Source organism: Schistocerca piceifrons, chromosome 4 (genome assembly GCF_021461385.2).
Source record: "Schistocerca piceifrons isolate TAMUIC-IGC-003096 chromosome 4, iqSchPice1.1, whole genome shotgun sequence".
Taxonomy (NCBI): Eukaryota; Metazoa; Arthropoda; class Insecta; order Orthoptera; family Acrididae; genus Schistocerca; species Schistocerca piceifrons.
The window spans coordinates 214,964,365-215,252,722 of record NC_060141.1 but is presented as its reverse complement, the minus strand read 5'-3'; the positions used below and the strand labels follow the sequence as shown (position 1 = coordinate 215,252,722).

At 42.4% G+C, this 288,358-nt stretch overlaps 1 protein-coding gene and 1 non-coding gene across 2 annotated transcripts; one reads left to right on the top strand and one right to left on the bottom strand.

The window, feature by feature from the left end:
- The first annotated feature begins 105,264 nt into the window (after positions 1-105,264).
- LOC124795738 lies at positions 105,265-266,088 on the top strand. Its single transcript, XM_047259819.1, has 7 exons — positions 105,265-105,497; positions 186,303-186,491; positions 186,570-187,293; positions 191,574-191,676; positions 241,616-241,862; positions 248,999-249,242; positions 265,615-266,088. Exons 1-7 carry the CDS (start codon positions 105,265-105,267, stop codon positions 266,086-266,088), a joined length of 2,214 nt encoding a protein of 737 aa, XP_047115775.1.
- Trnas-cga lies at positions 243,202-243,276 on the bottom strand. The gene has a single exon. It is a non-coding gene; the product is annotated as a tRNA-Ser (tRNA).
- Positions 266,089-288,358: the final 22,270 nt, after the last annotated feature.

The window sequence follows — 288,358 nt, the reverse complement described above, 5'->3', positions numbered from 1 at the left end:
TTTATCTGTCCACATCATCCTATCTATCTCCTCCCCCCCTCCCTCTCTCTCCGTCTCTTCATCTCCTTCTCCCCCTTTGTCAATTTCCTGCAGCCCCACCCCATCGCTCTTACCGTATTTCCCTACACCCTCCTTCTGAGCTCTGTCCATCAGCTCCTCCATTTGTCTCAACCTGTCCTCAGCCACACTCACTAGCACATGTAACTCCTGCAATACAGTTCAATAAAGCAAGCCAGTACTACTCTCGGAACTTGCGTGCTAAACAGGGCAGCCTATATGTTGTGGCGTGAAAAGCCTTTTCATGCCCATGACATGTAGGCTTCACTGGAAAGTAGGTTGATTTGTAGGCCAATACTGTTCTCACACAACATGCCTGTCGTGCCGGGCGGTCTGTAAACCGCTTTCTTTCCTGTATCTCTACTCCTGTTGGATCTAGGAATTTATAAACTACAAAGTGCTGATACATGTGAGGCCTGCTGTTCCTGTGCCAAATTTGACTGAAATTGATCCAGTTGTTTGGGAGGAGATCTCAGATATACACATATATACCCTGATTTATTTATTTATCTATTATTTCTGTTGCTGCTTTATATATTTTGATTTGCTGAAGCAACACTTCTTAACTTTGAGATTTTTCTTTTTCTTATTTTTTCATCATGCTTTTTACTCATTTGATGCAGATTGGCATGACCTCTCCTGTCCCATCCTCATCATCCCACTGCAGCACATACACTCTATGTCCTCAATTACTTGTTGTGTGTATTCTAGTCTCTGTCTTCCCCTAAAGATTTTATTCTCTACAACTCCATCTAGTTTTGGGAAATTTCTTCCTGATGTCTCAGCACTTGTTCTGTCATCCTGCCCCTTCTTCTTGTTAGTGTTTTACGCATGTTCCTTTCTTTGCTGATTCTGCAGAGAACCTCCTCAGACCCTATCTAATTATTCCATTGATTTTTAGCATTCATCTGTAGCACCTTACCTCAAATGTCTCAATGTTCTCCTATCAGCTTCCCCCAAAGCCTGTAATTCACTTCCTCACGATTCTGTGCTCCAAACGCGTATTCTCAGGGATTTCTCCCACAGCTTAAGGCCAATAATGGATTACATCACACTTCTTTTACCCATTTTACCCAGGAATGCACTGTTTGCATGCACCAGTTGTCTTTTTATGTCCTCCTTACTTTGTGCATCTTACGTTATTTTACTTCTAATGTTACGGAATTCCTTCATTTCACCTGCTTCCTGGTCCCAAATTTTGACGTTAATTTTATCAGTAACCTCGTTTCTGCTTTTTTCCTCTTTTTTCACTTTTCCCTTAGTGCATTTTCTGCGGCGGCCTCCTTTACAAAGTAATTTCCTTGAGAGATTTAGGGAAAATGCTAACTTCTATATTCTCAGTCACAAAATTGTCATTTAGTTTAACTGTCATGGTATCTCGTGCACTGACTGGTTGCCCTGTCTCCAGTTTCACAGTATCCGATATAGGTTAAATCTTATTATCTGAATTATTAATTTGTGTCATAACTTACATATCTCAGTATATATTAATGACTTTACTTGAAATATTGTAGTAATTTTTTTTTAAATTCTTCTGACCTTTACATATACATTCTCGTTGCCAGTTTACATGATATTTTAAACTGTTTAGTTTACTTTTTTATGTAATTGTCATTGTGAATAATTTTTAAGGAAGCTGCTTTCGACTATTAACAGAAATTTGCTGTGTAATACACTAAATTTCGCATTGGCGTCTCTTTCACATGTACTTCACCCCATATGACCTTTTTAGGGTTCTGTAGCTCATTCGGTAAAAAAAGAACCTTTATAGGATCACTTTGTTGTCCGTCTATGTCTGTCCGACTGTTCAGAATCCTATTTCTTGGAAATGGATGGACGTATCAAGTTGGAATTTATATCACATATCAATGTCTACAGCCCCTTGGCGATGTAAAAAAGTGAACGTTCTAAGTCAATGTAATCGATAGATATTGCAGTTTATTTGGCCCTCGGAGATGCACTCATCAAAGTTACTTCCCGTTGACTTAGGATCGTGATATTTGCCAACAATCAAGGTTTCACACCACAACCAAAGTAAAAAATCCGAAAATTGTTAATTTATAAATATATTTCACGGGAAAAATGTCAATTGTTAATGTCTGTCCGTCGGCCCGTTTGTTAAAACTCATTTTTCTCAGGAAAGTAAACTTATCAAGTTGAAATTAATGCCACATACTGAGGGGTATGGTTCCTCGGCTGTATAATACACGTTAGCTTCTAAACCAACGCATTCAAAATATACGACCAGTTATGTCACATGTTGTGTCAATGGAAAACTCAGTCATCGAAACCTACAGTGTACTTTCCGTCGACACATAATCATGAAATTTAAGAGTAAGCAAGGTTTGACACTACAGCCAAAGAAAAAATCACAGAACTGTTAATTTGTAACTATATAATACGAAAAAATATTTCTCTTTTCGTTTTTTATTCAACTTCAGACTTGAAATTAAAACATTCTCGAAATCCGTGGTATCTCTGGAACCGATATCTTTCTCACTTACAATTCAATCATTTAATCTACACTTTCACTTCTTATTCAAGTGCGGGCCATGATTTACGTATTCCCATGTAGTTAGCAGAGTTGAAGAGGCCTGCACAGGATAGAATAGCGTGGAGAGCTGCAGCAAACTAGTCTTGGGACTGAAGACTGCAACACATAAAGTATACTGGGTAAATAATTATCGTTTCTTCACATGTGTAGATGTACATTGATTATGCCTCACTCTGCCAGCGGCAGTACACTCACCTAATATGTTCCAAAACGTCGCGCATAAAAACGTAATTTTCCGGTGCTCATACCACAAGTTCTATTGGTGATAAAAAGGTAAGGTCAAGCGCTCAGCCCTTGGGCTGGGGACCATTCCTATGCCCAATTAGAGGACTGTCTTAGTGTCCCCGTCCTGTAGTACAAACAATAAATATTACACATTTCCTCCTGCTTAGGCAAATAATGTAAATCACTTGGTTCTTTTTGCATTTGGTGTATTCTGTGATGGGCTTGAAGGGACTTATGGAGGCACCATTAGTTCATTGGCTGTTAATTGGGAGACCCAACACTAAAGATTTGTGTACTATAGTTTCCCAGAGGATAAAAACGCAGTCAAGGATCCCAAAACGGCTATGTACAGTAAATGGCTGACACGGTTACGATATATCCCTAAATAATAAATAATAGCAGTAAATAGCTCAAATGTTAACGGTATATGCTTTAAGAATTTATCTGGAAGTGTTATCTCCCATTATCTAGGATCATCCCAAACACTTGTTTTTGGGGTACCAAAACTCACCCTCGGATTCCGAGACGGCTATGCACAGAAAAAGGCTGTAATGTCTTCGATTTACTCCTGAGATCTAGAATAGCCTTGAAAATTTTATTTGAATTTGTATCCGATTCCAAGATACAGAGGGTCAAAGTTACCATGTTTGTACACGTAAAATACGCAGGTTAATTCCGATGTGGGCGAAAATTTTTATAAAATGACATATAACGGAAAAATGTACTGTAAAGTGCCTCCGTTATCATCTGGGAACCCCTTGTCTTAGTCCTGATGCGCATAAAATTTTTTTTTGGACGTTAATACCGATTTGAGGTGTAAAATTAGTGTTGCGTGGTTTCAGTTTCATGTAGGTAAAGTATCCGATTTTTATTGATCAGTACTTTTCTTTTCATATAAATTACATGTCGTGCTGCAGCACGGAGAAGAAAGAAACCAGTGGGAAATTCCGCTATCGGAGCACAAGAAATGCGAATATGTTCCTGTTTGTTTAAAAGACTCTTGTTGAAAAGTGGGGTACCAGCTTCCTTATTCTACCTTACTCTGCACTTTTAAAAGTTTTTCCAGCAATTTCGGTAAGCGAACATATTGGGAGATTTTTAAGCTTACAGATAAGAAGACAATGGCATCGGCAAAGAGACAGAAAAATAGGAAATACTGTAAGACAGTAGACGGTGGGAAAAATACAATGGCAATATGAGAGAAGGAGAGGCACACAGGTGGCAGTGGTACATAGCCGACAGTGACAGAACAGTGTTAGGGAAAGAGTGACAAGGGCGGGGAAGGGGAGCGAATAAAGAGAAAAAGGAAGTGGAAGTCTGTGAGAGCCAGTGACAATAAACATTGAAGGAAAGTGTATAAGACAATGACATTGAGAAAGAGAGAGAGATGATGAGAATGGAGGAGATGGTAGAAAGGAAGGAACGAGATATTAGCAGCAAAAGAGAGCAAGAAGGATACAGTGACAGTGAGAGGACCGTGTAGTAGTAAGACAGAAAGAAAGGCTTCGACACACGACACAATGGCATAGCAGAGAGATAGAAAAATATAATTACAATGAGTCTGGCTGAATGAGTGAGTGAGAAAGGGCAACTGGGAGTGGATAGGTATGAACGACTTACAGCGATGGAATAGTGAGATGAGTAAGCTACAATTGCCCGCCCGATAGACCGTGCGGTCTAACACATGGCTTTCCGGGTAGGAAGGAGCGCTTGGTCTCCGGCGCGAATCCGCCTGGCGGATTTGTGTCGAGGTCCGGTGAACCGGCAAGTCTGTGGATGGTTTTTCGGCGGTTTTCCATCTGCCTCTGCGAATGCGGGCTGGTTCCCCTTATTCCGCCCCAGTTACACTATGTCGGCGATTGCTGCGCAAACACGTTCTCCACGTACGGGTACACCCCCATTACTCTACCACGCAAACATAGGGTTTACACTCGTCTGGTGTGAGACGTTCCCTGGGGGGTCCACCGGGGACCGGACCGCACAATAACCCTGGGTTCGGTGTGGGGCGGCGGAGGGGTGAAGTGGACTGCGATAGTCGTCGTGGGGTTGTGGATCACTGCGGGTGTGGAAGGGACGGAGCCTCTCCGTCGTTTCTATGTCCCCGGTGAACATACAATACAATACAATACAAAGCTACAGTTACGGGAGCTTGAGAATTGCATGATAAAAAAAGCGCGAATAAGTGCCCATGCCAAAAACTTTTGGAAAATTTTTCAAGGTGCTGAGGAAGGTAGAATGAGGCAGCTGGTACTCCACTTTTCAATCAGTGTATTTTAAATTAACGGGAACAAATTCGCATTCTTGTGCTGCGATAGGAGCATTTTTCCGCTGGTACCTTTGTACACGAGGATACCAGTCCAGCCCAGTACTGTAACAAGATAAGCGTCAAAATGGTAGAAGGCTTCCCTCCGTCCTACCGCGAGGAAATGTAATAGCCGTAGCGGAGTGGAGCCCTTACTATTTGAGCCAGAGACAAAGGGAATGCGTCCGTCACGGTGGGCAGCTTGGCTCGATGGCAGCGGGATTGGTCACGGCACACGATCCTGCTCTGCCTGGGGCGCACCCGGACTACTAATGAAACGGCCTCAAACGCTTATCCTCGCACCGACGTGGACCGAGACCAAACCAAACACGAACCAGTGCCATACCAGAGTAACCACACTTCTGAATTGTAGTGTAGATTACTCCATGAAAACTAATACGGTCACTACTGTACTCTCTCTCAGTAGTTGCGATGACGATGGTCTTGTAATAATGAAAACATATGGAAATTTGCAAGAAGTTATTCCAACCCATTGTTGATTGGTCAACTTAGTGTTCTCCTAATCGCCATGGGTGATTTTTTTGGTGCATCAGTATGGTCCAGAAGAAGCGAAAGGCGTATAAATTCGCCATTCTCGAAAGGGGGAAATCTTCTGGCAAGGTGAAGGTGTGTGTATACAGAATTCCATAGCGTAGTGCCAAGATACAGTGCTCTTAAGAGACTATAATCACAAGAGGAGGACGTATACGACGAAAAGGCCCGGGGAAACGGGAACATTCCAGCTGGAGTACATCATGGTGAGACAGATTCCAAAATCAGATATTCGATTTGCAAGGATACTGTAGTACCGCTGCCTATCCGGCGTACAGATATCGATAATCGCGCCTCTAGTGAGGACAGAGCGCGATTGTAATGAGTCCTGGCTTAGCTTTCGTGCGAGGTGTGTATCATGCAACGTCGATGTCACGGCCGCGGATCGCAATTTACGGTAAATTTGTCGAAGCAATTAAAATTCGTGCAACTGAAATTGTGTATTTTATACCGGTGTTGACAATTAAGTATTGGTGATTAACTGAAGATTGTCAGTTCTAAAATAGTGGGCCGCGTCGCGAGAACAACAATCTACCGCGTCGGTGCAGTTACGGGACAAGTAACGTGTACGAAACAATTATCTGCATGAGCGGTAAAAGCGAGAGAGAGACATAAATCGTTTCACCAAATAACACGAGATAATACTTATCGTTCGTATACCGCAACGCCACACCATCAAACAGCAGCGTCCCGATCGCTCACGCGTGTGTTCGTGAAGATAATTAGTAACGTCACTACAACGAGTTGAAGCTAATTGAAACAGCGGTGATACACGTCCAAATTCATAGCAGCTTACTTAATAGGGGATTTTATGTTTTTGTGCTTCAGTTATTTGAAATGGATGACTAACGTTTCGACGGTACAATACACTGCGTCGGACTACTTGGCTGAAGCGCCAGTGATTAACTACAACGATTATTGACATTTTGCAACCCAAAACTTAAAGTGTTCAACTATCAGAATATATTTGGATCTGACAGTTAATCTTGGATCTCATTGTGTGATGTCTCCCCAATCTGCCACAACTAATTCGCGTTACAGGATCAAAGCTTTAACTGGCAGTGGGTTAAGCAAGAAGACAGTCGCGGGGAAAACAGATGTGTAGGGTTTAGGCACGTGAAATATCTACCCATCATCTCTATGTTTATGTGACTTGTGCAGTATCCGAAGTGAGAAGACCAGTTAAATTTGCGTTGTTTATTCCCCTAACGTTTTACAGATTGTAAGGTGTACCCAGGAGTAGATATCGATTCAGGTCACAATTTAGCAATGATGAGCGGCAGACTGATGTTTAACAAGTACGTCCGGAATAATCAGTGTAGTAAGATGCGTGATACTAGAGAAGTGATGAACAATGAAGTGTGTTGGAAGCTCTCTAAGGCTATAGATACTGCAATAATAAATATCGCTACAGGGTATTAAGTTCAAGATGGATGGACGTCTCTTAAAGGAGCAAACTCGGACAGGGAAATATAGGACAAGGAAGGTAACTGTAAAGAAACATTGGGTAAACGAAGTAATACTTACTTCAAGTGATTGACAATAGAGACAAGTGCAAAAAATGAAGCCATATAAGTCTCTTAGGAATGAAACAAGTAAGTCATGCTGAGAAGCCATGCTGATATGCCTATAGGGAAAATGGAAAGAAATCGATAAAGGAATGATCATCCGAAAGACTGATCCAGCGTATAGAAAAGTCAAATAACCTTCTCTGAAATTAAAATCGAAAGCGTCGTCATTAATAATGCAAGAGGAATTCCACTACTAGAAAGGGTGATCTACAAGGGATAGGAAACGATGATGTGATCGAAGAAGAACTAGGAGTCGGTATGGAAGGCTTAGAAAATGCAGCATTGGAATCAGAGTTTCGCAGAACTTTGGAAGAATGGCAATGAAATGAGAAAGTTGGGGTGTGTTGGATGACAGTCAGTTGGCCTTAGGAAAGAAAAAGGCACAAGAGAGGCAGTTCTGCCGATGTGCCTGTTAACAGAGGCATGAGAGAAGAAAAATAAAGACACGTTCATAGGGTACGTCAACCCAGAAAAAGAGTTCGAAAGTCTAATATCGTGCAAGATGTTCAAAATTCTCAGGAAAATAGGTGTAAGCTGTGGGGAAGACGCGTTATATAAAATATGTGCAAGAAATGAGACAGAACAATCCGATTGGGAGAACAAGAACGAAATAATGTCATTAAAGAGAAGAAGTGATGACAGAAATAGAGGGAACGATCAAGGATAGCAATGAAAATATTCGGTGATGACATTGCTATCCTCATTGAAACTGAGGAAGTATTACAGGACGTGTTGAATGGAATGAGTAATCTAATGAACAGAGAATACGGATGACAGTAAACTGAAAACAAGAAAAATATAATGATGAGTAGAAAGAATTAGATTAGCGATAAACTTAACGTCTAAGCTGGAGACCACGAACCAGAGGACGTTAAGGAACTGTGGTGCCTTGGATGCAGTATAACACACGACGAACGAAGCAGGGACGGCATTAGCATATGCAAAGAGGGCGTTCATAGCCAAGAGAAGTCTATAGAAGTGTAAAATGTGTGACTTACTTTGAACAAAAGTTTTTGGATGTACGTAAGGATCCAAGCATTGCTTTAAAATGAATCATGGTCTGTGAGAAAATCAGAAGAGAAGAGAATGGAAGCGTCCGGAATGTCGTGCTACAGAAGAGTGCTGGAAATCGAATGGACTGATAGAAAAATCTTTGACAAGGAGAAGCGATAGGATGATAGGATATCAAGACATCAAGGAGTATTTTTATGACCCAACAAATAACTGAGTGTTACTGTGTTACTGTGAGGTGAAGATGCTGGCAAAGGAGAGGATCCGTGGCGGGCCATATCAAACCAGTCTCACCACTGTTGACAATAACAACAAAAAGAGTGGCAAAATATCACAGGACTTAGTACCGCAAACTCTAGGCGAGGTTACGGGAGGCTCTCAGGACAAAACGTAGCGGAAGCTGTCCGAGAAGGGAGTCTTTATGCTCCACGACAAGGCTTCAGCTCGTTCTGAACAGGACACGGTCAGACACGCTACTTCTTTGGGTTGTCAGATTCCGTCTCCCAGTATTCTCCAGATATGGCACCGAGCGAATGCTTCAACTTTACTCAGATGGAGGAACAGTCACGCGGATAGCATTTCTAGTATGAGTACGAGGTGATTTTCTAGGTGAAAGGTTTTATGAACAGCTGAAATGCAGGCGTCTAGAACCAAGGTCTCCAGCGAGTCATTCACCGCTGCGATAAATGTGATGTGTTACAGGGTAAATATGTAAAGAACGAGTAACGCATTAACCAAGTTTCACGGTCGCAGCTAGATTTGTTCGAGGTGAATCTTTATCAGTACTCCTTCCATTCTTCTCTCTTTGCTCTTTTAAACATATGAAATCCACGGCATCGTCTTCTACCACAACCTACTCGATTTTGATGGAGTACATGTACCAGCTTGATGCATATGTTCGTAGCGTTTTTGTTTTGCACGTTGGTACTCCGGTTGGTATGGGTTTATTCATCGACTTTAATTTTTTATTTTTAGTTCACTGTTGCTGTTTGTATCATTTTGTCATTTGGAGACAGTGAGTGGTAGTTTGGATACTAGAATATGGAGTGCCAACTGGAGAAATCAGAACATTTCCGACATAGGCAGAAACATTTGCACCGTGTTTGAGGATAATGCCACTGGAGAGAGCGTGGCAGAAGATTATTTCTTGTTTCAAGGAGGATTGTTTCGATTCTCCACGTTCAGGAAATCTTCAGTGTTTGCTGAATATTATTTAAACCCATTAATCCACAATTTTCCGTCGGCCGGTGTGGCCGAGCGGTTCTAGGCGCTTCAGTCTGGAACCGCGCGACCGCTACGATCGCAGGTTCGAATCCTGCCTCGGGCATGAATGTGTGTGATGGCCTTAGGTTAATAAGGTTTAAGTAGTTCTAAATTCTAGGGGACTGATGACCTCCGATGTTAAGTCCCTTAGTGCTCAGAGCTATTTTGAACCACAATTTTCCACATTAGTGTACTCTAGAAGTGGCAAATGCGATGAATATTTTTCCATCATCGTGCGACATTTGCATGCAATGCGGAAGGTTCAAAAATCGAATGTATGGGTACCGCAAGCGCTAAGTGTAAGCCAGAATCATGAAAATTAGCGGGTTGACATATGTGCATGTCTTCTTACACATCAGTTCGCTCGTGAACAACTCCAGCCATTCGTGTTCTGCATTGTTACTGGCGACGAGAAACTGTGTCTTTATGCTAACATAAGGAAAATAAAGGAAAGGTTGAGTCGTAACAAAGAAGCAGTTCCCCGTACAAAGAGCAGCACGCATCCACAAAAGATAATGTTATGCTTCTGGTGGAATAGCGACGGTGTGGTGTACTACGAATTGCTTGTCCGAGGTGTAACCATCACTGCTCACATTTACTTCCATCAACTGAGACGTCTTCCAGACGTAGTCCAAGAACAGTGACCAGTAGGAATGCGTGAAGTCAAGCTACTCCACGATAGCGGCCTCCCGCATTCTGCTTGGCACGAAAAGCCTATAAAGGAGTTGAGGTGGGAAGTCATACCGCACCTGCCATATTCAACTTTTCTTGTGCTCTCAAATTTTCACCTTTTCCGCTATCGAACAACTTTCAACTAATTCTTTTTCGGGTTAAAATGCTCCCCGTACATGGCTCTACGAGTTCTTCACCTCAAAACCACATGATTTATACAGTCGCGGAGTTGAAAAGTTATCCCAGCGTTGGCAAACTGTTGTAAATAGTGAAGGAGAATATATTATTTATGGCTAAAGTTTCTGTTATGTGTATCTGTTGTGTTTATTAATCTTATGGGAAAACGCTACAAACATTTGCACCAACCCAATAAACACACTGTCGTTTCCAGTTACTTTGGTGATATTAAAGACTGTGCTGATGATGAAAACGATATTTTCTCATGAGTGCGAAATGTGTAAATAAACAGGAGATTCTGGCGCTCAGACTCAATAAAAGCCCCGTTGCATGTCCAAAAATATTACAGCGTAACAGCGGCTGCTGTTATATCCAACTGTGATGGATGAGGCAAGTCTGACGACAGCTTGCTTGTGGCAGAATCGGCGGTAAATAATACAGAAAAACAGCCAAATGTTTCCAGCATTAACAGCTCACAGAAGTATCTTCGACTCAAAAATGAAAACAAATAATTGATTAAATAAAAATGAAGTTTTAATACACCACTTTTTAAATAGTACTAAAAAGTATTAAATAATACCTCCTATTCCTACACAGGTTATTAGTCCTATACAGTCCTAATACTTTGTGGCTACGAATTTTTAAAAGCTATGAAAGTACTTGTAAGGTTTAAACCACAAAACGTGGGACGCATGAACAGACTGTACTTCGGAAGTGAGCTACTGATGTGCCAGTTAGTAAGTAGTGTCGTAGCAAAGAGATGAACTAGTGGTGAATAAATTATGTACCAGGTGGTTATGATTAAACTTTCCTTATTTAACACAGTGTAATACGGAAACTAATTAGCGTGCGAGTACCAAACTTAGTAGTATTAATGTAAAGGATATGAGGAAGAGAAATAATGCAGAATCAATTCAATTGAAACACTTTTAATGTTCTGCTACGGTACATCATACCGCTACATACCGGTACCATTACTGCTACAAAATGGGCCCAATGTGGTGCCCATCAGTGTCCAGAACGGTCTAAAAGCGCAGAATTGCATTCTTCACAGCAGAACGAAGCATATTCGTAGGTATGCTGGCTTCCGCCCTTGATATGCTGCGCTTCATGTCAGGACATGTGTGAATGTGCCCCTGGCTAATCCTGACCTCCAGGTACTCCCACAACCAGAAATCACAGGGAGTGTGGTCACGTTACAGTGCCGGCCAAACATTTGGAAACGACCGGCTGACAATTTGATCGTTTCCAAATGCGTTTCGGAGAAGAAAGTGAACTTCACGAGCGATGTGCGGTGGGGCCCCATCTTGCTTCAAAACTGTTGAGTTCAATGCGTCCCTCTCCTGTAGGGGAGACACGACATGCTGGCGAAGCATATCGCAGTAACGCTGGGCATCACACTGCCCGTCTGAGGTCGTTGAGCGCCGTCTTGTTCAAGAAAGAATGGGCCACTGATGAATGTAGCCCTGAAGCCACACCATAAGGTGACACGTTCGACATACAGAGGAACTTCATGCACAGTGTCTGGAGGTGAAGATCCCCACAATCGTCTATTCTGTATGTTCACTTCACACATCAGAGAAAAAATGAGCTTCGTCTATCCATAGGATGGTCCAGGGCCAACCCTCGTCAACTTTAATCAAGAGAAAGTGGAGAGCGAAGCCAACACGTCGTTGTGCGTCCTGTGGTGCAAGCTACTGTACGATATGGACCTTGCAAGGATACCATTTGAGAATTGTTCGAAACACCTTCCCCACAGTGGATCACAGGATGTTCAACTGTCGCTCTGCGCACTGCCTGACGATCGAGAATTGGACGCAGCGTTGTCTACGATAGCAACAGCGATTTCATCAACCACCTGTGGTGCAACCGGTCGTCGGCGTCTTTCCGGAGCGACGCCCAGCTCTCCAGCTGATTCGAACTTATCATGCTCCGCACAGCAGGTGGAGAAAGAAGATCCTGCCGTAATCCTTTCAGCCGGCGATTTTCTCGAAGTGCAGTTGCGGCATTACTGTTGTTTTGATACTAGAGCTTCACCAATAAAGCCCTCGTCCTTTCGTAGAAGCTCATGTTGGCATGTCAACAAGTGCACTGTGACTGGTCAGGTGTGTGAGGCTATGAGTCAGGATGACTGATCACGGCACCTGGTGGCTATAGTTGGAACTGGACAGTGGATCTGTGACGCATGGAAATCATGCACTCCATACTCTGGATATGAATGCTACCAAGTTTGGTACTCATACGACAATTAGTTTCCATGTTATAATGTGTTAAATGGTGAAAGTTTAATTACAACCTCCGGTATTTCTTGCACCCCATGTTTTTCATTCCAGATCTTATAAGCATTTTCATAGCTATTACACTTTCTCAGTCGGACATTTTCAAGACTTATCAGTATGGGTCAGTCCGTGTGGACTGGAAGGAATTATTTTATGCTTTTTATTCCTATCTGAAAACCTGAGATATTAAAAATTAATTTTTATTTAAGTAATTATTTCTTGCTTTTTAATGTTGTGTAACTGAAATTCTTCACCTAGTTCAAACATTTTGATGATATTACAATAGAGACATGAGGTAAATTTCCGGTTAATATAAGTTTCTCTTCAGTTGGCTTAACAAGTATATTCCTTCCTTCTACGTATATCCCACGAAATGACCGTGAAGATAAAAATTAGAGTGAATCGACCTCACAAGGAGACGTATTACGAATCGTTCTTCTGGGCAACTACTCTCGACTGGAACAGGAAGAGTGGGAAATAGCATTGGTACACAAACTACCCTCCGCCACACACCAGACACAAAATCAGTTATTCTTATCCAGCACTGAGCTATGCTTAAAATTTCAAGTCCTTGCCCATTGGGATGTTAGTTTGAAGTCAACTGTAAAATTTGTACTACACAGGCAGGAAAGAAGGCGACCTAATGAATATGTGGTAAAATAAGAGAAAGCGACGGAATAATATCCTAAGACTTGCCAGGTCTTTAAAACGTCTTTAACATTCCAGTTGATAACACGAAGTTAGGCAACTTGTGCATCTCACGAGAAATATTTTTGATGATAGCACCTGGGCTAGTGTGCATTGGCCGTTAATCATTACTGGCAATTTTCCTAATGAACAACTTTCTCGCCTAAGTAATGCCGTCGGTAGAATTCTAACTATTATCTTTACTGGAACTGTGTCATCTTCCTCCACAGTTACGATCACAGAGTTTCTGTTGGAACGCCACTCTAATCCATTGCCAATATGTCGGTGCTTAGAGTTGTAAAATTACCTAGGCTACTGTAGAATATGGCAGTAAGTTTAGGCTACGGTAGTTTTCCTTACAGCTATGGTGAGCTAGAATGGTAACAGTGTTACCTATTTGTTAGGTGTGTTGCATACCTAACAAGTGTTACCTCATTTAGACCACTTTCGTTGCATATGCCATCAGTGTCCGATTACAGTCCCCTAGAAACTGCAAGCGGTGAACCGCCTAGAAACTGAACGGTAATATATAAAGAGACGCGTAACCTGTGGAACACTTCTGTTCTACGTAGGTATCCTCGTCTCTGTTACTTAAAACAAACAGTATTTATAGGAAAATTAAAGCTTTCAATGTTAAATTGAGGTTTTATTCGAAAATTGTTGATCTGTAACGTGAAACAGAAAGAATTTGTAGTAAAAATACAAAAGTACAGATTTATCGTGTAGCACTAGAAAACGCAATTTCCTCAAAAACAGACAAACTTAAAAAAAAGAGAAACAAAAACATATCAAAGGTCGCTTTAATATATCGTCGAGCTTATATAAAACATGTTTTAGTTATCTCTAATCAACTTTCGCACTTGTCAACAATAACAGGTAGTCTGCTTTTGATCATGAAGAAGAACGTTCTGTTGAGTACAAAATAACAATAGTTTCATAGTTTTTTGTGTTTTTGCTCGTTAACTGTATCTTCATCAAAGGTAACTGCTTTGGTGACATAAAAGTGCGTAAGATACGTTCAACAACTGATTTTTGTTACTTATAAAATACCATTTATATTTTGTAAGGGTATAAGCATACAACGGGTTAACGCTGTACGATTGGCCGAGCGGTTCTAGGCGCTCCAGTCTGGAACCGCGCGACCATTACGGTAGCAGATTTGAATCCTACCTCGGGCACGGATGTGTGTGATGTCCTTAGGTTAGTTAGGTTTAAGTAGTTCTCAGTTCTAGGGGTCTGATGATCTCAGATGTTGAGTCCCATATTCCTCAGAGCCATTTTTGAACTATACTATTCACGGCTCTAATTATGGGTACACCAAACAAAAAAGCAAGCAAACAAAAAACGAAGAAGGGTCGTCGGCTCCAACTCCCTCTGACACAAATTTATTTATGTTTCTTTCCTTGCCAATACTATCAATAATCATACCGTCTACCATGGCAGTTATGTACTGTACCAAAACTACTGAACCGTAGTTCTGCTAAAGCGCAACACTACAGGTGCAGAGCGGTCAGAAACAGTCTGACAATCTTGTAAGGGTGTTGTAGGGTAGGTTGTGTTGAGAAACAATTGTTAAGAAAAGAATTCGTTATGTTCCACCGTAAGCGAGTTAATTATTAGCAAAGTTAGCCAAACAGCCCCTTGCACGGGCAAACTGAAGCGGGCCGCCAGATACAATCAGGTGTTCTCATATCGTAGATGATTATTCAGCCTTTGCCTCGGATTAGATCCTTTCTACCATACCATATCAATTTTTTTTAATTTCTCCCTTGTTCATTTTTGAGAAACCAAACGAAGGACACATTTGGCGGCACCACCTCTGTCAGGCTGCTTATACCTGCGCGCGCAACAACGTGATTAGCTAACTTCAGTGCTAAATTACCTCGTAAACGGTGCAACAAATCGAACTTTTTTTCTGAACAGTTGTTACTCAGCACAACCTCACTTCAAAAGCCCTTAAAAACCTTTCAGACTGTTCCTGACCACCCAGTAAACCAAATGGGAGTCGCGCTGGATTGCATACACGCTGCAGCAATGCACTCGGACGGAAACGTTTTGACCTTTTACATTGCACGTTGCGTGGTCAATTTGAAATGTGCGTATCAGCACACGAAAAAAACGTTTTAATAAGTGAGGTCTGCATTTGTTTTCCTTTCAAATTAAATTACTACCTCTAATCACACATCATTGTTGTGCTAATATTACAAAGTGTGTTGCACTTAATAATAAGTGATGTGCTTAAGGTTTCGGGTATGACGCAGGTTACTTGGTATTTAGAATCCGAGTCATGTGGCTGAAATGGAGACGTACGTGGAAGAATATTTAGTGTGGTGAAGACGTACACCTAAGGTGATGGACTTGTCAGGCTTAGTACTGCTGATATGTAATGTTGGTAGGCATTTGAATTTGGAGGACAGGTGATGAGCACACCAGTGGAAAGAACGACGCAATCAAACATCCGAATGTTACTATCTTACACAAACATTATGAACAGATGGAGTCATTTTTAGTTTTCAGTATTTGCGTCCGTTGACTGATTTTCGGTATGACATAAGGATGACGTGTGACTCTTTTTAAAGCTTTAGTCGAAAACTCGGGTTTTGTGTCCATCGTGATACTGCACAGAGGGAGTTATTTGTATCTGATAAGATAGCAGCAGTGGTTTTGGGGCTGTCACTTGGATGCATTTTGCTGTAACTAAATTATAGGAGGTAGTTGCCAGAATGGTACACAGATGAAACATCGTAGAAAACATCAGTGGAACTAGGAGTGAATTCTGAGGGACTACTGAGAGTACCTGTTTTCATAATGAGTTCATTGACGTCTGTTTTTAATGAAACTGTCTTGCCAAAGTGCTGTAGTGTTTGACAAAATCAGCTGTTTCTCATTCATACGTAATATATCTGTCGTAACAAAACGAGACCGACAAATTTCGATGGTTGTAGTGCGTCTTGTTTTCCCTTCAAATTACTTGGGATAGGAATCCGTTTGAGAAAAGTTATCCAGCAAGTGCCTATCGCTAAGCCACACCTTCCGCAGCAAATGTGACATTTTACGTTGACGGACTGTAGACGAAACGTCTCGCAATGTACCTGACAGCTTTCTGGACTTGAGATGTCGCCAAATGCGAAGCGCCTCCCGTGATAACACTGTAGAGACTGCTAATAGCAGTGGCGGCAGAGAGGAGAGACAAACATACAGGGTAGAAACATGACGCTCACTCGTAGGCTCCTGCTGTTGTGCCGCATCATGGAGAACGTCACTTGATCCGAGAAGTGCGACATGCATTTCATTTATGGTGAGTCGAGGAGAAATGGTCGCACAGCATTATGCGTCTACGGGCAAAGGTGTCTTCTGTATCTGCGGTAGCAGAGAAAAATACGAACGATTTTGGTCAATCTGTTTATTATTAGGGAAAATCAGTAAACAAGAACAGTGCTGATGTCGACAAAGTAGTAGATATAAACCACAATTTAAGAAAGAAGCAATGTATGGATCTCACCTCGGATAACTAAATAAAATATTTTCGCCACAAGTCTTTCGCTCGAGAAAGTCAAACAAAGAAAACACGGAAACAAAACAACTAGAGAGCACAGCATTACCACAAAGCTGTTCAGGGTGGCCAGACCATTATTACAGGACACTCTCAAGTCACAGCCCGAAGCTACCACTCCTGACCATCCGGGACTGCCATCAGACGAGGGGCGTGTACGTTGCGGCCGTGATGATAGATCCCAACAAGTCCGAGGCGTGTCAAACTGCCTTCTCACTGACGGTGCACCGGCTTATAAGGCCGTTTGGCGGAGGGTCTTCTGGGACTGTTTTCGATAATGTGAGTGCGCGTAGGTAAGTAGTCTGCTTGTTGATCGTGACCTCTGGCGCTGCTGTCGATCATCCGTGCTCGAGTAACAGGCCCTGGCTGTCATTGGCTGAGACACGAGGCTGTGTCTTCGCTTCCGGCAGCGACCTCGGTCGTACCGTATACATCTGCTTTGGTTCCACTCACTGTGGGGACCGATGACCTCGCTGTTTGGTCCCTTCCCCCAAATCATCCAACCAACTCGCTGTGCTTCAGGCATCCCGTATCACAGATCTGTCATGCGGGATGCCGATGTCACTGGCGAATGGGACGGACACTGCTGTATCCAAATGGGCGTCACCAGCACCATTCCACGTTTTCGGTTATTCATCAGCGTCTGGGTGCAGCAGATGGTTTCAGAGGACATCGAAATGACGGAGGGTGCGCGGGAAGCGTAAAGGACGTTTTAGTGATATTTGACACAACCCCTTCCAAAAGCTTTAGCGCTGTGGCACACGCACTGCGAACCAACCATATAGCGTTTTGGTTGGTTCAAATGGCTCTGAGCACTATGGAACTCAACTGCTGAGGTCATTAGTCCCCTAGAACTTAGAACTAGTTAAACCTAACTAACCTAAGGACATCACATCCATGCCCGAGGCAGGATTCGAACCTGCGACCGTAGCGGTTTTGCGGTTCCAGACTGCAGCGCCTTTAACCGCACGGCCACTTCGGCCGGCTTTTTGGTTGGTGATGCATGGGTTAAGCATCCATTCCATCTTCAGAGGATACGTGATTTTACTCCACGTGTGGACTTCGGTTAGTGTTTTCTGCAGCTTTCCGCCACGTAGCCGTATTACTCTGCGTAAGATTTGTTCACGGATGAGGCTTGAACCGGGAGAATTTTCTCAGTGATCACAACTGCCATATTCTTCCGGAAGATAACCCCAACAACGAACGAGGTCATCAAGAAAATTGTCCCATAAATTTATGGCCTGACATGGTACACAATTACTTGATTGGCCCCGACGTGCTACCTCCTCGAATGGTTAAAATGGCTCTAAGCACTATGGGACTTAACTTTTGAGGTCAACAGTCCCCTAGAACATAGAACTACTTAAACCTAACTAACCTAAGGACATCACGCACATCCATGCCCGAGGCAAGATTCGAACCTGCGACCGTAGTGGTCACACGGTTCCAGACTGTAGCGCCTGGAAACGCTCAGTCACCCCGGCCGGCCGCTTCCTCCTCGACCACAGGAGGTAGCTGTGCAGCGTTCATTTCAGAAGTGCTGCCTGAATTAGCGGAGGAGAGGAGAATGTGACACTCTCTGTGCGTTGACGAATGTGGTTCAGCTCCCAGAATCCAGATCGGGCAGATGCTTGGTGATAGCTGGGTTGGTCGAGCTCCCCCTCTACCTTAGCCACCTCCGTCGCCTGACTGTAACCCGCTGGACACTTTCTTGTGCGGTCATCTGAAGAATGTGGTGTATTGAACCTCAGTGCAGCCGGACGAGGACTTAGTTGCAAGGATACATGCAGTGTGCCCGCTATTATTGAGAGAGTGGTTCATTCAGTGGTAGGCAGATGTCAGGCTTGCTGCAGTGCTCGAGGCAGGCATTTTGAAAACCTTGTGTAAATTTATTTATTTTCTTGTATCAGTAGAATAAAAAGTAATGGTAACTTCATGACAGTTCCTCCTCTTTTATTTGCATTCATGTTTCCTTTCCTTTAAATTAAAATACTCTGTCGTAATTCATTGAACACAACTGATTTCCCTGAACTCTTGCGGAGCAGATGGCGATAGACGCTGCGTAGGCACATGCTGCCCTGTAATTACGACGCTGTTGGTATCTTCCTGTTACATACCGAAAAACATTGGAGATTCATGAGGGTTCCAAGAGTAAAATAGACTGTGGATCGAAAACTGGGTTCGAAACCGCGTTTCACCAAGGGAGGAGAGCATCACATTTGTAAGAGACAACGCCTGTCTATGCAGGAGCTGGCTCTACCTTCTCCTGTGTCAATTATGATAAAATCAGTCGCAATCACTGAATAACAAACAACAGAAGTCTCCTGCGTGACGTTCCTCCTGCGGCCAGTACAAAGTCATGTTTCCTGCCGGCGCTTATAACTTCGACGTTCTGTCGCGTCGTTAGTTGACATTTCCGTACAAGTGCTTCTATGCCCAATTTGTTCCTCACGATACACTCTACAGCCCCTCGAAGTTTGTGCATATTGTTTTGTAACACCATATTTCAATATGAACAGTATCAAGAAACTTGTTGAACCGAAGCAGAGTTAAAATGGCTCTTTATATCTGCACAGGGCATGAATGACGTCGCCATTGACTTTTATTACTCCAGTTACTGTGCAACGATGTATCTGGGGTTCCTGAGAGGTATTTGCTGCGGATGTTGTAAGTTTAGAAGTTGTGTCTGCTATTCACGAACCATGTCTGTCTGCAAGACGGTCAGAAACAGTCTGCAAAGCATTCAAGGGAATTGCAGGGTAGGTGGTGATGAGAAATAACTTACGAAGAAAATTCCATACGTTGCGTCGTTTCCGTGTCAATTAGCTTTGATTCAGCCAATCAGGCCTTTGTGCCCGCCAGAGATGGTGTAGCTAAATGTGTCTTTCGTTTCGTTTCGCAAAGTTTCACTTTTTTTTATATATACAAGTTCTTATTTCCTAAGGTATCGTCAAAAATTAGAAGTAAAATGGTCAAGAACTGCTAGCGATTTTTGCTAGCAAAGTTTCGCTGTTTTATATACGAGGATGAGTCAAATTAAAACCTTAAATTTTTTTAAAAATGTTATTTATTGTGCAGAAGGGTTACAAAGTTTTATCACTTTTCAACATAATCTCCCCCACGCTCAATGGAAGTCCTCCAGTGCTTACAAAGTGCATAAATTCCTTTAGAAATAAATTCTTTTGGTAGTCCGAGCAACCACTCATGCACCGTGTGGCGTACCTCTTCATCAGAACGGAACTTCTTTCCTCCCATTGCATCTCTGAGTAGTCCAAACATATGGAAATCACTTGGGGCAAGGTCTGGTGAGTATGGTGGATGAGGAAGGCACTCAAAATGTAGGTCTGTGATTGTTGCAACTGTTGTACGGGCAGTGTGGGGACTTGCATTGTCATGTTGCAAAAGGACACCTGCTAACAGCAATCCACGTCGCTTTGATTTGATTGCAGGCCGCAGATGATTTCTTAGGAGATCTGTGTATGACGCAGTGGTGACAGTGGTCCCTTTAGGCACGTAATACTCCAAAATGACGCCTTTTTCGTCCCAAAAGAGGGTCAGCATAACCTTCCCTGCTGATAGTTCTGTTCGAAACTTCTTTGATTTTGGTGGCGAGGAATGGCGCCATTCCCTGCTCGCTCTCTTCGTTTCCGGTTGGTGGAAGTGAACCCAGGTTTCGTCCCCAGCAACAGTTTTTGCAAGGAAGCCATCACCTTCTCATTCAAAGCGCCGAAGAAGCTCTTCACAAGCATCCACACGTCGTTCTCTCATTTCAGGAAGCAGCTGCCGTGGCATCCATTTTGTAGACACTTTGTGAAACTGGAGCACATCATGCACAATGTGGTGTGCTGACCCATATCTAATCTGTAAACATACTGCAATGTCATTCAGTGTCACTCGGCGGTTTTCCTCCACTATGGCTTCAACTGCTGCAATGTTCTGTGGAGTCACAACTCGTTGTGCCTAACCTATACGAGGAGCATCTTCCACTGAAGTCACACCATTTGCGAACTTCCAACGTCATTCGTAGACTTTCTGCTGTGACAAACATGCATCACCGTACTGAACCTTCATTCGCCGATGAATTTCAATAGGTTTCACATCTTCACTACGCAAAAACAAAATAACAGAACGCTGTTCTTCTCTGGTACAAGTCGCAAGTGGGGCGGCCATCTTTATACTGATACTGCGACGGTATGCGTGCATCTCCACTATGATGCCAACTACAGGCCATTCTGCACGCTTACCAACTTACAGGATAACGGCGCGAAATTTCGATTTGTTATTACAAATTTAAGGTTTTCATTTCACTCACCCTCGTATATTCGAGGTCTGTTCAAAAAATTTCGGAACTTCGTTCACAAAATTTTTCTGCGATTACCTTTTACTTATTACGCATGGTCTCCGAAATAATCTCCTCCACAATTGACATACCGTTCCCAACGCCGTTCCACTTCCGGGAGCAGTCTTCCTACACATCTTCGTAGATCGCGCGAATCGCAGCCTGGGAATTTTCGTCTCTCGTTGCAAATCATCGTCTCTTCAACGGTGTTTTCAACTTTGGAAATAAAAAACTATCCGCAGGGCCCAGGTTGTAGGGTACCGAGGATGAAGCAGCACAGTGATTTCATTTTTTGTTCAATAGTCACGCACCAACAGGAATGAATGGGCGGGTGCGTTATCGCGATGCAAGAGCCATGAGTTTTCTCGCCACATTTCAGCCGGTTTCCTTCTCACTTTTTTTCGCATACGTCGCAACACGTCCCGATAGTGCCACCGATTAACAAAAAAATGGTTCAAATGGCTCTGAGCACTATGGGACTTAACTTCTGAGGTCATTAGTCCCCTAGAATTTAGAACCACTTAAACACAACTAACCTAAGGACATCACACTCATCCATGCCCGAGGTAGGATACGAATTGCGACTGCAGCAGTCGCGCGGTTCCAGACTGAAGCGCCTAGAACCGCTCGGCCACCCCAGGCCGGCCACCGATTAACAGTTTTTTCCTATGGCATGAATTTATGCTGAACTAATCCTTCAAAGTCAAAGAAAACTATCAGCATGGCTTTGACATTTGACCTGACGAGCTATTTTTGGTCTTAGAGAACCTCCCCGACCCATTGTGAAGACTGAACCTCGGTTTCAACATCATAACCCTTCTCATCACCAGTTACGATTCTCTTAAGGAACGTCTCGTTGTCATTTGCGCGATCCAAAAGCTTTCCACAGATTGGGAGGCAAACGTCCTTCTGGTCTTGACTCATGAGCCGTGGCACGAACTTGGCCGCAACACAATGCATTCCAATATGCTGTGTCAGGGTTTCACGACATGATCGAGCTAAAATGTTACATTCTTCTGCAATCTCTCGGACAGTCAGTTTTCGATTAGCACGCACAATTTCGTTGACGTTCCTGATATGAGCGTCGTCGGTAGACGTCTAAGAGCGTCTGGAACAAAGGTCATCTTCAGCTTCCGTCCGGCCATTTTTAAATCGTGTGAACCACTCGTAACACCAAGTACGTCTTACTTAGGCTTTCTGCATCATCTGTAAAGCGTTTCTTGAGTTACGTGCATAATTTAATGCAGACGCTTTGCTCTACTAGCTCTGCGTCTCGAAACTCGCAAACTGTGCGACACAACGTTCTACTCAATACAGCACTGAAAAGTAACTAACAGACATGCAACAATAAAACTTCTGGCAGTTACACATTAAACACAGGCATGTTGAAGGACGCCATCCGCATTTCGCTCCGACACACCATTAGCGCTAAATTACGAATGTTCCAAAATTTTTTTAAACAGAACTCGTATACACTCGTCCAAACGTTTGTTAGAGTAATGTGTAAAATTAAAATTTTGAAGTAAACCAGTGAAGAATTTTTTGATACTTTTGGTAACAACTTTTCCTCCTTACATATTACACACACACACACACACACACACACACACACACACACACAGACACAGACACACACACACACACACACACACACACACACACACACACACATATATATATATATATATATATATATATATATATATATATATATACATCATCATCATCAGCCAATTCAATCATTAGATGATGTGGCCTCTTCGAGTCGTGGATTCAGGTAGGCTTTCAGAAGTCTTCTCCAAGTGGGACGGTCTTGGGCAGTTCTCTGCCAGGTGTTACCAGCGATCTTCTTGATGTCTTTGTCCCATCTGTCTGGTGGTCTTCCTCTAGGCCTCCGGTGCTCTCTCGGACTCCACTCCAGTACTAGCTTCGTCCATCTGTTGTCTTTTCTTCTTGCGACGTGGCCAGCCCACTGCCATTTCAAGGAACCTACTCTCTCTAAGATGTCATTAACCTTCGTCACAGACCGGATGTCATCTGCCCTTTTCCTGTCCTTTCTTGTATAGCCCAGCATTGATCTCTCCATGGCTCTCTGTGCTGTCCTAAGTTTCCCTTTTGTGAATGAGTTCAGTGTCCATGTCTCGCATCCGTACGTCATCACAGGAAGAATGCATTGATCAAATACTGCTTTCTTCAGATTTACTGGCATTTTTGATCTGAATACTTTTGAATTCTTCCCAAATGCTTGCCAGCCAAGCTTGATGCGTCGATAGATTTCTGGTCTTATGTCTCCCTTCATATTTATAATCTGGCCAAGGTAGACATATTCACTGACCTCTTCTAGTAGACTGTCCTTGACTTTCACATCTCCAGCTGGGACCCATTTGTTGGATATTACTTTTGTTTTGGAAAGGTTCATGTTCAAGCCAACCAGCTGACATTCCGATGCAAGATCTGTAACTAAGTTTTGGAGCTCTGCGAAGTCTTTGGCCAGTAAGGCAATATCATCAGCAAATCTCAAGTTGGTAAGCCTTCTTCCATTAATTCTAATTCCCTTACCTTCCCAGCTCAGCTTTGACATAGCCATTCCCAATACAGCAGAGAACAGTTTTGGGGAGATGGGATCGCCTTGCTTGACACCCCTCATGATGCGGAATTCTTGAGTTGATTCGCCGGTGTTAACATAAGCTGAAGAATTCTCGTAGATTTTCCTGAGCACTTCAATGTATGCTGCTCCCACTCCTTGCTCACTCAAAGCTTGGAGGACAGCTACATGGCTAACGGAGTCAAATGCCTTTTCAAAGTCAACAAAGGCAATGCAGAGAGGCAGTTGATATTCATTCGCTCTGCTTATCACTTCACTAACGGTCAGAATGTGGTCAATAGTGCTAAAATTGCTTCGGAATCCAGCTTGTTCTATAGGTTTGGCTGAGTCTAGGGTGGAACTAATTCGGTTTAACAAGATCTTTGTAAAAATTTTGTACAAAATTGAGAGCAAGCTGATAGGACGGTAGTTTTTAATATTGTGAATACTTCCTTTCTTGTGTATCAAAATAATCGTAGCCTTGTTCCACGATAGTGGGATTGAAGCATAGTGCAGGCAGGAAGTAAATACTTTTGCCAAGTGATTTACTGTTACTTCTCCTGTCAGTTTGAGGATGTCAACGCTGAGCTCATCATCACCCGGCACTGTTCCCTTCTTCATGCTATCTAGAGCACACTTGACTTCCGATGGGAGTATATCTGGAACACTAGATATATCATTTAAATTAGATACACTCAAATTTTCCCCTGGATTGCTATACAAATTGCTATAAAAGTCTCTGATGAACTTCAAAACCGCCACCTTTTCAGTGATTCGACTGTCATTTCCATCGAGTGCGATAATCTGCTTTTTATCTATTGTGAGTTTGCGTTTGGCTGACTTTAAACTTACCTTGTTCTCCAAGCTTGCTCGTAAGGTGTCTTCAGTGAATTTCTGTATGTCAGTTTTCATTTCTCTTCGCACTGTCTTACATAGTTCGGAATACGCCACCATGTCACGATCGGTTTGGATTTTCATTTCTCTCCTCTGTTGTAAAAGGGTTTCAGTTTTGGCACTGAATTTCTTTGGTTGTTTATTTTTTTGACATAGGCCACCGACTTCTTGTGCACTTGAAACAATCATTTCCGCCAAATCACAGTCTTTAGTTACGTGGAACTTGCTTTGAAGGACTTCTTGGAATTTCGAGGAATGTTCTTCCAGGTTTTTGAGGTTGATTACCCTTCTCTTCCCTTTCATAAGTTTACTCCTTTCATTTCTTACACTGAGTTCGACCCTTGCTCTCACAAGACGGTGATCACTGCCAGTGTTGAGCTGATTTAGCACTGATACGTCTTTTACAATCTGCGGAATATTTGACAGAATAAAGTCTATCTCATTTTTGACACTGAAATTTGGGCTCCTCCAAGTCCATTTTCGGTCAGGGTGCTTCTTAAAGAACGTATTCATGATGGACATACTGGTGTACTCAGCGAACTGGGCTAATCTCTCACCTCTATCGTTTCGGTCGTCAATCCCATAGTTGCCCACCACTGTGTCGCTTTGTTTCTTGGTGCCAACTTTTGCATTGAAATCTCCAATGACCATCTGGAAGTGACAATCGCTACCTTTTTTACAGATGTTATCCAGACTTTCGTAAAAGGATTCAATTTCTTCGTCAGGGTCACTTGAGGTGGGAGCGTACACCTGAACAATCTGTATTTTATACCTATTCGACACCTTCAGGACCATTCGAGCTGTCCTGCTGGAAGTTCCTTCTAAGACAGATACTCTATCAGCAATATTCTTGTTGATTAAGAACCCAACTCCATTGAGTTTTCCTTCTGGGTCGCCACAAAAGTAAAACAAGTTGCCAGAGCGCAAACGGAGACAGTCTTCCCCTTTTCGGCGAACTTCGCTTAAACCAACAATACTCCAGTTGATTTTTGTAAGCTCTTTCTCGATCTCTTCTAGTCTGTCGTTGCCTATTAGAGAGCGACAGTTATATGTACAGACGTGAAGAGTCTGTATCTTCTTCTCAGCACCACTTGGTGTTTGGGACATCAAAGTTGCTCCCTCCCGGAGATCCGACTGTGGGGCTATTACTCCGGAAAATTTAACATTAATGTCACACAACATAACTCGAAGGTGAGAAGCATAATCGCCACGCTTGCTTCAGAACGGATTGGCGATATAATTTCCAGGCCGCCCCTGACATGGGGTACAGACACCTTTGGTAGGCCGCTCCACTAGAGTATAGACGCCACCACACTGCTAGTTTTGGTCCACCCCGGGTATTTCATTTCCCCAGTGCCACCCATATCTGGGAGGCTTTCCCCTGTCCGCCACCTGGGGAGGCGCCCGATGGGGGACTAGCAACCCCACACGGGATATATATACACACACACATATATATATATATATATATATATATATATATATATATATATATATATATATATATTAAAAATAGTTGTATAAAAACACTCTCGTTCGATTGCATCGTTATGTCATAATTTCAAGTTAGCCGACAGACTAGTTTTCGAGTTTTGCGAGTATAAACATATGCAGGCTGAATTTTTGTATATAGAGATATATAGGGTGATCCAGACAGAACGCCACTTTTCAATAGTTTACAATAACTTTACCAACACAAGTCTTCATAATTTACAAATGCGGACTTATTAGTGAGTCTTCGAAATTTCATGCATTATACAGCTCTCATTTCTTAAAGATCACATCACTCAGATGAAACTCGCATTTATTGGAGCACTCATTTACACAAACTATGAAGCTGCTACGCAGAGTGCTCTCCAATATAGCAACAGGAAGGTTGGCGACTTCTCTGCGGATTTTGGCTTCCAGCGCCTGGTAGTTTGTAGGGGAATTAAGATACCTCCTACAAGAAGGCATTGGGAGCCGTCAGATCGCGGGAACGTGCAGGTCAAGACACATCACCAAATCGGAAGACGAGACGTCCAGGAAAGCGTCCAGTCATTTCGTCCATTGACAGAAGGGCGGTGTGTGACGTTTGACTGTCCTGTTGATGCCACGTGACTGGACGGAGATGCTATTCTAACGCAGGGACGACAAAATTCCGAATTATGGACACGCATCGCTCCACGACAGGGACTCTTCCTACACTCGAATTCCTCTTCTTAGCTGAATTAGCCCAATCCCTTGCAATGCTTTTCAGCGTGTCGCCGTCTACCTACCGGACAACCTGCAAAACCAACTGAAAAGGGGCGTTCTTTCTCACTCGCGCTGTATTCTTATTTTGCAGTCACTATTACCACGCAGTTTCCATTGAATAGTAATTTTCAAGTAATAGACAGAAATGCACACCCGATGTAACATAGTTAAAATACAAACAAATGTAGGAAAACCGCAAAAAATAAGAACGGAAGCTTTGAAATTGTTTTTTGTAGCTCGAAATGCCGGATATTTATAAACTGTGCGCTTTGTTGGTTTTGTTTACGATTGAATTATTAACTTATTTTTTACACTACTAGCCATTAAAATTGCTACACCAAGAAGAAATGCAGGTGATAAACGGGTATTTATGGGACAAATATATTATACTAGAACTGACATGTGATTACATGTTCGTGCAGATGGTTGTTGTCTTGCAAACGTCCCCATCTGTTGACTCAGGGATCGAGACGTGGCTGCACGATCCGGTACAGCCATGCAGATAAGGTGCCTGTCATCTCGACTGCTAGTGATACGAACCCGTTGGGATCCAGCTCGGCGTTCCGTATTACCCTCCTGAACCCACCGATTCCGTATTCTGCTAACAGTCATTGGATCTCGACCAACGCGAGCAGTAATGTCGCGATACGATAAACCGCAATCGCCATAGGCTAAAATCCGACCTTTATCAAAGTCTGAAACGTGATGGTACGCATTTCTCCTCCTTACACGAGGCATCACAACAATGTTTCACCAGGCAACGCCTGTCAACTGCTGTTTGTGTATGAGAAATCGACTGGAAACTTTCCTCATGTCAACACGTTGTAGGTGTCGCCACCGGCGCCAACCTTCTGTGAATGCTCTGAAAAGCCAATGATTTGCATATCACAGCATCTTCTTCCTGTCGGTTAAATTTCACTTCTGTAGCACGTCATCTTCGTGGTGTAGCAATTTTAATGACAAGTAGTGTATACCCTCTGATAAACTCTCTGTCATTTAAAGAGAAAACACTAGGCAATGGACCACGCTTCTGGTTCAAAAAATGGTTCAAATGGCTCTGAGCACTATGGGACTTAACATCTGAGGTCATCAGTCCCCTAGAACTTAGAACTACTTAAACCTAACTAATCTAAGGACATGACATCCATACCCGAGGCAGGATTCGAACCTGCGACCGTAGCGGTTGCGCGGTACCAGACTGAAGCGCCTGTAATCGCTTGGTCACACCGGCCGGCACCACGCTTCTGGCAACGACCTAATGTTCAGATGACAAAAGTCACCAAGGATGTTGTAACCTCCTCCCTCTTTCCTACTTGCGTCTATTGTATCCAGTAAACAGTGTCCAATGCAAGTAATTAATAAGCAAAGTCTTTTAAGCTGTTTTTAGAGGAGCGAAGATGTTGAGATGGCTCCAGTTCTTCTTGTCTATGGATCTGATTCTTGAAGCTGAGAATCTCACATCAAGTCTTCACTGCTGGTTTGAACTAGATAGATCTGAAGATTGCTGTTGTACAATTTTTTTACGTAAATATATTTTCTCACATTTTAGTATATCATACGGTATTTTGATTTTTCACATTAACAAAGTTGAAATTACGTGGTTCGCACAAAAAAAAAAAAACTTCCGATCACCTCAGAAGCAAGCTCACGACACTCACACTCTGTGGAAATAACATTATTCCAAAGGGTTTACAACTTTCCTTCTTGAATGAATTTCTTCTAATTTTCGTCACATTATTAATTTCGCTTATTATTTCATAAATGAATCCAGAATTTAACATAGAAAAGAGTACAGGATTGCGAAATTAATAATAGAAGTCTGAAGTGTGCAAACAATTCCTAATTTCAAACGGTTTTTTAAAAAATAATTTTAACTATAAATTGAGAGCTACTACTTATCGATTGTAACATCGAAACTAAAATATTTTACAGAGTAATTCCTTTTCATAAATTTTTGCTTGAAATATAACATACTGTGTATAAATTTACATTAGAGTTTTTAGAAAAGTGACAGAGATTACCTTGACCTGTCCAAAATTGGAAAAATAATTCTGGTATCGACAACTAGTGTTGAGAAAAAGTAATTCTAGAGGAGGGTGTCCCGTTAGAATGTAAACTGAAGATTGTATGATAATCTTCAATCAAATTTCTGCCCCATTTCAGTTTATTTTGGCACCCCAAATTCCCGGCTGTGGTTATTACACTGGCTGTCTCCGCTGCACCGCGGCTACCAGCCGGGCCGGCTGTCGGCCCCCGCGTGCCGCCCCCGCTGCCCCTCCCCCGCCGTCGTATTCCTGGAGGCGACTGACGGCGCCTTGGCCAGCCTCCAAGCGCCGCTCACGTCTCGCCAACAGGAAGCGCAAACACGCGCCACGCCGCCCCGACGGCCTCTTCGAATTTCATTAACGTTATAACGGGCCACCACTCCAGACGTCGCTGTTCGCTGCCCGCAATTAGGCCCCAATAAATTAACCCACATACGTGCGCGCTTTATAGTCTTGTCGAAAACAGTGTAATATGAATATTCAAAAACTGAAACTCGACACTACCTTCACGTCGGAGATAATATTTTGGATCGTGTAAAGGAAAATTTTTTAATGCAAACGGCTTTATTTGCTAATCCCTGACAACGTTCTTGCACGGATGTAATTTGTTTCGATTGCGAGAGTGTGTGTGTGTGTGTGTGTGTGTGTGTGTGTGTGTGTGTGTGTGTGTGCCGCGTTCGCACGCTCGGAAGAGTCCTATTAACGAGACTATTTGTCAACGGGCAAGTGCTGCGCCGCTGTGGACCCACGGCTATTACCTAGCGTGATGAAGTGTGTCTTCGCCTCGTGGGACCCAGGATACATGGAAATCGAGCTGCTCCCCAAATTGAGATCGTTTTTCATCCGCCTCCAGCGTTATGAAGTGTACGCCCACTAAGTAAAGGGCTCTTATTTAACACTGGCCTCTATCAACGAACCAGAAAAAATCTTATTTGCGACTTGATTATTGTTTTTCTGCTCGGGACGTCTAATGAAATCAGTCGGAGACAACACAGGTACTTGATCACCTGTTTCTTTCAAATTTTAATATTTTCTGCGTCTTCATCTTCGAAAATACTCTCCGAGTCAATGTACAGTGAATGGTGGGGCGTAATTCGTGTTAGTATTCATTCAAATGGTTAAAATGGCTCTGAGCACTATGGGACGTAACTTCTGAGATCATCAGTCCCCTAGAACTTATAACTACTTAATCCTAACTATCCTACGGACATCACACACATCCATTCCCGAGGCTGGATTAGAACCTGCGACCGTAGCGCCTACAACCGCTCGGCCACTCCGGCTGGCCTAATATTCATTATTTTCTGTCCTATTCGATTTTATTCTTCAATGAGGGAAAATGACTACGTAAACGTCTCTATACGCGCACTTATATCGTGACCCCTAAGCGAGATATACGTTGGTGGCGGCGTAATTGTCGCACTGTCATCTTCAAATGTGGGTTCTCTAAATTTCTCCTACCAAGTGTCGCAAGAACTAAGTCGTCTTTCTTCCAAGGATTTTCACTGAAGTTCGTCGAGCATGTCTTCCACAAATTCGTCTGCTACCCTGCATATTTCGTAACTACGGTACAGCAATACTTGAGAGTTGGTCGCCTTAGAATATTTTATGCAGTTTCTTTCACAGATACATTTACCTAACAAAGAACCCTTCTGACGCATCTGAGTCTGCAATTGATCTTCTATAGTACAGAATTTACCGGTTTTTCCCATTCACTATCGCTTCTTTAGCGTTACTCTACATGTTTAAAGGTCGTAACGTGGCCAGACATTCACCACTCATACTTCTATCAGACACTATAGGATTGACTTTCTTATTCGTGTTAATTAAACACGAAATTAGAATTTCTAGATATTGTGGTTTGCAAGGTCGTTCATTGACCGAGCGCTTTTGGTACAGAATTATGTACGGTAACAAACGACTGACATCAACGATAGCTGCATCGCTCATGAGTCGATGTAAACAAGAAGTCATTTCTGATGTTCACAACAGGACAAGTCTGTGTCTGTACCGTGTTCCTGTTATGAACATTAGAAGTTATAACTTGTTTACGTCGAGTCATAAACGATGTATCTATCATTGCTGTCCATCGTCTGCACACCTGTGTGGCAAAATGCGCAACGTACCTCTTTTTGATTAGTGATTAACGTTGCCACTTTACACCAAGTACGATTTTTCATTCTAGACAAGGTATTTCACATCACTTACCATATGTTTTCACATGTTTTTATTGTGTCGCGTTTTAATATTTTTCGCGTTATACGTATACGATTTCTTATTCAACTAGGGCTACTAAGCTCTATGAATACGACCCCATGTATAATGATTGTCACACACTGAACTTCGTTTTAGTTTGGTATGCGTTGCATAGCGGATATACAAATATTGAATGTATTTTTTATTGTTCATTTTTGTATGTAATTTCCTGTATTCTAGGTCGGACGGCGGCTTGGCAATGAGCCGAAATGGCTAATCAATAAAGTTAATTTGCGATCTTGACGTAGGATTTTTATCCATAAATTTTGGCACACATTCGTTTTTTTCTTCCGCACCCACCTACTCTCTCCCGTGCGCACGCTGTAGCGATTCGTCTAGTTTTCTTCCTTCTTGATTCACATTAATCACTACCGTGTAGGCTACAAATTCTGAAAACTCTAACACCATCGTCTCCCGCCTGGCATGATGTCGAGCCAATACGCAACCATTCCACCCGCCATACACCCACATACACTGCAGATCCTCTCTTAACACAACAGACTATCCCTCTTAGGCAATGAAATACACCATCACAATCCTTCCGTCCGTAGCTTGTGGTCTAGTGATGCCGTGAGTATAGTATTCAACGATGAACTTGCAAGGGATTTTATACGACGTTCGGCAAGAACATATAGCCGGAACAATAACAAACAAAATGAAGATGAAAGAAAAAAGTGGTTAGCGTCGCTGTCTCTAGATCACTGGCAGGGGCGTGGATTTTATTTGCTCGGGGACTGGTTGTTTGTGCTGCCCTAATCATTTTATCTCATCATCATCGGCACACAAGTCGTCAAAGTCAGTTTGGCCTTGGCATTTCGGAGGTGCGGATCGCGCATAGGCGTACCCGCTGCTGCGCGCACGTAGCTTTGTTTACTTCCACGTCACTACACTTCTAAGCCGAACAAAGTACCATGGCCAACACTTACAGGAAGAACACTCTTCACCTTTGGAATGGAAATCGAAATGAGCGTTTGGCGTCATTGGCTGGGAGGCCCCTTTGGGGCAGGATCGGCCGCCGTGGTGCAGGTCTTAATACATTCGACGCCACACTGGGCGACCTGCGCACTGGATGGGGATGAAATGATGACGAAGACAACACAACACAATCCCCGACCAACCCGGGAATCGTACCCGGGCCCGTAGGATGGCAATCCGTCACGCTGACCACTCAGGTATCGGGGCGGACACCTTTGGAATGAATACGTACGACCCAAAGCACTGGCCGTCAAGCACGTCTTACGTGATGTGTCAAGATCTCTTGCGACGATGTTACCGTCATTCACCTATGATCGTCAGCAGCGTCCTTTATACTAACTTCCGATGCTGCCTGCAACGACATTATCCAAAGGGCGCGATACAGACTCTAATTTCGATACTCCGACATCAACATAGAGTCGATGGACGTGGACCACGACGAATGTGGTCTTCGAACAATCCGTGTTTTCGAACTTCCTTTCGAAGACCAGGTCCATCATATACATTTTTAGGTGGCTGCCGAGTACATCTACATCTACATCTACATCTACATCTATACTCCGCGAGCCACCTTACGGTGTGTGGCGGAGGGTACTTATTGTACCACTATCTGATCCCCCCTTCCCTGTTCCATTCACGAATTGTGCGTGGGAAGAACGACTGCTTGTAAGTCTCCGTATTTGCTCTAATTTCTCGGATCTTTTCGTTGTGATCATTACGCGAGATATATGTGGGCGGTAGTAATATGTTGCCCATCTCTTCCCGGAATGTGCTCTCTCGTAATTTCGATAATAAACCTCTCCGTATTGCGTAACGCCTTTCTTGAAGTGTCCGCCACTGGAGCTTGTTCAGCATCTCCGTAACGCTCTCGCGCTGACTAAATGTCCCCATGACGAATCGCGCTGCTTTTCGCTGGATCATGTCTATCTCTTCTATTAATCCAACCTGGTCCCATACTGATGAGCAATACTCAAGAATCGGACGAACAAGCGTTTTGTAAGCTACTTCTTTCGTCGATGAGTCACATTTTCTTAGAATTCTTCCTATGAATCTCAACCTGGCGCCTGCTTTTCCCACTATTTGTTTTATGTGATCATTCCACTTCAGATCGCTCCGGATAGTAACTCCTAAGTATTTTACGGTCGTTACCGCTTCCAATGATTTACCACCTATGGCATAATCGTACTGGAATGGATTTCTGCCCCTATGTAAGCGCATTATATTACATTTATCTACGTTTAGGGAAAGCTGCCAGCTGTCGCACCATGCATTAATCCTCTGCAGGTCCTCCTGGAGTACGTACGAGTCTTCTGATGTTGCTACTTTCTTGTAGACAACCGTGTCATCTGCAAATAGCCTCACGGAGCTACCGATGTTGTCAACTAAGTCATTTATGTATATTGTAAACAATAAAGGTCCTATCACGCTTCCCTGCGGTACTCCCGAAATTACCTCTACATCTGCAGATTTTGAACCGTTAAGAATGACATGTTGTGTTCTTTCTTCTAGGAAATCCTGAATCCAATCACAAACCTGGTCCGATATTCCGTAAGCTCGTATTTTTTTCACTAAACGTAAGTGCGGAACCGTATCAAATGCCTTCCTGAAGTCCAGGAATACGGCATCAATCTGCTCGCCAGTGTCTACGGCACTGTGAATTTCTTGGGCAAATAGGGCGAGCTGAGTTTCACATGATCTCTGTTTGCGGAATCCATGTTGGTTATGATGAAGGAGATTTGTATTATCTAAGAACGTCATAATACGAGAACACAAAACATGTTCCATTATTCTACAACAGATTGACGTAAGCGAAATAGGCCTATAATTATTCGCATCTGATTTATGACCCTTCTTGAAAATGGGAACGACCTGCGCTTTCTTCCAGTCGCTAGGTACTTTACGTTCTTCCAGCGATCTACGATAAATTGCTGATAGAAAGGGGGCAAGTTCTTTAGCATAATCACTGTAGAATCTTAAGGGTATCTCGTCTGGTCCGGATGCTTTTCCGCTACTAAGTGATAGCAGTTGTTTTTCAATTCCGATATCGTTTATTTCAATATTTCCCATTTTGGCGTCCGTGCGACGGCTGAAGTCAGGGACCGTGTTACGATTTTCCGCAGTGAAACAGTTTCGGAACACTGAATTCAGTATTTCTGCCTTTCTTCGGTCGTCCTCTGTTTCGGTGCCATCGTGGTCAACGAGTGACTGAATAGGGGATTTAGATCCGCTTACCGATTTTACATATGACCAAAACTTTTTAGGGTTCTTGTTTAGATTGTTTGCCAATGTTTTATGTTCGAATTCGTTGAATGCTTCTCTCATTGCTCTCTTTACGCTCTTTTTCGCTTCGTTCAGCTTTTCCTTATCAGCTATGATTCGACTACTCTTAAACCTATGATGAAGCTTTCTTTGTTTCCGTAGTACCTTTCGTACATGATTGTTATACCACGGTGAATCTTTCCCCTCGCTTTGGACCTTAGTCGGTACGAACTTATCTAAGGCGTACTGGACGATGTTTCTGAATTTTTTCCATTTTTGTTCCACATCCTCTTCCTCAGAAATGAACGTTTGATGGTGGTCACTCAGATATTCTGCGATTTGTGCCCTATCACTCTTGTTAAGCAAATATATTTTCCTTCCTTTCTTGCCATTTCTTATTACACTTGTAGTCATTGATGCAACCACTGACTTATGATCACTGATACCCTCTTCTACATTCACGGAGTCGAAAAGTTCCGGTCTATTTGTTGCTATGAGGTCTAAAACGTTAGCTTCACGAGTTGGTTCTCTAACTATCTGCTCGAAGTAATTCTCGGACAAGGCAGTCAGGATAATGTCACAAGAGTCTCTGTCCCTGGCTCCAGTTCTGATTGTGTGACTATCCCATTCCATACCTGGTAGATTGAAGTCTCCCCCTATTACAATAGTATGATCACGAAACTTCTTCACGACGTTCTGCAGGTTCTCTCTGAGGCGCTCAACTACTACGGTTGCTGATGCAGGTGGTCTATAGAAGCATCCGACTATCATATCTGACCCACCTTTGATACTTAACTTAACCCAGATTATTTCACATTCGCATTCGCTAATAACTTCACTGGATATTATTGAATTCTTTACTGCTATAAATACTCCTCCACCATTGGCGTTTATCCTATCCTTGCGGTATATATTCCATTCTGTGTCTAGGATTTCGTTACTGTTCACTTCCGGTTTTAACCAACTTTCCGTTCCTAATACTATATGCGCACTATTTCCTTCAATAAGAGATACTAATTCAGGAACCTTGCCCTGGATACTCCTGCAGTTTACCAATATTACGTTGACTTTTCCTGTTTTTGGTCTCTGAGGACGGACGTTCTTTATCAACGATGATAATGTCCTCTCTGGTAAGCCGTCAGGTATTTTATCGTTTCGCCCAAGGGGGGGTCCCTCTAACCTAAAAAACCCCCGTGTGCACGCCACACGTACTCTGCTACCCTAGTAGCTGCTTCCGGTGTGTAGTGCACGCCTGACCTGTCTAGGGGGCCCTACAGTTCTCCACCCAATAACGGAGGTCGATGAATTTGCAACCATTATAGTCGCAGAGTCGTCTGAGCCTCTGGTTTAGACCCTCCACACGGCTCCAAACCAGAGGACCGCGATCGACTCTGGGCACTATGCTGCAGATATTAAGCTCAGCTTGCACTCCGCGTGCGATGCTGGTTGTCTTCACCAAATCAGCCAGCCGCCGGAAGGAACCAAGGATGGCCTCAGAACCCAAGCGGCAGGCGTCATTCGTTCCGATATGTGCTACTATCTGCAGCCGGTCACACCCAGTGCGTTCAATAGCTGCCGGAAGGGCCTCCTCCACATTACGGACGAGACCCCCCGGCAAGCACACCGAGTGCACACTGGCATTCTTCCCCGACCTACCCGCTATTTTCCTAAGGGGCTCCATAACCCGCCTAACGTTGGAGCTCCCTATAACTAATAGGCCCGCCCTCTGTGACTGTCTTGACCTTGCCGGAGAATCGGCCACTGGCCCAACAGACGAGGCATCCTGTGGTGGCTCGGAAACGATGTCATCACCACTAGGAAGCACCCCGTACCTGTTGGAAAGGGGTAAGGCAGCTGCCACGCGACCAGATCCCACCTTCGCCTTTCGGCCAGGCACGCGCGAGCCCACCACTGTCCGCCATTCACCCTGGAGTGATGGCTGACCGGTAAGTTGTGATTTACGTTGGACAACCTCGAACATGTTCCGGTTGTGGCACAGAAGGCCACGTCCGAAATTAATGCTTGTAACGCAGCATCACACAACTACGGCACAACGATACGAACGCCAACCGAACCACAACCTCCTTTCCGCTGAGTTATGTGATGTCACTGCACGTCAAGCCCTCACAACACGGGGATCTTAACCCTCTCCCAGGACTGAAACAACAGGGTGCGACACAGCACTTTGCCATTGGCAGTGACAGCCGTGAACTCGATTTCCCACCTGACACACCTATGCTCGAAGTTCATAAGAATACCTGGGAGCGTCTTAAGGAGACCGATGGCCACATCATGCCGGTCTCGGCTTTTGTATCGGAATGGTGCGATTCTCTTCCTTCCTCAGACACTAAACACGTTTTCGAAGCAAAATTCCCCCAAACGCCGCAAGACATGAGAATCGGCAACTGAGCCGCCTTCGCAGGACAAAGAGGTGGAGCACAAACCTGACGGCATACACAGTGAATCTTTTTCCGTTGCCACAGAGGCGCGTTCTCCACAAGACTGTTAGTCGTCCATCGGAGATTAGGAACAAGATCCACCCCCATAAGCTATGCACAACAGCACGCCCGACATTGCCGAAGCTGTGGAGCCGACTTGGCCAGCGTCGCCACCTCTCGCCGACGTTGTGCCTGACGGACTGTTTTGATGGACGGGTAGCGGGGATTTGCGGCCTCCACACGACGCATAAGTGAGGTCTGTTTCTCCGCTAGACCAACACCGAAATGGGGATCTTCCCATGACGATCCCTGCAACTTCCTCACTCCTCCACAACAACCATCGGCAGCATGGATCCCCCAGCGGGCATACCTAATAGCTGCTGCCAACACCAATGACGTCAGCTTCTGCGCTAAAATTCAACGACTGCTCGACATGCTACGAACAGCAGACGTCGACATCGTCCTGCTACAAAAACTAAGGACAGCGTCTTCTTTAGGGTCATATGGGTATGAGATGCACGCTGCCCCGATGGAAATGGAACACACGAGTGTGGCCACCCTTCTTTATGAGGGGATAGCACTCTCCGATGTCGCGTATCTACCAACAGTGCAAAGGGTGGCCCCCACAGCTGGGGATACAAGAATAATAAATCTGTAAGCCCATCTGGCATGAATAAATGGAGGAAGCGATTCCGGTTCTAAGTAGAAGATATCACAGCTTTCTTTCTCGGCAGATAAGATCAACTCATTGTGGGCCGAGATTTCAGCTCTGTTCTCGAGCAGATACACTATGTGATCAAAAGTGGGCGGACACCCCCCAAAACATATGTTTTTCATATTAGGTGTATTGTGCTGCCACCTGCAGCCAGGTCTTCATATCAGCCGCCTCAGTAGTCATTAGACATCGTGAGACTTCTAACGTGGTCAGGTGATTGGGTGTCACTTGTGTCATACATGTGTACGCGAGATTTCCACACTCCTAAACATCTCTAGGTCCACTATTTCCGATGTGATAGTAAAGGGACACGTACAGCACAAAAGCGTACCGGCCGACCTCGTTTGTTGACGGACAGAGACCGCCGACAGTTAAAGAGGGTCGTAATGTGAAATAGGCAGACATATATCGAGACCATCACGCAGGAATTCCAAACTGCATCGGGGTCCACTGCAAGTACTATGACAGTCAGGCGGGAGGTGAGAAAACTTGGATTTCATGGTCGAGCGGCTGCTCATAAGCCATACATCACGCCGATAAATGCCAAACGACCCCTCGCCTGGTGTAAGGAGCGTAAACATTGGACGACTGAACAGTGGAAAAACGTTGTGTGGAGTGACGAATCACGGTAAAAAATGTGTCGATCCGATGGCAAGGTGTGGAGATGGCGAATGCCCGGTGAACCTCAGCTGCCAGCGTGTATAGTACCAAAAGTAAAATTCGGAGGCGGTGGTGTTAGGCTGTGGTCGTGTTTTTCATGGAGGAGGCTTGCACCCCTTGGAGGCTTGCACCCCTTGTTGTTTTGCGTGGCACTATCACAGCACAGGCCTACATTGATGTTTTAAGCACCTTCGTGCTGCCCACTGCTGAAGAACAGTTAGGGGATGGCAATTGAATCTTTTAACACGATCGAGGACCTGTTCATAGTGCGGCGGAGTGGTTACATGGCAATAACATCCTTGCAAAGGACTGGCCTCCACAGAGTCCTGACCTGAATCCTATAGAACACCTTTGGGATGGTTTAGAACATTGACGTCGAGCCAGGCCTCACCGACTGACATCGGTACCTCTCCTCAGTGCAGCACTCCGTGAAGAATGGGCTGCCATTCCCCAAGAAACATTCCAGCAACTGATTGAACATATGCCTGTGAGAGTGGAACCTGTCATCAAGGCTAAGGATGAGCCAACACCATACTGAATTCCAGCATTACCGATGGAGGGAACCACGAACTTGTAAGTCATTTTCAGCCAGGTGTCCGGTTACTTTCGATCTCTTAATGTAGGCCAATACCCACATTTCACTATATGCCCAGAACTTCTCTTGCTCATCCACCACCGTCATCTCTCCGACGCTTGGAGAACGTACGTAGTAACTGCCCAAAGCATATACGTATCAAGAGCCATTCCGATAGCCGACTGGATAGAATGTATATCGCCGATGCTCTAACGCCCTACTTGCTATGCGCGGAACGTTCGCCACCTGCCTTTTCGGATCATGACATCTAGATCTGTATTATCAACCTTCGTAGAAGATCTACTTGGCACTGAGTGGAACCCTGAAAACTCTGTGCCCCGCTATTTCGAACTCCGAATGTGGACAACAGGTCACGGACACGTGGCACGGTTGTGTTAAATGCGTCATGGGAGCCGGGATCACACTGCAGTAGTGGATACTGTGCGCCAAACCGATCATCCGCCACATTTTGACGCAGTATAGTAGATTCAAAGCCAGATGGAACCACCACACGACAAATTTTTACTACAGCGCCCTACAGGATCCTATGAATCATCCCCTGTACTCAGTCAGTCAAAACATGCCCAAAGCATCGAGGCAAAAAATTTTAACCTTGGCCAGGTGCAGTTTGGAAGGAGCCGTTAAACGAGCGCGAAGACAGAATTAGCGGCGAGGAATATTCTATGCATAACATCGTTAAAAATTGTCGACGACGTCGAATGGCCTTAATGTCAGCTTTAGACGTACCAGATGGACGATAGCTGACCAGTACCTTCATAACATACAGATAGCTCTATTAAGAAGTACCTATCAGTGGGAAGGCTACCGCCAAAGATCTCCAGGAGAGCCAATACATTCCCGACAGCTGGGCGTTTTAATCTCCATCGACTTCAACCAAGCGCTCTACCGCATCAATCACGCATTCATCAGTGTGTTGATGGACCAGATGGCGATTCTCCGGACGTCCATGCAGGAGGTCATAACCACCTCCGAAGGGCGAGTCCAGCTTTCTCGTCTACGGAATACTAACAGAACCTACATCATACACTTCGTATGGTAGAGCTTGTAACGCCGGAAATGCATATCCTCGTTTTTGCATCTATTGTGCTATAATTTTTTTCCTTATTTTGTTACCTGAATATATGACGTTTCTGTGTCTTTGTATATTGTAATTGTTTTACTATTTGTATTTATATGCATTTATGTCGATGTATAATTGGTTTGTGTGGGTCTGGCCTAGGGAAACTATGCTATCGAACCATTACATCGATAGGTCGTGTGGAGAACCAAAGTGTTTAGGATCTTTGGTAGTGTTAACTCTGCCGCGTAGAGCGCGGGCAGAGCAGAGAGAGTCTGGCTGGGGTGGTGCAGTGGAGCAGGTGTGTTGTGTGAAGCTCCCGCGAGTTGCCGCGCTTTCGGGGTTTGGCAACATGTAATTGCGCTCGACTTGCGATGATAGTTTCTGACATGGTGTCGCGGACGGGAAGCATTAGCTGGCGCACATCAAGAGCCCGTTTCGTCTGGTGACCGTGTCGAGAAGAAGGCGCGCCAACATCCAGATTCTGCAACAGCGACGGCCGACAATGAGAGACTGTCGCCACCTCCTCGATCGACGGCTTCAAACCTTCAATCAGCCAACAAGGAAGACTGGAAGCACGTAAAGTTTTAGAGCTGTATGGCAGACCTCAGCTTTTCAAACTTTTAAAATTGTTGCATCACAAAATTACAGTAACTTAGCATGAACCCTTGTTGCTCATTGTCCCAACTGCATTACCAAGCAGGGTCCCTTCCTTTTCCGAAATGAGCCGAGTGTCGTTGAAATTCAAACGCCAGCATCATTCGATTTCACTGCTTTAATTTCAAAGTTCAGTTAAGGTATTCATAGCTGGCTACAATATTTAGATTGCACAAGCACAAATTAAGAGTGCGAGTTTTGTTACCGTATTTTAGTTACCTGTGACTGCAGCTCAGCTTGGTACGTACTAAATTTTACTATTGTTAATTGTTCAGAATCATTTAAGTTCAAAGTTAAATCTCTTATTTCTAAATTGCGTAGATTCAAGTAGCTTTTGAAATGATTGTTGAGGTAGTCCAAGACTAACCGTATTTTACTGAATTTCGATGTGCTTCAGAAAGAAAGCTCACTATTAACTTCAGTCACTAAATTAACTTTCGATTTTGCGGTTTTATTAATTCTTTTGGTAAATTAAGTCAGAGTGTAGCGAAATTTATTACTTCTGACAAACTTCCAGTTTTCACACTACACGTGTCAACCTTCAGTTGCCACGCCTCAAGTGCTAATTATATGTGTAATAACCTTTCTTTCTTCAATTACTATAGTAATTGTCCTTAGGACTGGCGACCGTAATTTCCCCCAAATCTCAAATATCTAATTACCGCTAGTTAATTGTTAACGTAACGGCCGCACATTTACTTTCTTTATTAACTTTACCCCTTTTCAAAATTAATTTCCACCAGTTTCATTTGCATTTTTCCTTTCATTTAGATGTAACCCTTTCCTCCCTCTTTACCGACAAATTGACTTCGGTGACGATTGCTTTTCCCAAATTTCCATTAGGTACACGCGGTTTAATTTTTCACTGTCATTAAGGTCGATAAGTGAGGGGGAGGTTACAAGCTGCCCACTGTCGACCATGCTTTACGCCATTGCGAGAGAACTACCATGTTTGTTTGCGGATGGTTTTGCATCTGCAGCCTTATTTGTTTTCATTTCTCATGTTCAGTGCTATTGTAGCCATTCGCTAATCATGTAAGAAAAAGAATCAGGAACAAAGATCACATACTATGTATAACTTCTCCTCATCTTTATTTTTTTTCTTAAATATGAGATAACACAAGACGATAACACAAGACTGTCACAGCCGAAGAAAGAACTTGTGCAGCCAGAGTCTTCTTTCTTTTTACCCTAGTTAATATATCATTTTGTGGAGAGGAGGTTGTTTAATATTATTTATTTAAAATAACAAAATTTATATGTTGTTGCGGTGCCTCACAAATATTCAAACAATGTTTAAGGCAATGTTTTGAAAATTTGCTATTTTCTCAATTTGGAGTTTGAACTGTTGTAACCAATTTCTCCCAATCCTTTTCATAACCGTGGTCTAACATCCAACCAAATCACCTCTACCGCAAATACTATGTCTCCTCTTCCGATAACGAACGAGAGTGCAGCCGGGTAAAATCGTCGACGACCGCCGATATTTAGAATGGAGTACACACCGTCATTTACAAGGCAACAGCTCAGCAAGTAACCGCTATGCAAGGGGATTTAAAAACTGGTTTGCAGAGGAATTCCGAAAAAATAACACACACACACACACACACACACACACACACACACACACACACACACACACACACACACACGCATTATAAATAGTAGTGCCATCACACAACAAAGATAACCAAAGCAAGAAGTTATTTACAATAATAACCAAAGTATGAGGTAACATTATCTCTGTCCCTCTGTCTTTTGACAAGGGAGGGAGCAGGGCTCCGCGAAGAATTTGTAAGGTTACTTGCTAATTTAATTTCAAAGGTTACCTTAATAACACTGTTCCAGTAACCAGAAGTGAATGCCAAAGTCTCCGTTTTGTTATATTCCGTTGGATGACCGGTGCCAAGACAATGTGCTGCAATAATGGATTTGCTCAGCTGTTGTGAGGGTGTCTGACGCTTATGCGCAGTACATCGGTCCTCCACGGTAGTGACACTCTGATGACTATAAATGCCACACCTATAAGGAGTACGGTATACGTCCGCCTTTTGCAAACCATGATCATCCTTATGGAACCGGAACGGCGCTAAGGTATTTAACATAGCTGTATTATTGAACAATGGAGCTTTAAGGTGAACTAAAGTAATTGAGATTAAAGGTAATGTCAGGACAATGGAAACTTTCATCAATTTATAATTCATTTGACTGAATAGTTATGGCATAGGATTGACTCAGTCTTCATAAGCACATTCACGTGCTGACGGAGACGAAGTTTAAGTGCCATAGTGAAGTTCTAAATTGTTACCACGGCCCATCTTACGCAATGTGGCTTTAATTAGACACAGTCGAGTAACCTATAATTTGATTAAAAATGTCTGAGTGTTATGTTAGTACAGTTAATCTTAATAATTTTTCATTTTACTCATGGCCGGTCTGCACAATGATGTAGTTAGATTTAACACATCCCTGAAGATGAAGAATTAATCTCCAGGATTCAGTTGTCCTTAATAAAGGACAGTGTGGCAGAGACCAATATTAAAAGATAACAAAAGTTTTTTTAACAACATCTGTTACAACCAGCCTGTTTGTTTTAAACGTACATAAGTATTACATAGATTATGTACGGTATCTAGAAACTCTCTTTTTAATTTTCGAATACTGTTGGTTGAAGAGCAGCAAATTTATTGCTGCCATCTTAAGCTTACCGTTTAGCCGAGGGAATGAAATTAAAACATTAAGTGTTTTGGTATACCAAGTACTTAAACTATCTGTATTGTAATTCTGTACAGACATCCAACACTGTCTTGCTTGTGATTATTGACGGAAAGTCTACCCGCAGCTTGGAGCTAAATGCTGGGTTATGTAGCAGCGTCTTGATAGGCTTCTGATTTCACGTACCTCAGAGGACGACTCTTAAATGACTCCCTTCGGGGAAGACCCCAACCATCCGTCACGTCAGACTTACGCCAGGGGACCTGGGAGGAATATTGCAAACCATTACCTATATTGCACTGGGACTAGATGATACTGTCGTGCACCAAAGTCTTGCTCTAATTTAATCCGTAAATGAGACGCCTCATAATTTCTTTAAATAAATCTGAACCTCGATAACACAACACATCTGAAGTTGCTATCCATTTGTGTATAGTTGAAAATGCCAAATCTTTTCTTAAAGGCCTGCACGGAGTCAGAGAACTTACAATGTAGACAGTACTTAACTGCCCTTTCCCGGGGTAAGAATACTGTTTTCGAATGCATGATTGTCTGAACGTACTGTAACAAAGAACTTTCTAGGGAGAAACCTAAGAATTGCAAAGGCGTATTTGTTTCATTTTCAGTGTCAGTACTGATTATTCATCGAAATTAATTCCTTGACCATTCATCGAAATTAATTCCTTAAATGGTAATACCTTGACATCACCTGTGTTAGGTATACATCACTACCCAATGGTGACATATGAAAATTCATGCCGGATCGGGACTCGAACGCTGATTTCCCACTCCACGCGAGCGGTCGCCTTAAGCACTTCGGCTACTCGCACGCGTTCCCTGGACCGTCCCAAACTTCCGTATGTCACACAGTCTACACTCTTTTGTTGTAATCCACTACACTCATCACAACGTTACTTGATTTCCCGTAACAATGAGAATGAGACAACTAGGAGTCGAGACCAGCGTTGTCATTGTCGTGTGAAATATTTACATGTATGTCTGAAAGAACAGACGCCGTTGACGACTCACGGTTGAAGTCAGATAAAACCAGGCCGCCGTGTAGCCGTATGACATTTCGTATCACGCTAGACTAATGTCTCTACGCGCTTCCACCGTACTCTCGTGACTTGCCTGTTTACTGGATTTCATCTGCACCCCGTTTTGGATTGTCGTTCCAAATATTATTGGAGCACTAGCTTGACCCCGGACTATCGGCATTACTCCTTTAGTGTGTTCTATAATTTACGACAACCCGGCATAGACTGGAACGGTGAACTATCACTTGGCTACAGTGTATCCATTTTGTATACTAAAAACATTCCCAGTTTGTTGCAACGATTCTGATTTGATGAGACTTGTGACTTCTGAAATTTTAGGAGGCTATTAGACCTCTTTCCGCGGATTCTGCATACGAAATTCTATGGGAATGGTGTCGTACCTTGCTGGAATGTGCACCGCAACGGAGCAACATCTATCCAGCACAAAGAGCTGCTCTTCGCAACCTCCATGAACTTATTGGTACGGTCATACTCCCTGCTGATAAGGTTAATTTTTGACAAGAGAAGCCCACAACGAGAAAATATGTGCTCAACTAAGTGATTCTATGTACCACAAAATCGATAAGGACCCAACGAGCCGTATATCGAGAAAAACTGCTACTCTTTTAAACAACATTTCTTTACCGAAACAAGTTATCAAGAGGCTGAAACCACACAATGATGTTTCACCTAGACTGTGTAGGCTGCCCAAGATTCACAAGGATGGTGTTCCACTACTACTGATGGTGACTAATATTGGCGCTTCTACTTATTCGACTGCAAAACATCTGTCCTACTTACTCAAGCCGTATGTGGGTAAGTACTGCCACCATATACCTAATTCCTAGGATTTTATCAATCGTTTGAAGACTGTTAAGCTAAGCAGCTCGGGTTTAATATCTAGCTGCCATGTGATCTCACTCTTTGCCAAAGATGCTTTATTTGACTCACTACATCTTATTGGTTCAGTGATGATTTGAAGGCTTTGTTTGAACATACTCTCTCCTCGCCATCATCATGTAATCATACAGTAAAGCTGCATGCCCTCAGGAAAAATTACGGCTGTAGTTTCCTCTTGCTTTCAGCCGTTCGCAGTACCAGCACAGCAAGGCCGTTTTGGTTATTGTTACAAGGCCAGATCAGTCAATCATGCAGACTGTTGCCCTTGCAACTACTCAAAAGGCTGCTGCCCCTCTTCAGGAACCACACGTTTGTCTGGCCTCTCAACAGATACCCCTCCGTTGTGGTTGCACCTACGGTACGGCTATCTGTATCGCTGAGGCACGCAAGCCTCCCCACAAACGGCAAGGTCCATGGTTCATGGGGGGGATCTCCGGGCGGGGACTACTCAAGAGGATGTCGTTATCAGGAGAAAGAAAACTGGCGTTCTACGGATCGGAGCGTGGAATGTCAGATCCCTTAATCGGGCAGGTAGGTTAGAAAATTTAAAAAGGGAAATAGATAGGTTGAAGTTAGATATAGTGGGAATTAGTGAAGTTCGGTGGCAGGAGGAACAAGACTTCTGGTCAGGTGACTACAAGGTTATAAACACAAAATCAAATAGGGGTAATGCAGGAGTAGGTTTAATAATGAATAGGAAAATAGGAATGCGGGTAAGCTACTACAAACAGCATAGTGAACGCATTATTGTGGCCAAGATAGATACGAAGCCCACGCCTACTACAGTAGTACAAGTTTATATGCCAACTAGCTCTGCAGATGACGAAGAAATTGAAGAAATGTATGATGAAATAAAAGAAATTATTCAGATTGTGAAGGGAGACGAAAATTTAATAGTCATGGGTGACTGGAATTCGAGTGTAGGAAAAGGGAGAGAAGGAAACATAGTAGGTGAATATGGATTGGGGGACAGAAATGAAAGAGGAAGCCGCCTGGTCGAATTTTGCACAGAGCACAACATAATCATAACTAACACTTGGTTTAAGAATCATGAAAGAAGGTTGTATACATGGAAGAACCCTGGAGATACTAAAAGGTTTCAGATAGATTATATAATGGTAAGACAGAGATTTAGGAACCAGGTTTTAAATTGTAAGACATTTCCAGGGGCAGATGTGGACTCTGACCACAATCTATTGGTTATGACCTGTAGATTAAAACTGAAGAAACTGCAAAAAAATAAATACAGTAGAAGAAGAATGGGTAGCTTTGAGGCATGAAGTAGTGAAGGCAGCAGAGGATCAAGTAGGTAAAAAGACGAGGGCTAGTAGAAATCCTTGGGTAACAGAAGAAATATTCAATTTAATTGATGAAAGGAGAAAATATAAAAATGCAGTAAGTGAAACAGGCAAAAAGGAATACAAACGTCTCAAAAATGAGATCGACAGGAAGTGCAAAATGGCTAAGCAGGGATGGCTAGAGGACAAATGTAAGGATGTAGAGGCCTATCACACTAGGGGTAAGATAGATACCGCCTGCAGGAAAATTAAAGAGACCTTTGGAGATAAGAGAACAACTTGTATGAATATCAAGAGCTCAGATGGAAACCCAGTTCTAAGCAAAGAAGGGAAAGCAGAAAGGTGGAAGGAATATATAGAGGGTCTATACAAGGGCGATGTACTTGAGGCCAATATTATGGAAATGGAAGAGGATGTAGATGAAGATGAAATGGGAGATATGATACTGCGTGAAGAGTTTGACAGAGCACTGAAAGACCTGAGTCGAAACAAGGCCCCCGGAGTAGACAATATTCCATTGTAACTACTGACGGCCGTGGGAGAGCCAGTCCTGACAAAACTCTACCATCTGGTGAGCAAGATGAGTGAAACAGGCGAAATAGCCTCAGACTTCAAGAAGAATATAATAATTCCAATCCCAAAGAAAGCAGGTGTTGAGAGATGTGAAAATTACCGAACTGTCAGCTTAATAAGTCACAGCTGCAAAATACTAACACGAATTCTTTACAGACGAATGGAAAAACTAGTAGAAGCCAACCTCGGGGAAGATCAGTTTGGATTCCGTAGAAACACTGGAACACGTGAGGCATTATTGACCTTACGACTTATCTTAGAAGAAAGATTAAGGAAAGGCAAACCTACGTTTCTAGCATTTGCAGACTTAGAGAAAGCTTTTGACAATGTTGACTGGAATACTCTCTTTCAAATTCTAAAGGTGGCAGGGGTAAAATACAGGGAGCGAAAGGCTATTTACAATTTGTACAGAAACCAGATGGCAGTTATAAGAGTCGAGGGACATGAAAGGGAAGCAGTGGTTGGGAAGGGAGTAAGACAGGGTTGTAGCCTCTCCCCGATGTTGTTCAATCTGTATATTGAGCAAGCAGTAAAGGAAACAAAAGAAAAATTCGGAGTAGGTATTAAAATTCATGGAGAAGAAATAAAAACTTTGAGGTTTGCTGATGACATTGTAATTCTGTCAGAGACAGCAAAGGACTTGCAAGAGCAGTTGAATGGCATGGACAGTGTCTTGAAAGGAGGATATAAGATGAACATCAACAAAAGCAAAACAAGGATAATGGAATGTAGTCTAATTAAGTCGGGTGATGCTGAGGGAATTAGATTAGGAAATGAGGCACTTGAAGGAGTTTTGCTATTTGGGGAGCAAAATAACTGATGATGGTCGAAGTAGAGAGGATATAAAATGTAGACTGGCAATGGCAAGGAAAGCGTTTCTGAAGAAGAGAAATTTGTTAACATCCAGTATTGATTTAAGTGTCAGGAAGTCATTTCTGAAAGTATTCGTATGGAGTGTAGCCATGTATGGAAGTGAAACATGGACGATAAATAGTTTGGACAAGAAGAGAATAGAAGCTTTCGAAATGTGGTGCTACAGAAGAATGCTGAAGATTAGATGGGTAGATCACATAACTAATGAGGAAGTATTGAATAGGATTGGGGAGAAGAGAAGTTTGTGGCACAACTTGACCAGAAGAAGGGATCGGTTGGTAGGACATGTTCTGAGGCATCAAGGGATCGACAATTTAGTATTGGAGGGCAGCGTGGAGGGTAAAAATCGTAGAGGGAGACCAAGAGATGAATACACTAAGCAGATTCAGAAGGATGTAGGTTGCAGTAGGTACTGGGAGATGAAAAAGCTTGCACAGGATAGAGTAGCATGGAGAGCTGCATCAAACCAGTCTCAGGACTGAAGACAACAACAACAACAACTCTCTCCTCAACTTATTTTTTATTTAATAACGAATTTTTTGAACAAACTGACGGCGCGCAGTGGGGAGTCCCTTGTCCCCTATGGTGGCCAATCGTTTTATGGAACACTCTGAGGAGAAAGCTCTTGAGTATGCCGTCTTAAAGCCTACGGTTTTTTGGCGTTACGCAGATGATGCTTACGCGTTGTATGGCCTCATGGCAGACAAGAACTGGAAAAATTCCTTTTTCATTTAAACTCTTTACATGAGAACATCAAGTTTTCTATGGAGATTGAGAAAGCTGAAACTTTACCCTTTTTAGACGCATTATTACGCCGTGAGAATAATGAGTCTTTGGGACATTCGGTGTACAGAAAACCCACACATACAGATCTATATCTTCAGGCGTCCAGTTGCCATCACCCCGCGCAAACCGACGGCGTTCTCAGTACTTCAATTCATCGGGTGCATGCAATATCGGATACTGATTGCCGTGAACGGAGAATTAGTGCATCTGGAGAATGGCTATATTTCGCGTCAAATACGGAAAGCCATGCAAAATTATAATAACAGGAAGCCACGGTCTGAGAAGAATGATGACTATAAATCAACTGTGTTCCTTCAATATACCGTGAACGTATCTCCTAAAATAGGCAGATTGCTTAGGAAGAATAATATCAATGTCATCTTCCGTCCACCAGCAAAGATCAGGGCCTTAGTCGGATCCGTTCAAGACGATTTACAATTGAGGAAGGTGGGAGTTTATAAAATTCCCTGCGAGTTGGGCGCGGCATATACAGGTCAGACGATACAAACGGTCCAGGAACGCTGAGTAGAACACGAAAGACACACCCTTCTGCGGCAACACGTAAAATCAGCAGTAGCAGAACATTGCATTTCCATGGAACATTAAATGGAAAACAATAACGCCAAAATTTTAGCACTGGTTTCCAGCTTTGGGACTCTGCAATTAAAAATCCGTGGAAATACGTCTTGCTGACAATTTAATGAATCGTGATGACGGCTTTCAGCTGGATAAAAATTGGAATCCAGTTATTAAAATTATGCGGTCAGGGCGGAATCGACATGCTCAGTCGATACTCAGTGACTACACGGTTCTTACTTCACCACTGAGGGCAGCACACACTACTTGGCTGCCTCGCGCATGTCACTTCCTAACGCACGCGGCGTAAACCGTGAGTACGATTCGCATGCTCGGAATTCGCTATAAATAATATGACTGCATCAGGTCTCTTCAGTACTTCGTCTACTCACTTGAGGATGGCCGGACGCCTCTGGTCCGAAGTATCATGGAAAAATGTTGATGGGATCCGACTGCAAACCCGAAAATTACTGGAAATTGATGGGACTTGCTTGTTAATCTGGTAAAATCTGGAATGTACAAGAAGTCCATAGAAATACGAAAAATCATAAAAAATCTAACAGAAAAGGAGAAAAAAGACTTACAGTAGATAAGTTGTGAGCCTTAGTATCAAATAAAACAAAGAGGTCTAGCTCGTCCGTTGAAGGAGTTCCAGTCGACTGTGCAGCAATTCTTCACAGTATTCGACAACGTTTAGTTTAGTCTTCTGAAGAGTAAGACAATGCGCTACGAGATAGTCGCTCGTGAACTCCTGTATGATGATGATGCAATTGTTGCGAACTCCGCAGAAGAGCTGCAAGAGCTAGTATAAAGATTTAGTAACGCATGCCTCCTATTCTCGATGAGTGTAAACAGCAGTAAGAACGTAATTATGGTTCAGGGTACTAACACAAAGCCGAATATCACAGTAGATGGCACTACTCTGCAAGTCGTAGATAACTTCTGCTATCTTGGATCTACTATAGAATCAAACATGTCTGTTGACAAGGAAATTGATGCTCGCATTGGAAGAGCTGTGACAACTTTTGTCATACTCTCTACACGTGTTTGGAAAAATAACAAACTCTCTTTGACCACCAAAATTCTTGTATATCAAACTTGCGTCCTCAGCATCCTTTTGTATGCATCGGGAACATGGACTACCTATACCAAACACGAACGTCGCCTTAATGCTTTCCACATGCGGTGCCTGAGATCCATCCTCGGAGTAACGTGGAAGGACCGAGTGACCAACGAAGCAGTGCTATCTAAAACTAACTGCAACAGTATTCCAGCTATCTTGAAGCAGAGACGACTCCGCTGGCTGGGACACGTCCACCGTATGAATCCTGACAGATTACCACGTGAAGTGATGCTTGGAGAGATCTCTATAGCCAAAAGACCTGTAGGACGTCCTGTATTGAGGTTCAAAATGGCTCTGAGCACTATGGGACTCAACTGCTGAGGTCATTAGTCCCCTAGAACTTAGAACTAGTTAAACCTAACTAACCTAAGGACATCACACACATCCATGCCCGAGGCAGCATTCGAACCTGCGACCGTAGAGGTCTCGCGGTTCCAGACTGCAGCGCCAGAACCGCGCGGCCACTTCGGCCGGCCTTGAGGTTCAAGGACTCCTGTAAACGAGATATGGAGAGCTTTGGAATCGACACAAACAGATGGGAGGCACGGGCTAGCATGAGACCATAGTGGCGTGATGATATATCATCTGGAATGTCGAAGCATGATGAAGGCCTGTTAGACAGATTAAGGCAGAAAAAGCTTCGCAACGCTACCACTGCTCCTGCCTCAGCAGCCAGATACACTTGTGACAATTGCTGCAAGAGATGCCGTGCTGCCATTGGCTTGACAAGTCATATGAAAAAATGCAACCCATAAACACACAGATACTGCAACAATCATCTACCAATATATCGTGGCCAATATATAGTTAACGACACATGAAAATCACTACGCACGGAGAAGTAAACATTCGTCGTGTTGCAGGAATATGCACCAATGAAAAAATTCAAGTCTTCGCTCTTTGGAGAACTAATTGTCAGAGAATCTAATCAATTTCTTCACAGCCTCTGATGATGTCTCCCAAAGTAAGAGACAAAACGTTATGCAGAAAAATACGCGGCCCCTGAAATCTACATTGTGCACCACTGCGCCTCGCTAGGCATTGCACTGCACAAGGTGGTATGCTGTACCCTCCTCAGACCCGTGTACTGACTAGCCCGACCACCTTTAGGAGAACCTAACAGGACTTTATGGTGCAACTTAAAAACATTAACAGCAGCACGTAGAGGTGATGAGTCCTATTTTGCAAAACAACAACCGAAGACTACAAGTGTCACATCGATCAGGCTAAAACTATGAAATAAGGGAATGTAGAAGATTCAGAAGCCGTTTACATATCTGATCTAGTCTCAAAATATCCAGCTTGCAGTCTCATATGAAAAATTCTTGAGCTGTAACGACGTATCAAATGGTAGTGACGGTAGCCACATAACCTGGCAGACGTTTTAGAGTTATGGTGACTGAAATTACTGAGAATCCGTGTCTCCTACGTCCAGAAGCTTGTGGAGTTCACAACAGTTCATAACATACTGGATCACATTTGCTGCCAACGAGCGATTTGATGTCACAATTCATTTACTTTAGTATCACAATTTTTATTGTTCGTAGAGTTCACTGAGTATTTAGTCATACGAGGCACATAAACACACAAAGAAAATTCAGGCAGTACGACATCCATAGAGTTTTTGTATAAAAGCCAAAGATATTTCTCGGCTTTCAGTATGTGCCATTGATTTCAAAAGTCATCACTTCATCTTGCTGGGGTTGATGTCCTTCTTGCCGTGTAAGCGCTTTAAATTTGGGTTATTAACCCAGCTTCTAGCAAAACACAATGTATTCCTTTATCCTGTCCATATAAACTTGTTTCGGCACCTGTTTATAATCTTCTGGGGCTCAATATTTATTTCTGTAAAAATATTATACAAATATTATGGCTTCTTCCTGTATTGGACCTAAGACAACCACAAACTCTGTTTGAAGCTACTTTACCTCTATAACATTATTTGCATAATACTATACAAAGTTCATTATTTTTTTCCTATTTTAGGACTAAAGTAGAAAAGGAACCATGATCTTTGTACAATATTTATACAGAAATAAATCGACACCGACAGAAAATGTCGTATAGGTGCAGAAAGAAATATGGGTAAATGTAAAAAGGAAACACATTGTATTTGGCAGAAGGTAGAGTTTAAAAATCTATATCCAACACGCGAACACGGAAAAGGCAACAGGAGGTTCCAGCCCCAGAAAAATGGAATGGTGACACTTAAATCATTCTAGACATAGCAGCTAAGGATGAACAAAGACTAATTGTCGAAAACTAACTTTAAAAGAACACAAACTGCTGTTATGTATACTTGGTGACCGGTTTCTATTATCCAGTGTGTGCCCTAAACAATAGGGAAACCTGACTGGAGCTAAAATATACACCACTAACTCAACTAGCGCACTCGGCAGTGCTTTCCAACTCATAAATATGCAAGGGTAATTGGACATATGCCTTAATCTCCTTATCCCTGTTCAATGAACGTTTCCTTCTGCCCTTTCTTTTTCCATTCCCTCCTCCTTCACTCTCTATCTGTCCATAATCTCTTCCTCTGCCACCCTCACCCTATCTTTGTTCATCTCCTCCTCCTCCCTTTTTTCGTCTCCTCCTTTCACTGTTCTCTATCCATCATCTCCTTCTCCTCTCTGTCCATTTCCTCTCAGCCCCCCCCCCCCCCCCACCGCCACCAACCCCTCTCTGTCCATCTCTTCTTTTCGTTGAAATTCCTGGTGAAAACCTTCAGTTGTCTTATATTTTGCACAGTGCTAGTAGTTTCGGTCATAGAACATTTTCAAGTGTAGCAGGCATAAATGGCAGGTATGTTATACTATGATTGTACAGGTCAATTGACAACAGAAAGTTTATTCACATCGAAAGCCAATAACAAACTAACAGACAAAAATGTGTCAAGCAGTACTTGAACAACAGTCGAAAATAATACCATGGCCGTGCCATGGCATTATCTTTGTCTGTCTTCCATGTATTCCATGACCTATTTGCGTCAGTTGTTATTGACTTTCGATGTGAATAAATATGCTGGTGGCAGTTGCTCTGTAAAACATTTTATATTGCTGTCAAATTTTATTGACTATGGTCGGCCTGCACAAGTAACACGTAATCGTTTACAACATGTATAAAATTCATGTCATATATGCCTGCTAAGCTTGAAGAGATCTATGACCGAAAGTAGTAGCTCTGAGCAAAATAAAAGACAGCTGAAGGCTTCCAGCATGAATTTCAGCTATTAATTAGCAGCTGATTTTCACAACCTGTACGCATACATAAAATCTCGTCTTTCCCACTCAGCCTTGTTTATTGGTGCGAAATGAATTCGCTTGAAACAATTGGTCAGATCTGTTGGGGTTATTGATGTACAGGATTTGGGAGAGACTTTTCCAGCTGCTGGATCTGTGAAGACAGTAGCTTAAGTGATAACATTTCGCATAGTTTTAATCTGCAAACGAGTAAAATTGCAATGTTTCGGACATTCATAGTGTAATAATAAGCCAGGAACCAGAAAGACTTCGCTAATTTCTATCAAAACCAAACAGGAGAAAGAATTTATATAATGCCTGACTGCGAACAAGAAAACGAAACCCCACATTTTCACATCACAGCACAGAACGGCATTCTGTTTCTCGCAGCCGGCTGTGACAGATAATCTGTAGATTGTTGTTCAACAAAATATATTACCTTGTCTGTCCAAATGTTTAATAGAATATCATGAAGTATTTGTAGTATATGCGTCAAGAACGTTTCAAGATTTTTGCTACTTAGGTTTCTTGCTTAATTTCTTTTAATTTTTTTGAACGACGGTTAGAGCCTCGGGTGCTGTACATCGATCAGGAATTTTTCGAGATTTTATCAACAATTTTCCCGTGGTCCATATCCATCCCAATGTTTATTAGAGCGCTGTACAAAAATCTGCAGTAATTCGGTCAAGAACTTTTCTAGATTTTTCGTAGCAGGTTTAAGCAACGTCTTGTCATTGTATAGCAATAATAGAAGCGAATAAGTTCCAGAACACATGAGCCTGCACGCTAGCCGTTGCGACATAATTGGGACCTTGTATTACGAATCGCCAATGACATCAGTGTGAAATATAGTCCTAGTTAACATAAATGTATTTCGAATGTAAACTTTTCGATTAAGTCGCGAACTTATTGGACTAAAATCTTACGGCCGCTGGGTGGGGAATGTGGTACAAGCCTGATGGCGCACCGGCATCTGACGTCAATTCTGAGGATTTCTCTGATATATTCTCAGAAATGAAGTGTACAGCACACCCATTGATACGGTTGTAGAACGAGCAGAGAGTTATACAGTCTTGTCAAGATTTTCAGGATGATCCGAGGGTGTTTCAAAGAATTCGTATTGCATTCCCATCCCAGGACAGTATGTGGCGCCTCCTTTAAAAGGCACGAAAGTACATTAGACTATAACTTGGAACATTTTGCTATAGTACAGCTTGTTTCAAGAAATATATACGGGTTTTAAGACTTTGTAGCACATATTACATTCACCTTACAATTATAAATAATACACCAAATGAAAGAGAAACACAAACAGTTTTTCTTACAATTATTCAGTGTGAACACCAATCAAGTCGCTAGGTGAGTTGTTTCAAACCTTGATCAATATGTCAGAAGTAACTGTTGCAGTAACACTGTTTCTAAAGTCGGATAGATCAGCTGGTATCAGCCGGTCGCTGTGGCCGAGCGGTTCTAGGTGCTTCAGTCCGGAACCGCGCTGCTGCTACGGTCGCAGGTTCGAATCCTGCTTCGGGCATGGATGCGTGTGATGTCCTTAGGTTGGTTAGGTTTAAGTGGTTCTAAGTCTAGGGGATTGATGACCTCAGATTTTAAGTCCCATAGTGCTTAGAGCCATTTGAACCGTTTTTTTTTTTAGCTGGTATGGGAGACGCATACACATGATCGCGTCAGATCGTGTGTGAACGTGAAGATAATACATAATGTGTGCTATGTCAACCGGTGCCTTGCGCCCAATCCACCGGTCGGATACAACTTCGTTTAACCAGTCGCGTATCGGGTTATGCCAGTGAGGCGGCGCACCATCTTGCTCCCAAATAAAGATGTGCTGTTCAGCTTCTTCCCAATGAGGCAGGGGCCATAGCTGAAGCACATCAAGATAAGAAACATCAGTTACAGTTTATTCGCCGCGGGGATATTTCTTGGGGCTAAGCGTGAAAGACTCACACTTGTTCAACACATTTTTCAGTCACTCTTTGTCTTTCCATACTCTTCCCTTTGAGCACAGATATAAAAACAAAACTTTTTGAGTTACTCTTTTATTTGGTGTATTATTTGTAATTGTAAGTCGAATGTAATAAATGCTAAAATGTCTTAAAACCAGTATGTTCATTTTTAAACACCCTCTATTGTATTTCGTGTTAAGGTAAGACATTGGTGAAATTTAAGTCCAATGATATAGGGACTTAATCAAGAAGTTTCTTCTTCAAATAAAATTGTACCTAACCAGGACCATATTCCGTATTTAAATCGGTGTCGGTTTGTAATCACTGATTCGTTATTTCCTGGCAGACTGCTCGCCTGCTGACTCACAGCTGCTAGAACATTTTTGCTTCTGTTATGGTATACTTCCTCCCGTGTCAGTTTTCGCTATCACTTACGATACATCCTTTGAGGTCTTATTGAGACCAAAATGTTGACAGTGAAACAGCATTGGTTGCGTCTATGAATCAATGAAGCAGTAGCTTCTGCAAGGCATCAGTCAGTCTTGTAAAGCAGTCTACTACGTCACATTATTCAAGCAAAGATCACTTTACAGCTTAAACTATTGTATCTTGACTACAGAAGTGCCATATTCAACGGAAATCAGCATCAGTTGTGTGGAAGGTTTGATAAAAATTTCGATCAGCATCTCTCAATAGTTGTATCTTCGGATAACAATAAGCTAGGCCTCATCAACATCGTGTATTATTGGATTTTATTACGTGTCAAAACTGATGTAGGGTGAGAGGTACCATGTGACGATATACAGTGCTAGAGGAGCGTTAATCAGGCGTTATGATGTTCCAATATCTTCACAGATGTGACCGTAACTGGTGTGGGCAACGATCGACGATACGATAGACAGCTGCATGCGATGCCGGGCACTCACGGGAACTGGGAAATGGCGGGGGAGGATCTTGAAGTAGTGCAGCCGTCGCCAGGTATCGGAAACCAATAGAGATAAGGCCGTGACGTGTTCACTCCACTCCACCCGCAATCCACTGCGTGACCCCTCTGGTACGTCGGCGTGGTGCTTGGCGTCTAGCTGTGGCTGGAACACGCCAGATACTGGAAATGACCACACATTAATAGGAAGCCAGTTTGAAACATCTTGCGGTTACTTCCCTTTTCACAGTTCAGTAAAATCTTGTAGTTCCCCAAAATTTTGATGGTGTTAATGGTGAACCTTCAATTGAAGTGATTTTACACGAGGTACGGATCGACGGTAAAATTAATAGATTAACTTCAGATGCATTACCAACGCAGTTAACTACAACAAATACTAATAAAATTAAGAAAAAATAATAGGCTACTACTGCATAAAATTATCGGCATTTTCAACTACTAGGAAAAACGTAAAAATATAATGACTAATATTCGACACTCAAATGCAAACAATGTGGTGCTCACTCAAAACTCATAGTACCTGGTGATCAATAAGTCAGTATAAATTTGAAACCTGAATAAATCACGGAATAATGTAGATAGAGAGGTACAAATTGACACACATGCTTGGAATGACATCGGGTTTTATTAGAACAAAAAAAAAAAAAAAAAAAAATACCAAAGTTCAAAAAATGTCCGACAGATGGCGTTTCATCTGATCAGAATAGCAATACTTAGCATAACAAAGTAAGCCAAAGCAAAGATGATGCTCTTTACAAGAAATGCTTAATATGTCCACCATCATTCCTCAACAATAGCTGTAGTCGAGGAATAATGTTGTGAACAGCACTGTAAAGCATGTCCGGAGTTATCGTGGGCCATTGGCGTCGGATGTTGTCTTTCAGCATCCCTAGAGATGTCGGTAGATCACGATACACTTGCGATTTGAGGTAACCCCAAAGCCAATAATCGCACGGACTGAGGGTTGGGGACCTGGGAGGCCAATCATGACGAAAGTGGCGGCTGAGCACACGATCATCACCAAACGACGCGCGCAAGAGATCTTTCACGCGGTTAGCGCCATCCTGCATAAACATCGTGCGTTCCAGCAGGTGTTTATCAGCCAGGCTGGGGATGATGCGATTCTGTAACATATCGGCGTACCTCTCACCCGTCACAGTAGCAGTTACAAAACCAGAATCACGCATTTCCTCGAAGAATAAAGGCCCGATAACGGTAGATGTGATAAATCCAAGCCATACAGTGACTTTCTCGTCGTGCAATGGAGTTTCCACGACAGTTCTAGGATTTTCGGTAGCCTAAATTCTGCAGTTCTGGGCGTTGAGAGACCCTCGGAGCGTGAAATGAGCTTCGTCGGTCCACAACACGTTAGTCAACCAATCGTCATCTTGCACCATCTTTTGAAATGCCCACACCGCAAATGCCCTCCGCTTCACTAAATCGCCGGGTAACAGTTCATGATGCCGATGGATTTTGTACGGATAGCATCGGAGGGTACGCCTAAGTGCCAACCAAACAGTAGTGTATGAAATGGCGGTGCGACGTGCGACTGCACGAGCGCTGACTTCCCCGTGCATAGACGATCACACTAGTCTCCATTTCTTCCTGAACTGTCTCAGCAGCATTACGCCTTGTGTTCGGTCGGCCACTACGGGGTCTATAGTCTAAACAACCCGTGGCTTCGAACTTCGAAATCATTCTCGCCACAGCTGCATTTGTCAACGGGCCTTTACCCGTTCGAATCCCCTTCCTATGGCGATAGGATCGTAACGCTGAAGTAGCACATTCCTCATTCTGATAATACAGATTCACTAAAAGCGCCTTTTCAGGTAACGTCAACATGCTGCGACTGCTAGCGCATCTGAATCTCTCTCTCATTACAGCTCCTTTTATACACGATTGTCATGCGCAGTCACTGACGTTCTGCTGTCCAGTGCCATCTGTCGGACATTTTGTGAACTTTGTTTTTTTTTTGTTCTAATTAAACCCCATACCATTCCAAGCATGTGTGTCAATTTTAACCTCTCTATCTACATTATTCCGTGGTTTATTAAGTTTTCAAATTTATACTGACTTTTTGTTCATCTGGTACATATTAATATGTATTAATGCATCAACATGCACACTACTAAAAGTTTTGGTTGGAATTATTTCATGTACGCCACCTCTATGCAACCCTAAAGACTTATTGCTAAAAAGAACTAAATGTTTTACAGGAATGAAACGTTTTACAGGGTTTTACAAATGCTGTTAAACAACTTTAAAATTAGCCGTTATTAGTTTAAGTTATACAATATGTTGTGAGTTCCTGGGATATTTTTGCTATTTACAACATTGTGCTAGCTGTAGAAGACCTTCTCACCTGCCAATTAATCAAATGCTCATACAGGGTGTTTCAAAAATGACCGGTATATTTGAAACGGCAATAAAAACTAAACGAGCAGCGATAGAAATACACCGTTTGTTGCAATATGCTTGGGACAACAGTACATTTTCGAAATTACAGTCGTTACAATTTTCAACAACAGATGGCGCTGCGGTCTGGGAAACTCTATAGTACGATATTTTCCACATATCCACCATGCGTAGCAATAATATGGCGTAGTCTCTGAATGAAATTACCCGAAACCTTTGACAACGTGTCTGGCGGAATGGCTTCACATGCAGATGAGATGTACTGCTTCAGCTGTTCAATTGTTTCTGGATTCTGGCGGTACACCTGGTCTTTCAAGTGTCCCCACAGAGAGATGTCACAGGGGTTCATGTCTGGCGAATAGGGAGGCCAATCCACACCGCCTCCTGTATGTTTCGGATAGCCCAAAGCAATGACACGATCATCGAAATATTCATTCAGAAAATTAAAGACGTCGGCCGTGCGATGTGGCCGGGCACCATCTTGCATAAATCACGAGGTGTTCGCTAGTGTCGTCTAAGGCAGTATGTACCGCCACAAATTCACGAAGAATGTCCAGATAGCGTGATGCAGTAATCGTTTCGGATCTGAAAAATGGGCCAATGATTCCTTTGGAAGAAATGGCGGCCTAGACCAGTACTTTTTGAGGATGCAGGGATGATGGGACTGCAACATGGGGCTTTTCGGTTCCCCATATGCGGCAGTTCTGTTTATTGACGAAGCCGTCCAGGTAAAAATAAGCTTCGTCAGTAAACCAAATGCTGCCCACATGCATATCGCCGTCATCAATCCTGTGCACTATATTGTTAGCGAATGTCTCTCGTGCAGCAATGGTAGCGGCGCTGAGGGGTTGCCACGTTTGAATTTTGTATGGATAGAGGTGTAAACTGTGGCGCATGAGACGAAACGTGGACGTTGGCGTCATTTGGACCGCAGCTGCAACAAGGCGAACGGAAACTCGAGGCCGCTGCTGGATCACCTGCTGCACTAGCTGCGCGTTGCCCTCTGTGGTTGCCATACGCGGTCGCCCTACCTTTCCAGCACGTTCATCCGTCACGTTCCCAGTCCATTGAAATTTTTCAAACAGATCCTTTATTGTATCGCTTTTCGGTCCTTTGGTTACATTAAACCTCCGTTGAAAACTTCGTCTTGTTGCAACAACACTGTGTTCTAGGCGGTGGAATTCCAACACCAGAAAAATCCTCTGTTCTAAGGAATAAACCATGTTGTCCACAGCACACTTGCACGTTGTGAATAGCACATGCTTACAGCAGAAAGACGACGTACAGAATGGCGCACCCACAGACTGCGTTGTCTTCTATATCTTTCACATCACTTGCAGCGCCATCTGTTGTTGAAAATTGTAACTACTGTAATTTCGAAAGTTTGTCCGCCTGAAAATGTACTGTTGTCCCAAGCATATTGCAACAAACGGTGTATTTCTATCGCTGCTCGTTTAGTTTTTATTGCCGTTTCAAATATATCGGTCATTTTTTAAACACCCTGTATTAGCGAATGTCTTCTAGCTACAAAACAGAAATTCATTCTGAAGTCAACTGTAGCACCACTTGCTTATTAAGCGACTTTTTTTGGAAGTAGCATACCCTTTTCTTCGCTTTTTGTGGCAGGCTACGCACAGAAGTGTAGGGCCATATCGTTGACGTCAGTATGTAGTATGATTTCGAAACAAAATGTCATATAAGTGAACTTACGCTTTCCACGTTTACAAAGTATTGATAGATGAAAGACTTGTTGAGAGAAACTATGCGACAACGAGATGGAACATAAGTACAAATAGCTGATTTACTAATGTGACGTTTCACGAATCAGCCTTTCAAGAGTCGAAAATACCGTTCTGAGGTTATTACATTATCAGATATTGTTCTGGATGAATTATTTTCTCTCCAGACGAAGAAACCCGGATGGGAAGACGGAGACAGCTGTGTCCAGCAAAAATATGTCGACACTATCAATAAGAGAACGCATACAAGGCGTCCCAAAAATCAATGCCAAAAGCAATACAAAGCAATAAGTTAAAGAAAAAGTGTTGTAGTACGGAGAATCTTCTTGAGATTGAATGAAATGATCAACACTGACTATAAAATACTTTTAAAAATACTTTTTTTTACAAACTCAGGACTTGTTTCGCGTTAGTTGGAGACGCATCCTCAGATGATCCTAGCAAAAATTAATAAAGAAATATTTTACAGTTACTAATTTTTGTACAGATTTCCTGAGGACGGGCCTTCAGTTGAAGCGAAACCGGTCGTAACTTTGAATAAAAGTATTTTACAGCCAGTGCAGTTCATTTAATTCAAATGTGGAAATTTAGTTGCACTTGTCCGCAGTTTAAAATAATATGCAACCGTGGATTTTATCACCACACCTAGATTGGTTTTATAGCGGCTGTTAAAATTATCGAATTAGGTATCAATACTTCTCACACCTTTGAAAACATTACGATAAGGAATTAAGTTTAATTTGCTACTCTCCTCCAATGGAATGTCATCGAATTATTGGAGGCTGTTTAAGTGTCGATTGCTGCACTGATGAAAATTGTACTACGGTCCCTCCTTACAATCGTCACACATTTCACAAAATGGGACAATTCGAAGTAAACGACTGCTCAATAGTAAAACGGATAAAAACACTCAACAGAAGGAAGGAGACTAGATGTGATATGATACCTATAAGATTATGCATAGAAGATACGGAGGACTTGCTCGTCTTCCAGCAGCAGCCCACCGCAGGTGGCTGGAGGAATGAAACGTCCTAACGATTATACACTGAGGAGCCAAAGAAACTAGTACACCCCGCGAGCACACAGAAGTACCGATACACGACGTGGCATGGACTCGACTAGTGTCTGAAGTAGTGCTGGAGGGAATTGTCACCATGAATCCTGCAGGGCTGTCCATAAATCCGTAAGGGTACGAGGGGGTGGAGATCTTTTCTGAACAGTAAGTTCCAAGGGATCAAAGATATGCTCAATAATGTTCATGTCTGCGGAGTTTGATGCCCATCGCAACTGTTTAAATTCAGAAGACCCTTCCTGGATCCACTCTGTAGCAATTCTGGACGTGTAGGGTGTCGCATTGCCCTACTGGAATTTCCCTAGTCCCTTGGAACGCACTATGGACGTGAATAGGTGCAGGTGATTACACAGGATGCTTATGTACGTGCCACTGGTCAGAGTGGTATCTAGATGTATCGGGGATCCCAAATCAATGCAAGTGCACATGCCCCACACCATCACAGAGCCTCCGCATGTTTGAATAGTCCCCTGCTGACATGCAGGGTCCATGGATTCATGAGGCTGTCTCCATATTCGTACACGTCCATCCGCTCGATACAATAGGAAACGAGACTAATCCAACCAGGCAACAGGTATTCAGTCATCAACAGTCTAATGTCGGTGTTGACTGGCCTAATGCGAGACGTAAGGTTTTGTGTCGTGCCATTATCAAGAGTACACGAGAGGGCCTTCGGCTCCGAAAGCTCATAGCGACTATGTTTCGTTGAATTATTCGCAAGCTCACACTTGTACATGATCCAGAACTGAAATCTGCAAGCCGGCCGGAGTGGCCGTGTGGTTCTGGGCGCTTCAGTTTGGAACCGCGTGACCGCTACGGTCGCAGGTTCGAATCCTACCTCGGGCATGGATGTGTGTGATGTCCTTAGGTTAGTTAGGTTTAAGTAGTTCTAAGTTCTAGGGCACTGATGACCTCAGATGTTAAGTACTATAGTGCTCAGAGCCATTTGGACCATTTTTTGAAATCTGCAGCAATTTGCGGAAGTGGTGCACTTCCAACACGTTGAACGATTCTCTACAGTTGTCGTTGGTCCCGTTCTTGCAGGATCTTTTTCCGGCTGCAGCGATGCCGGGGATTTGTTGTTTTACCGGATTCCTGATATTCATGGTACATTTGTGGAATAGTCGTACAGGAAAATCCCAATTTCATAGGTACCTCGGAGATGCTGCGTCCCATCGTTCATACGCCGACTATAACACCACGTTCAAACTCACTTAAATCTCGCAGTCTACCATTGTCGCAGCAGTAACCGATCTAACAACTGCACCAGACACTTGTCTTACATTGGCGTTGCAGGACGCAGACCCGTAATCTGCCTGTTTACATGTGTCTGTGTTTGAATACGCATGCCTATACCAGTGTACTCATGCTCAAAGTATTCCCGTTTGCATCAAGGAGACGCACAGAAGTGTAGGGCCATATCGTTGACGTCAGTATGTAGTATGATTTCGAAACACGTTTTATCCTATCGTATTAAGACCTTTCTAGAGAACAAACGCCTTATCTGTATGAATCAACATGAATTCCGCAAGCAACGGCTGCTCGCTTTGTTCGTTGGCGAGACCAGGGGGCAACAGATACCGGCGCCAAGTTCTTACCATCTGCTTTAATTGCCCGGTAGGCGTTTAACCCAGATCCGAACTGTCGCCTAATTAGCAAAATATGATCGTGCGCAATTCAGACCAGGTTTTTGAATGGCTAAATGCACAGCACGTCATTCTTAAAGACAAGAACTCTTCAGACAGGGAAGTAACTTCTGAGGAACCCCAAGGGAGTATTACAAGTATTGTGTATATATACTTGCAGAGTAACAGGGCTGCTCAGATAATCTACTAAATCAGTTATATATAGTCATAAAGAATGCCGACCTACCATGAAGGAACTACTCCAACGGTATGGAAATCGGTAGATGTGATGTTCAGGTACAGATGAACGTAAAGCCACAGACAAAGTAATGATTACAATTTTAAAAATGGGTGATTTATTTAAAAGGAAGCACTTTGCAAATTGAGCAAGTCAGTAACATGTAAGTCTGCAGGCTTTCGTAGCCGTTGTCACTAAGTTAAAATCTTCTGGGTTGTTAGGCCGCGTCATGTTCCTTCTAAAATTTTCAACGTTTCGACCCCTCTGCTGGGATCCTCCTCAGAATGGCCCACCAATGGTAGCCATATGAATTTTAACCAATACTATCATTTCTCCAGCACGAACGCCAGAAAACTCCCCCTTTATAAGTGGACGCGACACTCGTCTCTGACAGTGTTCTAGTGGTAGTGGACACCAAAATATCCTGAGTAAGATCCCAGCAGAGGGGTCGAAACGTCGAACATTTTAGAAGAAACATGACGCGGCCTAACAACCCAGAAGATTTTAACTTCAAGTCAGTAACATGTTGGTTCCTCTGTCGTCCTTATGCAAGCAGTTATTCGGCTTGGCATAGACTGACAGAGTAGTTAAATGTTCTCCTGAGGAATATCGTGCCAAATTCTGCCAAATCGGCGTGTTAGATCTCAAAATTCCGAGCTGATCGAACGGCCCTGCTCATAATGCTCTAAACGTTCTCTACTGGTGATCGATCCAGTGACCCTGGTGGCCAAGGCAGGGTTTTTATGAGCACGAAGACAAGCAGTAGAAACGTTCGTCATGTGCGAGCGGGCATTATCATGCTGAAATGTAATCGCAGGATAGCTGGCCGCGAGGGGCAGCAATATGGGGCGTAGAATGTTGTTGACGCATCACTACTGTAAGTACGCAGCGGATAACAACCAGAGGGATTGGCACCCCAGACCTTTACTTCTGGTACCGGGCGACTGTCAGGTTGGCACTCCACAGCTCTCTGGGACGTCTCCAGACACGTCTTTGGCCTGTATTCTCATTGACTGGAAGTAAATTGTCTTTATTGAACAGTCCAGCTTCGATGAACGAAGTCTTGTTTGGAGACGCAATGATAGTGATGGGATGTCAATCTGATTGTTGCATTCCATACGACCCGACAGCCAGGAATGACAGTCCGGGGTACCATTTCTTTTCATAGCAGGACCCTCTTGTTTATCATCCTCCGCACCCTCACAGCACAGCGGTATGTCGGCGGTATTCTACGCCCCGTTTTGTTTCCCATAATGGCAAGCCTCTCTGATATTTCAGCAAGATAAGGTCCGCCCGCTCACAGCAGAGTTTCATTGCTTTTCTTCATGCTTGCCAAACCTTACCTTGACCAGTGAGGTCATCAGATCTCTCCCCAATTGAGGTCGTTGAGAGCATTACCAGCAGAGCGCTCCAACCACCTCGGGATCTAACGCGCCAGTTGGACAATATTTGCCACGATGTCACTCAGCAGGACATCCAATAACTCTATAAATCAATGACAAGCCGAATAACTAACTGCATAAGGGCCAGAGGTGGACCAACGCGTTATTGACCTGCTCTTTCGATAAATAAATCATTCCGCTTTTCTGAAATTGCAATTTTTTTTTGCCTGTACATGTAGATAACATCTAATGATTTGCGTCTCATTCGGGTAATTCCTTCGTGGTTCGCAGTTCTTTTGTCTTAACATACAGGCTGATTATAATTAAACTTTCAAGCAGCTGTAGAAATAACACCGCTAGTCAGAATGACGTCAAATTGCAACGGAATATTATCGGAGAAGGGGGAAAACTTATGGCAGAAGAAAAGTAAATAGTTACAAAACGTAGCAAGAGATGACGCTGTAAGCATCATAATTTAATAGTGGTCGGCTACAAATAACAAGCGAATCATACAACAACGCCTAAGGTGTACGTTTGACGTTAAACAAACTGTACTACTCAGTGTGGATGGGTATACGGTTTGATACTGTTAGTTACGTAAGTCCATCCACCACGGAAAGGTCACATCGGGTTGGAGAAACTGGTTTTTAATTGTCCTGAGGCCAAAAACCGCAAAAAAAGCATCAATCAAAATCATATCGTATTATTAATTTCCGTTTGACTGGCGCAAAACATGTTCAATATGCTGTCCAGCGTTTTCTGCAACAACTTGAAATCGAGAAACAGCATGGCCCACAACTGATCGAAGTGTTTCCGGGGTCACGTTCAGAATATGTTGCGCAATGCGTGCCTTCAATGCAGCTAAGTTTGCAGTCGGAACACTGAGCACAACATCTTTCAATTGGTTCATATGGCTCTGAGCACTATGGGACTTAACATCAGACGTCATCAGTCCCCTAGAACTTAGAACTACTGAAATCTAACTAACCTAAGGACGTCACACACATCCATGCCCGAGGCAGGATTAGAACCTGCGACCGTAGCAGTCGCGCGGTTCCGGACTGAAGCGCCTAGAACCAACATCTTTCAGATAGCCTCACAGGCAGAGGTCGGACGGATTAAGCTCAGGTGATCGGGACGACCAGGCTGTAGGGAAATGGCGGCTGATAATTCTAGCCTTTCCGAAATGGCGCTTCGGCAGCTGCTTAACTGGATGTGCAATGTACAGAGGTGTGTCATGTTGCACAAAAATGATCCCATCCACACATCTACGCTGTTGGCGGTCTGGAATGTCGTGGTTGACACTCATAGCGCTTACCGGTGACGGTACAGGTAACAGGACCGGAAGCACCTGTCTCCTTGATAAAAATGTGGCGCTGTGATAAATGGTGCCGTAAACCCGCACCACACTGTGACCTTTTCAGGATGAAGTGGTACTGGTCGATTTGCGCGTGGACTTTCCGTTACCCATATTCTACAATTCTGTGAATTGACATATCCTGTCACATGGAAGTGGGCTTCGTCTGTCCTCAAAATCTCCCACGGCCAATCATTATTCACTCCAATGCGAGGAAGAAATTCTAAAGCAAAGGACTCTCTTGCTGGCAGGTCAACAGGAAGGAACTCGTACACATGGGTAATTTTGAATGGATGGCAAAGAAGGATGTTTCGTAGGATTTTACGGAGCGGGCTCACGGGTATGTTCAATGTTCGGGCAATCCTCTATGCACTGCACGTTTGCACACCACCTCTCGTCTCCTCCTGCGTTGCTGTGGCCCCACATCGAATCAATTCGTTTCCTCCCACTACCAGGTTTCCCACCAAAACAACACCTCTTTTCGAATTTCCGAATCATTTTCTCCAGACCCACAGCAGTCATCGGACCAACGCCTTTTTCAGACCCTTCAGTGTCCGGAACTTCTGTAGAGCGATGTGTGCACAGTGACACTCATGTAATACAGCTTTACAAGCAGTGTGCGATCCTGCATTGAGACATTCATGGCGAACGTTACAGACGCGAAAGGAGGAAAAGCTGTGTATGCGGCGCGTTTATACGAACTTCAATGGGTCTTGCACATTAGAGGTGTTTTCATTTACGTATTTTGACACATACAGCGTCATCTATTGATCAATTTTCATACTTGTTTTTATTTTTTTATTTTTATTTTATTTTTATTTATTTATTTATTTTTTTTTTTTTTGCTGTACGTTCTCCCCCTTCTCCCATAATATTCCGTTGCAATTTGACGACATTCTGACCAGTGGTGTTATTCCTACAGCGTTTTGAAAGTTTAACTTTTATTATAATCACTCTGTATATAGGCTGGAAGCACCTAAGATTGTTTGCACATGAAGCATTTGTATATACGCAAGTGGAAACAGTAGAAAACCATACAAAAATGCAGAACAACCTGCAATGGAGCAACACTTGGTGCAGCTATTGCTCCTGAACATAAAGAATTGTATTTTATCGCCCACTACATGTTTTCAGAGCAATGAATAATTGCAGTCTCACCCCTTAAACGTTTGGGAGAACATCTACAGAGCAATTTAAAGTGTAACGACCACATGAAAGTAATAGTAAGAGAGCGAGATGGCAGACTGAGTCTCTTTGTAAGAATGCTCAGGATGTGTACTCCACCCACAAACGAGTCAGCTTGCGAAACCATGGTTCAACCGATACTTAAGTTTGGCTTTAAGTCTGGGCAATTACCAGATAAACTAGACAGAGGAAATAGTGAAGATCTAAGGAGGAACAGCAAGTTTCGTGACACGAGTTCGTTGAGTAAGCACGAAAGCGTCTCAGAGATGCTCCCCAAACTACTTCTGCATCAACACTCAACAAGCCTCCTGATGGTTTGTGGCGGAGGGAACTTCTGGCACCACTATCTGTTCGTACCTTCCCTGTTCGATTCGCGAATGGCACTTAGAAAGAATGATTGGCGCTAAGCTTCTGTAATTAGCTCTAACTCGAAATTTCTCGCTATGGTCATTTCACGAGATGTATGCGGAAGGAAGTAATATTTTGTCTGACTCTTCACGGAAAATACTCTCTCTAAATTTTAATGCTAAACCTCTCCATGATACACAAAGCGTCTCTTTTAACGCTTGCCACTGGAGTTTGATGAGCATATCCGTAAAGCTGTCGCGCCGACTGAACGATCTCTTAATCCCGTTGGATCTTCTTTCTTCTATCAGTTCTACCTGGTAAGGATCCCAGATAGTTGAACAATACAATAATTCGTTGAACAAGCACCTTGTAAGGCACTTTTTTAGTGGATGAATTACATTTCCTTAAGACCCTTCGTATGAATGTCAATCTGGCATCTTCTTTCCCTGTTATTTGTTTTATGCAGTCATTCGAACTAAGCTTGCTCCGGATAGATACTCCTAGACAGTTTACGGTGATTACAGTTTCCAGCAATTTGTCACCAATAGCATACTTCTACAGTAGTGGATTTCTTTTAATATGTATGCGCAATATATCGCCTTTATTTACATTCAGGGTTCATTGCCAGTCCCTGCACCATTCATCAGTCCTCTGTTGGTCCCTCTGTAAATCGTTACTGCGTGTCGCACTACTACCTTCTTGAAGACAACTTCATTCACTGTGAACAGCCTTCAAGAGACTCCGATTATTCTACTAGATACTTTATATACATTCTAAACCGTAATGGTCCTACCACACTTCCATGACGTACCCCCAAAATTACGTTTACATCTGTCGATCTTACTCCATCAAGGGCGACGTTTTTAGTTGTATCTACAAGGAAATCTTGAATGCAGTCGCAAACCTGTAGAGATGCTGAACGACAAAGCGAGACTGTGTCAAATGCCTTCCTGAAGTCGAGGAATACGGTAGCAACCTTAGAGCTGTGGATCTCGTATTCTTGAGAATAAAACATGTTCGAGTTCCAGGCGTGTATAGTGTCCCCTATGAGTGTGGTACCATTTAAACACTTCAGACTATTCGCACTGTTGCTGAGCGTCGTGCAGAGCATTCAAGACATATTATACAAAAGGAACTTGAGACGTCGCCCGTGACTGAACATTGCCTACAAACTGGGTAGAAATTACAATCTGAGAAGACGAGAGTTTTGGCTCAAACACCATCATACTGGGCTTCTCTTATAACAGAAGCGGCAGAAGTTGGTATGAACAGCAACGGTTTTAACAGGGACGAGAGGTGCACGCTTAGTAGGGATGCGGGAGGGCTTAGGACACTGAGCGAAAACAAACACCGAGGCTTGACGCTTTCAGGGACGCGGGAGCGGTTGCGGATCTTGCCCATTGGGACGTCTGACGCCACTTAGTCCCGCGCGAGGCCCACGAGAGAGACAGGCCGAAACGCGTACGTCACGAAGGTAGTCCTGAACTCTCTCGCTCGCCCAGCACAGCAGACAAAATGCGTTTATAAACCTGTCAACTCGCAGCTGGGCGTGTAAGTACTAACGAGAACTACATCTTCCACTGGAATCTGCTGTTATGAAGTCTTACTGATTAACAGTAGTGCAGCAAAGTTTAAGATCAATACTCGATATAAATGGTATAACGGCTTGTTCATAGCATTTAATCTCTTCTGCTCAACAGTATTCATTACATGCTGGAATTGGTACCTTATTCAACTGATAATCATTTTAGCATGATTTTATTTTACTGTACGCCAGTAAAGCCTTAACAAATTATAAGCAGGCCCATGGACTTCCCATCATTATAGGACTAATATCAGTAAGATTCCATAACAGTGGGTTCTAGCTGATGATCCAGTTTTCGTTTGTTCGGACACGCCTAGTTACGAGTTAACACGTGTAGAAACGTAGTTTGTCTGCTGATGTGAGTGAGCGAACGACACGAGGACTACCTTCCTGACGTACGGGCCGCGGCCTGCCTTCTTGTAGACCTCGGTCCCGCGCCGGGGCCAACGAAATATACGGGCCCTGTGGCGTTCGTCACAGCACTACAGGCTGGGCACCTTTTCAATTACATATTAATTTCCCGTGGGACCGGCACGGGGCCGAGCTTACGCAATGTATGACGAGCAAGATTTTATTGTATTCCAAGTAGATTCTATTGAAATATGCCACATCTAAAGAATACAAAATGGTTCAAATGGCTCTGAACACTATGGGACTTAACATGAAACGTCTCCTTAGAAAAATTAAGGAATGACAGTGCTGGAAAACCTCTACGTTATTTGATTTTCAAACAGCTGAGCAAAACTCAACGTACTCAGACATTCACTAAACTGACACACAATATTTTTAGTGCAACGCAAACTGACTTTCAATAATCCCTACAAAAGAAGGACCGTGATTAAGAATGACCTGTACCTTTCATGAATCGCTTACCTCACAAAAATCTTCGTTACTCGAACTACTGCAATACAGCGAGCGCCAATACTGCCAGCTAAATAAAAGATTCTAACTACTGAAAGCACTAACTACTGATAGGCGTACTTAGCAAATGAAAGATTTCGATAAAGAACAAACAATGTATTTACCTTAACAATGCAACAATGTTCAATAGTCATTATATATATATATATATATATATATATATATATATATATATATATATATATATATATATATGTTCATGATATCCAATATTACAAATTTACTCTTTCTGATGGACACACGTCCAGATCGTCCACTCTCAAAATTCTGCCATCTCTCTCCCCACATCCAACACTGCTGGCGGCTCACCTCCAACTGCGCAACGCTACGCACTGCTCACATCCAACTGCCCAACACTAGAATATTCCAACAATGCAAACCGGCCACAGACTGCACACAACACAGTCAGTGATTTTCATACAGAGCGCTACGTGGCATTACCAACGTAAAAACCTAAACAGCACTATGGGACTTAACATCTGAGGTCATCAGTCCCCTATAACTTAGAACTACTTAAACCTAACTAACCTAAGGAGATCACACACATCCATGCCCGAGGAAGGATTCGAACCTGCGACCGTAGCGGTCGCGCGGTTCCAGACTGAATTGCCTAGAACCGCTCGGCCACAACGGCCGGCTGGAAGACTGCGGGAGCGACTAGTTCTCGGAATGTTAACTTTTTTGCGACTCTTCTTAGGAACCTTAGGATGAAACCAATAACTCTGTTACTTTTGTTAACATGACGTTTCACTTTGAAGTTTAATGAAGAATGAACAGAATCGATTCGCTTGACGACATCTATCTACTGTGTAACTGTCCTGCTGAGATGTAACAACTTTCCTGGGGTTCTCTTTAATAGAATAAATGTATCACAGAGGAAATAAGTGCCAGTAAATCAACGAGACGTAACTTCAGTCTGTGTAACAAATACGTCACTACGAGTAGGTAGGGTGTTCCAGTAGATGTTCCCTAGGAGCCCGCCAACCTCTGGGACATCCACTGTGTTTCGAGGCCGCCTCGCTGCTGACTGCAGTCCTGAGAAAGACTGCGCCTGGCCGGGCTATTGTGTGCAGGCACGGCGCCATCACATGCACCGCAGCGGCTGCGGCGGCGGCCGCTCAAATTGCATCGCAGCGGAAATGCAGCGCGCCCTGAACCAGGCAGTCGCCAGGCGATCCGCCGTTATCTGTCCTGCTCCTGGTGCAGTCCCATAATATTCCAGGATCAGCAGAGATCGGATTATTCGAGTATCGCTCACGTTACGACACTGGAAACTTCAGACAATAGTAGTCTAGTATTAAGAGATAAAATTACCGTTGCTTCACTGCCAATTGCCATTAGAGCTTCCATCTAACTCAAAGTTTTGTACCTGTACATTTATATATTTTCTCTGTAAATCACACTTAAGTTTCTAAATGATGAACCACTTTTCAAAATCCACTGTCAAAATGCACCACGTACATATTTTCATTAGTGGCCATTTTCTACCGTTGGCCACTTTCAAATGTCTGCGAATACAGTACGAAATGAACAGTAAACACGCAAGACACATGGGTGAAAGTCATTATGCTTGCATATTACAATTGTTGTTAAAGTACTTGCATAATGTTGTTGATATGTGCGTCAAATTTAAAACCCGTTCGTGTTCTGTAGGGACTGACACTCGCATTATATTACACGCCATATAAGTAAAAGCACTACTATCAACTAGCCTCATGGTCATTACGAAGTCATTCAACGACACAGCAAGTCCTTTTTTTTACCTATACATAAACACAGCTGTCAGAGAAACTCAGGGAAAATACATCATGCTAAGACTTTGCTTCGACATGCCATTTTGCATACAGTAAAATTTTATTGACAGAGGTTGCTACAATTGTACACATCCCTACTAACACGCCATAAGCCATCGGCACCCAGTACCGAAGCGCAACGTTTTACAAACATTTGTGTGGGATATCAGGCGCCGATAATCCGCCCCATGAGCTGAGCCACCTACTCCAGGTTTCCAGGAACAAAGGCTATACAGTCCATCGAATAATGAAGTGATTTCAAGCAAGACTCACAGCAATACCGTTGAGGAGGAGGTGGAAAATAAACTTGCTTTCTTGTCATTCTGTGGCTCTGTGTCGGGCAACGTAAGCAGCCTGCTGAAATTACAGAAATGGTTCAAATGGCTCTGAGCACTATACGACTTAACTTCTGAGGTCATCAGTCGCCTAGAACTTAGAACTAATTAAACCTAACTAACCTAAGGACATCACACACATCCATGCCCGAGGCAGGATTCGAACCTGCGACCGTAGCGGTTGCTCGATTCCAGACTGTAGCGCCTACAACCGCACGGCCACTCCGGCCGGCCTGAAATTAGAGATGATTTGATCGCTCTTCAAGTGTCCGACAAAGATCCGTCAATTACTGAGACAGTTAAGGTCGCAGCAGGTCTACGAGATACCTTGCGAGTGTGGCCAGGCGTATATCAGACAAACAGTACCAACTGTGGAACAACAGACGAAGAAGCATGAGAGTTTTTAGTTGACCGGGCTTCAGAAAACGGAAACCAGATAAATTTTGACGATACATCCGTCGTGGATCACACAAATGCGTCTGGGATTGTGTAAAAAAAATCTATTGGAATAAAAATCACCGGTAACACCTAAAATAGAGACGGTGACCTGCAGCTCAGCACAGTGTAGGATCCAGGGATCACGCGGTTGGAGCGGGTTCATCGAACGCCGAGTCGACATATGCCCATATATGTCGATCCTGGGGCACCAGTGACGTCACAGCCGACAAGCGAGAGGTGTACGCCTGCACCGAGCTGGCTCTGCTTCACAACGCCTGTCGGCCGTGCTCTGCTTTGCAGTGCATAACACTCTTACCTGCCTGCGGCTGGACCTGTTGCAACTCATTTCGGCCCTGATGTACTTTTTGATCGAATACGGTCGATACGCTACAAAAATGACAATTTTTTACTCGTAATTCATAATCTGCGAGGACTTTTAGCTATCAGTATCCAAATAGAGCAACAAAACTAGGATTAAATAGTTCAGTTGAAGTAGCAAGAAAATATTTAAAAAGCCATTCCACAGAACTTTAAGCAATTTGAATAGCAACTACATCCTACACTGAAATTAACAGAACTATAATAATTCTAAAAAACAAAACGTCATGTGGCACATGTGGCATTGATGAATTTTCAGACAGAATTCTGAAGCTTTCTTCCTTCTTCTTAAATAGGGTTCTAAGTGGTATATGTAATGCATCACTGTCACAGAAGATTTTTCCTGATAGGTAAAAAAAAATGAAGTTATTATAAGATAACTGATAAGAAAGACTTTAATAACTATCACCCAGTTTCCATACTGACATCTTTTCTCCGAAATAGTCGAAAATGTTACGTACTCAACAATAGTTGCGCATGTAAGTAAACACAGTTTATTTAGCATACCACAATTTGAATCCTAGAAGGTTTGCTATACTAAATATGTTAATTAAAAATTCCTGTTTCAAATGTTACAAGCCTAAAGTACTAAAATATTGCCCGTTGGTATTATTTGGGATTTTTTTAAGAGGTGTTTGATTGTGTAGATCATGCTGCACTCATGGAAAATTTTAAATTTTATGGAACTGAGGGCGTAACAAATAACTACTTTAAAACGTACTTAACAATCAGGATGCAAAAAGTTGTGCGAATAATCTATCGACGTTGAAAGCAGAGAAAATTTGAGAGACTGGAAATAAATCACAAAGGTGGGCCAGCAAGGTTCGATTTTGGGTCTACTCATATTCCTTATATATGTCAAGTTCAACAAGCAGAATTTGAAGTTTTTGCACATGATTCTAGTGTTATAATAAAGACAACTAGAAATAAAGCTACAGGAGATACTATTAATTATATTTTCTTAAGAATTGTCCAATGTTTCTCTGAAAATAAACTCTCCTTATCTTTTGGGAAAACAGACAATATTCAGTATTTCAATAAATAGAGCCATACCAACAATTGGTGTAACACATGACTAGGATCCAGTAAATAGTCTAGAATGCTCAAAATTACTCAGTGCATATACTGATGAAAACTTAAATTGGTAGAGGTATATTACTGATTTCGTCAAATAATGAAGTTCGTAAGATTAGATTCGTGTAGTTGCTAGTTTTGGAAACGAACAAATCAACCTCCTGACATATTTTGCATCTTTCTGTTTAGTAGTGTCTTATGGGATGATTTTCTTCACTTAAAAGAAACTTACTGATTGCGCAAAAGTGAGCAGTAAGTGTAGTAGATTGTGTTTATCTGCAGATATCATATAGGTGCTTCTTCAAGGAGTGAAGATTTGTAATTGCGACATTACGATATATATATATATATATATATATATATATATATATATATATATATATATATATATATATATATTCGTTAGTGAAATTTGTCATAAATAATCAGTCACCATTTCAGAAGATTAGTGATGTCCAAACATAAAACACATTGGAAAAATTGACCTGTATTACGCTTTATTAGACCTGTCAGTGGCCAAGAAAGGAGTTCAATACGCAGCAACATAAATTGTTGATCTTTTTCCCAATAGCATAAAGTGTCTGTCAGTTAAAAAAGCAACCTAGAATAATTTCTCCTGAGCCACTCCTTCTATTCCATGGACAAATTTCTATTTAAAATCTGGCGTCCTGCAATAAAACGTTTTTCAGTGTAGTTGCATTAGTATGACTAAAAATTAATGAGTTCATTAACGTTAACGGTAGTTATGTGCATGTTTCATGTAAACTGACTCGTTTCACATCATCAACAAAAAAAATCGTTTAAATAACTTATGGGACATGTAACTCTTTAACTACCTAACTAAATCAGGAACTGAGGTACGATACTGAAAGTATTATAAGAACTTCGTTACGTGGCAGGTAAATGGCGATGACTGAAGTAAAGAAATCGTCCTGGCAAAAGTAGCAACAACTCTTGAGAGAAAAGAGAAATACATTCATGTTCAGAAAAAAAGGAGACCTTGAATATCTAGACATAGGATGTTCATATTCACAGGACATGTACATTAGAATTTTCTGCAGAAATTATTGACATTTCAGTCACCTCAATTCAGCATGTCTCCTGTTGCCTAGTAGACACAGGGTCTACCATGAGCCCTGATAACTTGTTCCATGTGTAATGGCATTGAGGCGTATAAGGCGCGAATGGCGTCCTGTGTTAAAGCCATTCACATTGCATTCACCCAGTTCCTGTGATGGTTGGCATTAGGTCATAGCACTGCACCCGTCGTTTCACCATATCCCACACATTTTTGATTGGCGACAAGTCTGGTGTTCTGGCAAACTAGGGCAAAAGGTTGACATCGTGTGACACCTATAGGGCACATGTTCATGCAGCAATACGTGGTCGTGCATTGTCTTGCTGGAAAATGGTGATTGGGATGTGGTGCAGAAAGGTTGTGGCTACGGGTTGCAGGATGTCACGCTGGTGACAGTGCCTGAACACGCACCAGCTGTGATTAGTGGTTGTACCTTATAGCAGCCCACACTGTAGGGCCATGAATTGGCACTGTAGGTCTCGTGAGAATACAGTCTCTGTGATGCCACTTCCTCTGTTTGCGGCGGACCAAAATGCGGCCTACATTTTCAAACAAACAAAACGTGGAATGGTCCGAAAACACTATGTGATACCATTCTTGACCCCAGTGACGTCTTTCCATACACCATTGCCGTATAGCATGTTTCTAGAGATTCGTTAGAGGTAGACGGAGAAGTGAACGACGCACACGTAAGCCATGCCATAATAAACGGCGACGGATTGTCACCCCTGGTCGTTTAAATGTGTTACACTGTTGCGCCAGAGCAGAGGACGACGCACATCTGTCCTGGAATGCCATTCAGATGAGGTGTCGATCTTCTTGGGGGCGGGTGTGGAGGGTGGTCTCGGTTGTTTTTACTTGCCCCATGTCGTCGCGTTCTACCGCCTTCCGTGAACCATTCCGCACACACCCGTTACACTGCCGAGACAATTCGTCCCACACAAGCAGCAATTTCCCGGATGGATGCACCACATTCTCTCAAGCAAATCATGCTCCCTCTTTCAAACTCACTGATTTGACGGTACGGTTTACGCCTATGTGTGCAAGGCATCATGCACATCTGCTCAAGTCACACTGATCCATTACCTTTGGTTTATAACGCCAACGACAGCGGCAGGCACATTTTATCAGAAGGTGGTGTTGCGCCGCGATATCGATGCTGACCTTCAACCCACATCCCGACATGGTACAAATGCTAATCATTTCTGCAGAACATACTACTGTACGTATCCAGTGAATATGAACGTCCTATCTCTAGTATCTCAAGGTGTTCTGTTCTTTTTGTACATCAGCGTACGTTAACACCGAAGATATATTTACGTGGTAGGAAGTCTGTTCTGAAGGTATTTCTATAGAATGTAGCTCTGCGTGGAAGTGAAATGTAGACGATAAATACTATAGGTGAAAAGGATTAATTTTTAAAAAAAATACAGTACTACAGAACGGTACTGAAGATTGTGTACGTAGATTCGATAACGAATGAAGGTGTTCTGAAACAAATCAGGGAGTAAAGATCTTTACTCCACAAGTTGATTAAAAGAATGACAGGTGGTGCTACACATCTTGAGACCTCAAGAAATAGTTAGCTTGATAATGGAGGAAGGCGTGTGTGAAGCAGAGAGGGGGGGGAATTACAAGGCAGACCAAGATTTGACTTCAGAAAGCGGGTTCAAATGGATATCTATCGTGTGAACAAGAGGCAGTAGCTGTATAGAGAAGAGGCTTCAGCAAGATGGACTTTGGACTCAGAAATGCAACTACAACAGAGTGAGCACTGCCCCAAAACCATACTGCGGAGTCATGTGAATGTCAAAATATCTGTGTAATTTGGAGTCTTCAGCTAATGTATGTCAAAATGTCGTTACATTTCCTGATGGCCACAAACCTCCACAATTATTTTCACAGTACCCAGAGAAGGTTGGCGACATGAAGAGTCTCTGATAGCGACCGCTTTTAAGCGAGCAAGAGGCGGTACCGCTTGTTTTGAGAGTTAAGGCCATCACCACTTCCACGTGCAGCACTCCAGCAAGGAGGGCTGTGCGTGACGCCTGTGTATTTCTATCAGCGAGAGGGAAATTTTCGGCGCCCTCCGTCAACTGCCTTTTTCAGGGGTTCTACATCTGCATCTACATCTACATGGATACTCCACAAATCAAATTTAAGTGCATGGCAGAGGGCTCATCCAACCACCTTCACAATTCTCTATTATTTCAATCTCGTATAGTGTGTGGAAAAAATGGACACCTATATCTTTGCGTGCGGGCTCTGATTTCCCTTATTTTATCGTGGTGATCGTTCCTTCCCATGTAGGTCGGTGTCAACAAAATACTTTCGCATTCGGAGGAGAAAGTTGGTGGTTGAAATTTCGTTAGAAGATTCCGTCGCAACGAATAACGCCTTTCTTTTAATGATGTCCAGCCCAAATCCTGTATCATTTCTGTGACACTCTCTCCCATATTTCGCGATAATACAAAAAGTGCTGCCTTTCTTTGAACTTTTTCGATGTACTCCGTCAGTCCTATCTGGTAAGAATCCCAGACCACGCAGCAGTATTCTAAAAGAGGACGGACAAACGTATTGGAGGCAGTCTCCTTAGCAGATCTCTTACATTTTATAACAGTCCTGCCAATAAAACGCAGTCTTTGGATAGCCTTCCCCACAACATTTTCTACGTATTCTGAGCTGCACTCCTTGAAATGTAGAGTAGCTGTTATCATCACTGGCAGGCGTGAGGCGGGTTGTCATTTCAAATCCGACCACCAGAACATATTTGTTACTTTGTGTTTATCATTATTGAAAACTTCTCTAAATTTCTTGTGTTTGTAGTGTTTGCACATTTTGCAATATTCATTGTTTGTATAAATAGCAATACTCTCCACCCAGGCGGTAGTTCTGTTCTGTGTGTACGCTAGTGTGAGTATTAATCTCGCTTTCAATATTAACCGTTGCACTTCACTGACGACCTTGCTTTCAGATTCAGTCTGATTGTGGTTACGACGTGACATTATCTGGTGGAGACGCCAGTTACTTTAAAACACCTGCATCACAGTGGCTCCAATCAGGCAACATACAAGACACCCAAACACCCGCGTAGTTGGTGATTGGTCCCTGCAGGTACCGGCTCCATCCGTACTAAGGAGCTTCTGGTCTGAAGAAGGTTACTTTGACAGAAACCGTCACCGGAGTCAATAAATAAATAATTACTGCTATTTGCGCTGCGTAATGCTGTGGTAGTTTTAATTACTATTGATATCATTTCGCTATGACATCAAAAATTAATTAAAAAATTTCAATCGCTTTACTTTACGGTTTCTCAGTAGTAATAAATAATTTTTCCTGGAAAATAAATAAAAAAAATTATTGTGCACTTACTTTTTCCTCTGAACATGTAATTTGTAATGTAAAGTAGTTCTTTTATCTGTCATTATACTTTTCCAGTGTTAAAACTGGTTTTCTCAATTTATTTAATACTTTTTAGCTGCGTAGCCATTATGTGTTACCTCGCCGGCACAATGACCACTTGCATATTTTTAAAGATTATTGACTATGTAGGTGCTTTGCTTCAGTCCAACAAGAACGAAAAAAAGGCAAGTAGGAGAAAAGCCTTACTGGAAACCCTGCTGTTTTGAAGTTTCTAGACTGACTGAAACACAGGTAAGGAAAATAGCCAAACCATAAGGTGGTTGTTATTCCTGTTCTTCCCCTACACTTCCATAAAACTATTCCTCATTTTTATATTATTATCTAATATCAGTAGAGCACCTTCACTGAACAAAGCGTTGTTCGCCTTGACAGTTTTCTTCTGATACTTTCCTTTTTCTTCTCCACCACCCTATGTAATCTAGCTATCAAGGAAGGAGACGCGCGTTTCACAGACGAACTGCATCTGAACGCAGCCACAACTGGTACACCTGCGTAATATCGTGTAGGACCTCCACGAGCAGGCAGAAATGCGGCAACATGACCTGGCATGGACTCAACTAATGTAGCGCTTGAGAGAACTGACACCATGAATCTTGCAGGGCTGTCCATAAATCCGTAACAGTACGCAGTGGTGGAGATCTCTTCGGAACAGCACGTTGCAAGGCGTCCCAGATATGCTCAATAATGTTCATGTCTGGGGAGTTTGGTGGTCAACGGAAGTGTTTATGCTCAGAAGAGTATTTCTTGAGCCACACCGTAGCAATTCAGGATGTGTGGGGTGTTGCATTGACCTGCTGCAATTGGCCAAGACCGTCGGAATGCACAATGGACATGAATCGATGCGGGTGATCAGACAAGATGCTTACGTACGTGTCACCTATGAGAGTCGCATCTAGACGTATCAGGGGTCCCATATCACACTAACTGCACACGCCCTATACTATTGCAGAGCCTCCACCAGCTTGAACAGCCCTTTGCTGACGTGTAGGATCCACGGATTCATGAGGTTGTATCCATGCCCGTACACGTCCATCCGCTCAATACAATTTGAAAGAGACTTGTCCGAGCAGGCCACATGTTTCCAGTCATCAACAGTACAATGTCGGTGTTGAGGAACCCAGGCGAGGCGTAAAGCTTTGTGTCGTGCAGTAATCAAGGGTACACGAGTGGGCCTTCGGCTCCAAAAGCTTATATCGGTTAATGGTTCGTACGGTGACACTTGTTGAAGGCCCAGAATTGAAATCTGCAGCAATTTGCGGAACGGTTGCACTTTTGTCACGTAGAACGATTCTCTTCAGTCGTCGTAGGTCCCGTTCTTGCAGGATCTTTTTCCGCCCGCAGCGATGTCAGCGATTTGATATTTTACGGGACTCCTGATATTCACGATACACTCGTGGAATGCTCGTACGGGAAAATCCCCACGTCATCGCTACCTCGGAGATGTTGTATCCACCGTTAGTGCGCCGACTACAACACCACGTTCAGACTCACTTAAATCTTGATAACCTGCCATTATAGCAGAAGTAAGCGATCTACCAACTGCGCCAGACACTTGTTACCTTATATAGGCGTTGCCGACCGCAGCACCGTATTCTGCTTGTTTACGTATCTCTATATTTGAATGCGCATACCTTTACCAGTTCATCTGCATTAAAGAATTTAACAGTGTGCAATGGACATTTAAAATAGTTTTAGCACCCAAAATTCTTTTACTTCTCCCGCTGCTGTGTTTGGTCCAATTTCGGTGTTAAGTCAGTCGTTAGTCTTTCTTCTATTACTCTTCATCACCTTTCTCTTTACTTTGTTTCCCTTATTTCCTTGAATCCGAATTCTGTGTTAAATGTGCTGCCCATTCCTTTCAGTACGTTCTTCTATGTTTTCCCTGCAAGCGACTAGAAGAGCTATGTGCACTCCAAACTCTAGTAGTGATATCTTTTCCCTTACCCGTTTGTTTCTCGGTCGAAAATTTATTTCTTTTCCTTCATTGCTTCTTCGATGTTCAAGTCGAGCAACAATGTTGATAAGCTACAAATCTGCTTTAAGCAATTGTTAACTTGAAATTTTCTTTCTTGATCTTGCACTTTATTCCTTCCAACTGTTCTTTAACCCTAATGTACACAGTTACCCTGGGCTCTTTCACAGACACTGACGACCCTAAGTATCACGACCACCTGCTTAATATCGTAATGATACACCTTCAGAATGCAATACAGCATTGATTCCTCGTTCGCTTGAGGTCACCGACGTAGCTGGAATACGTGCTCTGTACAGAACGAACTGGTGAAAGGTCGCTTGTGGCACTTGACTGGATTCCTAAAAGTTCAAGGATTCCCTGTTTTAAGTAAATGCAGTTGTAGTTTCCTTGGATCTGATGAAGATATCAAGAAGCTCTTTCGATACTGATTATTTGTTGACGACTGACTTTTTCAAAATCTTCTTATATTTTAGCAAGTTTGCTTAAGGCAGATCGGCTCTTTGTGGAAAACAGCAGCTCTTTTGACGTCATTAATATATCACTGTGCTGACCTTTTAATTGCGTGTCGGACAACTTAATTTAAAAAATGTGCACAGCATTGAACATGTGGTAGGTCCGGAAGTATTACAGATGATTTTATATTTGAAGCATTCTCCGTTATTATAACTAGGATTTTAAACTTGACATTATACGAGTATTTGGTGATAACAACCTTTATCCAGTTTGAAATTATTTCTGCAGTATGTCTATTTTCAGCTTGTAAGCACTCACAATGATACGATTTAAATTGAGGCTCCCTGCCTCCAAAATGTGTTGTGAGTCCATAGAAAGTAATATTATTTATAGTTGTCAAACCACTGGTGACTCTGCATTGGTCAAATCACTGCCAGTTTTTATAAGTTACTGAGCATTACAGAACTTTATAACATTATTCGAATTCGTAAATTATAATGTGGGCAAACCATTTTTTTAATTCTAGGAATTATGAGTCCCTAATGGGTTAGTTTTAATTAATGTGATCACCTTCGTAACTTCAACAAACTCATTTATGGGTTGTTGCCAGCGAAAATCGCTTCAATGTGACAACATCACAAAAAATAAATCAAGATCTGATCAGGAAACAAATGATAATGGCAGGCTGCATACAAACTAAAATTACTTTGACCGTCTGGAAAGAGATTCTCATCTTAAGTGGGAGCAGACTTTGCTGAGGACGATTTGTGAGAGACGATTTCTCGAATTTCTGTGGAAGGAACATCAGTTGATCGTGATTTTGACTGTCTTTCTGACACACACTGTCCCAGGGGTACTACTGTATGCTTCGACTTTAGATGTCTTTTCAGCTTTGTTGAGGAGCCAGAAAGTCAGGAAGTTATCAGCTGACAGTAACAGTGTTTCGTTTCCTTGTCCTGTTCGGTAATATGATCCTATGTCACTTGAAGCATTGAAAAAGACATTATGTGGAAAAATTAAAACTCTTACCATTAAGTTGCACTTTTTATATGGTAAAAACTTGAAATACTAACAAATGTATATGCAGTATATTCTGTAATCTATAAAAGCACTAATATACATGTAAAATGTGATAATATAATACACATTCCCTCTGGAATGTGGATCTAAACGACACACCGAAATCGCAGGCGTAATCAATTGTAGTTGCCACATATTTTTTTATTACAATCAAAGCTTTTATCAAATCCCAGTCATAACAATAATACAAAGGCGATTGCCTTATAAAGCCACATTACCATTAAGTTGCACTTTTTATATGGTAAAAACTTGAAATACTAACAAATGTATATGCAGAATATTGTGTAATCTATAAAAGCACTAATATACATGTAAAATGTGATAATATAGTACACATTCCCTCTGGAATGTGGATCTAAACGACACACCGAAATCGCAGGAGTAATCAATTGTAGTTGCCACACATTTTTTTATTACAATCAAAGCTTTTATCAAATTCCAGTCATAACAATAACACAAAGGCGATTGCCTTATAAAGCCACATAACTTTAACAAATGACATAAACAAATTTCTATAGTTAGAAGAATGGCCACAAAACCTGAAAAATTGAATTTAACTGTGTGAACTAACTCAGATAAATTTCATTAGTTAGATGAAACTAATGTCCACACGATTCCTATCAGAACTCCATTTACTTCCAACCGCAAAGAAAATACATTAAGTCCAAAACACAGATCTTTCAACGTTTGGCTAGCCAACTTTCCTTAAATAAAACAATATTCATAAAAGCTTTATTAGCAAAAAGAAGAACCACTTCCACGACTAAGGAGGTGCATTAATTTCACCAAACAATTTTTTTTAAGTTTGGTTAACCAAGTTGATTAATGAAAAATATTCATAAAACCATTGCTACTAGAACAAAAATGAGGCCACTTCAATTCTGCGTACGAATCAGATAGAACCGAGCACACCAAAGGATTTTAACCAATACAAGAGATCCACAGGACAGAAAATGAAATAGAAATGTACTCAACTTTGCACTGCAATTTAAACTTAGACACCATTACTCTTCACCGCAAGGGTAGAATCACAAAACACTAATAACATAACCTGATATGCAAAGGGGTGGGGGGGGGGGGGGAGCAGGGCCTTAAATATCACTCTGCTACCGTGGTACTCGGCTCCCGGTTTTCTAGCGTCTACCACTGCCAATGATCTGCAACATAAAACACATCAGCAGCAGACAATACTCTGAGGAATGAGATACACAAGCTTATCTAGAGAACTGGTTATCACTAACTTTCAATGGTATACGTCACACCCAAATGCAAGCACAATTAATTGGCCAGTCACGGCCCTTAAAATTTAATGAACCAATTACTTAAAACCACCAATAAAATAATGGTTAAAATCGCTCTGAGCACTATGGGACTTAACTTCTGAGGTCATCAGTCCCCTAGAACGTAGAACTACTTAAACCTAACTAACCTAAGGACATCACACACATCCATGTCCGAGGCAGGACTCGAACCTGCGACCGTAGCGGTCACGCGGTTCCAGACTGTAGCGCATAGAACCGCTCGGCCACTCCGACCGGCAATAAAATAATGGCCCAGAAGTCAAAAAGACACGCAGTTATCACGGCGCACATTTTTTTAACGCAAGACTACAATAATGAACTACAAGGTAGAGTGGGAGAAATATCCCGGCGTGGCTTGGAACGCCAGACACAAACTTACGCACTACTTGTTGCACTTCTAACTACGTATTTAGCCATACTTTGTATCTGTTTATTGGGCGTAGCTACACTTTCTTAACTGCCATCTAGGTATCAAGTCACGACCCGAATTGAGCGATAAACAACTAGAACAGTCCCAAATGGTTTTAGTACATTGGAATATTCAGTTAAGATGCACACAACCCACCGAAGCAACTCGACGACTCCAGTTCATTCGCCCTGTGTAGATTGTAACAGACTCGAAGGAACTTGTTCTTCCAACCTCTAGGAAAACCCCATCACCATGGGCAATGGATCTGCCTTGCACGTTTAAACACGTCGTAGCGGCTGGCCACGCTCCTTCTTGATGCCGACTCGGCCTCTCGGCGTGCTACATACATACATAGTCTGGCATCACTCCACCTCATAACGCGGATACCCGCACCCGCCTCTGACAGAGCGCACGCGCTGCCGTTAAATCCCGTCGCCGAAGATGTGAAGAAGACAAATAAGCATCGAAGTCGACTCAAAGATCAAAATGACAATCGATGGAAACAGGTGCCAGAAACGAACCAGCTCACCCTCATTCCCTTATTATTACAGCGAACCATATCCATAGCGAGCTGAACTTGAAAGGAGAGCGCTGGGTCAAGAAGGAATCAGGTTGAATTTTGAGCTGAATCAGTGAAGGAGCAAGAGCACAGCGAGCTGAAACAGTGAGTGTGCCAAGAACACAATGAGCTTGGTGACTCTTGAGTCGCCTTGTGGTCGACTCCATCGAGGATCAGGAGGGATACCGAATGCCAGGAGTTAGCTCACCTGCGGTCCAGATGGTGCAGAGTAAGGAGCGGTAGGGGAGTGTCGAATGGTGAGCAGTGAGCTGGAGTAGAATCGTCAAAAGAAGACCCCTGAAGATTACACTGGTCTTTGTGCACCTGTTCTATGCATCTATTTCAGCCAGTCACTTAACACCAGTTTTGCATGGTTCAAATGGCTCTTAGCACTATGGGACTTAAAATCTGAGGTCGTCAGTCCCCTAGAACTTAGAACTACTTAAACCTAACTAACCTAAGGACATCACACACATCCATGCCCGAGGCAGAATTCGAACCTGTGGCAGTAACGGTCGCGCGGTTCCAGACTGAAGCGCCTAGAACCGCTTGGCCACATCGGAAGGCCATTTTTTCATGTGCCTATCGCAACCCCTCAGCGTTGTCACAGCTCTACAATTAATTTTGCCTGCAGCCATTTGTGCCTCACAGTGGAAATCTGGAAACAGCACTGCCAGCTGTGAGGGATCGTTATTCAACGACTTTACTATGAGTAGCTCACCATCTTTCGTGAGTAAATTCCTTACAGTTCCTTCGCTCCCAGGTCGCCTGCCAAGCGCTGCCTCCTCCACAGAGCATCGTCTCTCTCAGTGAACTGTCGAATGGGCAAGCAAGGCTGGTCCTGGAAAGCTGTATTTTCAAATCTGGAGTGAAAAAATAACGAAAGGAAGTGTTTCCTGTATTAATACAGCGCTCTGAAGAACGAACCTTTCTCCATTTTCTATTTTTTCCATGGCTAACTAAAGCTCCTCACAACAGCAAGGTAAATGAACACCTAAATACACATTGTCTATAGCGTGTTTTTCTGCAGCTTATTTCTGTAATTTTCAAATGAATAATTCAGCCCGTTGTGTGGGAGGCTGTTGCAGCAACCTGCCCTAGGGTCTTCGTTGCAAGCACTGACGTCAATAGAGAGACATTTCGAATCAGAAACATTTCAGGATTGAAACTTCATCTCTCCTACACACAGATCATCCGACTTCAGTAAATTGCGAGCTGGTGGTTTGCGTCACCACAGCTATAGCCTGATAGCATCGTAGAAGTGTTTCATGTGGATCAGATCAGAAGAATGTGGTGGTCAAGACACCTTTTGGAGTTCTCCATCATGCTCTTTAAACCACTTTAGAACGATTATAGTCCTGTGACAGTGACAGTTATTCTGCTGGAAAATACGATCGCACTGTGGAAGACATCAAGTATGAAGGCATCCAGGTGGTCTGCAATAATATTAACGCATTTACCAGCTCTCCTGATGCCTTCGAATACTATAAAATCCACATGTAGGTCAAGGTGATTGTCCCCAAAGCATATTACTGGACTCACTGGCTTGTCTATGTGGCACAGTACATGTTTCAAGCAGCTGTTCGCTTAATAGTGGCATATCCAGAGGCTACCATCGACCTAGTGTAACATTAATGTGGTTCATCCTACCAGGCGACACATTTCCATTGATCCTCGGTCCAATCTGCATGATCCAATGCCCACTGCAATCATATAGAGGTTGTCTGCCGCGTAGCCTCATATTCAATGACGTAATGACGTACACTAAATTAAGTGCTTCGAAACTCTTCTGCCTGCACCAGAATTGGTTTTTTTTTCCTTTGTTGGTGACCACTGTCAGGCAGATTTTTGTAAACGAAATTTACGTCATTTTATTGTACTATAAATGGTCGAAATTTAGGCCAAAAAAATTCCCCTGTCTTCAAAGCTGCTGTAGATTGTCGCATATCCTGCTGTACAGAGCGGGAAGTCTTCGATCGCTACGTTTTGCGCTGAGGAGTGGACAAATTTTAACACCTTGTTACCCGCTCGTGGATTCACTGTCGTTCAACTGCTTGCTGTTTCCACAGATACTCACAACAGTAGCGAGCAATCAGCCGACCAACTTCGCCATTTTCCAGACGCTCGTTTCCTGGAACTCGCCACAGTAATTTGCCGCTTGTCGAAGTCGCCTATGTCAGTGGATTTTCTCATTTGCGGCTCGAATCTTTGGTAGAATGATTACCCTTTCGTCGCTGTTTTACTTACTTTCCTTGCTCACCGCGGTCTCGTGCCCACAACGCCCACAAGCAACATTTAATCTTGCGGTGGGCAATGATCGTAATGTTTGCCTTAATCCGTGTATACAAATCATTGACAGTTGTCAACGAAGCGATTAGTTAGAGAAAACTCATTGGACCGTCAAAGAACTGATCGTTGGACCCTTGCACCCTGTGTTCTTCCGCGGGAGCTACTAAATTATTAGGGTACCTGTTCAAGATTTCATTCACCCGGAGATTTGTAGTCTTGTGATATTCATCGTAAGTTACGTTATGTACGTTAGTGCTCGTTTCTCAAAATGAATTATAATGTGATGAAGGATTATGCTGTTCTCTACGTTAATGAAATTACTCCAAGATCTCCAGAGGTTTAGCCACATTACATAGCACAGGACGTCGGCTGAATTTTCTGTCTTTTTAGGAGGAAATGGTAGAATTCACGCGTGTAAATGGCTACACAAAATCTATCCTTGCACAGTTTATATGGTGTACGATTCTGACAGACGAAGACTAGGCACTGATTTCAATCTGTTGAAACGGATAGGCGGCAAACTTACCACTGAATATGGCGTACGGATAAGCAGAACAGAAACACAGATGACGAAAAGAAGTAATAAAAAAAATAACCCGCTTAACATGGAAATTGAGTGCGTTACAATGGAGGAAGAAATAATGTAATTCTTCTGTCAAGGAAACCAGATTACGCTGGACGACCGAAGCAAACAATATAGTAGTAGACTGGAACATGTCTACTGGTATCAGATGTTGATGGTGAAATGAGGCAGAAGTACCTGTAAAAACATGTCAGGGGCACAGCACTGTTGGAAATGACACGCGGTTAACGACAACTCAGGAGAGGAAGTAACAAGAAGAACTTAAAATGCGAAGCTATCAAAGAATGCTTAAGTTCAATAGAGAGATAAAGTATGAAATGGAGTAGGTTAGGCAAGAAAACTGAAGAATAATTTTGTCAAAAGAAGGGAGAGATTAGTTACCTTGGTTCAGAAGAAAAGACTAGAGAGAAAAAGAAGTACGGACAAACAGACAGATTATATGATGTGTTGGATGTAAAAGATGCGTAGAAATTTAATGATGGAGAACAGCATAAAAATCAATCAAAATCTAGATGCCAAATAAGTTCATTTGTCTCTTACAAGAAATGTAGTGCAACCCTTCCCATTTCAGACTAACGCAACAGATGGAAGTGTAGCAAAACACCGTGATATTTACATTACACTGCTGTCAGTAGCAACAAACACTCGCTTAATAAACAATTGTGCTTCACTTCAATCAGTTGAAGAACGCAAGTATCCTTTACTTAAAGTAGTTGAATACAGGGAACCGGTATGTTGTGGCTGGTTGCTGTATTTCTTCGATTGATTTAATCCATAGCCACGGCGCCTTGCAGTTATTAACATAAAGTAATTACGCTCGGTTGTTTGTAGTATCCTATTGCAAAATTTTTTTCTCTCTCAATGGGTGTAGTTTATGAATGCGAGAGATATGTCTGAAAAATTGAAAACATTGTTAGACCCCAAACTATCCATTTTTGTCGGGCTTCGCTAGTAAAGCGAAATGAAGTACTGTATGCAGTTAATATTTGAAAAATCAGTCACCAGAACACTGGACCAAAGAAACTGTAAAGGTGAAGCTGCTGTAGGCAATGTAATGTACAGTGACTTTTAGATTTGTGTCTCACAAGAGAAACTCTTTTGTTTTTAAAATGCGGAGATATTTGCTGGTAAAAATACGGAGGCGGCTTTGTAGTATAACCAGGTGTAGCCTGCGGACCAAAATGTTTGTAAACAATTTTTTTGAAAAAGTTGATTCATTTCTGGCGTTACACACAGGGAGGCCCGAATTACCACAGATAAATCGCCATGCCACAATGTAAGTCACATTAGCTTTCAGCTCTCGTAAAGTGGAATTTGATTTTTACATAATTGAAGAATAGATGTCAAGCTACGCGGCTCTCTGAAAAAAAAGTCGTAATTGACTCCCACATATGTGCAATGTGCGGTCCGTTTAATTACTTACACCAACATCCAACTCCCAAAATCATTCGCCTACATAGCTGTCGCTAATTGCAAGATCTTAAAAAAAGATAGCAACCCACAATCGAGACGGTGAAAACTAGAAATATTTCAAATGCCTTACCTTATCTTGTTTACAACATCTCGGAACTTTTTTTATCGATTCAATGTGATTTCCCTTATCAATCTCATTTTCCGGGGAAAAAATTCATTTTCATGCCAATAACCTTAGAGAACTTTCATTATTACAAAGCCATCTGTTTCTCCAACAGACCACAGATATTAGGAATAATCCTGTTGTTACAAATTAAAGAAGGGCTAATTAATCGTTTTTAATCAGGCGATGTCACCGATTTAAAGTTCTGTGGTTCGTTTCAAGTTTACATCATTGACCCACAGATGTCACTCTCGACGACAGTCCATATTCTTTCTTTCAAGTAATCATTATTTACATCAGATAACAATACCCTCGTCGGTCACAAGTAAAGGTCTATATAAGAGAGGTGTGGGCACCACTTTTCGACTGGCTGAAGAGCGGGTTATTTGTACCGCTGCAAACACCTCTGCACTCCCCCCGCCCCCCCCCCCCCCCCTCGCTCTCCTGCTACGCTTTCAGAAATTATTATCGTTCTGAGCTGGTTTGGAGTCGGAAATAATCTTTTTAAGTTTAAAAATAAAACGTTGATTATTCGCAAGGCCAGTTTAGTTCCCTAGGTCTGAGTAAAACAGTACACCTTCAGAAATCTTACGACGGTATCTGCTCAACATAATGACTTGACAAGAAAATGTGATGCAGCACCACTTGCGGAACGTTCGTTTCGAGAACATAAAGAAATCGATTTTAACTAAATTATTATGGCATTTTATTTTTTACTGTATCCTAAATGAGTAATAAATATGGCAAACGGAAGTTATGTAATGTGACAGTAAGTAACTCATTACGTGCAAATTTGTTCTTTTCATGTGTCTGCATATAATGCTAGTATGCGAACCAAACTGGCCAGAAATGCTGACTAGGAGTACAGTTCTACATCAGAAACCCTCAAACGTTGCCAATAATATGGTACTTAAATGATTGGAAGGCGGTGAAGGATCATACTAAACAGGTATTTCAAATGATAAGTAGGATGAGGAATAAGCAAGGGTTCTCAATGAATGAAATTCCAATCCTACTACAAATTTCTGTTTCACTGTGGATTTTCAAGTGAAAACCTGTACATTATAACTTTAAAAAAGTACCAACTTAAGATTGCTGCTTGTTATCACCTTTACGAAATAGCAATAGAAGAGCAATTAGTCATGTATCAATAGTGACTTAGCACTAGAAGCTGCAATTTAAACAGCCCCTCAGTATGGCTACATTTGAGACAATGTTTTACAGTTAATTTATCATTTGTGATTAATGAGGGTACGTCAATATGATGACAAATATCTTCTCTTTCATCTTCTACATCTGTGAAGAGAGAAGAATATTTTATATAGGCCTGTCATCCAGTAACATGTAAATGATGATTACTGAGAAACGTTTTCCACTAGTGAATCTTATTATGATGAAAGTGACGTCAATATGAAACCTCATCTCTGATTTCAGTCTTTTGTACCGTAACTGCAAATTTACAATAACATCTTCAGTTGTACTGCGTATCTCCTGCCTCAGTTTACACGTTTCTTCCTCAAACACTCCAACGGCCGAAAATATATTTCAGAATCTCCTTTATGTCCCAATTAAAAATTTTCTAGGCTTTTCAGTAGCCTTTTTACCAGTATTAGAATCCACAGTTCTTCGTATCAACACTGATCTATGGTGTTACAGTTGCAGTTACTTCAATTTATAAGTGATAATTTACCCACAAGTACGCTCTCAGATAAGAAACCAAATTCGTTTTTTACAATTTTCCCAAGCACAAAATCGCACTTGCATAATACAGTTAATTATTGTGTCAGTTCTGACAGTTGCTATCTTCATGTTTCATCTTTATATGAATGATTTCACTGATTACATTACAAAGTAACAAACTGCACATACGTATGTTGTCAACAGAAAGCATGCGAATACTGTACCAGTAATCAACAGAAATTGAAATTACGGTACAGCTGAGTTTTAAACGGGAATGCTTCTAATAAATTTATGAACGTCCACAGTTTAATTCAGGGCACAAGTTGCTCGCCACTAATTTGGTACCCTCTTATCTAATTAGAATTTAGGCTACACAAGTGATGGTGACAGATCAAACATTGAGAGCTTACATTCAACAACTTAAGGTTAACAACTGCGTTCTGTCGGAAACATGGATACCTGAAAGCTGGGAAACACTGATTAATTTCTCACTTTCATTACTGTTTGATTTGGTTACTATCCTTGATTTTAAATTTTTCAGTTTAGGAAAAACAGGTTTCGGGAATCTGGGACGTCAAATTTCGAGGGAATCGCATTCATCCACCATCTCTCTTCACCTCGAATTTTGACAAATCAAAGTGGAGCTTAAGAACTCACAAAAATATTTGCTGTGTAGAAAGCACAGGTGACATCACCCGTAATTACTTTTACCGGTTATTTTACGTACCTTGCATAACTTGGAAGGTTTAGTCAATTTAGACTCGTCTCTCCTACAGTTTTTTGCTCTCTGATCTTTGTCTATATTGAATCTGAATAGCCTGATCTCTGTAGACGAATTACTGCTGCAATAGGTTGCGATATGTCATCCCATTTCGAAACTTTCTAACAGCAGACTTATGTTCTGGAGAACACTATGCAAATGAGGACTGCTACAGTCGCATTAAAAAGCCAAAATAGCTGCCAAAGCATAGGATCGTATTGGCGTGACCAGATATGTCATACGCGGACATTGTCAGAAATCGCCTCTTTCTCCTGCACCTTCTACAATCATTGCTTTGCGGCATGAAAGAAATCCAAATTAACATCTTCTCCCTTTTTATTACATAGCTGAAACAATTTTACTTAAAATACAGTTTCATTTACGTGCCGTGAAAATTCTGTACTTTTCATTGGACAAAAACACAGAGCTTGCGAACGGAATTCGCTTTTCTTGCCAGTGGTAGTCTACACGAAAAAGTGTTACAGTACAAAATTGTGAGTACATGCATGAAAATATTTTAAAAACTAAATGGAGTCATATATATAGTTTATAGTTAATGATTTTGACATTTGTTTTTTAAAGTACAAACATTTATAATAACTGCGTCAGATTAATTTCATGTGATATCTGAAAATAACATTGCGTCTTCAGATTTGTGTTTGTGAATGAGTGTACAGCAGTTATTAAGTGTGTTACTACGTCACGCTTTGTGACCTGTTTACGTGTGTAACTCTTGATGAGTTGATTGCACGCAATATGAAAAGTATCTCCCAGTGTGGGTCAAGTGTTAAGCAACTCCTGCGCACGCTGGAGGTACAGTTCCGATGGCCATCGTGCAGTAAACATGGAAGATCTTGCCAGGCAGTCATAGTAGTGGCCACGGTTATTAGAATACGCGGTAGGCTTTGTGCACAATATCAAACTGTGACGCTGACGTCACAGCCTGCATTGACACCTGTCAGTAATTTGTCACTACAATAACTTCTTGTGTTGTGTGGTGTCATTGCGTTTCTGATTGAATACAAGGTTGTCCTCGCTAGTATGAATTCTTATCGACTGCTGAAGACTAAGTTTAGAGCTAAACTGGAGTCGTTAATGTACTGAAGAATGCTGAGTGTTTACACTTGAATCCAGTGAAAAACAATGATTTGCTACGTGATCGCGAGTTGTACTAACCACTGCAGACCAGAGAAAAGGTTAGGATTTGATTCCATGTAATTCCTAAGAAAAATATGACGAACAATAAGTGAATATTTGTAAACAGTCTTATTCGTTTTCATTCTGGGATACTTGTGTGCGCACAATACGTTTTACTGACTTGGATTATGAAAGGAATTTTAATATTTAACTGTCGAGTATTTCTCTGAAACACAAGCTGCTGCCTGACAGTATCCCATGTCCATGTCTCCCATCGTGAAAAAATGATTTAGGCGTCAGTAATGTACCTCATACTGAGAGTAAAATTCCAGTAGGAAATCAAAATTATCGTAAAGAAGTAGAACAGAGTTCTCAGGTAAATGTGTGACCAACTAATGAACAAACTTTTAGTAGAGAAGACATCAGATATTAAAAGAAACAGTGCTGTAAATGTGGCAATGCGTTTGTGAGTATACAATTATAGATTATGGAAAAACATAGGTAAACGAAAGCAAATTTTCAGGCTATTCTCTCTCTGTGAATGCTGAGTTACTTAAAATTAAATGCTTTCATAAAGCAATTGAGTGTCTTCTTTCGCCGACTGTCGACTACAAATAGTTATGAAAGTACTGATTGTTCATTTTAAGATATGGCAATGGTTGCGTCCTTATATTGTACGTCTTTCAAAGAGTTACATTTTAAATACAGGGAGATTTGAATATTTATCTAGTAAACAAGTTAATAATAGGTATATAGTACAACAAGAAAAAGCCCAGGCTGTATCTACAGTTGTGTATAAGTTGAACATGAGTGCGCCGTGTGCCTATAAGCTTCTGCACAGAGCGTTGAGGGTAATGACGTCTCACAGAACATCTGCGCTAGATGTGCACGTGAGAGTTTTTCACTGTCAGAAAGGGTATGCGAGCAAAACGTGTCGTGTAAACACCAGCACGAGTTAACTTACCAGCAGTGTCCAAAACTGGGGCAATATAACAGACAGCCTCACTCTACAAGTTCACACCTCTCGTGTAGACGGCACGCACTATCCCTAGATAGCTGCTCGCCGTAGCGGCATTGTCAGGAGACCTGAGAGTAATCGGAGAGTGCTGAGCGGCATATAGCTTCCCAGATTTCTGCCATATTTTACAATTTTTATTCTATTCTGCCTTGATAAAATATTTTTTCCACTCAGAGCACACATTAAATAAAAGTAAAAACAAAACTGCTTGTTTTCAGCCATAACATGTGGCCGTGGCATATTTCTCAGCGAGGAAATCGCCCGTTTTACCTCCTGAACGAGCAGCATGAGCAGTTCGCCTATTTAGAAAGATCTACACTTAAACAACAGCAGGCAGAAAATAAAATATAGGAACATCACAGACATATTATATAGAATTAACAAACAAAAATAAAAAGAAGTTGTCACTGAATAGAACCGACCCACGTAAAATACAAATACGAATCAAAGACTACTGCACTATCCACTGTGCCAAACAACACAGCAACGAGCCGCTCTATATATACTTGCAGTTGAAACTGCTGACGCGACGGCTACACACTGTGAGTGAATGTCAGTAATGTGGCGGCAAGAAATGTAATAAAGAAAGCTTATAACATTTCTATAAAAAAATTGGCTGTATGTGAGAAAACTGAATACACTGAGTTCAAAAACTCACGTAGCATTTACTTTAGATACCGTATTCAATTGGCTCTGAGAACTATGGGACTTAACTTCTAAGGTCATCAGTCCCCTAGAACTTAGAACTACTTGAACGTAACTAACCTAAGGACATCATACACATCCATGCCCGAGGCAGGATTTGAACCTGCGACCGTAACTGTCACGCGGTTCTAGACTGTAGCGCCTAGAACCGCTGGGCTACACCGGCCGGCCCGTATTCAATTGCTGAACAAAACTGACTGTCTTCCGCATGTGAACAGTGTCGTGAGTTAAAACTTTAAACTTCGTGAAATGCAAAATTTAAAGTAAGTACGATAAATCTCATTAAATGCCAAAAGAAACTAATGGCCTGCTCAGTTGAAACAATTTAATTAAAACTGCGTCCCGACGCACATTATATGAACGTTGCATGATATAAAGTTTAACGTTTTGCTTGGCACGTACACAAAAATAAATAACTGCTCGACTCGGAAGAAAATAACTGTTTGAAACTGCCAATACTGTCCACTGAAAATTAACTTACTTGCTAGCACGACACCTGACAATCCTGACTACACACTGTTTGCTCAAGAATGCAAGGTGAGATCTGCTGTGAAATAAAAGCGAATTACCTCTTGCTTGGAGTGCTGTTTCGTGTCTGATGTACTGACGTTCTCGAAAGCAAATACAAAACAGCACATGCAGCAGCGAAGGGAAAATAAACTACTCATTACTAATTTATTTCTGTTTGCTTGTCAGAAACAATCTGTGACTTCGCGTGACGTAAGGTTCAGTACACACACAACAAAATATATTCTACTAATCACTATGAACCACAGAGGTGGGTTTCACTCTAAAGAAAATATTTCTTAAGAAAGCAAACTCGGATCATTTAGTAAAAGACAGCATAACATACGAAGACTCTAACAATTCCAAATTTCTCTCATTACAAAAATTACCAACCATTCTCCCAAAAATCTTCTTCATCAATACAAAGAACAAGAAAGTATTATATATCAGTTTTCATCTCCATAACAAAATTTCCAGGTAGTTTCTCCCAGATCCACAAATAACACACCTCATATATATATATATATATATATATATATATATATATATATATATATATATATATATATATGGTGAATATGGGCCTTGACTCTGTTTTTAGTTTTATTTATGGTTGACTGCTCAGTTAGTTGCACAGCCCTGGCGCGTTCTTATTTGAGGCGTAGTAGCGAGCAGTTGAGTATATATATATATATAAACTCAACTGCTCGCTACTACGCCTCAAATAAGAACGCGCCAGGGCTGTGCAACTGACTGAGCAGTCAACCATAAATAAAACTAAAAACAGAGTCAAGGCCCATATTCACCATTCATGCAGTGCCCTCATTCATCTTTGTGAATTATATACAATAGCAGAAAAATATGAGAACCTTACCATCTACCAGGATGTGAAATTAGGACGATGTTGTGCAATGAATTAGTTTGCCCATGGAATAGCCAGTACTGTGCAATGTACAGTTACTGGACTGCAGGAACTGTGATAAGAAACAAAGTTTGTTGGTTGAAATGACTACAGTTTTTAACAATTCCACAGAAGAAATGTACCAGAATATCCGCAGTTCAAGGGATCAGGTAAATTAGTTTTATGGTTCAGATGGCTCTGAGCACTATAGGACTTAACACTTGAGGTCATCAGTCCCCTAGAACATAGCACTACTTAAACCTAACTAACCTAAGGCCATCACACACACATCCATGCCCGAGGCAGGATTCGAACCTGCGACCGTAGCGGTCGCACGCTTCCAGAGTGAAGCGCCTAGAACCACTCAGCCACTGCGGACGCAAATTAGTTTTATAACATATTTTAATTAACATAGGGAATCAAATGAAGTTATGTTTGAAATAATCATTTTGGAACTCGGAAAACTGCCATTTAACTTCAGCTAATACAGTTTACCCATAATTTTATATGCCGTGGTGTGTATTTATTACCCTTACATTGGGAGGTGAAGAACAGATAGACGTTTACAAGTAGTTCCTCAAGTCACAAGTAAAAAAGATCAAATATATACTTGCCCGCAAACGTCTCATTTGTCAGATATCCGCCCTATTTGGCTTTTGAAAGTCTATGGGTATCAAGACGAAATGTAATGTAAAGTTATTTCTTAGTAATTCTTACTTTACCAAATATTGAAGAGAAGAAATGTAGCTCATGGTCTTAATATTGGTGTCACAAGCAGTCCGCCTTCAACAGTAACTGATTTTCGCTTAGCAGCAGGTAGACTGGAAATTTCGGGCAGTAATACGAACAGTAATTCTTGTATCTCCATCCTGTCATTCTCGTAATATTTCGAAATTGTTGCGGATTTTTCATCACAAGCTTTACAATGAGATTCTTGCACTCCAACGTCATCCCACAGCCTTTTGCGTTCTCGTATGCAACACAAACAAGGTCGCTTATGTTTTTTTCTGTACCATTAAAGTATTAAAAGCGCAACTCTAGCCCGATCCTCTTCCATCGCAACCTCTTCCTCCGCGCACAGAACCACGACAGAGAGTGATGTCTTAGCTCTCACAGACGCTCTCACCATGCTGTGTGTGCTCTCACAAGACTCTCGCGCACTTACAGAAAGTACTCCCAAGGAAGTATCAGATAGTAAGAATCAGCGAAAATTCGCTCCTAGTGTAAACAATTCTGCGAGTACTAATAAATAATACTAAACTGTCTGAAAGCATAAAACTCTCTCGTGTAGGCCAGCTTACTGCGTATTCTAGTAACCGTTGGGGTAACCGAAGATGACTTGAAGTTAGCTCACCGAAGGTGGTATTCCACCAGCAGCGTGGCAGCAAGCTGACAGTAGCCTGAAGCTATTCCGGTGGCAGACAGTGCCGCAGGTTGCAAGTTAGCAGAGCAGACGCTCCGTGGCGTGTCGCGTGTGTGGTGTGGTGTTGTGTCTGGCGCTGTGGGTGGTCCGCGCTGCCCCAGGCGACACTTTTCTCTGACAGGTTCGGAAGCGGCGCTCCGCCTCGCGTTTAGGTGGCGCAGTTGGACCCAAGTCTGTGTTGTAAAGAGACAGTTATGAATAAGGACGCTGGTCGTAGAGGAGACGCAGAAGAGCTCCAAAGACCTAAAGGAGGATGAGTCGGTAGAAGTGGGTACGCTTCGGCTGGTAGCCATTTTTATTTATTTATTTTGGACGTAAGAAGTCTATTCGCTTAGATTAGATTGGATTAGATTAGTTTTTCGTTCCATAGATCCAAAAAAATGTTCAAATGTGTGTGAAATCTTATGGGACTTAACTGCTAAGGTGATCAGTCCCTAAGCTTACATACTACTTAACCTAAATTATCCTAAGGACAAACAGACACACCCATGCCCGACGGAGGACTCGAACCTCCGCTGGGACCAGCCGCAGAGTCCATGACTGCAGCGCCTTAGATGGCTGGGCTAACCCAGCACTCCATAGATCCGTGGATGTGGAACATGTCAAATTTTTTTAAGCTGAAATAACATTACTAATAGTATGAGTATATACAATACATCATTTGCTTCTATTAAAAACTTGTTTTAAGCGGAAATAACAGAACTAATACTATGAGTATTTACAATACATCTTTTTTTAAAGCTGAAATTACAATACTAATAGTATGAGTATATACATCATTTGTTTCTATTAAAAAATTCGTCAGTGGAGTAGAAGGAGTTGGCTACTAGTAAGTCTTTCAGGCTCCTTTTAAACTGATCTTTATTTGTAGCTAAATTTTTTATGTTTGCTGGCAAATTATTGAAGATAAATGTTCCTGAGTAGTGGACTCCTTTTTGAACTAAAGTAAGTGCTTCCAAGTCCTTGTGCAGATCATTTTTGTTCCTGGTATTGTATGTGTGAACTGAGCTGTTTGTTGGAAAAACAGATACATTATTTAGGACAAATTTCATTAAGGAGTAAATATACGGGGAGGCAGTAGTTAGTATACCCAGTTCTTTGAAGAGGTTTCTACAGGACGTCTGTGAATTTGCTCCACAAATAATACGTATTACACGCTTTTGGACTCCGAAAAGTTTTGTTTGACTCGCAGATATACCTCAAAATATTATACCATATGACATTATGGAATGAAAGTTGGCAAAGTATACAAGCTTTTTCATTGTTATGTCGCCTATGTCTGCTAACACTTGTCGGTCAACTTCCTTGTGTGACAAAATACCGTCAGAATTGAATCGCTAACAACTACGATAATAATAATAATACAGCATATACGAGGGGGACCGATGGACCTAGCAGTCTGGTCCCTTCAATCCCACAAACCAACCAACCAACCATATACGAGGGTTGGAACTTTAATAGTGGCAACTATTTATTTACAGCTCGTTGAAAATAGATACGTGTTCCAAAGTTTTACTGAACTTCAAAGTAGTCACTAGCATTCTGTATATCCCGTTGTCAGCGATGTGGAAGTCGTAGGAAACTTTTAGCAGTGCCAGTCGTGTTGACAGTTCGAGCGGCGCGGTGTATTGCCCGACGAATTTGTAGCAGTTCTGAAGCGAATGCCGTGAAGTGTTTCCTTCAGTTTAGAAATCGAGTTGAACTCACGAGGGCTTAAATCAGGGGAGTGCAGTAGATGGTACAGCACTTAGTAGCCCCATCAGTCAAACAAATCAGTAACAGCTTGCACTGTATGTGCTTGAGTACCGTCCTGCAAAATGATGGTCACGTCCTGCAGGTAGTGTCATCACTTCTGTCTCTATGCTGTTCATATTTGGAACACAAGCTACGACCAGCTTAGAGACAGAGATGATTACATTTTCTGCAGGACCTGACCATCATTTTGCGGGACAATGCTCAAGCACGTACAGTGCAAGCTGTTACTGATTTGTTTGACTGATGGGGTTGCTATGTGGTATACCAACTACTGCACTCCCCTAACTTAAGCCCTCGTAAGTTCAACTCGATTTCTCAACTGAAGGAAACACTTCACAGCATTCGCTTCAGAACTGCTACAAATACGTCGGCCAATAGACCGTGCCGCTCGAACTGTCAACACAACTGGCACTGCTAAGACTATCGTACGACTTCCACGCCGCTGGCAACGGGTTATACACAATGTTGGTGACTACTTTGAAGGCCAGTAAAAATTCTGAAACACGTATCAATTCTGAACTAGCTGTAAATAAATAGTTGCCACTATTAAAGTTGCAACCCTTGTACATTAGTTGAGCGTACAACGGATAAACAGTGTCTGTAGGTGTTTGTCGCGCAGTATTTGTTTTGCCTCTGACATCATCGTACCAGTGTAGGCCCACGCGCGTGATTACGAATCAGTTTTGTGTTAAGATATAAAATGGTGTAGCCTTAAAAGCGCTTTTAAGCTAGGTTATAGATTCGGCTGTCATTTTGAAGAGCTTGCGGAGGAATACTAGGATCCAAAGTGAGACGATGAAAGTATTTGCCGTATTATAAGCGAAGCTCAGTATTAAATTTATTGAAAATTAAAAAGTAATAAAAGATGTCGCCTAGCAAAATTCATAAATTTGTTCGGAATGATAGAAAACGCAAGTCAGAGAAAAGCTCGAATCGAAAGGAATCCAAAAAGCCCGAAAAGTCAAGTTCCGAGAGAATTCAAAAGCTACGGCAGCGATGAAAAAGAAGTAAAACGGCGCAAAGCGTTTTGCGCAGATGGCTGTTCGGAAATACTGCGGCCACCAACAGCACAAACTTATTGTTTTACTTGCTCTGTACCTAGTATACTATTCCATGTAACGAACGTGTTGAATAGATTGACGATTAAATTACATATTAATGTGAAACATTTGTTAGATTTTATCTCGATGGCCGGCCAGAGTGGCCGAGCGGTTCTAGGCGCTACAGTCTGAAACCGCGCTACCGCTGCGGTCGCAGGTTCAAATTCTGCCTCGGGCATGGGTGTTTGTGATGTCCTTAGGTTAGTTAAGTTCTAAGTTCTAGGGGACTGATGACCTCAGCAGTGAAGTCCCATAGTGCTCAGAGCCATTTGAACCATTTATCTCGACGTTTTTGCGAAAAACTGTACGCGCGTTCCAGCGCTGAACACTCAGAAACTTTTTGTTACTGTCACATTTACCTACCTAATAGTACATTGTCAGGTAGACACTGTTGTCTGCTGTGTTGATGTAATGTACTTGATTATATTTCCCAGTGTTTCCTTTCCTTGAGATAATTCCACGTAATTGTTGCGGTTAGGATCTTTATTAAATATGTCGATATCATCGATATCATTTCACTTTCAGCCGGCCGCTGTGACCGAGCGATTCTAGGCGCTTCAGTCCAGAACCGCACTGCTGCTACGGTCGCAGGTTCGAATCCTGCCTCGGGCATGGATGTGTGTGATGTCCTTAGGTTAGTTAGGTAAAAGTAGTTCTAAGTCTAGGGGACTGATGACTCAGATGTTAAATCCCATAGTGCTTAGAGACATTTGAACCATTTGAACCATTTCACTTTCGATTACGGGCAGCATTTAAGCGGTTTTTACTATCGAAGCATGAAGCGCATGTAAACACACCTGCCCTGTAGGAGTGAGGCATGGACTATATCCTAACCCAATGGCGGTGTATGTGGGGGCTCAGTACGCGTAAGACGCTCTTAGCAATCGCTCAAGTTACAATTAACACACTGCAGTGAGCAACTGAGTTAGAGATAGCTGTTGCATTTGCGGAAGGACTGCAGCGAATGGAATAGTTTGGTGTATGACATCACAGTAACATCGTCACACTTTATGCTCTCAGTAATCGTTACACGCGGCGCAGGCTGAACAGGACGTGCGATATTTTGACCCATCTGTCGCGGCCGGGACATGTTTCACTGATACATGACAACAACTGATGGCTGTATTTTGCAGCCTCAGGTCACATAAATAGTACCACTACCGATTTTTACTTTCAAGCAAGCAATCATCTGCTGGTGACCTGTTTATAGTAAATTAAAAAAGAGGTTAGTAAAATACACAGCATGACAAAAAAAGCGAAGCACCCAGGAGACAGAGTGGGATGTTAGTGTATTTTCTTCGCGTACAAACCATCGCCCGATATGTAAATTAAACTTGCATTTCTCTGCGACAGGTATAAAGCTCATTAGTCTTACGATCTCTCAGACATTCTCGGCGTATCTGATTAGCGGTGTGTTCCCGGGTGTTCTACTCAAAATGGAAACACCAACTCGGCAGAACAAATGAAAGCACAGCTTTAACTCATTAGTGTTCTTCGTGTCTTGCGTTGTTACCACGTCTGCTATGATATATAAGAGTGGTGAACAGCATCAGATGTTGACTCTTCACTGAAAAGGACACAGACACGGCGCATAGTCGTCTGAGACAGCGTTATCAGCACCTGACAGAGCTTAGAAGGAGGCCACATTGTAGGTCTTCATTTGGTAGGCAGGTCGAAAGTGCAATATCTAGATCTTTAAGGAATTCGGGAAGGACAGTGACCTGATGCTGGACTATATAGGAACATGTGGGCAGGCATATCCGTCGTCCATGTTCCGGTCGACCACGTCTGTCCACCCCAAGGAAGTATCGCAGTTTTGTGCATCAAGCAGTTAGTAACCCGGTCACATCTGCATCAGCTACCTGAGAACAAGTAATGGACTCCCAGTAACATTCTGTGTCATCCTGCACCGTTGATCTGAGACTAGCAACAGCTGGATTTGGAATTATCCTCCGATGCGCCGGTTGCAGTTAACGCCAAAACACAGGCGTCAGCGTTGGCAGTGATGCATTAATCAGAAAGCATGCGTTGCTAATGAATGTCGTCGCAATGTGTTCAGCGATAGACCGTGGATCTCAAGTGTTCTGGATAACTGTTGTTGATTTGAACGGCGGTAAATTGCGAAGAGATCTCATTCTTACAGTGTTTTGGAGAGGCACAGTGATTCATGGTGTGCCATCGCGTGTGATTTCACAGCTGTTCAGTGATTGAGAGAAGTCTGACACCACGTCGCGGACGTCCTGTATCCTCAGATGTCACCTCTCATGTGACAGTATCGTGCTGCCATTTTACAACAGTACACAGCTCGTCCACACATGACACGCGTTTCTACTATCTGGCCGCATAATGTTGAGGTAGGCTATAACAGAAAGATACACAGATCTGTCTGTGACAGCACATGCGTGGGACCAGCTCGAACATCAACCTCAACCCACTGCCAGTTCCCAGGATATTAAAAAAAAAAAAAGGTAGGTGGAGACACTCCACGCCCACACCGTCATGTTGGCCAACACAGAATGTCTACTGCCATCTCTGCATAAGGATTAGTTTTCATTAAAGTGAGGTCCCGCAGGATGTGGATACTTCGATGTTTGCGTACGTCTGGTTAAGGTTAACCGTTAATACCCGCTCATCTGGACATAGATTGGGAACCAGTTTCAAAGGCAGAGGGAAAAGAGTGCCAAGCAAAGAGCCAATGGAAGAAAACCTTTGCGTTGGTTGAGTCGGGTAATCAGAGCAGTAGCGGTTTTCTTGCTGCCTGCGACAGGTCATGCAAGGGTAGGCTTTGTTAGTAGTGGGTATCATGCAGGTCGATAGCTTTGACGTTGTGTAGTGGTGTTACTCGGCGACTGTTGCTGCCTGCCGATGTTGGTTTCTCGGACAGTGTCAGCAAACCTGTAACAGTTAGGTTCATCATCGTTTTGTGTCCGAAAGGTCGTATTTCGGATTCACAGTATAGGGTAGTGTTAGCGGTTTGTTTGTACGTTAGTATTCGAGCTTGTCGGTCTCCCTACTGTAGCCTGTTGGTCGGCTTTAATAGCAGCTGGCACATCCGGTCAAAGTTGCTGATATGCAGGGGCCTGCCGAAGTTGTCGCTTGTGGGTGCATGTTAGCTTGCCGTAGGTGGTTATGCCCTAATACCTGTTGCCATGTGGTGTGGCCTATTAGATAATACCCGAGTACATGCAGTATGCGATACGTGCCCCCACTTGATCTATAAGCAAGATTCTTGCAATCGTCGTCGGATATCAAATGTACTACAGAATGGCACCAACGCTAATCTGGAACTATTTTAACAAGTGCGGTATCAATGATGTGCAATGCACCATTTGCTATAAAAGATTAAAAGCGGGAAGAGACACAACGAACTTAATAATTCATTCATAGCTTACGATAGAACAAGGAGGTAGCTGATCTGCTGCCTGTGTGTACACAATATGCCTTTCTCCACTTGTAGCCCTTGAAAATGACAAATTAACACGAAAGACGGAGATTTTTAACCTCAGTTTTCATCGTTTAGCACTGCCTGTTCGAAAGGACCAAATGGTGGTATGATCCTCGATTACAAAATGATTTTTGATCAGGGTTTCAAGAAAGTTGGACCAGTAGGAGAATACTGGAATTTTTTGCAGTATACAACCACTTACCACTTGTCGGGAAGAGAGGCGAGCGGTGAACGGACTCAGTTTTCTTTCATTTGCATATTTAATAATTCGATTCTATGTATCTTGATATTGGGAGAGTGAAAGTTTTTCAATCTTTGTTCGATTTCTATGTTTATTACAGCAAATAATAAGAATAAAACCGAAAAATCAGTTGTTCCAGAAACTGGTCTTATTATGCAGGTTAAAATGGTTTAGTAAAAAACGGTATAAACGAAGCCGTCCGGGATTAGCCGAACGGTCTGAGGCGTTGCAGTCACGGACTGTGCGGCTGGTCCCGGCGGAGGTTCGAGTCCTCCCTCGGGCATGGGTGTGTGTGTTTGTCCTTAGGATAATTTAGGTTAAGTAGTGTGTAAGCTTAGGGACTGATGACCTTAGCAGTTAAGTCTCATAAGATGTGACACACATTTGAACATTTTTTTTGGTATAAACGACAACCGGGTGTTTCAGCGATAGCCGTCATCCCCACCACAAAATATTGGTTCTGTTGCAGACAGTTTGCCAGGATCATCCGATGTAGGACGTAAGTCGTGAATACGACTACAGGTGGCAGCACTCTCCCGCAAAGTTTCAGACATTTCATTTCCTTTGGTTGGAGCATTCCCGAATTGAAAGACACAGTTGTCCGAAAAAAAAAAAATAAAAAAAAAACGGTTCACATGGCTCTGAGCACTATGGGACTTAATATCTATGGTCATCAGTCCTCTAGAACTTAGAACTACTTAAACCTAACTAACCTAAGGACATCACACACATCCATGCCCGAGGCAGAGAAAATCCCTGACCCCGCCGGGAATCGAACCCGGGAACCCGGGCGCGGGAAGCGAGTGGCACCAAGTCCCTTGCGCCACACAAAGTCACACGGGATTACAGTGCGCTGTGTTTTAGCCACTGTCGAAGGTGATTGTGGTCAATATGTCGGTAATGACAAATCTGGCCACCAGGGGCTGTGTAAGACTACTGCATCTGTGATCTGCTGCTCCCTCGTGATACGCGCAGTACTATAGTTGAGTCGCCGTTAAGTTGGTCCCTCACAGTAGCAATTTTCTGCCCGCGGAAGCTTTGCGGGCCTACCTCAACCAGTAACGTAACGCGATTTTGTAAACGTTTCTATGGCAATGCTACAATGTTGTCACAGCTCCATAAAAGGCTGTTTTTTGTGCCTGCAGCCGTTAGCGGTTTTGAAAGGTGCCAATAGCGCTACGAGCTGTCAGGGATCATCTTACACCATCTTGATTGTAGCTGGTTGGGTTCTGTACTGAGGAGGCGTGTTGTGTTGCAGGCAAGGCGGTGCCGTTCATCGAACTGACGATCCTGGCTATTAGCTTCCAGTACTAGTACACTGCCTGCGAATTGCTGCACGTCTATGGTAGTGGCTGGTCACTCGATAGATAGTGAGGAGTCGTGCTGTGTTGCAGGCAAGGCGGTGCCGTTCGTGGAGCTGACGGTGGCGCACGCGTCGGTGCTGACCATCCTGGCCATCAGCTTCGAGCGCTACTACGCCATCTGCGAGCCGCTGCGGGCTGGCTACGTGTGCACCAAGGCACGCGCGCTGCTCATCTGCCTGCTCGCCTGGGCCCTCGCCGCCCTCCTCACCAGGTAGGCACGCACGCCCGCCTACCTGCTAGCGCGGGGACTGTCACAGCTAACTACCTAGCGGCGTGGCGGGCTCTAACCACATTACCCCTCCACAGAGGCTTCCTAACAGCATCGGGAGCTCGCTTAGTTTGCATCTCGGGGCATGTTGCATCTGCGGAACCGTGACGCTCTTCTGAAGTGCAAGGTCACTCGGAAATTACATCTCCCCATTTCTTTTTTAAGTGAATGTATTTAGCAGGAAATGTATCGGTCGGACAAATATCCCCTACAATTAGCAGCGCTCCAGCAGTGGGTGAAAATGGCAGCTCTTATTCTTTCTCTAGCTTTGTGAAGCTTGTGCGGCAGTGCGTTGTGGATCTAAGTAGCCACATTCTGCACAGACCGCGAGCCTTGTGGCATGAAACTGTCACTGAGCACCTGATGTTCAAGAAAAAACATCACACAAGAATACCAAACGAATCGCTTAGGGAACAGCACTGACTATCCACCGTGCAGTTCCGTTCTCGTTACCAGCGATTGTAATCTTTTTTTGCACCTCAGGAAATTCCTGCCCTCCAGCAGTCAGCACTTTCACAACGACGAAAAGCTGAAGACGACTGACACACATTGTGTACATTCACAAGCGGTAGACTAACTGCTGTGGCTGTTCCCAATATATATATATATATATATATATATATATATATATATATATATATATATATATATATATTCTTTTAACAGTGGGTAAATTTAATTTCTGGATGGCCCTCGTATTTGGTTACAAGACACATTCGTCGATTGCTTCCCTTAAATACCACGCTGATATAAGTCACAGCCAACATTTAGATTGTGTAAGTATTAACTCCCCCCCATGAACCATGGACCTTGCCGTTGGTGGGGAGGCTTGCGTGCCTCAGCGATACAGATAGCCGTACCATAGGTACAACCACAACGGAGGGGTATCAGTTGAGAGGCCAGACAAACGTGTGGTTCCTGAAGAGGGGCAGCAGCCTTTTCAGTAGTTGCAAGGGCAACAGTCTGGATGATTGACTGATCTGGCCTAGTAACAATAACCAAAACGGCCTTGCTGTGCTGGTACTGCGAACGGCTGAAAGCAAGGGGAAACTACGGCCGTAATTTTTCCCGAGGACATGCAGCTTTACTGTACGATTAAATGATGATGGCGTCCTCTTGGGTAAAATATTCCGGAGGTAAAATAGTCCCCCATTCGGATCTCCGGGCGGGGACTACTCAAGAGGATGTCGTTATCAGGAGAAAGAAAACTGGCGTTCTACGGATCGGAGCGTGGAATGTCAGATCCCTTAATCGGGCAGGTAGGTTAGAAAATTTAAAAACGGAAATGGATAGGTTAAAGTTAGATATTGTGGGAATTAGTGAAGTTCCGTGGCAGGAGGAACAAGACTTCTCGTCAGGTGACTACAGGGTTATAAAAACAAAGTCAAATAGGGGTAATGCTGGAGTAGGTTTAATAATGAATAGGAAAATAGGAACGCGGGTAAGCTACTACAAACAGCATAGTGAACGCATAATTGTGGCCAAGATAGATACGAAGCCCACACCTACTACAGTAGTACAAGTTTATATGCCAACTAGCTCTGCAGATGACGAAGAAATTGAAGAAATGTATGATGAAATAAAAGAAATTATTCAGATTGTGAAGGGAGACGAAAATTTAATAGTCATGGGTGACTGGAATTCGAGTGTAGGAAAAGGAAGAGAAGGAAACGTAGTAGGTGAATATGGATAGGGGCTAAGAAATGAAAGAGGAAGCCGCCTGATAGAATTTTGCACAGAGCACAACTTAATCATAGCTAACACTTGGTTTAAGAATCATGATAGAAGGTTGTATACATGGAAGAACCCTGGAGATTCTAAAAGGTTTCAGATAGATTATATAATGGTAAGACAGAGATTTAGGAACCAGGTTTTAAATTGTAAGACATTTTCAGGGGCAGATGTGGACTCTGACCACAATCTATTGGTTATGACCTGTAGATTAAAACTGAAGAAACTGCAAAAAGGTGGGAATTTAAGGAGATGGGACCTGGATAAACTGAAAGAACCAGAGGTTGTACAGAGTTTCAGGGAGAGCATAAGGGAACAATTGAAAGGAATGGGGGAAAGAAATACAGTAGAAGAAGAATGGGTAGATCTGAGGGATGAAGTAGTGAAGGCAGCAGACGATCAAGTAGGTAAAAAGAAGAGGGTTAGTAGAAATCCTTGGGTAACAGAAGAAATATTGAATTTAATTGATGAAAGGAGAAAATATAAAAATGCAGTAAATGAAGCAGGCAAAAAGGAATACAAACGTCTCAAAAATGAGATCGACAGGAAGTGCAAAATGGCTAAGCAGGGATGGCTAGAGGACAAATGTAAGGATGTAATATCACTAGGGGTAAGATAGATACTGCCTACAGGAAAATTAAAGAGACCTTTGGAGATAAGAGAACCACATGTATGAACATCAAGAGCTCAGATGGAAACCCATTTCTAAGCAAAGAAGGGAAAGCAGAAAGGTGGAAGGAGTATATAGAGGGTCTATACAAGGGCGATGCACTTGAGGACAATATTATGGAAATGGAAGAGGATGTAGATGAAGATGAAATGGGAGATACGATACTGCGTGAAGAGTTTGACAGAGCACTGAAGGACCTGAGTCGAAACAAGGCCCCCGGAGTAGACAACATTCCATTGGAACTACTGACGGCCTTGGGAGAGCCAGTCCCGACAAAACTCTACCATCTGGTGAGCAAGATATATGAAACAGGCGAAATAGCCTCAGACTTCAAGAAGAATATAATAATTCCAATCCCAAAGAAAGCAGGTGTTGACACATGTGAAAATTACCGAACAATCAATTTAATAAGCCACAGCTGCAAAGTACTAACACGAATTCTTTACAGACGAATGGAAAAACTAGTAGAAGCCGACCTCGGGGAAGATCAGTTTGGATTCCGTAGAAATACTGGAACACGTGAGGCAATACTGACCTTACGACTTATCTTAGAAGAAAGATTAAGGAAAGGCAAACCTACGTTTCTAGCATTTGTAGACTTAGAGAAAGCTTTTGACAATGTTGACTGGAATACTCTCTTTCAAATTCTAAAGGCTATTTACAACTTGTACAGAAACCAGATAGCAGTTATAAGAGTTGAGGGACATGAAAGGGAAGCAGTGGTTGGGAAGGGAGTAAGACAGGGTTGTAGCCTCTCCCCGATGTTATTCAATATGTATATTGAGCAAGCAGTAAAGGAAACAAAAGAAAAATTTGGAGTAGGTATTAAAATCCATGGAGAAGAAATAAAAACTTTGAGGTTCGCCGATGACATTGTAATTCTGTCAGAGACAGCAAAGGACTTGGAACAGCAGTTGAACGGAATGGATGGTGTCTTGAAGGGAGGATATAAGATGAACATCAACAAAAGCAAAACGAGGATAATGGAATGTAGTCGAGTTAAGTCGGGTGATGCTGAGGGTATTAGATTAGGAAATGAGACACTTAAAGTAGTAAAGGAGTTTTGCTATTTGGGGAGCAAAATAACTGATGATGGACGAAGTAGAGAGGATATAAAATGTAGACTGGCAATGGCAAGGAAAGCGTTTCTGAAGAAGAGAAATTTGTTAACATCGAGTATAGATTTAAGTGTCAGGAAGTTATTTCTGGAAGTATTTGTATGGAGTGTAGCCATGTATGGAAGTGAAACATGGACGGTAAATAGTTTGGACAAGAAGAGAATAGAAGCTTTTGAAATGTGGTGCTACAGAAGAATGCTGAAGATTAGATGGGTAGATCACATAACTAATGAGGAAGTATTGAATAGGATTGGGGAGAAGAGAAGTTTGTGGCACAACTTGACCAGAAGAAGGGATCGGTTGGTAGGACATGTTCTGAGGCATCAAGGGATCACCAATTTAGTATTGGAGGGCAGCGTGGAGGGTAAAAATCATAGGGGGAGACCAAGAGATGAATACACTGAGCAGATTCAGAAGGATGTAGGTTGCAGTAGGTACTGGGAGATGAAGAAGCTTGCACAGGATAGAGTAGCATGGAGAGCTGCATCAAACCAATCTCAGGACTGAAGACCACAACAACAACAACAAGTATTAACTCATGAAGAAAGTCTGTGATTCGTTTGTCGCAGAAAAACCTATCGTGTGCTTTATGCTGAGTGTTTGAGAGTGTCACCGTAAATCGTCTGGGGCAAAGCGCAAACACAGAGGGCTATTTTGGGTCAGGTAACATTTCTTTTAGTTCACTGTTAGATGTTTGCGTGAAATGTTCACACTGTTCTCAGAATGAATAATAACTGTGTTCACTCTGTCCCGAGCCTAAGGTCCTGCTTGAGATTTTCTCAGCGATGGCTCCTCAGTTCTGACAAACACTGAGAATTTTACTTCATGGCACGTCGTCGGTCAGGTGTAAAAAAGTAAACCATACCTTTTATATTCCACAGAGGAAATAAACGAATGTTTATTACATCAAAATACACGGCATCAAAACGGATTCTCTCATTCATCCAACGTTCTCTAGTGTCGACAATTATTTGTGCCCTTGGATCAACACCGAAATGCATGGGGGCTGCGACATGGCGATTCCAGGTGTTTCTCCACATAATGTGCTGTTCTGTGCCAAGCAGCATAAAGAAAGGGAAGATCCCGTCGACGCTGTCACTATAGATGGAGCAAAAGCTTCTATCGAGGCGAAAATGGAAAACGAACAGACTTTGTCCTTTCGAAAACAACCATCCAGGAATTTGTTTTTAAGGCTTGAGATAATTCACGGAAATCCTAAATAGAAGTCGCAATTCGGGTTTGAACCGCCACCCTCTGGAATGCGAGTACAATTTCTAGTGACTGTGACACTTCGCCCGGGTTTGACACTTGTTTCATCATAAAGGACGCGACTAAATTCTTCCGCAGTCTCGCCCAAAGACGAGGAATATCAGCACCAGTATGTACTGACTCGAATGGGAAGTCCTTGAGAGGTGGAGTGTGGGGTGTAAAGAGCGACTTGTTTGTAAAATATAAGAAACTATCAGCCTCGATTGCGGTAATGACACCAACCTTTACCTAGGTTTCAGCCCAAGCAATTGGGTTTTAAGTATTTTTCCTAGGCGTTTCTCCATGAGACCGCTGAGTTCGCGAACACTGAGCTACATATTAAGTCATTACGTCAAAACGTGGTGGTGTCGTGAATGCTGGATTTGTTATTTGCTAAGGTGCTTTCATTCCATTCACTGTTTCGCATCTGATCCGTTCGATATACGTCAGCTGCTGATTTGACGTAACGCTAAGATATCTTGCCATTACCCTTCTCTTCTAAACTCCCGCTCGAGCCGGCGATGAAATCTGTTTAACTATCTGCCTCTGCATAATGAAAATAATTCAGCATTTTTCAGCATTGTAGGATATCCTCATCATTGTTCAAGCAGTTGTCTAGTACTTTCTTGAAGCGTAGCTGCATGTTTGTGTGTGCGTATTGTCGCTAATTATGGTGTGTTTTCTGCATGGTATTTGTAACGTTCTCAGTGTATGACATAGGGATCGGCAATTTTTACAGGTCTTGATATACATTGGACAGATCTTTATTTGTAAGACATCACACATTCAATGCCTTCTCTGCGGGATGGCAATGGAGATACTATAGAAGACAGTGTTGCCAAAGCAGAGTTACTAAACACAGCCTTCCGAAATGCCTTCACAAAGAAGACGAAGTAAATATTCCAGAATTCGAATCAACAACAGTTGCCAACATGAGTAAAGTAGAGGTAAATATCCTCGGAGTAGTGAAGCAACTTAAATCAATAAAAGCAAGTCTTCTGGTCCAGACTGTATACCGATTAGGTTCCTTTCAGAGTATGCTGATGCACTAGCCCCATACTTAACAATCATATACAACCGTTCACTCGAAGAAAGGTCCGTACTCAAAGACTGGAAAGTTGCACAGGTCACACCAATATTCAAGAAACGTAGTAGGAGTAATCCACTAAATTACAGGCCCCAATCATTAACGTCGATATGCAGCAGGATTTTGGAACATATATTATGTTCTAACATTATGAATTACCTCGAATAAAACGGTCTATTGACACACAGTCAGCACAGATTTAGAAAACATCGTTCTTGTGAAACACAACTAGCTCTTTATTCGCATGAAGTGCTATTGACAAGGGATTTCAGATTGATTCCGTATTTCTGGATTTCCGGAAGGCTATTGGCAGTGTACCATACACGTGCTTGTGCAATATCGTCTCAGTAATGTGACTGAATTCGTGATTTCCTGTCAGAGAGGTCACAGGTCGTAGTATTTGACGGAAAGCCATCGAGTAAAAAAGAAGTGATTTCTAGCGTTCCCCAAAGTAGTGTTAAAGGCCCTTTGCTGTTCCTTATCTCTATAAACGATTTGGCAGACAATCTGAGCAGCCGTCTTAGGATGTTCGCAGATGACTCTGTCGTTTATAGACTAATAAAGTCGTCAGAAGATCAAGAAAAAATAGCAAAATGATTTTGAAAATATGTCTGTATGGTGCGAAAATTGGCAATCATCCTAAATAACGTGAAGTGTGTGGTCTTCCACACGAGTGCTAAAAGGAATCCGTTAAACTTAGGTTCACGATAAATCAGTCAAATCTAAAGGCCGCGAGTTTAACTAAATACCTAGGAATTACAACTAAGAACAACTTAAATTGGAAGGAACACATAGAAAATGTTGTGGGGAAGGCTAGCCAAAGACTGCGTTTTATTGGCAGTACACTTAGAAAATGTAAAAGATCTGCTAAGGAGACTGCTTACACTACGCTTGTTCACGCTGTTTGAGAAATATGCTGCGCGGAGTGGAATACTTACTAGACAGGATTGACGGAGTACATCGAAAAAGTTCAAAGAAGGGCAGCACCTTTTGTAGTATCGCTAAATGGGGGAAAGATTGTCACTGAAAAGATACAGGGTTTGATGTGCACATCATTAAAACAAATGCGTTTTTCGTTTGCAGAGGAATCTTCTCACGAAATTCCAATCACTATCGTTCTCCTTCGAATGCGAAAATATTTTGTTGTCACCGACCTACATAGGGAAAACGATCACCATGATAAAATAAGGGAAATCAGATCTCATACGGAAAGATATAGGCATTCGTTCTTTCTGCGCGCTATACGAGACTGGAATAATAGAGAATTTACAGGCACTTAAATGTGATTTGCAGAGTATCCATGTAGATGTAGGTATTAAGGGGACAAAAATATCGATGTTTCAATACATCGATCGATATTTTCAACTTTACAGGATTTTTAAAAAATTGACGGATGATTGAAATTGAAATGATTAACGGACATTTAAAAATTGACAGATACTTTAGTACATCCAACATTAACTAACAGAAAACAAACATTTATTACAAAATCACTTACTTAAAAAAACTACCGTAAACTGGGACAACTTTGCCAGTCAGGGCAGTATCGCCAGTTTTTTTTATTATTTTACGTTTGGCACCATTCCAAGTTCCTTAATCATCCAATAGAGAAGTCAATACTTTCATTGCACAGGGCAAACAATGAACGACCGATCTGAGACGCATTTTATGTCTGTTTACTGTTTAGTGGTCTTTGTCAGTGGATTTTATTTCGGTTTGTGGAACACGCGTTTTCTGGTAGTCTACAAAAGTGTCTCGCCTTTCCCACTCATTCTAACGTAAGTGAAAACAATTTCTTTTCTTCGGTGCAGTATATAATGACGTTTTAGAATCACTTTTAGAAATAAAGTTATATGGTATATGTAATACAGTAATATAACTTTGCAATTTTGCACCAGGAAGATTGGTAAGAATGGGACAACTTTGCCAATCTAGAATCTTGCCTTTTTCTTACCTCGTTCGCACTTCTTTTAAATCAAGCATTTTTCGGTCTCTGTATAGGCAATTAAAATGCCAAGTCTTATTAGAACCGAACTGGGAGCACACACGTATCAATACTATCAATCACTCGTGAACATAACGAAATGAATACCAGGATGGTCGAGGATCGTACACGACTAAAGCTTGGAATGTCTGTTGTGGTAAAATTCTTGACAAAATAAAAAGTGTCGAGCATTTCCTTTGTTAACGTATACAATTATACGGAGGACGGGAGATCGAGGTGTCGTATACAGAGAGGGAAAATGTTTTACTTTCCAGATGTGTCAGATGAGGCATCCCTGAATGTAAAAAACATCGTACGCATAAGTAATCCTCCTTACAATCAAAATTGTGGGAATATTTCTTTTATGATGAAAAGTCAAACTTTTCTTTTAACGTATAACTATGAACATTTGAATTTTTGTGTATCTCTTCGTACAAAATTCTTTGTGACAGCCTTCACAATAAATTGTTTAATACTAATTGGTAAATTATTTTCAGTGCTTTAAACTCCATTTTTTGTGATTTCCATTGATTTTAGCACAAGTGGCAAAGTAGCCCACTTTGCCAGCTAACTTCGCCAAACCTGTTTTCATATTCTCTGTGCATAAACACATAACTAAATTTGAGACCTGAGTTTCTCCTGGCGTATACAACTTTCAAATAAATTCCGGGAATTCAGCCAGATGACACTTTCAGCGACCGCCGATATTTCGGCGGGAGAACACCCCGCCATTTTCAAGAAAAACTGCAACGGACAGGCGGCGTACATGCAAATTTAAAACCTCGGTTCTCGGACTGATGCAGGAAAGATAACACACACATTGAACACTAGTGCCACCAAAGATGACCAAAGTCAGAGCTATCGATAGTGAGACTACGGATTCGCAAGTGAGGTAGTAATGACTCTGCCCCTCTGTTTTTTGACAAGGGAGAGAGCCGGATTCCAAACAGAGTTTAAACAGAAACCTCCATTCCTCTTAACGAGGATGCTCGCTAATTTAATCTCCACTGCCTCCTTAATAACATTGTCCCAATAGCTGGAGGTGCATGCCAATATCTCGGTGTTATTATATAACATGGGGTGACCAATATCCAAGCAGTGTTCGGCAATAGCAGATCTGCTTGGCTAAAGTCGTGTGTGCCGTTTATGGTCAGTACATCGGTCCTCCACGGTCCTGATAGTTTGACCAATATATGCCATGCCGCAGCTACAAGGAATACGATATACACCCGCCTTACGCAGTCCAAGATCATCCTTAACGGAACCCAAAAGCGCTCTAATTTTAGATGGAGGTCGGAAAACACATTTCACATAGTATTTCCGTAAAATACGACCGATCTTGTTGGACGTGCTTCCTACGTAAGGCAAAAGGCAGTAGACTTAGGTGTTGACTCAGAATTATGATCAGTCACCCAATGTACAGTTGGTCGATAGCGCAACGCACGTACAATCTGTCTATCACTATAACCATTTTGACGAAATGTAACTTCAAGATGGGACAGCTCAGCTGGCAAAGTCTCAGCGTCAGAAACGACATGTGCCCTGTGTACCAAGGTACGAAGTACCCCTTCACGCTGAGCCGGATGGTGACAACTATTAGCATGTATGTACAAGTCGGTGTGAGTACGTTTCCTGTAGACTGCATGTCCCAATGATCCATCATCCTTCCTCCTAACCAACACGTCAAGAAATGGAAGGCAACCATCCTCTTCCACCTCCATCGTAAAACGAATGTTCGGGTGGCTCGAGTTCAGATGTTCTAGAAAGACATAAAGACATTCAAATTCTCCTTACCATGAGGCCAAACAACGAAGGTATCGTCAACGTATCTAAAGAAACAGGCGGGTTTCAAAGGCGCCGACTCCAACGCACGTTCCTCTAAGTCTTCCATAAACAAATTTGCGATCACAGGAGACAACGGACTACCCATGGCAACTCCATCTGTCTGCTCGTAATACTGGTCATTAAATAAAAAGTATGTGGATGTCAACACATGCCGAAAGAGATTAGTTAATTCAGCACCAAACCTGGCCTCAATTAACCGCAACGAATCAGACAGAGGAATACGAGTGAAGAGAGAGACCACATAGAAACTCACTAAAATATCAGAGTCATACAACCGCAGTCCCTCCAAACGACGTAAAAAATCAGCTGAGTTCCTGATATGATGTTCATACCGACCTACTTGTGGACTCAACAGAGAAGCAAGATGCTTGGCTACATGATATGTCGGAGCACCGATGTTACTCACTATAGGACGGAAAGGAACCCCTTCCTTGTGAACCTTCGGAAGGCCGTATAACCTAGGGGGAACAGCACTATGGGTGTTAAGACTCTTGATAGTGTCCTACGACAAACCACTTTTCTTCAGGAGGCTGTTGGTCTTTCTCTCAACACTTTTTGTGGGGTCAGCATCGATTCTGCGATACGCTGAATCAGATAGTAAACGTTGCATTTTTTGTACATAATCATGTTTATTTAAAACAACGGTGGCATTGGTCTTGTATGCAGGTAAAATAACAACATCAGGATCAAATTTGAGAGAGCGTAAAGCAGCCCTCTCTGCTGATGTTACATTACTTTTAGGTGGACGAGCCCTAGTCAAAACACGGCATGCCCCCCTCTGCAGCGTCAGGAGTTACACTCCTGGAAACTGAAATAAGAACACCGTGAATTAATTGTCCCAGGAAGGGGAAACTTTATTGACACATTCCTGTGGTCAGATACATCACATGATCACTCTGACAGAACCACAGGCACATAGACACAGGCAACAGAGCATGCACAATGTCGGCACTAGTACAGTGTATATCCACCTTTCGCAGCAATGCAGGCTGCTATTCTCCCATGGAGACGATCGTAGAGATGCTGGATGCAGTCCTGTGGAACGGCTTGCCATGCCATTTCCACCTGGCGCCTCAGTTGGACCAGCGTTCGTGCTGGACGTGCAGACCGCGTGAGACGACGCTTCATCCAGTCCCAAACATGCTCAATGGGGGACAGATCCGGAGATCTTGCTGGCCAGGGTAGTTGACTTACACCTTCTAGAGCACGTTGGGTGGCACGGGATACATGCGGACGTGCATTGTCCTGTTGGAACAGCAAGTTCCCTTGCCGGTCTAGGAATGGTACAACGATGGGTTCGATGACGGTTTGGATGTACCGTGCACTATTCAGTGTCCCCTCGACGATCACCAGTGGTGTACGGCCAGTGTAGGAGATCGCTCCCCACACCATGATGCCGGGTGTTGGCCCTGTGTGCCTCGGTCGTATGCAGTCCTGATTGTGGCGCTCACCTGCACGGCGCCAAACACGCATACGACCATCATTGGCACCAAGGCAGAAGCGACTCTCATCGCTGAAGACGACACGTCTCCATTCGTCCCTCCATTCACGCCTGTCGCGACACCACTGGAGGCGGGCTGCACGATGTTGGGGCGTGAGCGGAAGACGGCCTAACGGTGTGCGGGACCGTAGCCCAGCTTCATGGAGACGGTTGCGAATGGTCCTCGCCGATACCCCAGGAGCAACAGTGTCCCTAATTTGCTGGGAAGTGGCGGTGCGGTCCCCTACGGCACTGCGTAGGATGCTACGGTTTTGGCGTGCATCCGTGCGTCGCTGCGGTCCGGTCCCAGGTCGACGGGCACGTGCACCTTCCGCCGACCACTGGCGACAACATCGATATACTGTGGAGACCTCACGCCCCACGTGTTGAGCGATTCGGCGGTACGTCCACCCGGCCTCCCGCATGCCCACTATACGCCCTCGCTCAAAGTCCGTCAACTGCACATACGGTTCACGTCCACGCTGTCGCGGCATGCTACCAGTGTAAAGGCTGCGATGGAGCTCCGTATGCCACGGCAAACTGGCTGACACTGACGGCGGCGGTGCACAAATGCTGCGCAGCTAGTGCCATTTGACGGCCAACACCGCGGTTCCTGGTGTGTCCGCTGTGCCGTGCGTGTGATCATTGCTTGTACAGCCCTCTCGCAGTGTCCGGAGCAAATATGGTGGGTCTGACACACCGGTGTCAATGTGTTCTATTTTCCATTTCCAGGAGTGTAGTTTGCAAATAGCCTGTTCAATTGAACTAATAAAATCAACTACTGGCAAAATTTAAACCCTTCCCAAGCACGGATAAGGTTGCGTCGTCAAAATATTTCTCTGTGAGATTTATCACAGAACGTCGAGATATAACATCAGACTCCGCACGATGAAAACGGTCAAACTTTGCCAAATGCCAGGCAGTAAAGGAGTTGTATTCCTAGCCAGCTTGAGTCCATGACGCACCGTCCAACCAATCCCAAGTTAAATTTTGTACCTACTCCGAAGAGTTTGCAAGCTGTTCATTTTATTAGTTCAATTGAACAGGCTGTAGGTGTAGGTCAAAGTCATCCCTTGCCCCCTACTTCCTCCCTCTCCCATCTATCTTAATAGGGTGAAGTACAATCGGAAGGAAGTTCAAAAGTGTGGAATGGGGCACTGTCCTTTTACTTGAGGTACGAGAACTGCCTGCAGTTTCCACATTTTTTGTCGGACATCATATCCAAACATTGAGGATCCAAAATGGCGGAAGGGCAAACATGTCGACAGGTACGTAAAGTGTTGTATGAATTCACCCAGGCTCATCGCTATGACACGTCCGCCCCGATAGCTGAGTGGAGTGGTCAGCGTGACGGATTGCCGTCCTACGGGCCAGGGTTCGATTCCCGGCTGGGTAGGAGATTTTCTCCGCTCAGGGACTGGTTGTTGTGTTGTCTTCATCATTTCAGCCCCATCCGGCGCGCAGGTCGCCCATTGTGGCGTCGAATGTAATAAGACCTGCACCGAGGCGGCCAGACCTGCCACGCAAGGGGCCTCACCGCCAACGACGCCAAACCCTCATTTCCCTTTCCATTGCTATGACATTACTATGTAAAAACGTTGGGGAATTAAAAATAGTCCACATACGGAAACGTTCCTGAAAAGTACATACCAGTATCAAGTTAAAAAAACCGCGCTGAAGGTCACACATTAGGAATCCCAGGTGCTGGCAAGAAATTAAAAAAATGCAATATAGCCCGCTGGTTTTCTTTTTGTACAAATGGGTTACTATGTTTTGTCGCCACCATCAGTTAATCATGAAGCATCAAAGTTACATTTCAATGAGGGAGGGTGTCGCAAAATTCACGACCAGTAAGGTTTCCACGCCGAACTGTGTCACGTGAACTCGCCTCAATTGATAGGCGCTGTACTGTTACAGACGCCACTGCTGGGCGCTACCACACTTTTGCTATGTGAGGGCCACGCCAGGAACACCTGCTGACAACCGACATTCCATTCACACATTGCAATTGTAATCTGAGATGTCATTAGTCAATACGGGAACAAATATAGGTCACATGCTACAGAACTCCATGCTCGACAATTTCAGCTGGACAGTTTCTTCCTAAAAGTCTGTGCCCGCATCAGCATTGTACACTGGCTTAAAATCTGGCGCAGACTGCCGTCTATCCTGATTTACAGAGCAAGCAACCTTCCGACCACCACATTCTGTCTTGAGGCAAAGTCGTCCAACACCTTGTCGCCTACACGTGGTACTACCACACTAAAAACTCTGTCGATAAATACTCTCGAAGGTACTGCACGAACAGCGGACCAGCTTCGCCACTTCCTAGATGTTCATTCCCATCCACCATACGATGAAAGTCTACCCTCTGTCAAAGTCACTGTATCAATTAACTTCCCCATTTGTGAACAGTAACGTCACTAGAACGAACCCCTAATCACTTGTGTTCTCTTACATAACATCATTACTGCATCAAATGCCTGCACAGTCATCAGGCAATGAGTAATGGTCATAATGTTATAGTTCATTAGTGGATATACTCTAACCTCCATCCGAGCAGGCTTCGGAAGGCCAGTTGGTACTGTCATCCTCAGCCTATTGCTGTCACTGGATGCAGATATGGAGTGGAATGTGGTCAGCACACCCTCTCCGGCCGTTTTCGTGACTGGAGCTGCTACTTCTCCGTCAAGCAGTTCCTAAGTTTGCCTCCCAAGGGCTGAGTGCACCCTCCATGCCAACAGTACCCAGCATACCGGACGGTCACCTATCGAAATGCAAGTCAAGCCCAACAGATCTTAACTTCGGTAATCTGATGAAAAGCACTGCGGCAAGGCTTTTGGTTCGTTAGTGTCTATAACAGTAGCAATTTTTCTCAGCTTGTTTGTACTGTAAGGCCATTTGTCAAAAAATGGTTCAAATGGCTCTGAGCACTATAGGACTTAACATCTGAGGTCATCAGTTCCCTAGAACTTAGAACTACTTAAACCTAACTAACCTAAAGACATCACACACATCCATGCCCGAGGCAAGATTCGAACCTGCGACCGTAGCGGTCGCGTGGTTCCAGAGTGTAGCACCTAGAAGCGCTCAGCCACCCCGGCCGGAGCCATTTGTCATCATTCATTCTAACAACAGCCTAATTCGATCTATTTGCCCACACAGTGATTGTATTACGTTTACCAGTAATGGTCATAGTGTGACAAACCGCACGCAAGCCCGATGGCGGGACGCGCATGGGCCGAGGCACGCTTTTCCTCGGGCCTTCTCGGAAGTACCTGGTATTATGTTGCGGTATTTTTCGCTTCGTACGACTCTCTTCAGTTCGACACAATCGTAGTATCAGCGCTGTTTACCCTTCTTTATTTGTTCATGATATGAAGGACATTCATGGGACCAGTGACTGTTTGCACACAAAGAGGCAGTCTTTCGATCTATCGTTACAAGCGTTTAAAAATCAGTGGGAGTGACGGAAGAGAGGGGTCAGAATTCTCAATATCTATTATGCAGTCGCATAATCGATGGATACCGCAAATTACATCAAGAAGCACTTGACGCTAAATTTGCAGGCATAGAGCACACGAATGGATTTGTGGTACGAACAGTAAATTTTCTGTAGTCACACCCATTATTCCTCAGTCAGGTGCAACGGCTTTCGATGGAACTGAAAGAAGAGTAAGGAGACTTTATATATTTCTGCAAAGTATGTTGATGAAGTAAAGAGGCATTCCTGCAACAACTTCCCGATTTAAGTGCAGTGGAGACCCAAAACCAAAATTAGGACATCCAGAATGGATTTCAGACCTCGCATTTTAAGTGGACTTGACTGCACACTGCCCACATTACAGGGCGAGAAACAGCTTATTCCTGGTTTGACAGGGATGCATTTGAAAGGAAAATCATACTGTACCAGGGTAAACTCTGAGAGAAAGCACAGTCGATTTCACAGTTTTAAACATGGCTGAGAACAGCAACGTAAATATTCAATGAATAAGGTAAACAGCCAAATAGTTGACTGTATACTTTATTTATTGAGAACAGTCGATTTCCCTTCGCTCACTGACATTAAAAAAAAACCGAGGCTTTACGAATTCATTGTGTTCTCGAAAGCATTACAAGACCAGATTTATAGACGTTTCGAAGACACGGCCAATCTTACACGTATTGTCGAGCTGTTTCCGACACCATTTGCCTTTTCAGCTGGAAGTGCCCCTGTGCGTGTCCAAATGGAACTGATTACCTGCAACAGAATTCCCGTTTTAAAGACAATTCATTTTACGTTAAAACTGACCAGCACATTTACACTGTTTTCGTCAGGTAGAGTTTCCACTGAAACGTCCCCTTTCAACAATTTATACATGACTGTGCTTAAACTGACACACAATATTTTTTAGCGCAACGCAATCTGACTTTCAAAATTCCCTACAAAAGAATGGCCCTGACTAACATTAAACTATACCTTTCACAAATCACTTACCTCACAAAAATCTTCGCTACTCAAGCTACTGCAATACAGCGAGTGCCACTACTGCCAGCTAAATAAAAGATTCAAACTACGGAAGGCAATAACTACTGATAGGGATAGTTAGCAAATGAACGATATTAATAGAGAACAAACAATGTATTTACCTTGATATCATCATATATAAATATAGCAGTTCATGACAAATTTCAAAACTCCGCCATCTCTCTCCCCACATCCACCACTGCTGGCGGCTCACCTCCAACTGCGCAACGCTACGCGCTGTTCACATCCAGCTGCCGCTGCCCAACACTACAATGGCAGACAACAATGCAAACTACCCACAGACTGCACACAGCACAGCCAGTGATTTTTCATACAGAGGTGGCGTTACCAATAAAAAAAACCTAAACAGCCTACTTACATAAAGAAAACATAAACAGCCTACTTACATAGCCCCCATGCTCCCCACAAAAAATTTTACAAATTGGATTGGGTAGTGGCCAATACAGATTTGAAAAAAATTTTTCATAATTACAATAACAAAGAAATCAAATGCACACACTTATTGATACAATGTTGGTCAAAAGCTAAAATTTTCTCACAGTCTATAAAGACAGTCCTGATTGTTCATTACGGTAAAATAGTAGTGTTTTTCTCAAAGTCTGAGCAGTAGAAGAAAATGCACACGGAAGTAGTGGATTTCCATGCAGTCTTGAAGAAGTAGTGTTGTCCTTCCAACGGAAAGACAGTGCTGACTCTTGACATGCATACAGGTAATGAGCCACAACAGAGCAAACCCACAGCAGAGTCAGTCGAAATTTTGAAGAGTATTGGTAGGTAGGTCATCACAGAGCAGACCCACTGTAGTCCTGGTAGAGATTGTGGTATTGGTGGGCCACCAGAGGTGCACACCCACTGCAGTCCTTGTAGAAATAATGGTATTGATGGATCATCAAAGATGTAGACCCACTGTAGTCCTTGTAGAGATAATGGTACTGGTGGGTCAACAAAGATGCAGACCCACTGTAGTCCTTGTAGAGATGGCCAGCAGCCATCTGTTGTGACTGTGCAGGTACACAATCACCATTGAAGAGTCTTGCAGATAATATAGCAAGTCCATAACCACCACTTGTGCACTCATAAAGTGTTTGGAATTGTCCTTAGAACCAGCAATGCTGTTATACAGTCCCTTGCTGAATTATTAACACACGTGCAAACACTAACAGTCCCTACTTCTCACATATTGTCCATATACTATGACCAACAGAAACATGTGCAGTGAAATGTAACTTACAAGTTAATAATATCATGAACTGGTGACAATTACAATTTAATAACATAAGAATACAATTACAAAGGTACAAATACATCATTAAAGAACATAACAATACAGATAACATTTGTAGTAATAGGGGCTTTACAAAAGAATAGAAATAACATATACATCAGTGTTACAGGAATTATGGCATAAGTACATACATAAAAGATCGGAATAACTTTTGAAACATCAACTTCACACATGAGCATTAACACAAAACAATAAATAATGTCTAAACACCTTTACAAAGTAAATAACACATTATTAATGCCAATTGTATTTGAGGATAACAGTATTCCTCATCATAGTGAAGTAGCTTAGTATTAGAAAAATTCTACACTATAAGTCTTATCAGATAAACATATAAATACAGGAAAAACATAAATACCCAAGGGTACACAAACATATAGCGGAATAATACAAGGAAAGGACAGAGTTTGTTTTACTGCAGTATTTTGCAAACAAAACTTTCTTTACTTCTCGGAGATCTCCCTTCGTTCTTCATTATTCCCAAAAAGTCCTATCTAAGCCTGCTTTCTGTATTCTGTTCACATCCTCTGTCAAAAATAGTTTTTCTCCACTGTACAGTATCCTTTTTTTTGCCAGACCATTTTCTGATAGCTTCTCAATGCATTTCTTATAAATTCATCATAGTTAGTTTCTTAAATAGTCTACCCCCTCTTAAGCTAACTTAAATCTACTGAGCTCAGATGCTAAACTAAGGGACGAGGCAATGCAGCAGCACAAAACAATTAACACAAACAGCAATGACAAAAAAATGGAAATTTGCAAAGCAAGCTACAGTAAATCTAAATTACCAAGCAATGCAACATTACAACTAATATGAGCCAATATGCAGCAACAAGAAAAATAAATGAGTAGCAAACCTGGCTTAGCAGAGTAACACAAAGTCAAATTCAGTAACACTATGGCTGGCAAACAGCAGCTTATATCTAAACATGACATAGCTCAAGCAGGAAAAATAGTACACTAAAGATAACAATGCAGATAAGGGAAATGTATAATCACATCTTAATGTCTAAGTAATTAAAGTGGTGCACCATAACAACTTATTGTAAAAGAAATATTACCATGTACTAGAAAAGAATATTATGTATGCAGTTACTGTTACTAGTCCCTTCTTATTGTTCTTTCCTTTCCAAGTGCTCCTTTTTTGAAGAATGTGGATCACAAAATTATTATTTAACAGATCTGTTGACAGAAAGTGTTCACATTAGCAAATGCATTTAATTTTATTTTATGAAACCAATGCTGCAACACAGCTGGAAAACAGATGTCAAATGAAATAAGCAATTACGCAAACCAAAGCATAAAAATATCATTCAATAGTCATGTGGCATTTCGTAAGTCAGTAGCTCTCAACTCTCGTAGAAAGACACTTGTCATAATCAGGTGTGCAGATGTACGAATATTTCCCATCAATTCATAAGCATTTCAGTAATTAGCACAAAGTACGAGTAACCATATGTTTTCAGGTAATGAGCGTGTAATATTTGCGATGCTTTCTACAAAGGAACGTCAATAGCCAGGATAATGGCCTCCCTTTTTTTTTTCTACCTGTGCCGCTGAAAGGCTAATGGCTTTTTTTCGGGCGGCTGTCGCCCAGGTGGGTGCCCGCGACGCATTACGTGCAGGTGGTCACTTAACTTTCTTACGGAAATATTTACGACAGCAGTTTCCACTACAGTGACAGTCTCACATAAAAATATTTCACAGGTCAAGAATTAGCGTTGCAAATCTGTAGAAAGAAAATCCTATAAATATAAGTGTCCAAATAAAATATTCATCAGCATTGTGATACAGTCACGCATTTACGCACATTTCATAACTCTTAAAGTACGATTCTTGGTTTCCAACATACTTCTTATTCCTCATATACGGTAGCATCATCTTATTGATCATAAACATATCTCAACAGCATAGTACACATCGTCGTCGTAATAATAACATCATAACACCTCAGTCAAATCTCAAAAACGTCGTAGCTTTCTGCAATAATTTCAAAACCTAAAAAAAATTCTCTGCTCATTTCAATAGTGTCATCTACCTCAAACGTATTTTAAAATCATGCTCCCTTACCAAATACATCATTCAAAGCTCTCATAGTATCACAATGATTCCGAAAAAATATGAACAGTTTACAAAGTACAGACAAAATACAGTTTCATAAGTGTGAAGTTACCCAACTGTGTATTGCGTAAACATGTGTCACTGATGTAGTAAAAAATGTTTATCTCTCAGTTAAATGATCAGATAGATGTGTAATTTGTGTGTTAGAGAAATATGGTACCGATGTGTAAAGTTGTATAAGCAAATACTATATTAGCTAGGGTTCCTTGTGGTTGCCACACGCATGGTACACAAAGTAAGCGTGTACCCCCCTGAGGATTAATGTAATTATACCCTCAGGTGTTACAGATTACAGCAATGGAATGAAATGTATCACGGAAAACTTTCTTTGTAATTCAAAAAATCTTTAAAAATAAATGTTTTAAGTTCAAAATTAATCACTCAAATACGTGTACTGCAGTGCTAAATGTGCGTCTTGTTGCAACATAATCTGTGTGGAAGTGTCGTAGTTATCGTCCTCCGAAAGCTAAGTTCTGCAGAAGTCAATGTACTTACCTCATAATACACAAAAGTGAAATGCTTTGCGTATAAATGTCTTAGTTATTACGCTTATTGCCGTGATGAACAAAGGTACTGTACAGTAACGTATTGTTGTGCTACGGAAAAGGCAGTCTCATTGTAGCTCTACTACAAAAGTTACTACTAAAACCTGTTTAACTCTCCAGAATAAAACAGAAAACTGTGCAGATATAAAACAGAAACACTGCAAAAGCAACATTGTAAATTTTCACTCATTAGTAGCGTCGTGATAAAACCGTGTAGTTGTCACATAAACTAACCACTGTGTCGTCTGGTATCTCACAGAAAGTACTTTAAACCCAGAATGTATTTTCAAGTAAACCAAAATGTTGCATTAAAATCTCATTAGCAGTACTGGTAAATGTTCTAAGTATGTGAGCCTTATAGTCGTTACGTAATCGTGCAACTAACAAGCAAGAATGTACAAATACAACACTGTGTCGTCTGTTCACTATAACAATGCATTCGTAATTTCTGTTTAAAAATGTTCCCTAGGTTCTAGACTGGATATTTAGCTTCAAACATTGTTGTATGTTAGCAGTTTCTTAAGTCTAACACAGCATACTAGTAATGTAAAGGGAAAAGTTATATGGCAAAGACAAAGTTAAAAAGCAGATTATCTTTCAATAAACGGTTTTACATGTGAAATGTGGTGTAAACCTTTACTCTTCCTAGTGCACAGAGTTTCAACTTCAAATCAATTATCATGTTGTATACATCGGTAAAGAATGCTAAAATTTTTCTCCAGGCTAGCGTCTTATGTTATTTTTCTCGGAGCCAGCGGGCGCACGCGGCTGCCTCGTGTGCGAGTCATTGTCTGTCTCTTTGTTGGCGCGCGCCGTTATTGGGATTAGGAGACCTAACTTCTACAAATTCACTCTGTCGAGAAGGCCCTGCCCTGTTAGAATCCCGCCAGTTCTCATGAAATTGACGTCTGTCGTTATGATTATATCGTCTGTCGTCATGTCGGTAGATTCCGTAGTTTGCAAAAACAGACATAATGTCTTATGGGATAACAGCAATCAGTGATTTTATAATGTTACTTTAAATCCGTCTTGATTGCAAATTTATTTTATTATTCATATGACCGGTTTCGGTTCATTCAGAACCATCTTCAGATCTGTAAAAATAATTATACTAATTTACTATTTCACGAAAGCAAATCTTTTTCATCCTATCTTATCAACATCAAATGTACCAGAACGTACCTGATATTGAAGTTACAGGAGTAACCCGTCCAATTCAGCAACTTTCACATGCTACGTCACATAAAATTGGTTGGCAGAGTGCACGTCATTTATATTAATTATGACACTATTACCGACAGGTGGCGTCTGGTACATTTGTTACATTCCATTTGCACATACTGTATTCAGTAGATCTTTTTTATATTAAAAATATGTAATTAAAATATGTAGATGTCAAAGCTAAAATCTGTACTTGTCAGGATTAAAAAACAGTAAAATTATCATTTTTATACGATCTAACAGGCATAGGGCGATTTATATATCTATGGTGCTGGTGTGAACTTGTTTTCTTCTACGGTCTGCTTCCGTGGTTCCCGCCACTTTGGTGTTGTGCCGCGGTCCGCTCAGTCGTCTGCTGTCCATCGCCGCGGGCAAGAGGGCCGCACAGGAGGGCCCCGTCAACGACGCCAGGCGTTGCACGCGTCTTCCGGCTTCTCCACCGCGCACCATCTCTCATCCCTTGGCCTGGATCTCCATACGCAACAGTTGTCATCTTAGTAGGTCGTCATAAATGCTAAAATAGGCGTTATGATTGAATTCGCTTTGTTCGTTGAGGATTAAATCCGGATCTTTATTTTTATGGGTGTATATTTCGATCTCTTCTAAAATGTTAAGGAACCGTCCCTTGTGAGCTCTATGCAGGATGTCTAAGTTGTTTTCAATATTCGTGACTGAGTGCTTTGTCGCAGCCATATGCGCCCCAAAAGCTGTTTTGTTTTGAGAGTAGGTGTGCTCCCTGAATCTGGTTAATAACACCAGCAGCCCAAGTTATAAATTAAATAAAGAGCTAAATAACAGATTGAGGGCGGCATATACATATCGTCGGACTTTTAACATTAGCAACAGCTACGAATTTGCCGAGCAAATTAAAGACGTACTTATACCTCAGAATGCGTCACTAGCTTCATTGGATATCACCAATCTGTACACAAACATTCCCGTAAAAGAAACGATTGAGATCATTAAGAACAATCTCCTCACTCATGGTAAATTGGCACTGGGGGAAGTGATTGAACTAGTGGAAATGTTGGAACATGTCTTGTCGTTCAATTACTTTACTTTCAATGGTAAAATTTATCAACAGAAAGACGGGCTGGCAATGGGGAACAGTTTAGCTGGGACGCTGGCTGACATTTTTGTAAATCACTTAGAAAACAAATTCTTTGATGAAAATCCTAATATCGCTGAGAAAATTGTATATTACAGGAGATATGTGGACGACTCCATTTTATTATACAAAGGAGATAAAAATGATATCGAAAACTTAGCACAAAAAATGAGCTCTCAACACCCGAAAATTAGATTCACCATGGAATTTGAAGAAAACAACCGTATAGATTACTTAGATTTAACACTAATAAAGAAAAATGGGAAGCATGAATTTAGCATATTCAGAAAACCTTCGTGTACAGATCTAGTTATCAACGAGCGCTCTTGTCACCCACCGCGATACAAATGGGCATATTTTACTTCGATGGTATACAGGCTACTAAGATTGCCACTAAGCCAACACGAAGTAGAAAAGGAGTTAAGTATTTTAAAACAAGTGGCCGTAGCGAACGGATATACGTGTAAGCAGGTGATGAATATTTATAGGAAGATAAAGAAGAGGCAAATGGAACAAACAGAAGGAAGGCAAGTAGCAGTTAAGAGGAACAACAAGAAAAAATATGTACCTCTCACTTACAATGGAAGAATTGCAGACAAAATTGAAAGATGCTTTCGTAAATCCGACGTTAAAATAGGGTTCCGAACAAATAACACGTTAAAATTGAAGCTCCGGCATAGAATATGTAATAGTAGGAATAAATTTCAGGATTCAGGTGTATATAAAATCAAATGTAATGACTGCTGTAAACAATATATAGGGCAGACTGGTAGGAACTTTGCAACCAGATTCAGGGAGCACACCTACTCTCAAAACAAAACAGCTTTTGGGGCGCATATGGCTGCGACAAAGCACTCAGTCACGAATATTGAAAACAACTTAGACATCCTGCATAGAGCTCACAAGGGACGGTTCCTTAACATTTTAGAAGAGATCGAAATATACACCCATAAAAATAAAGATCCGGATTTAATCCTCAACGAACAAAGCGAATTCAATCATAACGCCTATTTTAGCATTTATGACGACCTACTAAGATGACAACTGTTGCGTATGGAGATCCAGGCCAAGGGATGAGAGATGGTGCGCGGTGGAGAAGCCGGAAGACGCGTGCAACGCCTGGCGTCGTTGACGGGGCCCTCCTGTGCGGCCCTCTTGCCCGCGGCGATGGACAGCAGACGACTGAGCGGACCGCGGCACAACACCAAAGTGGCGGGAACCACGGAAGCAGACCGTAGAAGAAAACAAGTTCACACCAGCACCATAGATATATAAATCGCCCTATGCCTGTTAGATCGTATAAAAATGATAATTTTACTGTTTTTTAATCCTGACAAGTACAGATTTTAGCTTTGACATCTACATATTTTAATTACATATTTTTAATATAAAAAAGATCTACTGAATACAGTATGTGCAAATGGAATGTAACAAATGTACCAGACGCCACCTGTCGGTAATAGTGTCATAATTAATATAAATGACGTGCACTCTGCCAACCAATTTTATGTGACGTAGCATGTGAAAATTGCTGAATTGGACGGGTTACTCCTGTAACTTAAATATCAGGTACGTTCTGGTACATTTGATGTTGATAGGATAGGATGAAAAAGATTTGCTTTCGTGAAATAGTAAATTAGTATAATTATTTTTACAGATCTGAAGATGGTTCTGAATGAACCGAAACCGGTCATATGAATAATAAAATAAATTTGCAATCAAGACGGATTTAAAGTAACATTATTCCGTAGTTTCTTCCTTGTCGGTCACGTGGTGAATCGTAGCTCCGCGCTGAACTGTTGCGTCTGAAGTTATTCTGTCTCCCCTGGTAATAATTGTTTTGGTTCCCATATTGTCTGTTTCTGTGGTTATCTCTGTCATATTCATTACTATGGAAATGCGATCTTTCTCTGTAACTATTACTCTGCCAATGGTTGTCATATGGGTGGTGTCTGTTTTGGTCACGATTTGCGTTGTAAGAATAGGCTTGTCGTGGCCAGTTATTGTTTCTGTCATCACGGAATTGTGACGGATGTGACCTGTAGTGATTTTTTTCCTGTTTTCGCATCCCGCGACTGTCTGTGTCAATTTCTAATTCTTGTAAGAGTCCCTGAAATGCTTCAATGTCGTCTTTGCAACGTCCTGCCAAAATAATATGTCGTAAATGTTCAGGCAGTTTGATTAAGCAAATGCGGATGAGTTCTGAGGGGCTGTATGGGTTTGAAAGATACTGATTCTTATGCAACATGTCTTCAAAATATTTCATAAGACTGGAAAATTCAGATTGTTCGAAATGTTTCATCATTATGATGCCATGTTTTATTCGGTCTTGTGTGGCTTGAGACCAATATGCTGAGAGGAAGGCATGGTAAAACTCTCCTTCACTGTGGCAATCGTGAATGACCGATCGCATTCTCACAGCTGGTTCATTCTCCAAGTAGCCACACATAAATTCTAACCTGTGCTCCAATGACCAGTTGGGAGGAAAACAATGAGAGGATTGATGGAGCCACGCTTGTGGATGAATGACGTTGCCGGAATTCTTAAATGTTTTGAATTTACGTGTAGTAATGAACAGCTTATAGTCAAAATCATCATGTCGGCGAGTCGCATGTCGGTCATTGTTACGTCGTGTCGGCTGTTCAATCTTAAAATTCGGTGCACATTGCCAATTTCTTTCATAATTTCCGAAATGCGCTGTGTTATTATTTTGTGGCTGTTACGTATTTCTATGTCCCTCATCCCGTATTGGGGCGCGAGTGTCCTCTGAAATACGTAATTCTTGTACTACTTCTGCCAACTGATCTTGTACTTCCCGGATTTCTCTTTTGTACTGTGTATTGATTTGATTTTGATTTTGTTTGAATTTTCTTATTTGTTCATACTCTTCTGTGTCAGTGAAGGCTACGGGTCTTGTGTCATTCAGATCATCATCTACCTTTGTAGATAAGTTAGTGACCTGATCCGAAAGTTCGGCTACTTTCTCCGATAGTGTACTTATTTCCTCCATATGTCTTTCTGAACCAATTTTCAGGGTATCTACTGTGTCCTTTAAGTTTTCCTGAGTTCTTGCAAGTTGCGTAACCGAATCGGTAGATGCAACTGAGTCAATTTTAGCTTGCAAGGTCTCATGATTTTCATGAACAATAGTTTGCAGTTCTTTTATGGCTGCTTCGTGATTCTGTAATACATTTTCATGACGCGAAAAAATAGGTTGGAAATGCTCACAAATTTGTGTTTTTACGTCATTACAGACCTTTTGACATTTCGATTCGATGTTATGTAACTCAGTGGTTAAATCTTCACGTGTTTGTTCAAGTGTAGTGTCTAACTTTTGAAGATTTTGTTCCATTGTGTCTAACTTTTTGAGATTTTGTTCCACTGTGTCTAACTTTTTGAGATTTTGTTCCACTGTGTCTAACTTTTTAAGATTTTGTCCCATTTGTCTCAGATTTTGTTCCATTTGTTGCATTAATTGCAATAATAATGTATTAGTGTCTGGAATCTGTTTCTCTACGCTTTTCGGCAGTGCATTTGCAGCGGCAACATTTACATTTTGACAAGCAGAAAATGCGTCTTGACTTATTTGAGAAAATGATGATAACCCAAAACCTGAATCTACAGTATTTGCGAAATTGTGTCCTGTCATTTCGGATTCCTGAGGCGAGCTGTTGCCGACCGATCGATCGATAATGCTTCCCTGTTCACTACCTGTTTCACTGTCTACACCATTGTTTGCAGCCCGCTCCATTTCCCTATGCACAATTACCAAATTACTACTTTGAACATCAGTTAATTCATTACTCGGTGGCGCTAACACACTGCTTTCATTTTCACTGTCATTTCTCAGTTTACTTTGGAGCCTAGTATTACGTTTTTCATACGCCATTATTGTCACAATATTTCACACGACAACACAGAAAAGCACAATTTGAAGAGCAAAAATAAGAGAACACATTAACATAACACTGAAAATAATATCTAGTTAATTGCAGCTGCGAAATACTTGGTGCAAACCTACATGCATGCCACTACTGTTTTACTGTACAACAATGAAAGACTGCAACTACAAAGGAGATTTTCTCTACAATTACGAGCTAGCAATAAACAAAATCTACACTAATTACACAAACTACAACAAAAAATCAGAAGATTCCAGTGAGGTATCCTGGCAGGGTCGCCATATGAAACGTCCCCTTTCAACAATTTATACATGACTGTGCTTAAACTAACACACAATATTTTTTAGCGCAACACAATCTGACTTTCAAAATTTCCTACAAAAGAATAGCCCTGACTAACATTAAACTATACCTTTCACAAATCACTTACCTCACAAAAATCTTCACTGCTCAAGCTACTGCAATACAGCGAGTGCCACTACTGCCAGCTAAATAAAAGATTCAAACTACGGAAGGCACTAACTACTGATAGGGATAGTTAGCAAATGAAAGATATTAATAGAGAACAAACAATGTATTTACCTTGATATCATCAAATATAAATATAGCAGTTCATGACAAATTTCAAAACTCCGCCATCTCTCTCCCCACATCAACCACTGCTGGCGGCTCGCCTCCAACTCCGCAACGCTACGCGCTGTTCACATCCAGCTGCCGCTGCCCAACACTACAATGGCAGACAACAACGCAAACTACCCACAGACTGCACACAGCACAGCCAGTGATTTTTCATACAGAGGTGGCGTTACCAATAAAAAAACCTAAACAGCCTACTTACATAAAGAAAACATAAACAGCCTACTTACACGACATCTCAAAAAATGTTCAAATGTGTGTGAAATCTTATGGGACTTAACTGCTAAGGTCATCAGTCCCTAAGCTTACACACTACCTAACCTAAATTATCCTAAGGACAAACACACACACCCATGCCTGAGGGAGAACTCGAACCTCCGCCGGGACCAGCCGCACAGTCCATGACTGCAGCGCCTAAGACCGCTCGGCTAATCCCGCGCGGCTTCCACATCTCGATAACGAGGTTCCAAAAGTTTTGCAATATTTAGATTAACATGTGTGTGCGAAAAACCTCTTTTACATTATGAAACTAATAAGTTACGAGTACGTGACAAATCTGTGAAATTGTCCGCATCTGTGCATATGTTGACAGTTGAAATTATATTATGTCTTCAGTTTTCAGCGAACACACAAAAAAAAACCTCCTCAGGCTGAGTGCTGTGGCACACGATCCAAGGCATGGCTCACAAGCTAAAATCTCAGCCGTCACTGATGTATACAAAAACCAAATAAATATTGCCAAGCAAAATCGTTACTTTTTTTAAGCGGAGGTTACTGTTGTGTACATCAGTTGCAGAAAATATACCAGAGGCTATTCGTTTAAAAGATTCTTGTTTTTATGCTGAATAGTGCTTACTTCTGTGGCTGACAGGCAATGTGAATGGAAGCTGCACGGTGGACGTCAACACCAGTACTGCCATATTGTCGCAGTAAGAAAAGAAATTCGCCTTTCGACATAGCTTTCCGTATAACTAACAAGGCGATGCATTAGTTTCCTATCTCCTTGTCACAATGAAGCAACTTTCAGTAAACAGCAGCATCCCAAAAAATTAATATGTAATCTTCTGCATGTTTCTTCAAAGGAAGAAACTAAAAAGACTGCCACACTAGATCATGTAAACACAGAAATATTTCGTGAGAATCTGGTCACAGGTACCTATATTTCAATTCAAAAGTACTTCAATGTATGGACTTTGCTCGTCTGCTAACAAATGTATCAATTAAGTGAAATCACAGACGCATAAAAGTCGTTGAAAGATAACTAAAAATATCATAGCACAATAATAATTAGTGAACAAATTCATAATAGTCACTGGGACCTAATAACTTCCTGATTTCAGGACTGAAGGTCTATAATAAGTGCTTTACTTACTGACCCAGCTTAATGACCAAGAAAGTTAAATTCAATTATTACAGCAAACTTCTTAATATTGCAATCAAATTTAGTGGCTCCGTTTGATTATAGTTCTGGGGTTATCTCATTACCCCCGTGATAGCTATAATTAGCAATAGGTGCAAGATCTTATTCCAGGTAAGAATAAGAAGAGAATAATGATGATCACGAACTACATAATTACAGTTACAACAACAGAACTGTCTTATTATAATTCAAGCGGGCCGGGACTGCATTTTATTAATATATGCGTAACAGTATGCTTAAAAATGTCTAAGTTTTGATAACGGTAGCGTCAGACGATGATCGTCTTCAACAATCCACCGAACTCCAGTGTAAATCTCTCTGGCTTGTTGCCGCAGCGTAACTTTGCTTGGAACTCTTTCCAGACAGTATCTAGCACGCTACAGCCCAGTGAGGTGTCTTACACCGCAAATACTGTACGATTCGCTATTATTCCAGCGCGCCTGGCACCCTCTTCTAAGCTCTACTTCTCTGCAGCCTACACTTCTGATTTCCTAACCGAGGAGGCTTAGAGTGGGTCTTGCGTCTTGTGTCCTGTTTCCTAAGACTTGAGAAGACTACGTAGTCCTATGAGCATTCCTTTACAATCCCGTGCCCTGACAAGCAAAGTGCACAAACACAATTTATACATTTTAGATATTTGGAATACAGCTTGAATTAAATTTCGTAATTAGTTTCACGACTGTCATACAAAAATACGATGGATAAAGTTTCAAATTATCACCTCGGAAAAAATCAAGCAGGGACCATGAAAGCTAGTGATGGAGTTAGTCCTTCTCTACATATACTGTACATCCTTCAACGCGTCACATTTTTCCCAACCATGTATGACTTGGCTGAAATCTTGGTTGTCAGAAACGTATGTTTTGGCTGTTCAGTAAACATTCTACCTCGGACATCGCTTCATCGTCATTCTTCAGAAGCCTACCAATCTATGGGTCCTTCTCCTGACGAAAGATGAAGATATCGTTGTATGCCACGTCAAGATAATACGGAAAGCACTGGGGCATGGTGACGCAAAATTTTCGTAGGCCAGGGAAACACCATGTGTCAGCGTATCTTGCGGAGACCGACCTGGGGCCTTGTCAGCAAGCAAAACAACTCGCTTGGATAGTTTTCCTAGACTCTTCGTCTTGACAGTCGTAACCTCATTAGAACATTAAAGTACTATAATCGGTGATGCTTTCCGCCTTACCAGCATGATCTGTTAGCACTACTCCACAGCAGTCCAAAAAAAAAAAAGTACTCAGCATCACTTTGCCCTACGTTGGTCGAAGTTGCGCGTTTTTCAGCGGTGGTGAACCTATATGTTTTCACAGTACACTCTTTTCGTTTGTATGCAGGTCAGCACTCATCCATGCTGTCAAAAGAGGTCAAATGGATTGGCGTGACACAACTGAAACATTTCCGATCCTGCCTTAGTCCGGTGGACTTACGGAATGTGAATGAGCAGTCGCTGTACCCTGACAGCGGGGACTTTTATCATGTTCAAAATGTCGTCCGAAATGTTGAAAGGTTATATAGGACTGATATTTCACATTTTTCACTGTCGCCTCCATTGTGACGGACCTGTCTCTGAGCTCCGGGGCGTTCGTTTCTTTTGTGTTCGCGATTCTTCACATAAGACTGGTCAGCCACTTCGTTCCGCAACTTTTTGACTTGTTTGACCACACTACAATTGTCTCCGCCATTAACCACTGGTTCATATGATTGATGCAGTGTCGACACACACTTGGACCTGCTCAGTATGGATTATTACAGTGTTGATTTCCTTTGAATAGAGAAAGCCAAGGACCACGCGATACTGCCTTTATCAATGGATTGTGATAATTTGTTTCAGCTCTAGCGGCGTGCTACGGTACTGTGATGCGGGGATTTCAATTTAAACGAGGGCAGCAGACGTTTACGAGCAAATAAACAAAAAATTAATTACATAAGTTTATTTTTCAGTGTGATAATTCAAACCTTTTGACTACGCCTCGTATTATATACATACAGCATTTACTTAATGAATTTCGCAATAAGATGATGCTTGTGTTTTAAACTGTTATGATTTGTCATAGGCAGAAAACTTATACGTCGAAAGCTCTTTGATGTCATGATTTCTATGCCCCAACTCATCAACGTGAATTTAAAAATGAGACCGTCCCAAAAGAAATTAAAAACTAACATCTCGAACTTACGTATCGACCAGTCGACCTTTTCGCTGCCATTCTGAAAAACCCTGCCAGACACGCCATCATGAAAAACCTTTGGAATGAATCGTGCAAGGAATATATGTTGCAGATCTGTTCTCCACCAACAAAATTTTTGTACACTGAAGCGCCAAAGAAACTGGTATAGGAATGTGTATTCAAATACAGAAAGACGTAAACAGGCAGCAATCAGCAACGCATGTATAAGACAAAACGTATCTGGCGCAGTTGTTAGATGGGTTACTGCTGCTAAAATGGCAGGTTATCAAGACTTAAGTAAGTTTGAACGTGGTATTATAGTCGGCACACGAACGATGGGACACAACATCTCTGAGGCAGCGATGAAGGGAGGATTTTCCTGTACTATCGTTTCACGAGTGTACCGTGAATACCAGGAATCCAGTGAAACATCAAATCTCCGACATCGCTGCGGCCGGAAAAAGATCCTGCAAGAACGGGACCTAGGACGACTGAAGAGAATCGTTCAATGTGACAGAAGTGCAACCCTTCCGCAAACTGCTGCAGATTTCAATGCTGGGCCATCAACGAGTGCCAGGGTGCGATGCATTCAACGAGACATCACCGATGTGGGCTTTCGGAACCGAAGGCCCATTCGTGTACCCTTGATGACTGCACGACACAAAGCTTTACGCCTCACCTGGGCCCGACAACACCGACGTTGGTCTGTTGATGCCAGGAAACATGTTGCCTCATCGGACGAACCTCGTTTCAAATTGTATCTAGTGGATGGACGTGTACGGGTGTGACAACCTCATGAATCCATGGACCCTGCATGTCAGCAGGGAACTGTTCAAGCTGATGGAAGCTGAGTAATGGTGTGGAGCGTGTGCAGTTGGAATGATATGGGACCACTGATACGTCTAGATACATACGTAAGCATTCCGTCAGATCACCTGCATCCATTCATATCAATTCTGCATCATTCTGACGGACTTGAACAATTCCAGCAGGACAATGCGACACCCCACACGTTCAGAATTTGTACAGTGTGACTCCTAGCCCTGCAGGATTCAAGGTGTCAGTTTCCTCAAGCACTACTTTAGACATTAGTCGAGTCCATGCCACGTCGTGCTGCGGCACTTTTGCATGCTCGCAGAGGCCCTAAACTATATTAGGCAGGTGTAACAGTTTTTTTTTTTTTTGGCTCTTCAGCGTATAACAAAACGTGTACAATAGGTAGAGATGATGATTCCAGTGCTGCTATGAATCTGTAAAAAAGTGTTGGTCTTTGTTTAGTGAGCACCTGTCGCTATTTGTCTGGGTAGGTATAGACCAGAAGTATCGTTAAGGAATCAATAGCTATTTAAAATTTACTGTAACGATCAGTTATTTTGCGACACCTCTTCATCGTCACGGTGTCACATTCGCCGTAGTTCGGCGCATCACTTCTTTCACATTGTTCGAAGGTGTGTTCAAGTTGGGCATGTCCTTCTCCGGTACAGCATCTAAAGCAATGTATTCTTCACCTGCAGCGTATTTGCTAAAAACCGGACAATGAGAGCATGACTCGCTCTCCATGGGTTCTGCACAAACTTAATTATGTGTGTAGGAAATAATAATAATTTCATGTCGGTCAGGAGCCTGATGCAAGTCTTTCTATTGGAAGTCACTTCAGTAACCCGCGTGTCGCTAACCTACCATCGCTAACCTACCACAGTTATCCAACTGGGGAAAGAGAACCCACAGTTTAATGGGGAATCCGAATAGCGTGTTGTTTTTGGCGACTCGTCACATCGTCGAGAGATGGGGGACAGGTTAAAACGAAGACTGAAAAATCCGCGGTCCGATCCAGACTCGACCCCGCAACCTCTCGGATTCCAGGCACGTGCATTATCGCTTTTCTCTTCAATTCTTTCGTCATCTTTCGGGTCATTTGGTCTGTGAGAACATCACAAGACACCCCTTCGAGTTAATCTTTGAATATTTCACTCAGTCCTTTTTTTTTATTATAGGTGGAAGCGAGCCCTCTGAGCACACATGCTGACCTGCCGTGTCGTCATCGCTAGACTACAGGCCCGCCATGTATCTAAATATCTCATCTATAGGTTTTGATTAGTGATTTTGCGAGTATCAAAATATGTTAGTTATGTGGCCTTATCGCCCGACTGCATTTATTTAGAAGCTTAATTTTTTTTCACCGCCAAGGGACTCCAGGTCTTAGTAGGTGACGTAAATTTCAACGTGATACTTCTGCCTCTTCCTGAGAAAAAGGGGTAATAACAGTTGGACAGACAGACAGACAGATAAAGAAATAATCCTATAAAGCTTACGTTTTTACCGGTTGAGGTACGAATTCTAAAACTGATTTCATATCATGTTTGTAGGTATCTGTACACTTCATTTGACAGGGGCGATGGAAGCTGAGTTATATGCGAATACTATTACCAGTCTAAACGGTACACTGATAGTGGCGGAAACTTTCGGCCGTGTGCTTGCTGTGAGTGTGCACCAACATGTACCATCGCGACTCACAGATAAACGCAACCAGTTCTTGCTCCCGGAAGGTCACACACTTTTCTCTCCGCTAACATGGCTTTCATAGTGAGTGGTTACACAGGGATAGACAACTACAGAAGGCTATCCAAATTATATCCAGAAAAAGGTAATACACATAAGTGCAGTTTTCACAAAGTCATAGCGATAATGTGATGAAACATCTAATGTACCCAAGCAATTTTTAACGTTTAAAGTTGCCGAATTATGACAGTAACTTTGGGTTTTTCTTAATGTAACACAACTTTTTAATGTGGAATTGGAGAGAGCCTTCGAAGAGTACTACAGTGACGTACGTGTGTGCAGGCTAATCAAATAGATACAAGGTAACAGCGCCATAAACCACTGTCCCCCATCTGTAGAAGAGATTCCTATCATCCGAAATGTAAGCATGCACGGAAGTCCAGTGCCGCACGTGGTTTACTAGATCGCAAGAAGAACACCAGTCTGTTCTGCTGTTTCAGTGATCACGTAACTTTATCGTGAATGTATTCAGAATTTCACATTGTACATGTCAGTCAGTAAATTGGGTACGGTTTTACTTTATGGCGAATGTTAGAGCTTCGATGCGGTTGTATGCTGAAAAGCATCCTGATCATGTAAATCCCTCACTACCTGTCTCAGCAAACTATCAAAAATTTAATAATTTAAAAAAGTCAAGAATAAAATAAAATAAAATAAGCCAACACAAAATAATAGCACCTGGGAGAGAAATGTAACTACCATTTCGCCAACGGCAACACTACAAGGCAGCTTGAATGTACCAGAGCTAGCTGTCAAATAAGCGTTCTGTGAATACTACATTCGAACACATTTCATCTTTTCTGTATCTCTCTCCACCAACAGCTTCAATGACATCACATTCAAAATGTGCTACAGTTTCCCCAGTGTTTTCATGGAAATTGCAAAGTGATGAATATTTTAAGGCAACATTTCGCTTGCGTACGCTGCATTGAAAACAAACCACAGACAAACCTATCTTAACAATAAGCACTAACGGTCAGTTGTAAATCCACACTGGCTAACATAAGACCTTCTTTCGACATGTCCATCCTTGTGAAGTAAGAGAAGAGGACCACAGCCGATTGGAATATTACAATTGTCAACACTACTATCTGCTGTAATTTCATCCTCAATTTACTGGCAACCGGTTTCGACGACACACTCCATCACCATCAGGTCCTCTAAACATATAGTGCGATGAAGTGTATCGTCGAAACCGGTTTCCAATAAACAGATGATGAAATTACACTGACGGTAGTGCTGAAAATGATAACGAAAAAGGACCTTGTTCTGTCATAGTTTGCAGGCTTTTGAATAATCGCATTGTTAGAACCTGATTTAACCACCGGACTGTATATAGCGACACGTACTTACAGACATGGTGGCGCAGTTGTTGGAAGCCATCCCAGTGGACATAAAAGAGTCATTGTGGTACATTACGGATATACCGCTCAATCCTCACAGAAAATTACAGACCTTCTCAAATAATATTTTAAGATTCTTCGAACGGGCGTTCATGGTGCAAGAAATATTCTGCACGGTCACCAAACGTAGTACCACTGGATATTTATCTGTGGGGACATTTAAAACAAGGGTCTACCTGGAAATACTGCCGACCCCCAAGGAGATGAAATTTCTTACGACACGGTACTTCGTAAGTGCAGACGAAATCTGACGTGCACTATTATCTGTCCGATATCGGCTTGTAGCGTCTACCAGTGCTCAGGGTGAAAAGTGTGAGTATTTGGTAAGACAGTAATAATTACAACCCCCTAACGGTACCTGACATACCCGTTAGCTGATATTTGGCACAGTATGGGAGACGTGTGTCGGGTCTCATCTGCAGAACAGCGGGTTAGTAGTTGGCGGCTCTTTTTTTCGTTACTATTTCATCATGGTCCATTGTTGATGTACCCCTCTTTCTGAATGACTGCGTCAATCGGCAGCTATTACCGTTAAAGATAACTCGCAGTCATCAGAAAATTCGCCACATTGTCGACTACCTCTAAACGAGAAGTGCACCTCTTGAAATATGTTAACGATGCCCTGAGTTATCTGCCTCACCCTCTGTAGCATGGGCAAGGCTTCTGAACCACATGGAAGAGGAAGACATGAAACTGCAAGCTGCTATTCTTCAGATGTCGCCCTTGTTCAGCAATGAGTGGACGAGAGACGTAATGCGTTTTTGTCGAACTCTAACTGAGCAAACCGGGCGCTGATGTGATCGTATACCTTCCATTATATTGTTCTGAGTTGCTGTAATATGTGTGTAGTGCATAAACGATGAGGACCATCTGCAATACTGGCCGAAACGTTGTGTCACCATTTTGCAGTAAGACGCGGTCTGCAGTTTAGAATACTTTTGTGAAAAGTGGCTGCAGCATTGAAAGCTTACAAATATTTCTCATTATTGTGCAAATTACTTATAAATGCATCACATAAAAATATTCACATTTAGGCCGAGGCTTTACAATTTTTCTCTAGTCTCCGTTTCGGCTGTTTCACTCTTTGTAACAATATCATCCACTGCTTCCAGATTCCGTAACGATACGAAGAATATTTCACGGACAGAACAGCAAAACTTTCAACGCAATTCTGTTTACTGCTTTTGTGTATTATTCTTTTAACATGGTCTGATTTATAAAGGATCCTGTCACATAAATTCCTTCACGTCCGAATTGTGCAGAGATTAATTAGCATCCGTGTCTTTTCCCGTTAGAATGCTGAAACAATATACACCATGTTCTGACAGTGAAACGTAAGACTTAACAAAAAGCCCCTACAACGCTTCAGGAATTACGGAATGTCCTCTTGTATTCTCATCGAATTAGAGCTGCGAAAGCTGTAATGCATTATTCCTTTTCCTACCTTCCCCTCTTGATGAAATCTTCATTTATTCGAGCACAAGTTCTACAAATTACTTCTCATTTATTACCATAAGCTGCTCTACAAGCAGCCAACGTTAATGGCTTTTAAAAAGTTCTCAAACTTTCGCTGAAGAGCTTTCCATTTCTTCCCAAATTAGTAATGGTGATTTGTTCTGATCGAATCCCTTTTAAAATCAGCTGAGTGCAGCAGACGACTAAACATCACTACGCTCTAAATAATAATAGACCATCGTTATGAACTAGATACGTTCTCAATTTACCAACTCAAGGCACATCAATGCTTTTTTATTATTACAAATTCGGTTAATCTGAACAAAAAGACATTCAAGAATTTCGCATAGGTGAACAATAATAGGACAATGAACCTGTGCTCGAGAAATATTAAATTTAAACAGACGCCGTCCTTTTTATAATTCCCAGGGAACTATAATCAGCATCTGTCAATGAAAACGCTATTTAATTCGCGTGGTTCGACTCTGAGACCTCACCAATACGTAACGATACAGTCATACATATTCGTGTAGTTTTGTTTCCCAAGTCCATAAATATGAATGTCATTCCATGAGGTAATAGGCTCTAAAAGTGCAAAACAATAATATAACCCTTCAACGCACATAATTACAAAAAGCATCTTTCTTGGTACCGAATGTACACGCGAGAAATTAGTAATAACATATTATCCATGATAGATACTGTGAGTTGTTGAAAGAATTCTCAAACAGAAAAAATGCTGTAAATAGTATCGGGCCGTGGACAATCTTCAAGTGGTCAAATTACAATTGAAATGACTATTTGAAATGTTTTCAATAACTACGGGAAGATACGTGTGCATTAAAATACGATTGCAGCTACTATGGACGGCCAAATATCAGATTCTTTTTCCACTCTGTAGTGGAATAAGCACTTCCACGGAATTCACTAACGTATTGGAAAAAAGAACACATTGACACCGGTGTGTCAGACCCACCATACTTGCTCCAGACACTGCGAGAGGGCTGTACAAGCAATGATCACACGCACGGTACAGCGGACACACCAGGAACCGCGGTGTTGGCCGTCGAATGGCACTAGCTGCGCAGCATTTGTGCACCGCCGCCGTCAGTGTCAGCCAGTTTGCCGTGGCATACGGAGCTCCATCGCAGTCTTTAACACTGGTAGCATGCCGCGACAGCGTGGACGTGAACCGTATGTGCAGTTGACGGACTCTGAGCGAGGGCGTATAGTGGGCATGCGGGAGGCCGGGTGGACGTACCGCCGAATTGCTCAACACGTGGGGCGTGAGGTCTCCACAGTACATCGATGTTGTCGCCAGTGGTCGGCGGAAGGTGCACGTGCCCGTCGACCTGGGACCGGACCGCAGTGACGCACGGATGCACGCCAAGACCGTAGGATCCTACGCAGTGCCGTAGGGGACCGCACTGCCATTTCCTAGCAAATTAGGGACACTGTTGCTCCTGGGGTATCGGCGAAGACCATTCGCAACCGTCTCCATGAAGCTGGGCTACGGTCCCGCACACCGTTAGGCCGTCTTCCGCTCACGCCCCAACATCGTGCAGCCCGCCTCCAGTGGTGTCGCGACAGGCGTGAATGGAGGGACGAATGGAGACGTGTCGTCTTCAGCGATGAGAGTCGCTTCTGCCTTGGTGCCAATGATGGTCGTATGCGTGTTTGGCGCCGTGCAGGTGAGCGCCACAATCAGGACTGCATACGACCGAGGCACACAGGGCCAACACCCGGCATCATGGTGTGGGGAGCGATCTCCTACACTGGCCGTACACCACTGGTGATCGTCGAGGGGACACTGAATAGTGCACGGTACATCCAAACCGTCATCGAACCCATCGTTGTACCATTCCTAGACCGGCAAGGGTACTTGCTGTTCCAACAGGACAATGCACGTCCGCATGTATCCCGTGCCACTAAACGTGCTCTAGAAGGTGTAAGTCAACTACCCTGGCCAGCAAGATCTCCGGATCTGTCCCCCATTGAGCATGTTTGGGACTGGATGAAGCGTCGTCTCACGCGGTCTGCACGTCCAGCACGAACGCTGGTCCAACTGAGGCGCCAGGTGGAAATGGCATGGCAAGCCTTTCCACAGGACTACATCCAGCATCTCTACGATCGTCTCCATGGGAGAATAGCAGCCTGCATTGCTGCGAAAGGTGGATATACACTGTACTAGTGCCGACATTGTGCATGCTCTGTTGCCTGTGTCTACGTGCCTGTGGTTCTGTCAGTGTGATCATGTGATGTATCTGACCCCAGGAATGTGTCAATAAAGTTTCCCCTTCCTGGGACAATGAATTTCCAGGAGTGTAGTTCATGAAATTTCATAGCAGATTAGATTTTGATTTAGAGTCAAATTTTTAATGTTGAAAAGCTCAATGTGTTTATTTGGATCGTTGTTCAAAGGGAGTTCAGGATAGAAAATCGGTAGAGGGCTGTCAGTAAAAGGAAAGAACTAGATTAGAATCAGTTTTAGAAAGAGTTTCCATCTGGCTGGAAGTTTAAAAGTCTTTGCAGAAAAATTACTTTATTGAGTTTCAGCTTCAGAATTTGGATGTGCAAGGAAACACAAGTCAGTTTCTGTAAACAGTTGTTTTAAGTTTTAAATTGTTAAAATAGTTCACTTATTACTTCTCACACATTTTGTTGTTACACTCGTTTTTCTAGACGCCATTAAACTGCCTGTATGCAGCTGTTGTATTACTTCTTTCCCTCAGCATAAATATCGACTTCACTTTCTGTTGCATCGTCCAGAAACACAGTTCAAAAGAAGCGCATTTCACAAATCAGACACTCACACTTCAAATATTAAGGCTTCTTTGACATTTCTTCATTGTCTATGTCTATTGTGGATCCTTACTCTCCAAAGTGATTACTTTCTTTGCATTCAGCATCGTTCCCTGCGACGAAATAAAAAGTATTTCCAGTTTCTGCCAAACGCGTTTCGCTTCCTTTATTTATTAAGTATTAAAAGTGCCATGTAATATAAGTATTTACTTCCGTATATACTAAGATACGTGGTTCTGTATTTTAAACAACTTTCTGTTTCGGAGGTCTCGGCATTAGCTTTGTTTTGTCAAGGTAAGAAAATTGGACTCAGGTCACTCGAATTTTTAAAACTCTTTAGCTCGACTTCTGCATTCTTGCAACTCGTTCTCCAGAACTGGGACACGGTGATAATTTTATATAGTCTAATATGTGATACATCGAAGATCTGAGTGAACATTTCAAAGAGCTACAGCTCATATTAACTAACACGTTTTCAAGCGCCTTTCTTTCGTATACACTGCTGCCAATTATCTGAGTCGTCCCAAATTATCTGGAGATAGAAAAACAGCCTTCAGTTGCGGTTTGTTTCTCATAATTGTAGATACTTGTGTAGAGGAAGGTGCTGCCAAGAAAATTGTGTGGGTTGATACGTCGAGTGTGTAATTTTGGCATATGGGTAGCGCCTTTGGGTAGTAATCAGAACGCCCGGGTTCGATCTCAGTCAGTGCTCAAATTTAGAATAAAAGTCAATTAGCAATGGCAGCCAAAGGGTTCCGCTATAAGGAGTCACTGTGGTTCTTCCAACGGCCTTGTCAAAGACGGTGAAGGATTGGACAGGCTTTCACGCCAACTTCTTGCCCTTGGGGTGGAAAACTGTAGCTAAAAGACAGATCAATAAGCAATGATCAACAGTGTAAGGATGCAGAAGGCAATGGAAACCACAATGCTCAAGACAAGTAATTTGTATCGATAGGACATATAGCCTGTAATGGAAATGTGTCGTGATGGTCTCTCCATCCAGAATAGTTCCCCATTCGGATCTCCGAAAGGAGATTTTCTACGAGGAGGTAGTAAAAAAAAAAAAAGACTGAGTATTCCAAGAAAGGATAGCATTCTACAAGTCGGATCGTAGAATGGCACAATTTCGAACATGGTAGGGTAGCTAGAAAACGTGAAAAGGGAACTGCAAATGCTGAAATTATAGACAGCTGGGGTCAATGAAGTGAAACAGAAAGAAATAAGGATAAACGGTCAGACAAATAGAGAGAAATATCAACAGTAACGGAAAACGGAATAACGAGAGTAAGATTCGTTAAGAGGAGGATGGTGTGGCTGAGAGTGAGTTACTATGAACTGTTCAATGATAGGCTTGCGCTCGTAAGAATCGACACCAAACTACGGCCAACAACAAAAGTTTAGCATACGTGTCGAAGTCACAAGCAGAGGAAGAAGACGTGAAGACAGAATACGAGGATATTGAACGGATAATTCAGTTTGTAGAGTGACATGAAAATCTAATAATAATCAAGGGGATTCGAACGCGGTGCTAAGGGAAGGAATAAAAAGAAGAGTTGGTAGTGGGAGTAACAGAGGAGAAAGATTGATTTCAGCCACAAATTTCAGCTAGTAATATTGTAAACAGCCCACCCGGTTGGCCGTGCGGTCTAACGCATGGAGCGCCTGGTCCCCGGCACGAATCTGCCCGGCGGATTTGTGTCGAGGTCCGGTGAACCGGCCAGTCTGTGGATGGTTTTTAGGCGGTTTTCCATCTGCCTCGGCGAATGCGGGCTGGTTCCCCTTATTCCGACTCAGTTACACTATGTCGGCGATTGCTGCGCAAACAATTTCTCCACGTATGCGTACACCACCATTACTCTACCATGCAAACATAGGGGTTACACTCGTCTGGTGTGAGACGTTCCCTGGGGGTTCCACCGGGGCCGAACCGCACAAAAACCCTGGGTTCGGTGTGGGGCGGCGAAGGGGTGAAGTGGACTGCGGTAGTCGTGGGGTTGTGGACCACTGCGGCTGCGGCGGGGACGGAGCCTCTCCGTCGTTTCTAGGCCCCTGGTTAACACACAACAATACAATACAATTTCGTAAACACTGTTCAAGAATCACAACAGGAGAAGGGAAAAAACTGGGGGTACGGGAAGATTCTAGCTTAACTACATCACGGCCAGACTGAGATCCTAGAATCAGATATTGGACTGTAAGAAGTAGCAGATATAGATTTAGATCATAAATGTTCTTGTCTGTCTGAAGCTCTCCGAATCTGTGGATGCTGTGATAATGAGTGCCACAGTAGGCAATTCAAATGAAAACGACTGCCAGTGAAGCTGGATGGTCAACCACAGGTAGAAAGAAGAGGGGTTTTAGTGGGTCAGTATTTAGTATGTCCATCTCCGTACCTGAATGGTCACGGTGTATGACTGTCACGCGGAGATCCTGGATTCAGTTCACGGAAATGACAGGAAATTTTCCGTGGTGTTAACACTGTAGCGGGGTGCTTTCAGCTTCGTAATTCTGACCGAGTAGCTAGTTGATGAAGAAGTAACGACTCCAAGGTCTGAGAAGCTGACCACGGCTGGAAGAGCGTTGCACTGCCCCACATCCTCCAAATGGCACTGGAATTACGCCATTGTCTGAGGATGTCACGGTGGCTAGTAGCCACTGTATGTTCTATCATGGCCGGAACGAGAATATTGTACAGTTTCGTAGAATTATGTTCCATATTCCTGTTTGTCGTTGTCTGAGCAGCTAACAACTTCTTTAAGATGTTACTTTTATTATTTGGGTATGTTATCCAATTTCTTACTCAGTATTAGGTGCTCTTGTCTGTAAAATTTTCCCTGGAGTATTAGAAGCATCGGTAGAAGCTGTAGATTGTTATAACCATATCTTGTTCCATATACGATTACCGACGGTCATGCTTTACTAAATGCTGTGAGAAGATGGTGTGGCTGTCCACGTATGTATTTTTGTACCGCATTTAGAAGTTTGTATGCGTTATCCCGAAAAGTATTTAACTGCAGTATTCAACATCTAACTCATGTATATTTGTCCCTTCGTATTTTTCTGCTTCTGTGTCCTGTTTGGCTCCCCAAATGAGCGCTAGCTGCTTTGCCAAAGGACAGTCTTGGCTTCTGGTAATCTCATGGACGCTTCGTTGATCTCCAATGGACAATAGATACTTTGCCATACATTTGTATGTGACCTGCAGAGAAATCACATAGTTGTAAATGCAAACGGTGATTAAGAAGACTTGATAGGAGTGGTCAAAGGAATTCAGAGACACTGCGAGTATTTTTACCTGTCATATTAGTTCGTACATTATAGTCGAAGATCAATTGAAACTCTTTACAATTTGACGAAGACAGTGGAAGTTAGTACCATCATTCACTGAAAACGCTGGATTCGGTAGTAACGTACCTTCGTTCTCTAAGCACAGGGTGAACCACAACTCCACCGACAAAACTTTAGAGGTAGAAGTAAGAATCAAAACAAGGAAAAAATGTCTACTACACAAGGGCTCTAAAATACCTACCCTAAGAGCTGTGAGCACTTGCTTATCTTCGGTACTGTGAAACACATCTCTTCCACTCATAAAACTCTATGTTTTCCAATTTAGTAAGGACCAAAACAAGCAAAAAGTGTCCAGTAAATATAGACTCTAAAATGCAGAACTTAAGATCTGTGAGAACTTGTTCATCTTCACCATTATGAAGCACATTTCTTTTAATGAACAAGTGATCATAGCTCTTAAGCTATGAATCTTAGAGCCAATGGTTGCTGAATCGTATTTTTCTTGGTGTGGTCCATACTATCTCCTCCTAAAATATGTAAAGCAAAGATCTTGCAATAGAAGAGATGTTTTTGTCAGTATGGAAGATGAACAAGTGCTCATAGCTCTTACGATAAGCAATGTAGAATGCACGTTTACTAGATTTTTTTTTTCTTGTTTTGGTCCACAACTGCCGCCTGTGATAGTCTGTCAGTGATGTTCTGGTTCACCCCGTTTAGTCTCTACGGTGCGGTGTTCAAACTCCAGGTGTAGACGACAACTTAGAGTTGATGAAATATGTGCATGCGAAGCAGATGTGTTTTGCTTATTTAGTTTCACTATTTGCATTTATCTTAAATTGCACTGTCCTAACCCCTTCACTTTCTAAATAAAAATTTAATATTTGTTTCCACGCACGGATCCTCAGTAGCTATATCTTTGGTTCTCAAGTTTAAACGACAATTTGTATGAATCATTATTTCCAGTCTCGGAAATACTACAGGGGAAGCAATATGAAGTAATGAAATACTTCTTCTTCGTATAAACGTACGAAAATAGTTAACGTCTCGTGCTGTTTGTCAGAAATGTTGTTATTAGATCAGTGATATAACATTATGGGACAACTTCTTCAAGAACCTGGCTGCGCAACTGGTACCTTTCCTTATAAAAATTCAATTACCACTTTCTTCAGATGGAATGCATTGTTAGGTATATAATTTAGTTTACCTCTCGCGAGGGGGGGGGGGCGGGGTGTGGCGTGTAGACATTCGTCGTACAATAACAAATAAATAAATGAAAAGTTACATTGCATATTCATGTTACGTGCTGCACAGAAGGTGCATAATAGGACGACGTGCTAATCATCTGCTCACCCTTAGGAAGCGGTATGTCAGTCATGTTCTGCCACATATTCGTATGTTCAGCTATCCTGCAACGTACTGTGTTCTGAGGCGTACGTAAAGACGTACAGGAATATATTAGTACTACCTGCGGTTCAGAGGTGACGCCTTCTACCATGTAAATCAAATTATGTTAACAGACGCAAGCCGTATGAAGATATTTTCCGATGATAGATGTTGCTAATAATATAAGTATCTTTTTAAAGAGACTGATTGCTCTTCTCAGTCATCAATAATAAATTCTGGTAACAGTGATCTTCCAAAAACTATGAAAGTCAATCTAAGGTTTATGCTTTTATAGAGCAGTTAAGTATATTTCAAAAAAGTCGCATTAGCAGGACATGATACATTCAAATTTTGTATAAATAAATGTATTTTCTAGATAAAGAGCAAGAAACAGGAGTCAATTAACTGTGCTACGTATTCTGGTAATGTGGTGACAACTTTTTTAAAGTTGGACGACATCCTCGATGTAGGATATAATCTAGTACGTAACGGAATTAAAAAAAAGAATTTGCATCCTGTACGATAGTTAAACAATACGAAAAGGTCTTGGCGACAATTTGTGAAGGAGATGTCACCTCTTCACCCCCCCCCCCCCCAAAAAAAATGCCCACCACTGTGCACGATCATTTCGAGGTATCTCAGGGAATGTTTAGAACGGAAACCATAATTTTAAAAAGATTACTAATAGGTTTATTTCGCAATATTCAAATTAAGTTCCGTACACATTTTAGCACAATGCAAGAACGAAAATTGACAAAAATCTTCCCATTGTAGAGTTTCTTTTTCCTCATTCTTTCTCATCCGTCGCTTCAGGACGTACGAACCTCATGATATCATTCCAGCAGGAAGTCCGATGGAAAAGGCAGCTGATAATGAAGATCAATTCTCAGTTCATTTTGAGAGCGACTTAATGGTTGTTCGTCAGAGGAATGAAATACTTTCGGAATGCCCAAAAAAAAGAGATCATAATCTAATACAAGATGTCTGTGCTTGAATGCTGTAATGTTAGTATTTTTTTTTCATCGATAGGGAAATTAGTTTCTTTTCACTGAAATGGTAAATCGTCCCGATGCGCATTGAGGCTGGTGGTGTATAAACACTATTACTGCATGTCTTGGCAAATTATGGAGTAGCAATTCTAGAAAAAATAACTTCTTTACTTTAATCGATGTCAGTTGAAATTTCAGTCACGAACCGCTAAACTGAGTAAAGATATGCGATCTGCCAAAGAATCGAACAAATAAGGCCCTCTGCCACGCAACAGTTTCCTTTCACGCCGCCGCCTGCTTTATGAGTCTGTCGGCGTAAGTACCCACCGCTAATTGGAATCACCGTCTGCCTCATTTAGTTCCTTTCATTTCTACGCCGTAGACTGAGCTTAATTTTGTCAATCAGAAGCGGTTCGCATTAAGCCCAAAAGCGTGCGCAAATTGGCACACCTGACGGCTTTCCGGTTGGAAATTGGGAAATTGTCCCCCCGTAAGGCAATACTTCCCCCGAGCAGAGGCCTAAGTTCGGTCTCTAAATTAGAGCGGTTCGATGCAAGTTTCTTTGCCGTCTCGCTTTGAGATAGGTTCCCCACGGCAACCGCCGTTTTGGCTTTGTGTTGGAAGAACAAAGGCTGCCGCTTCGAATTTCACCCAATGGGAGTGTGACTCTTTCGCTCGTATGTGTGTGTGTGTGTGTGTGTGTGTTCTGCTGGTGGGGTCGTTAAGATGAAACTCTGAGAGGTGCGAGACAAGACTGATAAACTAAGTATTACTCGCGTACGCAAGTTCCAGGAATTGTCGTTCTCTGTAAATGCTGCCAAGTAACGTATCAGCAGCAAGGATTATGGGAATCTGTGGCACTGCAAGCCATTGGTAGGATTTCAGTAAACCTAGATTCTTTAAGGGCTCGAACGCCTACGTATAAAATATCTTCAAACGACTAATTACTTTACAAGTGAGTTAGTGTATTGCGTATTTGACGTTACGCATGGAAGCGTGAAGAGTTAAGAAAAAAAATTGAAATTAGGATTAAATTTTGTTTAGGTCACTAGGTGTTCTCATTATGAAACACTGGCTGAATGTAGTCTGAGCAATTCTCGCTACATTATAAACAAAAGCAAGTTTTTCACGCGTCTCAATGTTTATGACGTCATATCTTATGAACTATTGATCGTGCAGTGATATAATTTTGCAGGTACATTCACTGATACAAATGGCAAATCGTTCAAATGGCCCTGAGCACTACGGGACTTAACATCTGAAGTCATCAGTCCCCTAGTACTTTTTTTTTTTTTTTGTCATCAGTCTACTGACTGGTTTGATGCGGCCCGCCACGAATTCCTTTCCTGTGCTAACCTCTTCATCTCAGAGTAGCACTTGCAACCTACGTCCTCAATTATTTGCTTGACGTATTCCAGTCTTCCTCTACAGTTTTTCCCCTCTACAGCTCCTTCTAGTACCATGGAAGTCATTCCCTCATGTCATAGCAGATGTCCTATCATCCTGTCCCTTCTCCTTATCAGTGTTTTCCACATGTTCCTTTCCTCTCCGATTCTGCGTAGAACCTCCTCATTCCTTACCTTATCAGTCCACCTAATTTTCAACATTGGTCTATAGCACCACATCTCAAATGCTTCGATTCTCTTCTGTTCCGGTTTTCCCACAGTCCATGTTTCACTACCATACAATGCTGTACTCCAGACGTACATCCTCAGAAATTTCTTCCTCAAATTAAGGCTGGTATTTGATATTAGTAGACTTCTCTTGGCCAGAAATGCCTTTTTTGCCATAGCGAGTCTGCTTTTGATGTCCTCCTTGCTCCGTCCGTCATTGGTTATTTTACTGCCTAGGTAGCAGAATTCCTTAACTTCATTGACTTCGTGACCATCAATCCTGATGTTAAGTTTCTCGCTGTTCTCATTTCTACTACTTCTCATTACCTTCATCTTTCTCCGATTTACTCTCAAACCATACTGTGTACTCATTAGACTGTTCATTCTGTTCAGCAGATCGTTTAATTCTTCTTCATTTTCACTCAGGATAGCAATGTCATCAGCGAATCGTATCATTGATATCCTTTCACCTTGTATTTTAATTCCACTCCTGAACCTTTCTTTTATTTCCATCATTGCTTCCTCGATGTACAGATTGAAGAGTAGGGGCGAAAGGCTACAGCCTTGTCTTACACCCTTCTTAATACGAGCACTTCGTTCTTGATCGTCCACTCTTATTATTCCCTCTTGGTTGTTTTACATATTGTATATGACCCGTCTCTCCCTATAGCTTACCCCTACTTTTTTCAGAATCTCGAACAGCTTGCACCATTTTATATTGTCGAACGCTCTTTCCAGGTCGACAAATCCTATGAAAGTGTCTTGATTTTTCTTCAGCCTTGCTTCCATTATTAGCCGAAACGTCAGAATTGTCTCTCTCGTCCCTTTACTTTTCCTAAAGCCAAACTGATCGTCACCTAGCGCATTATCAATTTTCCTTTCCATTCTTCTGTACATTATTCTTGTAAGCAGCTTCGATGCATGAGCTGTTAAGCCGATTGTGCGATAATTCTCGCACTTGTCAGCTCTTGCCGTCTTCGGAATTGTGTGGATGATGCTTTTCCGAAAGTCAGATGGTATATCGCCAGACTCATATATTCTACACACCAACGTGAATAGTCGTTTTGTTGCCACTTCCCCCAATGATTTTAGAAATTCTAATTGAATGTTGTCTGTCCCTTCTGCCTTATTTGACCGTAAGTCCTCCAAAGCTCTTTTAAATTCCGATTCTAATACTGAATCCCCTATCTCTTCTAAATCGACTCCTGTTTCTTCTTCTATCACAGCAGACAAATCTTCACCCTCATAGAGGCTTTCAATGTATTCTTTCCACCTATCTGCTCTCTCCTCTGCATTTAACAGTGGAATTCCCGTTGCACTCTTAATGTTACCACCGTTGCTTTTAATGTCACCAAAGGTTGTTTTGACTTTCCTGTATGCTGAGTCTGTCCTTCCGACAATCATATCTTTTTCGATGTCTTCACATTTTTCCTGCAGCCATTTCGTCTTAGCTTCCCTGCACTTCCTATTTATTTCATTCCTCAGCGACTTGTATTTCTGTATTCCTAATTTTCCCGGAACATGCTTGTACTTCCTCCTTTCATCAATCAACTGAAGTATTTCTTCTGTTACCCATGGTTTCTTCGCAGCTACCTTCTTTTTTTACCTATGTTTTACTTCCCAACTTCTGTGATGGCCCTTTTTAGAGATGTCCATTCCTCTTCAGCTGTATTGCCTACTGCACTATTCCTTATTGCTGTATCTATAGCGTTAGAGAACTTCAAACGTATCTCGTCATTCCTTAGTACTTCCGTATCCCACTTCCTTGCGTATTGATTCTTCCTGACTAATGTCATGAACTTTAGCCTACTCTTCATCACTACTATATTGTGATCAGAGTCTATATCTGCTCCTGGGTACGCCTTACAATCCAGTATCTGATTTCGGAATCTCTGTCTGACCATGATGTAATCTAATTGAAATCTTCCCGTATCTCCCGGCCTTTTCCAAGTATACCTCTTCTTCTTGTGATTCTTGAACAGGGTATTCGCTATTACTAGCTGAAACTTGTTACAGAACTCAATTAGTCTTTCTCCTCTTTCATTCCTTGCCCCAAGCCCATATTCTCCTGTAACCTTTTCTTCTACTCCTTCCCCTACAACTGCGTTCCAGTCGCCCATGACTATTAGATTTTCGTCCCCCTTTACATACTGCATTACCCTTCCAATATCCTCATACACTTTCTCTATCTGTTCATCTTCAGCTTGCGACGTCGGCATGTATACCAGAATTATCGTTGTCGGTGTTGGTCTGCTGTCGATTCTGATTAGAACAACCCGGTCACTGAACTGTTCACAGTAACACACCCCCTACCCTACCTTCCTATTCATAAAGAATCCAACATCTGTTATACCATTTTCTACTGCTGTTGATATTACCCGATACTCATCTGACCAGAAATTCTTGTCTTCCTTCCACTTCACTTCACTGACCCCTACTATATCTAGATTGAGCCTTTGCATTTCCCTTTTCAGGTTTTCTAGTTTCCCTACCTACCTAACGACATCACACACATCCGTGCCCGAGGCAGGATTCGAACCTGCGACTTTAGCAGTCGCGCGGTTCAGGACTGAAGCGCCTAGAACCGCTCTGCCACCGCGGACGGCTTCACTGATACATATAGATACTGTGTGAAGAGCGTTTTTCGATCAGATTTGCTTGTAAAGAAGTAATAACTGAAAACGTCATGCCGACGTTGAAATTTCACTGTGTGCCATTTTAAGCGGGAGCCAATTTTTCATTCATTTAAGTGTGTATAACGCCATACCTCCTCAATTATGTATCAGTCAGTGATGTTAGTGTTCAAGCACACTCAGTGGCAAATGTAGATAGTTTCTGCCAAATGAGTTGCAAATAGATGCGGTAGTAGAAAAGTATAAATTAATACGTCATGTCTAATGTTGAAGTTTGATTGCACGAACAGCGAAAATGCAGTAAACGATACACTTTTTTTCCATTCATCATTTTGTGTGTTTGGTTGCGGGGGGGGGATTCAGCGAGAAAAAGTTTCCGCAATGGTTTGAAGTTCTGCGTACAATTTTTAGGAAGTCGCCAATACTGGATGAGCAGAGTCTGTGCTCTTGCGCGTAGTATGTTACACTGTCTCGAGACAAATACATTGTTTCCGACTGTGCAATGAGGTGATAAAAGTCATGGATTACCACCTAATATCATGTCGGACCTCCTTCTGTCCGGCGCAGTGCAGCAGCTCAACAAGTCGCTGGAACTCCTCTGAAGAAATACTGAGCCACGCTTCTTCTATAGACGTCCATCAATGTGAAAGTGTTGCCGGTGCAGGATTTTGTGCACGAACTTACCTCTCGATTATATCCCAGAAATATTGTGAAGGATTCATATCGGCCGATCTGGGTGGCCAAATTATCAGCTGGTACTGTCCAGAATGTTCTTGAAACCGTATCACGAGCAATTGTGGCCCAGTGACAGGTGCACAGTTGTCTGGGAACATGAAGCCCATGAATGGCTGCAAATGATCTCCAAGTAGCCATTTCCAGTCAATGATTATTTCATTTGGACCAGAGGACCCGGACCATTCCCTGTAAAGACAGCCCACACCATTATGGATCCACCACCATCTTTCACCTTTCCTTGTCGACAACTTGGGTCCATGATTTCGTGAGATCTGTGCCATACTCGAACCGTCAGTTCTTACCAAATGAAATCGGGAGTCATCTGACCTGGCCGCGGTTTTCCGGTCCTCAATGGTCCAACCGATACGGTGACGAGCGCAGGAAAGGTGCTGCAGAGGATGTAGTGCTGTTAGCAAAGGCACTTGCGTCGGTCGTCTGCTGCCATAGACCATTAACACCACATTTCACCGCACTGTCCTAACGGATACGTTCGTCGTACGTCCCACAGTGATTTATGCGGTTATTTCAAGCAGTGTTGCTTGTCTGTTATCACGGACAACTCTACACAAACTCCGCTGCTGTCAGTCGTAAGGGGAATGCCGTAGACCACTGCGTCGTCCGCGGTGGTGTGGTATTCTCGGCACATTCTTGGCACTGTGGATATCAGAATATTGAATTCCCTATCGATTTCCGAAACGGAATGCCCCATGCGTCTAGCTCCGGCTACCATTCCGTGCTCAAAGTCTGTTAATTGCTGTCGTGTGGCCATAATCATGTTGGCTCCTTTTCACATGAATCATTTGAGTACAAATGACAGCCCTGCCAATGCACTGCCCTTTTGCGTCTTGTTTACGCGATACTACCGCCATCTGTATTTGTGCTTATCGCTGTCCCATGATTTTGCGTTTCCTCGCTGTAGTACTTGTCTTATTGTGTCAAACATTTAACGTAGGAATGTATCTCTTTATATTTGGACTATAAAAACACTTTAAATTGTTAAATCCGGCCGTTAACTACGCGAATACTGAAAACAAAATTTTTGTCGTTCCTGGAAGCCGTTAGACGGTAACGTACAACTAGTTCACACTCCAAGTCCGGGTTATGTTTTCATTCGTAGAATAAGGTTGCAAGATCCCCTCGCTTCTAAACTGATACTGATATTACTCAGCTTAGCCGCGAGTCCGTAGAGGGTGGTTTATTTGACGTACAGTATAACTGGTCAGCATTTCCACCCGGAATATGCGAGTGTAAGTCGGACCTTCCTTGATCCTCCTTGGTGGGTCGTGTCGTCGGATTTCCTCCTAGCTGTGCGCGGTGCAGCTCTAGTAAATGTCGTCCCGTGCAGATTCTTCATTGGCGCATTGGATGTCTCTGTCGGTGGAAGCCAATTATCTGAAATTGCTGTCGGTCAACTTTGGGGTATCTATTTACTCGAAATTAACATTCAGAATGCCGTAATATCACTTTTAATCCTATTGGATCAATAATGAAACACTCATGTCACAAACTACTCGCAACCGAGAGCATGGCTACCATCCAACAAGACAGGAAGAGCTCTTAACGCCGACTGCCGACTTTGGCGCGCAGTCTGTATCTCTTACTAGTTTCGTCATAGTTGGTGGATTTCCGATCAAGTTCGTACTTACTAAGATATGCATTTGTTAATGAACGGGTGTGAATTTTAACGAGGCAAAATTATGATAAATAGTTTTAAACATCCAGAGGCTTCTCCTAGTATTCATGTTGCCATAAATGACTTTAATTATTAAATATAAATAAACAAAATCGGTGACTTTGGCGCCAAGATGGCGGTACTTCCCGTCAAGTATATTTCCCAGGCTGACGCTTGTTGCTACGGTCCAGCGACGAGCCCCACCCCACTACGCGCGACATATGGTCGCTTCGTCACCTAGCCAGCCAGCGTGGGAAAGGCTCTCCGATTCATGACCGGCTACGGACTACAACACTTCCTAACTATCGTGAATACATCAATAAGGGACAATAATTTACTAAAACTGGTAAAAATGTCTTCCTCACGTAAGAGGCACCTCACAAGGTTTTAATTACTGCGGATGCCTCAGCAGGTCGCATTATTTGAAGATGAGTTTATACATTTGAAATGATACTGTCGGGCACTCCTAAGGTTTTTGGTACGTCGTGCAGCCAGAGTGGTTTTTCACCATTCAGCAGAGTGTGCGCTACTTAGAAACTTAATGGTCGATTTAAACTCTGTGCCCGAAACAGGACTCGACTGCGGTTAACTGTCCTACCGACTGAGCTACCGAGGTACGACTCACTACCCATCAACACAGCTGTCAGCATCTCTCTCATATATATCCTGCTTTCAGGATTAGTACTGCTGCAAGAAAAGATATCGCGTGATCTTAACATGCGAGAAAGTTTCGAAACAGCGCACATTCTGCTATAGAATGAAAGCCAAAAAATGTTCAAATGTGTGTGAAATTTTATGGAACTTAACTGCTAAGGTCATCAGTCCCTAAGCTTACACACTATTTAACCTAAATTATCTTAAGGACAAACAAACACACCCATGCCCGAGGGAAGATTCGAAGCTGCGCCGGGACCAGCCGCACAGTCCATGACTGCAGCGCCTAATAAGACCGCTCGGCTCATCCCGCGCGGCGAGTGAAAGACACATCCTCTCTACACCAAGCACCAAAAGTTAGTTCAGTGATTAAAAATATTTATTTTATGCCTATGAATTCGCTTTCAAACAAAGAGACATATTGGGGTATAACCGCAAGTTAGAGTCTCATGCTGTGAGTGTAAATCATATTACAGAGAAGAGGGGGGGGGGGGGGGGGAGTGACAAAAAAATAGAAACGCACAAACACAACGAATTGCCATACTTAATACGGTGTAGGAAATGCGTTGACATTCAAAACAACTTCCAGTAGTCTCGGAATACAGGTCCTAAATGCTTTACAAGGCAATCTTTTACCCTTCATTCTGCAAAATAGCAGCAAATTCGGGTAAGCAGGATGGAGTTGGATAGCAATCACGTATCCTTCTTTTCAAAATTGGCAACAAAGGCTCAGTAATAATGAGATCGTGTGACTGAGGTGACCAGAGGAGATGTGACGATTCATCCCTGCCTTCACAAAACCAGTCCTAAGCGATGTGCGCTGTGTGAAGTGCCCTGTCGTCTGGAAACACAGCACCACCATTGGAGAACAAACATTGTACCATCGGATGTATCTGATATGCCAAAATTGTCAAATAATCCTCGGAATCCGAGGAATTCTTGGCAGTAATGCGACATTGCAGACTAACCATATGGCCCAAAGAATACCATGGTATGGCTGCCAAAATCGTCACCGAACACTCACCACGTTTCACTCTTGAAACGTAAACTAGGCCAGAAATTGGAAATGAGACTCATACATCCAACGGAATTTCTTCTATTGCTCCACAGTCCAGATTTTGTAGCTTGGACACCACGTTTTCGCGTTACAAGTATTTGTATCATGTATGGATGGTTTTGCAGTTCCAGTTGGAATTGTAATTCTCTGCTTATGCAGTTCCTTTCATGTTATTTTGATGCTGACAGCGTTCGCGAGTGCGACATTCAGTTCTGTAGCGACTTTTGCTGCTGCCGTCCTGTTATTTTCCGTCGCAGTTCTCTCCAATGATGTCTGTCACGATTCCTCAACACATTTTCGCCGGCTTTGTTACTTAACGAATGATGTTTTTCAGTTTTTCCTGTACGCGGCATGAGTTTTCAGTAAGATCCCCCTTGAAATAACTGGCACTTCGGTTACCTTGGTTACGAAAGAACCCACCATGCGAGGAACAACAATTTGCCCATGTACGAATTCGCTAAGCTCCAACATAATGCGCTTAGAACTACAAATAACACAGCTGTGGCCACTGCTGACACTTGCAACGTATGAAGGGCACACCACAGATGCCTTTCATGGCCAAATACGACAGCGCAGCCTGCAGGTTTGGCCAGCTCCTGCATATTTTGCATCTATGTTCAAGCACGCATTACTCGCAGCGTTTCCATATTTCCCTGCAATCCCGTATGCTAGTAAAGAGTTGTAGTGCTACAATCCTAAGGCTACACTTACGCCGTTTCTCTGTGATATCCTTTCTTCCTAAGCTGCTACTGCTATGCGAGAGTGCTTCTATCCAGTTTGAGAACTGGGAGATAGGTACCGGCAACATGAAGCTTGGACAAAGGTCGTCAGTCGTGTCTGCGTAGCTTAGTTGCTAACAGCTTCGCCCTAGGAAGGAACAGAAGTCAGAAGAACTTTTCATCATTCGAAACATCCTTCTTTGCTTATGCGCCATGCCCTGTTAGTCTGATCTGGTATGAGTGCTGTACACTTCAGCAGTATTGTACAATAGTATGGGCAGTACTAATATTCCCCTCCAAATGTAGATTGCTGATATACTGCGTTTCCCAGAAAAACTTAGAACTATGTACGGCACTGTCGGCTGGTAAACCAAGGAATAAATTCACTTGCCTAGTAGGAAAACGTTTTCTTCCAATGGTTCAAATGACTCTGAGCACTATGGGACTTAACATCTGAGTTCATCAGTCCCCTAGAACTTAGAACTACTTAAACCTATCTAACCTAAGGACGGCACATACATCCATGCCCGAGGCAGGATTCGAACCTACGACCGTAGCAGTCGAGCGGTTCTGGACTGAAGCGCCTTGAACCGCGCGGCCACCGCGGCCGGCACGTTTTCTTTCCCCGCTCACGAACGCCCCTTTCCTTGCGGATATGTTACAGTTGTCATATGTGTATTTTTTGTTGTGTGTATTTGACAAACATGTGGTTTCTGAAGAGGGTAAGCAGCCTTTTCAGAAGTTGCGGGGCAACAATCCGGATGATCGACTGATCTGGCCTCGTAACATCGACCAAAACAGCCTTGCTCTGCTGATCCTACGAACAACTGAAACCAAGGGAAACTACAGCCGCAATTTTTCCCGAGGTCATGCAGCTCTACTGTATGGTTAAATGAGGATGACGGCCTCTTGGGTAAAACATTCCGGAGGTAAGATAGTCCCCCATTCAGATCTCCGGGCGGGGACTACTCAGGGAGATGTCATCATCAGGAGAAACAAAACTACCATTCTACAGATTGAAGCGTGGAAATTTAGATTCGGGCAGGTAGACTATAAAATTTAAAAAGAGAAATGGTTAGGGTGAAGTTAGATGTAGCGGGAATTAGTGGAGTTCGGTGGCTGGAGGAACAGAACTTGTGGACTCTTGAATACAAGGTTATGAATACATAGTCAAATGCGGTTAATGCAGGAGTGGGTTAAATAATGAGTAAGAAAATTGGAATGCGCATAAGCTACAATGAACAGCATAGTGAACGAATTATCGTAGCCACGATAGACACGAAGCCCACTCCTGCCACTGTAGTACAAGTACATATGCCAACTAGCTCCGTAGGTGATGAAGAGATTGATAAATGTATGATTAGAGAAAAGAAATTATTCAGATAGTTACAGAAGGTGAAAATTTAATTGTGATAGGCGACTGGAAGTCGACAGTAGAAAAAGAGGAGAAGGAAATAACAGTAGGTCAATATGGACTGTGGGAAAGGAATGAAAGATGAAGACGTCTGGTAGAATTTTGCACAGAGCATAATTTAATCATCACTAACACTTGGTTTAGGAATCATAAAAGAAAACTGTATACATGGAAGAGATCTGGAGACACGAGAAAGTTTTAGACCGATTATATAATGGTTAGACAGAGATTTAGAAAGCAGATTTTAAACTGTCAGGCATTTCCAGGAGCAGATGTTATGAATTATAGATTAAAGTTGAATAAATTGCGAAAAGGTAGCAATTTAAAGAGATGGGACCAAAGTAAGTTGAAGGAATGAGAGGTTGTAGAGAGCTTCAGAGGGAGAATTAAGCAGCAGCTGACTAGAACAGGGGAAAGAAACACTGTAGAAGACAAATGGGTAGCTTTAAGATATGAAATAGTGAAAGTAGCAGAGGATTAAGTAGGTGAAAAGATAAGAACTAGTAGAAATCTCTAGATAACACAAGAGATATTGAATTTAATTGGTGAATGTAAAGATTTAGAAGCATATTTCATTAGGGGAAAGATGGATACCGCATACAGGAAAATTAAAGAGGCCTTTGGGAAAAAGAGGAGCAGCTGGATGAACATGAAGAGCTCAGATAGGAAACAAAGGCGAAGCAAAGTAGGGAAAGCTGAAAACTGGAAGGAATATATAGAGTTTCTATATAAAGGAGGTGAAGTTGATGGCAGTTTTATAGAAAGGAAAGTGAACGTAGAAGAAGATAAGAGAGGAGATGTGACGCTGCGAGAAGAATCTGACAGAGTTCTGAAAGATGTGAATCTCTATCAAGGCCCTGGGACTAGACGAAATTCCATCAGGACTACTGATAGCCTTCAGAGAGCCATCTGGTGTGTAGGATTTATGAGACGGATGAAATATCCTCAGACTTCAAGAAGAATGTAATAATTCCAATTTCAAATAAAGCAGTTGCTGGCAAGTATGAAAATTACCAAACTGTTAGATTAATAAGTGATGGCTGCAAAGTGCTAACATGAATTATTTACAGAAGAATTGAAAAACTGGTAGAAGCTGATCTTGGCGAACATTAATCTGGATTTTCTGAAAGTAGCAGGAGAAAAATACAGGGAGCGAAAGGCTATGTACAACTTGTACACAAACCAGAGTCAGGAGGTATGAAAGAGAGGCAGTGATTGAAAAGGGTGGGGGACAAGATTGTAGCCTATCGCAGATTTTATTCAATCTGTAGATGAAGCAAACAGAAAGGAAACCAAAGAAAAATCTGCAGAAGGGATTAAAGTTCAGGAAGAAGAAATGAAAACGTTGAGGTTTGCCGATGACATTGTAATTCTGTCAGAGACAGCAAGAACTTGGAAGAGTAACTGAACGGAATGGACAGTGTCTTGAAAGAAGGATGTAAGATGAACACCAACAAAAGCAAAAGAAGGATAATGGAATGTAGTCGAATGAAATCATATGATTCTGAGGGAGTTAGAGTAGGATACGAAACACTTGAAGTAGTAGATGAATTTTGCTGTTTTGGCAGCAAAATAACTGACGATGTCCGAAGTAGAAAGGATAAAAATGTAGGCTAGCAATGGCAAAGAAAGCATTGCTGAAGAAGACAGATTTGTTAATATGGAATATAGATTTAAGTGTTAAGAAGTCTTTTCTGAAGATATGTGTCTGGAGTGCAGTCATCTGTGAAAGTGAAACATAGACGATAAACAGTTCGGATAAAAAGAAACTAGAAGCTTTTGGAATGTAGTGCTACAGGAGAATTCTGAATATGAGGAGGTACTGAACAGAATAATGGGGAGACAAGAAATCTGTGGGAAAACTTCACGAAAAGAAGGGATCAGTTGACAGAACACTTTCTGAGACATCAAGGAATCATCAGTTTAGTGGTGGAGAGAAGTGTGAGGGATAAAAATTGTAGAGGGAGGTCAAGAGATGAATATAGTAAGCAGATTCAGAAAGATGTAGGTTGCAGCAGCTATTAAGAAATTACTTTTCCCTTTTTAATTCTTCCAAAATAAAGTCTATTTATTTCCAATTTTAATTAATATGATGCTAATTGACACGCCTACCCGCAAAATACCGTTATACCGCCCCCCTAGAATGTTGGCAGATTTCTTGTATAGACAATCGGGCAACATTCTACCTTACTATTGACTTTCTCTTGCTTTAGGGCTGTTAAGTTGGTATAACATTGTTTTTTGGTGATATGACTTAGATCTTTCTTTTCCTTTTTGTTTTTGGGTTTGGGCTTGCCTTCTTAGACTTACAATTTTCATTGGGGAATGAGGTAGGGACAACATAATATTTGGTGACTAGTTTTCCTTTTCTTTGGGTTAGGGGTTTCTTTTTTCATTGGGGTTTGTTGTGACCTGCGAGGCAGGAGCAGCCTCTTATATTTTGCTTGGTTGGCACCGAAGTGCTGATCAATGATGTTGGTTGAATGTGATTGATGGAATGATACATCGAGTTATACATCGAATAATACATGTCTCAATATCATTTCAGTTCTCAACACAGTACTTCTTAGGTTCGAATTAGATTAGCACTTAAATATTTCATTTTTTGGTCTACTTTGCAGAATAAGTCCGCTTATCATAGTAAGATGTCAATTTTACAATATTCTTTGAGACGTCTTCATCCTGTTGTACCAGCTGCCAACGACCCTTGGCGCCGAACTCCAACCCGCCGAACTCCATCTTCTTTACGCCCTAATTCTCGCAGATCTTCGCCTCCTAACCCGCCGAACAGCGACAATGCTCAGCGACTCATCTTCTTCTCTGACAGTTAACAAGTCACCTCTTGAATGGCTAGTGGCTTGACTATGGTGAACCTCGGCCTCAGTTGTCAGATACGTTCATTTACTCAAGCCAACTCTTTTATAGCTTGTGAATTGCAACAATCTGGATCGTCTGGACAATTTCGTGACATTAACATCGACTGAATGTTCTGGTGCTCGCCTCTTCTTATAATTTGCGAACCACCGAGATAATCAGTCCCGAACGTTTCCAGAGAATGTTGTTCGAACATGACGATAAGATCTCTGACAACTTCTGCTCTCGCCGAGATGTCAGCCAGGTGTGCGCGGTTCACTGTACTGCCAGATGTTGATCTCCGACCACTGGATTGGTAGGCTCCAGACGTCCAAGATGTCTGCGCTACTGTAAGCGATGTCGCTCGCCCATCGGGTAGGTTATGCCGCGACAGCATGATCCAGAATCACGTGGCAAGCGGCGGTTCATACCACTCAGCAACACAGCTCATGAAACAAAAATGAAAGCATCGGTTTCTGCAAGACATGTACATTGTTTCGTCACTCCTCTCCGTAAACATTGGTCACCTCCCACCTGCTACGAAACTTGTACAGTACTCTGTTCATCATCCTGGGTATTGGTTTCAAAAATGTATCGATAATCCCTTCCTCCACTTACCTTACACTATATACATCATTAAAATATTCATTTATCATCAGGAGCAATCTCTTCATACTAGTTCAAAACGTTTTTCACGTAACTGTTCTCAGTTATCATCAGTAGCAATGTCATCATACTAGTTCAAAACGTTTTTCACGTAACTGTTCTCAGTCTATCATAGTCTTTAATATGATACCCATTACGCAAGTCCATGCGAGCATAACGTTTTGTAGTAATACTTTTCCCACAAGAAACGTACCACATAGTATATAATTATCAAATATAGGATACTCTATGTCCTTAACTAGCTCCATATTCCACACGCTATAAATGTGTTACCAGTCACACGCAATCTCAGTCTCGGATTCTGTCTGTATTCAGTTCCTCGACCGCAACACACTCTCTGATTTACCATTCCAACTACTAGCAACAAGTCTATACGTCAGTTATCGTTTATTTTTGACCTCCATCACGAACATCTCTGCTTTTCATGCAGCATCGGTATTATTCGTGCCGTGTTACAGCATACGTCAACCTTTACACGTCACATGTTTGGTATTTCACTCACTGTACTGCACACACGTAATCATAGCAATTTATAAGTTTTTTATTACGGAAGGATAGGAAGAAACTAACTTTTGGTAGTTGTATCAACCTCGCGACATTAAATCCCAGACACACGCTTCCTGATAATCATTGTACTTTTACATAAAACATGTACTCATCGGTACATGAAAACATACATATTTATTCATACATACACATATACATACATACAGCCTCATATTGACTTTTACAAAGAGGCATAAACTTACTTAACTAATTTTTCCAAAAACCTAATACTACGATGAACAACGATGAAATCTTCAGTTGCTCATACAGGAACACATTATGTACCACTCGAACACAATAACAACGAAGCACTATACATACCTCGAACTTTTTCATTTTGATCATTTGCATTATACGCAGAAATTAGAAATTCTTATATACTACGTTCTATTGTACTAATACTAAATAACGTCATTCACTTTTCTCAATTCCGCAATTAGGCTCACTCATAAAATCTCTTCAAGTCTTTATGCGGATACAATCCACCTGTTTTATAGTCTCCACTTACATCTCGTAACAAATAACTCCCGGAATGTGGGATGTCGATTATTTGGAATGGACCCGCGTACAAATGTTGCCACTTTTTGTTAATCTTCATTACAGATGACGACTTTACATGCTTCTTCAACAGGACCTTATCGTAAATTTTACAAACACATACTCTAGATAACTTCTTATCATATTTTCGTTTTCTTAACTCTGCTTTTTTATTTAAAGACACTTGGACGTGTTCAATGACATCTGCATAGTCCATCTTATTATCAAAGATACGTGGTAAACCTTTAATCCAGTTAGAACTAGGTTCTCGATGAAACATAACTTCAACTGGAGAAAAACCAGTCGAGGAATGAGGTATTTCATTATGTATCGTTTCAAAAACTTTCACATAATTAAACCAATTAAAATGGTTCTTTTGAAGATAAGTTCGCATGAACCGGTTAAGGTTATCCGTTAATATGGCTAAGGGTAAACCCACATTAGGAATAAAATCCTTAATCAATTTTGTTAAATTAGGTCGATCAGTTGCTGTTATTAACGGATACATTCTGACATACTTAGTGAAACAATGAAAAAAAGTTACAATGTACTTAAATCTACCCTTCGACGTGGGCAATGCACCCACTACGTCACTTGATACCAATTCCAACGGTCGAGAAGGTATGATTGGGTGTAGCCAAATCTTCGTGGAATAATTGATAGGCTTAACCTTTTGACACAGCTTACATCGTCGCAGGATTTCACGAATTTTTCGTTTCATATTAAACACGAAGCGATGTTGTTTCAGAATTTCTGCGCATTTATCCGCACTTAAATGTCCCCATGTAAAATGAGTATACCATGCAAGATCATTTAGAACACCTTCCGGAATACATACACGCCATTTCACCAGACTGACCATCACCATTCGAAAAAGTACACCATTTTCTAACTTATACTTATCTAACCTAGACTCAAATATACCTGATTCCAACTTATCAATAATGACTCTCCGAATCGGATCTAGACGTTGTAACTTTTTCATATTTTTTCCTAGTTGACTTATTTCCTTCTTGTACGGCACATTTTCTATTACCATAACCTTAAAATTATAATTGGTATCCTCAACACTTCCACTTACGTCGCTACCCCGTGGTAAACGAGATAGAGCGTCGGCTATCACGTTATCTTTTCCCTTTACATATTTAATGCTTATCTGGTATTCCTGTAACAATAACGCCCAGCGCATCAACCCTGTATGCACGATCTTACATGTCATCAAAAAAGTCAAGGCTTTGTGGTCACAGTATATGTTAACCTTCCTAGCGAACACGAAATACCGAAACTTATGCAACGCCCATACAACGGCCAAAATTTGTAGCTGCGTCGTGGTATAGGCTCTTTCACAATTAGATAATGTCCGATTGGCAAGCTCTATTATTTTTATATCATTTAATTGATCTTCCCGCTTTCTCTGGAACAGAATCGCGCCAAGCCCCGAATTTGCCGCATCAGTCATTATACAAAAATCTGCGTTAATATCAGGGTGTGACAACAATCCAGCGTCAAAAGCTTTACTATGCCTCTCATTCCATCTCCATGGTGCATTCTTCTTTAAGATCGCCAACAAGTCATTGTTAAGCAAGCCACTAGGTACAAATTTTCTAAAAAAAGGAGTTAAACTCAAAGACGACTTCAACCGCTTTTTTGTTTTAGGGTATGGGCAACATCGTATAGTCTCCAATTTCTTAGGATTTGGTAAAATACCTTCTGGTGAGATAATGTGTCCAAGAAACTTTATTCGGTCTTTTCCGAACTTAGATTTACTTAAGTTTACTGTAACATTATACTCTCGAAATCGACTCAATACTTCTCGTATAACATCTATGTGATCTTCCCATGTCTTAGTAGCAATTAGCAAGTCATCCACGTATGTGGTTACCCTCTTCCTCAGATCTAATCCCAGTACCGTATCCAAAGCAGTTATAAAAACCCCTCCACTGACGTTGAGTCCGAACGGCATTACTCTTTGGATTTCCATTAGCGTTATCTCCCTTAATATGATAATCACATCCTCTTCCATTATTGCCATAATGATTTCCCATGCTTTTAGCATCTTCCATTATAACACCTAACGAATGAATAACCGCTAAAAATGATCTACATCATCTACGGGTACATTAATTAATTTCTCACGTAAATGTATGGGCAACTTCCCCGTTAATATTCTTAACACTTCACAATGGCTCATAGGATTGTTCCAGTAACGTGTTTTGTTAATATATTTATCACAATATCTCCTAAGCGTGTCTTTTTTCGGGTTGAAATACTCAGGCCATCTTGTCTATTCATTGACCAGTACTTTGCTATAAATAATTGTTCAAATTTGTGGCTTGAGCGACACTTTTTAGCGATTTCAGACGCCCACAGCGCTACTTCTCCACTGGTTTTAGACACAATAAACTGTGTTTTGTTCTGTTGCCTCCAGGAACAGGGAAATACATTTTTAAAACTATTTATGAACACCGTAGGGTGTAACCAGTTACGCTCACTAGAAAATATCTGAAATTGTCTTGACTTAAAAATACTGAGCTCTATTTTATCTGATTCTACAGCCCCCCTGTCTGTACAACTTCTCTCGTTATCCTATTTCTCCTTATTCTTAGTGTTCATTCCCATTCCATTCACCGTACAATTATGATTCCGGTCAGATGATACCGGTGGACAACTACCTTCACACATTTCATCTCTATAATAAGGGTGACTTACGGGACTAGTACATGTAGTTAACCGTTCATCTACCTCTCCTGCCACATGGATAATTCAGACATTACTTTATCTTTAATTATATTAAATTCTTCTTTAAACTTACTCACTAAGTCTGATTCTTTCGACTGTGAGGCATCAAGTCTACATTGGTGTACGGCAGTACTGACAACCTCGGTAACCTCCGTTTGAATTTCCCCCGATTTTACCTCGATCCATTCAGACATTTCTTCCTCAAATTTTTTTGTTTGCTTCTGAAAATAATCATCTACGTAATTTTGCCCCGAGATATCCAAGTTCTTTACTTGCTCACAAATCTGTGCCAACTGTGTGTTCAATTGATTCTGTTATTATTAATAGCTTTATTATTAATGTTATTATTAATGTTACGTTATGTTATGTTATGTTAATGTTATTAATGTTATTATTAATAGCTTCTACCTTATTCTTTAAATCGCTCACAGATGCCTTTAAGGTGCTCACTTGCTTATTATTAGTCTCGACACTTAAATCCAAGTTCTCCATTTTATCAGACAACAACTTATGACTATCCTTACTTTCCTTTTCACATTTGGCAACCAAGTCTCGCATCTCTTTCTTATAGTGATTAAACTGTTCATCAATTTTTGCAAACCTTAATTCTAACTTTCTATCTACTAATTCCGCCATAGCTCGAGTTTGTTCTGCCATGATTTGAGCTTGTTCTACTTTGGATTCGTCAAACCTTCTATTTAACAATTGTAATATTAATCCAAGGTCAACTGGGGCTGAAAACTCTGTACGTTCCTCAGATTGAGTATGTGTTCTAGGCACCTCTTTTACATGTAAATTATCATTATTACTAAGGACACCCGAATCATCAGTCACTGCGTTATTGCTAGGAATAAAACTAGTTCAAACCGATTCCATAATTTTATTACCTCCAATCTCTTCCAATCGACCAACATCACTCGATAATTCAGTGGGTTCACCCATCGACGAAGTGTCACTGGCAGATCTCAATAAGTAGTTCCGCTTCATGGCTCTAACTTTAAACTCGCAATCTACACAGGCAAATGACTATTAAAATTCACTCGACACTTCCTTGCAATCTCTAGTTTAACCACTATCCTATTGAGCTAAGTACAATGGGAATCAGGATCTCGAACCAACTGTACTCGATTTATAATACAAGGCCCTCACTACAAGAATAAAATTAGTTAGTTCCTACCTCCTTGTCTCTGCGCGTGATGTGTTGTAGCGATGTCTCGAGTGGCTGCAGCGCGCCGTCAGCTACCCCTCGCAGAGACGACAGCGCCAACTGTGATCTGCGCGCCGGACGATGTCTCCAGGCCCGCGACGTCGACATGTGATGATGACGGCACGTCTCAGCCGTCGGAGTTGCGTAGATCTCTGCTTCGACGGTTTTTTCCCAAAGTATGGCACTTGAGTGACCACACTGACGCACACGACTTTTCTTCGTAAGATTTCACTTTCTTCCCGACTTCGCGCACTTTCTTACTTCATCTGACTTTCTTCTGATTCGCGCCCCACTTTCTTTCTCCCTTCTTCGTGTGTCACCGCTCAATGTCATTCAATACGATCACGACGACACCCCTCGATCGACGTTAGCAATCGTGGTGTCACTCGCCTTCATACATGGCAGTGGACGTTTGAAAATTCGTGACGCTAGCTTAGTGGTCGTCAATTGATTTAAATGTTTTTCCCGGCTGACTCTTAATTCAATTACTGCCCACGGGGGGGGGGGGGGGGAGGAGAAGAACACATCCTGGTGATACCAGCATTATGCGTATTTCGATGTTCGATTAATCTGAATGGTTTGCAACGTTCCAGCGATTCTATTCGAACTCTACGCTGAAGTACCGACAAGGACCATTTTCGCAGATAAACATGCAAGTACGTTATGAATGTTCAGTTTCTCAATATAGTTCGTCTCACTCACACATTTTACATCCACTGTAAGAACAATTTCATGCATTTTACATTTTTGGTGTCCCACAAAATTGGTTGGCTAAATATTATGACGATACGTTGTATAGAACTTCCACAGATATTGTTTATCATGTAGTCAAGACTACGTAATGAAGCCAAAATCGTGGATAAAATTGGAATGTAATTTATTTATTAACACTTTTCTTTTCACTAACTAAATATGAAATATGAACCGGGATTCTTTTCAGTATTAGAATAGTCGATATCGTGTTCTGAATAACGCGTGTCATAGGCTGCATAAAACCAGTCTTCGGACTGAAGACCACAAGAACAACATTTGATAGTAACGGATACGCGTATAACGTGATGTTATGATTGCTTTGTATCGTGACAGTGATTATGTTGATAAGGATGATGAGAGAAGGTGAAACCCAGAACTGGCAAAAAGCGGGAGGGTTGCGGAAGTTTGAATGACGACTGCCACAGCAGTGAGAAATAGTACGGGGGCAGTAATTTTCGCCATCTTGTCCAGTGCTGGCAATACATATATGGTTTTTACGTAGTGCCGATCAACTGCTATATATGGTAGAAAAGTGACATGTACAAGTACTGTAACCAGGTCTGGTCGAAGCAATTAGAGAGTCATTCATGTTCACTTAATGGTACTAATCTGTAGCAAATAATATGAAATTAAATTAAATCGGTTCTGACACAGACATTCAATGAGTAAGAGAGAAATTACATTCCAAATATTTATGAAACTTTAACATCATAAACAATAGGAACCATTTGTGCGGGAGAGTAACAAACTGAACATGGAGCATGATAAGCTAAGAGTCCGAAAGCAAAATTTTGACGATGAATCAGACTTAAAAATCGGTTCCATTAACGTAATGTGCAACAAAGTGACAATAACAACAATAAACCGTTCACTGCCTATTGACTACTACAGCACCATACATTATACACCACGCAAGTTGGCAGCAGTTGGAAAGAGTCACGAATACTTTCGAATACCCACCGATAAGACCCGACCAAAATATCGTCATCGTAGAAACGAGATGAATCATTCCCGGCCAATGAAGCGATGACTGATGAAGGGAGGGGTTGTGAGATTACAGATGGACATTTCTCTGTCCTGCATACAGTCCGAAACAAACAATCTGCAGTAACTCCATTTTCATTTACATTGTACAGATCCTACTTTTATCAGTCGATTTTCTCATTGTAATTTCAGTTTTTCTCATTGTCATTTCAGTTTAAAGGTAAAATAACGTAATACAGTAATTGTACTGTTTTGTTTACATGCACATATACGACTTGCAGTGTCATTGCGTAGCACCAGAGGTACGCCTTCCACCGTCTCGGTACCCTGACCTACCTATAGTGCCATTATTGTTAATGTTTAAAAACCCCTGAAGTGACGTGGATGACACTGAGACAGGTAATTTAATATAAGCGCGCTATTTGTCACTCAGCCTTCGTCCTCATTCCACGTCACACCCCTACATATAGGTACTCACAAATGTGTGTATGACATGACTAACTCTCGTTGTGACCCGTTGATGCTGCAGTCAAAGGACACACCTTTTACGTTTTGCATGGTCCGTACCTCTGTGTTTCTCTGAATTAACGTCTAGATTATATGTAAACTGAGCCGGCCGCGGTGACCGAGCGGTTCTAGGCGCTTCAGTCCGGTACGGCGTGACTGCTACGGTCGCAGGTTCGAATCCTGCCTCGGGCATGGATGTGTGTGATGTCCTTAGGTTAGTTAGGTTTAAGTAGTTCTATGTTCTAGTGGACTAATGACGTCAAATGTTAAGTCCCAGAGCCATATGTAAACTGAAGGTGGAGGAGGAGAAAAGAAAGGAAATGGAGGGGACTATTGATGTCAGTTGCATCGAGACCTCAAGTGGAATTAGCCATGACAAGTGAAAATGTGTGCGGGATCCGGATTCGAACCCAGGAGCTTCTGCCTACTAAGCAGTAGCATTAACTTCTACGACACCCAGACTCAGTATTTGCCTAGTAAGCAGGAGGTCCTGGGTTTGAGTCCTGATTTGGCACACATTTTCACTCGTCACCGCTGATTCTGCGTATAGTCCCGATGCAGGTGACGTCAACAGTATATTCCCTTTCCTTTCCTTTCTCCCCCCTCTACCTTCAGTATACATATAATGTATCACAGCTGCAGATTCCGCATGGTGTCTGTTCTTTTCTACACACTCCAAAAAACCACAGTATGGTGCGTGCCAGAGGGCACCCTGTACCACTCCTTTTCTGTTTCACTCGCAAACAGAACCACGGAAAAACTACGGTCTATGTATACCCGTCTATCTCAGAAATCCTATTTTCTTGGTCCTTACGCGAAATGTTCATTGGTGGCAGTAGACTCGTTCTGCAGTCAACCTCAAATTCTCCTTCCCTAAATTTTCTCAATTTTCTTCCTCGAAGAGAACTTTGCGTTCCCTCCAGTAATTCTCATTTGAGTTTCCAAAGTATCTCCGTAATAATTGTATGTTGTTGGAAACTACCGGTAACAAATCCAGCAGCCTGCCTCTCAATTGCTTCGATTTCTTTCTTTAATCCGACCAGGTGCAGATCCCAAACACTCGAACTCGTGTCGCTCTGCAGTTATTTTTGTTATCTCTTCATCACTGAGCACGCGTGCGCGTTCATATAGTCAGTAGGTCGTTTTAGTCTGATGGAGCTACTCAGTATTTTGACAAAGGGTGATAAATAGAAATTAATGAATATAAAATGTAAGATTAATATATACCACTGGTAAAGCAAGCGAAATATGTTCAAAGGAACATATGAAAAAATGGTAATATGGAAATATTAAAGAAATAATGTGTTTATTTGAAGTTGTTAAACGAACAGGTGTGGATGATAATACAGAATAACTGTCAGCGTCATCTAATTTTTTTAAGGATTTATGGTGAAAAATCTATAATAATACTGGCCATAGAGATAACTGTAACAATCAGGACTAGTGACAGCGCGAACAGGAAGTTTTGTAATTGAAATGAATGTTGAATAAACAATGACAGTACTTGCGAATTTTGTTCGTTCTGAATTACTTAGTGTGTACCACGCACATACAACTATCCAACTGAACTGAAATAAATAACACTCAAGAAGTACTAAAATGTAATGGGGAAGTAGGTTCGCTACTAGGCACATTGTCACGGGCATTGATCTTCTCCTGTCATCCTAAGTACGGCACGATAGCTGAATGGTCAACGCGGCGGTCCATCACGCCAAGGACCCCGGGTTCGATTCCCGGGTGGGTCAGAGATTTTGTCCGCTCAGGGACTGGGTGTTGTGTTGTCCTCATTATCATTTTATCATCATCAGTGGAAGGCAACGGGAAACCACCACTGGATCACTTCCCTAGACGCCATGCGATGTACTTCTCTGACGAGGCTTCCCTTCCCCCATGACAAGACCTGTCGTAAGGTAGAACACAAAGTTGTTAACCTAAATGTGAGGTCTACCCCTTCACACAAACAAGGAAGATTCAATTGACGCAGTTAAACATCGACCCCTAATCTCCAATGAAATATAGGGATACAATATGCGAATTCACAAGATCGAAGGCAAATCTGTACATCTGTCCCACATGAAAAGAGCCGTTTACGCTACTGCGACCCACAATCCGACTGGCTTCGGACTTACGTTTCATTCCCTGTATCGTTTGGTTAGCCAGCGATGCTCCACATTATTAGATTACCTTCGTTGAAGCCAATGTCTCGGCACTCCTTAGTACGTTGCTGTCTGTTAAATTTCCGACCAAAGAAAAGATGTCAAATGAAGAAAATTTACTTAGTGTGTATACATTATAACAGGATGCATGAATGATTGAATTTGCAGTTGATTTAGGGGTTTGGAGGACGCGGAAATTAACATATAGAGCTTTCACCTCTAGCAGCGACAATGGCCCTAAGCCATCTGCCATTACGTCGAGCTGATCTTGTATGATAGAAGTGGGTGTGTCACCCCAGACTGCTCGACGTAGGTGGCAAGTGACGATTTGCCAGTCTATCGCCAGTCGAGGAGATATCTGGATATAACGTGCTGGCCACGGCTGTAGTCAGACACCGTCGAAACTGAGGAAGGTCAGGAGAGCACGGACAACATGGGGTCTTGCGTTATCCAGATGGAAGATATCTTCGTGGAGACCCTCAAAGATAGGTTCCAGCCATCGACCTTAACACGCTACATATGTGACGGCTATGTTCAAATTATCGGTTTTCCGAAGCAGAGGTAATGGATCGTCCTGTGTACTCAATGCCATCCCATACCATCCGGCATGTGCTTGCACATGTGGCGATAACGAATGCAGTGTGGCGAGAGTCATTCTTCTCCGAGCTTCCAAGCACGGGTATGTTACGTACGCAGAGCATGGACTCGTTTGAAAATACGATGTGATGCCACTCAAGTGTCCAGTGCTATCTTGGGATCACCATTGTCGGTGCATCTCTGTCTGCTGCATCGTCAGGGAAAACCACAACAGCTGGCAGTCCGTGGTGCTACAAACGTTGTCGAACTGTTCGTTTGGGAAACTGTCTTGGTAAAACAAGACCATTTGCTGAATGAAGCCACATGATGCGGTTGTACGATCCAGCAGCTAGTGTCTTCTCGGGCGCTAGTATTGTGGTGCCACTGACAAATAGCCTGGCGTTGAGTATGGTCCTCCTGAACACATCGATTCCATCCATATTCACATGACAGTCGTGGAATCGCAATCAATGGGAACAGCAATATCGTGGAATGACAAACTGGCATCTTGATAGGATGATACTATCGCTGCCGAATTCCGTCACGTTCTGTATTACGACCAGATGAAACTACAGTTGTCGGGCCATAACCAGTTTGTGATTCCTCTGGGAGATTGCTCTTTGGAACTACAGTAGGTGAAATACTAGTTCACTTTATTACGTGAATGAAGAAAAAGATTCACTTAACTTGATACATTGCTTTGCCACAGGAGAGCTTGAGAATTTAAAACTCTCACTGACTATTGAAGCATCATCTGAAGCCTAAGTAACAAATTATTCTCCTGAAGTAAAATGTTCAGCAGTCACAAAAGTACATTTCCCTTTGAGACTTTAATTACTCTTTAATCCTGCTCAATGATGTCAACCGCTTTAGCTGAGGTTATGAGTTAGGCAGAGTCGATTCTGAGCTCGGCTCCATATTGGCCTCCGTGTGAGGGTGCCATTATGCTGAGAGAGGGGGCGTGTCTTCTTCAGCCTCTACCATTCGTCGTTTCGAGCTGCAGCGAGACATCACTAATGTCTAATATCGATGTGCGTTGCCATCATTGGTGTGGCGCAGCGATCTTTGTACGATACCACACACTGGTAGACATTTCTTCTTCTTACTCGAGCCATAACATGATCTCCTGACAACCAAACAATCAACTGTAATTTCCTAATGAAAAAACCGCAGCGTAATCCTCCATTATACAGCGGGCCTCACAGTTCCTATTACAGGCTTTAGAGTTTGTGGATGGGACTCAGTAGATAAAGGCTTGATTAGATTAGGAAATGAGACACTTAAGTAATGGATGAGATTTGCTATTTGGGGAGCATAATAACTGATGATGGTCGAAGTAGAGAGGATATAAAATGTAGACTGGCAATGGCAAGAAAAACGTTTCTGAAGAAGAATAATTTGTTAACATCGAGTATAGATTTAAGTGTCAGGAAGTCGTTTCTGAAAGTATTTGTATGGAGTGTGGCCATGTATGGAAGTGAAACATGGACGATAAATAGTTTAGACAAGAAGAGAATAGAAGCTTTCGAAATGTGGTGTTACAAAAGAATGCTGAAGATTAGATGGGTAGATAACATAACTAATGAGGAGGTGTTGAATAGGATTGGGGAGAAGAGACGTTTGTGGCACAACTTGACTAGAAGAAGGGATCGGTTGGTAGAACATATTCTGAGGCATCAAGGGATCACCAATTTAGTATTGGAGGGCAGCGTCGAGGGTAAAAATCGTAGAGGGAGACCAAGAGATGAATACACCAAGCAGATTCAGAAGGATGTAGGTTACAGTTGGTACTGGGAGATGAAGAAGCTTGCACAGGATAGAGTAGCATGGAGAGCTGCATCAAACCAGTCTCAGGACTGAAGACCACAACAACAACAGCAACAACAAGGGATCACTGTCCTAAAATGTACTATTCGGATGTAAAATAAGTTTGAAGATCGGGTCACTTTCAGATCTAACGCATCACGGTACGCACTCAGCGGAGGCAATGAGCTCTGACCTGTGTACAGTACAGGAGATGAGCCACGTGGCGGCGCTGCTCTTGGGTGCACAAGATGCACCTGTGACTCGTGCTTTAAATATGCAACGTCCACAAACGCTGGCGTGCGCCCGTCAACAATCCCAGGTTCCTCGAAGCCGTTGCTGTAGTCAGACGAAAATGGTAGTGGTACGATCTTCAAACCTATTTTATATCAAATCATTACGTTTCCGGATATAAGTTCCTTGTCAAAACTGTATCTACTAAGTCCTCCTCTATAATCCCTAGAATGTTGTGTTAGAAATTGTGAAGCACCCTCTGCATAGTACGTAGATATTGTTACTCAGTCTCTGTTGTAGAGTTCTGCTGAAACGAAAACCATTGGCGTATCCAACCATATGCGACGCTTCATATCAATTTTACATCTGTTGCACGCGGACTTCATGCTGTTACGATTTTTATGAAATAACTGACTGTAATAGCGACCCATTAATCATGTACTGAAAGGATATCATGCTTTTCCGTTTTGTGCACGGCTTTTCATTTCTCCTCGTTAAAAGCGAGCTACCACTCTAGGCGCCAGCGAATCAGCAGAGCTGGAAACAAATGTCAAATTCTTACGTGATCTTCAACTGGCGTCACCAGTTATTTACAATGCTGCCATCCACAGTCTGGTCGGCGTTGGAGATGTGTTTGATTCCCTGTATCGCTCACGAGGAGAGCACGGCAGGTGTCATAAACAGAATCTTCGCTCAGTGGGAAAGGAGCCAAAATAAACGAACCAGTGTGTAGGCTTATCCGTAGATACTAGACCATTTCTGAGAAAACTACTGTCAAAGTTTACGTCACAACTTAGAAACCTTTTCGCGCGCCATAAACTCAGCCCACCTGGTGATATAGTGCCTAGCATTGCGGCCATCCACTGTCGAGTCCGTGTTCGAAGCCCGATTGTAGTTTTATTTACTTTATTTATTTATTTTTTCATTTATTTATCCTTGTCGGTAGACGGTTATTGCACGAATGTTTCTTATCAGGCTATTGGATAAAAGGGCGTTATATTAATTGTAAAATTCCAACTGGATGCCAGAAAAAGTGTTATACATTTATTATATACTGTATGTGTCTATGATGTTTTCAAGGATTACAATCTTTTTAAATTCTCATACTCCTATATTTCATTCCTATGCCCATTCTTGACGCTTATATTTTATTGTTATGTTTATTCTTCAGGATAATTTGATGCGTTCCCTTTGATGATACTGATCGTAGAAACACTCGAAACATAGGAATTCCGAACACCATAAGCATCGCAGGTTTGTCACAGCTACATTTCTTCGTAAGAGTCTCACTCGCGAAAGAAACATCGTTAACATTGCTGAAAATTTCACGCGATGGTAATAAATTCGCGGCAAGCCGCACGTAACTGATCACTTTTCCGAAAACTGGCTCTTGCAGCTGATCATGAATCAAGATACGCAACAGGAATTTGACAGAAAACAATTTCGAATATTTTTACATTCATTCATTTTTCTTTTTTTAATTCACTCACCAGACATAAAATTAGTAGATGAATAAGGTTAACGTTATTTCAATATACACAAAACATTCGTGTAGCAGTCGGCTACAGACATGGGCAGATAAATGAAAAACAAAAAGGAAAATAAAAATAAGAATCGAGTTTCGAACACGGGGGCAAAAGTCTATAACTGCCATTGGCAGTTTACTCTCTGAAAGGCACACACAGTACCTCGAAAACTTTGACCGTTCGTTGCTTGCCCGTCTAACAGGAGCAGTACCCAAGGCTGTCACGCGCATACACCACAGGTCGTGCTGCGATATGCGCCTGCCGTCGCGTTTTCTGCTGGTCAGTGCGGCCACAGTACGTCGCAACTGTAGCCTTTAAGTCGACACAGGGCCGCCACCTCTCCCACGCAACAGTGCGCCCGAACAATGGCAGGGGCACTACAGCATCCGCCACGCTTCGCTGCTTTTTGTAATTACAGTGGCGACATCGCCGTTAATGATCCGAATTGCCTTTTGCGGACACAGATCGTGACGAGGGAGGGCGCTGTGTTCGTCCCATAATTGCTGCGTTACACTCCGCTGCAACTAATTATCAGCTAAATCTTTAAGCGAGAGACCTGACATACTTCACTTGGAACAAATGTAGCCTAGCTTAACGAATCAGTGGTTGACGAGGAAAAAAATAGAAAGGGAAAGTGAAGGTAAAGAAAGATGTAATTTAAAGATATGGATAATACGTGGTGGCAACGATACTTTTATATTGTTTATTAAACGACAACACTCTCAAGGTAGTACCCTAAAACGATGTCACCTGTGCGTTGGAACACTGGCTGACGCATATTACTAGGTATTTTTCAAAAAGAACGTCTCGACACTTAAATTCACTGACACGAACCAATAAACAAAAATCATACTAAAAATTTGCCTCTTTCAACTCATCATAATTTATGACTGAGTCAGCAATGCAGCGACAACAATTCCTGAATATCTTCACACTTCTCGAATCAACTTCTAGAAAATCTTATTTCCTAACAGCAGCATCCTCTACGTTTCCATATCTGTGTTCTACTCGTTATTACCAGTCCGCTCATCAGCGTGACCAACAACCGACTGTCTCATTTACTTCCCACTGAAAGATCTACTGGCAACGGCAGTGCCACTGATAACAAAAGATCACATTGTTTGTACTCAGAACCTCTGTGGCATAGCATGTCGACTGCTTCAAAAATATCCAGAGAACTTGTGTGAAGTATGAAACGTCCAATAAAGGAGGGTTCACATCGCTTTCATTGAATACCAAAATAAACTAGAAATCTTACACTCTAACTGATGAAAAGTGTCCGGACACGCCTACGTAATGCAACGTTGACGGCTAGATGTCATGACAGGGGGGATCCGCCATTAAAGAAAGAGGCAGAGAGTACTGTGTTGGCAGTAGAAAAGCGGTAAAGCAGAATGGGTCGTTCAGGAGATCTCAGTAATTCGAACGCGGACCGCTCATTGGGCAGCAAACGAACAGCCTCTGGTAACCGAGGCCTGGCAGTCCTCGTGTACTGGCAGATAGGGACCGCCGATCATTGGGGAAGGTGGCTGTAAGAACCCGTTTGAAATCAGCGGAAGGAATTACACGTGAGTTCCAGAGTCCTACCAGCAGGCCATCTGGCACAAACACCGTAGTAGGGAGTTAAAAAGATTTTCTGCGGTGAATACTGGCTGACGCTTGAGGCGGTGCAAAGAGAGAAACCACTGCACAGTGGATGACTGGAAACGAGTGATTTGGAGCTATGAATCGCGCTGTACATCATTGCCTTCTGGGGTTTGGGCTCTTCTGGACGAATGGGCCGATATCCCTCCACAGATACTCAGACACCTCGTTGAAAGTGACTTCAGCACTGATCCCGCCGTCATAATGGCAAAGAATGGACGTAATGTACGTGTTCTTTTGATTAGGTATTGTTATAGGATGTCAAAAAAGTCATTGTTGAGCCATTGACAACTAAAAGAACTACATATAGACAGAAGTGCGACTCTTACCAGATCGCGTCCAAACAACTGAAAGAAAACAAGTCTGGAAGGAAAAACACATTAGAAATGACTAAAACCAGTACTGAGAAGATGAAAGATTTAGGAAGATAAGAATACTAAAGCTGATTAATGATTTTACTTGCTCTTCGAAGGGCCAAACAAGATAGTAATAGAATTTCCAAAACTAAGCTTCCTATATTTCCGAAAAGGAAATTTTATAGTTAGTGCGTGTCATCAGATGGCTTAAGGGATTTTCAATGTAAGAACAATTCGAAAACAGTGGATTACCCAGTGAGTGAAGGGGAGATACAGAAAAGCAAAAGAAAGTGTCAGGGAACAGACTGGAATGGAAGTCCCTATTATGACCATTTTGTGAATGAGATGGAAGTATATAGTGGGGGTATATAGTTAGGGGAAATGAGTGGTGGATGGACCTAATCAGTCATGGACTGTGCGGCTGGTCCCGGCGGAGGTTCGAGTCCTCCCTCGGGCATGGGTGTATGTGTTTGTCCTTAGGATAATTTAGGTTAAGCAGTGTGTAAGCTTAGGGACTGATGACCTTAGCAGTTAAGTCCCATAAGATTTCACACACATTTGAACTTTTTTTTTTAACCTGATCAGTACTTTAGTGGATTCCAAGGCTTAAGAGCGGAAGTTGGGAAAATAACCGTAGAGAACGTACTGAATGAACATGAATGCATACATCCAGCTGTGGATGTAAACCGATACGATGACAATGAAACCAACTAGCGAATATAACCGACATTGGTATACGCTATAAATAAATGTTTACTAATTCATATGACAATACTATTCAGAAACAGAAGCCATATCTTAAATGTAGTGTTACAACATACTCGTATATGTAGAAATTAATGAGGTACACCAAACCATACAAATACCAACTGTGTTTTGCGTTGTCAGTTACTGTTGAAATAAATTAGTGTGGTGGTGTCGAAAGGTTACAAGTCACAGCATATATCCAAACGCCAGCGACAAAATCTTTTTTTTATTTTTCAAATTTAAATTACACTTACTGAATAAAGGTGTGTAGCAGAATATTCTTGCGTGCCTCACAGACATTGGTGCTTCGCTTCTGTTTGTTTAATGTTAATGTGTGGGAAGATATTCCCCATTTTCACATATCCTAATCTCAAAGCTCACTTCATGGTCTCAGTGTCTATAGAACAACTCGTTAGCAGAGTGTTTACGCGAGTGACTGGTGCTTTGATCCCGCAGACACTACTTCAGTCTGACGCCGCTGTCAGAGTAGACGGGACTATTGTTCTCCACAGCCCTCTGTCGTTACTCACGTCAGTTCACTCCCTGTCGCCTCCGGGTCTCCTAAGCCAAACACACCTGCTGCTGAGAGAGGTACGCTCTTTGTGAAGCTGAAATCCTACACCTGCTGTCCCGCACGACTTCTGAGCAAAGCACACCTGTTCGTCCACACACTACGCGCTTCCGTGAAATCTGAGGCGAGCTTTATTTTGCTAGCTCCTCCAGTCCATCACGGCCGTCTGGAATTTTTCTCTACGGGTCCCGTATAACATTACGTTCCAGCACTCAGGGCATTTCGGGGGTCCTGAGCCAAGCTGTCTCTAGCCTGCAAAACAAAAGCTCTGTCAGTCTGGGCTCCCAGTGTTACGTGGCGCAATGAAAGCAGAGTAGCGCCCAATCTAGCCAGCTCATTACGCACGATGGCAGTGGACTCTGCTTTATTAATGTGCTGTTAAATTTCGCCATTGTTTGTACAAACACGACCGTTACGTTTAATGTCCGATCGACATAAAGGTCATTAATGTGTAAACGTCAACGAGAGAAAACAACACAATAATTATGAAGTACATGAGCGTAATAAAACCTCCGATCGACTGGCTGCATTTGTCCCTCGTGCGTGCCGTCAGGCGAATTTTGTCAGGTGGTACGGCGGATATTCGCAATTTCGTTTTGGTGGTGTGCAGTTGGTGCTACCCTAACAAATACTGTTCACCACGCCTTTCATAAGACAACCGTCGTGGATGGGGAGCGTCCGTTTGTTTCCCATTGAAAACAGAATGATTTTTAAAGCAGAGTCCTATGTGCCTATCCGATGGAACGATCCAAATTAGTTTTATGAGACATTGTAGGCTATTTTTGACAACGTTTGTACAACATTTAGATCACCTGAAAAAGAGAACGAGAAACAGAAACAGCAGATATAAACAAAGACAACACGCAAATTCAAAGTAGGACTGCCAGAAGGATGCATGTAATCGACCTCTCTCGTTAAGCTGACGGTTAGATGGAAGAAACTGTGGAAATCTGCTTTGTAATTCAATGGTAAAGTGCTGGTCTGTGGATGAGTCGCGGATTAGATCCCTGGTCAGAGCTAAGATTTTTATTTCTCACTTATCACTTATTTAATATTTGTTAATGAGAAAAGTGCTGAGATGTAATGAGGATCACAGTCAATGTTAAACAACGGTTCTCCTGTAACCGTTTGGGTATCTGAGTTGAAAGGTCGAAGGAAAACCAGAGTATTGCACGTCCAATAGAACTGTGCCTAGCAAAACTCTGTTATGTTCAAGTCAACCTTCTGTTTCATGACGGCTTTGCATTTTAAAATCACACAATCAAGAAAGTAACGAGGGATTATATTAAAATAAAGACACATCAACGACATTTTGGACCACTTATAAATGGAACACCATCCGAACAGACCTTGAAGACTGCAAGGCACCGAACGGCCGCCGTGTCATCCTCAGTTCTTAGCGTCATCGGATGCGGATACGTAAGCAGCATGCGCCCAGCACACCACTCTTCTGGTCGTTGTCAATTTTCGTAACCGGTTGCATGGGGGCTTAATTAAATATAATGCAAATATTTTTAATTTTAGTAGCTGTCTGTCCGGTTACGCAGTCTCGTAACCGGTTGGCCCTGACTAGTATTACTACGCAATCTGACTGCATAGAATAACAACAAGGAATGAAAGGATATTTCCGTTAACACAATTAATTAATTAATTAAGTCCCCAGCAACTATAAAAGCTACGAAACAACAAAGCACAAGTGCAACTGTTCTGTGTGTGGAAGTGTGATTCAACGTACACGTCTGGCACGGTTCTTCCTCAATACGACAAGATGCTTTAAACGCCATTTACAATGAAGTAATTTAAAAAAAACCAGAAATACTATGATTGCACATAGAAACCAGAATTACACTCTAATACATGAACACAAGCCAGATGCTTTGTTGACTGAACCTGTGACCAAGAGACATTGTTAGTTAAGAAATTTAAAAAAAATAAAAAAAAATGTTTTTTACCTTCATATATATTGACGAAAAATACACTCTGATCATTACAACATCTCCATTCGAACAACATCTGCTATCTAGGCCATCAAAACAACTGCACACGACATGGCCTCAAATAATACAGCTATCAACATCCTCTCAGCAAAGCACTAACCACCAAAACTTCTGAACAAGCACTCTTTGGCGCAATCTCTGGCGCTGTGACTCAGTGTAGCCACCTTTCACGGTCCCGCTACTTGTCGATCAACTAGCTCCTCATTGTTGTTGTTGTTATGGTCTTCAATCCAGAGACTGGTTTGATGCAGCTCTCCGTGCTACTCTTATCATGCGCAAGCTTCTTCACCTCCGAGTACCTACTGCAACATACTTTCTTCTGAATCTTTTTAGTGTATTGATGCCTTGGTGTCCCTCTACGATTTTGACCCTCCGCGCTTCCCTACAATACTAAATTAATGATCCCTTGATGCCTCAGAACGTGTCCTACCAACCGATCCCTTCTTCTAGTCAAGTTGTGCCATAAATTCTTCTTCTCCTCAATTTTATTCAGTACCTCATCATTAGTTACGCGGTCTACCCATCTAATCTTCACCATTCTTATGTAGCACCACATTTCGAAAGCTTCTGTTCGCTGTAGCTCCTCAATCAGCTCCAACGGCTAAGTGCGCCCCGCTTGCCAACAGCACTAGACAGAGCCGTACGGTGACCCATTCAAGTGTTAACCAATCCCAAAAGCGCTTAACCTCAGTGATCTGACGGGAACCGGTGTTACCACTGCAGCAAGGCCGTTGTCATTTTAGACCCCTTACAAGACATTTATAAGCAGTGGATGGCCCATTTCCATTTTACTCCATAAAAGCAGGAACACAACATAATTGTCATAAGCATTAAAGTGAAACAAAAATGATTTATGACGTTGATTGTAGCAAATAAATATACACAGCTGAAAATAAGCGCGAACTCATGATGAAATTCATGAATACTAGCGTAATAAAATTTTCTATTCTCTGACAGGGGATTAAAACACACCTGTCCGGATTCGAATTCCTACCCGAGAAAAACACAGTTGCGTATGTCTGCTGGAAGTGTTAATGGCAAATAGTGTTTCTTCCAAATAAAGTCAAGCGGAAAATAAAGGGAGGAAATGAAATATGAATGAAACTCTTCTTGGTCAAAGAAAATGGAATAAAGAGGGGCTTCCAGCAAAAGTCGAGGACTTGCGCCAGGACAAAAAACGTACAGATAGCAAGAATAGTTGCCAGAAGAATGAAGTAAGAACCTCTGTGAAAGAATGAAATAGTTCTCGGACAACAAAACGTGACAAATCAGTAGTTGTTGCCCACAGTCCACTGCCAAGTAGATGACGAAAAAGAATCGTACACTCTAGAATAGAGATGTTCCACAAGTGAAGAAAGAAATCGTCGTTTAAGAGAAACAGGAGCGTATTTCCAGTTGACTTTGTATCCAAACTGGATCTAGCGTATTTAATAAGGAGTCGACGTAATTCAAGGTGAATTAGCTAACGGTGTGTACAATGGGTATTCCAGAATATAAACCAAGAAAAAAAAGGCAGTGCTTATATAATGACTCATATGATCGCAGCGACAAAATGATTACAGAAAGCGATTTTATCTTCCGCTCTCAGTTACTGTTGACGAAGTTTTCCCATGTCAAAACTGAATGTTTCGTTGAGCCACCATGAATTGTGAAATGTCTGGTTTCGAATCAAAAGGATTTATTTGTAATAAAGTAATGTCTGTACAGAGTGCTTCTATGCAGTACCAAAGGGAGTCATCGACTTGTGAAGCACCTGTCTTGCGGATGGCATGTTGTTCAGGTTTCCTTCCTCAATCCATGATGCAAGTAAACGTAATTTTCCTGCATAAGGAAGATCTCAAAATAAATTCAATTTTGTAAACTCTTTTTATGGCACGTGAATCGAATTATTTTGCAAAAGACAACTTGCCAGGATACAACAGTTCATGGACACCCCAACTGAAAAAGTCAGAGGCCATCATGCTATGTAAAACAGTGTCACATAATTACAATGGCATCAGATTAAAAGTTCGTGACGTCAGACTCTACTAAATTCTTACAGTAGTATATGTTCCCAAAAATTTCACTACAAACAGCAACGAATGTTAACCTGTTTTATGGCTTCAACGGTTCCCAGTAACGCCTTATCATAGCAGGTTTGTCAACATGTTTCATTATGCCTACCACACATAGTCTGTACAGTGGCCCTACGGATATGATATTAAAGACTGAAATACCACCGTCGTCTCCGCTTGAATACGAAATCTATGACAGGGAAATGGAACATGTTTAACTGATAAACACAACAACGAACCGTACATGAAAAATACGAGAACTTCGACTCCTTCCCGCTGATACTATACACTGTTGTCACTCTTAAATGGTTATTTCTCGATTTGTGTAGACTTAATTCTGCCTGTTCATCTGAATGTCGCGCTGGCTTTAAAATGATACTGAGCAGCTAGTAACGTGTATGGAATTTCTAAGACGAAACGTATGATATCCAGTTGTTGTCACATTGTGCACTTATTGTTTGTACATCAGCAAGAGTGTTCAGTAAGGAAATTTACCATTAATGTGGACATTCTTCTCCCTTGGTGAGTGCTCTAGAAAAGCCTCCTTGAGGTTTTTACGAACCTACCAAAGGTGTACTAGCAAGTGGTAATCACTTCGTTATTACATTGTCAGCACTAATCCACTTCTGGAAGTGGGTTTCCCTTATGTGAGACGAATTGTGCTGTAACACCCGGAGAAGTAGAGGAAATATTTTATTTAACAAATGAATTTTTATTTTTCGCCTAGTACCCATACTAACATGCCAAGAATTGTAGTTCAGAGTCATCTTTTCGGCAGCTGACGTCATTGTACCCTGTGCTTGTGCTTTCTTATAGTTACCGTCCACAGTGATGTGAAAAGTAACTTATTATCACACTTTAGGTGAGCAATAAAGGGATTTCGACTAATGCTAGAAGACTGGTGCTGTTAATACAGTATACCCTCTACAATTTTTTCCTCTAGAATGAGATCGTTAGGAATAACATCGTTTCGGCTACTGCTGTCATCAGATCAAAATTTAGAACTTATAGAGTAAAGTTCAGTACCAGACGCGAAAAACTATTCCTAAGGGGGGCGTCAGGGAAACGGCCTTGCCGCAGTGGTTACACCGGTTCCCGTGAGATCACCGACGTTAAGCGCTCTCAGGCGTGGTCGGCATTTGGATGGGTGACCATCCAGCAGCCATGCGCTGTTGCCATTTTTCGGGGTTCACTCAGCCTCGTGATCCCAATTGAGGAGCTACTCGACTGAATAGTAGCGGTTTTGGTCAAGAATACCATCCTTACGCCCCTCCTAGCCGCATCCTCCTCAGAGGATGGCACGGCGGTCGGAGGGTCCCCATGGGACACTTGTGGCCTGTAGACGGAGTGTAAGTGGGGCGTCAACTCACCCAATCTGACCCAATCTAGGCACGAGGAAGAGGTGTGGAGTGATTCCTTCTAAAACAGTGTCCGATAATAAAGTAGGTGGAAGTTCTAACAGCATGGTGACGGATTACTAACGACTTAATTACTAATTCAACAATAACGGAAAGATGTATTCTCCAGTAACTGTATAAATGACTGTGGAACGTGAAGGAGGAGGCGTTTGTTGCTGCGACCCTGTGATGGTGACAATGCAGTTCATGAGTGACTATTAAAAGATTATCTAATCACCGGGATGAACTTCCTGGAGAAATGGTAGAGAGTCATTTATCTGAAGCTTTTAACAGCGTGGTGATGGATTACTAACAGCTTTAATAACTGCGTCAGACTAACGACCAGGTGTGCTGTGAACTAACCGAAGGTATGACGTCTGGACGTAAAGAAGGAGCTGACACTGTGTCTGTTGCTGCAGCCCCATGCTGGCCATTTCGCAGTTCGCGTACCACCAGTACGCGGACGGTTCGCTGGTGCCCACGTGCCTCAGCGAGGCGGCCGCCCTCTGGCAGAAGCTGTTCTTCACGGTGTCCAGTGCCACCTTCTTCGCGGTGCCGGTGGCGGTGCTGCTGGCGCTCTACGGCAAGATCGCGCGCCACCTCATGGCGCCGGCCGCCGGCTCCACCTCCTCCGCCTCCACAGGTGGTGCCGGCGCCGCCGCCCACACCACTTGCGGGGGCGGCAGCGCCCCGGGCGCTGCCGCGGCGCCGCCGGAGGCGGGCGGCAACGTGCGCGCCCGCCGCCAGGTGGTGCTGATGCTGGCCACGGTGGTGCTCTCCTTCTTCCTGTGCCTGCTGCCGTTCCGCGCCTTCACCCTCTGGATCGTGTTCGCCAGCAGCGCGTCGGTGCGCGCGCTGGGCATCGAGGCCTACTACAGCCTGCTCTACTTCTGCCGCACCATGTTCTACCTCAACTCGGCGGTGAACCCCATCCTGTACAGCCTCATGTCGTCCAAGTTCCGCGCCGGCTTCGCGCGCCTCTTCGGCTACCGCGAGCGGCAGCTGGCGCTGCTGCGCGGCGCCGACGGCGAGATGCGCAACGGCGCCGGCAGGGCGTGGCCGACGCTGGCGGCGGTGCGGCGGCAGCACCGCTCCGCGCCCGACCTGTTCGCCTGGCGCTCCGGGTCGCGCTCCTCGCTGGCGTCGGTGCGGTCGGCGGCGGCGGCGGCGTCGGCGTCGACGGCGGCTGCCCGCGGTCCGGCGGCGCTCGCCCGCGCCCACTGCCCGCTGCCCGCCAAGCGCACCGCCTCCGACGCCGGCCCCACGTGGAAGGAACGCTCTGCGCGCAGCCGCATGGCATCCTTCCGGCGCAACGCCGTCATGCGCTCCACGGCGCTCAGCTTCGACCTCGACGGCAGGGGCCGCGATGCCTCGGAACCCCTCAAAGGAAACAACGCCTCGGACAGCAGCGTCTGAACGTGCACTGTCAACATCTTCGTAGTGGGCACAACTGCCTTACACCTATGAAGTGAAGGCGCCTTTTTCCACTTGCACTCTATTTATTTAGACCACTTCCTCGTTGTGCATTAAATTCCAACTTCTAAGCTGCTGTCAAGTACAAAATAACCGAGGCTTTCGTGGCCAGTTGTGATGTATAACCTACTGGCATCCATGACAGGGTTTACGCCTGACATTTGTTTAACGACTTTCCTCACGTTTTGTCAGCACTAGTTGCTGGCGTTATCATAGATCCACTCTCCACCACCAGCAGTTGAGAGGGACACGGTAGTTCTAGTACCTCCCGCTGCGGAAGTCGAACACGCGCCAGAACAAATGGACGTGGCCAGCCTATAGTGGGATCCGCGTCAGCGGCGGCTCTTCAGAGCAGCGGCTCTCGTGCAGTGAGGGCGCCACCGCTACGCCACGCGCAGACAGCGGCCAATAGCCGCTCCCTCCGGTTTCGTATATAGGGACCCGCTCTGCCCTAGTCCAGCCAGTCTGGTACTCGCTCTGGATTGCGTCTGTATCTCGGCGGTACTGCGTTCTGGTCGTTGCTCGTTGTTGACATTTGCCTGGCTCTGGTTCCGAGTGGATTTGCTGTTGGTGTTTGGTGCTATGGTTTCCACAAGCCTCCGTTGTTTATCTCTTCCTTGTTGTGTCGGTCATAGTCGGTCGTTGTCGGTTGTTGTTCGTCTGTCGTCCGACTCGTCCTTGTGTTTACCCGGTGGTGCGTGCTCCACCGCCAGCGGCTTCCCCGCCTGGCGGCGCCGATTCGCAGCCCAAGGCGTTCCCGCGGTTGGTTTTGGTTACTACAGTAGTAACACCAGCCACTATCGTTGGCGGAACGTCAGGAAGATCGTTAAACAAGCCAACAGGTAAAACTCCATTAGCGTTCTAGAATAAAACGCACATCACACTACCGCCATGAAACGGGAACACAGTATTGTGAACGTAACTTAACAGAAAGATAGTTACGTCGACTAAGGTGCAACACACATGAAAATGGCAGCGTAATCATGTGATGTACTACCATTCGTGTTCGTTTACAAACTATACTGGACTCGATGGTCTGACAGACAATAAGGGCACGTAAGGTGGGAGACATTTGCAGATATATAACAGTGACCAAAGAGTAAAGCTAAGAACAGACTAAGAATTTCAGTGCGAATATTTATTCACATACCTGAAGAAACGCTATAACAAACATTAAATATATTAAAAAGATGTGGAGGTAAAATATGTGGTGACAACGAATTATACATTTTATACAACATAACACTCGATAGTTGCTTAAAAATAAGCTAGAGCACTAACGATGATTAGGTTTAAATAAATAGAGGTCTAAATGAATGAATTCCATCTTCGTTTAGTGCTAGACTTCATTACCTTGACCACCTCCTAGCGTCCAATTTAAGCACCACACTCTGCACCTAGACGTTGTGAAAGTCAACAGGGTGAATGCCAATATGTCTCAAGGTATCTGGAGGCACCTTGTTTGCCCTGTTGAAGCTGTCGAAGCGTACATTGATCTAGATCTTGATGATGTAGGTGGTACTTCACTTCAGCTGATGTAAGATGCAAATAATTTGTTGATTTGAGGAAACTTGTTAAACCTTCACAATGATTTTCACAATATCTTTTATATCTGTGTTTCTAAACGGCGGAAGGGTGTTATCATCACTGGCATTGCTATTATTTTAATCTTCAGAAGATGGCTATAATTCAGCTCTCCACAGCACTTATCATATTCAACTCTCTTCATCTCTGCAAAAATGCTGCACCCTATACCCATTTCAAGTCAGACATTGGTACCCACTACAATCTTAACCGCCGCCTCCCTCACGACCCCCCACCCCCCCCCCCCCCACCCCGGCAGTGGTACCTCACGACGTATCACATCAGCCGATCCTTTCGTCAACTTGTGCCATAAATTATATTATTTCCAAATTATGCTCAATACCTCTCCATTACTTATTCGATTTATTCACATAACATTCAGCATTTATGTGTAGCACAAATTTTCAAACGTTTCTCTTCCTGCCTCAATTATTTATCGTTCACACTTCACTTCCATACAAAGCTACACTCCAAACAAATGCCTAACACGTTTATATATTATCTCTACTTCCACCAGAATCAGTAATTTTTCTGCTCTACAGTTACAACTAGTATAATACTATTAGTGTCTCATTTGCTAAAATGACTGCTTCATTATCGCCTGACTTAATTTTACTACCATCCGTTTCCTTTGTTTTATTTTTGTTGATGTTCATTTTGTCCACTTTTGGACACTATCTACTCCGTTGGGGTGATATCCCAAGCCCCTGCAATCTCTGAGAGAGTTTCAATGTTGTCGGTAAATCCCAAACTTTTAATTTTTTCTCTTACTGTAATTCTGTTCCCAGTCCTCTCCGTAGTTTCCATTACTACTTACGCTACGTAAGTAGCTAATCCGCTGTATCACTTCCTTCTTAACTACTGCTTCCCTTTCGCATTCATATCTTGGGCTCCCTCTGCAATTTTTACCCTCACACTTGCTCTCAGGTCTTAAATGACAGTTCCGTAATGCTCAGAATACATCCTATCAATCGATCCCATCTCAATGTCAAGTTGTGCCATTATTTTTTTTCTCCCCAATTCGACTCAATACCTTTTCATTAGTTTTTCGATCTAACCAAGTGATTATCAGAAATTTTTTCTGTAGCACCTTACTCCAAAGCCTCTATTTTCTTCTTGTCTGATCTCCTTATAGTCCATGTTTCACTTCTGTACAAGGATACATTGTACGCAAATACCTGCAAAAGAGACTTCATAAAATTTGAATTTATATTCAGTACCAGCAACTTCATCTTTTTCACAACTGCTTTCTTTGTTATAGACACTATGTATTTTATATCTGTCTGCTTTGCCCCTCATCAGTTATTTTTCTGCCCAAATAGCGAAACACACCTATTACTTTTAGTGCCTTATTTCCTAACCTAATTCTGTCAATATCACCTGACTTAATTCGACTACATTCGATTCTGATCACTTCACCATCCTTGATTTTCATCTTATAACCTCTTTTCAAGACACCATCGTTCCGATTAACCTACCAGTTAAATCCTATGACATCTCTAAGAGAATAACAATGTCTTCATCTAACCTCACAGTTTTTATTTATCCTCCCTGAACTTTAATTTTAGTTCAGATTTTCTCCTTGGTTTCCGGCAATGTTTATTCATTGTGCGGTTTGAATAACATCGGGATAGGTACAACCCTGTCTCACTCCCTTCTGTTATAACTTCCTTTCTTGTCCTTTGATTCTTATAACTGCGGTCTATTTTCTGTACAACCTGTAAGTCCCTATATTTTATCTCTACTACTTTCAAAATTTCAAAAAGTATAGTCCAGCCAGTAGTATCGGAAGCTTGTTCTAAGTCTACAAATGTTATTAAATTTGGTTTACCTTCCTGTAGTCTGTCTTCCAAGATAAGATGTACCATGAGTATTGTCTCGCATATTCCTACATTTTTCCGAAACCAAAACTGATATTCCCCGAGATCGACTTCTACAAGTTTCTTCATTCTTTGTAAATAATTTGTCTCAGTATTTCAAAATAACCACTTGTTAAACTGGTAATTCGATCATATTCACAACTGTCAGCACCTGTCTTCTTCGGAATTGGCACAGAAGAAATTGGCACTGGGATAATCTGCTTTTAGAATGATCACGACATTGCTATTAAAGTCGGTAGGAATATCGTCCTGTTGAAACCCCATCATTTCGCGGAAAATAGACAGTATGATCTACTATATTTGTGATAGCACATCTCGAAATCGCACCCGATAATATGGTCCATTTTGAAACATGAGCAGATAAAATACGGGTCTCATTCGAGAACTCGCACCGTCTGAAATGCTCGTTTCCTATCGTTGGTTTCTCATCTCCAAGTATTCAGTTTAGGATGCTCAATGAGACTATCTAAGTTTGACCCAAAATTATGGGGACACGAAGTCGACCATATCAGCTGTGAAATCAATGTATACAGACATCCTGTCTGACCGACAATTTACTTATTTCATTAGATCACACCAGTCCACGACCTACAGGCTGTAGACAACATGGCTACGACGTGGTCACTGTAACTTTACCAGGCAGAGAAGCCTAGTCTCAACTGAGCTGCGGTCGAAATAAGACGCCGAAATGGCCACATCACATCCGTAAACGACCATAAAAGTCCTTCTGTCTACGTGTGTGCGTGTTTGCAGTCAGTGTTATTCAGTGGCTTCTATTTCTGTCTCGACGACACACTACACAAAGACAGACTACAGGTTGAGAAATGGTGTACAAAATGGCAGAAAGCTCAGCTAGGTAAGATTCATCACAGACAATGAAGTAAATCTGGCCGTCTTAAATTTCATAAGCACACTTGCAAATTGCTGCGCCTCATTTCAGTCGAGCGTCTTGAAAACTCCGTCGTCGATACTCTCGCCATGCAACTTACTGAGCGATTTCACAACGTACACAATAAGGTATCTCGTCCAGTATATTATCTACCTCAGTATATGGTGATGAAATTCACATTTTTCTTCCTGTGTAGTTCTTCATTTCGAAATACATTATGTGCTTCATCTTCATATATTATATACATTAGAAACGTAAGAAATCATAATTAATAACGGACACTGAAAGACTCTACCAATTAAATGTTTTTACGTATTACCTCCATTACCATACGAAATCGCCGTCGTTGCAGAAATTTTATCATCGTCTGAGACGTGTGTGCCTAGTCTGAAGTGCAGACTGGACGGACAATTTCCACACAACTACAGCCCCTGAAAATGGATTGTACTTAACTAAACTTTTTTGAAGAGACTTCAGTGGCTTCCCGTTGTTTTGTATTTCTGAAACTGCAATGTGCCACGGGACTAAAAATTAAAGGATTGAATTTTAAGTTACAAAAACTGCCGAACTGAAGCCAAAATTAATTAGAAAACACTTTATTTCACCCCGTTGAGATGGCTAATATCTGGAATATTTTCTCTGCTCGTCCGTGTTTAAGAAGTCGTGATTCCTAATTCGTTTAGGCTGCTTGGTCTCTAAGCTGGAGACAGAATGAAATAAATAGTTGGTGAAGACATTGTTTTCGTATTTCACTCCAGAAATTGCTATCATATATGGAAAAACATGGCCTCCAGTAGTAAAATCTGTTGCTTATGAGACAGACACACACAGCAGCCACTGAACTGTGTTCTACGAACTAGTCGGCTTATTTTTGCTGAAATCACAAAAGCGTGTTAAAATGTGTGTAAACTTTGTTCGTTATCCAATACCATACTTATTTCATGAAACGTTTTTCAGTTATATCATCCACATATTAAGACTTTTGATGGGCTGCGTTGTGTTATCCATTAACATTTCATTCAGTTTACATTTGTATACCTCAGGTAAATGCCATAACCACATATTGCCGTACGTCATCGCAGAGTATTTAACGGCGGTCGCTGTATATTTAAAATGTCGTACAGTGGGCTAGCAAACACTTCAAACTGCTACTTAAAGCAGCGACGAAAATTTCAGATTATAATCATTGAGTACCGTTAATGTAATGAAATATACACGTTGGAGTATTTTTGCAAACTGAATGTCCTAGTACACACACTTCTCCTTCCGGTGCGATTTCAGAAGCTATCCTTACACACTTAGTTCACTTGCATAGGGACTCTGAGAAATACTCCGAAAGCAATGTTTCAGGGAGGTGCATAGTTGAAATCTCATACACTGCTTCTTACTTTCATTTAACGACTAATATATAAACCCAATACAATGAAACATGTGGCACCAGAAAATTACTTTTTTTTCAAATTCGTTGCAAAACTACTTACTGAAACATAATAAATTACATTTAAACTCATTATGATGATAAAGGGGTAAAATTAGACAGTTAGTTAAAACACCAAGAAGTTCTCAAACACTTCCAAAGTGGCTACAACTCAGTTAAACACACTAAGTAGCATTAATACTCATAAAATGAACCAATCTCAGCCGTGTATGACTACCGTAGGACAGGTCTGTTTATGTTGTTGAAGTATTACTATCAAATAAAAAATATAGAAGGAACGATGTGGTAAAGTCACAGTAACGTTCCATTTGCTACTGCAGAAGCTATTACTCCGCAAAACTCATTGGCTAGTATTGAGTGCTCACTGTGCGACATTTTGAGGCAGCTGTTGACATTGAAGGCTGATATTCAGAAATAAAAACCATGAACAGTACAACTTAAGAGACTTTTTTTCTTCCCCTGATACGTACTTGGGACGTTCACACAGGAACGTATAAGAAAGATTGATGTAAGGAAATATTTCTGGCTTATTTCTTGTGTATTAATGGTTTGATGAAATGTCCCTCTGTTTTCTTTTGTGTATTAATGTGAGTTTTGTAATGTTTTGATTTATTTTGTACATTGTTTGACTATAAATAAAGTCTATATATATGTTTGTTTATTTGTATGGTTTTATGTACCCGTGTTACGAAACGCTGCATCTATCTTACAAAAATCACTTACTTCCACATTATAAATTTTTCTCACAGAGGGGCACCAATTAGTTTTGAAGTTCCCTCATATTTTTGCAATGTTTGAAAACAGAGTTATTTACAACGATCCCCTAGGTAAATCAGGCTTCTAGGAATATCACTAACAGAACCAACGAGCGAGGAATTTGATCTTCAAGTGCTTTTTACATGAGTTACTTGTGAGACCATATTGCCTCTTTCAGGGCCAGACAATAAGTACACAACTTGACAAGAAAAAGTTAACCATCCGGAAGAGATGTCCGGATGTCAATGTAATTTCATAGGCTCTACACATACACACAATCAGTGGGTATGCAAATGATTTCGAGTTGCAGTTCTCTGTCACGGATAGAAGTGACACCAGATTACATTAGTGTTTTCGTGTTTAGTGTTGTTAACAGGCCTGGTAGGGTATATAAAGAACGCGAACAGCGCCAGATATTGAGCGATTACTGTGAAGGACACGGAGATGGCGCGTAATTGTGTGAGATAGCGTCATCAGCACCTGACAGATTTCCAGAGACATCTCATTGTGGATCTACGTCTGTCTGGCTGGTCGAATCGCGCAGTATCCAGATTTGTGGGGCACTCGGATGTGACAGTGAAGCCAGTTTGGTACGCATGCGAACGTAAGGACAGACATATTCGTTGTCAAGGTTCTGGTAGGTCACGTTTGACCACTACATGTGAAGGTCGCCATACGATGTGTCAAGCACATCGTCTCAGCTTCGCATCTGCGCCTGCCGTCCGAGGACATGTAGTGGACTCCCTGTTGCATTCTTTGTCATCTTGAACCGCTGGTCGGAGTCTAGCAGTAGGAATGACACTGCCACGCGTAGTCTTCCGCTAACCCCACAATACAAAGGTTGTGTTTGGAGTGATGCCATGACCAGGAAGAATTGTTGAATTGCGTCGCACTGTGTTCAGCGATGAATCGTGGTTCTACACCACTTGAGATCGTTGCCGAGTAAGGCGCCTACCTGTGGAGAGGTCCCGTTCTTCCGTTGTTTTGGAGAGGCACAGTGGTGTTACTCCTGGAGTCGTGACGAGCGCAGCCACTGAGCATGACTTCAGTTCATGACTGATTTTGGTTTAGGGGACTCTAGCGGTACAACGGTTTGTCACGCACAACCTGCACCTTCCTCAGGTGTACCTCTTTATGGTGGGGCCAAGTGTCAACAATACAATGCTCGTCCACACCGGGTAAGTGTCTGTATGAAATGTCAGTGCGATGTATTCCGGTGTCCAGCAGGACACCTGGATCTGTCCCCTATAGCATATGTGCGGGACTAGGACGGACGTCAGCTGGGTCCAGGATATCAACGATCAGTTACAACAGTTGTGGACCATATTGGCTCAAGAGATGATAAAACGCCTATATGACATCCTTCCCAACCAAATCAGTGTATCCTGGTTGTAGGGGCTATGACGTCATAAAAATAAGTGGGCTTATAATGCCAAGTGATTTTTAAATCTGATACATTTTTGTAATCAGTGAAATAATACCAGGTGATCAAAAAGTCAGTATAAATTTGAAAACTGAATAAATCAGGGAATAATGTAGATAGAGAAGTACAAACTGACACACATGCTTGGAATGACATGGGGTTTTATTAGAACCAACAAAATACAAAATTTCAAAAAATGTCCGACAGATGGCGCTTCAACTGATCACAATTACAATAATTAACATAATAAAGTAAGACAAAGCAAAGATGATGTTCTTTACAGGAAATGCTCAGTATGTCCACCATTATTCCTTAACAATAGCTGTAGTCGAGGAATAACGTCGTGAACAGCGCTGTAAAGCATGTCCGGAATTATGGTGAGGCATTGGCGTCGGATGTTGTCTTTCAGCATCCCTAGAGATGTCGGTCGATCACGATACACTTGCGACTTCAGGTAACACCAAAGCCAATAATCGTACGGACTGAGGTTGGGGACCTGGGAGGCCAAGCATGACGAAAGTGGCGGCTGAGCACACGCTCATCACCAAACGACGCGCGCAAGAGATCTTTCAGGCGCCTAGCAATATGGGGTGGAGCGCCATCCTGCATAAACATCGTACGTTCCAACAGTTGTTTATCAGCCAGGCTGGGGATGATGCGATTCTGTAACGTATCAGCATACCTCTAATCCGTCACGGTAGCAGTTACAAAACCAGACTTACGCATTTCCTCGAAGAAAAAATGCCCGATAACGGTAGATGTGGTAAATCCAACCCATACAGTAACTTTCTCGTCGTGAAATGGAGTTTCCACGACAGTTCTAGGATTTTCGGTAGCCCAAAATCTGCAGTTGTAGGCGTTGACAGACCCTCGGAGCGTGAAACGAGCTTCGTCGGTTCACGACACGTTACTCAACTAACCGTCATCTTCTGCCATCTTTTGAAACGCCCACACCGCAAATGCCCTCCGCTTCACTAAATCGCCAGGTAACAGTTCATGATGCCAATGGATTTTGTACGGATAGCATCGGAGGGTACGCCTAAGTGCCAACCAAACAGTAGTGTATGGAATGGCGGTGCGACGTGCGACTGCACGAGCGCTGACTTCCCCGTGCATAGACGAACCCGCTGCAGTCTCCATTTCTACCTGAACAATCTCAGCAGCATTACGCCTTGAGCTCGGTCGGCCACTACGGGGTCTATCGTCTAAACAACCCGTGGCTTCGAACTTCGAAATCATTCTCGCCACAGCTGCATTTGTCAACGGACCTTTACCCGTTCGAATCCCCTTCCCATAGCGATAAATCGTAACGCTGAATTAGCACACCCCCCCCCCCCCCATTCTGATAATACAGCATCAAAAAAAGCGCCTTTCACGTAACGTCAACATGCTGCGACTGCTGCCGCATCTGATTCTCTCTCTCGTTTTCTTTTTTTTTCTTTATTGTTTTTTTTCAAACCTGTTAACAGGCAGGCCACTTCTCTCTCTCATTACAGCTCCTTTTATATACGATTGTCATGGGCAGTCACTGACGTTTTGCTGTCCAGTGCCATCTGTTGGACATTTTGTGAACTTTGTTTTTTTTTTTGTTCTAATAAAACCCCATGTCAATCCAAACATGTAAGTCAATTTTTACCTCTCTATCTACATTATTCCGTGGTTTATTAAGTTTTCAAATATATACTGACTTTTTGATCACCCGGTATTATATTCTCTCTCAATCTGTGAAGTTTCATTTCGTTTCCTCTCTCCATCTGGGTACTTAACTTTTTTTGTCGGACAGCATATTTCTGAGATCATCGATCGCACCACATCAGAGAATTAAAAACTGGTACAACAGCGCAGCTCGATGATATGATATACGTCTTTTGAATACAATCTTCTCGGTTTTCAAAACCACATCAGTTCGAATAAAATACTCGAACTTTCGATGGCCATCTCCGCTATCGCGGTCAAAAGTAAAACCACTGATTGCCGTGGCTGGGAAGATTTCCGCTTGTATAGCCACGATTCGGCCTCTAGCACCAATCAGAGAGGGCTGAGATGACGCGTGCGCGGAAGGTGATTGGGCAGGTCATAGCAGCTCCGGCCCGCTGCGGGACGTCAGGTGGCGCGAGGAGCCGGCGCCACATGTGGAACTGCAGCTCCCGCCTCCCTACAAGTGTGAAGCATCCGCCGTTGCTTCCTTTCGACGTCCAAAGCGCACCTCCACGCCGTACTGAGTGTATACCCCCGACCCCTGCTAAAATTTGTGCTGTTCATTCTGACCTCAGACGCCTCTTTTATGGCGGAATCCCAGTATGTTGACGCATGCAACATCACTCTCGTGTTTTCAAAGAGAACTTTGTGCCCTTTTCCAAGCAGTGCTCAACTATGGCCAATTTGTACAGCTCCCTTTGTTTAATATGTCGTTTGCGCTCAGTACAACGCTCTGCAACTGTGTGAATTGTCTGACGTATACAGGGTGGTCCATTGATAGTGACCGGTCCAAATATCTCACGAAATAAGTATCAAGCGAAAAAACTACAAAGAACGAAAACTCGACTAGCTTGAAGGGGGAAACCAGATGGCGCTGTGGTTGGCCCACTAGATCGCGCTGCCATAATGGTTCAAATGGCTCTGAGCACTAGGGGACTTAACATCTGTGGTCATCAGTCCCCTAGAACTTAGAACTACTTAAACCTAACTAACCTAAGGGCATAACACACATCCATGCCCGAGGCAGGATTCGAACCTGCGACCGTAGCAGTCGCGCGGTTCCGGACTGAGCGCCTAGAACCGCTAGACCACCGCGGCCGGCCGCGCTGCCATAAGTCAAACGGATATCAACTGCGTTTTTTTAAAATAGGAACCTCTATTTTTATTGCATATTCGTGTAGTACGTAAAGAAATATGGATGTTTTAGTTGGACTTGTTTTTTCGCTTTGTGGGTTGACAGAAGCGTCCGATCCCACGCGTCGACTTTGAACCCGTGACGTAAGGGTGTTGTCGTGTGTGACATCATGACGGCGCGGAGTTTGGTTTGTGAGTCTGGCTTGTTTGTAGATGTCGTCGTGTTGTGGTTTGTTGTGCTCTCTGGTGATATGTTCAGGGTTTTCGTTTGTGTGGTGTAATGGGCTCAGTTTGCTTTTACTCATTATCCAGAATTATTGGAGTGTCGGCTGTGTTTGTAGTGGAATTCGTTTCAGTGAGTTAACGATTTTGTGTGAAGGATAATTTCGTGTTGTTCGCTGTACATCTTGTGGTAATTTTAGTAAAATTAATCAGTTGTTGTATTTGTTCAGGAATGGATATGACGGATAAAATTAACAGTGCGCAGGTCAAGGGAAGTGTTCGATCCCAATGTGTGGCTGTGTATGTTGATATTGGTATCGGGAGATGTTTTTGAGTTATATACGCCAAGGGAAATGTTTGATCCTAATTTATGGGATCGGGAGCTGCTGTTGAGCCTTGTTTTTCGATGTATTTTCGTCCTCATAATGTGTACGTACCATCTTTATATGCGCCATATTGGAATCGTGGTTTATGGTTGTTTCCGCTATATTTGTGACGTCATGGGTCAAAGCAGACGGGCGGGATCGAACGCTTCCGTATTTCCCGATTTGTGATAGATGGCGCTGTAATAGTCACAAACGTATAAGTAGCTGTTTCCTGTAACATTCGGCCAGAGCGGACCGTATTTGCTTCGTGATACATTACCCGTGTTAAAATGGACCGTTTACTAATTGCGGAGATGGTCGATATCGTGTTGATGTATGGCTATTGTGATCAAAATGCCCAACTGGCGTGTGCTATGTATGCTGCTTGGTATCCTGGACGACATCATCCAAGTGTCCGGACCGTTCGCCTGATAGTTACGTTATTTAAGGAAACAGGAAGTGTTCAGCCACATGTGAAACGTCAACCACGACCTGCAACAAATGATGATGCCCAAGTAGGTGTTTTAGCTGCTGTCGCGGCTAATCTGCACATCAGTAGCAGACAAATTGCGCGAGAATCGGGAATCTCAAAAACGTCGGTGTTTAGAATGCTACATCAACATCGATTGCACCCGTACCATATTTCTATGCACCAGGAATTGCATGGCGAAGACTTTGAACGTCGTGTACAGCTCTGCCACTGGGCACAAGAGAAATTACGGGACGATGACAGATTTTTTGCACGCGTTCTATTTAGAGACGAAGCGTCATTCACTAACAGCGGTAACGTAAACCGGCATAATATGCACTATTGGGCAACGGAAAATCCACGATGGCTGCGACAAGTGGAACATCAGCGACTTTGGCGGGTTAATGTATGATGCAGCATTATGGGAGGACGGATAATTGGCCCCTATTTTATCGATGGCAATCTAAATGGTGCAATGTATGCTGATTTCCTACGTAATGTTTTACCAATGTTATTACAAGATGTTTCACTGCATGACAGAATAGTGATGTACTTCCAACATGATGGATGCCCGGCACACAGCTCGCGTGCGGTTGAAGCGGTATTGAAAAGCATATTTCATGACAGGTGGTTTGGTAGTCGAAACACCATACCATGGCCCGCACGTTCACCGGATCTGACGTCCACGGATTTCTTTCTGTGGGGAAAGTTGAAGGATATTTGCTATCATGATCCACCGACAACGCCTGACAACATGCGTCAGCGCATTGTCAATGCATGTGCGAACATTACGGAAGGCGAACTACTCGCTGTTGATAGGAATGTCGTTAAACGTATTGCCTAAAGCATTGAGGTTCACGGACATCATTTTGAGTATTAATTTCATTAATGTGGTATTTAGCGGTAATCACTCTGTAACAGCATGCGTTCTCAGAAATGATAAGTTCACAAAGGTACATGTATCACATTGGAACAACCGAAATAAAATGTTCGAGCGTACCTAAGTTCTGTATTTTAATTTAATAAACCTACCTGTTACCAACTGTTCGTCTAAAATTGTGACTTTTACAGCGCCATCTATCACAAAGCGAAAACAGTGGTCCAACTAAAACATTCTTATTTCTTTACGTACTGCACGAATATGTAATAAAAAATGGAGGTTCGTATTTAAAAAAAAACGCAGTTGATATCCGTTTGAAATGTGGCAGCGCCATCTAGCGGGCCAGCCATAGAGCGCCATCTGGTTTCCCCCTTCAAGCTAGTCAAGTTACGTTCTATGTAGTTTTTTCGTTTGACGCTTCTTTTGTGAGGTATTTGGCCCGGTCACGATCAATGGACCACCCTGTATAGATGCAGCCGCATTCGCAAGGAACACTATACACATCGGGCACACGAAGAGCTATGTCTTCTTTAACAGGGCGCAATATATCTCGTATCTTGGGGACGGGCCGGGACACTGGCCTCTGTCTATGTCTCTGTAGTAGACGTCCTAACTTGCGGCTCGTTGCCCCACGGTATGGCAAGAAAGCTGCCGGCTTGGCCTCTTCAACCGATTCGCAAGGCATCCTTCTTTGGTGGTACCTGAAAGCGTCTGAGATGTCTCAATTGTTATAACCATTCTCTCTGAACACGTGTCTCAAGCGCTGCATTTCAGAATGTAGGTGCTCGTCGTTAGTAATCACTTTTGCTCTGTGTATCAACGTGTTCAGGACCGCTTGCTAGAGTGCAGGGTGGTGAAAACTATCGGCGTTCATGTACCGATCAGTGTGCGTCTATTTCCTGTACAGTGGATGAACAAGCCGGCCTCCTGCTTTCCGCTAAATTGAAACACCCAAGAACGTTAGCTTGCCATCATTCTCCAACTCGATGGTAAATTTAATGTTGAGGTGGAGACCTTTCATGTGAGCGACTAACTGCTGCAGTGTACTTTCGCCGTGAGGCCATATCAGGAAGGTGTTGTCGACGAACCTTAGGAAGCAAGACGGGCCGGCCGGAGTGGCCGAGCGGTTCTAGGCGCTACAGTCTGGAGCCGCGCGACCGCTACTGCCGCAGGTTCGAGTCCTGTCTCTGGCATGGATGTGTGTGATGTCCTTAGGTTAGTTAGGTTTAAGTAGTTCTAAGTTCTAGGGGACTGATGACCTCGGAAGTTTAGTCCCATAGTGCTCAGAGCCATTTGAATCATTTGAAGCAAGACGGACGTAACGTCACCGAGTTCAGAGCCTGCTCTTCAATGTACTCCGTGAAGAAATTCGCGACAGCCAGCGGCAGTGGTAAGCGCATCGCTGTGCCATCCGTTATTTCATAACATGCGTTACAGTACAAAAAGTACTTTGTCGTTAGAAAATGACGGAAAAATTAGACGATTATTGGTGGGAACTGTTTGGCCAAAAGATACAGCGCATCTTGCATCGGTACCTTCATAAAAAGTGACTCATGGTGTTGAGAAAGTCCCAGTTTTGGTGCTAACAATGGTACGAGGTGTTTTGCCAGTCTGTAGGAGGGCCGGATGATTGCTCTCTAAATGGGCCTAAGAGGTAAATTTTTCTCATGTATCTCCGGCAATTCACAAAGACTGAGAGGTCTGGAGGCACGAGGCATTAATTTCTGTACTACCCCGTCTGGTAAAGCAGAGTGCTTTAATTATTTCTCTGTCTTCCTGACGATGGCCAGTGTCGGATAGCTGCTAAGCTTCTGGTACGCACCGCCTTCTAATAAACGTATCACCTTCAGGTGGCAATCGTCACTGTTCAGAACCACAGTGCCATTCGTTGGGTCTCTTGGCCCAACAGTTTTCACCTGAGATCGTCTAATTGTTCCGCCATATTCTAACAGCAACGACTTGCTATAGCGCGGCGAATATTATGAAATGACGCATAGCACAGCGATGTGCTTACCACTGTTTCTGGTAGTCGCGAATTTCTTCATGGAGCATTTTGAGGAGCAGGCTCCGATCTCGGCGACGCTGCGTTCGTCTTTCTTCCTAAGTCCGTCGACAACACCTCCCTGATATGGCCTTACGGCGAAAACACACTGCAGCAGTTCGTCGCTCACATGAAATATGTCAATCCCGACATTTAATTTACCATCGAGATGGTGAATGATAGCAAGCTACCGTTCTTGGGTATTTTAGTTGAGCGGAAAGCAGGAGGCCGGATTGTTCATTCAGTGTACAGAAAACCAATGCACTCTGATCGGCACTTGAACGCCGATTGTTTTCGCCACCCTGCACTCTAGCAAGCAGTCCTGAACACTTTAATAAACAGTGCGACAGTTATTTCTGACGACACGTATTCAGAGAGAGTGGTTATAGCAACGAGATATTTCGTACGCTTTCAGGTATCACCGAAGAAGGACGCTTGCGAATCGGTTGAAGAGGCCAAGACGGCTGCTTTCTGGGCATACTGTGGGGAAACGAGCAGCAAGCTAGGACATCTGCTACAAAGACACGGAATGAGGCCGGTGTCCCGGCCCTTCCCAAAGACATGAAATATATTGCAACCCTGTTAAAGAAAACACAGCTCTTCGTGTGCCCGGTGGGTATGCTGTTCCTTGCGAATGCGGCAGCATCTTCAAAAATGTTCAAATGTGTGTGAAATTTGATGGGACTTATCTGCTAAGGTCATCAGTCCCTAAGCGTACACACTGCTTAACCTAAATTTTCCTGAGGACGAACACACACACCCATGCCCGAGGGAGGACTCGAACCTCCGCCGGGACCAGCCCGGCAGCATCTAGTAGGTCAGACAGTTCGCACAGTTGTAGAGAGGTGTACCGAGTACAAGCGATATATTAAACAAAGGTAGCTTGACAAGAATGCCTCAGCTGAGCATTGCCTGGAAAACGGCGCAAAATACTGCTTGAAAACACGTGAGTGTTGGCTCATGCGTCAACATACTGGCATTCCTTTATAAAAGAGGCGTCTGAAATCACAATTAACAGCAACAGTTTTAACAGAGACCGGGGCTAGTCACTCAGTATGGCAGGTGGTGGGATCTTGACGTCGGAAGGAAGCTACGACGAATGATTGACTCTTGTAGGGAGGCGAGAGCTGTAGTTTCAAATGTGAGGCTGCACCCCCCACCCCACACCCCACACCACATCTGACGTCACAGAGTCCTGCGCGACGCCTACGAGGAAGACAGGCCACAGCGCGTACGAAACGAAGGTAGACCAGCGCTCGCTCGCTCGACTCAGCAGACAAAATACGTTTGTACACCTGTTAACTCGTAACTGGGTGTGTTCGTACAAACGACAACTGCATCTTCTCTGGAATCCGCTATTATGGAGTCTTACTGCTATGAGTCCTACAATTACCGGAAGTCCTACTTATAATTTTGGTACGGCTGTATTGGGGTACAATAAAAATAAAATCATGCCAAAATCATTAGCAGTTGCATGAGGCACCACTTCTTGTCTGAAATGAGGACTGTTAAACAAAGAGACTAAATGCTATAAAGAAGCCGTTATACCATTTACATCGATTACTTAAATTAAAGTTTTTGTAGTACTGACTTCATAATAGCAGATTCCGGTAGTAGATGCAATGCTCGTTAGTACGGACACGCCCAGCTGTGAGTTGACAGGTTTAGAAACATATTTTGTCCGCTGAGCTGAGCGAGCGAGCGAGCGAGCGAGTTCAGGCTTAAGCCGTCGGCACACGGACCGCGCATCCTAACGTTGAGCGTTGAGCGTGGCGAGTTTCTGACGTCACAGCATGGAATAGCAAGCTAGGGAGTCTTTCCGAACGTGCAGAGCAATATCTGGCATGTCAGATATTCTGAGCGTGCGTCTGAGCCTTGACCAATGAAATGGCACAACGCCACCTACGTCACAAGCACGCCGTCTCCCTTCAGTACAGAGCTGTGCGGCGCCATATTGGCATTCATTTCAAGCCTATATGTATACATGCCGTTCCGAGCACCAGGAAATTGAGAATCACTGCAAAACCCGTTCTTAACTGTGTGATTTGTTCCAGTAAAATAATGAGAAACATCATATTAGTGGCAAAAGAATTATTGTAACTTGCGTATAATGAGAGTAGGCTATTTGAAGGCTGCGACACGCTTAAGATCCACTCAAAACGCATTGTTCTTTGTACAATGTGTTATAATTAAATTTCAGTTAGTAACATATGTACGATTAAGGTTTTTAGCGGGGTGTAACATACTATGATAAAATACAAAAAGTGTGATGTTGGTTAAGCGTAATGAATGGCGTCACTGTCTAATAATCAGTTTCTTTGTTGGGGCGGTGGTTCGCGCCCTGACACAACCAATTTTTTTTTTCCTAGCATTCGCGTTTATTATTAGGTTCTGATACTTTATTATTAGTTTAATATAAGTATAGACTATAATATTTGATGTTATGTAAATACAAGTTCCCCTTTTTTGAGGAGTGACTTCGTTCGATTGGCTCAATCTAAAGGACAGCTTGCGCTACTTGTATAAAGATATTTTGCTCCTTCTTCTTTTACGCTTCATAATTCACATGTTGCAAAGATTCTGCTACTGGGTAGGAATAGTGATCAAGTAAGACTGACCTTGGGGTTGTACTAAAATGTAGGAATGATGAAATAATGTTTATCTTATGCGGAGAAGTATTCCAAATTTGTAAAGCACTCCAGAATGAGATTTTCACTCTGCAGCGGAGTGTGCGGTGTTATGAAACTTCCTGGCAGATTAAAACTGTTTGCCGGACCGAGACTCGAACTCGGTACCTTTGCCTTTCGCGGGCAAGTGCTCTACCAACTGAGCTACCCACGCACGACTCACGCCCCGTCCTCACAGCTTTACTTCTGCCAGTACCTCGTCTCCTATCTTCCAAACTTTACAGAAGCTCTCCTGCGAACCCTGCAGAACTAGCACTCCTGAAAGAAAGGATTTTATAAAGCACTATTTGTAATGGATCTTTTATAAGCCTGTGACCTTATTGATTGGACGTGGTACTTTCCTTTTCGTGGACGATGGAAGAAATGTGCGTTTTAATAGAGCTAACGTGGGAATTTTACGCGCGCCCGATGAGTAAACAGTGTGATTAACGAACTAGAAACATCCCTCAACTGTCGCTGGAGTGCGTTGGGATCGCGTATACCACGTTGGGATCCACGTACCGTATGCACAAGTCGCATCGTTCCTCAGCGTTGAGCAGCACTTTGAACTTGGCACGCTCAACGATAACGTTCGGCAGCACGGTCGGTGTGCCGACGGCTTAACCTTCGTGACGTACGCGTAGCGGCCTGTCTTTCTCGTAGGCCTCGGTCCTGCGGCGAGCCGGAGCTGCCATGAGCTGACCAATCACCTTCAGCGCACGCGTCGTTTCGGCCCTATCTGACTAGTGCAAGAGACTGAATCGTGGCTACATAATCGGAAAACCATGCCAGCCGCAACAGTCAGTGGTTTCACTGCTGGCGACGACGGCGGTGACGGCCACTGGAAGCTCAAGCCTTTTATTCCAACTGACGCGGCTTGAAAACCGTGAAGATTTCATTCAGTTATGCCGCCACGAAGCCACGAAGGACTCCGAGGAAATGTATATCTTTTATCAACAATTCTAGAGCAAAAAGTAAAATCAACATGTTCGAGTTTGTTTTCATTGAATGAATTATACGCTGTGGAAGGATGGCGTCGATCTTTGATTTTGGACATTCTCCAGCATGTCCATTAGGGCTTTACCTCAATTAATGGGGTGAACGTTATCCGCACATTTCACGAGAAAACATCGATTCCGGCGGAAATAAAACAAAACTCACACATATCCATACTCATTCTTCATCTAGCACAGAGAAGTGAAGATCTGTACCGTAACCCTACCTTGCATCGCAGGTTCGAATCCTGCCTCGGGCATGGATGTGTGTGATGTCCTTAGGTTAGTTAGGTTTAAGTAGTTCTAAGTTCTAGGGGACTGATGACCACAGATGTTAAGTCCCATAGTGCTCAGAGCCATTTGAACCATTTGAACCTACCTTGCAGTTTTCTGTAACAAAGTGAGGCAATGAAAACCAAAGAACAAGACAAAATAACGGTTCACGCTTTGACAGTGAAAATACACCCTCTTGTGACTGATTTGAAGCAACCCGTCTCGACTTCCGCTCCTATTTCAATGTCTTCATCTCACAGTAGCACTTACACCCACCGTCATCAGCTGATCATTGTATACATTGCAATCTGTGTCCTCTCTTACAATTTTACGGCTCACTATAGTATCACAGAATTTATTTCCAAATATCTTGAAATATGTTCTGTTATCGTCTTGTAATTCTGTCAGAGACAGCAAAGGACTTGGAAGAGCAGTTGAGCGGAATGGATAGTGTCTTGAAAGGAGGGTATAAGATGAACATCGACAAAAGCAAAATGAGGATAATGGAATGTAGTCGAATTAAATCGGGTGATGCTGAGGGAATTAGATTAGGAAATGAGATACTTAAAGTAGTAAAGGAGTTTTGCTATTTCGGGAGCAAAATAACTGATGATGGTCGAAGTAGAGAAGATATAAAACGCAGACTGGCAATGGCAAGGAAAGCGTTTCTGAAGAATAGAAATTTGTTAACATCGAGTATTGATTTAAGTGTCAGGAAGTCGTTTCTGAAAGTATTTGTATGGAGTGTAGCCATGTATGAAAGTGAAACATGGACGATAAATAGTTTAGACAAGAGAATAGAAGCTTTCGCAATGTGGTGCTACAGAAGAATGCTGAAGATTAAATGGTTAAATCACATAACTAATGAGGAGGTATTGAATAGAATTGGGGAGAAGAGGAGTTTGTGGCACAACTTGACTAGAAGAAGGGATCGGTTGGTAGGACATGTTCCGAGGCATCAAGGGATCACCAATTTGGTACTGGAGGGCAGCGTGAAGGCAGCACGGTGAAGGCAGCGTGAAGGATAAAAATCGTAGAGGGGGACCAAGAGATGAATACACTAAGCAGATTCAGAAGGATGTAGGCTGCAGTAGGTACTGAGAGATGAAGAAGCTTGCACAGGATAGAGTAGCATGGAGAGCTGCATCAAACCAGTCTCAGGACTGAAGACCACACGAACCAACCAACCAACCAACCCATCGTCTTCATCGTTTATTGTGTCACGTTTGTCCCTTACCTCAACGGTTCTGCGGAAAACCCTCATTTTTAATATTATCAACCGTCTTAATTTGCTACTTTCCTCTTTAATACCAAATCCCAAACGCTTCGATTCTCTTTTTTCGGTTTTCTCATAGACTGTGTGACTAATGGAAAATACATTGCGTTTGTCATCATCGAACGCCGCGAAGGGTACATATGACTGAAATGGTTTTGAATCACCGATTATGTACAAGACGTCAGGATTACGGATTTGTATATCATCTGTAACATTGAGAATTCTGTACGACGTGAATCCTTCGAACGTTCCAGAGGTGCCAAACAGCTTGTGAAGTGCTGAGAAAGGGCCTGAGTGATTTCGTTGCTCGCAGTTGGTTCGTGACTCTACAAAGTTCCTGCATTGGTTGCTGGTGGACCAACATGAACAAGTTTCCGATTACCGATATTTTATACGTGTTCGCTTGGTGTCATATTCCTTCCTAAGCCAGGAGAATTGTGGTACATCTCGTCGTTCTTCGATGACTGCTTCCTCTTTCATCGAGCCAACCATCGACATCGATTACATGATAATACGAGTTCTCCAACTTCTGTACGGACGGCGGTAAGGGCATATCATAACAGAAGGCTTTGCCAAGTAGCCGTGAGACAAACTACGGAAGGACAACACAACCGGCCACAGAGTAGATTTACGGCAGTTCACGTGGGACAGCCTTGCATAGTGGACCAGCTAGCTGCCACTAGAACCCGCTGTCGCCGTCCAATGTCTTCTGTAGGACTTGGCCGCAACCTTCACAGACTTGCTTAAGGACGAGTGATTAAATCAAGGACGTTACCTGGACGAGAATGAAATGGCCATGTCTGCTGGACTCCAAACCCTCACCAACACCGCTTGTGTTACTAATAACTGGTGATAGACGGTCTTTGAAAATTTCAGTGGATAAAACAAAGCTGACTGAAAAGCTGCGCTGTACTATGCCTTGTAGCCAGTAGCCTGATCTTGCAATGGACTAGCCTGGTCCCGACCGAGGGGTTACCAAAACTTAGCACTTTTAATCTGAATATTTTATTAATTCTTTGCTAAAATAAACCTTCTCATCTCTGTTGTTTCATTGTGACCTTCTTGACGTTTATTCACTACTTACGAATCACTTCCGTGAACAAGCATTGGCGCTGCCGTTGTCTTATACTGTTTCAATCTTGTTTCTTTCCCTATTTATTTTTTAGACATACGTTCATTCTTCCACATATATTTCCACAGTTTGCTAATTTCTTTTCTATGTTTTCGTCATGTTCATATGTGATGTCACAACCTAAATACGGTAATTAAAATACTGACCTTTTATATGATTCGATTATTAACACTGTTTGATCCATACATGATGTTTTCCTTTAAAAGGCATTGCTTTGGTCTTCTTTTCTGAAATTAGCGAATTGTATTCTTCGCAAAAGTTATATAATAAGTGTATTCCTCTTTGTAGATTATCTTCATTCTCTACCACCAATTTGACGTCGTCTGCATATAAAAGACACCTCATGCGGAAATTTCAGTTAACCTTAATTTTTCCATTAAAAATCTTGTTCCGTTTAAGGATTGTATCAGTCAAATAAAAATTCAGAAGTATGGGTGAATTGCTGTGTCCTTCTGTAACTTGGCTTTTGTGTTTATAGGCAGTGTTAGAGTACCATTTATATTTACAAGTACAATGGTGTTTTTGTACAGACGCTTTAAAACGTGTATTAGATGTTATGGATATCTCCGTATCCTCATAATTTTCCATAGTTTCTTTCTATCAATGTGACCAAATACTTTAAAAAACCAATACATGCTAAATGGGTTTCCCCCTTTTTGTTTTTAGATTTTTTGTTTATTTGCAAACAAACAATTCACCGCCTTCCCCCCCCCCCCCCCCAAAAAAAAAAATCCCATTTGTCATTTGTTCTTCGCTTAATAAACTCTCTGCTATAACCTTTAACCCCCTCGTTTACTATCCTTGCATAAACTTTGTGTGCGGTGTTTGACCCGTGAAACTCTCCGCTGAAGCTTGGCAACCACAATAACCCACCGCACCTCGAGCTCTTACGGACAATCGCATGCGCACGCCGCGCCCTCCCCCACATCCCCATCGACAGCGTGTCCACGCTGAAGACCTGGCATGCATTGTAATTCACTGCATTGACCCGTGAAACTCTCTACTGAAGCTTGGCAACCATAGTAACTCACCGTACCTTGAGCCTTCACCGACAATCGCATGTGCACACCGCGCCCTCCCTTACATCCCTATCGGTAGCGTGTCCACGCTCAAGGTTACATGATGATTGACACAAACAATCAAGCCATATAAACCAGATGAGCTATGAAACCCGATTGAAGCCTGGCATCCATTGCAATTCACCGCATTGACCCGTGAAACTGTCTACCGAAGCTTGGCATCCATAGTAATTCACCGTACTTCGAGCCTTCACCGACAATCGTATGTGCACGCCGCGCTCTCCCCTACATCCCTATCGGTAGCGTGTCTACGTTGAAGGTATTCAAAGTATTTACTTTATTATCTGAAGAAATATATGCAAATACGATCCATTTTTGTGTTATACTTCTGGTGGCTAATTTGTGCACTGTGAATTTTGATTTACCTTTGCTATTGTCTTCATCTGGGCACCCTCCCAAACTACCACTGCCAAATCCGTAATAACACGGCCGACCTGGCGTTGGCACGAGACAAAGGCCGAAAGAAAGAAAGAAAACCGTGTTACATCCGACATCTTGCTGTGAGTAGCCTCGGGTATGACCTCAGGCCTTTGCTGATAGTGACTAAGGAAACTGTGATGGCGCAATCAGCGGCAGCTCTACATGGAGGCACCAGGCCGCCGCCGGCGCGCCACAGCGCCGCAAGGAGCCGGCGCGCGCCCTGCAATGCCATTTGTCGTTGCACATTCCACCTACTTTTTATCCTCTCCGTGTCTGCCTCACCATCCTAAAAGACGCGTTCGTACAAGTAGAGGTGGGCCATCCCTGCGAACCACCCAACCCGCCCCATGACCTGCTGCGAAGCGCCCAAACGAAGCAGCTCATTCATTCATGAAGCACGGAAGCCTCCCGAAGCCGTCGCCCAGCCGCGGTCACGACCGCCCCGCGCCGCCCGCACAACAAAGCCCAGCAATACCCCACAACTTTACCAACAGATGGCCGAACCATGGGGAAGCCTGTCTAACAACCCTACCACAAACGTCAAAAATTAATTATGATTGTAGTGTTGCTCACGCTGCTAATTATTACATTTTCGGGCAACAACAAATTTATATTATGTGGCAGGTGTCATTAGAGCATAGTTAATAAAGTCATTTCTTGAAATAGTGGATAAACTAGGCACTCATCTTTTCGTGTTTCCCACGCTGGTCTCGTTGTGAACTCATTGCTCAATCGTCGAAAACCTAGGTAGTGATGACTCCAAGCTCGGATGCAAAGAGGCCTAGGTGTTACTCTGCGATATTCAAAAGTTTTATAGATGTGTTTCGTAAACCATTCTTGAAGATTAAACTTTTGCAAGTTAGGACAATGGTGATGTAAAAAAGTAATCAGCACTCCGACTTTAAGTTACACTTCTTTTTTATTACTTTTGTTGCAATATCACGTAACTCAATTCAAAACATCACTTCACAATATAAAACATGTTGTGACTTGGCAAGACAGCCAAGCCACTAGGAGATAGCCGAAAGACACGCGTTTAAGCTCACGCAGGCTGGCGTGAGGTCTGGAACAGTTAAAGGAATTGAGTCTAGTAAAAAAAGTACGGAGCTTCTGGAATACTTAACTTTAATCCATAATTGGTGAACATCGGTCTGACGGTACATGCATCACAAGATAAATAGCAAAGGATAATGGCGCCTTGCTAGGTCGTAGCAAAGGAAGTAGCTGAAGGCTATGCTAACTATCGTCTCGGCAAATGAGAGCGTAATTTGTCAGTGAACCATCGCTAGCAAAGTCGGCTGTACAACTGGGGCGAGTGCTAGGAAGTCTCTCTAGACCTGCCGTGTGGCGGCGCTCGGTCTGCAATCACTGATAGTGGCGACACGCGGGTCCGACGTATACTACCGGACCGCGGCCGATTTAAAGGCTACCACCTAGCAAGTGTGGTGTCTGGCGGTGACACCACAAAACATACTTGAAAATGTCTTCCTCACTGTTAAAGTTCACATTTCATAAACTGACTACAATTTGCGTTTTTTTAACATGACGACCAAAGCTTGACTCTCTAATAACCGCTTACGCGCCCAAAAATCAAAGTACGTCAAAAATCATAGTGACAAAAGAAAGAATAGACATAAGAATAATATCATTGCAATATATACATATCGATGTATCGAAGTACTTTTACATCAATGAAATCAAATCTGAATGTTGTCACAGAAATATGTTAACTATTATACAGAAACACAGAAGAATATTACTGGTATCGAAAAGTTGAGGTTATGTAATTCAAGTACCATTACACCTGCCACATACAAAGAAGGTAGTACCACATACAGAGAAGGTACTACATTCAATCTTGCTCGACATTTTCTCATAAAGCGCCAAAAAAAGTCTTTATCTGCCAAGTGAAGCCGTATTTGTTGTATTCATGGACTGAAAACTAGGGCTACCATCGAAATGGAGTCCAATATTATGTTCCTTTTAAAATTTAATCAAAAATAGAATGAGTATGTTTAGACACCTGCGTTAAGTAATTATTCAGAAGCTTTCCTGTGGATTTTATTTTTGTTGAGAATAATAACCCTCCAAATTCAAAACGTTGTGTCACCTGTAGTCATTGGTACGATTTCAGGTAAAATCCCTCTTTATTTTATTCGGAAAGCAGTTTTTGTGTTTGTTCACTCTTATACAAAGATTAGCAACTCGCGATCGCGTAAAAGTAGTGAAATTTGGGGTTTCTTCGCCGATTTAGGTGATGGGAAAGCAAAGGAGGAAATACATTTAATCTAGCGCGTCATGTTCGAGTGCTGCATCCAGCAGTGTCATTGCCAGTCAGGAGCTTAGCAGCCCCTGCACCAGCATCTTCCGATATATCTTGGAAAAATAACTCAGACAATCCAGAACCAACATCAGCAATTTCCAGAAGCGAACAGCAGTCGGTGCCATAAAATAACAGTATCACTTCATTATCAGACAGCAGACATCAATATCAAGGAACATTGCCTATGTATTTTCCGAAACCTCTTTCGAACAAAAGAAATCAGGAGATAGTTTTCGCACTTCTAGAGACTGTTGTAAATGATTGTTTGCCGTTAACATAGTGGAAAGTAAACATTTCCAAAGTTTTTTATGCAAACTGAACGGTACTTACAGAATGCAGCTCGGAAGACCATTTCCAAAACAATGTTACAACAACAGTACGCCATGATGAAAGAAATTGTGAGAGTCAAAATTAATTCTGCGGAAGCGGCTGTGCTGACAATGGATGGGTGGACCTCAACCACAAATGAGAGTTATTTGTCGATAACAGCACACTACTTAAAGACCTGGAGCTGGCGTCTTCCCTACTAGAGTGCTTTAAATACGACGAAAGGCATAATAAGTTAGAAAAACTCTCCGAAGAACTGCGACGTGTCACAAGGGAATGGGGCATTCAAGAAAAAGTCGTGTGTGTTGTTAGCAACAATGCTACTAATATTGTGGCAACTGTAAGACCCACAGCCTGGAAACATATCCCCTGCTTTGCACACAAACTCAATTGAATTGTTCAGAATGGACTTCCGCACATTCAACCCATTCTGAATAAAGTAAAAAAAAATTGTTGAATATTTTAAAAGAAGTTCGCATGTCTGCACGAAACTGAAAAAGATGCAGCGACAGTTAAAAGAGCCAGTTCTGACACTAAAACAGGACAATGTTACAGGATGGAATTCAACCTATGATATGCTGCAAAGAATACTCGAGGTTAAGAATTCCCTAATGACAGTTATCACTCTGAATTATCCGGATCTTCCAAATCTGACTGCAGAGGACATTGTAAGTGTAACACAAGCCTGTGACTTGTTAAAAGTTCTCAAAGACTGCACTGAGGAAATGCAAGTGAAAATATTGTCACTGCTTCTAAAGTTGTACTCCTTAGTCGCTCGTTGAACAAATGGTGTTGCAGGTTTGTTAATAACACTGAAATTCATGTAGACGGGCAACAACAGATGGCCGAAAAATTAGCTGAAGGCGTAAAACGACGATTTCGAAATATAGAGGAAAATTCCATTTTCGCAGAAGCAACTTCATTGGATCCACGGTTCAAATTACATTGTTCTTCTGATAAAAACACTGCTGAGAAGGTGAAATTAAACCTGATCAGGCACTGTAAGAAATCTGTGACGTACACATCCACTGTTACTGCAACAATCTCGGTTCCAACCACTGAATGTACTTCTAGTCTCTGGCTCGAATTTAGTGAAGTGTTTTCAAGGCTGCAGAGTAATCCACACCCGAGAACTACAGCAATAGTGACAAGGCAATCAACTTCAGTGGTGGTGTAAACGGCTGTCAGTATACCACTCGCTCTCTGAACTTGCAAAAATACGACTTTTTATTGTTGCAACCTCCACGGGGTGTAAAAGAGTGTTCTCGAAGGCAGGACACCTTATAATTGAAAGAAGAAATCGCCTGACTGGAAAAAAAGTGGAACAAATGATGTTTTTAAACAGAAATCTCTGAACATTCGCCAAATCCGTTGATGTTTATTCATAAATATATATGTATTTTTTAAATTTAATTAAGACAATCCTCAAATTGACATTTGGTGTAATTATTTCAATAATGTGTACAAGATAAACATTCCTACATTAACGATTATCTTTCAAGCGTGGATTCCACGCATGCTTCAGTTTCAGACTCACAAGGCAAACATTTTATTTTCATGTTGGCTGTGCGTGCTGACACAGCCAGCCTCTTCGTTTGTATCTTTAATATTCATTTGTCTGCAAGCGCTACCAACGGTAGGCTACCCGTAGACGCGAAGTATAACTGCACAAATAGTCAAGGGTAATGATGCACTGCAGGAAACAGATGACGCTGTGTTCCCCTCGCCTCTCACCTCCCCAACCCCTCCTAAACCTATCTCCCCCCCCCCCCCCCCAAAATACCGCGCGATTCGTCGACAGGCAGTAGAGGGAGGACTGAAGTGAAGGGAGAATGAGTGACGTAGCGCCGATGTAGTGGGAGAGGGAGAGGGGAAGAGAGTGAGTGAACTAGAAGAAAGTGTGGAGTGTGCTATTTGTGAAGAGTTTGAAGTACCATTTCGTTGAAATTGAGTGGTTAGTTCACACTTCACTGGAGTGAAGCGTTCATTTGAACGACTCATTCACGAGCTCCCCATCACTACATATCAGTATCTTTTCTATTTTTTATGGCGTTGAGTCGAAACAAGGCCCCGGGAGTAGACAACATTCCATTAGAACTACTGACGGTCTTGGGAGAGCCAGTCCTGACAAAACTATACCATCTGGTGAGCAAGGTGTATGAGACAGGCGAAATACCCTCAGACTTCAAGAAGAATATAATAATTCCAATCCCAAAGAAAGCAGGTGTTGACAGATGTGAAAATTACCGAACTATCAGTTTAATAAGTCACAGCTGCAAAATACTAACGCGAATTCTTTACAGACGAGTGGAAAAATTGGTGGAAGCCGACCTCTGGGAAGATCAGTTTGGATTCCGTAGAAATGTTGGAACACGTGAGGCAATACTGACCTTACGACTTATCTTAGAAGAAATATTAAGGAAAGGCAAACCTACGTTTCTATCATTTGTAGACTTAGAGAAAGCTTTTGACAATGTTGACTGGAATACTCTCTTTCAAATTCTAAAGGTGGCAGGGGTAAAATACAGGGAGCGAAAGGCTATTTACAATTTGTACAGAAACCAGATGGCAGTTATAAGAGTCGAGGGGCATGAAAGGGAGGCAGTGATTGGGAAGGGAGTGAGACAGGTTTGTAGCCTCTCCCCGATGTTATTCAATCTGTATACTGACCAAGCAGTAAAGGAAACAAATGAAAAATTCGAAGTAGGTATTAAAATCCATGGAGAAGAAATAAAAACTTTGAGGTTCGCCGATGACATTGTAATTCTATCAGAGACAGCAAAGGACTTGGAAGAACAGTTGAACGGAATGGACAGTGTCTTGAAAGGAGGATATAAGATGAATATCAACAAAAGCAAAACGAGGATAATGGCGTTGAGATTTCTCTTGATTGATTCATACACAAATCATCTACGAATTCTATTCAACTTCATCACCTTCATTCTCTGTGGTGGAGTTTTTTCATACACACGTTCTCTCTCTTTTTTTGTTTGATTAAGCACTTTTATTGTTTAATAAACTATCATTTTCCTTCCGTGAATATCGCCTTCTGTTACGATTATAAACCAGTTCCAAGATTCTTGACGAGTTCGTTTCACTGCTTGATTTTCTAAATTTCTGTCTTGTTTGTGTATATGATGATTCTGCTCTGTCGGTTCATTCAAATACTTAAGACACGCTGCTTAACTCCATCAAATTTTGTATACTTTCTTCAGAAGTTTCCTTAGCTACAGTTTATATGTTTGTCTATTCCTTCTCTATTTCTCCCGCTTGTGCTTCATATTATGTCTCCTCTGGTTCGTTTAATGGATATATTTGGTACATTTCTTTCTTCTTCTTTTCTTCTGACAATATATGGCTCTTTCTTCATTTGATGTGTCACCAACAACTGGCCAGAACCGATCTCTTATCCACTGTACACTCTTATGTCTCTTATCCTGCCTCCCCACTGTTCATTTATAGTAATGTAGTCAATAAGAGGCTTAAGTCCTCGAGTTGACAATGTGTGTTAATGGAAATCTTCCTTTGCGGAAGAAAGTATTGGTTACCTCTAGTTTGTTAAAAGGATCTAAATCTCTAAGCAGTCTTCCATTGTTATTTATGATGATTTCTCCCATCGTTGCTCCAGTCTTTGGAATAGATTTATTCCGTACACTTGCGGTGAATCTCCTATCAATGTTATTCGATGCTTTTTGTTATACCTGGCCAAAATTGATTTGTTATTTTCATCTCTGTTTCCTTAAAATATTCGTATCTAATGTCACATCCCAGAAAGTTAAAATACTTAACTTGTAAAATTTCGATTTAAACGACAGTTTTTATCTTCTACAGAATTTTTCCTTAAAACAATTTTTTTTATTTTCCTGCTGATAGCAGAAGCCTTCTTTGGAAAACCAATTTCTTTCACCAAAAGCCCTCGAAGCCACTTGTATTTTTCCCTTTATGCTTTCTATCCAGTTGTTTTTACCAGACCACCGTACATACAAACGCTCATCATCTACTTAAATGACTTTTTCAGTATGTTAAAGTATTATGACACTTTAGTGTTACGGCATCGACTTTCAGACCTAACTTCAAACTTTCAGTATCAAGTCCTTTCATTCGTTGTTGTAGTTTTTCCATATTACAGGAAGAATGCAAAATGTCATCATCGAAACGTACGAGGCTCTCACATTACCACGTATTTCTTCTTCGCTAGGTCACGAGTACGAAGACATCCTCTAGGACAGCTGGGAATAACTTCTTGCCTTACTCCTCTTCCAGTTTTTAATTTGAGTCCTGATGGAGTTTAGTTGTAGTTTTAGAATTTCTGCATATGGTCTCCAACATACGAACATAGGATAATTCATTGACTTCTTTCTCATGTAAATAAATTTCCTCAAAAAATTTGAACCTGAAACAAAGTAGTGTTTCATACTCAATACGACGTTCTGTACTTTCTGTATTGTAAATATTGTGTGTGAAATCTTATGGGACTTAACTGCTAAGGTCATCAGTCCCTAAGCTTACACACTGCTTAACCGAAATTATCCTCAGGACAAACACACACACTCATGCCCGAGGGAGGACTCGAACCTCCTCCAGGACCAGCCGCACAGTCCATGACTGCAGACAGCGCCTTAGACCGGTACTTTCTGTCCCAACATGCAAATTGTTGTATTTACTTCTACAGTCAACTTATTCCCATGCTTTAATAGAATCCGTTCTTTCTTTGTGGCTGCTGGTAGCTTTAGCTAATACCTGCAGCATTAGAGGGAGTACAGTAACCCGTCTTTTCATGTTTTATTTCCGGTGTTTTTCATTTCTTCTTCAGCAGAACATCCAAAGTTTTGTTCCAGTTTTGGGAGGACGACGGTTCAACCCCGCGTCCGGCCATCCTGATTTAGGTTTTCCGTGGTTTCCGTAAATCGCTTCAGGCAAATGCTGCGGTGGTTCCTTTGAAAGGGCACTGCCGACTTCCTTCCCCATCCTTCCCTAATCCGATGAGACCGATGACCTCGCTGTTTAGTCTCTTCCCCTAATCAATCCAAATCCAGTTTTGGGGAAATATCTTCCTGTGGAGACATTCTTGATATATTTTCACAAATTACTTTTGTGTTAGATGTTCTTCTAGCTATACTAGATTCTGTCGCAACACCATAACTAGGAGTGTCTTTCCTCTCTACATACGTCGAATATTTATTATTCATTTATGTTTCTAACTATTTATCGTTATGAATTACCCAACATTGCACGCCGTTAACTCCTGAATTGTGCACAGAAGTCTACCATCGTCATTTACTTTAATTCGCGTCTACACCTAAAGAAATACTCTGGGAAAGATTGTACATGTCTGAATGGACGAGTACTTCCCACCGTGCCACGTACTTCTGTTTATTCTACTTCCATTCATTGATGGAGCAATCGAAGAATTACTGATCAAATGACTCTGTACGGGCTATAATTAGTCCCATTCTGTCTTCACCGTCCATAACGGATCGATAAGTAGGAAACTGCAGTATATTCCTGGACTCTTCACTAAATACTAATTTTTTAATCTTTGTGAGCAGGATTTCGCTTGATACATGCCGTTTATCTTCAAGTGTCTGCAAAATCAGGATTTTCACCACTACCGTGACGCTCTCCTGTGGCTCAGACAAACTAGTCACTATTCGTGTTGCCCTTATTAGAATACATAACATCCTCCGTGAGTCCTATCTGGTATGGATCCCACACATTTGAGCAGTATTCTACGATGGGACCAAGGATGTTTCTTTCGCAGTCTCCTTTGTAGACTGCATTTGCACAATACCCTCCCAACGAACCGAAAACTGCCATCTTCCTTACCCATGATGAATCCCATGAGGCTATTGCAGTTCATATCTTCACAATGCTTACGTCAAGGTATCTATGTGAATTGATTGATTCCAGCTGTGAGTCGTTGATACTCTGCGTCATCATAGTCCACTGTGCCGGAATTGCCCCAACCCAGTACAAGAGGAAATCGAGAAAAAAATTAAATGTAGATCCAATAAACTGTTAAGAATTCGTGAAGAGGCGCAAACGATCTAATCTCTCAGAAGGGAACAGGTTCTTGAAAACACAATATGAGCAATTGAGATAGCCGGCCGCTGTGGCCGAGTGGTTCTAGGCGCTTGTCCGGAACCGCGCTACTGCTACGGTTGTAGGTTCGAATCCTGCCTCGGCAGGGATGTGTGTGATCTCCTTAGGTTAGTTAGGGTTAAGTAGTTCTAAGTCTAGGGGACTGATGACCTGAGATGTTAAGTCCCATAGTGCTTAGAGCCATTTGAACCATTTGAACCGATTCAGATAAGATTCAGCACTTATGTAACTGATCAGACTGGTGAGTAAGCTTTCCAATGCTAATATTGTAACTACCCCACGGATCTTTTTAGGTTAACCTCATAAATAATTATAGAAATCCTCAACACAACACAAAAGTGAGTACCATATAAATTACTATTAATGAAAAGTGTACGAAACAGTCGTGCTCTACCACGCAATGTTGACACCACTTAACTCGTTACTCAGGTAATAACCACACTGTACTTCGCATTAAATTATTTAGTTAATTAATCCTACTTCTTAATTACAGCACTTACGCATTACAAAATGTATAAAAGTTTGTGTAGTTACTTACTTTTATAAAACACTAATCGTCTCAGGCCAAAGATGTACTGGTTCCTATGGAAACAAACAACAGTTACTTACATCCTCTGATTAGTGATACCTCTGCTAGTAAAGTTTAAATATAATCCTATGTACTAAATCAGAATTCTTTCGTAAGTAAATCTTTGGGTATTGTAGAGATTAAAATTCTTCTGCGCCTTATGCCGCGTCATTGCTATAAACTAACAACAACAATAAACTAAAACCGACGTTTCGGCCGAATTGCAACGACCTTCCTCAGGGCACGACTGGTTATGCATGGGGATAGGTGCTTCTATTTATTACAGACTATCGATGTCTGACGTCGCTGTTGTAAAACTTTTAATTGGCCGTCTAATATGATTGGCTAGTCATGACATAAGGGAAGATGGAAGGAAAGAGGCTATTCATGGATGTCCTTGTCGTCAATGATTGGTAGCTGTATAAATATAAAAAATATGAATATACAGAAACATATTATATAATATATAATATATTAATATATAATACATTAATTTATGAATATAAATATACATAAAAATATAAAGTTCACACATGAGACTGAAAACAATGGTACCTTGCCAGTTCTGGATGTGGAAGTATACAGAGCTGCCGACGGTAAACTGGGACACAAAGTGTATCCGAAACCAGCGCACACTAATCGGTACCTGCACGCGAGAGCCACCACCACCCAGCTCAAAAGTATTCTGTTCTGCATACGTTAACTGCCCGAGCCTACCGGATAAGCGATGAAAATAACACCAAAGAAGAATTAAAGGAGCTACAACACACGTTTCGTGCCAACGGCTATGATGACAACATCATAAGAAAGGTAGGTAACACCAAAGGGAGCAGAACACGAGAAGAAGGCAAAGAAGAGAAGCTACCACTGGTACACTTACCATGTGTAAAAGGTATCAGTGAACGGCTAGGTAACGTTCTCCGCTGACGAGGTTTCAAACCGATTTTTCGAAGCAGTCACAGGATCCATGAAATGATAGGTTCCACTAAGGAAGTATCAACAATCTTAACACTGCAGGTGTTTACGAACTACGGTGTGAGTGCGGAGCTACTTACATAGGAGAGACCGGGAGGCCTGTCAGCTTACGAGTAGCAGAACACGAATGCCATGTACGATTACAACAACATAACAAATCGGCGATAGCGGAACACCACCGTGACTGTGGACAACCTATCAGGTTCCAGGAAGCCCGAGTACTGGGGAAAGATTCGTGGATGCGAGAATGCAAAATACGGGAGGCGATCAAAATTATTAAGCACCCTGACAACATCAACAGAGAAGATGGCTACAAGCGTCCGGCGTCTGGCTGCCGGCCTTCCCAGTCCAACGGGCGGCGAGATGTCGCAGGGCAGAAGCTACACGGGACACGGACGTAATTGCGCAAACAGCTGTAGAGCAACTGTCAGTCCACTTCCGCGCACATCAGGAGGAAAACTTGCCGAGCAGAAGCCGAACGCTGATTGGCGGACAGCTAACAATCATTGACGACATGGACATCCACGAACAGCCTCTTTCCTTCCATCTTCCCTTACGCCATGACTAGCCAATCATATTAGAGGACCATTTCATAAGTTTTACAACAGTGACGTCAGACATCGATAGTCTGTAATAAATACAAGCACCTATCCCCATGCAAAACCAGTCGTGCCCTGAGGAAGACAGTTGCAATTCGGCCGAAACGTCGGTTTTAGTTTCTTATTGTTGTTAGATTTTATCAATGACGAGGCATAATACCCAGAAGTATTTTAATCACTATGACACCGGCTGCGGAAGCTTACGTTCTTATATCTTTGGGTATTGGTTTATAACAATCAATATTTCTTAACCGTAACTCCTGACATCACGCAAATAGTAAACTTTGCGTCGTTAAACGTTGATAAAATACTCCTCTACTTTCTCTTAATAGTTCCATTTTCATTTATTTGTATTATATCACTCACTTGAGCGTGCTTGCTTTGCTTGATATACGTCGGATCACTAAACTTTCAACCTTTACAAATTTTTTATCGTTTCAAAGTTCGAAACTGGATTTCATTTTATTTAGAGTAGTGGGTAAAGTGATAATACGGGGACTTGGTTTTAATCTTAACGAATCCGAGTTTATTTAAAATGTATCATATCTTTACACATGCAACCGTAGATGTGAGCGAGCTACCGCAAGTCTTATTCCACCATTGAAAGAGATACAAATAAAAAAATAAACAAATAAACAAAAATATGACATAAACCTAAGCGCTCGACCACTTTCAAGCTCAACTTAAAATCAGGTTTTCAAAACTCAACTACCTCAGGTGTTGGCTTCTTGTGTACCCACTAAAAATCTAATTGAATGTCAGTCGTCACTTACTACTAGCATAACGATAGCAGTTGGATTATCCATGTTCAAATGGTTCAGCTAGGGCAAGGGAATCTCTATAATTACGTCAGTAACAATCAGTACAGGCTAAATACACAGGTAGTCACAACTCAATTTCCGTCCTTTTGTTCCTGTACTTGATTCTACGATCAAGATAAACTCGAGAACGACGCTCGACTATTAAATAATCCACAGAATAAAACTAGTTAATACCTGGTAGTAACATTATCCTACACAAATTTACACGCTAAAAATGTAATTGACTACCTTAGAGAGTGCAAATCTTCGAACTATACGCAACACCCAAATCCTTTCGCTTGTCAACCAACTATTATAGGCATCAAAACCTGACCTTGTCAGACACAATGACTGACATTAAAACTTTCATTGTGGTCCCATCTACGACAAAACACATACCAATCTTCAATCTAACACAGCGTACCAGCAACACTACACTAAGCCCGTCGCACAAAGATCGCTTGACAATAGCTCAAGTACAAAACAAAACTGCAAGGACCTACATTCCAACAAAATTCATCAAACAGTTCCACTGATTGTGTCCTAGTATCGTTACCGCATCTAATCTTGCATTTAAAAATCTAAATCCACTCATTACCATCTTCCGTTACCTTTCCAGCCAAATTCACGGAAAATTTCTAACTGTCGTGATAGTCGATACTGAATTCTCATATCAAAGTGTCGACAGTGACACACATAAACGTGTCTCTACCGACATGCAGTAACACAACAGTCGTCTTACTAACTCAAGATCACGTACCCTTCGGCTACTACACTACTGGCCATTAAAATTGCCACTCCACGAAGACGACATGTCACAGACGCGACATTTAACCGACAGGAAGAAGATGCTGTGATACACAAATGATTAGCTTTTCAGAGCATTCACACAAGGTTGGCGCCGGTGGCGACACCTACAACGAGCTGACATGAGGATAGTTTCCAACCGATTTCTCATACACAAACTGCAGTTGACCGGCGTTGCTGGTGAAACGTTGTTGTGATGCCACGTGTAAGGAGGAGAAATGCGTACCATCACGTTTCCGACTTTGATAAAGGGCGGATTGTAGCCTATCGCGATTGCGGTTCATCGTATCGCAACATTGCTGCTCGCGTTGGTAGAAATCCTATGACTGTTAACAGAATATGGAATCGGTGCGTTCAGGAGGGTGATACGGAACGCCGTGCTGGATCCCAACGGCCTCGTATCACTAGCAGTCGAGATGACAGGCATCTTATCCGCATGGCATTAATGGATCGTGCAGCCACGTCTCGAACCCTGACTCAACAGATGAGGACGTTTGCAAGACAACAACCATCTGCACGAACAGTTCGACGACGTTTGCAGCAGCATGGACTATCAGCTCGGATACCATGGCTGCGGTTACACTTGACGCTGCATCACAGACAGGAGCGCCTGAAATGGTATACTCAACGACTAACCTGGGTGCACGAATGGCAAAACGTCATTTTTTCGGATGAATCCAGGTTCTGTTTACAGTATCATGATGGTCGCACCTGTGTTTGGCGACAGCGCGGGTGAACGCACATTGGAAGCGTGTATCCGTCATCGCCATACTGGCGTATCACCCGGCGTGATGGTATGGGGTGCCATTGGTTACATGTCTCGGTCACCTCTTGTTCGCATTGACGGCACTTTGAACAATGGACGTTACATTTCAGATGTGTTATGACCCGTGGCTCTACCCTTCATCCAGTACCTGCGAAACCATACATTTCAGCAGGATAATGCACGACCACATGTAGCAGGTCCTGTACGGGCCTTTCTGGATACAGAAAATGTTCGACTGCTGCCCTGGCTAGCACATTCTCCAGATCTCTGACCAACTTAAAACGTGTGGTCACTGGTGGCCGAGCAACTGGCTCGTCACAATACGCCAGTCACTACTCTTGATGAATTGTGGCATCGTGTTGAAGCTGCATGGGCAGCTGTACCTGTACACGCCATCCAAGGTCTGTTTGAGTCAATGCCCAGGCGTATCAAGGCCCTTATTACGGCCAGACTTGGTTGTTCTGGGTACTGATTTCTCAGGATCTTTGCACACAAATTGCGTGAAAATATAATCACATGTCAGTTATAGTACACCCTTCATCTGCTTTACATCATTTAGACTGAAAAGACCGCGTTATTTATGTAACGACACGAAACTGTTCAAAATTAATTTTAACGCTTTACAATAGGTTACTACGTTATGTGAAGCGTAAGATTTTATATCTGTGGACATTTAAAGTAAGTTGTAAATCTTTAAACTACTTCTCTACCTTGTCAAAATATGACTGGATAACTCAGCAGTGTGTTCATACCGCAATTAGTTATAGATAACGGCACCATCTGCTAAATGTCTACAGTTAGTACAATGTTGTGTGCGAGATCATTAACATACAACGTAACACCAAGAGTCGCATTAAACTCACCTAGGCCGGCCGCGGTTGCCAAGCGGTTCTAGTCGCTTCAGTCTGGAACCGCGCGACCTCTACGGTCGCAGGTTCGAATCCTGCCTCGGGCATGGATGTGTGTGATGTCCTTAGGTTGGTTAGGTTTAAGTAGTTCTAAGTTCTATGAGATTGATGACCTCAGATGTTAAGTCCCATAGTGCTCAGAGCCATTTGAACCAAACTCACCTGGGTCATGACCGGAGTTATTTCTACATCTGACGATGACTCTCCGTCCTAGATACCATACTGCTTTCTCCCTACCAAGCAATCCTCAGTCCAGTCACAAATTTCGGTTGGTACTCGTCTGTTCGTAAATACGTTAGTAACAGTTGGTGTGTTACTGACTCGTATGATTTTGGCAACTAAAGAAATACCACATGCCTCTCGTCGCCTTGATCCATGGCTTGGAGGAGGGCATATGGGAAAAGCGAAAAATCGGCTTCGCATGCACAGGTTTTTTCGGAATCCGCGCTTGTTATTAAGGATGAGGTCACTGCGTTCAAGAAGTTTTTTTAAGGTTGAGCTCAGAATAGGTCCTAAGATTCAACAATTCTTTGTAAGATATAATTAAGCAGTCTCCCTCTATTTCTTTGTACAGTTGCTTATGACTGTATGCGCAAACTCACAAAAGGATCCAATTATCTGTGACTAGAAATTCAAACTTTTTCAATAATAAGGAACAATGAAAAGTATTCTCTGACTACGCATTAAGAGAAATAATATAGTTCTTAGCGGGTTGTCAATCTACTTCGTGTAAACTCTAAGGCATAAAAAACTACTCACGACGAAGGAATTATCCTACTGGCACGGAAATCGTTAGACGTGATACACAGTAAACGAATGGTTACAATTTCAGAAAATTTCGATGAATTCTTCAAGAGAAAGACGTTCACAACTCGAGCATTGGCCAATCTCTGGCCCTTATACAGGCAGTAATTCGGCTTGTCATTGTTGACAGAGTTGCCTCCCGAGGGGCATCGTGCCAAATTATGTCCAACTGGCGAGCTAAATCGTCAAAATCCCGAGCTGGTTGGACGACCATGCTCATAATGGCTCTGAGCACTATGGGACTCAACATCTGAGGTCATCAGTCCCCTAGAACTTCTACATCTACATACATACTCCGCAATCCACCATACGGTGCGTGGTGGAGTGTACCTCGTACCACAACTAGCATCTTCTCTCCCTGTTCCACTCCAGAACAGAACGAGGGAAAAATGACTGCCTGTATGCCTCTACACGAGCACTAATTTCTCTTATCTTATCTTTGTGGTCTTTCCGCGAAATGTATGTTGGCGGCAGTAAAATTATACTGCAGTCAGCCTCAAATGCTGGTTCTCTAAATTTCCTCAGTAGCGATTCACGAAAATAACGCTTCGTTTCCTCTAGAGACTCCCACCCGAGTTCCTGAAGCATTTCCGTAACACACGCGTGATGATGAAACCTACCAGTAACAAATGTAGAAGCCCGCCTCTGAATTGCTTCTATGTCCTTCCTCAATCCGACCTGATAGGGATCCCAAACGCTCGAGCAGTACTCAAGAATAGGTCGTATTAGTGTTTTATAAGCGGTGTCCTTTACAAATGAACCACATCTTCCCAAAATTCTACCAATGAACCGAAGACGACTATCCGCCTTCCTCACAAATGCCATTACATGCTTGTCCCACTTCATATCGCTCTGCAATGTTACGCCCAAATATTTAATCGACGTGACTGTGCCAAAAAATGGTTCAAATGGCTCTGAGCACTATGGGACTTAACGTCTGAGGTCACCAGTCCCCTAGAACTTAGAACTACTGTCCGAGCGTCTCCACAAAAGTCTTCGCTGCTTATTGGGGCTCACTTCGAAACGAGACTCTTCATTGAAGACTATTCTATTCCAGTCAACGAGATTGCAGACCGAAGACGCCCTAGAGGGCGGTGGCATGCCAACCTGACAGTCGCTCGGAACCAGGAGTAAAGGTCTGGCGTGCCATTTCTTTTCATAGCAGGACCCCTTTGGTTGTCATCCGCGTTGCAGTTACAGCACAGCAGTACGTCAACGATATTTTATGCCTAATGTTGTTGCCCTTCGTGGCAAGCAATCTTGGGCTTACATTTCAGCATGATAATGCCCGCTCGCACACAGCGAAAGCTGCTACTTCTTATCTTCGTTCTTGCCATACCCTACCTTGGTCAGCAAGGTCACCTGATCTCACATCAACAGGGGAAGTTTGGAGCATTATGGGCAGGGCCCCCCAACCAGCTCGGGATTTTGACAATCTAAAGCGCTAATTGGGCAGAATTTGGCACGATATCCCTCAGAAGGACATGAAACAACTCTGTCAGTCAATGCAAAGCCTAATAACTGCATGCGTAAGTGCCAGAGGTGGACTAACGTGCTATTGACTGCCACAATTTTCTCTTGAATAAATTATCCAAATTTTCTGGAATTATAATAATTTGTTTGTCTGATCTACCGATTTCTTTCCCATTGCGATAACCCCTTCGCGCTGCGTCGTGTTTTATGTGTTAGAGACCATTTCTTATACACACGGTTGTCATCGAACAACATGTCCGGGATATGTGATACTCCTGACCTCTGTTACTTAAGATGGAACTTCCTGACAGAATGCAGTTGTGGGCCGGACAGAAAACAACAGGTATAGTGTTTAGTTCTCAGAACGCAGCGCACGAATGCGCTACACTTCGGGGCGTAAACTTGCTATTTTTTTTAGACTCGCAGATGGTGCAGAAAAGAGCTCTCTGTATGCGCCTGGGCAGCCAGCACGAGCGGCCCACCATTCACCGGCAGCTGGCACGGCTAGGGAAGAACGGTGTGGAAGCAGCTCTTTGCGTTTCTCTTGCTATGTAGGAGTGTGGCGGCTGCTGATCAAGCACCGATGCGCTCCGCATCGGAATGGGTGGCGTCCGCCCCTCCTAGCGACAGGTGCGACCAGCTCTATGTAAAGGTGGAGCTGCGGATGTCGTCACCTTGCGCTGCCTAAACACTGAACGGCGAGGCACCCAATAAGACCAATTCCTTAATAAAGCTTTCTATGCGAGAAGTTCGTTTCTGAGAGTATTTTTATGGAGTGTAGCCATGTATGGAAGTGAAACATGGACGATAAATCCATCTAATATTCAGTATTCTTCTGCAGCACCACATTTCGAGAGCTTCTATTCCCTTCTTGTCTGAACTATTTATCGGTTGGTAGGACATGCTCTGAGGCATCAGGCGATCACAAATTTAGCATTGGAGGGCAGCATGTAGGGTAAAAATCGGAGAGGGAGACCAAGACATGAATACACTAAGCAGATTCAGAAGGATGTAGGTTGCAGTAAGTACTGGGAGATGAAGAAGCTTGCACAGGATGGAGTAGCATGCAGAGCTGCATCAAACCAGTCTCAGGACTGAAGACCACAACAACAACAACATGTGAAAAGTACGACCAAGTTGATAGCGGATGTCTATTTAGGACCATCAAGTTGCTCGTCATAAATTCACTGTTACATTATAATTACCGCTTTCCATTACAGACGCAAGTGCGACACTTGCTCTAAATGTCGAAAGATGTAAATTAATGCAGATGAGTAGAAAAAAAAATCTATGATGTCTGAGTGCAGTATTAATGATGTCCTGATTGACACAATTACATCGCATAAATATCTAGGCGTAACGTTACAAAGCGACATGAAACGCATCAAGCACGTAAGGTCCGTTCTAGGTAGGGCGACTGGTTTGACTTTGGTTTGTTGGGTAATTCTAGGAACTTGTGACTCATCTATTAACGCTCATAGAACTCTTCTGTGGCCCATTCTCGAGAACTGCTCGAGTGCTTAGAATCTTCATCATGTCAGATTAGATGGATATTTAAAAGCAATTCTGATACCTATTGCTCGATTACGGATGAGTTTTAGCAACACTCGAGTATTACGGATCTAAAATGGGAATTGGTTGACGCTCTTTTCACTAAATGCTAGTGGCAAAACTTAGAGAATAGACATTTGCGTCAGACAGCAGAACGATCATACTGCCGCTTACCTGATTGTATCTCTCGCAAGGACCGAGGAGACAACACAAGAGAAATCAACGGTCGTGCGTAAGCATATAGATTCTTGTTTTCCCTCGCTCCATTTGCGATTGCAGTAGGAAAAGGGATGACTAGCAGCGGCACCACACGTGGTATGGCTACAAAATTACAGAACTATTGCTGTAAAACGTTTTATTTAAAAAAATACACATTTAGTTATTGTCCCCCTCAAAATGTTCCCTTCTTTATCCCTACAACGTTCCATGTGAATTTTTAACTGATAGAAACAGTACTGGCTGTCTTCGTCTGTGAGCTCCTTGATGACGCGTACCGCTTTTTCTTTCCTGCTTCAGCGGACTGAAATCTTGGTCCTTTTAATTCAAATTTGACCTTGGAGAATAAATAAACGTCACATGGAGCTAGGTCAGTCGAATAATGTGGGTGGTCTAACACAGGGCTCCTCTACGTCGCGAGAAACCAGATAAGAGACAATGCGCATATGATTCGGTGTGTTGTCTTGATGCAGAAACCATGTCTTGTTCTTTCACAATCCGGGTCTTTATTATTATCATTATTATTAGTATTTTCTCAGAGAGTTGAACAAGAACCTCGATTTAGTAATGTTGATTAATAGTTTGACCTACATAGTTTCATGAATATCGAGAAAAACGATCACCATCGCTGTGGATCTCCATTTGCTCATTCGAGCTTTTTTCGCTCTCTGTGTAGTTGGGCCCTTCCACAGCATGGATTGGCACTTGGTTTCTGGATAATAAGTGAAATACTAATATTCGTCACATGTTATTACTCCCTCCAAGATATTAGCATCATTTTCAACGATATTCAAACAGTCAAAACAAACATTTTCACGAGATTGTTTTTGTTCGATCGTGAGAATTTTCAGCAGCAACTTCGCACACATTTTTCTCATGTTAAATTGGTTACATAAAATTTTCCTTACACATTGTCAATTCCTACAGTTTGAGCAATCGATATAATACCAGCGGGCTCTCAGACCGAATCACATTACCTCCTTTTTTCGATATTTTCATAACTTTTTTATGTTGAAGGGTGTCCCGGGCGTGAGTATCTTCAACTTCTTCTCGGTCATCTTGCAAACGCTTGTACCACTCAGAAACTCGCGTACAGGATAAGCAGACTTCGCCATGCACTTCTTGTACTAAAACACAGATTTCAGTAGCACGTTTTCCAAGTTTCATGTGAAACTTCAGGACAATTCGTTGCTCTGTTGTCACACTTACCATTTATCTGGCAAAACGAATTATCTGGCAAAACGAACCAACAGCTCTTACACAAACGCAGGCCACGGCCACAATGATTTGTCTACAAACACCAGAGATGCCACATTTGACTAAGAAAGCTTCACGCTTCACAGCTACTGTTCATTCATCTTTGGCGCACGTATACTTACTCTGTGACAGCATCAGCCCCGTCAGTTTATAGCCGCTCCCCTCGTGGCTTGAGGAGTGTGTACGAGATGTAGATGTAGATGAAGCTGTAAGGACGAGGATTATCTTCAGCCTAAAGATACGAATCCTCAGCAAAGAAAAATGTAAACGAAATGCATCGAAAAAGCTAATTTGTGAATTTTCATCTTTTTTTCATTTATTAACAGTGACAGTAAGAGGCTTCATAATTCCTGACAAGGCAGAGAGCTCAAATACACATTGTTTTAAGTAGGTTGAAATCGACTGTCTCAGATCCTCTATGAAAGTAGTGAAAGGTAACCAAAATTAGGCCAGAACCGAACGCTTTTCCTCGGAAAAATGAAATCTGTGGAACAAGAACCAGAACTCTGGAGCAGTTTTCATTAACGAAGTTTAAAATAATTTGATAGAAACCTCCATATAAGATAATCAGATTAAAAGGTATTTTTCTCAAAGGATTTTTATTACTCTGCTTTCGTTAGCTCTCATTTATTACATGGGCAGATTCAAAATATATTACATACTATGTGTGCAGTAATGTTGTATTTTTTATCAATTATTTTTACCGAAGCAAAGTATTGTGCAAACATAAATGCCTTAGGGATAACGGACACGCAATGAACAATATCCCCTGTATGTGTCTATCATTCAAGCATGGAGCATTCACATCTTTGCATTTACTTAACGTCCCATATATGGATACCTCGCATACAGCGCACATCAACGCTCTTTACTAGAAATGACTCTTACGCTGTACAGAGTGAGAAAATGTATTGTTCAGAAAAGGTACAACTGACGAAAACAGTAACGTTCAATTTTCGTACGCCTCATGTGTTACAACGGACATTGCATGACGCACATAATGTACTTAAGAATTGGGTCTGAAATTGCTTACTGTAGTATAGAACCAACTGCAAAATACCGAGGATTAAATAATTCGACTCTATGCTTCTAATTACAGTCATATATAGTTTATGTTCTTCTCTTCTCTTATTTCTTTGTTTGCTGTAGCGAGATTCTGTTTATCTATTTAATATGATCTGATAACAGCCGTCAGGTGCTCTCTTACTTCGGACCAGGGTTTCATACATACATTATCTTTTTACATCACAGTTACCTAAGAAATAACAATTTTAGTATGACAGTAGTTGTCGCATTAAATGATTTGAGTGTCAGAAGTGGCAGTCTGAGTAAACAACACTGACTTTGAACTAATATCGTTAATACTGACAGTTCTTGTACTTTTGCATCTGCTGCCACTCTTAGAGGTAGTAGAAATAATAACGCGAATAATTAAGATCACAACACTATCAGTATGGCAGTGGCAGATGTAAAGTGCATTTGTAGGTGTACAAAATAGAGGTTTTTTGATATATCGTGTTCTGGGGGAAAGCAAATTTAAGGAGACTGCATCAATTAAGAATACTAGGAAATGAGGAAATTCTGCTTGGAAAGAGAATGTAGAACGGTAATTCTAATCCTTATTGTTGTTTTACAGGGGGTAGGACTTTAAAGGGGCCGAGTTGGAGCAGCAGAGGCACCACAGGACATTTTAATTTCCAATGCCTAAACTTTTACAAATAAATTCATAAAACTTTGTCAGCGTGACCAGGAAGAATTCAGGATTCACACTCATAGCAGTGGAAGTTCAAGAACATAACGAAATAATTTTTTTACATGTGAAATTTCATCAGTTTTCACTTACTAGTGGCTACAGGTACTTTATTTTTCATAAGTGAGAGAGATTCTTCGACGGATTTTGCCCAGCATACGAACCATACTTACAGGTGTATGAAACTCCAGAATTTATTTAATTTATGAAAAAATGACTGAGCTGTTACATTTTAAACATCATTTTAAGAAAAAACCTCAAATTTTATACCTAATTATCTCAATTTTACCGCAGTATTTAATAGATTTGGAAAATTCTTTCATACAAGTTTAAGTGTGGTTGGTATGCTGTGCAAAATCTCTCTTATTAATGAAAAAAAGTGTACCTATAGCATCAAATGCAACCAATAGTAATTGAAAATATGATGATATTTCACATATAAAAATTATTTTGTTATGTTTTTGAACTTTTACCGCTATGAGTGTGAATCCTGAATCCTTCCTGGTCATGCTGACAAAGTCTTATGAATTTATTTGTAAAAGTTTAGGCATTGGAAATTAAAATGTCCTGTGGTGCCTCTCCTGTTTCAAGTTGGCCCATTTGACGTCCTACCAATAGATATGTCATTAACTGTCTTCTGAAACTAGAGATGTTATTCTCTCTTTAATACAACGGGTGAGGTTATTCCAGAGTCGGCTTCCTGCCTCTGAGAGAGGACTTCGAGGAAGTGGCCGTACGATGGAGTGCGGCAGTAAGGATTTTGCTCTGATGAGAACGGGTGTTTCTGCCATGTTGTTCAGCCAAGCACGTTAAGGTCGACGAGACTGTATTCTTTGATAAGACAGTAGAGAAAACAATGGGTATGGAAATCTTGGCGGCTGTCTTCTCTCAGCCAGGATAGCTATGAATAGGATGGTGAAATTGAATCAAAAATTCGAACATCACAGACAAAACGAAACTAGTCATTCATAACCAGTTCCAGCTGCTGGATGCTTTCCCGAGAAAGACCTCACCGGATAACGCCGCTGTAATCAATAATTGGACGTGTAAGTGTTTCTACACGTTTCTTTTTGCTTCTGTCGTGCACGGAGAGAGGCTGATGCCTTCTTGCACATTGCAGTTACGTGCTCATTCCAGTTTAGATTTTCATATTTTATTACTCCTAGAGTTGCTGACGGAGAGAAGTTGATATACGTCCCATTTATGGCTAAAGATGGTTGGGATTCCCTATATTTCGGGCTTATTAGCCTAGAATGACCACCTATTACCGCTTGGGTTTTGGATGGGTTGAGCCTTTAACCCTATATCTTGCACCAATTTTGATAGTGCACACAGGTCGGTATTGAGATTCTCGATAGCTGTCTTCAGGTTTATTGGATTTGCACTTCGATACACCTGGACGTCAACGGCGTACGTGTAGTATTTGGAGTAGAAAAAACTGAGGACACATGGTTGAAGTTTTCGGTGCGTAAAGAAATTCCATAAGATTTAGATTTAGCAGCCAGGTGATACTGATAACTTACTAAGATATTTCAACAGATTAGGGAGTATGACCCGGCGCTTCTTAAAGATCTGCAGAAAGAAAACATTTTACTTCTAATAGCACGTCTAGTGAACGTTGATTATACAGGGTGGTCGGAAATTCCCGTTACAGACTTCTAGAACTTGTAGAGGGGAGTGAGTACATCGTATTCTGAATAGGAACCCACGTCCGGAAACGTCATCCAAGGAGACTACAGAGCGTCAAAGTTACAGGTGTGGGCGTCTGTAAATGTAAGTATACACGGAGTGACTCCGCGATGATGTTACAGACGTTCTAGGATGATGGAGAACGATAAATGTATTAATTTGAAGTAAGGATCCCTGTGCCGGAAACGAACGAGTCGAAAGTTATAAACGAAAACCGTTCTGATACCTCTAACAGTTGAATACATGTGCCGGTTCTGGTGTTGCGAAGAGTGTAGGGTTGGTAACTTCCAGTGGCGGTAGTGTGGACAAAAACGAGAAAAATTACCCAATAAACGTGGGCTCTAAAGTGCGTACTTTAACAGCTATGAACACTTGCTCAGTAGAGTAGATGTGTTTCACATTAGCGAAGATGAACGAATGGTCATAACTCCTCAGGTATTCAGTTTAGACCCCATGTTTACTGGACATTTTTTCTTGCTTTTGTCCACACTACCGCCACTCAAAGTTACCAACTCTACACTCTTTGCAACACAAGAACCGGTACATGTATTCAACTGCCAGAGGTATCAGAACGGTTTTCGTTTATAACTTTCGACTCGTTTGTTTCCGGTACAGGGATCATTACTTCAGACTAATTAAAGTCTTTAACATCATCACGGAATCACTCAGTGTACACGTACATTTACAGACGCCCGCTCCTATAACTTTGACGCTCGCTGGATGACGTTTCCGGACATGGGATCCTAATCGAAATACGATGTACTCACTCCCATCTACAAGTCCTAGAGGTCTGTAACGGGAATTTCCGAAAACCCTGTATTATTTTAATACCTGAATTTCAGTCGCGCAGGCTAGCTACACGACAAAGAGCGTGCAACCAATAACGCCATTTAGCATGCGTCTGTGCGCCTCAGGTGGACCAATATTCTACAGAGAGCGCTACACTGGACAAAAGGCTCTCATGCAACGGTAACCTACGCTCACACGCCTCCGGATAGTTTTCGATATAAACTTAGCGACGTGCACCAGCAATCACCAGTGTAAACACTCATCTGAAGATGGATGACTGGTTGTCAGCTGAAATATCGTGACAAGATGTCAGTGTTATCCAGATGCTATCTCAAACATTATGGAATATTCCCTTCCCTGTTCCACTCGCAAATGGAGCGTGTGAAAAACGTCTGCTGTATGCCTCCATATGAGACCCAGTTTCTCTTATCTTGGCTTCACGGTCCTTAAACGCAATGCACGTTGATATCAGTAGAATCGTCCTGCATTCAACCGCTAGTGCCGGTTCTCTAGGTTGCCTGATTATTCTTGTGTTGTGGATTACGGTATGTTCAAATTTGCGTCCGCTTGCTGGGCGTTCTGAATGATAAGTGACGCCACGGTAGCGTAGAGGGCGTACAACGTGTAGCTTGTGGTCAGTGCCACCACAAGCTGGCCTGGGCCGAGTTGAGATTCACCAGCAGACGAGCCTCGGAAGTGTTGGATTGACTGGTGGGAAGTCAGCCAGACAGTCGGTTCTTGGACTGCGAATGGTGGACGCAGTGGACTAGAGGAGGGACGGCCACCAGGAGTTGCTTTGCGAACAACACAGGCTGTCCCCGGTACCTTGCATCCCGTAAGCAGGCCCGTCCATACACTCTAGCCATTCCTCACGGAGCAGCTAGAGAAAGATAGTGGGTCAGCGGAAGGAAACGAGCTTGAAAAGCCGTGGCGGAGCTGTGAGTTACGTAGCGGTAGGATATCCTTGTGTGGGGACACAGCCTGGACTCTTGGCTAGTGGCAAGTTGGTGTCAACACGCCGACATCGGATCCTGAGCCAAGCGGATGGAAGATGCCTGGGTGTTTCGTGAGACAAGTGAATTCTGCCCACAGTTTTTGTCCCTGCAGGGCGGCGCTGCAAGAGGATAGAGAGAGACAGACAGACAGAAAGAGAGATTCATTGTACATTTGGGCAGTAATTCTCTTTAACCCTGCGGCACAATAGCGTCCACTGCAGTGGAGAGCTGTTAATGGTCACTTCTCTGGCGTTTTGGGTCAGTACTGAGACTATAAATGAACTGACCACTGTAGTGCGCTCACCATACTGGTGCTGTGTCCTGCATGCATTTGCAGCCTCATGACTGATCGAAAACGCCAGAGAAGCAACCATAAAAAGCTGTCCACCGCAGTGAACAGCATGGGCCAAAGGGTTAATGTTGTCCCAGCAAGTGTATGAGTCAGAGTCGTTCTGTGTTTGATTGTCTTAGGGGTAGTGTCACTGCTAGTCCAAGTTGCACTCTAATGAAATAACCCTTGTTCTGGAGCGTTATCTGTTAAACCAACTTTGAGAGTGTTATTATATCTTTGTTAAACTTACGTTAGGAATTTGAATTCTTACATTTTGTCTGCAATCTAGTGTTTCTGCAGCTATTGAATTCGTTTGATGTTCCTGTATTCCAGCAATATGTGGTCCTTGTTCGCATTACTTGAAATTATTATTGTTGGTCAGTTAAATTTGAACTGTGGAATCAATTTAAGCTTTTGGATGATTTCTGTGTGTTTGTCGTTTTAGTTTAGAAGTGAGCAGCCTTTTTTAATTATTGTTCTTACAGTTGCATATTAATTAGTTATAGGTTCTGATTCGTTTTGTGTGCTACCTTTCTTGTGAAGCAACATCCACTGCATTTCTCAGAGTATCGCTTAGACGGAAATTGGCATAAGAGGGCCTGTCTCTTTTTGTAAAGCAATATTTGGTTTATGATTGTGTCAAGTGATGTTTGCGGAATTTGAGCGCAATTTCTTTCTGTGATACTGATTCTGAGGCGCTCTGATTTAAAGTCAGGACATCAATAAATTGTAATCAAGTAGGAGGTACTTACGCCGACATTACCCCCGACCACTTACCACTTCCATCCCTGCCTGCGCCTCAGTGTTCCGTGAAAAGGAAGTCGTTTTCCCTCCAGAGATTCACATTTGTATTCTGGGAGTATCCCTGTAATAGGGTCTACTAGCTTGTCGATCGAAAGTAACAGTAACAAATCTAGCAGCATGCCATTGCACTAGTGTTCTATACGATTTCCCTTCACAGATGAGCCGCACTTTTCTAAACTTTTCCCAATAAAGTGAAGCCAACCACTCGCCTTCCCTGCTACAGTTCTTTCATGCTCGTTCCATTTCATATCGCTTTGAACGTTACACCTACATATTAAATAGACGTGACTGTCTCAAGCAGTACACCACTAACACTGTACTCATATGAATTAACTTAGAGCAAACTGCTATTCTTCTCACCAAATAGAAATTCTGTCTAAGTTATCCTGATCCTACAGTCACCCAACGACGAAACTATCCTGTACATCATATCGTCATCAGCATACGGTCTCAGGTTGTTGCTGATCGTGTCTGTCAGATGATTTATGAATATAGACAACAAGAGCGTTCCTGTCACACTTCGCAGGGGCACGACTGACGATATCTTTGCCGTTTACTCGCCGTCGAGGAGAACGTATTGAGTTCTATTACTAACGGAGTCTTCGAGCTACTTACATATATGGGAGCATATTACTCGTACTGGGACCATCATTAACAGCCTGCACTGGGACACCGTGTCAAATGCTTTCCAGAGAGCTTGGAGGTTGGAATCTGCCCGTTGCGCTTCTTCCATTTTTCGCAGGATATCGTGTGGGAAATTGGCAAGCTGCGTTTCGAACGATTGGTGATTTTTAAACCCGTGCTGATTTATGCACAAAATTTTTTTTGTCTCAATGAAATTTTTTACATTCGAATTTATAATGCAGTCAAGAATTCTGCAGGATGTTAAGAATGTTGGTATGTAATGTTACGGGTCGATTCTTTTATACTTATGCACTAGGCGGACTCCTTTACAAGCAAAGTATTTCAAGGCTTCATTTTGTTCACGAAGTAAGTGACGGAATCTGTGACATCAGATATGGCTAATCAGAAAATACTCGTTGCTGAGCTACATACCTTCAAGTCCGGTAACCAAAGAATAAGTACGAAACTTCCTGGCAGATTAAAACTGTGTGCCCGACCGAGACTCGAACTCGGGACCTTTGCCTTTCGCGGGCAAGTGCTCTACCAACTGAGCTACCGAAGCACGACTCACGACCGGTACTCACAGCTTTATTTCTGCCAGTACCTCGTCTCCTACCTTCCAAACTTTACAGAAGCTCTCCTGCGAAACTTGCAGAACTAGCACTCCTGAAAGAAAGGATATTGCGGAGACATGGCTTAGCCACAGCCTAGGGGATGTTTCCAGAATGAGATTTTCACTCTGCAGCGGAGTGTGCGCTGATATGAAACTTCCTGGCAGATTAAAACTGTGCGCCCGACCGAGACTCGAACTCGGGACCTTTGCCTTTCGCGGGCAAGTGCTCTACCAACTTTTTTTTTTTTTTTTTTTTTTTTTTCAGGGGTACCGAGTGCCGGTAAAGCTGGCGCCCTTTCCTTTTGTTTTTGTATTCTTTATTATTGAACAAACGGAGAGTACATATATATATACACAAAGCAAAAGTTCTTCAAGGTACCAGTTAAACATATACAAATGAGTGTTAGGTAAACAAATTATTAGAATAACATGAAGTACAACAAATTAGAACATATCCTGTTTTCCTTTTTTTTTTGTTTTGTTTTTGTTTTTGTTTAAAAATTTGTATTGAACAAACTAAAAGTACATATATATTCACTATGCAAAAGTTCTTCAAGGTACCATTTAAAAATATACAAATAACTGTTAGTTAAACAAAAAAAAATATTAAAAAAGAAAAACATTAAATACAACAAAATATAACATATTCTGTCTTCTTCCTAAAAAAAAAAAAAATGTGTTTGTCTTTGGTCGATGCATGAGAACATGGATAAGGGTGTTGCATCATGTGACAGGTAGGCATGGTACATCCCAACTTTGAGGGGGGTCAAGGAAGACGCTGCGGAGATAACCGGCAAAAGTTTGTCGGTAAGATGGTTTTCGGGTGAGGGTGCTATGCGCGGTCACAACTTTGTACCAGAAGTCAAGGACTGTATGCGGACTACTCCGAAAGAGATATTCTAAAGCCTGTCCTCGAAACCAGATTAGGGTATGGTGCTTAGCAAGAGGGTAGTGAAATGTCTGGGGCAACAACAGGAAATCCGGGGTTACCGTCGTTGGCGGGGCACGGAGGTAAAAGCCCACGATTCGTTGGATGAGGAGCCATACGTTTTGTTTCAGGGGGCACGTAAGACGGTGCTCGTCGGTGTCGTCGAGCTGACAGTCAGGGCAGAGTGGGGAGGTGGCCAGTCCTATGCGATAAAGTCGACTATTAGTCGGGAATTTTCCGTAGACTAAAACATACCAGAGTGCAGACACAGACGACGGTAAAAAGGGTGCATGCACACACCCCCAAACCGTGCGCCAGTGAATGTCAGGATGCTGTAGCACCATGGGGTCGCAAGGGTTGGACAGCATAAACAAACGATAATAATCTTTTGTACGGGGAGGACGGGTGACTGGAAGATCGGCCCGAACGTAGCTGAGTTCTATGAAACAATTCGCGACGTAGTACAATAATGGAGAAATAGGTGCCACATTGATCGGTGGATCGAGAGAAGCTGGTCGGGGGATATCTAAGAGACTGCGTGTTAAGGACGGGACCGGCCCCTGCCAGTGCCGCAACAGAGTGTGGACAAAGAGTGCAGAAGAGCGTGCCCACACGTTGACGAGTCCGAGGCCACCTTTTGCAGGAGGCAGTGTGAGAGTGTTGTAGCGGACTTTGAAAAGTGCCCCTGCTGACACGAAATATCCAAAGGCTGATTGGATGCGGCGGCCAAGGAGTAACGGCATTGGGAGGATCTGGGCGACGTGTACCAGTTTAGGGGCGACATAGATGTTGACATAGGACACACGTTGGAGTTGGTTTAAGTTACGGTGCACTTGACCGCGAACATGGTGCCGAATCGACTGCAAAAGCCGCCGGTAAGCCAGGGCCACTGTGCGGTGTGTGGAGCTCGTAAATTCGATACCCAAGTAACGAAGGGTGGCACTAACTGGGAGTGGGGTCGGCACCATAGCCGGGAGGCCGCGCCCAATGTGCATCATAGTCGATTTACGGACATTAAGAATGCTACCAGAAAGACGTCCATACTGGTGGATCCATTGGATGGCGTCATTGAGTTCCGTGGAGGAGCAGGTGAGAAAGAGGAGATCGTCCGCATAAGCCCTACAGTGAAAGGTGTGGTCACGCAAAGTGAGGCCCTGCAGTCTAGAGGTTAGTCCAGTGATGAGGGGCTCAAGTGCAATGGCATATAGTAAAGTAGACATAGGGCATCCTTGACGCACAGAGCGGCGTATAGGAATCGGTCCTACAAGCCTCCCATTGACTTGTACCATCGAGACCGCGGGAAGGAGTAACCGGCGAATGGCATCGACAAAAAGCAAAGGGAACCCCATACGTGTCGCCACCATGAGGAGGAATGGGTGTCGAACGCGATCAAAGGCACTCGTGAAATCGACGGATACCAGTGCTGCACGAAGGCGACAAACCGACGCCAGTGCAATGAGGTCACTGTATTCTCCTAGGGCTGTTTGTAAGGTGGCCCCACAACCACGTGCAGTCTGCTCAGGTGAAAGGACCGTAGGTAAGACGGTGCGTATGCGCGCTGCTAAGAGGCGTGCATAGATTTTATAGTCTGCATTCAGTAGTGTAAGGGGGCGATATGCAGAGACATGAGACCCTCCCTTCGGTTTAGGCACAGGTAGAAGAATGCCAGTGACGAATTCAGGTGGAATTGGGAAGGACGGAGTAAAGAGTTCCTGAATCATTTCCGTCCAGCGAGGAAGCATTAACGTGGTGAACGCCCGGTAAAACTCCACCGGGAGACCATCTGGTCCGGGTGATTTGTTCTTGGCCCCTTTGTTGATCGCATCTACCACCTCTTCTGCGGTGATTGCAGACATCATGGACGTTGACTCCGCTACGGTGAGAGTCCGATCAGGGGAAGGACGGAGATCATCAGGAATGGGCGTCGCCATCGGTTCATCATCATAAAATTGGCGATAATGTTCAGCAAAGGCGGACACGACCGCCGCCTGTGTTGTGTGGTGAACACCATCGGAGGTCGTGATGTTGGGGACGAAAAGCCGACGTCGACGACTATGGTCGGATGCGGCATGGATTGTGGATGGGGTTTCGTCGTGGAGGAGGTCTTGTCGTCGGGAACGCACCACGACACCATGCAGTCGTGCACGTTGAAGAGAGAGGAGACGAGCTTTAGTACGTTGTCGTTCCCTGTGGGTGTCAGGTGATGGAGGGAGCGCATCGAGCTCACGGAGGACGGCGTAGTGAAAATTTGTGGTGTCTCGATGCCATGCTGCTGCTTCCTTGCCACATTGTATGAAGGCCTTTCTGATCGCAGGTTTGGCACATTTGAGCCACCAATGGAACGTGGATGTGTACTGCGGAAGGCGTCTTTCGCAAGACGCCCATGTAGTGGCAATACATTGTCGGCAGTGTGGATCATTAAGGAGGGAGGTATTAAGCTTCCAGTAACCTCTGCTGCGCCACACTGACTGAGGTGGCAGAGCCAGGGAGCAAATGACGGCGCAATGGTCCGAAAATGCAAGGGGCCATCGTTCAGCTTGGGCGACTTCATTGCCGAGGTGAGCAGAGACATAAAACCGGTCCAGTCTGCTCGCAGAATGTGCTGTATAATGGGTAAAACCGGGGGTATTGCCATGAATTTTCTCCCAAACGTCCACTAGATGAAAATCTTCGAGTAAGGTGAGCAGCGCCGGGCATGGCGAATAACCAGGTACTTGGTCCTGCGGATGGAGGACACAGTTGAAATCGCCTCCCACGATAAGGCGATCATAGCGTCCAGAAAACAGGGGCGCCACGTCATGTCCGAAGAAAGTGTACCGCTGCCGACGGTTCGTGGAGCCAGACGGAGCGTAGATATTGATGACGCGCGTGTCGAAGATGGTAACAGCCATGCCTCTTACACAGGGAAGGATTGTCGTGTCCGAGAGTGGGATTCCTTCGCGTATGTAGAAAGCCACTCCACGCCCTGATTGATCACATGTGGACGTGTATGAGTCGTAGCCGTAGACTGGTGGTAGTGTGGCAACGCGTACTTCCTGAAGAAGGGCGACGTCGACGTCAGAGGCCCGAAGCATGTCACATAGGAGTTGCAGCTTGGGTGCAGTGCCGATCATGTTGATGTTCAGTGTGGCAAACCGGTATGTTTGTTTTAGTGGTGGTGGACGCGCATCTACCATCACCAAGGGAAGTAAGAGGAGGGCACCGACAGGAAGTCCCGTCCCATCAGCTGCAATGCCTCGCTTTTGATGTTAACAGGTAGCCTCGTCCGGCGGAGGTAACTCATCCGGAGGAGGGGGCGTACCTTCCTCAATGTCGTCGGCCCATGCTCCTGTGCCGTGGGTCTGTCCAATGTCCATGGGAATTGCGTCGTGGTGAGAGAGATCTGGAGTTGTCGGCGGGGAGACAGGCGTCTCAACCGGCGCACCGATTGTTACATTGTGCGTGGCGACCTCCATAGTGGTCCCGTCCTGCGAAATGTCTTGTTCATCGTGAAAGTTGTCCGCCGACCTCTGCGTGGAAATGTCGGCTGCTTGGGTGTCGTCTTCGTCGTCGCGGGTGGCAACGCTCTGAGAGCCCGTGGGTGAACGGCGACGGCGTTTGCGCCTACGTGGCGAGCGTTGTTTGCACACGTGTTCCTCAGTGTCGGACGACGGCAAGGAGGAGCGTCGACCTGGTTCGAAGGCGTCGGTGGGTACAATGAAATTGTCAAACAGGTGTTGTGAAGATGTACTGGTCTCCTCAGCGTCCGGTGCGGGAGCCTGTTCGGCGGCAAGGTTGTCAGGTGGGACGTCTGTACCGTCCGTTGGTGACTGGGACGGTGGGACGTGCCGATCGGAAGGACCGGGCGACGGACTGGACGAAACTGTAGACGTGGCAAGAGCCGCTGCGTAAGTGACCGGTAGGGCGGTCATCGTGGGTGTGACGGACGCTTCTGACAACGGGAGCTGCGCGACACGTCGTTGAATGCATTCAGACCGTAGGTGACCTTCTTTCCCGCAACCGGAACAGGTCCGAGGTTGGCCGTCGTACATTATAATGGCACGGCAGCGTCCGATACGTAGATAGGAAGGCACGTGTTTCTGCAACTCGATGCGGACCTGTCTAACACCGTTTAAAACTGGATAGGTCTGAAATTGGACCCATCGTTCGGCAACATGTTCCAGAACGTTGCCATAGGGACGGAGCGCCTCGATGACGACGTCTGCAGGTAGTTCGAACGGCAGTTCGAAGATCCTTATCGTCCGTGTGCCGAGACCTGCGTGATCGACGGTAACGGGTCCGACGTTGCCGTCGGAATGACAGAAGCGCAGTCCACGTTTTGCCTCTTGAAGCACCTTGTCGCACGCCGCATCGTTGATCATTTTGACGTAGACGGTACTGCTAACTATGGACAAGTGGATACCAATTAGATCCGTTGGTGGTATTTTAACTTCATCGCGTATAAACCGTTCTACCTCCAGGGCCTTGGGTCGGGCGAAGTCGGAACAAAAGTTGAAACGTAATGTCTTCTTCCGATAGTTGTGCGCCATGGTGGTCTAGAAGGAAAACGGCACTTACAGCGGCCGAAGTAAACACAAACACACCGTGCGCGCCTCGCCCGCAGCGCTCTGGCGCGTGACCGCCTCGCAGCACTGCCGGCGGCAGACTGTCAATCAAACTTTTCACTCGATGGAAGATTTGAACCAAGGACCTTTCGTACCGCAGCTGCTCACGTTACCACGAGACCACGGCGCTCCTGACCTCGTCTCCCACCTTCCAAACTTTACAGAAGCTCTCCTGCGAAACTTGCAGAACTAGCACTCCTGAAAGAAAGGATATTGCGGAGACATGGCTTAGCCACAGCCTAGGGGATGTTTCCAGAATGAGATTTTCTCTCTGCAGCGGAGTGTGCGCTGATATGAAACTTCCTGGCAGATTAAAACTGTGTGCCCGACCGAGACTCGAACTCGGGACCTTTGCCTTTCGCGGGCAAGTGCTCTACCAACTGAGCTACCGAAGCACGACTCACGACCGGTACTCACAGCTTTACTTCTGCCAGTACCTCGTCTCCTACCTTCCAAACTTTACAGAAGCTCTCCTGCGAAACTTGCAGAACTAGCACTCCTGAAAGAAAGGATATTGCGGAGACATGGCTTAGCCACAGCCTAGGGGATGTTTCCAGAATGAGATGTTCACTCTGCAGCGGAGTGTGCGCTGATATGAAACTTCCTGGCAGATTAAAACTGTGTGCCCGACCGAGACTCGAACTCGGGACCTTTGCCTTTCGCGGGCAAATGCTCTACCAACTGAGCTACCGAAGCACGACTCACGACCGGTACTCACAGCTTTACTTCTGCCAGTACCTCGTCTCCTACCTTCCAAACTTTACAGAAGCTCTCCTGCGAAACTTGCAGAACTAGCACTCCTGAAAGAAAGAATAAGTACGTTAAACTACTGGGTTACATTCCATAACTCATGTACATCAACGTTTTGTTCTCAGTTGGACAGCACGTCCTCAAACATCGTTCATTATTCTTGCTCCTTGAACGATGTGCAACCGACGTTTAGTAAGAACAACCTCGGCTCTGAATGAGATACTGTATTCTTTTTCGAGAGGAGAGGGTTTCAGTAACCACACTTAGCTGTTCTGTGCTTACCGTAAAGCGCTTTTAGTTTATGTACTCGCAATTGGTAGTCACTTTGCATTACTTGATAATTGCTTCTGAGGACTGATGGGCTGTTGTGTGTATAAGATGACACTATTCTCAATAAGGGCTGTCTTTTAACTTCTTGTCACGTCTTTCCTTTTGAGTGGGTGTCGTCTCAGTGACTGTGTCCACGTCACCACTATGGTCGACTTACGTTGGGTGGACGTGTTGATGTTTGTCAAAATACTCGTCAAATTCTTTTACAGTTTTTAACATTAGACTCGAAGGGACTCTTGCGTTAGTGATTTTAGATCTGAGAGACTGTCTCGTTTGGAAATTTTCGGCAATATAGCTGATTTATAAATTATAACACAATTATTTATAAATAGGTAAGTTTATATAAACCTCAACTTGTTGCGTAGAATGAATTCTCAAAAATGTTATTCGTCCGATAAGTATCTCTCAGTAAGTTATACTTCATGGTGAATGCTCCGCAGAACGAAAACAACACGCGCTGTGTGCCTAGGAAGATTAACAGGACTTCAGGCGTTGTCAATATGCATTAAACGATTTATCAGATAGGACCAGCAGGACAGAAAAGTTACGCTGACATTGCTGTTGTCTGCAGTAAAGGATCGTCGTTAGATGATAGTATGTAAATGCAGAATGACATGGGAAAAATTTCCACTCGGCTTAATGAATGGCAGTTCTGTTTAGCTGTAGACAAATTAAGTGCAATGCCCATAACCAAGAGAAATAGTCTGATAGTATCGGAATAAATATATTAGTGATGAACATGGAATGGACGTCGAATCACGTAAGCATTTAGGCGTAACATTATGAAGCTATATGAAGTAGGACGATCACATAAAACCTGTACATCTCGGAAGGGCTGTAGGAAAGTGCAGTGCATCTGTAAAGGTTTTGGCAAGCAAAAAGTTAGTGCCATCAGTTCAAGTCTATTATTCCAATGTTTGGAGTCTCCAGTAATCACGTAGGACGACAGAAGACGTCGTTAAATTAAAGGATAGAAGAGCATCGTAACTAGTAGGTATAGCCCATACACAAACACTCGGGGAACTTACAAGAGAATCTTTGGAAGAAGAACGACGTAGTTGTCGCGAATTTATAAAATCTATAGTCTAAGAAGACTGAAGACTGCAAACGTATTGCTGTTGTAAGGCGAGTGTGGTGTTAAAGGAAATGAAATATTCTCCTACACAGTAATAGTTAAGTCTAGGACCTTTAAACTACGCAATAAGTATAAATCTTATGCCCCTGAAAACAATTCGGAAAGGCAATCTAACCCATAATATTTAATAGAGACAGTCACATACACACACACAAACACACGCACACACACACACACACACACACACACACACACTTACAAAGCCTAATTGAACCGAACAATGAGCATCATATAGCTATCATTTGAACACTGATTGATCAAGAAAGTGATCTACAGTTAAATAAGTGTTTACCTTCTGCGTCCAGCGGTAATAATGAGGATGTTTCCTCGCCTTTTTAATCATTGGCTTCAAGCGTAATAGAGTAACTGACCCACGAAAATCACCATATAACTTCTGAATATAATTTCCACTTAATATGACAGTAATAAGCGAGATCACTCCGCAACAAAATTAAGCAAGCAGCCATTGTCGAAACAGCGCTCGCCGGGCCATCTTTTCTTCATCTGTAACCGGATGGCGTGGAAAGAGAAACTATGTATTACTAACCTTTTGCGACTGCAGTTCAATATGTGCCATGAGAATACGCGAGAGCCGTAAATCGAATCCACAACTTACAGCGAGATACCTGCCACGTAACGCGGCACAATATCAAGCACAACCGGCAAACAAACGACCTGATTTGAGAGGAATTATTTCAGAAAGAAGTTAGTTAATAAACACATGTATCGGTACCGAACGAAAAGAAATGGTTTACGAGCCCATCTGGTTTCTCAAAGCTGCAGATGTAAAATTCAGTTTCGCAATGAATGTTTGAAATTTTCGGTTCTCGGTGTACTACTTTAAACAAGGCAGTAACTCTTTCATAATTCAGGACAGGATGATAACTCTGGATTCACAGCACGACGGATTGAAAGGATAATATACGTCGGTAAAACAGCTTCCATTCTAACTAATTTGCGCAACCTACCAGATTTCATTTCGCCAATGCGGAAGGATACTGCTGCATCCCTAATCATGAAAGACGGACCTTTGTCTGGCGGGGTTCTGTGACGGTGTCGAGATTCTGCAACAATCAGCCGCGATAATATCAATTATTTGCCGAAGTGAAGATTAGATGAACTGGTAAGATTATTTTGCAGTGTTTGCTCACTGTAATTGTGTTTGCTGAAAAACATGTGTCGTGGACGCGAATAGGCTAAAGTGGTCTTGACTGATGATAAGAAGCTTAATTTAGATGTTCTATGATCTTGAGTGATGAGATGTATTTCAATATGAATGGCATTATCTGAGAACAGACCAGCACGTAAGAAAGAGCAGAAAGTTTGGAGGTGGAAATGCTATGATTTGGGCAGCCATTCGCACTGTAATTGTGAGCAAACACTACAAAATAATCTTACCAGTTCATCTAATCTTCACTTCGGCAAATAATTGATATTATCGCGGCTGATTGTTGCAGAATCTCGACACCGTCACAGAACCCCGCCAGACAAAGGTCCGTCTTTCTCCCAAGCCAGAACACAGTGTATCCGCATCAGAGCACAAAACAGGACTGAAACTAGGATGCAGAATGGTCTAAACGGTTACTTTTACATAAAGCAAGGGCCCAGACTCTTAACTCTTCTCAACTTGTTGCTGATTTACAGTTGGCAATAACCGCCAGACTTGTACTAGAAATTTTGTCAAACGAAAAGACTCCAGAAACCTGCTCTAACACCCAAACATAACCAGGCTAGATTGAAGTTTGCTGAAAAACATGTGTTGTGGACGCGAATAGGCTAAAGTGGTCTTGACTGATGATAAGAAGCTTAATTTAGATGTTCTATGATCTTGAGTGATGAGATGTATTTCAATATGAATGGCATTATCTGAGAACAGACCAGCACGTAAGAAAGAGCAGAAAGTTTGGAGGTGGAAATGCTATGATTTGGGCAGCCATTCGCACTAAAGGTAAATCATGCATTTCTGGAATGAATGTTAGAATGAACTATAATATATATGCTGAGATGCTACAGAAAGAATGGATTAGTATGTATGAGGACCTAGAGGACGGAAGTCTAACATTTCTGCAAGAAAATGCGTCTGTGCATGTTTCTTCTACAACAAAAAGTGAAGACAAAGATATAAGTCTTGCCCTGCCCTAGCCTGGATATGAACCCCATGGAAAATCTTTGGGGAACTTTTGCAAGGCATGTATTTCGCAATGTAAGGCAATCTGAGGTAGAGCCATGTAATGTGAGCTGAAGTAAGGACTGCAAGGACTACAAACCCTAAGAAAATCAATGCTGAAGAGAATTTTGGGGCAGTTAGGAAGAACGGAGGTTTTACAAAGTATTAACAATGCAAGAACACACCAAGACAGTGCGTACCTCTGCACCATTTTCTATCTGGGAAAGGCAAACGCCCTATTTTCTTACTCCTGCTGTGAAAGAAACCATGGAATTCTGAAATGATTATTTATGTCTTACATTTAAATACTACATTCATAATAAATTCGTTACATTTCAAACATTGTATATTACACTACTGGGCATTAAAATTGCTACACCACAAAGATGACGTGCTACAGACGTGAAATTTAATCGGCAGGAAGAAGATGCTGTGATATGCAAATGATTACCTTTTCAGAACATTCACACAAGATAGGCGCCGGTGGCGAAACCTACAACGTACTGACATGAGGAAAAATTCCAACCGACTTCTCACACACAAAAAGCAGCTGACCGGCGTTGCCTGGTGAAAAGTTGTTGTGATGTCTCGTGTAAGAAGGAGAAATGCGTACCATCACGTTTCCGACTTTGATAAACGTCGGATAGTAGCCTATCGCGATTGCGGTTTACCGTATCGCACATTGCTGCTCGCGCTGCTCGAGATCCAATGACTGTTAGCAGGATATGGGATCGGTGGATTCAGGAGGGTAATACGGAACGCCGTGCTGAATCCCAACGGCCTCGTATCACTAGCAGTCGAGATGACAGGCATCTTATCCGCATGGCTGTAACGGATTGTGCAGCCACGTCTCGATCCCTGAGACAACAGATGGAGACGTTTGCAACACAACAACCATCTGCACGAACGGTTCGACGACGTTTGCAGCAGCATGGACTATCAGCTCGGAGACCATGGCTGCGGTTACACTTGACGCTGCATCACAGACAGAAGCGCATGCGATGGTGTACTCAACGACGAACCTGGGTGCACGAATGGAAAACCGTCATTTTTTTCGGATGAATCCAGGTTATGTTTACAGCATCATGATGGTCGCATCCGTGTTTGGCGACATCGTGGTGAACGCACATTGGAAGCATGTATGCGTCATCGCGATACTGGCGTATCACCCGGCGTGGTGGTATGGGGTGCCATTGGTTACATGTCTCGGTCACCTCTTCTTCGCATTGACGGCACTTTGAACAGTGGATGTTACATTTCAGATGTGTTACGATCCGTGGCTCTACCCTTCATTCGGTCCCTGCGAAACCATACATTTCAGCAGGATAATGCACGACCGCATGTTGCAGGTCCTGTACGGGCCTTTCTGGATACAGAAAATGTTCGACTGCTGCCCTGGCAGCACATTCTCCAGATCTCTCACCAATTGAAAACGTCTGGTCAATGGTGGCCGAGCAACTGGCTCATCACAATACGCCAGTCACTACTCTTGATGAACTGTGGTATCTTGTTGAAGCTGCATGGCAGCTGTACCTGTACTCGCGATCCAAGCTCTGTTTGACTCAATGCCCAGGCGTATCAAGGCCGTTATTACGACCAGAGGTGGTTGTTCTGGGTAATGATTTCTCAGGATCTATGCACCCAAATTGCTTGAAAATGTAATGACATGTCAGTTCTAGTAAAATATATTTGTCCAATGAATACCCGTTTATCATCTGCATTTCTTCTTGGTGTAGCAATTTTAATGGCCAGTTGTGTACTTTCGTAGGAACTCTGCCTTTATACCGATTTCTACCACTGTAGGAGAGGACGTTGATGCTATTGGGACAATGTACGCTCCACCAATGTATAAGCACAGTTCACTGTGCCTCTGAGCCACACATTGACAATTTTAATTTTATTTACTAAACCTTACAACACCTACGACATTATGAGCCTATGCTTTAACAAGTAAACCTGTCTAGTACGAGAGTACGGAGTGATACTAGAGGGAAATGCTGCGCCCACACCGGCTCCCGCGACGGTGCGTGTCCGCAGCCCGGTGACGGCGCTGTCGTCGTACGAGCTGGCGGAGTACACAGACGGCAGCGTGGTCGCCATCTGCCTGACGGAGGCGGCCACCTTCTGGGCGGCCGCCTTCTTCGTGGCGGCCATCTCGCTCTTCTTCCTGCTGCCGCTCGTCGTGCTGGTGGCGCTGTACAGCGTCATCGCGCGCCACCTCATGGAGGCGCCCGACATCGTCCATCACCACCAGCACAACCACTACCGTTACCGGAAGCAGGTAAGCCGCCCGCCACCTGGCGCTGTAGGTTAGCCGCGCTTGCTGGTCCTGTGGGTTACACTGCGACTGTAGAAAAAACCCTGTGTGGAGTCGATGCGAAGAGATATTGGGACAGACTGAATCTGAGACGAACTCCTATGAGGTTTCCTTGCCTGGCTCAGCTTCAATTGTAGTATTCCCTACAAAGTCGGAGGTTAGAGCTTTACTTTCTGTCAGGCATGAACATGAAAATGTTGCCACTCAACCTTAAGGCAGTTCCATAATTTACATTGCTTGCCTTTAAAACTGCAACGCCAGAAAGGCAGTAAGCAGAAAACGTCGAGTTGGCGTGAAAATAACCAACCTGTCAGTGCAAGTGCCACACAACGTGGTACTACACAAAACTGGCGCTAATAGCATAGGCACATAGGGAACACACACGACACAGATCTGTAAGTCCACAGTATTGGTGATAAGTTGAGAAAACCGTCCCGAAACACATGTGCTACAAAACGCTACTGTTTTCTGCGCATGTAATCCGACATCAATATGGGATTTGATCACCATGCACACGAACACAGACCGCACAACTGGTTGGCATACTCTGGATCAGGTGGTAGAGCAGCTGCTGAGGTACAGCCTCCAATTCGTGCACCAGTGCCTGTCGGAGCTCCTGGATTGTCCTAGGGGTTTGGAGACGTGCAGCGATAGGTCGACCGAGAGCATCCCGGACGTGCTCGATGGGGCTTGTCTGGAGAACAGGCAGGCCTCTCAATTCGCCTGATATCTTCTGTTTCAAGGTACTCCTCCACGCTGACAGCTCGGTGGGGCCGTGCGCTATCTTCCATCAGGAGGAATTTGGAACCTACTGAACCCCTGAAAAGGCGGACATACTGGTGCAAAATGACGACCTGATACACCTGACCTGTTACAGTTACTCTGTCAAAGACATGCAGGGGTGTACATGCACCGATCATAATCCCATCGCACACCATCAAACCACGACCTCCACACAGGTCCCTTTCAAGTACATTAAGGGGTTGGTACCTGGTTCCTGGTTCACGCCAGATGAAAACCCGGCGAGGATCACTGTTCGGACTGTACCTGGACTCGTCCATGAACATAAACCGGTACCACTATTCCAGTGACCATGTACTGTGTTCTTGACACGAGGCTTTGCGTACTCTCCTGTGACCAGGTGTCAGTGGAATGCACCTTGCAGGTTTCCAGGCGAATAAGCCATGTCTGTTCAGTCGTCTGTAGACCGTGTGTCTGGAGACAACTGTTCCAGTGGCTGCGATAAAGTCCCGAGTAAGGCTACCTGCAGTACTCCGTGGCCGTCTGCGGGCCCTGAGGGTGAGATATCGGTCTTCTTGTGGTGTTGTATACTGTGGACGTCCCGTACTTTAGCGCCTGGACTCGTTTCCTGACTGCTGAAATCGTTACCATAATCGTGAGATCACACTTTGTGGCATACGGAGGGTCCCTGCTACGACCTGCTGTGTTTGTTCAAATGTGTGTGAAATCTTATGGGACTTAATTGCTAAGGTCATCAATCCTAAGCTTACACACTACTTAACCTAAATGATCCTAAGGACAAACACACACACCCATGCCCGAGGGAGGACTCGAACCTCCGCCGGGACCAGCCTGCAGTGTTTGACCGGCCTACAGTCACCCTTGTATTCTACCCCTCATAACGTCATCAATATGTGTTCTTTGAGGCATTTTCAACACACAGTCACCGTTTGCACGTCTGAAAACGTTTGCACACTTACTCGCTGCACCGTACTCTGACACACCTCTGCCTATGTGGACTGCTGCCAGCGCCACCGTGCGACGACCGCAGGTCAAATGCACTGCATGGTCATACCCCGAGGTGATTTAAACCCAGAAACCGCCCACCAGAGCGTTGTTTCACCATGTATCAGCATTATCCTTATTTTATGAGCATGAGTGTAGCTAGGAGTAACGCCACCTACATTCTGTATATAAGGAAAGTTTCGCACTGGTTTAATTGTGAGAATATCGAATTACGAAAACGGCGTTGCCGCAGTGGTAACACTGGTTTTTGTCAGAGCACCGAAGTTAAGCGCTGTCTGGTTGTCTACCAATTGGATGGGTCACTATTCGGGTCTGCCGTACGCTGTCGGCAAGCAGGGTGCAATCAGCCGTTTTTGTGGCTAATTGAAGAGCTCTTTGAGTGAGAAGTAACGACTACAGTCACGAATATTGGCAAAGGCCACGAGAGCACTGTACTGACCACATGCCCCTCCATATCCGCATCCAGTGACGCCTATCGGCTGAGCACGACACGGCGGTCGATTGGAACCGTTGGTCCTTCGGAGGCCTGTTCAGACGGAGTCTTACGCTTGGTGTGACAAGGAGAAACATCTACCAACAGTGTCAGAATTCGGCAGTGGCAGGATCATGACCTATCTAGACTGCAGTTCATCACTGCGTGATTTTGCTGCTAGTGTTTCTTGGGAGTCGATAAATATGGATTCTATTGGTTCAGGAGGGCACTAAATAACCAAATGCAGGCTGTCAGTAGCTACATGCGAGTAAACACCCTGGAGGATAGAAATATTATATCCTTCGCCACAAATGACCGTACACCTATGTCACGTACCTTGGGTCACTAAATGGAGCTGTTGCTTGTTTGAAACAATGCAGGCATCCACACATACAGTTGATAACTGTCAGCGTGGTGACCATTGTCGCTGCTTCCCATGACAGTGCAGGTGAGAGACGTTAACTAACGGTAGTGCGCCCGGAGAGAACACGGGACACAGGAGTAAAATTTCTAGTCCTTTCACAAGAACTGTTTCTGCATAAAGCATCAGGTATCTGTGTATATCCTCTGAAAGGAACGTACATCACCATATTACATTCGTCATCATCATATGCACCCAGCACACTGGGCTGTAGTTTGGAGTGTCATTCAGTAGACAACATAGTTCGCATAATACGGACGTCGGCCGCGACATTTCCATTGTGTTAAGGCCAATGACTGTCTGTGCCCTGCTTTCGAGGTCACCGTGACGTTTCCTTTCATATAGATAACGTAAGATATTGTTTTGCTCGTCCTGTCCTGACCTACCTCGATACAGAGGGTGTTCGGCTGTAGCCTTGAGCAGCACTTTATCCACATCTCACACACGTAGAAAATATATGGTCCAGGATAGCGGACACGTTAGGATAATGGCTTCATCCAGCAATTACATATGATATAACACAGACAAGGGATTGAAGCAGCATGTATGAAGTGCCCTGATCTATTATCCAAGACCAGTTCCACTCACACCCTACTCATATCAGAGCCATTGTTGTTACAAAAGGTTGCAGCTCTGTGCACTAAATTTAGCATCCAGTATTACTCTAAATCACCTACAAATTTAATCATGCATTCTTCCAACTGTGTTGTAGGTACATAGTAATTAATATTTCCTTATTTTTTGACGTACCTGGCGTTGCACTTTTAAGGGCTAACAATTTAGTTTCTGCAGTATGGTGTACTTTTTTTCCTCGTAACACAGTATGTGACATCCTTCAGCTCTGCCTCCAGATATAGTCGGTTGATGCATGGTGATATATGTAGGCTTCCACATCCAGCATCAATGTTACTAACATAATTTTGGGTATTGTAACAAGTCACTGTGAATCACGAAATACTATAAAGTGGACGTTTCGAAAATCGTTGTACCGGTTCTCTTCAGATCGATTATGCTGTCTGATTCTGGGATTTCTCATCCCTACATACCATCCTATTTCGATTGTCACTGACAAGAGACAGTTCCAAGGATGTATCATCGGAAAATTAGAGAACCTATTGAGATAATCAAACGGCACAACAGCTTGACTAGGGACTATTTGTACAAGTTGCTGACTGCCTGGCTGCCAGGGATACCAGTGCAGTGGACCACATGTATTCACCAGTCAGCAGCTCCTCTTCATCTTGACTAAACAGTATAAACAGGAGGCATGCAGCGTAGCATTGAGATCTTGCTGCAGAAAAAGTTTGACCCTGGGTACATGCTGCCTATTAGCTCCAGAATGAGTTTTCGCTCTGCAGCGGAGTGTGATTTGAAACTTCCTGATAGCTCAAAACTTCCCGATATCTCTTGCGACGTTTGCAAGTGCTCTATCAACTGAGCTATCCACGCACGAGGAAGGACCCTCCGTCACAGCTGTATTCGCGCATGTTGCCAACCAGCCACATGCTTCCATAAAATTAGCACTCCAAAGGGATCTTGCACTTGGAACTGTGTATGAAGTTCCAGTATATGACATACGCTGTCAGTAACAATCAGAAAAGCACGGTATGAAGGGAAGAATTTTGCGGGTGTGTTGCCCCGAGGATGACCATTGAAAAACCGATCGAAACGTTTTACAGTTCCTTTTAGTGTTTCATAGTGATATGGCCGAACGTTTAAACTGACGTTATTCGAATTCGCGTTCTTTCTTTACAGAGAACTTTCTTTGACATGAAAACTGAATGGACATGGCGAAATATCTGCGATTTCATTTCAAAATGTGGTTTGGAGAGAACTCAGCACATTTTTCATTCTGATGCAGGCCGACATGTAGCCAGTCCTCCTCTCGTCCATGACAGCTTGGGTAATGCGATTCAAATATCAATAAATGAAATCTTATTTTAACGAGTGAACAAAACTTAATCACAGCTTTGGTGAACTAGCACCCCTGCTAGAAACGAAATCATGGAGAACTTCTGGCTACAGCCCCCTCGTATTTTCAGCGTACTGAAGAACGTAATGAAACTACTCACAGATAAAAATTCTTTACCACACTTTAACTCCTCTCTGCGTTTCAGTCCCGGTTAGACAATCAGTTTCCTCCTATCAGGAAGATTATTTCTAACTGCGGAGCTTAATGCGAGCAGCATATTTGCTATCTTTAAGTTGAACCACCTCTACTGCATTTTTTGTTTCATTCGCCTCTTGGTGCTGTGATAAGCCCAGGAGTCTAATCGTTTGCCATTTCTCTTCAAGAGCAGCTTCAGTATTTCAAATACCAATGACACCATATTTCGACACAACTGTCTGATGACAGATTTATAAATGATGTCAAGGCGTTGAAAGCATGTCTATTGAATATGTAAACATATCACCAATTTTCAGTCTTTGATTATTCAACGTGGGCGATCTTGGCGCATAGTTATAAACTTAATGCCACGACGATCCTCTGACACGTGTTCAACTGCGTTCCCAATTTTTCTGTCCTATCTTGTTGTTATAAGAGTCTCGTATACACATATTCACCCAGTAATTAAATATTGAACGGTTTACATTCACTGAATTCCGATGCATCTAGATATTTATGAATACAGAGGCAATCTGCCAACATAATCTTTGTTTATTCACTAAAAGTGTCATCCTGTGGCGTGTTCTAAGAACACAAAGTGCACCAGTATGTATTATTACTGCAATAAATCCAATGTACAGAAATAACTTTGCAAGAAGTACAACAAACTAAATTCTTTAACTTTCACTAACATAAATCAAGCAGCCAATCAAGGATACACACAGTAAGAAAAGGACCCTATTTGCGTAACATAATGTAATTACTTGACTACTATTACTGTATGGGAGTGAAAACTGGACTCTAACATTGGCTCAAGCAAAACCAATAAAGGCGATTGAAATGCAGTTGAACAATTACTCTGTCATTTTGGGATTTATATTTGGTCTCTCCATTTCACTACCAACTTTACACTTCTTAAAGACATACAGCAGCTTGTGATGTGTTTTTCAACTTCACTTCGTGTAAAAGACGAGATCACTTTCTTTTTCTTTTAAGTGAATCTACTGTTTGCAGCACGCTTTGCTGATTTAAGTACTTTTTCAAATCATTTTTTTTTATTTCCTTTCATATTTAAGAAAGTAGGGGTTTCGATTAACTTTTGCCACCAGTTGCCTTTTCCTCTTCTTAACGGTGGACATTCCAATTACTTTTCTTACCCATAATTTACTTTAATGAGGCACAATCTGCGTTGTTACAAAAGGGAAGCATTCATTGAATGCACTCATGATATCAGCTGAATGGATATTCTAGTTTCCTGTTCTTGAAATTTGTTTGTTGCCTGTATACGTGGTGTGGCTCAGTTCTTTTATAAATACCTCTAAATATTCTTAATGGAAGTTTCTACATCTTTTTGGTTGTGCAGGTTCAACTGAATTCTGATAAGGATACAGATAGTGCTGCGTGGTCTGATACTCTTAAATATACAATAAATTTTTCTTTCAGATTACAATAGTAACTGCTTACAATATTATCAATACATGCTGAAGCAGTTGCTGTGACTCTAGCGAAGTGGTCAAATTTTACATTTAGCCCATTTGGGGTTACGAAGTTCCTGAAAGGCGAAGAAGATTTGTCATCAGTTCTCTCATCTGTGTTAATGTCAGCACATGTCATTACTTTCTAATTCAGTTTTTCTGTTTTTGATTTACCTAACAGTGTTTCAAATTTACCAAGGAAAACACAGCGTCTATGATAACCTGGGACGCGAATAATCACAGTGATTAACATTTTATACTCTAGTTTAAGTTCTATACAACTTATACCAAATTTAAGTTCTTCATTTAGATAGACAAAATTCTATCTGACGTAGTTTACTGGAGAATGGATTAGTATGAAACGGTCTTCTCACTTCTTAGATCTTAAAAAATGGTTAGTCAATCCGTAGCCTGTAAGTTTATTGAGGAAATTAATGTTTTCAATTGTAAGCACGTGTTCACGTAGACGTATTATGTTCGCTGACTCATAGGTACTTTCTAAAAGAATTTGTATATAATAAAGCTCGAAGATCGTTCCTTCAGACAGATGTCCAGTGTTCAAATGCTTTATGGACTTACTACTGATTACAAAGAAATGGAACTTCGTCCCGCGTACTTAATACCTGCTCTGGATTGTTAACGTTGGACAAAATCCGCTCAGAATCGACCACTTTTCATTAATTTCATTGCGTGTTTTTGCATCTGGGGCGATGGATTGCTTCCTTTTGCAACTGCTTTTGGGCATTATCTGTTCTTGTTTGTTCTTTACCATACTACATAGTCCTTTTATTATCATATGTTTGTCACTGCACTCACACAAAATGTTTCTCAAACCCGTCGACGTTCATGCGTCATTTTTATCTTAGGTTTTCGTTCACAGCTTCCTATATTACGTCCAGTTCCACGCCATATTAACACGAAAGGGCCTCTACATTCACCACCACATAGTTGGTACAGTTCGTATCTACTCTGCATTTGTAATCTTTACGCATCAGGTTACGAAGTATTAACAAATGAAACCTAACCAGAAGTTTAAAAGCACTGTGTTTCAAAATATTCCGTTACAATCCCATAGCGGGGAAATTGACTCCTCTTGCTCATATTCCACAGTGAATTTACGCAACCATCTATGCTAGTAGATGTATCTGTTCGAAGAAAAAATATTTTTAGCAAACGTCAATTGGAAGTGGCACAAATTATTTTTGCATTTGAGCTTACTTGTTCAACTCCAATGAAAGCACGGGGTTTCTAAACTGTAGATAATAGAACATTACACCTCTTTACGTTTCCACATAACTGAAATACTCTTTCATCGAATTTAATGATTCATTTTGACATGGTTAGAGACATCAAATTCTCACAAGTATCCTTATAGCGTCATTATGCTGCAGTTTGGTGTTATAAGGTAACGTCTTACATTGTAACGATATGCAGCCGCTCATCCTTCTAACTGAATTTCTGATTTGCTCCAATACAGGCTTCGTTGTTTAAGGTGGCCTAGCATTGGCCGTTTTCGTAACCTGAGTGTCTTTTCAAATCAAACTGTCGTCCTGCTAAATATGCACAATATTTTAATTTGACCCCAATTAAAATGGGTGTGGCGAATATTGGCAATGTAATAATCGTCTAGTTTGATTCCGTAGCAGCCGCAATAAAAATAATTCCCAGTGAAAACTTAAATACCTCCTTGATAAAATAGGTACGGAACTCTTCATTTGTGTGGCCATAGTGTCTGTAATTGCTTTATATTTCTTGAGGGTATTTTTGTTCTGTCATTGCAACTACAAAAATGCGTGATATTTTTTTCACCATGCGCGTTTCGCTTTATTGAGGTAAAGCATCATCAGTTGTCTGTAATTCAATTATTTACATTTTGATTTGCTTTTAGATCGAGAAAGTGTTCGTTAAGAATATGTTGATTTGTAATTTCGGTGGTTTTAGCTTGAATTCTCGGTTGCATCGGGAAATGCCGTCTGCCAGCACATCGTTGCTTTTCTGTGTTAGACACAGATGATTTTGGTCCAATATTTAGTTATTCTGCACTATGCATTTCTTATGTTCTTCACAACACACTTTTATGCACACCACTGAATTCTGTTTGTTTTCTTAGTTCTGAGTATGTGATGTGGTTTGTGTTCTGTAGTGTTGCCAACATAAACTCTAAACTACTTTGTCTTTGACCAACAACCTTTTTTATTTACTTACTATTCTAATTATGTTTCTGTACATTTAAATACTGTGTAAGAGTAGGGGTAGAGTAGTGATGGAGGATTTTTTTGTATTCCCAGTGTAGGAGTGGGAGAAACCATGATGAATGGACGTAAGTGTGTAACAGTGTGATGGAGGGTGAGTTGCAAGAGAAGCTGTGAGGCAGGAAGTGAAATGAAATTGTGTGAAATTGTGAATGGGGAGGACAGGGTGTTGTGGGAGAGTGGGAGGGCGTGATGGGCGGAAAAGGCTCTTCTCTTTTTCACGTAATTTCATCAATTATTTTATATAGAGTGTGGTTTCCAGTATTTATTTGGTCATTGAGCAACTGTTTATTTTCTGTTAATGATTTCTGTATGGTGAAATTTCCTTGGAATGGGAGGAGGTGTCTGTCTTTACTGATTTTTATCGTATTCATATCTATTTCAATATTGCTTGCACTATGTTGTTCTTAATTTAGATTATCTGCAAATGTCGAATGGTATGTACTGTATATAAATGTTCTGATGTGTTCTTTATATCTTGTGTCGAATGTCCTGCCAGCCATTTCAGTGTATAGCTTTCCACAACCTCTGCAACTGAGCTGATAGTGTCCAGACTGTTGGTATCTGTCTGGTTTTGATTTAAGTTTTGGGATGTGCTTCTGTATTGAATTGTTTGATTTGTAAGCAATGTTTATGCCTTCTTTTTTGAATATGTTACCTATTTCATGTTGAATTTCTTGTGGTAGGTCATTGTACGCCATTTTTTGTTGTAGTGTGAGTTGTATAAGTTGGTGTGGCTTTGATAGTTTTTTTCCCTATTTGTCTCTTCATTTTTTGTTTAGTTTGTCTACCATTGTTTCTTTGCGTCCATTTTTTAATCATTAAAGTGAAACGCTCCTGGTGAAAAAAACACGCATTTTTGTAGTTGCAATGACAGAAAAAAATACCTTCAAGAATAGATACGCAAAAACCATCACCATTCACAATAACATTATTATTTGGACTGAAACACCAGTAAATAGAAACAGTAATAGTAAAAATTTGGCGCTATTTTTATGACACAGGTCTCATAATGCTGCAGCTTCCAATCATGAATAACAGCAACACTGGAAACAACAATGGAAATGCCACAGTCTGTCTCAGTACTTATATTCCTCATCCATGTATATACACTCCTGGAAATTGAAATAAGAACACCGTGAATTCATTGTCCCAGGAAGGGGAAACTTTATTGACACATTCCTGGGGTCAGATACATCACATGATCACACTGACAGAACCACAGCACATAGACACAGGCAACAGAGCATGCACAATGTCGGCACTAGTACAGTGTATATCCACCTTTCGCAGCAATGCAGGCTGCTATTCTCCCATGGAGACGATCGTAGAGATGCTGGATGTAGTCCTGTGGAACGGCTTGCCATGCCATTTCCACCTGGCGCCTCAGTTGGACCAACGTTCGTGCTGGACGTGCAGACCGCGTGAGACGAGGCTTCATCCAGTCCCAAACATGCTCAATGGGGGACAGATCCGGAGATCTTGCTGGCCAGGGTAGTTGACTTACACCTTCTAGAGCACGTTGGGTGGCACGGGATATATGCGGACGTGCATTGTCCTGTTGGAACAGCAAGTTCCCTTGCCGGTCTAGGAATGGTAGAACGATGGGTTCGATGACGGTTTGGATGTACCGTGCACTAATCAGTGTCCACTCGACGATCACCAGTGGTGTACGGCCAGTGTAGGAGATCGCTCCCCACACCATGATGCCGGGTGTTGGCCCTGTGTGCCTCGGTCGTATGCAGTCCTGATTGTGGCGCTCACCTGCACGGCGCCAAACACGCATACGACCATCATTGGCACCAAGGCAGAAGCGACTCTCATCGCTGAAGACAACACGTCTCCATTCGTCCCTCCATTCACGCCTGTCGCGACACCACTGGAGGCGGGCTGCACGATGTTGGGGCGTGAGCGGAAGACGCCCTAACGGTGTGCGGGACCGTAGCCCAGCTTCATGGGGACGGTTGCGAATGGTCCTCGCCGATACCCCAGGAGCAACAGTGTCCCTAATTTGCTGGGAAGTGGCGGTGCGGTCCCCTACGGCACTGCGTAGGATCCTACGGTCTTGGCGTGCATCCGTGCGTCGCTGCGGTCCGGTCCCTGGTCGACGGGCACGTGCACCTTCCGCCGACCACTGGCGACATCATCGATGTACTGTGGAGACCTCACGCCCCACGTGTTGAGCAATTCGGCGATACGTCCACCCGGCCTCTCGCATGCCCACTATACGTCCTCGCTCAAAGTCTGTCAACTGCACATACGGTTCACGTCTACGCTGTCGCGGCATGCTACCAGTGTTAAAGACTGCGATGGAGCTCCGTATGCCACGGCAAAGTGGCTGACACTGACGGCGGCGGTGCACAAATGCTGCGCAGCTAGCGCCATTCGACGGCCAACACCGCGGTTCCTGGTGTGTCCGCTGTGCCGTGCGTGTGATCATTGCTTGTACGGCCCTCTCGCAGTGTCCGGAGCAAGTATGGTGGGTCTGACACACCGGTGTCAATGTGTTCTTTTTTCCATTTCCAGGAGTGTATGTTTACCAATTTGCAATTAATTAAAATATATGAAGTAGCCACATTTGTATATCTTGAAAACGTTAATTATCCTTAGTATGAGACAGTTTAAATCAAACTGCTTATGGGCAATGCACAGTTTCATTATACGGTTGCTCTTATTTCGGATCCAGGTGACGATTATATTTAAGTATTTGAACTGAGATGATCAACTATGAGAGCGCTTAAACAAATATCACAGCATTGAGGAATACGACTTAAACATGAGACAGAGACGATTTCTGTACACCTTTATAATGAAACGAGACATATTCATGAAATCTGGATTGATCCTTTGCGAGGTAGCAAGAATTTACGGTAGTTGTCTACTGGTCATGACAATCGAAGAAACAAATGACCACGAATTTGCCATTATGGAGTAGCTGCTAACGCTGAAGTGAAAGCAGTTCTATTGCTTCCAAACATTAAAGCTAACTCTTCTTCCTTCACTCATGGACTGAAATTCATAATAAGGCACGCACCTCATCTGCGTCCAGAGATAAACTCAACTATACGCTATGATTACACATTTTAAACATATTGTTGATGGTTCCTTTATTCAAATTATTTACTTTTTAACTACCCATTTCCATTGGTAACTTTTTATTTTATTTTATTTTATTACACACACACACACACACACACACACACACACACACACATACACACACATTTATCTACTCCAATTACATTGTCAAATATGTTAGTTTTGTTGCCCAGATGGGCTACAGAGGTCAGTTCGGTTATAGCACACAGCACCACACGATGCATATTCTTGAACTCTTTGTGTTCTCTCGTTTTTAGTGGGGGATGTAACGGAAAATGTAAACATTTATTTAAAAAATCATTTCAGCTATATTTCTTCTTATTATTATTCGTTTGAGACATCTAAGGACCACTCACCAGTTTCAATGCTTCCTTCTTTGTTGTTCTTTCTTTTTCCTCCAGTATTCTTTCATCTTTTCACTATGTATCCTTTTTCTCTCCTCAGACCAATTTGACCCTGTCTTCTTCTTCCTGTTGCATCTTTTTCACTTATGTTGTTTCTTTCCAAACCTTTCCTAACTTCTTGATCCAGACTATTGTTGACTTCTAGTCCGAAATATATTTAAAAATCTGTTTGGTTAACCTGTTGCTGTTCATTTTGTATAAGTGCCCAACAAATAGCAGTCACCCCATTCATAGTGTTTCATTTATGTTTTCTATGTTGCGATAAACTTCTTCATTGTTTCTTAATTCCATACCTCTCTATTTTTTGGTGGTCCAAGTATTTTTCGAATGACTTTTCTTTCTAGGACTTCAAGTGTGTGTAATTTGTAGTTCAGTACTAAACATTCATTTGCATAAAGACTACAGCCATATTAATTAATGTACAAATCTAAAACTTTGCGTGTGTAAAGCAAAAGAGCTGTGTTTTAACGGAAAAATGTAATAAAATATGCAGGATTAATATTTTTCCAGACTTTGAATTTTTAATTTTTTTACTGTATTTTTTTGTAAAAAGCCATAACTCAAATTCTAATCATGCAATTAATCTGAAAATTTTATTGTAGTGTCCTGAGAAGATACCACCGAACCACAGTTATTAATTTGTGGTACAAATTTAACAGAGTTTTTGATTTTGTACATCCAAATTTAACTTTTTTTTCTACATACAGTCATCTAAAAATCAGAATGTTATTGGAGGATCTCGTATTTTTTAGTACCAGGGAGACAGCAACACGTTGCGAACAGTTCCTGAAAATTTCATAGCATTAGCACATACATTTTTTCAGAAAAGCCTTTTAATAACGTAAAAAATGTAAAACAGAGAAAATGTGGTTCAAAGACTTTCTTCTCATATTTTTACATGTAATATGCTTACCTCAATTTTAAAATACTCAATACTGATACTCCTCATCCTCATCCTCCAGGTTTCGCTTCTCTCCTCTTCGAATGTGCCTGGCCCGTATTTTATGGCAACATACTGATCTGTTAGCTTCCTTGATCCTGCTCTCGACGATGGTGTAAAATGCTTTTGTTGTGAACTCACTAGGATCTATACCAACTCTCTTCAGCACTTCAATTCTGCCATTATTTCCGTTATTGGAACATAAAACTGTATCATAGGCACCTATTTTGAGTACTTCAAGTCCACAGAATGTCCATTTGAGCATCTAATCTAAATTAAATTATTGAGGCTTTCATTTCTAGTTTGTGTCTTTCCGTGAAGACACTTCCTTAGTAGCTCAGGATTTGCAAGAAACCTGAGTATGGGCTTAATCGCATTCATAACATGTTCTGGTAATGACTGTTTATGTGAATACGTCTCATTTCGGACACAGATTGTGCATTGGTACTAGGTCAGAGGATAGTTTGTGGAAAAAAACTGCTCACGCAGCACGCCTCATTGCCTCTAAATTATGTGTGTTTTCTTGACAGCCCTCCCAAAAAATAACTGAAGAGAATCAATTTCTTTCAGAGTAAGCCTGCCTTTTCCTCCTAGTGGTTTTCCATCCTTAAGTACTTCACCTTCCTTCTTTTACAGCAAGCAACGAAGCTTACCACCAAGCCTCTTTTGGATGTGGCCAACACATTCCAACTTCTCTATTGTTGTATTGTATGGATTTTTATCTGTGACAGCTTTGAACGTAGGGAGTCCCCATCACCAAGGTATTTAGTATATCTAACACCATACTCGTCCTCAGATCTGGTAAACATCCTCACAAGTGAAGCAGCCTCCATACCCCCACTTGAGTCATTATAACTTTTAGAGCATGCTATTGCTTAATTAGTGATAAAATATTCCGAAATCTAAATCGTCATGTAGAATCAGGAAGAAAAACATGTGAACTTGGCTGTAGAAATTATTACAGTTCATAAACAAACACCCATAAAATGACTGGGATAACGTACATAAAAGTATGTGGGGCATACACACTGAAACACACAGGAGCGCCATTCTGATTGGCGTATTCTCCTTCTCCAACTAATGAGGCACTGTTAAAGTTATAACAGTTTATAAGGTTCAGAGAAGTAACTGAAACACATTTCCAAACGAGCCAGCAGCTGCACATTTACCTCACATCGTGTTTTTCTTCATATTATTGCACTGATACTATATTTTGGAGGCCTTTTGGTAAAATGTCATGCATTTGACAGATGGTTTTCTAATGTTTGTATCTTTACATACAAAGGAACACAAATGTATGTGGAGTACTCTGTCCGGATGTCCTTGATCATAAGTCCATGTAGACACACTATTTACACATAAACAAATATACAAAAATATACAATAAATATTCAAAGCTTTGTGTGGGGCATATTGTAAAATAATTAAACTACACCCCCCTCCACACCAGTCACCAGTTGTGACCAAGGTTCTTGCTAGGTTTACCTTACTGGAGCGGGAATCCCTTCCCAGTTATTCTCAATTTGAACTCCCTCTGCCCACAATTGCTCAGCTGGTGTTTGACCTGAGACACCTTGACTAACAATTGGCCATAATTCGAATAGACTCTTCTGCCATTAGAAGGTGTAGAATAAGAAGTATTATGAATAATGTGACGTGTACGACACGCTTTGATGTCCGCTGAACTCAGATTATGTCAGATTATTATGCTTCATTCTGCACTTGTGTGAGTTATCCCTCAATTTGAAAATGACAAAGTAGTCTTGATTTATAAATAATTCATACGTAAGGTGTTTAAAATTCGTATTTGGAGCTACTGAAAATGCATATTTATTCATCAATAAATCGTCAGTTGTCTGGAATGAAACACATATACAGTTTCCGATTTTTTTCTAGATCTAAAAACATTTCCTTTCAAAAGATATTGAACTGTGATTTAGGAATTCTGCTGTGTCGTCTACATGCACATTTTCTTCGTGTTACTGCGATAGGCAAGTGTTGTTAAAATCGAATGAAAATGGGAAGGAAAAAACCACACTTGAATCATTTTTGAAAACATCGGTTTTTAATTCTAGAACCAAACCAAAAACTGCAGATTTGTTTTATTTCACATCACAAATTCGGTTTTAAAAGGTTAAAGTGAAACGTGCATGACAGAATAAATACGTATTTGCAATATACAGCGCACAAAATTGAAGGATCACTTTTTCGAAACGCTGTAATTGCCTTCTTTTGTGACGTATAACTTTGAAATATGAACACTTTAAAAATATACTTGTTGGAAACTTCGACGCTAATGTAGTCTCGCGGCTGCTGTTCCACCTGAAGGTAAGCAAGCCGCATTTAATGGTTTTCGAAAGGTTTGCCTAACAACCTTCAGCGGAGATCGTTTAATTTTGTTGCGCAGAGTAGTTGCAAATATAGATTTGAAATACCTAACTTAATTATACGGCAGCTACATACATGACTATAAAAATTAAAAGATAAGTAATGATGTTGAATGAAAATAAGTTTTCAGAAACAATAATTTTATTTGATAAATCTCATAACTGAAAATTAAACGTTTTGGAAAGCAGACTGAAGTAACCTACATTAAAAATAGTTTCCGTAATGATTTTCTTCGTTATTTTCCTACAAGTCAGATGCTCGGTGGTCGTTTCTACAAACAAAAAAACAAAAACAAAAAAACGCAGTAACTCGAAAGAATTTAGTTTTGACTTTGTTGATCGTTGCAACGTAAAATGCAGAAATGCAGTCAACGTTATCTTTGTTTGTATATCAACATTCCCTTCAGATGTATTACATTCAGCTCAGTGGAACTAATTAATATGTGAACATTTCTTTTCCTCAAAGATTTTATAGTGAAACAAAAACAAAAAATTGACGAAAGTTATCATTACGAAACAAGGATCAGCAGCATACCGACGCCTCGAAGTGCAGTTTCTTACGATCCTAGACTTGCATGCCAGAGGTAATGGTGGTCAGTTTACAAACAGTAACAGACGAAATTCAGTTGGCCGAAGTACTCGCTCCTTCCACGTGAAAATGAAAAGCAACACCCCAGAATCAAACCTCATGAAAATAAAACATGTCCACATAACATCTTTTCTTTATTTGTGTGTGAGGAATGTTTCCTGAAAGTTTGGCTGTACCTTTTTGTAACACCCCGTAAATAGTAACAAAAGTCCACATTACCTGTGATGGGAGAAGTGGTAGGAGTGTGAATGTCAGGGTCAACAACTTTGTGTTAGAGTCCCCTAATTATTGCGCATTATTTTCGATACACTCTTTTATACGATAACACAATTTACACGAGCTCATTGTGTTTCCTATTCCAACCAGTGGACTTGTGGAGGCATCAGTGCCAACTGACCTGTTAGTGTCTTCGCCTGCCCACAGGTGGTGCTGATGCTGGGCACGGTCGTGGTGTCGTTCTTCGTGTGCCTACTGCCGTTCCGTGCGCTCACGCTGTGGATCATCGTGGCGCCGCCGGAGGCGCTCATGTCGCTCGGCATGGAGGGCTACTATAACCTGCTATACTTCTGCCGAACCATGCACTACCTCAACTCGGCGGTGAACCCCATCCTGTACAACCTCATGTCGTCCAAGTTCCGCAACGGCTTCGCACGTCTGTGTTGCGGTCGACGGCGCTCCAGGCGCGCTGGCGGCTCCGAACCGCTGGGCCGCAAGGGTACCGCCACTTCTAGCACCGCCGCCACCAACACCACGGCCGCCACCAGCGGCACCACCGCCACCAACGCAACCACCGACGGCGGCTCCCGGCGGCACTCGCGCTGCCGCGGCAGACGCACATCGGGCAGCGCCAACGGCGTCTGTGGTGACAACTCCGCCCCGCGAGACAGCTATGTTTGACACGCGATGCCCTGCCAGCAGGTCCCACACCGACTACATTCCAGGGGTTACAGACAGAGACGTTGGGGCCCGTGGGCTTCAAATGGACCTCCTTATCCAGCCAACGTAACATCCATTTTCCATTGTTTCCTTTCTCTTCATGTGGCACGTTTCTGGACAAATTTCAGTTGCTTTACGATTCCCAAGTTTCTATGGAGAAATTTGTCCCAGGAGAGTCAACTAAGCACTTTCGCGTACTCCAACAGCTACCCTGTCTGTGAGGAGCGAAACAGCTGAGCAGGCCACTCAAAAACCTGTAGCTGCATCCAGAAAGAGTAAATATGTCGATCTGTGGTTACATGACACACATTTGGTTCTCTCTACTAACTGAGAATTTATACTTTTTTCTGTGGTATCTTAAGGACATCTGAGGAAGTCTTCATCAACAAAATGTCTGTAGAACTGATACAACAGAAAGCAGATAACTATGCCACAACCCATAGTTCCACAGTCAGGAGAAGAGTTCACACAAACGTCTGTCCTGTTGTATGAAATGGAAGCAGTACAATGATACAGGGCGAAGACTCACTGCAGAAAAAGTTGTCGATGAAATTTAATGTAGAGACGATTAAAGGCATTGAAGAGTAGTACAAGCAGAACGCTTCCGTGATTGCGCAGGGGGAGGGGGGGAGGGAGGGAAGGGGAGTTACTTAACACAACGGCGATCTCTTAACGCTAGCAACACATTGTCCATAATGTTCATTGCCAAACTGGGGGAGGGGTACGATACCGCCAGTCTAAAAAAAATTAAAAAAACAAAATTAGTTAATTTTTGTTGACTTATATGCACAACATACTTTTTAAAGACATGCTGATTGTAAGAAGGGTCCAGAAAATATAATTTAGCACACTCGTTGCAAAACCATTGCTTTTTAATAACGAGCACTACTGCAGGGGGTATTTTATGACCATGAAAAACTTAAAAAATGCAAATTTCGTTCATTATTGTTGACTTTTACCCACAACATAATTTTTAAAGAGCTGTTGATGTGCAAGTGGGATCCTGAACGTGAAATTATTGAATGTTGCATTCGTTGTGGAAAGTGACTACTGAGAATTTTATGGGTCAAAATTAACTTAAAAATTAAAACATATATAAAATTTTTGAGACAATTTCATTAAAAACAAAAAAAAAAAACGATTTCCAGAATTTTAAAATGTAAAATAACTGACTAGTTTACAATATTTTCAAAATGTGAGCATATAGTAACCCCCAATCTGGTATTGTGACAGTTAACATGCAATAATGGATTGTATAACACCAGCAACTCAGCGGTCGTGGAATCAATAACGCCGCATTTCTCAACACATTCTTTATTCAATGAGCCTCTAGTAGAATGACTGTTGGCATGAACTAGAAGACCTGTATACTGAACCCCCAGGCAACTGTGGCAGTCCCAGAAAACATACTGCAGCATGCTCAGCTAATGACAGTGTAAGGTCACTAGGGTGGTTGTATGATGCCTCAACTAAATAGCAGCACCAGTGGTCTTGCTGATTCGTGGCAGGTCCCAGCAGTGTGTGCACAATAGCCAGCTGTTCCCATGGACGGTCAGGTGTGAAGTGTTCGAGTGCACAGGCCCAGATCCAGGGGCACCTGTAGATTCCCAAAGACTGAATGAGGTCACTTTGGATGTGACCCCTCTCGATGGCTCTGTCTTGAACCCTAGAAACAACAGACCTTGTAGCAACTCATTCAGCAGCAGCTAGTGGATGATGCAGCTAGGTGTGGTCAAAGCTGATTGGCCCACATGGGACAGTCAGCTAGCATGAAGTGAGTATTCACATTAGCAGAAGTCGAAGACAAGATACTGCTAAGCCCAGGCAATAAATTATTCATACTTATTTGACTCGATTTTGTTACGACAGGAAATTTTTTTTGTCACACACACTACCAAAGCAGTGCAGTAGAGAGCCATGGCATGAGGCAATTCAAGTAATCACTGCAGTGAAGTGGACCCTTGCAGAATTCTGTATCAGCAATAGCCCAGGATTCCATAGGCAGCAAGTTTTTCTGTCTTGCCATCGATTGTGAAGTCAAGACAGATAAGTGTTACTGCAACACTCTCACCCTTTGGAAGAATGTACATCCATCGAATCACAGACTACTGTTAACAGGGTAATGGCTAGTTTTCCATGCACTGCATGGTGTATATCTTCCTGTAACTCAGTTACTTCTATGTGAGCATCCCCAACGCTTTCGACGACTGGGCATTCAATTATGCTAAGATCTCGATTAACAGAGCTGTTTGCTGTCCTCACACAGCTTGTCAGTTCAGCTGCTGACCCTTACAACAACCTGGTATTATTTATCACCATCTGTTCGAAGTTGGCCAGTTGAGCAGTATGTAATTCTGCCGATATTCTGATTCCTTCCGCTTCTCGCTGTACCTGCACCAAAACATCATTTACCTGCCATATAACGCCTGCAGTTGCAGTTTCAAAAATAATCTTCAAAAATCTACCTCTTAAACCTGTGCACTCCCGTTTCTATCTCTTCGAAGTCTATAGAACCAAGTCCAAAACCTGCTGCAATTGTTCCCAGAAGTTATTACAAGAGACATGCAGTACCTGGTGTTAGCTTTGTATTTCGTCTTGTAACCTCTTCCTTCTGGCTTCTATGTGTAACACCATCAAAGCTTCGTACAGCCTACGCACAAACCTCTTTCCTTAACCCCATGATTTGTATGTCAATTTCAATACCCGCAGGTGATAAGTTCTGTCAACATCTTCTTGTAGGATGAAAAGTACCACACTCTCCAGTGGCCCTATCTGAAAGGAACCTACCCCTCCACAATTGTGCAGATGTAACAGCCTCAATAACGTGATTGACTTTGTAACCATCCTTGCTGACGGTGCTACCTGAAGTAGTGAAGCCTTAATCATACTCCCCTTCTTGGCTTTAATATATGCATATAGTTTGTTCAGGTGTAGCTTGTTCTACCTGCAGCATTCCCTCTCCATTGCTAACTCCCTCACTTTTTCAGGATTGTTATCAGGCTCAATAACGTGATTGACTTTGTAACCATCCTTGCTGACGGTGCTACCTGAAGTAGTGAAGCCTTAATCATACTCCCCTTCTTGGCTTTAATATATGCATATAGTTTGTTCAGGTGTAACTTGTTCTACCTGCAGCATTGCCTCTCCATTGCTAACTCCCTCACTTTTTCAGGATTGTTATCAGGAACAGTGTGAGTGAATATGGTGCGCCCCAAAATGTACGACCATTGCACTAGAAGTAAGTAGTAGTTTCACATTCATCAGTGAGATCATTTCCAGTTACTTGATATTGGCCTTGAAACAAGTAAATAATTTCTTTGTCTTTCCCTTTGGGATGTGTAGCGGCTTGCCAACATCACGCACTGTCCTAAAATTTGCTCAGGTTGCTTTGCATCAAGTTTTTCCTTTTCCTTATGTTCGAGCGCTTTGTATTAGTTTTTATAATTGCTTCCATACTCTCCCACCACAAGATTCTCCTGAAATATATTACTGAATTTCCGTTCTTCCTTATTGTAAGCTTCACTCTCTCGAATGGTGATGACATTTTCCAACCATAGACTACCTCACAGGATGACAACACAATATGGTAACAGTGTATTCATATCATTATGGTGGTTATGCACGTATTCACTTAACATCTTTCCTGTTGTCTGACTCGTTCTGTCTTCCTTTCACCCGCGCATGCATTGCTTTTGCCTTTAACACGCAATTATGGAATAAATGACAGAGTTGGTTCATTAATTTCTAAGTGAAATTAATGCCTCACATGCAGTTAATGTCACCAAAAAACTGAATTTCAGCAACCAACTATTTACCTTTGTCTGAGTCAGCTGTATTCACTTTCTTACTTTGGATGGCTAGCTATCGTACTCAGTGGAGAAAATGATTTATTACTGACAGCACACGGCAATTCCCTGACAATGTTTATGGAGAAGAACCTAGGATGTCCATACTAATCATTTCAAATGGCTTGCTAGCCTCCAGTAATCTCTGTAGCGAAGTATGCTGACTTTACAGTTCAGCATTCTATGCACACGGTACACAATTCTTCACTTATTGTTTCACGTCCAGTTTACGTCACCAGTGCTACCCGGTCAAATGTCGTTCTGTGGCCCCCATGACCTGATAACACATCATCAAGTGCCAGTTTCGATACTTTCTCACGTAACATGGCTGGAAATACAACACACGGTCCAAGTTTTGTCTACTTGCATTAACACATCGTCATGCATAATGAACCGCGCTGGCATAGCAGATAGTTGACATTCCTCTTTAGCTGATTGCACTTTCTATCATTCTATCGTGTGACCCACTCTTCGTAACACATTGGACTTCCTTCTTAAACCATCTGCATCCCTATAATTCTTGTCAGTTTGATGAATTACCTGAAAATCGTATTCACTAAGGTTCAGTGCTCAATTCGTTAATTTTCTTGACAGATCTTTCAACCCTAGCAGTCGATTTATTGCTGCTTGGTCCATCATTACTTTAAATTTTCTGCTGTACAGGTAACATAAGAAGTTTGCTATGTCTTATATGGAGCTCATCATTTCCATTACTGCAGCAGAATTATTCCTTCCCCTTTTATTTAACTGGTGTTAAACATCCCAGAAGTTCAACTGGCGTACTTTTTGACTGAAAACATAGCCATGCAAATGATTACTTATGTCACGAGACTATATGAACTCTTTTTCATAATTTGGGAAAACCAACACCAGACCAGCTCTTAACTATTATTTTAGTCTACCTACCACATTTTCAAACTCTGGTGCCCAATGGAACTTTACTTTCGGCATATTCAACTTTGTTAAATAAATGGAGAGGACCGCAGGTGATAGGAATATTAAAATTTTCAACACCACCGTCAACTACACTTTCATTGTCAATTCATTGGCAATGAAATGTATCGTCCAAACCGGTTGCCAGTAAACTGATAATAAAATTATACCTGACGATAGTGTTTAAAATTGTAATAATGGAACTTCACTTCTTTTTCAACATGTGAGTAAGACGTCATGCTATTCGACCAAATTTTGAGACAATAATAATTCACTAACCTCAAGAATGACTTTAACTTCTTCTCTGTACGATGCACTTAAAACTCCTGTACAGCTCTCACCAAACTAGGGTATGTTTAGATCCCTTCATGACCAGTCACGTGTTCTAAATACAATTCCTGTAGCATGAAGCTGCACTGCTCTATACTGACAGTCAGGTGCGCTGTATGTAACCTCTTAAATATCTCCCTTAATCGTTACACATTCTCCTCCATATACTTTGCAGAGATAGTTTCATCCAGATAGGCCATAAATTGCTTCAGCTTTATCCTTTGCAAAAACCCATCCAACAATGCTGAAATGTGGCTGGTGCATTCTTTACTCGAATGGCAGTCCCCCAAAGGAGCCATAAATTCCGGTTTAGGCTGGTTTTCCACTGCTACTTATAACTGATGATAGTTGTTCTACATTTCCCTTGTGACAAAATAGTTTCACTAGCCTAAATTGTCCAAAGATTCTGTTATATTTATGACTGAGTAAACATCTGTAATTGTTTGGTTGTTGAGGTATACTGAGATGTACATAGCGACAGCAAAACTCATACTCTTAGTTTCCGTCCACACGCCTCAATAGTACAATCACTGTTGGTAGTCCCCAAAGACTGACACTTTGATCAATGATACCATCCCGTAACTGTTGATTAATGACCTCCTCCCTCAACAATTGTTGGTTATGAGGTACACGGTATGGTTTATGATATACAGGTAACTCATACACAGTTGTGAGTGTGTTGCATCATGTCAATGACAGAGATAAATGAGGTTTACACTGGTCCTCAGACTCTAAGGTAAGCTTCACTCTCTCGAATGGTGATGACATTTTCCAACCATAGACTACCTCACAGGATGACAACACAATATGGTAACAGTGTATTCATATCATTATGGTGGTTATGCACGTATTCACTTAACATCTTTCCTGTTGTCTGACTCGTTCTGTCTTCCTTTCACCTGCGCATGCATTGCTTTTGCCTTTAACACGCAATTATGGAATAAATGACAGAGTTGGTTCATTAATTTCTAAGTGAAATTAATGCCTCACATGCAGTTAATGTCACCAAAAAACTGAATTTCAGCAACCAACTATTTACCTTTGTCTGAGTCAGCTGTATTCACTTTCTTACTTTGGATGGCTAGCTATCGTACTCAGTGGAGAAAATGATTTATTACTGACAGCACACGGCAATTCCCTGACAATGTTTATGGAGAAGAACCTAGGATGTCCATACTAATCATTTCAAATGGCTTGCTAGCCTCCAGTAATCTCTGTAGCGAAGTATGCTGACTTTACAGTTCAGCATTCTATGCACACGGTACACAATTCTTCGCTTATTGTTTCACGTCCAGTTTACGTCACCAGTGCTACCCGGTCAAATGTCGTTCTGTGGCCCCCATGACCTGATAACACATCATCAAGTGCCAGTTTCGATACTTTCTCACGTAACATGGCTGGAAATACAACACACGGTCCAAGTTTTGTCTACTTGCATTAACACATCGTCATGCATAATGAACCGCGCTGGCATAGCAGATAGTTGACATTCCTCTTTAGCTGATTGCACTTTCTATCATTCTATCGTGTGACCCACTCTTCGTAACACATTGGACTTCCTTCTTAAACCATCTGCATCCCTATAATTCTTGTCAGTTTGATGAATTACCTGAAAATCGTATTCACTAAGGTTCAGTGCTCAATTCGTTAATTTTCTTGACAGATCTTTCAACCCTAGCAGTCGATTTATTGCTGCTTGGTCCATTATTACTTTAAATTTTCTGCTATACAGGTAACATAAGAAGTTTGCTATGTCTTATATGGAGCTCATCATTTCCATTACTGCAGCAGAATTATTCCTTCCCCTTTTATTTAACTGGTGTTAAACATCCCAGAAGTTCAACTGGCGTACTTTTTGACTGAAAACATAGCCATGCAAATGATTACTTATGTCACGAGACTATATGAACTCTTTTTCATAATTTGGGAAAACCAACACCAGACCAGCTCTTAACTATTATTTTAGTCTACCTACCACATTTTCAAACTCTGGTGCCCAATGGAACTTTACTTTCGGCATATTCACCTTTGTTAAATAAATGGAGAGGACCGCAGGTGATAGGAATATTAAAATTTTCAACACCACCGTCAACTACACTTTCATTGTCAATTCATTGGCAATGAAATGTATCGTCCAAACCGGTTGCCAGTAAACTGATAATAAAATTATACCTGACGATAGTGTTTAAAATTGTAATAATGGAACTTCACTTCTTTTTCAACATGTGAGTAAGACGTCATGCTATTCGACCAAATTTTGAGACAATAATAATTCACTAACCTCAAGAATGACTTTAACTTCTTCTCTGTACGATGCACTTAAAACTCCTGTACAGCTCTCACCAAACTAGGGTATGTTTAGATCCCTTCATGACCAGTCACGTGTTCTAAATACAATTCCTGTAGCATGAAGCTGCACTGCTCTATACTGACAGTCAGGTGCGCTGTATGTAACCTCTTAAATATCTCCCTTAATCGTTACACATTCTCCTCCATATACTTTGCAGAGATAGTTTCATCCAGATAGGCCATAAATTGCTTCAGCTTTATCCTTTGCAAAAACCCATCCAACAATGCTGAAATGTGGCTGGTGCATTCTTTACTCGAATGGCAGTGTCCCAAAGGAGCCATAAATTCCGGTTTAGGCTGGTTTTCCACTGCTACTTATAACTGATGATAGTTGTTCTACATTTCCCTTGTGACAAAATAGTTTCACTAGCCTAAATTGTCCAAAGATTCTGTTATATTTATGACTGAGTAAACATCTGTAATTGTTTGGTTGTTGAGGTATACTGAGATGTACATAGCGACAGCAAAACTCATACTCTTAGTTTCCGTCCACACGCCTCAATAGTACAATCACTGTTGGTAGTCCCCAAAGACTGACACTTTGATCAATGATACCATCCCGTAACTGTTGATTAATGACCTCCTCCCTCAACAATTGTTGGTTATGAGGTACACGGTATGGTTTATGATATACAGGTAACTCATACACAGTTGTGAGTGTGTTGCATCATGTCAATGACAGAGATAAATGAGGTTTACACTGGTCCTCAGACTCTAAGGTAAGCTTCACTCTCTCGAATGGTGATGACATTTTCCAACCATAGACTACCTCACAGGATGACAACACAATATGGTAACAGTGTATTCATATCATTATGGTGGTTATGCACGTATTCACTTAACATCTTTCCTGTTGTCTGACTCGTTCTGTCTTCCTTTCACCTGCGCATGCATTGCTTTTGCCTTTAACACGCAATTATGGAATAAATGACAGAGTTGGTTCATTAATTTCTAAGTGAAATTAATGCCTCACATGCAGTTAATGTCACCAAAAAACTGAATTTCAGCAACCAACTATTTACCTTTGTCTGAGTCAGCTGTATTCACTTTCTTACTTTGGATGGCTAGCTATCGTACTCAGTGGAGAAAATGATTTATTACTGACAGCACACGGCAATTCCCTGACAATGTTTATGGAGAAGAACCTAGGATGTCCATACTAATCATTTCAAATGGCTTGCTAGCCTCCAGTAATCTCTGTAGCGAAGTATGCTGACTTTACAGTTCAGCATTCTATGCACACGGTACACAATTCTTCGCTTATTGTTTCACGTCCAGTTTACGTCACCAGTGCTACCCGGTCAAATGTCGTTCTGTGGCCCCCATGACCTGATAACACATCATCAAGTGCCAGTTTCGATACTTTCTCACGTAACATGGCTGGAAATACAACACACGGTCCAAGTTTTGTCTACTTGCATTAACACATCGTCATGCATAATGAACCGCGCTGGCATAGCAGATAGTTGACATTCCTCTTTAGCTGATTGCACTTTCTATCATTCTATCGTGTGACCCACTCTTCGTAACACATTGGACTTCCTTCTTAAACCATCTGCATCCCTATAATTCTTGTCAGTTTGATGAATTACCTGAAAATCGTATTCACTAAGGTTCAGTGCTCAATTCGTTAATTTTCTTGACAGATCTTTCAACCCTAGCAGTCGATTTATTGCTGCTTGGTCCATTATTACTTTAAATTTTCTGCTATACAGGTAACATAAGAAGTTTGCTATGTCTTATATGGAGCTCATCATTTCCATTACTGCAGCAGAATTATTCCTTCCCCTTTTATTTAACTGGTGTTAAACATCCCAGAAGTTCAACTGGCGTACTTTTTGACTGAAAACATAGCCATGCAAATGATTACTTATGTCACGAGACTATATGAACTCTTTTTCATAATTTGGGAAAACCAACACCAGACCAGCTCTTAACTATTATTTTAGTCTACCTACCACATTTTCAAACTCTGGTGCCCAATGGAACTTTACTTTCGGCATATTCACCTTTGTTAAATAAATGGAGAGGACCGCAGGTGATAGGAATATTAAAATTTTCAACACCACCGTCAACTACACTTTCATTGTCAAATCATTGGCAATGAAATGTATCGTCCAAACCGGTTGCCAGTAAACTGATAATAAAATTATACCTGACGATAGTGTTTAAAATTGTAATAATGGAACTTCACTTCTTTTTCAACATGTGAGTAAGACGTCATGCTATTCGACCAAATTTTGAGACAATAATAATTCACTAACCTCAAGAATGACTTTAACTTCTTCTCTGTACGATGCACTTAAATCTCCTGTACAGCTCTCACCAAACTAGGGTATGTTTAGATCCCTTCATGACCAGTCACGTGTTCTAAATACAATTCCTGTAGCATGAAGCTGCACTGCTCTATACTGACAGTCAGGTGCGCTGTATGTAACCTCTTAAATATCTCCCTTAATCGTTACACATTCTCCTCCATATACTTTGCAGAGAGAGTTTCATCCAGATAGGCCATAAATTGCTTCAGCTTTATCCTTTGCAAAAACCCATCCAACAATGCTGAAATGTGGCTGGTGCATTCTTTACTCGAATGGCAGTGTCCCAAAGGAGCCATAAATTCCGGTTTAGGCTGGTTTTCCACTGCTACTTATAACTGATGATAGTTGTTCTACATTTCCCTTGTGACAAAATAGTTTCACTAGCCTAAATTGTCCAAAGATTCTGTTATATTTATGACTGAGTAAACATCTGTAATTGTTTGGTTGTTGAGGTATACTGAGATGTACATAGCGACAGCAAAACTCATACTCTTAGTTTCCGTCCACACGCCTCAATAGTACAATCACTGTTGGTAGTCCCCAAAGACTGACACTTTGATCAATGGTACCATCCCGTAACTGTTGATTAATGACCTCCTCCCTCAACAATTGTTGGTTATGAGGTACACGGTATGGTTTATGAGATACAGGTAACTCATACACAGTTGTGAGTGTGTTGCATCATGTCAATGACAGAGATAAATGAGGTTTACACTGGTCCTCAGACTCTAAGGTAAGCTTCACTCTCTCGAATGGTGATGACATTTTCCAACCATAGACTACCTCACAGGATGACAACACAATATGGTAACAGTGTATTCATATCATTATGGTGGTTATGCACGTATTCACTTAACATCTTTCCTGTTGTCTGACTCGTTCTGTCTTCCTTTCACCTGCGCATGCATTGCTTTTGCCTTTAACACGCAATTATGGAATAAATGACAGAGTTGGTTCATTAATTTCTAAGTGAAATTAATGCCTCACATGCAGTTAATGTCACCAAAAAACTGAATTTCAGCAACCAACTATTTACCTTTGTCTGAGTCAGCTGTATTCACTTTCTTACTTTGGATGGCTAGCTATCGTACTCAGTGGAGAAAATGATTTATTACTGACAGCACACGGCAATTCCCTGACAATGTTTATGGAGAAGAACCTAGGATGTCCATACTAATCATTTCAAATGGCTTGCTAGCCTCCAGTAATCTCTGTAGCGAAGTATGCTGACTTTACAGTTCAGCATTCTATGCACACGGTACACAATTCTTCGCTTATTGTTTCACGTCCAGTTTACGTCACCAGTGCTACCCGGTCAAATGTCGTTCTGTGGCCCCCATGACCTGATAACACATCATCAAGTGCCAGTTTCGATACTTTCTCACGTAACATGGCTGGAAATACAACACACGGTCCAAGTTTTGTCTACTTGCATTAACACATCGTCATGCATAATGAACCGCGCTGGCATAGCAGATAGTTGACATTCCTCTTTAGCTGATTGCACTTTCTATCATTCTATCGTGTGACCCACTCTTCGTAACACATTGGACTTCCTTCTTAAACCATCTGCATCCCTATAATTCTTGTCAGTTTGATGAATTACCTGAAAATCGTATTCACTAAGGTTCAGTGCTCAATTCGTTAATTTTCTTGACAGATCTTTCAACCCTAGCAGTCGATTTATTGCTGCTTGGTCCATTATTACTTTAAATTTTCTGCTATACAGGTAACATAAGAAGTTTGCTATGTCTTATATGGAGCTCATCATTTCCATTACTGCAGCAGAATTATTCCTTCCCCTTTTATTTAACTGGTGTTAAACATCCCAGAAGTTCAACTGGCGTACTTTTTGACTGAAAACATAGCCATGCAAATGATTACTTATGTCACGAGACTATATGAACTCTTTTTCATAATTTGGGAAAACCAACACCAGACCAGCTCTTAACTATTATTTTAGTCTACCTACCACATTTTCAAACTCTGGTGCCCAATGGAACTTTACTTTCGGCATATTCACCTTTGTTAAATAAATGGAGAGGACCGCAGGTGATAGGAATATTAAAATTTTCAACACCACCGTCAACTACACTTTCATTGTCAAATCATTGGCAATGAAATGTATCGTCCAAACCGGTTGCCAGTAAACTGATAATAAAATTATACCTGACGATAGTGTTTAAAATTGTAATAATGGAACTTCACTTCTTTTTCAACATGTGAGTAAGACGTCATGCTATTCGACCAAATTTTGAGACAATAATAATTCACTAACCTCAAGAATGACTTTAACTTCTTCTCTGTACGATGCACTTAAATCTCCTGTACAGCTCTCACCAAACTAGGGTATGTTTAGATCCCTTCATGACCAGTCACGTGTTCTAAATACAATTCCTGTAGCATGAAGCTGCACTGCTCTATACTGACAGTCAGGTGCGCTGTATGTAACCTCTTAAATATCTCCCTTAATCGTTACACATTCTCCTCCATATACTTTGCAGAGAGAGTTTCATCCAGATAGGCCATAAATTGCTTCAGCTTTATCCTTTGCAAAAACCCATCCAACAATGCTGAAATGTGGCTGGTGCATTCTTTACTCGAATGGCAGTGTCCCAAAGGAGCCATAAATTCCGGTTTAGGCTGGTTTTCCACTGCTACTTATAACTGATGATAGTTGTTCTACATTTCCCTTGTGACAAAATAGTTTCACTAGCCTAAATTGTCCAAAGATTCTGTTATATTTATGACTGAGTAAACATCTGTAATTGTTTGGTTGTTGAGGTATACTGAGATGTACATAGCGACAGCAAAACTCATACTCTTAGTTTCCGTCCACACGCCTCAATAGTACAATCACTGTTGGTAGTCCCCAAAGACTGACACTTTGATCAATGGTACCATCCCGTAACTGTTGATTAATGACCTCCTCCCTCAACAATTGTTGGTTATGAGGTACACGGTATGGTTTATGAGATACAGGTAACTCATACACAGTTGTGAGTGTGTTGCATCATGTCAATGACAGAGATAAATGAGGTTTACACTGGTCCTCAGACTCTAAGGTAAGCTTCACTCTCTCGAATGGTGATGACATTTTCCAACCATAGACTACCTCACAGGATGACAACACAATATGGTAACAGTGTATTCATATCATTATGGTGGTTATGCACGTATTCACTTAACATCTTTCCTGTTGTCTGACTCGTTCTGTCTTCCTTTCACCTGCGCATGCATTGCTTTTGCCTTTAACACGCAATTATGGAATAAATGACAGAGTTGGTTCATTAATTTCTAAGTGAAATTAATGCCTCACATGCAGTTAATGTCACCAAAAAACTGAATTTCAGCAACCAACTATTTACCTTTGTCTGAGTCAGCTGTATTCACTTTCTTACTTTGGATGGCTAGCTATCGTACTCAGTGGAGAAAATGATTTATTACTGACAGCACACGGCAATTCCCTGACAATGTTTATGGAGAAGAACCTAGGATGTCCATACTAATCATTTCAAATGGCTTGCTAGCCTCCAGTAATCTCTGTAGCGAAGTATGCTGACTTTACAGTTCAGCATTCTATGCACACGGTACACAATTCTTCGCTTATTGTTTCACGTCCAGTTTACGTCACCAGTGCTACCCGGTCAAATGTCGTTCTGTGGCCCCCATGACCTGATAACACATCATCAAGTGCCAGTTTCGATACTTTCTCACGTAACATGGCTGGAAATACAACACACGGTCCAAGTTTTGTCTACTTGCATTAACACATCGTCATGCATAATGAACCGCGCTGGCATAGCAGATAGTTGACATTCCTCTTTAGCTGATTGCACTTTCTATCATTCTATCGTGTGACCCACTCTTCGTAACACATTGGACTTCCTTCTTAAACCATCTGCATCCCTATAATTCTTGTCAGTTTGATGAATTACCTGAAAATCGTATTCACTAAGGTTCAGTGCTCAATTCGTTAATTTTCTTGACAGATCTTTCAACCCTAGCAGTCGATTTATTGCTGCTTGGTCCATTATTACTTTAAATTTTCTGCTATACAGGTAACATAAGAAGTTTGCTATGTCTTATATGGAGCTCATCATTTCCATTACTGCAGCAGAATTATTCCTTCCCCTTTTATTTAACTGGTGTTAAACATCCCAGAAGTTCAACTGGCGTACTTTTTGACTGAAAACATAGCCATGCAAATGATTACTTATGTCACGAGACTATATGAACTCTTTTTCATAATTTGGGAAAACCAACACCAGACCAGCTCTTAACTATTATTTTAGTCTACCTACCACATTTTCAAACTCTGGTGCCCAATGGAACTTTACTTTCGGCATATTCACCTTTGTTAAATAAATGGAGAGGACCGCAGGTGATAGGAATATTAAAATTTTCAACACCACCGTCAACTACACTTTCATTGTCAATTCATTGGCAATGAAATGTATCGTCCAAACCGGTTGCCAGTAAACTGATAATAAAATTATACCTGACGATAGTGTTTAAAATTGTAATAATGGAACTTCACTTCTTTTTCAACATGTGAGTAAGACGTCATGCTATTCGACCAAATTTTGAGACAATAATAATTCACTAACCTCAAGAATGACTTTAACTTCTTCTCTGTACGATGCACTTAAAACTCCTGTACAGCTCTCACCAAACTAGGGTATGTTTAGATCCCTTCATGACCAGTCACGTGTTCTAAATACAATTCCTGTAGCATGAAGCTGCACTGCTCTATACTGACAGTCAGGTGCGCTGTATGTAACCTCTTAAATATCTCCCTTAATCGTTACACATTCTCCTCCATATACTTTGCAGAGATAGTTTCATCCAGATAGGCCATAAATTGCTTCAGCTTTATCCTTTGCAAAAACCCATCCAACAATGCTGAAATGTGGCTGGTGCATTCTTTACTCGAATGGCAGTGTCCCAAAGGAGCCATAAATTCCGGTTTAGGCTGGTTTTCCACTGCTACTTATAACTGATGATAGTTGTTCTACATTTCCCTTGTGACAAAATAGTTTCACTAGCCTAAATTGTCCAAAGATTCTGTTATATTTATGACTGAGTAAACATCTGTAATTGTTTGGTTGTTGAGGTATACTGAGATGTACATAGCGACAGCAAAACTCATACTCTTAGTTTCCGTCCACACGCCTCAATAGTACAATCACTGTTGGTAGTCCCCAAAGACTGACACTTTGATCAATGATACCATCCCGTAACTGTTGATTAATGACCTCCTCCCTCAACAATTGTTGGTTATGAGGTACACGGTATGGTTTATGATATACAGGTAACTCATACACAGTTGTGAGTGTGTTGCATCATGTCAATGACAGAGATAAATGAGGTTTACACTGGTCCTCAGACTCTAAGGTAAGCTTCACTCTCTCGAATGGTGATGACATTTTCCAACCATAGACTACCTCACAGGATGACAACACAATATGGTAACAGTGTATTCATATCATTATGGTGGTTATGCACGTATTCACTTAACATCTTTCCTGTTGTCTGACTCGTTCTGTCTTCCTTTCACCTGCGCATGCATTGCTTTTGCCTTTAACACGCAATTATGGAATAAATGACAGAGTTGGTTCATTAATTTCTAAGTGAAATTAATGCCTCACATGCAGTTAATGTCACCAAAAAACTGAATTTCAGCAACCAACTATTTACCTTTGTCTGAGTCAGCTGTATTCACTTTCTTACTTTGGATGGCTAGCTATCGTACTCAGTGGAGAAAATGATTTATTACTGACAGCACACGGCAATTCCCTGACAATGTTTATGGAGAAGAACCTAGGATGTCCATACTAATCATTTCAAATGGCTTGCTAGCCTCCAGTAATCTCTGTAGCGAAGTATGCTGACTTTACAGTTCAGCATTCTATGCACACGGTACACAATTCTTCGCTTATTGTTTCACGTCCAGTTTACGTCACCAGTGCTACCCGGTCAAATGTCGTTCTGTGGCCCCCATGACCTGATAACACATCATCAAGTGCCAGTTTCGATACTTTCTCACGTAACATGGCTGGAAATACAACACACGGTCCAAGTTTTGTCTACTTGCATTAACACATCGTCATGCATAATGAACCGCGCTGGCATAGCAGATAGTTGACATTCCTCTTTAGCTGATTGCACTTTCTATCATTCTATCGTGTGACCCACTCTTCGTAACACATTGGACTTCCTTCTTAAACCATCTGCATCCCTATAATTCTTGTCAGTTTGATGAATTACCTGAAAATCGTATTCACTAAGGTTCAGTGCTCAATTCGTTAATTTTCTTGACAGATCTTTCAACCCTAGCAGTCGATTTATTGCTGCTTGGTCCATTATTACTTTAAATTTTCTGCTATACAGGTAACATAAGAAGTTTGCTATGTCTTATATGGAGCTCATCATTTCCATTACTGCAGCAGAATTATTCCTTCCCCTTTTATTTAACTGGTGTTAAACATCCCAGAAGTTCAACTGGCGTACTTTTTGACTGAAAACATAGCCATGCAAATGATTACTTATGTCACGAGACTATATGAACTCTTTTTCATAATTTGGGAAAACCAACACCAGACCAGCTCTTAACTATTATTTTAGTCTACCTACCACATTTTCAAACTCTGGTGCCCAATGGAACTTTACTTTCGGCATATTCACCTTTGTTAAATAAATGGAGAGGACCGCAGGTGATAGGAATATTAAAATTTTCAACACCACCGTCAACTACACTTTCATTGTCAATTCATTGGCAATGAAATGTATCGTCCAAACCGGTTGCCAGTAAACTGATAATAAAATTATACCTGACGATAGTGTTTAAAATTGTAATAATGGAACTTCACTTCTTTTTCAACATGTGAGTAAGACGTCATGCTATTCGACCAAATTTTGAGACAATAATAATTCACTAACCTCAAGAATGACTTTAACTTCTTCTCTGAACGATGCACTTAAAACTCCTGTACAGCTCTCACCAAACTAGGGTATGTTTAGATCCCTTCATGACCAGTCACGTGTTCTAAATACAATTCCTGTAGCATGAAGCTGCACTGCTCTATACTGACAGTCAGGTGCGCTGTATGTAACCTCTTAAATATCTCCCTTAATCGTTACACATTCTCCTCCATATACTTTGCAGAGATAGTTTCATCCAGATAGGCCATAAATTGCTTCAGCTTTATCCTTTGCAAAAACCCATCCAACAATGCTGAAATGTGGCTGGTGCATTCTTTACTCGAATGGCAGTGTCCCAAAGGAGCCATAAATTCCGGTTTAGGCTGGTTTTCCACTGCTACTTATAACTGATGATAGTTGTTCTACATTTCCCTTGTGACAAAATAGTTTCACTAGCCTAAATTGTCCAAAGATTCTGTTATATTTATGACTGAGTAAACATCTGTAATTGTTTGGTTGTTGAGGTATACTGAGATGTACATAGCGACAGCAAAACTCATACTCTTAGTTTCCGTCCACACGCCTCAATAGTACAATCACTGTTGGTAGTCCCCAAAGACTGACACTTTGATCAATGATACCATCCCGTAACTGTTGATTAATGACCTCCTCCCTCAACAATTGTTGGTTATGAGGTACACGGTATGGTTTATGATATACAGGTAACTCATACACAGTTGTGAGTGTGTTGCATCATGTCAATGACAGAGATAAATGAGGTTTACACTGGTCCTCAGACTCTAAGGTAAGCTTCACTCTCTCGAATGGTGATGACATTTTCCAACCATAGACTACCTCACAGGATGACAACACAATATGGTAACAGTGTATTCATATCATTATGGTGGTTATGCACGTATTCACTTAACATCTTTCCTGTTGTCTGACTCGTTCTGTCTTCCTTTCACCTGCGCATGCATTGCTTTTGCCTTTAACACGCAATTATGGAATAAATGACAGAGTTGGTTCATTAATTTCTAAGTGAAATTAATGCCTCACATGCAGTTAATGTCACCAAAAAACTGAATTTCAGCAACCAACTATTTACCTTTGTCTGAGTCAGCTGTATTCACTTTCTTACTTTGGATGGCTAGCTATCGTACTCAGTGGAGAAAATGATTTATTACTGACAGCACACGGCAATTCCCTGACAATGTTTATGGAGAAGAACCTAGGATGTCCATACTAATCATTTCAAATGGCTTGCTAGCCTCCAGTAATCTCTGTAGCGAAGTATGCTGACTTTACAGTTCAGCATTCTATGCACACGGTACACAATTCTTCGCTTATTGTTTCACGTCCAGTTTACGTCACCAGTGCTACCCGGTCAAATGTCGTTCTGTGGCCCCCATGACCTGATAACACATCATCAAGTGCCAGTTTCGATACTTTCTCACGTAACATGGCTGGAAATACAACACACGGTCCAAGTTTTGTCTACTTGCATTAACACATCGTCATGCATAATGAACCGCGCTGGCATAGCAGATAGTTGACATTCCTCTTTAGCTGATTGCACTTTCTATCATTCTATCGTGTGACCCACTCTTCGTAACACATTGGACTTCCTTCTTAAACCATCTGCATCCCTATAATTCTTGTCAGTTTGATGAATTACCTGAAAATCGTATTCACTAAGGTTCAGTGCTCAATTCGTTAATTTTCTTGACAGATCTTTCAACCCTAGCAGTCGATTTATTGCTGCTTGGTCCATTATTACTTTAAATTTTCTGCTATACAGGTAACATAAGAAGTTTGCTATGTCTTATATGGAGCTCATCATTTCCATTACTGCAGCAGAATTATTCCTTCCCCTTTTATTTAACTGGTGTTAAACATCCCAGAAGTTCAACTGGCGTACTTTTTGACTGAAAACATAGCCATGCAAATGATTACTTATGTCACGAGACTATATGAACTCTTTTTCATAATTTGGGAAAACCAACACCAGACCAGCTCTTAACTATTATTTTAGTCTACCTACCACATTTTCAAACTCTGGTGCCCAATGGAACTTTACTTTCGGCATATTCACCTTTGTTAAATAAATGGAGAGGACCGCAGGTGATAGGAATATTAAAATTTTCAACACCACCGTCAACTACACTTTCATTGTCAATTCATTGGCAATGAAATGTATCGTCCAAACCGGTTGCCAGTAAACTGATAATAAAATTATACCTGACGATAGTGTTTAAAATTGTAATAATGGAACTTCACTTCTTTTTCAACATGTGAGTAAGACGTCATGCTATTCGACCAAATTTTGAGACAATAATAATTCACTAACCTCAAGAATGACTTTAACTTCTTCTCTGTACGATGCACTTAAATCTCCTGTACAGCTCTCACCAAACTAGGGTATGTTTAGATCCCTTCATGACCAGTCACGTGTTCTAAATACAATTCCTGTAGCATGAAGCTGCACTGCTCTATACTGACAGTCAGGTGCGCTGTATGTAACCTCTTAAATATCTCCCTTAATCGTTACACATTCTCCTCCATATACTTTGCAGAGAGAGTTTCATCCAGATAGGCCATAAATTGCTTCAGCTTTATCCTTTGCAAAAACCCATCCAACAATGCTGAAATGTGGCTGGTGCATTCTTTACTCGAATGGCAGTGTCCCAAAGGAGCCATAAATTCCGGTTTAGGCTGGTTTTCCACTGCTACTTATAACTGATGATAGTTGTTCTACATTTCCCTTGTGACAAAATAGTTTCACTAGCCTAAATTGTCCAAAGATTCTGTTATATTTATGACTGAGTAAACATCTGTAATTGTTTGGTTGTTGAGGTATACTGAGATGTACATAGCGACAGCAAAACTCATACTCTTAGTTTCCGTCCACACGCCTCAATAGTACAATCACTGTTGGTAGTCCCCAAAGACTGACACTTTGATCAATGATACCATCCCGTAACTGTTGATTAATGACCTCCTCCCTCAACAATTGTTGGTTATGAGGTACACGGTATGGTTTATGAGATACAGGTAACTCATACACAGTTGTGAGTGTGTTGCATCATGTCAATGACAGAGATAAATGACTCTAAGGTAAGCTTCACTCTCTCGAATGGTGATGACATTTTCCAACCATAGACTACCTCACAGGATGACAACACAATATGGTAACAGTGTATTCATATCATTATGGTGGTTATGCACGTATTCACTTAACATCTTTCCTGTTGTCTGACTCGTTCTGTCTTCCTTTCACCTGCGCATGCATTGCTTTTGCCTTTAACACGCAATTATGGAATAAATGACAGAGTTGGTTCATTAATTTCTAAGTGAAATTAATGCCTCACATGCAGTTAATGTCACCAAAAAACTGAATTTCAGCAACCAACTATTTACCTTTGTCTGAGTCAGCTGTATTCACTTTCTTACTTTGGATGGCTAGCTATCGTACTCAGTGGAGAAAATGATTTATTACTGACAGCACACGGCAATTCCCTGACAATGTTTATGGAGAAGAACCTAGGATGTCCATACTAATCATTTCAAATGGCTTGCTAGCCTCCAGTAATCTCTGTAGCGAAGTATGCTGACTTTACAGTTCAGCATTCTATGCACACGGTACACAATTCTTCGCTTATTGTTTCACGTCCAGTTTACGTCACCAGTGCTACCCGGTCAAATGTCGTTCTGTGGCCCCCATGACCTGATAACACATCATCAAGTGCCAGTTTCGATACTTTCTCACGTAACATGGCTGGAAATACAACACACGGTCCAAGTTTTGTCTACTTGCATTAACACATCGTCATGCATAATGAACCGCGCTGGCATAGCAGATAGTTGACATTCCTCTTTAGCTGATTGCACTTTCTATCATTCTATCGTGTGACCCACTCTTCGTAACACATTGGACTTCCTTCTTAAACCATCTGCATCCCTATAATTCTTGTCAGTTTGATGAATTACCTGAAAATCGTATTCACTAAGGTTCAGTGCTCAATTCGTTAATTTTCTTGACAGATCTTTCAACCCTAGCAGTCGATTTATTGCTGCTTGGTCCATTATTACTTTAAATTTTCTGCTATACAGGTAACATAAGAAGTTTGCTATGTCTTATATGGAGCTCATCATTTCCATTACTGCAGCAGAATTATTCCTTCCCCTTTTATTTAACTGGTGTTAAACATCCCAGAAGTTCAACTGGCGTACTTTTTGACTGAAAACATAGCCATGCAAATGATTACTTATGTCACGAGACTATATGAACTCTTTTTCATAATTTGGGAAAACCAACACCAGACCAGCTCTTAACTATTATTTTAGTCTACCTACCACATTTTCAAACTCTGGTGCCCAATGGAACTTTACTTTCGGCATATTCACCTTTGTTAAATAAATGGAGAGGACCGCAGGTGATAGGAATATTAAAATTTTCAACACCACCGTCAACTACACTTTCATTGTCAATTCATTGGCAATGAAATGTATCGTCCAAACCGGTTGCCAGTAAACTGATAATAAAATTATACCTGACGATAGTGTTTAAAATTGTAATAATTGAACTTCACTTCTTTTTCAACATGTGAGTAAGACGTCATGCTATTCGACCAAATTTTGAGACAATAATAATTCACTAACCTCAAGAATGACTTTAACTTCTTCTCTGTACGATGCACTTAAAACTCCTGTACAGCTCTCACCAAACTAGGGTATGTTTAGATCCCTTCATGACCAGTCACGTGTTCTAAATACAATTCCTGTAGCATGAAGCTGCACTGCTCTATACTGACAGTCAGGTGCGCTGTATGTAACCTCTTAAATATCTCCCTTAATCGTTACACATTCTCCTCCATATACTTTGCAGAGATAGTTTCATCCAGATAGGCCATAAATTGCTTCAGCTTTATCCTTTGCAAAAACCCATCCAACAATGCTGAAATGTGGCTGGTGCATTCTTTACTCGAATGGCAGTGTCCCAAAGGAGCCATAAATTCCGGTTTAGGCTGGTTTTCCACTGCTACTTATAACTGATGATAGTTGTTCTACATTTCCCTTGTGACAAAATAGTTTCACTAGCCTAAATTGTCCAAAGATTCTGTTATATTTATGACTGAGTAAACATCTGTAATTGTTTGGTTGTTGAGGTATACTGAGATGTACATAGCGACAGCAAAACTCATACTCTTAGTTTCCGTCCACACGCCTCAATAGTACAATCACTGTTGGTAGTCCCCAAAGACTGACACTTTGATCAATGATACCATCCCGTAACTGTTGATTAATGACCTCCTCCCTCAACAATTGTTGGTTATGAGGTACACGGTATGGTTTATGATATACAGGTAACTCATACACAGTTGTGAGTGTGTTGCATCATGTCAATGACTGAGATAAATGAGGTTTACACTGGTCCTCAGACTCTAAGGACAACTATCCAATGCTAATTTTTCCGTTCCTTCTATGTACTCCACTCTTACCAGTAATGCATTTGCACCGGAGCCTTGCTAA

Coding starts and splice junctions, on each gene's coding strand:
- LOC124795738 (XM_047259819.1), top strand. CDS start 105,265: ATGGTAGTGGCTGGTCACTCGATAGATAGTGAGGAGTCGTGCTGTGTT. Junction 105,498..186,302: donor CTCGCCGCCCTCCTCACCAG/GTAGGCACGCAC, acceptor CTGTTGCTGCAG/CCCCATGCTGGCCATTTCGC. Junction 186,492..186,569: donor ATCGCGCGCCACCTCATGGC/GCCGGCCGCCGG, acceptor CGGGGGCGGCAG/CGCCCCGGGCGCTGCCGCGG.